This window comes from Peromyscus leucopus, chromosome 3 (genome assembly GCF_004664715.2).
Source record: "Peromyscus leucopus breed LL Stock chromosome 3, UCI_PerLeu_2.1, whole genome shotgun sequence".
NCBI classification, from domain to species: Eukaryota; Metazoa; Chordata; class Mammalia; order Rodentia; family Cricetidae; genus Peromyscus; species Peromyscus leucopus.
In genome coordinates, this window is record NC_051065.1 from 102,973,919 (window position 1) to 103,180,254 (window position 206,336).

Consider the following 206,336-nt stretch of genomic DNA (forward strand, 5'->3'; position numbering starts at 1 on the left):
GGCTGGATAGCAAACGTTGCCCAAAGCAATCCATTCTTTCTCAAGTGAAATTGGAGGTTGCCTGTAGAGCCACAGGCTTGATTCTTCAAGCGTGTGCCCCGATTGGGTACACAAGCAAGGAGCAAGAACCAGACTAGCAACCAAGCAACGTGGCAGTAGGGGGGTTCAGCGGGAAACCAGGAGCTGCTGCTAACCTCAAGTCCCCAAAGGTGCCTTGTACTCACCTTCCTGCACCCTTCTCCAGACTCTTAAGACTGCAACTGTCTTTTTTGTTTGTTTGTTTGTTTGTTTGTTTTTTTGAGACAGGGTTTCTCTCTGTGTAGTTTTGGAGCCTGTCCTGGATCTCACTCTGTAGACCAGGCTGGCCTCAAACTCACAGAGATCCACCTGGCTCTGCCTCCCAAGTGCTGGGATTAAAGGCACGCACCACCACCGCCCGGCCTGCAATTGTCTTCTTAAAGAGGTGTAAAACTGCTAGGATTTTTCTGGAACATAAGTTCTAGTGTGGAAGAAGGGCACGAATTGTGCCCTCGAATGTCATTTTCTACTTTTCCAGCCCACTGGAAAAGGTCTGGGCGTAGGTGTGATGTGTGTGACCCCTCCAGGACCCGAGGCTGAGATCCTGGGATTGAGGACGTGGGTGGGGTCTGGCTGTGCAGGGTAGGGATCCCGAGTGGGTTTTGGCGGTGCAGGCTCAGGGTCCTTTGTTGGGTGAGGGTCCTGAGTGGGGTAGGGAAGCCGTGTGCGGGATCCGTGGCGGGAGCAGCCTCGGGCGCCTCCTGGTGCGGGGGGGGGGGGGAGTGCGGCGCGGCTCTAGCTATGCTCCGCCTGGGAGGGACTTTTCATCCCGTGGGCAAAGGGACAACCAGGAACTCGTGCTCAGTCTCCACCCCAAGACGGGGCGGGTCCTGTCGGCCGGGACGAGGGTGTGGCAGCCGCAGTAGACACACAGCCGGTCTCCGTACGGGAGGTAAGGGGCTTGGGCCGGGGTCCAGACCTCGGCTGCGGGCTCTGGGCTCTGGGTGTGGATCCTAGACTTCGGGCCGGTGTCCTAGGCTCGGACCTGGAGATCTAGACTTGGTTTGGGGACTCTGGGTTCGGCCGCAGGTCCTAGAGTGGGGCCTGGAGACCTGAACTTAGTCCCGGGATCCTGGGCTCGGTCGCAGGTCTTGGGCTCGGGTATGGAAGTCTTGAGCTCCAGCCGGCTGTCCTAGGCTGTGGCTGGGGGTCCTTAGCTCAGGGACGGGGTATTGCGACCAAACGGGGTTCTTTGAGCCACCTGGCACCGCGTGCGTGCGGTCCGGAGCCCGAGCAGCCACCTGGGAAGCGGTAGAAAGGAGCAGGCAGCGCTGTACACAGCACTACCCAGCCCAGCCCACCACTCCCAGACCCCTGTAGTCCTTTGCTGAGTTGAAGCTCACCCTAGCACCACTTGCGTTACCTTTTCTTTTTTACAGGTAAGTTTACTTTCTCTTATTCTTATGGCGCTCCTCGCCCCGCCCCACCCCTTGCCGAACGGCCTCTGCGCAGTGCCTGGCACCCGGGAATCACCTTATTCTGAGCCGCGTGTCCCGGGGTCCGCCTGTGGCTACAGTCTCACCAGTCTCACTCGTCCTCAGAGCCTTGACCAGCCAGGGGCTTTGGCGTCTAAGAGGATGGCGGCTTTTAATACTCTGCTTGCTTGACATGTGAAAGTGTGTGAAAGCCTCCGGTTACTGGAGGAGCACTGTGGGCACTGAGCAACTGTGTCTTTCATTAAAACTGGGCTCTCCAGCTGATGGTGAAAGGGTGGATGGGATGGCCCGCGAGTTATCCGTCCCGCCGCCCATCCTTTCCAGATGCCCGCTTTCTTAGGTGGGAAGCAGCTCTATGGATGCCAGTGAATCCGTACAGAACAGAGAGTAGACCGGGTAAGAGGACTTGGTAGAGTGCCTGCCTAGCATACCAGAAGCCCGCGGTTTCATCCTTGGCTCCGAGCAAACCAGGAGTACTCTTGCCTGAAATCCCAGCGCCTCAGGACAGTCGGTAGTTCAGGGTAATGGAAGCTAACCTGGACTGCATGAGAGAACAATCCAAAAAACCAAAACCAAAACACAAACACAAGAGCAGGTAGGGGCTAGAGAGATGGCTCAGTGGTTAGGAGCACTTGCTGCTCTTCCAGAGGACGACAGTTGGATTCCCAGCATCCACTTCAGATGGGCTGCGACTCCAGCTCCAGGGGATCTGGCACCTTGTGGCCTTGGAGAACACACACACACACACACACACACACACACACACACACTTTTTTTTTTTTCAAAAAAGCAGGAGAAGTCAGGAGTTAGATTGGGAAGCAGTAACCACAGACACCACGAACCACAGCAGCCACGAACACCGAGAGCCCACAGACTTCCGTGATAGCCATTTTGCCAAAGTCAGAACAGGCTTCTGATTTTGGGGTGCACATTCACCCACAGGTACTAGAGACATAACTATTAGGCCAAGGGCAATGATTTCCTCCTAACCAGAGTCCTTGCTTGTGATGATGCTTTCTCTGAAAGCAGCCTGGAGATGAATGAACTTCTGGGTCAGGCTGCACCTGCCAGCCATCAGTACCCACAGGGTGAGCCTCTTGGCCCTCCAGCCCCATGTCCCAGGGCACATTGCCTTGTGACCAGCCATTGGTTTCTTTTCCTGATCTTGCTTACCCACTTGTAGGCTACCCTGCTCCTCACTGAGGGAGATCGAGGTGATGGTCTTCATTGGAGATGGTGAGTTACTTGTCAGGGAAAGAGGGACACTTACAGGGTGAATTACAGAGATTTTCCTTACGTGCCAGTTTCACCCGATTATTTGATTAAAATCATGTTTTATATTTAAACAGTCATAATAAATTTTAGAGGAGAACCCTCAAAGACTATATTCTGTATTTATCTTTTATTTTGAGACAGGCTCCAATGTAGCCCAGGCTGGCCTCAAGCTTTCTGTGTAGCCGAGGATGTCCTCAAACTTCTGATCCTATTGCCTCTAGTCCTGAATGCTGGGATTACAGATGTACACAACCACACCTAGTTTATTTGGTGCTGGGGTCCAACCCAGGGCTTTGTGCATGCTAGGTGAACACTCTACCAACTGAGCCACATCTCCAGCCACCAAACTTATATACCTTTAAAGTCTAAAACAGGAAGCTTTCAAAAAGGAGTTGCTTGAGTTTGGGGGTGTCATTTTCCCCAAACCAAGCCCTTGGGGGTTTGTTCTCATGCAGTTAGAGTATGGAGGGAGTTTAACAGGCACCGCGATGGCCTTCTCAGAGTGTCTGAGTAATGGTCAGCCTACGTTCTTTAATTCTCTTCAGCCTGAGATGGGCTCTTAACCGGGTTTCACAGATGAAGAAACGTTGCCTCAAGTCCTGGTCCTAATACTTCCCCAAACTTCAGGGTGCATCGGAATCCCCTAGGAAGTCTAAACAATATTCAGATTCTTGCACTATTCTTGTTTGTTTGTTTGTTTCCAAGGCAGGGTCTCACTGTGTAGCCCTGGCTGTCCTGGAACTCACTCTGTAGGCCAGGCTGGGCTGGACTCAACAGAGATCCACCTGCCTCTGCCTCCCAAGCGCTGGGATTAAAGGCATGTATCACAATGCCTGGCTCTTGTCCCATCCTTTTAAAAAAAAAAAAATTTTTTTTTTTTGAAATGTCCTTACTGTGTAACCCAGGCCAACCTAGATTTTGCCATCCTTCTGTCTCAGTCTGCTGAAGTCTGAGTTACACAAGTGTGCACCATCACAGTTGGCGGGCCACTGCCCCAGATTCTGATCCAGTGTGATGAACTGGGATCCCAGGATCTGTATGTTTAAAGTTGTTCCCAGGAGCTCACTGTGAGAAGCAGGCCTTACAGACTCACCAATGAGCATGCTTGCTAAGCTGAGTGAGGTGTGAGAGTGTGACCTTCCATTGGACTGATCTGTCATTACACTGCATGCTCTGGGTGATGTGAAGGTTGATGTTCCACGTGAGGAGGAACATTCTAAACTTCCCCACTCCGAAGGACAGTCCTCTGCTAAACAGTCAGTACAGTAGAGATCTGATTAACAACAGACGTTTCTCCCTCCAGACACAATTCTATGTGTGTGTTTGCGGGGGCTGGTGGGGGAATATACACATGAACACATGTGCTTGTGGAAGCCTGGGGGACAACTTCAGCTGTTGTTCCTCATCTTCCTTTATTTTGAGACAGTGTCTCTCTTGTCTTGGAGCTCTCCCCCTCAGCCAGGCTGACTGGCCAGTGAGCCTCAAGGATGTGTTTGTGCCTCCCCAGCAGTGGGAGCCTAAGCACACCTAGCAACCTACCCCACCTCACAGTTTAAAAATACAGTTTCTGGGGGTCCAACTGTCCTCCTGCTTACCCGGCAGCAGTTTACCAACTGCATGGTGCCCCTCGTCCCTCAGCGCAGTCTTGCAGTGCCCAGCACTTCTCCGCTTACCTCCAGCCCGCAGTTTTCTGCTTCTTGTTGTTCAGCCTGATTGAAACTGAGATGGATGAACACACTCCACTAGCCACCTTAAAAACCACGGGTCTCGCTGGGCAGTGCTGGTGCACGCCTTTAATCCCAGCACTCGCGAGGCAGAGCCAGGTGGATGTCTGTGAGTTCGAGGTCAGCCTGGGCTACAGAGTGAGTTTCAGGAAAGGCTTCAAAGCTACACAGAGAAACCCTGTCTCAAAACAAACAAACAAAAAACCCCACAGGTCTCTGAGGCCTTCTGTGGGTTATATGGGGTATAGTTCCTTGGTTGTATTTGAATTGAGCTGTGATTTTGCTGGGGGACCCTGAAACACCGTTTCTGAAGAGCATTTTCTAAACTTAAAGGTTCCCGTTGCTTGAGGTCAGTAAATTGTCATACCACCTCCTGAGCTCTCTCTGCCATCAGCACAGGCATAAATGGTGACTAAAGGCCAGACTGGAGGTCACCATGTAGGCATCCTGTGGGTTCCTCCCCCGCCTCCCCTAACCCGCTGGCCTGGATGCCACACAGAGTCTGAACAATGAGATGCCAGAGAGCAGACATTTTCTGGCCCACGTGGATGTGATCCTCCGTGTGGAGGGACCTTCCCCCTGGCAAAGGACCATGTGCTATCAGAGGCTAACATGGGTTCTCAGTCTCCTAATTCTTTTGTGCCTGAGCTCTCTACCCTAGAGAAGGGAGCAGGGCCTTTACAGGAATTGGGCCCAACATCTACCTCTCAGGGAGCAGAGGAACAAACACTTTTTTTTTTTTTTTTTTGCATTTTAGTGCCATTGTCTGCAGGTGTGTCTTCCTGATGCTCATGAGGACCTTTTGACTCGGTAGTTTTTTTTTTTTTGTTGTTTGTTTTGTTTTGTTTTTTCTTTTTGCTTTGTTTTTCGAGACAGGGTTTCTCTGTGTAGCTTTGAGCCTTTCCTGGAACTCACTTGGTAGCCCAGGCTGGCCTCGAACTCACAGATCCGCCTGGCTCTGCCTCCCGAGTGCTGGGATTAAAGGCGTCGCCACCACTACCCGGTGACTCGGTAGCTCTTATCCTTCTGGAGGTGCCCGCCCCATAAGAATGTAACTGAAGCCACCGGTCCCTTGAGAAAAACGAACACATACTTAACATTCTCCACAGAGTTTCAAGAGGTTTCCAAACACCCTTCTGAACCCAGGCAAGGGTGTGTGGAAAGCACCTGAGGCTCATGTGAAGAATTGCTTGGAAATTTGGTAGCATTTGTTGAATTTTTGTAAGAAGACGTTCTAGCAACTTCAATTCTAGGGTTTCCCCTGGGACGTGTGTGGAGCTGTGTGCAAGGGGGCAAACGCGGTGCAAATGCTGCAGGCTAGCTCCAGGAACAGAAAACTGGGTCTGCTTACTTGCCTCCCTGTAAAGGACGAAGTGAGTCACAGAGTCTGCAGCGCACACAGCCCTGAGCTACATGAGAGTCAGTGTGATGGAAGAGTGTGCATTCTGTAAAATGATGGATTTTGTGACTGCATGAATATGGGAGATCAAGGGGCTGGAGAGGTATTCAGCAGTAAAGAGAGAGGGCTGCACTACAGAGGACAGCACGCATGCCGGTGGCCTCCAACGGCTTGTAAGTCCAGCTCCAGATCTGCCTCCTTCTGTCCTGCACAGGTCACACACACACACACACACACACACACACACACACACACACACACACACACACACTGTTAAAAATGAAATCTAAAAACAATAAAAGAGAAAAGAGTAGGACACAAAATTAGTATTAGTATTGTTAAATCTGACCAAGGGAAGAAAAAAGAACAAAACCTCTAAATCCCCAAACTGGAATGAACAGGAATAAGCAGTGGTAGGTTTGCATTGTTTTAACATGCCCTCTTCAGTGTTTTCAGCTAATTTGATAAGTTATGAAATCAGGTGAAAAGGGAAATAGATTGTAACGTCTCCGATCTCTACAGTTCTCTGCGAGTTAATCTTTCCGTTTGAAGGGGTGGACAGATCCACTCTTCGGCACTGCCCTGGAACATTCTTCCCAGGCCCACAAGCGCGGGGATGAGAAACAACTTTCTCAGCTCTCACAGGGAACTGAAGTAATGACAGAGGACGGGAAACCACGAGTGAGAGGGGGCACAGGGACACAAGAGCTCTGCCTGCCAGGATCCATCCTGCTGCAAAGTCCGAGGTCGGCTGGACAGGAGTAAAGTGAAATGACGCTATTTCTGCCCATAAACATATATTATCCTTAAAATGAAAAATAAAGGAAGGGCCCGAAGCCGAGCATGCTGCCTCATATGTGTGAAGCCCCGGGTCTCCAGCGCAGCAGAGAGCAGGTATCCCAGCACATGTCTATGATCCATCGACGGGGAGGTGGAGGCATAAGGATCAGAAGTTCAAGGTCACCCTCGGCTACCTAGCAAGTTCAAAGGCTACATGAGGCTCTGCCTCAGAATAAGTAAATAGTAAATCAATGTTATCTGTTTATTAGTATTTGTGTTTTTTCTCCTGTGACTCCTTGATATGTTAAACTGCTCTATGACCCCTAAAAAGAATCTTAATGTCTTTTAGGAAATTCCAGGGTTTTTACTACTAACTACTACTACTGCTACTATTTGAGACAGAGTCTCATTCTGTAGCCCTGGCTGGTCTGGAACTCATTACATAGACAAATTTGGCTTGAACTCACAGAGACCCACATGCCTCACTCTCCTGAGTGCTGGGATTAGAAGTCTATACTACCATGCCTGGGGAAATTCCCCATCTATGAAAAAATATTTTTACTTGATACCAAAGTAGAGGAAAGGATACAATTTGGTAAGCCCTTTGAAATTACATGTTTTTGAAAATCTAAAGTGTCTTATCACTTGGCCAACTCAAGGGGTTAGAGAAAAATGACCACAGAAAATTGATCCTGGATATGTTGAATACAGTAAATTCAAGTAGGCACTGTTAGTCACAGAGGATTTATTGATAATATTCAAGTCACCTTCCAGGGCCCTTTTTGAATGTTGTGTTGTACTAAGGCCTTAGTTCTCCAGGGCAAAGAGGAAATTTTAAAGTATATATTTGAAGATTTTTATGTTCTGAGTGACTCTTCCACTCAGACTTGAATTGTTCTTTTGAGCAGGGTCTCACATGGACCAGGTGGGCTTGAACTTATATAGCCAAGGATGACCTTGGAATACTGATCTTTCTGCGTCCCTCCCTAGTGTTGGGCTACAGTCATGTGCTACCACATCTGGTTTTATTAGCAAGCAGTGCTGGGCATCGAACCCAGGGCTGTGTGCATGCCCGGCAAGCACTCTACCAACCAAGATGCACACCCACTGTCTCTAGCTTTAGGAAATGTTCCATGTATTATGAATATATGTGGTCACCCTGTTACACAATCCACACCAGAACTCCTTGTTCTAACTAGAACCCACTGATCAATCTCTCCACACGCCCTCTCCCTTGCCCCCGGTAATCACCTTCCTGCTCTCAACTTCTATGGCTGCACACGTTTCATATTCCACATGAGTGAGGTAGTGTGGTGCTTGTCTTTCTGTGTTTGTCTCAGTTCAATGACCTCCAGTTCCATCCAAGCAGCTGTAAATGACAGGGCTTTTCATTCTCTTTGTGACTCATAGCACACACCGTATGTGTTCACTGGAGTTTTGCTTTGTTGATTTTGCCCATTCTTCAGTTGATGTATGCTTAAGTTGGTCCCGTTTCTTGACTGTTGTGAATGGGGCTGCCATGAACATGGGACAGTCGGTGTCTCTTCTACCCACTGATTTCACTTCCTCTGAGTTATACCCCGTAGTGGGAGTGTTGGGTCATACGAAGGCGATCTGTTTGCATTTCCTGAGGAACTTCCATACTGCTTTCCATGGTGGTTGTAGCAATTTGAATTCCCACCAACACTGTGCAAGGATCCTGATGCCGTGCTTGTTTGAGCTGGCTGTCCTTAGTCATTTGGACGGCAGCAGCCTGTTCTGGGAGCAGGTGACATCTCTGTGGTTTTGACCTGGTCTTCCCTGGTGAGTGGTGACGCTGGGCCTTCCCCCAGTAGGGCTGGCCATTCGAATGCCTTGTTTTCAGAGGTAGCTATTTAAATTGATCGCCCATGTTTATTGAAGGTTTTTTTTTTTGTTATTTGTTTAGTTTCTATGGTACTGGAGGTTGGACCAGGGCCTCTTAAATGCTAAGCAAGTACTCCACCATGGAGCCTCAGCTCTGGAGTCCTACAGGATGTCCAGTCAAGCGTTCTAATGTCGTCTGAACTCAGTGTATCTAAGGATGAATGGGCAAGAAGCCACATTTAGCTATCCAGGCAAGAAGTATGTTCCATAAAGTATGCCTGACTCTCTTTACCCTCTCTACCAAGCCAGGATGGCGTTCTGTCTGGCCTGTCTCTTTGCTATTCCTCAGAGCTGCTCCGCACTGTTATGGCCTCACTTAGGCCCTTATTACCTCTCACCAAAGCCACCTCAGCTCCTTCCTGACCTGGGCCAGAGTGGAGTGGCGGTGATTAGGAAGCTGTTTGGTTTGTCACTGCTGCCCTCAGCCTACCCCAGAGTTTCCTGCAGATACCCCACTGCCCTGAGATAAACCGCAGCTTCTCAGCAGGAACCAGCCTCTGCCTTCCCCTCCCTCCTCCTCCTAACACTCACAAGCAGGTGTGTGGCTCAGTGAGCCGCTCAGCTATCAACGAGCCGCTCTGCCTCTGCCCACCCAGCAGACAGACAGACCCCTGATTTTCAAACTCATCCCCTCCAAGGAGGGCAACTAACCTGCTCCGCAGGCAGATTCAGTTCAGCATCTTTTTAGTATCCTGCACTTAAGGGCTCCATGTGAGTTTAAATGAGTAAGCCAACTGGTGTAAGACCAGAAAGTGTAAAGGGTGTGCTCTGCCGCACACTGAGGGTGTCGAGTACCCAAGTGTTTCTTTGAAGCAGATTGTTTCCAAGGACAATCTCCCCTAATGTTCCTCCCCTCCCCGCCCCCCTTCCCCCGTCTGTCTGATGTGAGCGGCAGAATGCAGGCACTCGGAACACACTCGTCTTTTGGTGAGGATTGCAAGGATAGTAACCGTGCCTATGCAGTCTGGAGAACAAGGTCTGACTGCGATGACCATTTTGTCAGCATTGGTCTTGTCACAGTGACAGAAAACAGTGAGCCATGTCTAGAGCTGTGCCGTGCAGTGGCCTAGCATGAGCTACATTTGGAAGCCTGAGTTTCTTGTAGTAAAGTATGGAGCTGTAAAGGGGCTGGAGACACGGCTCGGTGGGTACAAGGCTGGCTGTGTAAGTGTGAGGACCTGAGTTTGGATCCAGGGCACCCATGTAAGAGGCAGGCCTGGGCATGTGTACTTAGAACGCTGGCTCTAGGGGGCGGAGCCAGCTGGGTCCTGGTTCTGGCCGGTCAAGTCTAGACAGCAAGCTCTAGGGTCGGTGAGAGATGCCGGCTCAAAAGATAATGTGGAGACTCGATTGAGGATGGCATGCTGGTGTCATCCCATGGCCTCTGCATGTGCTAACACACACACACACACACACACACACACACACACACACACACACACACCACACCACACACACACACACACACCACACACTACTACACATACCATACACATACACACACCACACACAGAACTGCACATACCATACACATACACCCACACTCACACAGACAACACACACACACACACACACACACACACACACACACACAGTGAAAAGAGGATAGAGTGCAGACAGTACTCTAGTTACTTACTGCTCAAATGCTGCCCAGACTTTCAGGCCACTCAAGAAATATTAAACATGATGTAAGTAAAAAGAGATGGAAACAAATTAACTTCAGTAGTAAAGATGGAAGCCGGGATGCACCACAGTTGTTGAGTGTGGGCGTAGGATTTGCAAAGGCCTGGATTCAATCCCCAGCATTGCATGGAAAACAAAATAAAAAACAAAACTGGGTTATTTTACCATCATATCCAAAGTATGATCATCTATAATCATTATAAAAGTGTTAATGATGCCTTTCAGTCTATGCTATTTGACAGTGGTGGCACATTTGAATTTCAGTGTTTACTTGTCACCAGAAAAATTTGGTACATATTTGGATTTCATAGTATTTATAGTTTTACCATCATCGCATTCTCAGAATATTTTAAACATACTTAAGATTTTTGTAGTAGCTAAATTAAGTATGAAAAAAATTATTTCACGAGCTGGGCATGTGTCTCAGTTGGTAGAGTCTGGCACTCACAACCCTGGGCTTGACCCCTAAACCACACAAAACATCTGTAGTCAGGTGCAGCTATGACCCAGCAGGGCGGGGAGGGGGAGAGTGGAGGGTCAGGCTATGTAGTGAGTTAGGTACCAGCCTGGAGAGCACAAGACTCTGGCCCAAATGTTTAAAAATTTCCATTAAAACCTCATTTAAAAAACTGATTCGTCTTCTCCAGAAGAATTTGACTTGAACCAAAAGGCCTACGGCTTTTAGAACTGCATGTGTCCAAGTGAACTGGTGAGCTCCTGGGTCAACTCCTGCACCTTCTCTTCATAGTGGCAATACTGAAGCTCCTGACATCTGTCATGTCTACATGGGGAGCAAGTTTCCGTTTAAAATTCTTAAATATCAGCGAGGCATCATGGTGCACACCTTTAATGCCAGCACTTGGGAGGTAAAAGCAGGTGGATTTCTGTGAGTTTGAGGCCAGCATGGTTTACATAGTAAGCTCCAGACCAGCCCGAGCTACAAAATGACACCCTGTCTCAAAAAAAAAAAAAAAAAAAAAAAAACCCAAACTATATATATATATAATATATTACATATATATCCACATTTACCTTTTTAAGCTAGAAAATAATGTAAGATAATTAGCAAATTCAAATTGCAAATGAGTACATTGTACTGTCTGTGAACCATATTCAAATGAACACATTAAAATATTGCTTAGTGCCTGGAAAAATATTCAAAGTGAACAAAGCTGCTGGTACCAGTTAGTGGTTACGTGTAATACTAGACAGGACGCACTGCCTGGCAGGTGCGTTGTGCACTGTGGTCAAAGTAAACTTCAGTCCTGCAGGAGCAGGAAATGAATGCATTTTAAAACGTAAAGTTAGTGCATTCGGGGGAATTGATGCCTCTTGAAGAGTGAATGCAATCCAAATGATACAGACTTTAAAAACAGAGCTACCATATAGCTGTAGTCAGTGCAAGGTGAAGAGACTGTGGGTCAGCAGCCTGCCCTGTGTCACCCCTGTGTGCTGACACCCACTCTCCAGCAGGGGAGGGCTGTTTTCAAGGAGCTTGCTCTAATTCTCAGTTTCTATCATTTAAAAAAACACTTAGTTATTGACAAGCTCATGCAAAATAGTCCAACTTTCAAACTCCTGCCTCAGTCTCCTGAGTGCTAGAAATGATTTGATGGGCATGCCTCACCGGCCTCCCTCCCTCCCCCCCCCCTCTCTCTCTCTCTCTCTCTCTCTCTCTCTCTCTCTCTCTCTCTCTCTCTCTCTCTCGTGTGTGTGTGTGTGTGTGTGTGTGTGTGTGTGTTTTATTATTACATTTTCTTTAGAGTATGTGTAGACATCAGAGGACAACTCGGTTCTCTCCTTCGTCCATGTGGGTCCTGGGAATGAGCTAAGGTCTTGGAGAAAAGGGCTTTCATCCACTGAACCAGCCCTGTTTCTTTTTTCTACCTCAATGGCTGGTCCTCTGAGGGAAAAACATATTCTCATCTATATACATCTCCCGAGTCTGTTGTGACTTTATGGTTTCCTTCCCAACATCTCCCTTCAGGTTTGGGAGAGAGCAGGGCCAGACACTGATGTCCCCCTCCTCCCCCGCTTTTTCCACTTCAGTCCTGGTAAGCTACTGTCAGCCCCTCTCAGCCTGATGCTGCCACCTCAGGTCAGCCCTGCAGTCTCCAGTTTTGTCAGGAAGTCTCTTCTCTTACTCCCGCCTTGAAGAGGATCCACACACAAAACTGGGGGAGGCTTCCCCATAAATAGCAAAGCTCCCTCCGTGATTCAGAAAGCCACAGAGGAAGCTTGAACACTTCTGCTTTGTGTCTTTCTGCCAGACTCAGCTTGAGTTCTGGAAAGATTTGGGAGCAGAGCCCCACCCTGGCCCAGGGAGGGTGTGGCTGACGGAGATGCTGCCCACACAGCTGGCTGCCTCTGAGGGCACTGGCAGAGCTGAGGCCTCAGGGCCGGTCTGCGCAGGGTGTGATTTCTGCCCCACTCTGTGGAGGAAAAACATGCTACTTTTCCTGTTCATCTGGAAAAAGTGTGCTCTTCCCTCCTGGATGAATGGGGGTGGCCCGGTGGCCGACTCTACAGCAGGACAGGGTCACATAAAGCCTATATCCCCCTCTGGGGCCAAAAGAACCCAGCAGGACATCTGGAAGCCTAGCCACATGCTAGCTTGCTGCAGTCCCATTCCTCCTGAGCTGTGTGCGTGAGTGTGTGGGGCCAGAGATGAAAGCCAGGTGCCTTTGCTCCCCACCATGTTTTTATTAACAGTGTGTCTCACTGAACCTGGACCTCACTGATTTATCTAGGCAGACTGGCCAGGGATCCTTCTGTCTCCATCCCCCAAGAGCTGGGGTTACAGGCTCCCTGCCATGCCCTTTTCTTTTTATTATTATTATTATTATTATTATTATTATTATTATTATTATTATTAACCAGTGGTGCTTGGGGATCTGATCGCAGGTCCTCATGCTTGGGCTGCAAATGCTTTGCCCACTGAACCATCTCCAGGCAGCACTCCTGTACTTTTTTTTTTTTTTTTTTTTTTTTTTTTTTTTTTTTGGTTTTTCGAGACAGGGTTTCTCTGTGCAGCTTTGCGCCTTTCCTGGATCTCGCTCTGTAGACCAGGCTGGCCTCGAACTCATGGAGATCCACCTGCCTCTGCCTCCCGAGTGCTGGGATTAAAGCCGTGCGCCATCACCGCCCGGCCACTCCTGTACTTTTTAAGACACTTTTTTTTTTTGTGGGGGTGGGGGGTGGGGGGATGGGGGGAGGGGAAGGTGGTGGTGCAGGGCCCATGTAGCCCAGGTTGGCATCACTAGGCAGCTAAGGATGACTGTGAGCTTCTGATCCTCCTGCCTCTACCTCTGTACTGGAATTATAGGCTTGAGCCACCATGCCTGGCTTCAAAAAGCAACTTTAAAAATTGTATATGGGGGGCTGGAGAGATGGCTTAGCAGTTAAGAGCACCGGCTGCTCTTCTGCAGGGCCTGAGTTCAATTCCCAGCACCCACGTGGCAGCTCACAGCTGTCTGTAATCCCAGTTACAGGTCACCTGACACCCTTACACAGAAATACATGCAGGCAAAACACCAATGTGCATAAAATAAAAATAAGGAATATAAGCCATTAAAAAATTGTATATGGATAAATGATTGTGTGTATCTGGGTCAGAAAGTGACACTGTGGTTTATGGATATATAGCAAATAATTAAGTCAAGCCTCTTGGCATATTCATTACCCCATTACTTTTCTTTGTGGTGAGAATATTTAAGATGAATTCTCAGTGAATTTGAAGTATGTGGTGTTATTTGTCACATTTACTGTACTGTACAGTGACTCCAATAAAGAAAACTCCCACCCTTCCTTCACGGATGTATTGGAGCCTTTTGGGATCATCCTCTGTCCATTCCCAGACTTCCAGAGTCTCCACCCTCCTGCTGTCATTTCCTGAATGCTGGGATGACAGCAGGTGCAAGCCACCACCGGCCCTGCACTCTCCCTGTGTTTTGAGTTCTGCTGGTTTAGAGTCCCTATGCTCTGTCTGTCTGTCTGTGCCTGGCTTATTTCACTTAGCACGATGTTCTTTTCTTTGATTTGTTGTCACAAGGACCACATTATCTTTAAAGGTAAAAAGCATCCCAGATACGAATTTACCACTTTTCTTTGTCCGTTCACCTGCTGATGGACACTTAGGTTGATTCTGTCATCCGCTGTGGTGAGCGGTCTGCTGGTAACTCAGGTGCAGACTTCTGTTCAACAAACTCATTTCCAATCTTTCAGGTCAATACCCAGAAATGAGGTTAGATCATAATATAATATAATTCTGCTTTTTTGTTGTTATTGTTTTGACAGCGTTTCTCTGTATAACCCTGGCTGTCCTGGAACTCACTCTGTAAACCAGGCTGGTCTTGAATTTACATTTTCTTTGAGTTTTTTTTTTTTTCGGGGGGGGGGAGTACATGCCACTCTACATATAAAGGCCAGAGGACAACCTTTGCATGTCAATTCTCTCCGTCCACTATGTGGATTCTAAGGCTTGAACCTGGGTTATAGGGCTTGGAAGCAAGTGCCTTTACCAGCCCTAATTTTAGCAATTTTAAGGACCCTCCATGCCACTTCCCATGACTGCTGAACCGACGGACATCTGTAGCCCCATTGCATAGGGCTCCCTTTTCTTCAAACCCCCTGCATCCCACTCTCTTATTTGGATGCAAACTGTTCTATTATCCTGTGTCACCAGGATTTTGTAAAGAAAGATGGAAAGATTTTAATCTCTTCGGGAAAGAGCATTCAAGAGTCAGGTATCTGAGCTGGGCATGGTGATGCATGCCTTTAGTCTTAGTACTCAGGAGGCAGAGGCAGGTGGATCTCTGTGAGTCTGAGGCTAGCCTGGTCTACATAGTGAATTCTAGGATAGCCAGGATATGTAGAAAGGCTGTGTCTAAATTAAAAACAAAACAAAACAACAAAAACAAAAAACCCCACCTTTCTCTGTTGGGGTGCCCTTGTGTTGAGCCTAAGACTTCAGATTGCTAGAATGAAAGGAGACCCCAAGCAGCTTTGGAATCTTGGTCTTGGCATATGATGGACTGTGGTCTTCGATCCACGAGGCACACCCAGTTTGGTGCATGTACAGATAGTATATGAGAGTCTCTGGTGACAGAAAGAACTAGAACCAGCCAGCTGAGGTTCCTGCATGAGATTCCCACATGCCCAGAATAGTTTGCTTACAGTCTTCCTGAAGGAGGGGCATGGAACCAAGGGACCTTCCACATTTCCTCGAGGGCTTTTGATTCCAAAATCATCCTGGATTGGTCAAGAAACATGGAACCTTATGAAAGAGCCTAGTTGTGGACAGTCTTTCTTTAAGTGGTTGTTACGCTGAGGAGACACGATGTTACCCATGATGCTGTGGAGGACCATATGGGCTTTTGGATTTCATTTGTGTTAGAGTGGGTGTTGATAAGTGAAAGGAAGAGCAACGTGTTCCCCAGAGGCGATTGCCGTGTCTTGGGCTGTAAAATTGTATGTTATTTTATTGAGGCATAATATTCATGATTTTAAGTGACTAGAGATTTTTACAAAGGATTTTTAAAGAGGACCTTTAAAAGGACGCATTCTTAAGGGAATGGAGAGATGGCTCAGTTGGTACCCAAGCAAGAAGACCCGAGTTTGAGCCTTTGAATCCAGGCAAATCAGCTGGGCGTGGTGGTGTGTACTTGGCAAGCTCCAGGCCAGTGAGAAACCCTGTCTCAAAAGACAAGGTGCTTAAGGAGAAATGACACCTAAAGTTGACCTTTGACCTCCACACTCACATGAGCACACGTGTACACATGCCTACATACGTGTATGCACCCAAAAAGACATGTATGTGCACATACACATACACAAAAATACTGAGGTAAAATACACATAAGATAAATTAGTTACCATACTGAAGTGTATGTTCACATTATTTTTACAGCCTTCACTACTATTCATTCACAGAACTCATTCCATCTTGTAAGACTACAGCACTATCTCTGCCTGGTAAGCCATGAGTGGATAATGCTAGACTTTAGAGATGTGGTGGGGAAAGGTTATTTGGAGAGAATCACCTGCAGATTTACCTTGGCCTGACAGCAGCCATCTTGCATCAAACCGCCATGATTGCCCCTGAGTAGCTCTGGTTGATCTCCAACCCCTCCTTCCCACATGGCTGCCTAGCTTACTCCAAACAAACTTTAAAGTGACGGTGGGACTCACTGCCAGACTCTGGGGCCAGGACTATCCTGTCTCTTTGAGTTTCACTTGAGGTGATGTAGGTGCCTTCTGGCTTGGATGAAGTCACTTTTATCCTAATGTCTTTCTGACACAAGATCAACCTGCTCTTGCTCCTGGTAGGTAAGGGGGACATCTCTTCTATCACCAAGTCCCCAATAAGTTTCACTCTGAACAATCCCAGACCGTTTTCATTTGGTCTCACTGTGGTATAGAGCTGGTTCTCATATATGGGACCTGATTATTCTGGAACAAATAGTAATAAAAGGAATAGATAAACGTTGTCAGGTTCATCGTGTGTTTACCATTCTAAGAATTTGGAGTAATAACTTAATTATTCTCTGTATCACGAGATCTTGCTATTGATTCTATGTAGCCCCCGAGATATTGAGATCTGAGAAACTGTACCTTGGCCCAAACTTCATACCTAGGAAGTATGTATATAAAGATTATTAGAACAAATGGTCCACAGGACTCCACCCACTTTATTCTGGAGAGAGGATAGCATGAGATTTAAAGAGACATCTCTGTTCTGAGTGGCTATGATGGGAAATTTTCAACTAAGCTTGGGAAGCTGGCTTTGCTGCCCTTGGACCTGGACTTCCCCCGGCTACTTCTCATGAGAAGGATGACACAGGTTCTCTTGTTGAAGGGTATACCCAGCTGCCCACGGTGAGACAGCACAGAGAACTTTTAAGTGGCTACCAGGCTGTCAGCAGGTCCTGTGGATGAGACTGTTGACTATCTGCAACTCAGGGTGTGCCGGATACTCCCTAAAGAGCATCAATAATCCAACCCTGGCAGGAATACATTTTCTATGGGACCCTCCCCCCATTTCGATTCCTGTTTCCTTTTTCAAAAGATTTATTAGCTGGGTATGGTGGCACATGCCTTTGATCTCAGCACTTAGGAAGTAGAGGCAGGAGGATTTCTGTGAGTTGGAGGCCAGCCTGGTCTACACGCAGAGTTCCAGGATAGCCAGAGTTACACAGTGAGATCATGTCTCAAAAAGATGAACAGACAAAAGATTTATTTGTTTTTATTTTGTCTGTGTAGATTTTTTTTTCCGAGACAGGGTTTCTCTATATGAGTAGATGTTTTTATCAACATGCGCATATGTGCACCACATTCATGCAGTGCCCACAGAGAACAGAAGAGGGCTCTGGATCCCTTGGAACTAGAGTTACAAGTGGTTGTAGCCACCATGTGTGTGCTGGGAACAGAACCCAGGTCCTCGGCAAAGGCAAGTGCTCTTAAAGAGCTGAGCCATCCCTCCAGCCCTGAATTCCTGTCTCCTTTGTATACACTCATCATTTTCTCGGCTGTGGTGTGCTTGGCAGTTTGATCTGAAATAAAGAAAACCAGTTCTAACTGAGCAACAAAAGAGTTGTGTTTTAAGCCTGGAGGTCACTGCCATGATAACTTAAAACAACCACTATCTGGGCTGGAAAAATCGTATCATTACTTTGCCTCGTCAGAGGCTTTGCATGAATGCCCCTGGTTCTTTCAGTTCATAGCAAAACCCAGAAGAGCTATTTCTGGAGCTCCTCACTCTCCTGCTGGTGCCTGCTGGATGCTCTTCAAGCTGCAGGGTAAACAGCCCGTGAGCTCACTGTCTAACCCCCCGACTCTGGATTCAGACTAATCAATCATATCATTCCCCAGTGAGTTGCTGGAGCCAACAGCACTCTGTGTGTGTGTGTGTGTGTGTGTGTGTGTGTGACACATACTAAGGTCTTGTTTTGTAACTCAGCTGCCTCAAACTTTCCATCCTCCCGCATCAGCTTCCTGAGTACTATGGGTACTCCTGTGACTATGGATGTGGCTATGTGTCTAGCATTTTCGCATTATGGTTGGCCCAGCCATGGCCTTCCCACTTGCATTCGCAGGATGCCAGGCCCTGTTCTGTTCTAAGGCGGGCACATAATGTGCCTGTTGGAATCCTGGGGCTTCGTCTGGAGATGGCATGCTGCTGACCACCTGTCAGCTCCAAGGGGCATTATCCCAAAGGCTGGATGGCTGAGCCTAGACAGAGGTGCAGCAGTTAGAAATGTGTTTCTGGATTTGCACGGCACCAGTTTTTTGCTTTTGACTAGCAGTCAGCCCTCTGCCAGATTAAGTATGCTCCAGTCTCAGCCAACTCATCTGGGAAAAGTATTTTCTAGTTGTTTTAGCTTTTGCATCCAGTTTGTTAAAGAGGAAAAACAAGAAAGCCACTGATTTAGCAAGAAACACGTCGATTTAAAATTTTAGGGTTTTAAAGGATTTTTTTACATTTTGAATTATGTGTATTTATTTTGCTGGGGTGGGGGTGGGGTGTGTGTGCATTTGACTGCAGATGCCCGTGGAGGCCAGAGGTGTCAGATTCCCTGGAGCTGGAGTTACAGGCAGTTGTAAACTTTCTAACATGGGTGCTGGGAAACAAATTTGGGTCCTCTGCAAGAGCAATCCAAGCTCTTAGCTGCTGAGCCATCTCTCTAGCCCTAACAACTTAAAAGTTTGCACTGCGTTATTATTTTGAAAGCTTCCGGAATAGTCATCTGCCTTTAGACTTCATTTACATGTGTGCACACTCAGGTATCGGCATGGTGTGACACAGAGAACATGGGATCTGAATGAGCAACCCATCACTCTCACGCAAGTGACCTGGGACCCCATGCTTAATTTCCCTACAGTGTACAGGATGACACCCACTTCTCTAGATGACAGGGACACATGAGACAGTCTTGATAAAATATCTGTTCTTTAATGCAACTCAAGGGTCAATATTTATTTAAAAATAAACTCCCTCTTGCTGCAGAGAGCGGGGTATGGATGGTAAGCTCAGCTTTCCTGATGCTTCGAGCCTCTCAGCAGTAAGGAAGCTACTGTGGAGGAACAAGACTGCTTCCTGGGATTGAGGGCAGCTGGAAGCTGGTGGTGATGCTGAGGAAGGCTGGAGAGTCCTCCCCAGCAAGTGTAGTGACGTAGCTCTCAGTGGCCTGCAGGATTTTTGATGATAGATTGTTCAGTCAGGCATGGGTGATAATCCTCCATTCTGAAGGGTGTAGTAGTAGAATGAAAGTGTGCACAGAGCAGGTGTCCATCCAGCTGCTGTGGACAGAGTGACCGGGTGTTCAGGACACCTCAGTGAGACTCTGGTCCGTCTCGGAAAGTCCACTCCATGTTCCTCTTGCCCCCAGCTGGAGAGGGAGTGAATCAGCTTTCTCTGCAAGTTAAAAGTCAGAACAGTTTCTGTTTGTTTTTTTAAGACAGAGTTTCTCTGTGTAACCGGGGCTGTCCTGGAACTCCCTCTATAGACCAGGCTGGCATTGAACTGTACTAGGCCTTTTCGTTTGGGCCACTAACCAGTTTCCATATCATGAAATGGAGACTTTTTATTAATTATGAATGCTCAGCCTAACTTAGGCTCATTTCCGGCTAGCTCTTTTAACTTAACCTGTTTCTCTTCATCTACATTTGCCTCAGGACTTTTTCCTTTCTTCCTTTTTTAAATTTTTTTTAAATTTTTTTTTTGGTTTTTCGAGACAGGGTTTCTCTGTGTAGCTTTGAGCCTTTCCTGGAACTCGCTTTGGAGACCAGGCTGACCTCGAACTCACAGAGATCCGCCTGCCTCTGCCTCCCGAGTGCTGGGATTAAAGGCGTGTGCCACCACTGCCCGGCTTCCTTTCTTCCTTTTATACATCTTACTTCCGCTGCTTCTCTTGTCTGTCTGCCTGGCAGCTGCCAGCTTGCCCCGGCATGCCCCTCTCTTTCTCCATTGTTCTCTCCTCTCTTCTCCCTCGTTCTTCTCAAGCCTAGATTCTCTCTGCCTGCCATCCCTGCCTATCCCTCTCCTGCCTAGTTACTGACTGTTTAGCTTTTTATTAGACCCATAAGGTGCCTTAGGCAGGCAAGGTGAAACATAATAAACACACATCCTTATATCATTAAACAAATGCAACATAAAAAGTAACACACCTTTACACAGTTAGAGTAATATTCTGTAGCATAATGTAACACATCTTTACATAGTTAAATATTTCACAACACCAAACTCATGTAGATCCGCCTGCCTCTGCCTCCACCACACCAAAATCTCACAACCATCAACAACAAAATGATGCAGCCAATCAGAACCCCAAAGGTCTCCAGTCCTTAAGCATTGTTGAGGGCTGTTGAGAAAGGGGTGGGGAGGGAAAGAGAAGACTCCACAGCGCTGGTGAATGCCGGCCTAAGAATCGGTGTCACCAGCTACATTTATAAAGCTTGAAGCTTATGCCTGGGGAAACTGAGGCAAGACATTTAACAAGGTGAGGATTGAGCTAAACAGGCAGGACCCAACCAGTTTCCCTGCCAACCACCTAGGCCATGTGGGCTCTTTTTGTTTTAGTAAAATGTAGATTTTTAACTTTGCTTCTTAATACAGCACAGAACTTACCTCAGTCAGTTTTTGCTCTTGTGACATTCCAATCGATTTGAAATATTTCAAACAGGACGGAGGAAGCTGGGCTCGATTGCTCATGCCTGAGAGCCCAGAACTTAGAAGGCTGAAGCAAGATTGTAGTGAGTTTTAGAACAGTCTAGATTATGTAGTGAATTCTGTGTTAGCCTAAGCTATAAAATGAGGTACCCCCACCCACTCCTTACAAACAAATAAAAAACACCAAGGGAACTAAGAGCTCAAACCAAACAGGACGAAATGAGGTTTTTATCCTAGACTGGTCATGAGCTGGCTTTTGACCTAAAGCCTCAGTTTTGTCTGAGAAGATGAAGATGATGATGAAGACTCCCCAGGCAGCCAGGAGCGTTAGTTCCGGGACTGTAGAGGCCCGTGTGATCAATGTCCCCAACTCCTCCCTCGGCCGTTTAGATAAAGAAGCCATTGGAATAGAGTCCATACTTTGATAAAAAACGAGAGAAGGGCGGAGAAAGGGTGGGGACGGTGTAAGTCATATATAAAATAATCGCTTCTCAATCTGTTAGCTCAGATAGTGTAAACTGTATGTGAAATATGTGCCCGGGAGGTTATGGGTTGATACTGTTGTTTCCCATGCTGCTATACCTGTACAAGTTTTAGACAGAACATGTGCAGAGACCTGAAGGGTTTACTCAATTGCTCTCTACTTTATTTATTGAGATCTCTCCCCCTCTCTAAATCCCTCCCTCCCTCCAGAGAGCTAGGATTACAGACAGACTGCCACGCTTACAGGACTTTTGTGTGGGTTCTGGGTCTAAACTCCAGTCTTCAGGCTTGCATGGCAAACCCTTTGTCCACGGAGCGGCCTCCTTATCCCAGTTTTCCTGTTTGTTAAAGTTTCGGTCTGCTTGAGAGGCATTAGCACCGGGGACTCCATCGAAGTCTGTGGGCACCCCGTGCTGGAGCTCTCAGTCTGGAACAGCGATGTCCTGTAGATTTTACTCAATGCAGGTTTGTTTCTAAATTCACTTTCACATACCTTATATGTCCTGTCTTTGAGTAAAGGTTTGGAAATGCCTGCATCCCCATCTCCAAACCCATCACTCCAGTGAAACTTGTCTCACGAAGGAAGGAAGTTCCAAGAAAGAGTAGACAGTCTCTGTTGCCACATCGTTGGCAGTTTTGAGAGCCTTCCTCCTTGGGTGGTGCCTGCTCACACCCTTCACTACCCCTGAAGACCAGAAGTTAAATCTGTCCTTGTGGGATGTAAAATGAAACTGTGTTCCAACCGAGTGAGTGGGTGAGTCACTCACATGTGACTTCCCCAGGGAAGCGAGCATGTGCCAGAGTTAGAACACGGTGCAGACAAGTTCATTCCGGAAGAAGGCTCAGGTCGCCTGTCCCGGGGTGTGGGTCAGTGTCTGGATCCACCTTTCCTTGGGACAGGTCATAGTGAGTCTCTTCGGACTGTGGGAGAGCTTGCGTGTTGACAGGCAGTTTCTCCTCAGATTTGCCTATCTTCCAGCTGGCCTGCTCAGACTGGCTGTTCTCGCTGGAGGTGACTTTGCATATCTGCGTCTTGATGTTTGCTGATTTTACTGTCTAATTCTCAGGAGAGGGGGCATCTATTTTGCCTGTTTTCCAGGAGGAGGGCGTTTTGGCAGTGGGGTTTTGTTTTTTGGGCAGGGCCTCCCTGTGTAGACCAGGCTGGCTTTGAACCCACCAAAATAGTTTTCCAATAGCAGGCCCTTGTTCCACATATGTGCAGAACGGACATGAGAAGTGTGGTGCCTGAGTCAGCATTCAGCTCAGGGCGGTGACAGTCTGTTGATGGGGACGCAGGAGAGCCGCTAGTGAGGCTGTGCACATTAACCCTTCTAGATGTGAGCCTGGGAAATAAGAGAGACATGCTCTTGACAACCCAGTGTTTCTTCATGAGTCTGCCGTGAACTATTTCTGTGACTGTATGTAATCTTCAGTGAAGCAGGTGACTCACTGGCAGCTGAGTTTCCCTTCTGTGACTGCCATTGTTGTAGGTCTCATGTTCGATTCCCAGCTTCCTCTCAGTTGCTCTAAAGCAGTTTATTTTCTTTTTAAGACATGGTGTCAATATGTAGTCCAGTCTAGTTTCAGAGATCCTCTTGAGTGCTGGGATCACTGGTGTGCACTACCACATCTGGCTTAACCTATACCTTCAAAGCTTCCCTATCCCCAACCCTTTCTGCACGTGACATTTGGACATGGCTAGGGAGTGGCAGTCGCTCCACGCACAGCTCTGTGTGTCCCTGAGGGGTTTCAGGCAGTTCTAAAAAGATGTGTCACCTCCTGTTGTCACTTTGCATCTGGACCAGTCCTGATGCCTTTGGGGTCATTTGACTGCTTGCATTTTTCCAGAGGAAAAGCTGAGGCCTGCCTGCTCATTACTTTACCCTCTTTGTGAGAGCAAAGTTTTTAAAACCCCAACATGATTCTGAGTCATTGAAAAGATGGACCTATAGTTCAGTTTAGGGAATTCTAGGCAGGCCCTCGGAAAGAAAGGTCCAAGATGTCCAGGAAGCTGAGAAAGCAAGAGTCTAGGCCACACACAGGGAGCCACCAGGCAAGGGGATGTAGTGGGGCTTCAGGAGGCAAGACCCTCTGGGATGGGAAGATAGCATTTTCTTGTGCAGCTAGGGAGAGATGCGATAATTCTGGCTCAGAACTTGAGAGCAGTCTCTCATGGAGTGGAAGGCAGCTGGAGCATGGGGCAGCGGGTCACTCAGAATCCATGGTCAGGAAGCAGAGAGATGATTGATGCTCAGCTCACTTTCTCCTTTTTATTCAATCCAGGACCCCAGCTCACCGCATGGTGCTGCCCACAGATAGGATGTGTCCTCCCCTCTCATTTAGTCCAGTCCAGAAACTCCCTGACAGACACGTCCAGAGGTTTGTGCCCGAGGTGATTCCGGGTCCCTTCAATTGACAGTCAATGTTAAGGCCCAGACTTTCTGCTGTTCTTCTTCCCCCTTGCCACGAGTCTGTGGCCTCGCTAGGAACCTGACACCACTCAGACGCAGGTTGGTAGACGAGTTTCACGTTATCCACAGCCGGGCAAGAATCAAAGGCACCGCTTTCCACACACTGTCATCTGCGTAGACACACGTTTGGCACTGTAAGGAGGCCCAACAGTTATCTTAGGTACATGGACCTAGTTAGTGTGCATGCTGCCCGCAGAGCCACATAAACTGTCTGCCAAAGACTCCGTTCTTGTTTTCTATCTTAGTAAACTATTCCTGGCTCCTTGAGCGGTGACTCTCAAGACTCCCAGCAGGCGTGGCTCTGATTCCCCGCTTCTTATGGAGCAGGAAGCTGTGGAAAAGTTCTTAGTCCAGGCTCCCCGGTTTTGGGGAGGTGCCCTTCTTCCCTGCCCCCTCACTTGCCGTCTGCTCCTAACTTACGTGGTAGCATGGTAGCGACAGCAGCTGGGTTGCTCCTGGCGGAATCACCCTTTGACAGGGATGTGCAGCTGGGTGCCTGGGGGGGGGGGTGGCACAGGGCAGTAGCAGGAGCTCTGCTCATGACCTTTGGTTTTGCCTCTATTCATATGTGTTTAATTCACCTTAGTTGTTTTTATATTTTAATTACATAGTTATTTGTTGGTTTTGCCCATTGATGTGTATGTGTCTGGGCACACATGTGTGACAGAGTGAGTGTGGAGGTCTGAAGCCACCTTATGGGAGTATGTCCTTTCTTTCCACCATGTGTGTCCCAGGGATCAAACTCAGGTCATCAGACTTGGCAGCAAGCACCTTCACCCACTGAGCCATCTGGCTGGCACTCGTTCGGGTCCCCCTACCCCCAACAACCCCCTCCCTCACAGACAGGGTTTCTCTGTGTAGCTTTGGTGCCTGTCCTGGATCTCACTCTGTAGACCAGGCTGGCCTTGAACTCACAGAGATCCGCCTGCCTCTGCCTCCCGAGTGCTGAGATTAAAGGTGTGCGCCACCACCGCCTGGCCCATTCGTCTCATTTTTAAATAAACATTTAGAAATGTGCTTCCAGACTGGGGATTTAGCTCAGTGGTAGAGTGCTTGCCTAGCAAGTGCAAGGCCCTGGGTTCAATCCTCAGCTCCAGAGAGAGAGAGAGAGAGAGAGAGAGAGAGAGAGAGAGAGAGAGAGAGAGAGAGAGAGAGAGAGAGAGAGAGAGAGAAATGTGCTTCCCAGTTTGGGAATGTAGTTCAGTTGGTAGAGTGCTTGGCTAGCAGACGCAAAGCTCTGGGTCTAGTACCCAACACTCATAAACCATTCATGGAGGTGCATGCCTGTAATCCCAGCATGTCAGAGGAGGAGGCAGGGGGATCAGGAGTTCAAGGCCATCCCAAACCACATAGAGAAGTTAGGGGCAGCCTAGGCTAAAGACCCTGTTTAATAAAAGAGACACGTGGTGCACCCTCCTCCAAGCAGGAGCTCCATTTGGTGGTAGGTGTATGTGGAGGGTGGTCACCCCGGTTATCATGAAGCCAGGCCCATGTGGCTTGCATACCCGGCCTAGCAGCGGCTTTATTTGCTGTGTTCTGTTGACTTCTACATGGAGAGAGGGACTGTCTGTCTTTCTCAGCGTAATCAGGCCTCACAGTGGCTTCACTGCAGCCCTCCAGACTGGTATTCCCTCAGGAAAATCTGCTTGTCTGATCGTGGACGTCTGCTTGATAGTTCCACGGCAAGCTGTGGGTCTCCAATCACACAAATGTAACCCAGGCTGGCCTTGACTCTTAACATCTGGTGCCAAATAGCACAAAAAGGTGTGATATGTCTGAGAGTCCAATAACAAGACATTTACCACATAAAAAGCTTGACACATTTACTTAATCAACATTTTATATGAGACTCAAGTCTTCATAAATGAAGACCCTGAACACCCCAGGAAAATTCTGAGGTTTTGTTTGTTTGTTTGTTTTATTGTTTAAAGACAGGGCCTCACTGTTTAGCCCTGGCTGGCCTGGAACTCACTGTGTAAACCATGTTGGTCTCAAACTCATTGGGATCTGCCTGCTTCTGCCTCCTGAGTGCTGGGATTTGAAGATGTATGCCACCACACCAGGCCTGGGGGACATTCTGATTTTATGTTTAGGTTCTGTGGAGAATGGATGAGTGTGTAGAAATCCTACCGGGCAGAAGGCTTGATCCAATGGTGGTGAGCTGAGGGGAAAGGCAGCAAGACCTCTGTTGGGAGTCTTCCTGGACTGTGCGTTCCTTTCTCCTGAGTGTCCTGCAAGAGCCGCTTGCAATGAGAGTCCCGTGATTTACTGTCAAACAAGACAGATAAGAGAATTTCCTTATGGCCAGCTCCTACACAGACATACAGGAAAGGTTAACTCAACGTTCTGGGCCCTGTGGCTTACTCAAGGGGAATGGGGAGGGCTCTAGGAGTCTGGTTCCCATGACCAATTTTGGGAAAGTCAAACAGGGAAGAGACCAGAGAGACCTGGGTTCGGAGGCTTTCATTCTCCTTCAGTTAGAGGGACTCAGCCTGTCAGGTGAACACCAGCCACCAGATGTGGGGGCGGTGGGTTCCCACACCAAGCAATGCTTCAGTTCTTTCTTGGCTCCAAGTGGGTACCCTCCACCTTGATGCAGTTCCAATACTGTTACAGGCTAAAGGCTCTGTCGCACCATGCTGCCCACTTCAGGAGCCACTCCCAAGGCCAGGAAGTGCTTCTGGCCCACAGACAATAAACCAGGGGATCCCATAGCTCCCCTGTGTTTGACTGCCGAACTCAGGAAAGAGTTTACCGAATGAATCACGCATGCTTTATCAAAGATGTATCTCAGAAGCAGGCACAGAGGGCAAGTGTAGAGGAAGGAACAGGGAGTTCCCATGCTCCCCTCCCTTTTATGGGCATCTTATTCTGATCCATAGAATCACTGGCTACACTAGCTCCTTTCTGCCTCGGGGTCTTTGCATAACTGTTCCCTCCACCTGGAAGAGACCTCCTGGAACTTGGGGAGGCTGCCTCTGCCCTTCAGTAGAGCCTCATTCAGCTGAGCTGAGGCTGTAGTTCAGTGGGCAGGATGCCTGCCCAGCATGCACTAAGCCCTGGGTTCAATCCTCAGTATCAGATGAATGGGGGCATGGTGTTGTAGGCCTGTAATCCCAGCACTCAGGAAGTGGAGCCAGGAGGGTCCTTTTTTACTATATATATGAAATTCAAGGCCAACCCACACTCTTCCTTCAGCTTAGATGGCATTTCCTGAGGTGCTTCTGGGCTACACTATCAGGCCCGCTCCTTCCTGGTACCCTGATTGGAATAGCCTCCATGTTAAAGACAAATTAGCAATGCACCTAACTGCAGATCTTAATGGGCGTTATTTATGATCCTGGAACCAGGCCAGAGCCCAGATCAAAGATGGTCAGAAGCCCATTCTGTGGCACCAGGTTTTAATTAAAACCAGAAGAAAGGAAAGGAAGTGATGTACAGAAAAGGGAAGTGAGGTGTAAGAGACAACTGATTGGTTACAGTTCTCATCTGTCTGTTCAGAAGCCAGGTAGATTGGCTTGTGATTGGCTGAGACTCAGCTGCTTGACAAGGGCAGGTTCCATGCGGGGCTCTGGCCCAGAGGTTCCTGCGCGCTAGATGAGCATTCTACCAACTGAGCTACATTTCCAGACATGCTGTGCAGTTTTTGAGACAGTCTTACTTCAGCTCACAATTCTCCTGCCTCAGCCTCCCGAGTTCTGTGATTACAAGCATGTTCCACCCAGCTGATTTTGTGTTTTCCACAAGCTCTCAGATGTCCTAATCATTGGTCCAGGGTGACCATTTGAGCGTTGAGGTGCCAGGTCCACATGACTTAGAGGTGGGAACTGGAGGCAGTAGGCCTGCTCCTCACAAGGGAACCCCACAAAAGAGTGGGAGCACACAGGGAAATTTTTGCACACAGGCTTTCCTGATGAAGGAGGGGGCACTGGAAACTGAGAACAAATATGGATATGTGAGGTATCAATGAGGGAACGTCCTTTTCTGATCCTGAGATGGTGCAGTAGTAATAGCATCTGGGAAGAGAACAGAGTCCGATGCTGGGAGAACTGTCAAGACACACACAGACATTCACACATATGTATGCAGACATACATGCAGACACATGCATGTACACAGATGCAGGTACACAGATGCATGAGCACACACACAACATGGGGGTACACACACACACACACACACCCATTCATACACATGCAGGCACATGTGCACACACACTGGGCAGTCTTGAGTCCTGTAGTTTCCTGGTTCCGATAGCTCGTCCCTTCTCGCCCCTGTGCTGACCTGCAGTAGGGTACAAGTCAGAATCTGTCCTGAGGGTCACTTGCGGCACCTCCCCCCAACAAAACAGTAGCACAGGTGTAGTGCGCACCTCCAAACCGAAGAGCAGTTAGGAAGCTGCTGTTGGCACAATAAACTCAGCTGCTCCAATCTTCTCTTTAATGATTAGCCTGGTCTGGGAGCTCTGGCCCCACCACAGGTGACCTTTTGATGAATTCATGTGTCATTTCCTCTTGGCTCAACTTCATGAAAACATGGTACCCTAACGATTAATGCCACATCCCTGGTCGCAGTCATTTCTCTTCTGCTTTTTTCACAGGAGCTTCTACCAGGGTGACTGAACTCTCAGTGTGACCTACAGCCATGGTAAGAGCCTCGCCCCACCTGGTGCCAGCCACAGGCAGGCACAGGATGTGTACTTAGGGACCCGTAGCTTAAACAAAGCTCTGTTTGTTCAGCAGAGGACAGGGAAGATATGAGGCAGGCAGTCTCTCTCTGTGTCTCTCTATCTCTGCGAGTGTGTCTCTGGCTCTCTGGCTCTCTCTGACAGGGTCTCTCTACATAGCCCTGGCTGTCCTAGAACTTACTATGTAGACTGGGCTGACCTCGAACTCACAGAGTCCTGCCTGCCTCTGCCTCACGGGTGCTGGGATTAAAGGCTTGCACTGCCTAGCCTGGCTCGATCACTTGCTCACTCTTTCTTTCTTTCTTTCTTTCTTTCTTTCTTTCTTTCTTTCTTTCTTCCTTCCTTCCTTCCTTCCTTCCTTTCTTTTCTTAACATCATTTAAATTTATTTCAAAGTGGTAACTTGACCCTGAAAATCAATTCGCAGACACCCTCACATGTTTAACAGCCTGAGAATATAGAAACAAGTGATGTTTTTCTCTCTGCAAAACAGAACTGTCCATTTTAGAACAACTAGGCCAACTCAGAGAAAAGTCATTTTCTACCCCCAGCAGGGGATCACTTAGAACAGCTCCATCATTTTAGCCTCACCGAGAGGGATGTTTCCTTTGTATTGGGGTCAGGGAGCACATGCCATTTGTGTGGAGGTTAGAAGACAATTTTGTGGAGTTAGTTCTCTCTTGTCTTTATATGGGTCTCAGGGATCGAACTCTGGTCAACATGGGTAGATGTCAAGAGCCCTGTACTTGCTGAGCATCTTGAGTTAGCCCTAGAAGGATGCTTCTTAGCAGTTCCCGATTGCCATCGGCCCCCTGCTTACAGCTGTGATCTGATTTCTTGGGACATGGTGATCTGGTCTTTTGCGCAGGCCTGGGCTTGAGTCCCTTTGGGAGTTCTGTGAAGTTCAGCATGGAGGTAAAAGTTGAGCCTCTGGGCTACCTTAGGCTGGGCCACTGTTCTCCCCACTCAGAGAGGTTTCTGAGTCGGGAGATGGCTGAGTCAGAATGTGGGCCCTGTGTCCGACCTCTCCCTCTGAGAACTACTTTTCTTCAGTGCACCTGTGTGGCTGTACCGGCCATCGATTTCAGTGCTTGGCAGTATTCATGTCTTACCCTCTGATCCTTCTTCTCATCTTCACATCTTCCCTGTTGTAACAGCAACAATGTTTCCTCAGTTGTAGCATGGCTCCATTTCTAGTGTTCGCTTGTTGCTCTTCCCTGTGATTGTCTAAGTTGGGGTTCGTATTGCTGTGATGAAATACCACGACCAAAGCAACTTGATGAGGAAAAGGTTGATTTCACTCACACTTCCACATAACAGTTCATTATCAAAATCAGTGAGGGCAGGAACTCAAGCAGGGCAGAAACCTGAAGGCAGGAGCTGATGCAGAGGTCATGGAGGGATGCTGCCTACTGGCTTGCTCTTCAGGGCTCCTCGTGTTTTCTTATAGAACCCAGAACCACCAGCCCAAGGTTGGCACTACCCCATCAATCACTAATGAAGAAAATGCCTTAAAGCCAGATCTTACGGAGGCATTTTCTCAACTGAGGTTCCCTCCTTTCTGATGACTGTAGCTTGTGTCAACTTGACTAAAACTAGCCAGGACAGTGATGTTTCCTTTGCTACTACAACGAGCTTTCCCAGCATGGATGGAATCACCCCTCCCCATCTTCCTTGAAAAGATAATTGTGCATTGTGACCTGGAATTTAATCAATACAGGCACTCACAAGACTGACAAGGGAAAAAAGCTCCTGATCTTTCCCCTAGAATAAGAAAGAGTTGCTGATGATGTTAATAGGTAAATGGAATCACCCTTGCAAACCTCTCTATCGATTTCTCTTGTTAGACATTAAGTTTCATTTATAACAATGTCATCAGCAATGCAGTTTGAACTTGAACTTGGTGTTTGAGAACCATCCAAAAAATTTCAATACTAGAATTCCAAAGAATCTCAGGAAACATTAACTCAGGGAGTTGAGGATGTGAGTTGACATATGTGAGGCCCTGGGTTGCATCTTCAGCACCAGTACATAGGTGCACACACATGTACACACACATGTACACACACACACACACACACACACACACACACACACACACACACTCTCACACACAGTCTTGTGATCAGCTTACAGGCTAAGTTAGACCAACCTAGAATTTTCACAGCAAATTACTAATAAAAGGTAAAATAAAAGAGGTTGGGTGCATGTATCATGTTTCCATGGCTGCTGTAGCAAGTACCACAAACCTAGTGACTTAAAAAAGAAAAGATAGCGCAAGTGTTTTACTTCCTAGAACTGGAGGCCCCATTTCTAAACCCCGGGTGTCAACCTGGCCCATCATCTCTGAACCTGAGAGTGTGAAGACTCCTCCTTGTCCCTTCCGAATTTGGCATGGCCAAGGGCAGTCTTAGAGTTCCTGACATGCTCCATAAGCCCAGTTCCGCCTTCACTGCCTCTTGCCCTGTGGTCTGTCTTCCTGTGAGGACAGCGGTCCGTTGGGTCTGGGGCCCACCCTTCACTGTCCCCTCTTCCTAACATCCCACATTTGCATGGGCCTCTTCCAGCTAAGGTCATGCTCTGAGGTTCTGAGGGTGACAGTGCCAGAAGCTGATGTCCTGGCTCTCTGCTGTCCTCCGTTGAGTAGGCAACAGCCAATGACTCACACATTGACTGACACCTGAGCAGAGGAGGTCTATGCCTTGTGGCAGCTGAGGACTTTTGTGGGATCGTGGTCATCATCTCATTGGCTTGATTCAATAAACAGTATAAGAGAGAGAGAGCAAAGACTCTCACTATAATATTTAATTTGGCAATGTGCCTGATTTGTGTTTCTATGATGGTGACGATGATGGCAATCATAGTGATGATGATGATGGTGATGGTGATGGTGGTGGCCATCTCGTCTAAGTTTTTATTTTAACTTTTTCCCGGACTCCATGCTGAGTGCTTTCCCATTTTTCATCCTGTTTCCTTATTCCAGCAACACCATGAGTTGACTTAATTCTTTTCAATATATACATGAGAATCATGAAACCTCTCTACGGCACACAGCTGCAAGGGTTGGAGACAAGCCCCTGGCCAGGCCTATCAGGCTGCTGTCTCTGTGCTTCTGCTGGTTACTAATAACCTATTAAATGACGAGATGCCCAACAAGGCAACGCAGTGGAGGAAGGTTTATTTAGCTCGAAGTCTGAGGATACTGTCTGTCGTGGTGGAGAGACATGGAGGTGGAAGCTCAGACTACATCTGCAGTCAGGGGCAGAGAGGAGAGGGCAGACGCACGTGCTCAGCTTCTTCTTAGTATTATACAGTCCAGGCAGCCATGGAATGGTGCCCCCCAACTCTGGGGTGTGTCTTCCTCATAGGCATGTCTAGAGTTTTTCTCTCTGACATGATTCAGGTTGACAATATGACACTATTAACTATTCTATTCTGCTGTAACAGCGGCGGGCCACTTCCTCCATTGTGGAGTTTCCTACATCTCCAGGGTGACTTCTCTCTTCAGCATGCTTGATGGCCTGTCAGTCTCTGCTGGGCTGGATGTATCCAGTGGGAGAGACCCAGGCTGGTGCCAAGGCTGCTGCCCTCACGCTTCACTTCTCCTTAGGGTGTCTCAACAAACCCCATCCAGTGCTGTTGTGCCCTAATGTGTATTTTAGGTTAACCTCTAGACTTGTCCTGGACCAGTGCTCATGGTGCTTAGCATGGGTGCCTAAGAGAAAACATTTTGAGAAGAGAACTTCTAAACTCCACGCCCATCATGTCAGATATGGCCATCCTCTCTCAGTGTCCCCTCTGGATAAATGACACCACTATCACCGTCTTTGCTTGAAATCATGTGTGAAGTCTGACTGTGCTCTCACACTCTGTATCTCACCCTGTCCAGCACCATGTCCTTGTGTCCGGACCCCGGACACACACACACACACACACACACACACACACACACACCCGCAGCCTCAGTCCTTACTGTCAGCCGGTCTCCAACTCCACAGCAGCCTGAGCATACTCTGGGCTAGCCTCAAACTCTCGGAGTCATCACGGATGACCTTTAACTCCTGGTCCTCCTGATCCCCAGAACTGCATAAATCAGGTGTACTGTCTCACATCTGGTATCCCAGCACACAGGAGCTGGAGGCAGTAAGGTTGGAAGTTCAAGCCCTCATTTCAAGGCCAGGCAGCCTGGACTAGAGACTGTCTGTTTCAAGAAAGAAAGAAAAAAAGGAAGGAAGATGTGTGTGTGTGTGTGTGTGTGTGGTGGTGTGTGTGTGTGTGTGTGTGTGTGTGTGTGTGTGTGTGTGTATACATCTTGGGGTGGGGAGGTAGCTCAGTTGGTAATGTGCTTGCCACACAAGCTTGAGGACCTGAGTTCAATCCCCAGAACCCATGTAAGAAGCAGGCATAGAAGTGTGCATTGGTAACCCAAGTAGAGGCAGAGACGGGCAGATCCCTGGGGCTAGCTGGCCAGACAGTGCAGCCAATCAGTGAGCTCAGTGAGAGACCCTGCCCTATCTCAAACAAACAAACAAACAAAAAAAAAAAAAAAAAAAAGGTGCTGGATAGATGGCTCAGCAGTTAAGAGCTCTTGTCACTCTTGAAAGGTCCCGAGTTCATTTCCTAACACCCACATCTGGTGGCTCACAGCCACTTCTACCTCCAGCTCCAGAGGACCTGATGCCATCTTTGGGACTTCACGGGCACCTGTATACAATACACATAGATAAAATTTTAAATTAAAAAACAAGATGGAGTAGCTGCAGAAACACCTGACGTCACCATCTGGCCTCCCTCCCCATGCGCGCGCACGCGCACACACACACACACACACACACACACACACACACACACACAGGTACATTCAAAAATAGCTATCTTTACCAGGAGGAAATAACAGCTGTTTGCCCTGCTGCCTCCTCCCTCCCTGGTTCTTCCATCTGTAACTGTCCCTTCATTTGATGTTTTAAATCTTAAAGATGAGCCCTTTGACGTTTCCCCCTCCCTTAAAATCAGTGTGTTAACAGAGACCCCAGCGGTGGGGCCAGAGCGGACAGGAGAGGAATCTCTGTCTCTTCAGTGACCCCCAAGCCTGCCGGTGCCTAACTTCCTTCCCATCCTTCTGGTTAATTACTAACTCACACTCAATTTTGTGTCCTGGTTATCTCTACTTCTCCCACCTGGGTTATTCTGAAGCCGATTCCAGATATCCTATCTTCCACCTCTGAGTCAGCAGCATAAAGGTAAACCTCTTAAAACATAATCGGCAGCCACGGCACCATTATCAGACCAGAGAATCTTAGGACTGACTCCCTGGGTCATAAAATATCAAATGTCCATCTGTCTTACAGCTGTCCTGTTCCCTTACTCAGATCCTCCATCCAAATAAGGCTCGACTCGAGGGCTGATTTTTTGTTTGTTTGTTTGTTTGTTTGTTTGTTTGGTTGGTTGGTTGGTTGGTTTGGGGTTTAGGGTTTGGGTTTTTGAGATAGGGTCTCTTTAGCCTAGGCTAGCCTTGAACCAGGTATGTGGCTGAGGCTAGCCATGAACTCTTGATCTCCCACTTCCGTCTCCCAAGTGCCGGAATGATGGGTGTGCAGCATGTGCCAGCTACTGTTGGCTGGTGTGTCTTTGTGACCTCTGGAACGGTCACTCCCTCCACCTCTCTCCCCAGTCTCCCCTGCAGTCTCTCAGACTGAAGAAGCTACACTATTGGCTTGGCAATTCCTTGTGAGTTATATTTACAGCTAATGTTTTTGGCTCTGCAGACTTGAACTTGATTGAATCCATGCTTTTTTTTTTTTTTTTCTTTTTTCCTTTTTGGGAGATTGCATCACCCGAGGTGGTGTGATTTCTCCCACCAACTTCTGGCACCTTCAAAGCTAGTGACAGCCCCAGGGCTAGCATTTACTCTGTCTTCACTGTTGTGTGGCCAAATGCCTCACATGAACCATCTCTCGGCCTAAATGTCAGTCATTCCTGCAGCCCATCAGGACTCTCCTTCCTCGGTGGCACCTCTCTGTCTGACGCGCTGTCTGTGGGGTGTGTATTTGAGGGGTGCCCACTGTCTGCCTTCCTCAGAGAGGGCGGCAGCTCGACCAGGGTGAGAGCCTTACCCTTCGCGGTTGCTGCTGTCACCCTGGCCCCTGGAGCGGAGCCTGGGACTCTGAAGGGGAGATGACTGACATGCCATCATCTGTGTTTTCAGGCAACCAAAGGAGGAACCGTGAAAGCTGCTTCGGGATTCAATGCAGTTGAAGATGCCCAGGCCCTGAGGAAGGCCATGAAAGGACTTGGTAAGTATCCTTCTGAGTGTGAACTGTCCTGAGTGTGGCATGTCACAGTCATGAGGAGGGCACCGTGGGCACTGATATTCATGACTAGGTCACCTTTAGGAAAATGTATTGGGGACAGAGCTGAGGTACTTCAGTTGATAGAGTGCTTGCCTCGCAGGCACAAGGCCCTTGGGTTCAATCCCCTCTACTTCCAAACAACAGCAAACAAACAAAACGATGGTAAGAGGTTGTCTACGATTTGGATGGGACAGTGGGTTAGTAGTGAATTTTCTGCTACTATAACAGAATGCCCAAGACGATCATCTTTAAAAGGGGAAAGGTTTGTTTTGGATCACAGCTTTAGGGATATCAAGCCCATGGCTGACTGGCTCATTCCTTTGGGGCCTGTGATTAGATAGCACATCAACAAGAAAGTTAATTCATATTACAGCTAGAGAGGAGAGAGAGAGAGAGAGAGAGAGAGAGAGAGAGAGAGAGAGAGAGAGAGAGAGAGAGAGACCAGGAGTAAATGATTTATGAACACACCTCCCAAAGACCTAACTTCCTCCCATTAAGTTCCACCTTTTTAAACAGTCCATCGCTCCCACTCCTGCCTGGGGCTGCTCCGTGACTGTGCAGCTGAGTCAGTACTGACATGCGGAAGGCAGTGTACGTGAGCAGGCAGGGGACGTCTCCCAGGGCCTGACCCTGCAGTTGTCTTCCTGAGGGCAGATGCGGCTGTACAGGATGTGCTGCCAGCTACCCTGGACACATTCCTGCCTCGGGCTTTGCCTGTTGGACATGTGGAAGAAGTGTCCCCAGTTCCTAGTTATCACTGAGAATCTCTGAGATTTGGGTAAAGACACTTGGCAGCGAGACCTTGTTTCTCAGTCTTTCCATCTCAGATTCATTTTCCTTAGATTGTCTATCAGCAGCGACCAGAGAGGCAGGGTTTGTCAGTCTCCATCATGTTAGCCTAAAGGCAGAGGCTTCACAAGGACTACTGTTTTTTAACCCCTAAGGGCCTGCTCATGAAAAGTGGGGTGTGGAGACGTGAAGGGACACAGGGAGTTGAGCTGACTTCCCCGGGCTGTGGGAACCAGTGAGAGGCAGGATGCTGGGAAACGGCAGGTAGGCAGCCTCTGGCAATCAGACTTCACCCCAGGCCAGGCCTAAGCACTGTGACCCTGCCACCTATCTCTGAAAGAATGTCGTCCTGAACTTAGACACCCTCCTCCTTTTCCTCTGGTTGTAAATAAAGCAGAAATTACGTAGACCCCACCTTCTGATTTTAATTCGGTATATTGCAAGAACAGGATAGTCCAGAGTGTGTAGCAAAGTGTTCAGAATTTCCAAGCAAGAATCAGAAGACATTTGGCACAACCAGGCCTTTTTCAGGGCCTGCTGATGTGGACTGATGAGGTGAGCGATTGGAGGAGACAAGGACCGTAAAACCTACTCCTGGTGGTCAGGAATCCATGGGTGCTTATCAGCACAGCTAAGAGTATACAGCAGGGCTGAAGAGCTGGCTCGGCAGTTAGGAGCATGTTCTGTTCTTTCAGGGTATCCAAGCTCCATTCTTGTCACCCCCATTGGGCAGCTCACAACCATCTGTAACTCCAGCTCCAGGGGATGGAGCGACTCTTGCCTCTGCAGGCATCTGCATACATATCCAGTGTGCCCATGTGCACGCACACAATTTAAAATCAAATTAAAAAACATCCGGTGGGAAAGAACTCTGTGGGGCCAGGATTGTGGCTCAGTCAGTAGAGTGCCCTAACCTGCACAAAGCCCTGGGTTTGATCTCCAGTAAAAGTGGAGTTCAAGGCCATAATAAGTTTGAACAGGCTTGGATGCATGAATCTGTGTTTAAAAAAAAAAAGTCGTTCAAGGAGAGATCACCTTTCACATGGAATCATCAGGCAAACCTTGGAGGCATGGAACTTGAGATGCCCTTGGGAGGTGGGTGGAATTTTAATAAGTAATGAAGAGAGAATATGTTTCTGGAAGCGAAGTTGAGCTTAGAGGAGTCACAGAGATAGCAAGTCCTAAAGAGGGGACGACCTAGGGCTGCTGAGAAAGCCACCAATTGTGTCACAGGCCTGGAGGGGTGGCCCAGAGACACCGGCCAGGAAACCACAGGTATCAGAATTGGGATGGTAAATGGACTCACGGAGACTGGTAATGAAGGGTTTGAGAGACCGGCCAACGTGCAAGTGGGAAAAGCAGAGCAATTCAAAAGCAGCTTCTGAGCTGGTGTGGTACATAATACCCGGAATCTCCACCCTGGGAAGGCAGAGGCAGGAGGATTGAGAGTTCAGGATCTGCCTGGGCTACACAGGAAAGCCCCAAATAAACAAAAGAGAGCTAAGCTTATGAATCTGGCTGCCTCCTCTCCTTGGCCATGGGTATATAGCTCAGAGAACAGGAGACGGCAGAGCACCCAAGAAGGCAGCCCTGGGTGATCCCAGCTGACCACAGGGAGCCATTGTGAGTTTCAGAGCGGGCGAGGGATGAGCTGTGAGTTTTTCTTATAGGAAAGTGAACCTAGCTAGAAAAGGAGAATTTAGTTAGAAGGTTTCATAGGCCCATGGACAAGTCTTGAATTCGCATGGTAATGTATGGGTTAAAAGCAGAGTGTGGGTACAGCGGGGCCACACTTTGCGTGGCTTAGAAGGAAATTTGAATCTGGAGGAAGGGGGGCCGTTTTTTTTTTAAAAAACTCAAAGCTAATTTTAGGGTTCAAAGCAGGAAGGGCTCCTCCTTCCAGTGCAGAGTTCTGAAGGCTGGATGTGAGAGTTCCACAGCTCTCCCTCTGCCCCTCCTCCGGGAAACCTAATCTTGTGAAGAATGCCTGCCGCTGTGAACTCACCCTTTAAAACTTTCTCCCTGGGGCATTGTAGTAGAGCAGTTTCTATCCCCCACCCCCACCCCAGCTGCTTCTTCCAACAAATAAACAGAAAATTCTTCAAACACTGTAATGTCCAGATGTGAAGAAAGGGGAACTCCTCCTGCCTCGAACCCCTCCTGACTGCTGGATTAGAGGCTGACATCATTCTTGCTTCCAGGTTCTGTTTTCTTAGCAAACAGTCAGCCTTCCTGAGGTTACTCCAGTGGCCACGGGGGAGACCGTTTTCTCATGCCAGCAAATCATGGCCCCTTGCTGTCTCCATGTCGTCCCCAGGTACGGATGAAGACGCCATCATCGGAGTCCTGGCCTACCGCAACACTGCCCAGCGTCAGGAAATCAGGACTGCCTACAAGAGCAACATCGGCAGGGTAGGCCCGGGTCCCCCTGCTCTTGACGATGACCAGGGATTTGTCAGGCAGTGTGGAGGCAGAGGCCCCCACCCTCCACCCTCCACCCTCCACCCTCCACCCTTCACCCTCCACTCCTCACCCCCACCCCAAACTAGACTCCTGAAGTGACTATCTGTGAAGTTAGGGGTTACCAGAGTCTAGGAAGCTGTGGGAGAAGAGAGGTCACAGGTATGGGGAGCAGCTAGAGGAGAGGCTAACCCCTGAGGCTCTGGAGCATGGTGGGGTGACTGTGGGTGGGTGGCAGCTAATCAAATACCTCAGAAGAGTGAGTAGAGAGGATCTGCAATGTTCCTAGCAAAGACATGACAAACGTCTGAATGACGGATATGCCAGTCACCTTACTTGATTATCACACACCGGGTACAAGCACTGAAATGTCACACCGAGACCTGTTAGTACAACAGTTGTGTGTCAATTAAAACTAACGGTAGAAAACGATGGCTCCGTGGGTAAGGGCACCCGCCCCAGAGCTCCATGACCTGACTTTAATGCTTGAGACCCACCTGGTGGTAGGAGAAAGCCAACTCCACAGAACTGTCCACTGACCTTCACATGTGAGGTCACACACACACACACACACACACACACACACACACACACACACACAGAAAAATATCTATCTGAAAAGAAAATTTAAAGGATATTTTTGCAAAACTCAAAACAAAACATGGTTTCTTCACTTTTAGGGAGCTGTTGACTCACAGCCTCAAGGCCAGGCAGGGTCTCTTTGCACCCAAGTGCTCACAGGACTGTGGGTTGTGTGCTCAGTCGGAAGTGCTGTGGAGTTGGGCCTAGTGTTCAAGACCCCCGACTAAAGTACTTAGAAGTCCAGTTTGTCTTCACCGCCATTTCCTGGAATTTAGCACCATGACTCGTTATATATAAATACACATTTAAATAGTCATTCCTTTGATGAACTTCAGTGGAGAGACCTTCACACGCCAGAGTGGGGCTTTCTGTGGAGTTGCATGCGCATGCATGGCAGCTTTTAAACTCACTGTTTCCTCGGCACGCTTTCGATTTTGTCTGACTCCCGCACCCCTGAAGATGCTCGACTCCGTGTGCAACAACTCCTTCACTAGAGTTATCCGGCCAGCCTTTCCCTGTCACCTTGAAAAGCACCCCCAACTCTTGTGCTCATGGGGAACCTTAGTCTGAGGGAACAGCCCAGGAGCATCTCTGTACATCGGCACCCAGTGACTTCATGCCCAGAGCATCCGTCTTGGGAGATGTCACAGCCAGGAAGATTGAGGCTGCTCCTCACAGATGGCTCCACACTGCTGGGCAAGCTGGGGAGGGACGGGCAGGGCAGAGCTGATGAGCTGCTCTCCAGAGCATCTACAGGCGACCCCTGGGCACTTCTGTACAGAATGGGACAGACCGGCACTGACTAGAACTGTTCTGCATCCTCCAGGAACTGAATGCCCAGTGGCAGACGTGGACAGTCAAGTGAGGTGTGAGCTATACACCTAACTGGTGTCGCAATACACACTTGGGGTTAACTTCAGAACTCAGCTAACCTGTGGTAGTCTGAGGTGACCAATATTAATGGATTGTCTGACTTCTAATTCATTCCTTCACTCATTTGTTCATTCAATCCACATTTGTGAATTTATCATAAAAATATGCATGATAGAAAGATATATATGTAATTTTTGCTATACATACATACATACATATATAATATATATAATATCATCCCAGCAATGGGGAGAAGACGCCCCCCCCACGGGATTTGTTGACCAACCAGCCTAGCCTACCCAAAAAGAAGGTAGAGAGCAGTTGAAGAAGACACCAGACATTGACAACTGGCCTTTTCACACGCACTCATGCTTATGTGTGCATGTACACATGCGTACATGTACCTACACACAGGTACAGACACATAAACATGTACACACATATTTCGTATGTCGGTATACCCACACATAGACACAAACGAACAAAACTATGGGGCCAGTGAGATGGCTTAGTGTGGAAAGGTGCTTGCTGCCCAGCTGAGCAAGCTGAGTTCGACCCCACAGGACAGAGAGAACCTTCTCCCCTAGGCTGGGCTCTGACCTCCACTTGTGCAGATGTGTCCATGGCCGAGAAAAATGCCTCTGCCTGCTTCCGGGAGGGCGACAGCACAGACAGTCTTAGCGCCCGAGACGTCCTTGCACCATGATGAGAGCGGCTGGCGTGAGAGACAGGAGCGGCTAACAGTAGACACTTCCTTCTCTTCTCAGGACCTGATTGAGGACTTGAAGTCGGAGCTGAGCAGCAACTTCGAGCAGGTGATTGTGGGGATGATGACGCCCACCGTGCTGTACGATGTGCAGGAGCTGCGGAGGGCTATGAAGGTCAGTGGTCCCTCTGCACCCTAACGTCCTCACTGCACGTGGTAATGTGCTTAAGAGTGCCTAGCACAGGACTGGAGTTGCCTTCCCAGCACACACGTCGGGCAGGTCACAACCACCTGTAACGCCAGCTCCGGGGATCTGACACCCGCTTCTGGCCCCCTTGGGCACTGGATTCCCAGGCACAGACCCATACGCACGTAAAGTCAAACCTTAAAGTTAGAAACAATGAGACAAAAAAAAAACTATAGCCAAGCCCTTCTGAGAGGGGGGAGAATAGAGGATGAGAGACGGGTTTTTCCCTCTTGACAACTTGAGGTGTACATGGCAGTTGTAATTAAAAAATTGTTTCCCCCAAATTTGCTGAATCATTTGCTCCTTCCTGGGGAGAATGAGGAGGGACTGGTCTGTGGCGCTGGTAGAACCCAGGTACCAGGCATGCACGTCCATCCCCCGTGGCTGACCTGGTTGGTAGCAAATGAATCCGAGATGCCAGTATAGTTTCTTATCAATAAATACACCTTGTAGAAGGTTCTGGGCTAGGCTCTGGGAAAACAGGAAGGTAACAAAGTCTTTGCCAGGAAGTCTGACCTTCAGAGAAAGAGAACAGAGGTCAAGGAAAGAGCCGGACCACAGAAGGCAGAAACTGTGCCTCACCTGCTACGACCAGCAACAGATGGCCACCGACTGTACAAGTGTGTGTTATTATGAATAATGATTATGGTGAACACTCTGGGCTCGGGCAGGCCAGTTAAAAATTAGCAGGCCCTGCTTCTGGCCCCCAGTGGGATGGCATTACACCCCCGCAGCTTCATACCCGCGTTCCTTCTGAGTGTGGGGCTCAAGTTTTTCATTTGTAATTTTAATCGTATCATTTTATTTGTTCACCTGTGCATAACGGTCGCACATTAACTTGACCCACTGGTTCATACCATCCTCACATTTAGGGAGCTGGCACAGATGAGGGCTGTCTGATTGAGATCCTGGCTTCTCGTACCCCCGAGGAGATCCGTCGCATCAACCAGACGTACCAGCAGCGTGAGTAGCTTCCCCCAAGCCCCGGCACAGGTTGCCTATGACTTGAAAACAAGACCAGTAACTGTTATTTCTCAGCTATTAGATTGTAGCGGAGTTTTCTTCCCTTGATTTTACTTACTTTCCCTTAGGTGTCTGCCATATGTATCACCCACCAGGGGCTAGGGATGGAGCCCCGGAGTCTCTCACAAGCTAGGCCATTGCTCTAGGCTCTAGCACAGAGCTGTACCCCAGCACTAATGTTCCCTATGTTTTCATATAAAATCTGTATCACTTCTATGGAGAAAACAGTCACGTAATAGGGACTCTTGTTCAGGGTTCAGAGGCTGAACCTAAACCCTAGGAACCTAGAGTTAGCCCCGCGACCCTGACCTCTGCCCTACCCAGGATTTGGAGTTAGCTCTCTAACTCTGAAGGTTTTGGATTTAGCCCCATAACCCTGACCTCAGCCCTGGAGGTGAGGGGATGTCTCTGCGATCACCACAGCCAGCAGAGTAAGGGGAGGCAACAAGGCAATTTGGTTCAACACAACTAAGTAGCCAATGTTCGTTCAATCTTTGACCCTAAGTAGTTTATTTTAGGCATATTTAAGCACAGCATAATTTGGTGAAAATTTTCCTGGTGATAACTAACCCAATCCTGTGTGCACAATAAAACTTAAGATATGACTACATCGAAACTCTTTGTAAAGTGCATGTGACATCTTCCATAAAGATGGGTACTATAGATTGATGACATGTGACACCTCCCATAAAGATAAGTTCTATAGATTGACAAGCTCTCGATAAGGGTCCGGGGAGGATCAAGTGTGGTCTTGTCCACACAGATAGTGCGAAGGTCACCAGGCTGTTAACCACGTCTGCTCCCAGCCTTCTGGGTGGATATCAGGTTGTACACCCCTTCCTTTGAAGGAGCGATCCTGTGTGTTTAACACTTGGTTTGTCCTGGCGTTATCTGTGAGTACAAGAACCTCCGTGCCTCCCACACAGTCCCACCTACGGTTTGGAGTTAACCCCTGTCCCAGGCATCTGCCCCACAGTGGCTTTTGGTGGCTGTAGAGAGTGTCATTCTTCAAAGAGATCTGTTAGAACCTCTCTGGGGACCTCTGTCCTGTGACATTAGTAACCTTAGTTTCTGTACCAGGCTTTTTCTTTTAGGCCACCAACCAGCTCTTAAGTCATGACAGAGATTTCTTATTAGTATGAATGCTCATCCTAGCTTAGGCTCACTTCTGGCTAGCTCTTTTTCTTTAACTTAAGTTAACCTGTTTCTCTTCATCTATGTTTTGCCTTGGGCCTTTTTACCTTTCTGTGTGTGCTGCTCTATGGCTGCTGCCTGGCTGCTGCCTGGCTGGCTCTGGGCATCTCCCTCTTTTCCCTCCTTCTCTTCTCTCTCTTTCTAGGTTTCTCCTCCTATTTACTCTCTCTGCCCATCAGCCCTGCCTATCCCTCTACTGCCTGGCTATTGGCCAGTCAGCTTTATATTAGACCAATCAGGTGCCTTAGGCAGGCAAGGTAAAACAAATGCAACACATCTTTACATAGTTAAACAAATGCAGCATAGACAAAAGTAACACATCTTTTCATCATTAACAAAGGCAGCAGAAACAAATGTAACACACCTTTACACAGTTAAAGTAATAATCATTAACAAAGGCAGCAGAAACAAATGTAACACACCTTTACACAGTTAAAGTAATATTCCACAACAAGCTTCCATTCAGACACATACAGAGTCTCAGACAGAAGGAAACCAAGCAGGACTCTAACCCTCCCCATCTTAAAGAGACAGCCATAGCTCCTTCTGGGTCCATTTACAAGGTCATATTTATTGTTTGTTTGTTGTTGCCATTTTTATGAGTTAATGAGCTTCATTAGAATTGCTTACAGGAGGGCCTGGAGAGATGGCTCAGAGGTTAAGAGCACTGGCTGCTCTTCCAGAGGTCTTGAGTTCAATTCCCAGCAACTATATGGTGGCTCACTACCATCCATAATGAGATCTGGTGCTCTCTTCTGGCATGCAGGTGTATATGCAGACAGAACACCGTAATATATACATAATAAATAAATAAATCCTTAAAAAAAAAAAAAAAAGAATTGCTTACAGGAGCCATGGGTGAAGGGTCACCTTCAGGAGCATGGGTACCTTACTGATGGTTACTGATGGTTCCACTGAAGGAATTGTCTCCCCGCTCCCTAGCAACCATTACTTGCTTATAAACCCCCAGGGAGGGCTGGGGCCACACAGAGTTCAGATTTTGAAGACCTCACATGGAGTAGCACCTTGCTCTGAGCTTCTCCAGTGAGCAGGCTGGCTTGGAGGGACAGAGCTTGCTGGAGGGTGAGAGCACTGGACAGGTCTCTGTTCTGACGCACCCATTTTCAATTTCTTGGTAGACTATGGAAGGAGCCTTGAAGAGGACATCTGCTCAGATACCTCCTTCATGTTCCAGCGAGTACTGGTGTCCCTGACGGCGGTGCGTGGCTTCCTCGGTCCCAGCCTCTGATAGGGGAGGCTGGGTTGATTGACACATGGGCCCTCCTTTACCTGCCCTTCATCTTTTCAGCCTCCAAACATGGGTCTTCCCCAGGTGTCATTCTCGGGCTGCTCTGTTCCTTTATGTTTCTTCTTCAGAGACCCTGGCTAGTCATGCATGCTCAAGCATTTCTTTTGCTTTAATTCACTGTTCACATGTCCCATGTTCGTGCCAGCCACCTCTGTTACAAAGTGCACCAGATTACAATGATATCGAGAGCTAACTTCCGCGTGTTTTAGACGTTCATATGGTGGCAGGGCTGGAGAGGTTGAGAGTACTCCTTGCTCTTGCAGAGGACCTGAGTTAACCCCCCCACCACCACCCCCCACCCCCCTCCCACCCCGCACTCACTTTGGATGGCTCACAATCACCTGTAACTCCAGATCCAGGAGACCTGATGCCCTCTTCTGGCCTCTGTAGGCACCTGAACACACATACCACACACAACATACCACACTTTTTAAAGAACAGCCTTCCAAACTGGAGGGCAGTGCCTATCACTCCTTAGTGTTCCTTCAGGGGTTCCCGTGGTCCTCCATGCCGGAGCTGTGTATTTGGTGCTGGCAATGCATCAGCTTCCCAAGTTCCACGTCAGGTCCAGCATTCTCTTGATCAATGGAGCCTGGCTAGTTAAGAAGGCTGAGTCAGCTGGGTCAGTGCAGTGGTGGGAATCGGGGGAGGAGAGGAGGAAGCATAGAGATGGTATGGCCCTTCTCCTGGAAGAGCCGATTTTGTAACATCAGGAGTCACGGGGGGGGGGGGGCTTACACTGCCGGGAACATCTCCAGGGCATAGGTCCAAGCCCTGGTGACCTAAGACAGCGGTCCTAACTCTCTAACCTGAAGACCCAGCTTTCATTGCATCTTGTCTCCAGGCCTTCTGTCTTAAAAGCGCTCTGGCATCTCCATGGGTACTTGCTTACTCTCGTCTGTTTCATTCTCAGGGAGGCAGGGATGAAGGGAATTACCTGGATGATGCGCTTATGAAGCAGGATGCCCAGGTTAGTAGACTGCAAATTCCTTCTTGTAGTTTCTTCCCTAAGACAGGCCTCACTTGGTTGGTGGGCAGCCTCTTCTACTTCAGGGTATATTAGTCAGGTTGGGGTGTGTTATAGAAAAGACTCCCACAATCTTTTATTAACAGGTTTCTTTCAGGGGTACCTGGGACGTGGGGTAGCTCTGGGCCCTGTCTACACTCCTGGATTCTAGGTCTTCTCACACTGGGGCCACATGAGGATCCCAGAGAATCTCAGTCCGTGTGTGTGTGTGTGTGTGTGTGTGTGTGTGTGTGTGTGGGTGTGGGTGTGTGTATATTTGGTGTGTGTGTGTGTATTTGGGTGTGTGTGTGTGTATATTTGTGTGTGTGTTTTTGTGTTGTGTTTTATTTGTGTGTGTGTGTATTTGTGTGTATTTTGTGTGTGTGTGTGTGTGTGTGTGTGTGTGTGTGTATTTGTGTGTGTGTGTGTGTTGCCAGGGAATGGAACCCAGAGGTCTTGGCCCATGCTTTGCAAGTGCTCAGTGCTTGAGCTAAGTCCCCAGCCATTTTAGGCATCTTCTGAATGATACAGAGGGGAAGTAGCTGCCTCTGCCTTTCACACTTCCCTAAAGAGAACACGAGGTAGGACCTATAAATATCATGTGACTCTTAAAAGGAGGCTACTGTCCCAGACCCAGCACACTGTCAGGTCCTGACACCCTGCTGTTCTGTCCTGATACATCGTCCTGACATACTGTTCTGTCCTGACATCCTGATGTCTGCCTGCTGTCAGTCCTGACACACTGATGTCTGTCCTGATACCCTGATGTTCTGTCCTGATACTCTGATGTCCGTCCTGACACTAACCCCTGTGGCCAGGCAACATAGTGACAGTAGCGTATAAACAGTGGACCATCAGTAAGAACCAAGTACCCCCCTTTCCTGCACGGCTTTTCTTAGGCAAACATTGAATCCTTACAACAACCTTAGGACTTTTACCCCATTTTACAGGTAAGGAAATTGAGGCTCTGGAGAAAGCTCTTTGCTTGAGTTCAGACCAAATAATGGGGTATCATAGCTTTGTTTCTCTCTTAGTTAAGGTTATATGGCTGTGATGAAACACCATGACCAAAAGTCAAGTTGGGGAGGAAAGGGTTTATTTGGCTCACACTTCCACATTGTAGTCCATCATTGAAGGAAGTCAGGACAGGAACTCAAACACAGCAGGAACCTGGAGGCAGGAGCTGATGCAGAGACCATGGAGGGGTGCTGCTTACTGACTTTTTCCCCACGGCTGGGGTGTCACTGTCCACAATGGGCTGCCCTTTCTCACATGAATCATTAATCAAGAAAATGCCCTACAAACTCGCCTACAGGTAATCCAAGGGAGGCATTTTCTCATTTGGGTCTAGCTGGTTTCACATTGACAAAAACCAAAACCAAACAACAACAACAACAACCAGGACCTGGAAGACCTGGGATTATCTTAGTCCTTCCATTGTTAACTAACACCCGACTACAGCAGTGGAGTGATTCCACTTGGTGTGCAGGGTGTGAGCCACTGTGGATCGTGCAGAAAAGAACCTGTCGCTTGCACTGAAAAGAAGGGAGTGTGTGTGTGTGTGTGTGTGTGTGTGTGTGTGTGTGTGTGTGTGTATCGCTCAGCGCGGACTTCTCAGAGTCTCCAGGGCCGTATGACTGCTTATGTGCTAGTGCCAGAAATCGGGACCACATCTGCCTTCCTTTATTAACACAGTGGGATATTTGTCAGGGTCTTCTGTAAAACAGAATCAACACACACACACACACACACACACACACACACACACCCCGCACACACACCGCATATACATCACGGAGAGACACAGAAACAGAAACTTGCAATGGTGTTATGTGCCAACCTAGTGTAAGCTGAAGAAGCATTCACAGTGGGGATCTTAGCAGCAAAGTCCACTCTGGTGTGTTGGTTGTCTGCCCTTGTAGCTAACTGGGAACGTGGCTCACATTGATGAAGTCCCAAACTATACAGACTGGCTGGAGGAAAGATCAGAACGGAAACTTGGAAGCCTGATTTCTGCTGAATGTGTGTTGTTTCCTGCCGTTATGAGGTTAAAGTAACTGAAGGACCGAGTGTGTGTGTGTGTGTGCGCGTGTGCGTGCGTACAGCATGTTTGCCTTTCCAACTAACAAAATAAAACCAAGCCAGCTCGACTCTTAGAATTTCTAGAACTATTTGCCCAGGTACTGGCACATCCTTTCTGGTGTTTAAACTCATGCTTTGTTTGGCACCAGGACCTGTATGAGGCTGGAGAGAAGAGATGGGGAACAGATGAGGTGAAATTCCTGAGCATCCTCTGCTCCCGGAATCGGAACCATCTGCTGCATGGTGGGTACCTACCACACTACCTCATTCAATTCTGCTGGAATGGTTGATAACCTTAAAATTTTTAAGTAATTTATTTTATTTTGTGCGTATGAATATTTCGACTGAATATATGTCTATGAACCAAAGTGTATGTCTCATGTCATGTCCTTGGAGAACAGAAGAGTATGCCAGATCCCCTGGAACTGGAGTTACAGACAATTGTGAGCCACCAAGTAGGTGCTGGGAAGGGACCTGAACCCAGGTCCTCTGTAAGAGCAGCAAGTGCTATTAACCACTGAGCCATCTTTCCAGCCCTAATAACCTTTTAAAAGAAAAGTATCTTTTATTTATTTTTTTAATAATTCAAAATATGTATATAATGTGTCATGATCATAGTGCTCCCCCAGTTCCTGATGACCTTTCCCCTACCATGACACAGAAAATAAACTAAACTGTTAGATTTTTACCGTGTAAATGTGGGAATCAAATTATAGAATGAAGGCCAATTTTGAATGATTAATTTGAGTAATTGACAGATGTACAACATGTTCGTAATAATTTAGCATTCCTTATCCCAGGAAACCAGCCTTCCCAGCTGGTCCCTTCTCTAGTGCAGCCCCAAGACATTCTTTTCATATTACTTACATAAGAAAGGAACCTCCACTGCCCGAGGAGCCAATTTAAGCAAACGTCAGTTGATATTTATTTCTATTGACACCACTGATAGATTTCTTCAGGGGTTATAGTGAGTAAGATGAGTCGTGGGTAATTTCACTTCTTATTTCCTTTGTGTGATGCTCCTAATTTGCTTCTGGTAATTTCTAAACTTTGCAATGTGCTTTTAACTTCTTTGCGGGGAAAGAACACTGAACCATTATGGAATATTTGTTGTCAGGCCACGTCTCCTTGTAAACAGCAGTAAGGACTCAGTAGGGCAGTTTGTCTTGTAGATGAGCTCTTTAGACCTTCATGGGCATCATAATTTTATAAACCACCATCTCCCTGTCATAGGCATGAAGTTTCAAAGCTTGTGGGGAATTTGAGGAGAATGGGATTGCTAAATTGAAAACACAACGTAACTGCGAAGTTTGACACATTTACAAGTTGTAATTATTCTAGATACTCCTCAGTGGCAAAAATAATAATAATAAGCAATTATTCCTGTCCATAAATCATACACCACCATGAAACGTGGGGCTTTATGCTTTTATTGGCTCCCCTTGCCTGGTTACAAATGTGAGCTCCCCCTTGTGGCACTTTCCCACAACTGCAGGTCCTGGGACAAATTTACCAAGAATTTGTAATTCCAAATATGTCTGTAGTTGGGCAGTTAAAAATTACAGCCGGGCAGTGGTGGCGCACGCCTTTAATCCTAGCACTCGGGAGGCAGAGCCAGGCGGATCTCTGTGAGTTCGAGGCCAGCCTGGGCTACCAAGTGAGCTCCAGGAAAGGCACAAAGCTACACAGAGAAACCCTGTCTCGGAAAACCAAAAAAAAAAAAAAAAAAAAAAAATTACTTGTTCAAAACTTATCAAGAGACAATATTTTAAGCACCACTTAGGTAGTGTAAACTGAATAATCTTGTTACCAACAAACAGTAATGGCCAGAAGTAAGGGTTTGTTAATAATTTTCTGTCTGGAAGCGTTCACTCAGTTTACAGTGGGGGGTCTGATTAGTGTCTTTGATTCTGGACAAATATACACCCATGAAAAGGAAAACGGAAAGTACCAGTGGGCTCCCCAGATTGGAGGGAGATCTGAACCCCTCCATGAGAAGACAAATCAAGGTGCTTCTGGGGAGCTTCCTGGGAACAAACCGAAAGCTGGTTCCAGCATGCACCAGTAATCCTAAGCAGGAAAGAGGGGAAAGGGATGATCTCTGAGGCTTTGTTGGCCAGCCAGTCTGGCTGATTGGCGAGCTCCAGATGCAGTGAGGACTGTCTCCAAACTAAATAAATAAATAAATAAATAAATAAATAAATAAATAAATAAATAAATAAAGTGGTGGGCTGGGGGGATGGCTCAGTGGGAGGTGGCACTTGGGGGGGGGGATGGCTCAGTGGGAGGTGCTTGCTAGGCAAGCACAAGGACCTGAGCTCAAAGCCCACACTAGCACATGAAAAAGCCAGGTACAGCCGCATGCGCCTGTAAGCCCAGTACGGGAAGGCAGAGACAGGCGGATCCCAGGAGTTCACTGGCCAGCCAGCCTAGCTGAAATGGTGAGCTTCCAGTTCAGTGAGTGACCCTGTCTTAAAGCAGTGAGAATATGGGTGAGAGAGGAAGACACCCAGCATCCTTCTGTGGCTTTTATGTGCATGAATTCAGGCATAAGCAGTGGTAAGCACAATCAAAATTAATTAATTAATAATTAAAATAAATTAAAAATAAGAAGACACCTGACACCAGCTTCTGGCTTCCACATGCTTGCACACACACGCACACCCATTAGAACATAGCATACCACACCCCACACAATTTGTTTTGAGGTAGTATCTCACTGTGGAGCCCTGGCTGGCCTGAAACTCAACTCTATAGTCCAGGCTGGTCTCAAATTCACAGAAATCCTCCTGCCTCTGCCTCTGCTTCCCAAGTGCTAGGATGTGCACCACCATTCCTGACCACACAAAATAAGAAAAAGAAAGAAGGGCTGGAGAGATGGCTCAGTGGTTAAGAGCACTGGCTGTTCTTCCAGAGGTCCTGAGTTCAATTCCCATCAACCACATGGTGGCTCACAACCATCTGTAATGAGATCTGGCACATAACAAATAAATAAATCTTTGAAAAGAAAAAGAAAGAAAACCATCTCCTTGGAGGGCAGGTCACTCAGAGGGCCCCTGCTGGGACAAGGTTATGATTGGGAATTGCTGAACATTGGTATCCCTGTGAGAATGCCATGGATGGAGGGAACAAGACAGTATGCCAACGAAGGCCACTAAGGAGATAAACAAAACAGATATATCTGTCCTAAGAAGTCTCTGGAAGAAGAGAGGAAAACATATTCATCATGTTCAAAAATCCTTGGCAAAAAAAACAAGAAAAAAAATTAATTATGTGAAAAATCTATTAAAAGAAGCAACTGGCTGTTACCAGATGTGACTCAGTTCTGAGGAGGCTGAATTGTTCTTGTCTTAATGAGCCAAATGGAAGAGGAGGACATAGGTGACATCCAAGGCTGACATTTCAAAATGATAGGGTCTCATGGCTGGCCTTGAACTCAAGGTGTGACTGAGGAACTGCCCATCCTCCCTCCGCCTGCCAAGTACTGGGATTACAGGTGTGAGCTACCAGACCCTGTCTGCTGAAACAGGAAGAAGGCAGATGTGTACCCAAAGACTCTCCACTTGATCTGGGCAAGAGTACCTGACATTCTCCAGGGATCTCAGCATTCTTCCTCCTGGATGGGCCCAGTTCACCAGGCCACATCCTGCCTGGGTCCTCATCCACAGTACTAATTGGTTTCCTCTTGAAATATGCCAAAAAAAATTAAGCAGCATAAGCTTTTAAAATGTTTTCATTCTCTCCATAAATTTTAGTTTCCTGTATTTAAATTTTTATTACATTTATTTATGTGTTCATTTATTTAGAGGGAGTTGTGTGTGTGTGTGTGTGTGTGTGTGTGTGTGTGTGTATACCTGCATGCATGAGTACATGTATACGGGTATGCAGACGCCACAGATCACATGTGGAGATCAGAGGACAGTTAGTTCTCTTCTTCCACCATGTGGGTTTCAGGGAATTCAGGTCACCAGGCTTGGCTGCAAGTATCTTTAGCAGACGAGTCATCACACCAGCCCAGTTTTCTTTTTCTTTTTTTTTTTTTTTTTTTTTTTTTTTTTTTTTTTTTTTCGAGCAGCCCAGTTTTCTAAATCACACTATCTTGTTATTGATTGTAGTGTTTGATGAGTACAAAAGGATCTCACAGAAGGACATTGAACAGAGCATAAAATCGGAAACATCTGGTAGCTTTGAAGACGCCCTGTTGGCTATAGGTAAGCTGGTGTGCCACTGAGCTAATTCTGGTGATGTTCCTCCTTAGTATCCAGATGTTGTCATGGAGATGTAGAACTGTGTTTTTCCAAAATTAAAGTTGTTTCAATCACTCAGGGTAAATTCTAGAATTTCAAAAGATGGATTGGTCAGGCTGTTCTAGAACTCCTGGATTAATGTGATCTTCTCACCTCAATCCCCAAATACCTGGCCCACCCATGTGCCACCATATCCAGATGATTTTCCAGAACTGTTACTTTTTTATTTTGTTTTGTTTTTAAATAATTTTTCTGTGCGTCTGAGTATTTTGCTTGCAGATGTCTGTGTGCCACATGTATGCAATGCCTATGGAGCCCAGAAGAGGGTGCTGGATCCCCTGAAACAGGAGTTACAGTGTGTTGTGAGCCACCACATGGGTGCTGAGAACCCAACTCAGGTCCTCTGCAAGAGCAGCCTGTAGTGGTATTATGTTCCCCAAAATATTGTGCACCCTAATAAACTTTTCTGGGGTCAGAGAATAGAACAGCCACAATATTAAACATAGAGGATAGGCAGTGGAAGCACATGCCTTTAATCCTAGCATTCCAGAGGCAGAAATCCCTCTGGATCTCTGTGAGTTCAAGGAAACAGCCAGGCATGGTGACACACGCCTTTAATCCCAGAAAGTGAGCATTTAATCCCAGGGAGTGATGGCAGATAGCAGAAAGGTATATAAGGCATGAGGACCAGGAACTAGAAGCATTTGGCTGATTAAGCTTTTAGGCTTTTAGCAGCACAGTTCAGCTGAAATCCATTTGGATATGAGGACACAGAGGCTTCCAGTCTGAGGAAACAAGATCAGCTGAGGAACTGGCAAGGTGAGGTAGCTGTGGCTTGTTCTGTTTCTCTGATCTCCCAGATTTACCCCAATAACTGGCCTCAGGTTTGATTTTATTAATAAAACCTTTCAAGATTCCTGCTACAGCAGCCAGTGCTCTTGACCACTGAGCCATCTCTCTAGCCCCAGACTTTTCTTTTTCTAGATAGTCTTATTCAGTAGCCAAGGCTGGCCTTGAACTTATAGCAATCCTCCTATCCTGGCTAGGAGTGCTGGGATAATAGACATGAGCAGACCCATCTGGCTGTTCTACGACTTTAAACAAGAATATTTGCAAAGCTGGACATGGTGCACACCTGTAATTACAGCACTTGGGAGGTACAGACAGCCATGAGTTCAGGAGTTCAAGAGCATCCTTAGCTGCATAGTGAGTTCTAGACAGCCTTGGCTATGTGAAAACCTGACTGAAAAAAGCAAAGCAAGAAGAACTATGTTGTATGACCTGACTGCTCTTGTGCCAGGGGACTTGTGTTTTTTGTTTTGTTTTGGTCTTTGGCACTTTTCTCTCTCATTATAGGGGAAAGATAATGCCATGCTAGTGCATCTGGCAAGTCAATGGGTGGTTAGGTTTAATAACTGATTTTTAAGTTTTTTTTTATTGTATGGGTGTTTTGCCTGCATGTATGTCTGTGTATCATGTGCATGTCTTGTACCCTCAGAGGTCAAAAGAGGGTGTCAGATCCTTTGAAACTGGACTTACAGGCAGTTGTGAGCAATCATGTGAGTGCTGGGAATTGAACCTAGTCCTCTGCAAGGACAAATACTCTTAACCCCTGAGCCGTCTCTCCAGCCCCCTCACAACTAATTTATACGGCAGATGGAATAATCATTTTGGAACAATAAGCCACCCTCGCTTTGATGGCCATCCTTAATGACTTCTCCAGGAACTTGAGAAGCCGGGGATCCTTCCTGTCTGTATGAGAGGGGCCTGGAGTGCAGACTATGTTCAGGAAGTGCTGCTTGGCTTAAATGGGTTTCGCAAAGCAAGCAGGAAATATTTCTTGAGACTTCGTAGAAACAGAATAACTGTCAGTTTTCTTTGTTCTTGGATTTTTTTTTCTGTAATCTTTTCGTTCTTCTTTTTATGGAAATAGAGATAATTTATTAAGAGAAGGGAAGCACTCCTGAGAATGGGAGTGGCCTGGTGGGCAGGGGCGTGGCCTGTGCTCACCTCCTGTCATTCATTTTCTCCACAGTGAAGTGTATGAGGAACAAACCTGCATATTTTGCTGAACGGCTTTATAAATCCATGAAGGTAAATGGCTTCACGTTTATCACTCGAAAGAATGTGGCATATTTTTTGTCCACCTTCTTGGGTTTGCCACCCAAATTCCACCCTGGAACAGCCAACCCGACTCCATGTTGTATCCCTCCCTAAATACTGTTGCTGTTCATGCTGAGTGCTGTTCTCTGTGTGCTTGTGATGTACGGAACCATGTTCCCGGGGCCTTACATGTATGGATTAATTTATCCCCCAAAGAGAAGCAGGGGCACAAACTGTCCTGTTTCACAAGGGGAGAAACTGAGGCATACAGAGTATACAAGTTTGTTTGCACTGTTCATGGAGGAGGAAGTGCCCCAAGGAGGCCAACTCGAGCTTCAGAGCCAGGTTCCCAGATCTGTGTTGGGCCCTGTGTAGCTAGCCCTGCCAGGAACCCCAAGGGGGACAGGAAACCAGGAAGCCAAGTGCTTTGGTTTTCTTGTTGTTCTTCAGAGACAAGTTCTCATGTAGTCCAGGCTGGCCTAGAATTCTCTTTGTAGCTGAGGATGGCCTTAGACTCCTGATCATCTTGCCTCAGCCTTCCAAGTGCTGGGATCACAGGCCTGTGCCATCTTACCTGGTGGGGAGTCTTTGCTCTTAAAGAATATCTGTCCTCAGAGAAAATAAAACATGCAGAAAACACGATAAGACGGAATGGAAGACAGTAGTTCAACACCCACTATTATAGGAGTACAAAGGACAGAGTATAGTTCCTCATATTCTTGAGGGAGGATTTGAAAGAACATACAAGGAAATTGGAGCCAGGCATGCTGACACACACCTGAAATTCTAGCTCTTGGGAGGCTGAAAAAGAAGGATTGCTTAGTTTGAGGCCAGCCTGAGCTCTATGGCAAGGCCTTGTCTTAGTAATAAAAGAGAGAGAGGAAGGAAGGAAGGAAGGAAGGAAGGAAGGAAGGAAGGAAGGAAGGAAGGAAGGAAGGAAGGAAAGAAAAGAAACAAAACCAGCTTGTTCTGTTTAAGCAGAACCTTGAGGGAAGCTTTCCACAGGGCGGGGGGGGGGGCATGGTAGATGACACAGGGCTGCTGAACAGCACAGAGCCTGTCTTTCCTGTCTTTGGAAAGACACAGCCATGTCTTCAGGTCAATGCACAGTGTTGGAAAGTTGGGCTGTGTCAAGCCTTGCATCCTAAATTAAGGCATGAGGATGCTCCTCGGCCTCCCAGGTCATAGAGCCAAGGATGCTGTGGTGGAGTCTCTGCCGCCTTGTCTTGCCTTGCTGGACCACGAAGAGTATCCCCTGATGCAAGCTCTGGCTCCCTTCCCCAGGGCTTAGGCACTGACGACAGCACCCTCATCAGAGTGATGGTTTCTCGAGCAGAGATTGACATGCTGGACATCCGGGCAAACTTCAAGAGGCTCTACGGAAAGTCTCTGTACTCCTTCATCAAGGTAGGATGCCACAGGGAACACAGGGCTGGCCTGGCTGGGCAGCAGCACTGGTTCCTCCTCCTTGGCATGTCATTCCCAATGAAGATGGCCCCCTGCCTCAGGGATTCCAGGCTTCTTCCTTTCTCACTGTGTACAAGCTTGAAAAGTTTACCTTCTAAATACAGTGATAAGTTCGTGTTGGCCTCAAACAAGGATGAAAATTCCGGGGCAGTGACTCAGTACTGCTTTTATTCAAAGCATGTGTAGTATAACAAGCCCTAACATTTTAAGTAACTGACCTGTTCAAGTGAACACAGACTATGGAGAGGAAGCGTCACCCCTGACCTCAGTTTCAAACATCTTTCTACAGAAAGGTTAGAATACCAGGGCCTGGAGTGCTAAGCAGTTAAGAGAACTGACTGCTCTTTCTAGGGACCTCATTTCCATTCCCAGCACCCACATGACAGCTCACAACCACCTGTAACTCCAGTTCTAGGAATCTGACAGCCTCTTATGGCCTCCATGGGTGCTGCATACATATAGTGCTCACACACACACACACACACACACACACACACACATGTATATATATGTGTATGTATATGTATATGTAAAATGCCCAAATACAGAAAATAAAAAATAAAGGAAAAAAATGTTACCAATAACCTCACATAATTTATTCCAGTATTTGATATTGCAAACTTTAGGGTCTTTGAGATATGTAAGCTGTGTCTGTAACTAGTATACACCCCATTATTTGAGCTCTCAATGGCACTTATTATTTCTGTTTCTTCCCTCCAAGATCTGCCATCAAGGCGCCCAATAGATGGGGAAACAAATTGGACAGAAATTGTGTGCTATCATTTACTTTCTCTTGCTGGGTAAACGCCATGCCAGGAGCAACTTAGGGAAGACATAGTTTACTTTGGTGTATAGTTCCAGAGGAGGAAAGGCATGGCGGTAGGCCAAAGGAGCAGGAAGCTGGCCGGTCCCATTTGATGTGAGCACAGGAAGCAGAGTACACAGCAAATGGAGCGAGGCTAGAAAACCTCCAGGCCTGCCCTTAGTGATGCACTTCCTCCAGCAAGGCCGTACCTCCTAAAGGTTCCATAACCTCCCAAACAGTGCCACCAAAAACTTGGGGACCAAGTTTTTAAACACATGAGCCTATGGGAGACATTTCTCATTAAATAACCCACCACAAATTCCTGTAATGTACATGTTTCTTCCCACGTGGTGCTTTTCCTAAGAGGCTCCCTGTAAGGAATGGGCAGGTCCTCACAGTCGGGTCACCTGTTCTCATGTGAATACCTTCTTCACAGCACTGAGTTCTTTGACCTGTGAGGCTGACAGTAGCTGTTTCTCTAGGGTGAATACTTTTTTCTCCTTAGATCCTTGCATACAGTAATTGCAGTCACTCATGGTTCCTCATTCTTCCTCCAAAGTTCACACACACACACACACACACACACACACACTGAGGATTGAACTCAGGGCTCCAGGTTCTGTACCACTGAACTACATTCTCAACCCTTAATGAATACTTTGAAAAGCACAACGTCCTCACCTGCCTGGTAATGGCAGCAGAAGAAGCTGCGCCTAGAATCCTTTGCAGGGCCAGCAGGGTCTGCTGGAAATGTGAGAAAGTATCCCCCTCCGGCCCTACCTGTTCACTGTTCTTTACTGGGTACCAGACAGTCAGGAGTTCCAAGATGGCGTGGGTGTGGTGAAAACTGACTCACCCTTCCTAACCCCTCATTAACTCCTTTGCTTCTATAAGAAGCCTGGAGAGTCTCATAAACATGAAGCTGAGACTAATTTCCAAGAAGCTTGGGTTGCTTACCAGCAAACTTCTCATCAAGATTTGCCCTGTGAATTAAATACCCTGAAAAGTAGGAAATACACTGACCGTTTGAGAGCTGCAGGCAGTGGGGATTGAGAGAATAAATTGTCACAAAGCTTTGGAACGCCTGCCTGTGTTGGCTAGTTGTCAACTTGTCATAAGCTGGAGTCATCTGAGAATAGGAAACCTCAGCTGAGAAAATCCCCTACCAGATTGACCTGTAGGCAAGCAAGCCTGTGGGACATTTTCTTCAATGATGATTGATGGGGGAGGCCCAGTCCACTGTGAGCAGTGCCACCCCTGGGCAGGTGGCTCTGGGTCCTGGGGTGTATGAGAAAGCAAGGTTTAGCCAGCCATGGGGAGCAAGTCAGTAAGCAACACTCCTCCATGGCCTCTATCTACTTCAGTTCCTGGCTCCAGGTTCCTGCCTTGAGTTCTGCCTTGGCTTCCCTTATTGGACTGTGACCTGGGGTAGATAAGCCAAATAGACCCTTTCATCCCCAAGTTGCTTTATCATAGCAACAGAAACCTAACTGGGACAGCTCCATAAGAAGACAATGGCAACAATGCTATGCCAGTAAGCAACTTTAATACATACTTATTATTTCACAGATCAATGAGACAAATTATAATATATTACTATTCATTTTGACAGATATTAAAATTTGAACTCTTAAAGTTCCATCTCTTTTAGTGCCCATTAAGAAGTAACCCAAACTGATTTATTGGGCTTAGGGTATTGTTACTCAGTGTATACACAAGGCCCTGGGTTCAGTCCCCAGTGCCAAAAATGTAAATAAGTAAATAAATAAATAATAAGGAAAAACTATAATGTATTTATTAGGCCATAAACATTTCCATATAGAAATTATAGGACCTTTCTGGAAGGCTACTTTGCAACTCATATGAAAAGTATTAGAAAAATTCATGATATTAATCTAGTAATTTTCATTTTATGAAAATGTATTCAAAGCAAATTATGAGGAAAATTCATGAAAACTCAGCTGCAAGGTGCTTTATTCAACCAAGTTTGCTATAGTGAAACATCAAAGACCACATAAACATCTGACAATGGGGAGGGAAATGTTCTGTAATCATTAAATAATACTGTAATGAAAAAAACAGGATACAGAGGTTGGGTGTATATGGTTCATTGATAGAGCACTTGCCCACGCTTGCCTAGCATGAGGATGGTCATGGGTTCGGTCCCTGGCACCACCAAAAACAAACAGAGCAAAATGAGAGCATAGACGATTACTGTACTACAGTCTCATCACATAGGGATCTGCATGCAAAGAGGAAAGACTAGGGAACAGGAACATGTCAGAATGTTAACAACAGCGATCCATAGCTCATGGGATTATGGGTCTTTCTATGCTCTTTTAAAGTATTTTTAAAACATAGAACAAGTATTACTTTTATTTTAAAAAGATTATTATTTTTGTATATCTATGTATATGTATGTAAATGTGTATGTATATATGTGCCTCATGTGTGCCGTGCCCAAGGAGACTAGAAGAAGGTGCCAGATTGCCCAGGACCTGTAGTTAGAGGCAATTGGGACACCAAAAATCAAACTCAGGTTCTCTGTGAGAGCAAGGAGTACTCTTCGTGTCCAAGCCATCTCTCCAGCCCAAAGCATTACTTTTGTAATAAAAAAAAATTTTGAGAACCTGAGAAAAATCTAGCCATGTTTGCAAAATGAACTTAGTGATTTTGAACTGTGTAACTGTCTAAGAATCTGTTAACTGTGGGTAATTGTGATCTCCTTTCTCTCAGGGCGACACTTCTGGAGACTACAGGAAGGTTCTCCTCATTCTCTGTGGAGGAGACGACTAAAACAAGACCCAGGACAGAAGGATTCTTAACACTGATTTTTTTTTTTTAACTTCATTTTTCTGCACTGCTATTAACATTATCTCAAATGCTTATTTCCAATTAAAACGCCTCCAGTTGCCTCCTATGATCCAAACTGTGTTATTATCATCTATAATTAGTCATTTTGATGCCTTAAACCTGTACTTTCAAAGCTTTTAAGACCTAAATGGAGATTTAGAATTAGAAATTAGAATGTGCTCCATGTCTTTAGCTGATTATTTCCCCATTTGTGTTTTTGCAGAGATTGAATGCACTAAATCCTTTTGGATTTTCTTTTCAGTAAGAATTTTACAGGACAGAAGCAGTTCTCTTCCCTGAGCAGCCAGTCATTTCTTCATGTGGGACCCAGGGCATCTGTTACTGAGAATTTCCATCCGGTTTCCTATTTTACACAGTTGTGGACTGAAGTTCTCATGAGCCGCCTTTCTTTGGCTTTGTCTAACATGTTAGCTGATAGTGTTTGGTGTGGCAGGATTCATCTCCTCCTGCACTGAGACCACTTTCTCCCCAAGAAGTGCAGCAAAGTTACCAACTCATTAAACAAGTTCAATTTCAAGTGTGTCTAGTTATCACTCACGCTGAGCATTCCGAAATCAGAATGCCAAGCCTGTCCTAATCTTGCCTGAAAGTGATGAGAAAGAGCAAGGTTTGTCTGAGGTTCTTCTGGTATGTGATGCTCTGGGTTGTGGCCAACCTAAGGGAAATTTTTTTTTTCTGCTAAAAATAGTCCCTTTAGATTATTGATTTGATTCCCACTGTGCCTTTTTGATTTTATAGTCATTCAGAAATGGTGCTTTGCATGTAATCATGGAGTTTGGTTTGTATACAACGTGAGAAATTTTTAATTAAAAATGGTGACTTTAAAGGGATGTGTATTCTTTCTTTGGTTTTTCCATGTCAGAGATTTTTTTTCATCCTAAACCATGGAAGGAACTATTCTGAAGGAATTGTGATACTAAGCTTCAACATAAAAAAAAAATGGCACATTAATCATATGTTAGCCTGCTTCTATAAGACCAATGTTTACATTAGTGAGTAAGGTGGAGGCAGGAGGATCAGAGCTTCAGACTCTCCCGGCTACATAGCCAGTGTGAGGCCAGCCTGAGCACTGAGTCCCTGTCTCAAAAAAGCAAAACAAGAGCTGGGGAGAAGGCTCAGTGAGGAAGACGCTCGCTGCTCAAGCACGAGGAGCAGCGTTTGGGTCCCTGGCACCAGTGGGAAGCCAAGCATAGCCAGTGAGTGTATGCCTGTAACCCCAAAGCTGGGAGGTGGAGACGAGCAGATCCCTGGTTCGGTGGCCAGCCCTTATAGCTGAATCAATGAACTTCAGTTCAGTGGAAGACCCTGTCTCGGATGAGGATGAGGATGAGGATAGTGATGATGAGGGGGAGGATATAGTGAGTAAGACACTGATAGCAACTTCTGGTTTCTGCATTGGCAGACTCAGACACTCTCAAGTACACACACACCCAAATAAATAACATGACATTGAGATGGCTTAGTGGGTAGAGGCCCTTGCTGCCAAGCCTGACAACCTGAGTTCAATCCCCAAGACCCACAGGGTGGAGAGAACAAGGGATGGCACCCCTCTTTCACACCAAAACAAAGTAACAAACAAAAAACAACAAAATCATTAACATTTGTGTGTGCCAAACACTCCTCAATGACATCAAATAACATGGTAGCTTGCTCTCTGAAAATGAGTGACATTCTGCTCTACTCAGTGGAGCGTTTGTAGTAAATGTTACATATAAAGCCAAAAATGTAGCTCGGTGGGATAGAATCATAACTTGCTTTTCTTAGCACCACAAAGGACAAAAGTTACAGGTGTACAAAGAACACACACACACATATCCCTTTGTTCCTGCTGCAGTGGGACTGAACTTGGGTGTAGGCATCATCGACAACATGCCAGTGTGACCAGTCATTCCAATTAACACAGATTCAGGAATCGACGCTGCCACCTCAGGGCTGTGGAATCTCTACTCCAGCTTCATTATGTTTTTGGAAGCATTATGAGGTTCTTTGTTTTGGTTTTAGTAGATGTTTTACCTTTAAATGACGCCTTAGTTAGAATTTTAAAAAACAAATTTCAGAGGTCGGGACAGTGTTTTGTGGCTGAGTGCAGGTGTAAATTCAGAGGGAGGGTAGAAAGTCACAATTTTTGTGTTTATGACTAACTTTTTAGAAGTCCTACTGTGTAGCCCCTTAAGGTCCCAAAACAATGTTATTTCAGTCACCAGAATAATGAGTCAAAATTCCAAGTGTGATTTGAGACTTCTTCCCTCGGTCAGTTCTGGCCTGTTGCCAGCAGGCCTCTGGCTGGGGGGAGGGAGAGTGTGGGTATCTCTTCTTTCTCCATCCTTCCTGCTTGGGTCATAGCAGCATGGAGAAGAGCAGAGGGAATTAGGTGCGTTCTTGCCTGGCTGCCATTGCTCTGTGGTGGGGGATGAGTCCTGTGTAACTGTGGCAGGTTCTTACGGACATTCCTGTGGGTCCCCGCAGTGATACCATCACCAGGGAACCATTTACCTGAGGTTCCTTAGGCAAGACCAATATGGTTGTTTTACCTTTTAAGAATTTAGTGACACTTGAGGTCACCATGTTGTAGTCTACTTACACCAAGGCCTCTTGCACAATATTTAAGATGGCCCTATGCACACGTTTTGCATTTTGTGCATGCAGTGGATTCCCTTGCAACCGCTATTCTCTTGCTCCAATATGCACTTCAGCCTTCCTCAGCTGAGTGCCCTCAGAATTTCTCAGGCATGAATCGAAAACAAACCCTCAGTGGCCTGCCAAAAAGGAGGCCAAATGGTGCATTGACTCAGTCAGTTCTGGGGGAAATTTGGCAAGAGCTCATAAAGTTGGAAATTTCCGAGAAAATCTATTTTCGGGGATCTGCTTGATGAAGCTTTTGTGCGTAATGTTCCTATCTGTTCTGAAGGAGCACTAAGGTAGGAATAACTGAAGCCCCTCAGCGAGGAAGTAGGTAAATCACCGGTCTTACAAGGAGTGCTGACAATAACTAAAGATTAGTCCAAAGTATAGCTTTAAGAGAGGAGAAAGGTTCTGAATCATAGGTTTGGGAAGGCCTGATTCCATTTAAATTATATGTCTGAATGTGCAGCAGAAAAGAGCGTCTATGGGTATTCCTGTAGAAACATGCACAGAAATGGCATGGAGAGGGCGGGGATGTAAGCAGAGCGTGGGTACGCAAGGGGTTTTTCTCATATTTTTATCATTCTCCGTTATATCTCAATAAAGCTGAAGAGGTAAGGAGAGTGAATCAAAATAAGTGTGATAAAATTCCAAGCCTGTAGTGGGTCCGCAGGTATTTGTATTGCTCTATTTGAAACATTTCATTATAAACATTTTACTTTGAAAAGTATAGAAGGCCAGCATGGCAGCTCACGCCTCAACTCCCAGCACTCAGCGGCTTAGGCAGGAGGAGTACTGAGAGTTCCAGGCCAGCCTGGGCTTCAGAGTAAGACCCTTCTTTAAAAAAAAAAAAAAAAAAAAAAAAAAAATCGAGGCCTGGGATGTAGTTGAATTGGTAGTGGTTGCTTAACATTCACGAAGCTCTGGGTCAGATCCCCAGCAGTTAAATAGGCGGGCGATATGACACGTGCCTGTCATCCCAGCATTCAAGAGGTGGACACAGGACATCAGAAGTTCAAGATCATTCTATCTAGAGATTCGAAGGTCAGCATGTAATACAAGACCCTGACACAATAAAATAATCAAATCAAAACCAGGCAGAAGGAAGGAGCCAGGCACTAGAGGCTGACCGCGGCTCCAGACTGACGCCTGTCAACAACAACACTGGGTGAAAGCCGTCCAGCCGTGACAGCACAGTCCCAGAGCCTGGGAGGGAGGCAAGGGCCTTAATGACATGTCCATCCACAAAACTGACTGCACAGGGCTGGAGAAGACCCCGGACTCGAGGAACCTCGCGGAAAGAATCAACGACACGGGTCCCCAAATCCCTCGATGACAAGCACACAGCACCCACGCCCCTCGGTTAACGCCGGAAGCACTGAAAGTTCGCCCCACCGGGGCTGAGCTCCGCGGAGGCGTGTCCGACTCCCGCGCTTGCGCAACCATGCTGACCAGGCTCCGCCCCTGAGGCCAGCTGCCTCCGCCCCTTCCGGGGGCTCGCCGCACGCATGCGCCCTGCGGCGCGCGCTTTGTTGCGAGAACGAGGGGGCGAGGTCTTGAGGAGCCGGCCGGCTGAAGCGCGGCGGGCGGGGCGGAGGATGGAGATGACTGCGTTCTCGGCGACGGTTGGGGCTGCGCGCGAGGCGGCGGCGGAGTAGGCGGTGGGGCGTCAGGCATGGCGGGGCGGCCCCTCGGCGCTCCCTAGGCGCCGGAGCCATGGGCGCGCTGAGCAGCCGGGTGCTGCGGCCCGCGGGGCGCGCAGATCAGCCCGAGCCCACGCCCGGTTCTGGGGGCGCGGCCCGCAGGTCAGACCCGGGCGAGGATGCGGCCCACGGCTTCTGTTACTGTCCGGGCGGCCGCAAGCGCAAGCGCAGCAGCGGCACATTCTGCTACTGCCACCCGGACTCGGAGACAGACGAAGATGAGGACGAGGGCGACGAGCAGCAGCGGCTGCTGAACACGCCGCGCAGGTACGGAGCGCCCGGCCGCCGGTGCCCTTGACGGGAGAGTGCGGGGCAGCTGCGCGGGGAGGATCGGTGTGGGAGCTGAGCGCGTGCGGGGCAGACCTGGAGTCGGAGCGGGAGCTGAGCGCGTGCGGGGCAGACCTGGAGTCGGAGCGGGAGCTGAGCGCGTGCGGGGCAGACCTGGGGTCAGAGCGGGAGCTGGACGTTTGCAGACAGACCTGGGGCCGGAAGAGGAGCTGGACGTTTGCAAACAGACCTGGGGTCAGAGCGGGAGCTGGACGTTTGCAAACAGACCTGGGGCCAGAGCAGGAGCTGGACGTTTGCAAACAGACCTGGAGCCAGAGCTGGAGCTGGGCGCGTGCGGGGCAGACCTGGGGCCAGAGCGGGAGCTGAGCGCGTGCGGGACAGACCTGGGGTCAGAACGAGAGCTGGACGTTTGGGTAGACCTGGGGTAACTGCAGGAGTTGGACGCTTGCAGACAGTCCTGGGGTCAGTGCGGGAGCTGAAGAGCCTAGGCTTTTTGCACATTACCCGAAACTTCCTGTGTGTCAGAGCCTCAACCTGAGACCGAAAGGACTAACCAGAGCTTCCGCCGACCTTCCCTAGTGGGCCATTGCTTTCTGAGTGAGTAGCCACAGGAAAACTTACTGTGCATTCAGTAGCCTTCAGTCAGTATAGAGAGGAACATAGTGGTGCCTGGTATGGACACCTCTCTGTTGTCCTCTTGATGGACCAGTGATTGCACATGTGAAGATTGGCAATACTGTGCATTCCCCCTGAATAGAGAACAAAGTCTTATCAGAGTCTGCTTGTTGAGGTGGGCTGTCATCTGTGTAGGCTGCCTAAGATTTTTGAGGGAAGAGTTGAAAAAAACCATTGCTTGTGAAGTAGATGTGACTTACACCAGAATGGTTTTGTTTTGGTTTTGGGATTTTGGTTTTTGGAGACAGGGTTTCTCCGTGTAGTTTTGGTGCCTGTCCTGGAACTCTCTCTGTAGACCAGGCCGGCCTCAAACTCACAGAGATCCACCTGCCTCTGCCTCCCGAGTACTGGGTTTAAAAGCCTGCGCCACCATCGCCCGGCCCACCAGAATGTATTTTCATATAAGGAATCTGCTTGCTCTTTTTTCTCTTTTAAGGTCATTGTTAGAATCACACGGATGTAATTTTTCAATACAAATTTAAAAAGCCTATCTGCTCAGTGTTTTGCTACACACGCATTGCATTTTAGTTGACAAAAAAGTATGGGTGCTAGAGATGTGGCTCAGTTGTAGAGCTAACATGTAAATATCATAGGTAAAAAGTAGATTACTATAAATATAAACCCTTTCATTAGAGTTTTATGTGTGAATATATTTACAAGATGAATGCACAAAAATGGAAATATTACTTCACATCATAGAGTTCCACAGATTTAGCCTAGCATGGTGGTACAAGCCTGTAATATGTACACTCTGGTGCCCAAGACAGGAAGTTCTTAAGTTGGAGGTCAGCCTGAGCCAAATAGTGAGTTCAAGTCCTTCCTAGACTATATGTAGAGACCCTGGAGAGAAGGAAGAGGAAGGAGGACCTGGGGAATGTTGGAGAGAGAGAGGCCATGAGTTTCAGGACCGAAGAATGAGCACAAGTGTAGTACCTGGCCTTCCCCCCCACCCCCAATTTATTTTTGTTTATGTGTGTGTCTGTATGTGTCTGTGGGTTTGTGCACGTTTCTACAGAGTCCAGAGAGGGTGTTGGATTCCCTGGAGTTACAGGGGTGTCGTGAGCTCCCTAATATGGGTGCCGGGAGTTGTACTTGGATCCTGTGTAAGACAGTATGTGCTCTTCACCACTGAGTCACCTCTCTAGCCCCACGGTGCCTGTCTTTTGTGTACTCAGTAAGTGTTAGAACTCTTTGATGAACTGACTCTTATGTCATAAGATGTCATCTTCTTTATTTAGCCTTAGTGACTTAGTCACTCCCACCTCCTTTTGGTAATTGTTTGATGTACCTGCTCCATTTTTTCCAACCTGCATCCCACATCCCATCAACCAACCACCCCATCACTTCCCCTCCCATAACCCAGGGCCTTATCTATTCTAGGTAAGCACTTTACCGACAAGCTATAGACCCACACCATGTTTTCACTTTTTACATTTGCATACATGTACAAATGTGCTTGCATGTGGAGGCCAGAGGTCCACATTGGATCGTTCAGTATTGCTCTCCACCTTACCGTTTTCAGACAGGGTCTCTTTACTAAACTGGAAGATTACTGATTGGCTAATCTAGCCAGTCAGCAAGGTCCAAGGATCTCCTGTTTCTGCTCCTCCACCTGCCCCATTAGGATTACAGATGCTGGCAATTCCACCTGTGTTTTTTTTTTTTTTTTTGGCATCCTGGTCCCCATCCCTGCTCACCACCCCCATTCAACTCAGGTCTTTGTACTTGAAAAGCACTTTATTGTGTGAGTGATCTGCCTGGCCCATTTGTGTATTTGTATTTAAGATAGGTAAGTATACAGCATATAGTTAAGTCTTGCTTTTTTTAAAATCCAATAAGACAGTCTATGCCCTTTGATTAGTATGTATACCATGTATGTTTGATGTAATTGTTGAAATGTATGACAGAGCCCATTTTTAAAAGGAGAAACAGTAATCTGAACAAGGAAAATATAAATCTTAATAATAAAGAACAGGAAATAACTATTATGGACAAAGTATAAAGAGAAAAGATCTTTAAAATATATATATATATATGTATATGTATATATGTGTGTATATATGTATGTATGTGTGTATACACACACACAGGAATAGGCCCAGCATTGTGGCACATACCTATAATCCTAGCACTCAGGAGGCTGGGACAGGAGACTCACAGGTTCAAGGACAGCCTAGGTTATGTTGTGAGACCCTGTTTCAAAAGAAAATGCACGTCAGACTTTAGAGTGTGTGTATAGTGGGAGGTGTCTGACTGAAGAGCTGAAGGGTAAGAAGATGCTTGGATCTGTGATTGTGTTTGCTGGTTCTGATTCCCTTGTCAGGTTCTCGTGTGCTTTCCCACCTCAGCAGAGCTGCTTGTGAAAAGCTTCAGCGTCTATGCCCACCCCTCAGCTAAACCTTTTGCTAACTTCCTTTTTCATGAGCAAAGCTGTTAAAATTCACATTGTTCAGCAGATTCTCTGCATCTTGTCCACAGGTTGTCTGTAAAAAATGGAAATCTAGTGAACAATGTGTAATTATAACTGTGTAAAGGTCAGTCAATGATGTTGGGCGATGGACAAGGCTTACAGATCACACTTCATAGGCCTAATGCCAGCGGGAAGCATTTGCTAGCCTCATGGATAGACTGAATCTTTCACCTTTTGGAACAAAGTGTCACTTATCCTAGGCTAGCCTCTGGGCTAGCCTCAAACTCAATATAGTAGTGCTTGGATTGAACCCAGGGCTTCATAGATGCTAGGCAAGCACTCGGTCAGATGAGCTACATCCTTAGTCCCTGGAACCTTTTCTGACCTCCTGTCAAGTGCTTCCAGTTGGGCTGTTTCTGTTTGTATTTTATTTACATAAATAGCTACGTTTATTTATGTTTGAGGGAGGCATGTGCACAGAGATCAGAAGACAACTTGAGGGAGTCAGTTTTCTCCTTGCGCCTTAAATGTGGATTTAAGGGTTGGAATTCGTGTCTTCAGGTGTGGTGGGCAAGGCCTTTACCTGCTGAGCCATCTCACCCGGCCCCCACCCCCTTCAGTGTCTCACTGTGTAGCTCTGGCTGGCCTGGAAGTCACAGTGATCTTTCTGCCTCTGATCCACCTCCCTGGTACTGGGGTTGAAGTCAGTGCCACCATGCCTGACCTGGCCCCCTTTTTAAAAGGAGTTTATTGTCCTAGAGTTTCCAGCTGCTTTTTTTACCTCCAATGATAAAATGATACTCTTTCATCATGTCTTGAGATTTTCTCAATCTTTTGCGGTAGCCTTGCATAGAACCCATCTTTGAACCCTAGACCTCCTACAGGGTCCCACCCTTTTACTCCAGTTTGTACCTGCCTGCTTCTAATTATTATAACTGGGACTTTGACCTCCATCTCTATGAATGGACTGTGGTTTTCAGTAGCTTCTCCCCTTTTCTTCCTCATTTCAGTGAACTACATCTTCAAGTATTTTCTCATGAAAGAGTGGAGAAAGGTGATCATTTTTGCTTATATAATATAAACTTAGTCTTGTTTTTTTTCCTTTGACTGATTATGGTACTTTATAGGACTTCCCATATCTTTAAACATCTCTTTTTTTATAGTTTTTATTTTTGAAATTAAAATTTAATTACGTTGTTTTCCTCATTCCTTTTAACCTTTCCCCTGTACCCAACCCACTCCTGCTGTCTCTCAAATACATGGCCTCTATTCCCTCTAAATATATAATACATCCTGTTTAGTCTGTATAATGTTGCTTGTACCAATGTGATTTGGGGCTGACCACTTGGTACTGGATAATCAGGTTAAGGGTCCTTCCTTGGGTCAGACTATTTCTCCAGCTCTCAGCATTTCCCAGTTGCCTGTAGTTCTTCATCTAGAGCTGAGGCTCAGTGACATTTCCTCTTCCAGGTTAGTGTGTCTGTTGGTACATCCTTTTCAGGTCTTGTTTAGGCAGCTATGTCGGTGAGGCAAACTTCCTGTACCTCTGGTTCTTACAATCTTTCTTCCCCTCTTCCTCTATATTCCTTGAACCTTAGGTGCAGAAGTTGTATTGTAGATAAACATCTACTTTTTAAAAAAATATTGTATTTTTACTTGGTGTGCATGTACATGTGTGTACACATTCCATGTAGAGGTCAGAGGATGGGAAATTGATTCTCCCATTCCACCATGAAGGTTCCAGGCATCAATCACACTTGAGCCCTTAGACTTGGCAACAGGTACCTTTATCCACTCAGCCACCTTTATCCAATGATGATGATACTAGTTTTCTAGCCTAAGATGGATGGAGATTTTGACCCTGGTCCAATTCGTTTTCTTTTTAAGTGACCATATTTTTTTGTCCTCTGAACTTTTGAAAGTCTTTTTCTTTGGTGTTTTAGAACATAATGAGTGCCTCTTATTATGAGTCTTTGGACAGCTTGGTAGTTGGTGAATCCTGACAATCCAGAGACTCAAATGCGTGTATTTAAGTATCTCTTTCTTGTTCTGAGTAATCCTTTGCTACTGCACCCCATTATCATTTTATAAGCATAGTCGTTTGAGAATTCCAAGCATATGAATATGCATTTTTGAAAATTCCTGCTTCCTTGTGTTGTGAGTTTCCGTTGGGACTCTGGCTCTTTTTCCCTTAACTTTTGTTTAGTGGTATTTCTAGTTAATTTCAGCTATGGACTTGACAGCCTAGTGGTATGTGAGGGAGTCTGAATTGGAACACGTCTTGAAGCATGTGGGCATTTTCTTGATTGCTAATTGATATCAAAAAGCTATTCTTAGTTGTCAACTTGACTCCATCTGAAATTAACTAAAACTCAAGAGGCTGGGTACACCTGTGAGGGATTTTTTCTTAAATCATTTGAAGTGGGAACACTTCAAATTTTATTTGAAATGTTTTAATCTTATTTGAATTTATTTTAATCTTTATTTTTTTTAATCTTGATCTTTTGAGTCTAGAAGATACACTTTTAATCCAGATCTTTTGAGGTAGGAAGATACACCTTTAATCTAGGCCGCACTTTCTGGGCAGCCTCATGAACTGAACTGGGTTTTTTGACTTTCTGTTGGTAGACTAGCTGGACCACAGCCTGTAAACTATTCTATTAAATCCCCTTTATAAGTGTGTGTGTGTGTGTGTGTGTGTGTGTGTGTGTGTGTGTGTGTGTGTGTTTTCTAGAGAACCTAACTAATGCAATGCTGATTCCAGACGCAGGGTGAGACAGTAGCTTTCTCTTGCTTTGTTTCATGACAGTCTCATTCAGACTTGCTCTTTAGCCAAGACTGACCTTGAACTCTTGATCTTCCTGTCTTAGGAGCACTGAGGTTATGGGTATGCACCACCATACCCAGTTTCTTCTCCTGTTGCTGTGATTAAACGCCCTGACAAAACAGTTTGGGAAAGAAGTGGTTTATTTTAGTTCACAATTCCAGTTTACAGTCCATCATTTCAGGGAAATCAAGGCAGGAACTGGAAGCAGCTGGCACATTGTATGTAATCAAGAGCAGAGAACAATGAATTAACACATGCGTACTCTGCTTCCTTCGTATTTACACAGTTTAGAAACCTTTTTAGAGAATGGTATCACCCACAATGGGGGTCTTCCCACCTTAATTAACATAGTCAAGATAACCCAGAGATAAACCCACAGTCCAACCCAATTCAGACATTAAATCTCTCCTTGAGATTTTATTCTTAAGTGAATCTAGATTGTGTCAAGTTAACAATTAAAACTATCACACCCAGCAATTTTTTTTTTCTAGAAAGAGATTTTAAAAGGGTTTGTTGTTGTTGTTTTTATTTTTATGTGTGCACACGAATCATGTGCATGCAGTAGTACCTTCAGAGGCCAGAAGAGGTCACCAGATCTCCTGGGACCTGGAGTTACAGACTTGTGAACAGCCATGTAGATGCTGGAAATCAAACCAAGGTCCTCTGGAAGAGAATCCAGTGTTCTTAACCACCAAGCCATCTGTCCATCCCCAGAGATTTTAAAAAGTTTAACTACTAGAAAAGCTATCAGAAGTCATCAGAAACTTTAAGATAGGTTAGCCTGGGCTACAGATGGCTCAGCGGTTAAGAGCTCTTGCTTCACTCTCACGAGAACTGCAGTTCATAGATGAACCCAGCACCCATGTACCAAACCAGGTGTGCTGTGCACGCCTGTAACTTCATCTCTGGGGGAAGGCAGGGAGGGAGACAGGGACTGGAGGATCGAGGGGGATTTCTGTTTTCCAGCTTACCAGAATACATAAGCTCCAGGTTCAGGGAGGTGGAGCCGGGCAATATCGGCCCATGCCTTTAATCCCAGCACTTGGGAGGCAGAGGCAGCTGGATCTCCGAGTATGAGGCCAGCCTGGTCTGCAGAATGAGTTCCAGGACAGCAGGGCTATACAGGGAAACCCTGTCTCAAAAAACAAACAACAAAAAAGCAGGTAGAAGTTGATAAAGGAGGACTTCTACTGCCTTCTTGTGACCTCTTCATGCACAAGCATGCGCACCTACACATGTGAATGCATGTATACAGATGTATAGACACATAAGTAAATGACATCTTTAAAATTACGTATTTTAAAATTAGATCATCCCTTGCTGGCCACCATTCTCTTACTTACACCTGGAGGAGAGATTGAAAACTTTCTCTTTCTTTCTTTCTTTCTTCCTTCTCTTCCTTCCTTTCTTCCTTCTTTCTTTCCTTCCTTCTTTCTTCTTCCTTCCTTCCTTCCCCCTCCCTCCCTCCCTCCCTCCCTCCCTCCCTCCCTCCCTCCCTTCTTTCTGTCTTTCTTTCTTTCTTTCTTTCTTTCTTTCTTTAAAGTCAGGGTTTCCATGTAGTCTAGGCTGGCCTCGAACTTGCTATTAGCAAAATAGGGCTTTCAGCTCCAGGTTTTCCTTCCTATACCTCCTCAGTGCTGGGCGCGCAGACTTGCCCCTTTATACCTGGTCTATCCAGGGGTGAGGATTAAACCCAAGGGCCTTGTGCATGCAATGCTAGCACTCTGCCAACTGAGCCATGTCCTCAACTCCATGGCTGCCAAGCTTTTAAAATTCAGTTATTTTACTGAAGTAAGTGTGATGCAGAAGTCTAATCTATTTGCAGATATAATAGATAATAGGTGGTGAATAGGTGGTGCTCTGGGGGGTGAGGTTACAGAGTGTCCATGTTTCTTAGCTCTGCCCTTAACAGTGACCTGTAATATGCTTATCCTTTGAGCATAGTTTTGAAAAACTTCGATCTAGGGTTGCAAATCATTTGTCTAGTGGGGAAAAACAATGAGTTTAAAATTAGTTTTAACTAGTTTAGTTTGAAATAAGCTTGAATGTAATTTTTTTTCTTTTTTTGTGTTGCTGAGGATTGAGCTAGGGCCTTAGGCATTAAGGCAAGCACTCTGCCAACTGGATTGTAGTTGAGTAACAGTTTGCTGCAGCAATATTGAATCTTCCATAGCACTGGTTTCTTTCTTTGTTTTGTTTTGTTTTCAAGACAAGGTTTCTCTGTATAGCCCTTGCTATCCTGGAACTCGCTCTGTAGACCAGCTGGCCTTGAACTCACAGAGATCCACCTACCTCTGCCTCCCAAGTGCTGGGATTAAAGGTGTGTGCCACCACCTTTTTTGTCTCATAGCGCTGGTTTCCAAACAAGGAAATAAGTAAAGTGTGATTGCTGATGTGCCTTTATTTATTTAGCAAATAACTTAAATTGATTTAGAACCAACAACTTGTAAAGGGTGGCTAGAGATATCACCCTCTTGCCTCACCCATCTGCTGTTAGTAAGAGCACCCAGCGTAGCCTCTGTTGACCTGCCTGCCTCTTCCTCCTCATTCACACAGTGGGTAAGTTGGACCTTACAGAAACAGGACAAAAGGAGACTTGACTGTATATGAAGATCAGTGAAATGTATGCATGTTTTAATGTGTTGGCACTGGACAGGGCCTAGTGATGCTAGTGCTCTCCCACAAAGCTGTTTGCTTATATGATTTTGTGTTTTCTTAACAGGAAAAAATTAAAGAGCACATCTAAGTACATCTATCAAACGTTGTTTTTGAATGGTGAGAACAGTGACATTAAGATCTGTGCTCTAGGTGAAGAGTGGAGCTTACACAAAATCTATTTATGTCAAGTGAGTATTTCACTGGTGTTTTAGGCACTGGCGAGCTGCTTGGAGAAGTTTGGGGTCTCTGGAGTATGTTCTGCTATTTGGCTGGATTTCATAGTGCGCTCTCACCTAGTGAAGCATCTGCTGGAAAGAAAGATGGTGGGCCCTGCAAGTGAAAGCTGGCTTCAGCCTGCAAAACAGGTTTTAAAATTCTTGGTCATACTACTCACTGTTATGTAGGCTGGAGTTTCCCTCCCGCAAGTGCTCCCATTATAAATGCTCAGCCAATAGTTCAAGCTTGTTACTAGCTAACTCTTACATTTTAAATTAACTCATTTCTATTAATATATATGCTGCCACATGGCTCGTGGCTTTATCTGTCCCGTATGTCTTGCTTACTCTCTCTCTGGCTAGTGACTCCTCTCTCTCCGCCCTTCTTCATCCTAGCACACTTAGTTTGGTTGTCCCACCTAAACTTCCTTCCTGACTACCAGCCAGTCACCCTTTTATTAAACCAATTTGAATGACAGATCTTTACAGTATTCAAAAGGATTATTCCACAGCATTTCCCCCTTTTTGTCTAATTAAAAAAAGGTTTTGAGCACCATTTGTAGGTGGACTTTTATTTCCAGGCTACCAGTTTCCAAATAACAAACACAGAGACTTATTATTAATTGTAAATACTCGGGCCAATAGCTAAGGCTTGTTACTAGATAATTCTTACATTTTAAATTAACTCATTTCTATTAATTATATGCTGACACATGGCTCATGGCTTTACCTGTCCTCCAGCATGTCTTGCTCCCTCTGCATCTCGTCACCACTCTTCTGATTCCACACTTCTTCCCAAAATTCTCCTAGTCTGGCTCTCCCACCCAATCTCTCCTGCCCAGCTATAGGCCAGTCAGTTCTTTATTAACCAATGAGAACAATACATATTTACAGTGTACAAAAGGATTAGTCCACACTCTGTTGCCTCTTAGTTGTCAAGAAGTTTGTTTTAGTACCTTTGCTGAAAAATGGAAGAATTGAGGAGAAAATCTGTAACGTTAAGGTTATTAAATTTCTTTTATAACGATTTGAATATGTTTCTCTGAAATACTGCTCTTTGTAGGAAGTGAATGGGAAGTTAATGGTTTTGTGTATCTGCAGGTTCCACAATCTCAGAAGTAATAACTCTGTATTACAAATATTTGGGAAAAAGACAGTTGCATCTGTACTGAACATATAAAGCTTTTTGTCACCCCCTAAAAAACTGTGTAATTATTACATAACATTTACATTGTATTAGGCACAAGTGACCACATTTAAATCACAACTTTTTTTGTTTTTGTTTTTGAGACAGGGTCTCTCTGTGCAGCCCTGGCTGTCCTGGAACTCACTTGGTAGCCCAGGTGGGCCTGGAACTCACAGAGACTCTCCTGCCTCTGCCTCCCGAGTGCTGGGAGTAAAGGCTTGTGCCGCCACTGCCACCTGACTTTAATCAAAGCTTTTAAAAATTATTTTTGAACAAGTTTACTTTGATTTGAAGAATATAGTCCAGAAATTTTTAAGAAAGGAAGGAAAGATGAAATCCTTTATATCCCAAAGACTATAATCAGGGTATATCAGAATACCAATCTTTACTGTATTTGTCTTTTGAATCCCTAAAAGAAAAAGTAGTCTCTTACTGACTTAAAGGTGAGGTGGCTTCTGTGAAACCGGATTAGTTCTCATCTAAGCCTCATGATCCATGCCAGCATCTTCAGACAGAAACCATTGTCTGTGTTCTTGTTATGGGCCACCGTGAACAGCTGGTTTTGTGTATCTGCAGGTTCCACAGTCTCAGATGTAATAACTCTGTATTACAAATATTTGGAAAAAAGACAGTTGCATCTGTACTGAACATATAAAGCTTTTTGTTACCCCCTAAAAAACTGTGTAATTATTACATAACATTTACATTGTATTAGGCACAAGTGACCTGCAGGGGACTTAGAGTGTGAAAGCCTATGCACTTCAGCATCTCATTTAGTGTTGACTGTGTTCTGGAGCCACAAGTACAAACAGATGATCCTAAATGCTGAGGAATGTTATATTTCCTTCTATTTTAATTATTTATATATTTTTGACGTGCAGTGGAACTTTTAATTAGTAAATGTTTGATCTGATCTAAAGTACTACAGTGCTAATTATGAGGAATGGATATGGTAGGCAATGATAGACTTTACCTATTGTTGGAATTCAGAAGCCATTGTGGTCACATAAAACTAAATTGTGGGTCTTGGATTTCTTTGGGATGCATCCTTTCTGGTCTGATCCGGGAGTACTCTGGATCCCTAGTTGCTGAGGGACCAGAGAAAGAAGGTAGTAGTTTGAGGAGGACTTGTTTCTTGAGCTCTCCTGAGTACAGAATCATACACCAATGAGCATGCTGTTGCTTGTGAGAAATGCTGCAGTGTGTACTCCCAGGAGCTGCTGTGACTGGTGAGAAGTTGACCAGGTTCCACAGTGATGCGGGTCGGGTCGGGACTCTGATAGTAGTTAAGAATCTGGTTTAGTTTTGCAACAGTATCAAATTTAACATGTAGTTCACTCTAACCTGTAATGACTGTATTTTAATTTGTTTCCTCCTGTAGATGTTTTGATGCTCTTTTTCTCCTGAAATGGTATGTTAGATTAGTTTTGATTAGGTAGTTGCTTGGAATTAGAAATGAGAAAAATATTTGGAAGATAAAGTACTAGCTAATCATTGACTTTTTCTTCCAGTCTGGCTACTTTTCTAGTATGTTCAGTGGTTCTTGGAAAGAATCCAGCATGAATATTATTGAACTGGAGATTCCTGACCAGAACATTGATATAGAAGGTATGACCTCCATAATTATTAGTGTATAAAAATCTTAAAAACAGAACCTTACTATTCTTTTGATGAAAAATATCCTAGCCTTATAGGCTAGGGAAAAGTTGTGTTATATACAGGAAGGTGAAGATTTTCTATTAATTTACTCCATAGCTTATCTCTTCTGTTCTTCCTGTCTCTGTTTGTCACAGGAGTCTAATCAATCTGCTTATGTGTCTGTGGATATGAGGGATGTGGGAAGAGAGATAGAAAGTATGACTACTTTTTTAAAGAATGTATTGAGGGTTGGCAATATAGTTGAGTGTTAAGAGTACTTTCCTACCCTGTGCTAGGTTTGATCTCTTAACAGCAAGAAATAAAAATAAATGATGTGTGAAGATCTTTTGTGGAGCAGTAAGCATGTGAAGCATGTAGCAGGCTGGGTCAGAGCTCAAAGGACCCGTGGCTGAGGAAACAAGGCTGGGGAGAGGTTACGGGGTTGTGGAAACGGCTCCATGAGCCTCCATAGACCGCCCTCTCCGGTTCCTGTCCTGCTTCCCCTTCTGCTCGTCTCATTGCATGAGCCGAGTGGAGAGACCCAGGGCCTGCTCCATGTGCAAGGAAACTTGAGGTGTTCACACAGCAAACTGAAGAGCATCCAAGAGAGTGGCATTGGGGAAGGAGCAGTCTTGGATAGCTTTGAGGAGCTGGGCACAGACAAGGCCAGGAGTTTAAACCCAAACCCTAGTGACCTGGTGCCACAGGTCTATAATCCTGGCGCTGAGGAGGCTGAGGCAGGAGGATTGCTGTGAATTGGAGACCAGCCTGAGCTACATAGTGAGTGAGCTCCTTACCTACTTCCCTAAAGAAAATACTGTCATAGAGTGATGGGCTATGTTCCAACACTTAGTGATTGATCTACTCATCAGTTCTGGCACAACCATCTTCCAGGAGGCCTTAATTCTCACACTACTGACTGTGTTAAGATTAGACAGAGAAGAATGTGGCAGGAGCAGGCAGAATCCTCTGCAGCAAGCACGTTGTGTATTAATACCATCAGTAACGATGGCTGCCATCTAATCCTGTGTCTCTAGGTTCAGACTAATGTCCTTGCTGCTTCTGCAGGGCGTGCCGCACACCTGCAGGTAGCATTTCATTATGTGTGTGCACTTTGCTTTCAGCACTGCAGGTTGCATTTGGATCACTGTATCGAGATGACGTCTTAATCAAACCCAGCCGTGTCGTCGCCATTTTGGCTGCAGCGTGCATGCTGCAGTTGGTGAGTATGCCACCACCCAGCAGTGTCACGGTGCCTGGTATATCTCTGTGCACACCTCTAAAGCGGAAGTGAAATTCTGCTAAACCAAAATGTATAAACATGCCATTTGTTAGAAATTGTTGAAAATGCTTGACTAAAAGCCGTTAGTTCAACTGAGGGGCTTTGATCCCTGTGTGAAGTGGATGGGAGCTATTTTTGAGTAGCTTCCTTGGTGTGTTGCTATTTGGGAACATTTGCTTGCCCATGTTCCTCTGCAGACTTCTGTCCATCAGTGACATGACTGCTGAGCAGATGGTTTATGATCAGTAATTTAGTTCACTGGGTCAAAGAAGCACTGAGTCTGTTATTTAAGCTCCTAATTGTGACACCATCCTATGTAAATGATGTGTGTCATTCAGTGACTGTATGTTGACTATACTGTGCAGTGTGGGACTTGGTGAAGGGGGCCGAAGAGGATGTAATCCCTAAAAGTGGACAGTCTGTGTGTGCCTTCAAGGAGCTCACAGTACAGCGAGGGTCAGGTGAGAAGTGGACACATAGCCAAAAGGCCCAAACCGTTACCGTGTTAGGAGTAGAACATAAGCACCTCGTGGGGTCTAATGAGCTGGTAAAGACAGGAAGGGCCAGTTCAGCCGAGACCCCACAGGACACTGTATTTTAGATTGAGTTTGAAGTGTGCTTACCTTTCATGTGTGAAGAGGGGCAAAGCAGCATTTTGGACCAGGAACAGAAAGACCGAAAGTCGGAGAAAATGGAGGATTAGAGAATTAAGGAGACTGAGTTCCCAGCATCAGTTAAATAGAGTTGGAGGACTGGCAAGACAGCTGAGCCTATAAAGTGCCTCCACCCAGGCTGACGACTTGAGTCATCCCCAGGACACACATGGTGGAAGGAGAGGACTGAGTCCCCCAGCTGTCCTTGATCAGTACTGGCACGCTGTGAAGGTATAAGTAACAAACATCGAGAATATCCGCGGATGGTAGTGCACGTCTTTAACCCAGCACTCAGGAGACAGAAGCAGGCAGATCTCTGAGGTCAAGGTCAGCCTGGTCTATACAGTGACTTACAGACATGCCAAAGTTACGTGCTAAGATCCTATCTCAAGAAACAAAACAAAAAATAGATAAAATTAAAAAAGATTAGAGAGAAAGGCCAAACCCAGCACATGAGGGTTCCTTTTGTGTGTTGCAAAGTGTAACTTGATCTGTGAGCACCTTTGGAAATTTTTAATCAGGGAAAGACTGTTTCTACTTCAGGGTGGCTGAGGGTACAGCTCTGTTGTGGAGTCCTCGCTTGGCTTGTACAGGGCCTTGGGTTTGATTCCCAGCCCCACACCAGAATAACAGAGGACTATTTCAGGTACAGTGTGTGAAGGAAAGCGGGCACATTACAGGTACTGCGATTGTCCAAATGCCATCTAGATGAAGGTAACAGTAATAACCAGAGAGGAAAAGGCTCCAGAAGAGGAAGTCGGGTGGTGGGGTGGGATCTACTGGGACAGTGAAGTTGAGGTGTTAGGAAAAGAAGGATCTAGAATTAAATTAAAAAACCAATGCGTCAATGTTATGCTTTAATGAAAGCTTCTGTGGTTTGACCTGCTGATCTATTTAAAGCTTGTTATTAGGCTAGGCTGTAGTGGCGCATGCCTTTGATCCCAGTACTCGGGAGGTAGAGGCAGGTGGATCTCTGTGAGTTCAAGGCCAGCCTGGTCTACAGAATGCGATGCAGGACAGCAAGGGCTGTTACACAGAGAAACCCTGTCTGGAAAAAACAAAAAATAAAAATGAAAAAGTGCTAGTTATTAGCTTGTTTATTGTCCTGATTGATAATATTTGTTTTTCAAATATTTTTATCTTTCCAATACTTACTTTGAATATATATTCTAACTTTAGTCGTTTTTGGATTTGTCCTAAATCTGCTTTCTGCCTTATTTTTTATAACTTACTAATTCTAACTTAATAATATAGTTGCATGATGAATATATTTCAGAAATCTGAAGAAAAATGACAATATTCTCTGTGTACGTGGGAGGTGGTTTATTTGAAACCTATGTGACTCTTTTAGATTACAATTTTAATATGTTATTTAAAACTATGATATACTTGTTTAGAGCATCTGTTGGGTATTGATGGTGCTTTAAACTTTACTGAGCGATGTTCCATACATCTCTGTCATTTCTTTGTCTACCCTGTCTCTTGGTTAGCTGACTGTGTAAAGAGTTCTTAGATTAGTAAGAGCAGGAAGAACGTACGGTAAGGTGCTGTTGAAGACGTTTGCAAAGGTCCAGAGTGGAAAACAGAACTGAGACACGCAGCCTCCCCCTGTCCCTGTGCCTCCCCTGCCCATTTCGCTCTCCATCCCAGGTGTGGAGTGGGGCACTTGCTGGATCCTTTCTTCAGTGTTTTTATTGACTTAGAAGAAACTTAGGCTTGCTGCACTTAATGAGTTTTCGTCCTTCCTTCCTTGCTATTTTGATTTGTTTTTACTTTTTAATATTTGAAAGCACATATGAGAGCTGATTTTCCCAGGTGAAATGGCCTTTCCAGTGCTTGTTTATATTTACAGGATGGTTTAATACAGCAGTGTGGTGAGACAATGAAGGAAACAATTAATGTGAAAACTGTGTGTGGCTATTATACATCAGCAGGGACCTATGGATTAGACTCTGTAAAGAAAAAGTGAGTCACTTTTCCTATTTTTTCCCCATCCCACTTCTGGGAATTTGGCTGTTTTGTAGTTTTACGAGAATGTAATAAAGAATTAGTGGGGGAAAGAATAGAGTGATAGAATTTGTTACTTTGAAAGCCCGCTTTTCTTCTGGACTGAGCATTAAGTTGCTCAGAGTTGCGCTTATCGGTGACCATGGTGGGGCTGAACTCTGCTTGTACAGCTGTGGCCACCACCTAAGGAGGAGGCGCCATAGACTTTATATACTAATGTAGACATGGGTAGTTTGACTCTTGAGAATTGCAGAGCTTATTTTCAGATGGTACGGAAGGTAACGTCTTACAAGGCATTTAACTTCTTAATGAGAAATGATACTAATATAAAGGGAATACCCCATAATAACTACTGACAAAAGCTATACTAAATTTCAGATCGCTGAGGTAAAAACTTTGAGCATGGCCTAGCATGATTAATATCTTTTCTCTAAACTATAAGATGTCAGTGAGTTACCAGTTTCAGATAAAATAACTAACCATACTTTTCACTCAGGTGCCTCGAGTGGCTTCTGAACAACCTGATGACTCACCAGAGTGTGGAGCTTTTCAAAGAACTCAGGTATTTGGATTCCAAGAACCTTCACAGCAAATCACCCTAAAGTGACACTTTGCATTTGCTCAGGTATTCCAGGTATTTTTGTAAAACACAAAGAATATTATGAGAACCAGGCCTAGTGTGCACACCTTTAATCTTAGCACTTGGAAGGCAGAGGCAGGTGGATCTCTGAGTTAGAGGGCAGCTTGGTCTACATACTATGTTTCAGGACAACCAGGACTACATAGTAAGACCCTGTCTCAAGAAGAGGAGGAGAAGAGCAAACAATTTAGTGAAAGGCACCCTGACTGTTTACGCAAACTGAATAAATGCTGCACATCTCTCTCTCTTTATTGTAAATGATAAAATGTACATGTATTGTTTAACAATTGTAATAGAAATGTACCACTCCTCTAAAACTGTAAAGACGTTCAAGTGCTACCTCGCTTCTGCAAGCCTGTAAAGCTTCAAAAGGGATAGTTTGAAAACCATTTTTATCATAGAACATGGCCTTGCTAGAAATGGCTAGGGTGCATCCTTCCCCCACAGCTGCTCTGCAGTCTGGTGGAGGGGTGGTGAACACCCTCCCCACACCCCTGCTCTCCTGCACAGCTGCTCTGCAAAACCATGTTGTGCACCAGATGATAAAAAATTTCTTTACCATTTATTGTCAAGCAAAATCCTGCACAAATATAAAAGGACAAATGGGGAACCTAAATTGAGTCACAAGCCGCCTCTTAGACCCGCAGTCGCTCATTCCTCGCTCCCCAAAAGGCCTGCCTCTCCCTCAGACATGGCTATCCCCAATGAAGACTCCTCCTCTTGGACCAAAAAAAAGGCTCCTCTCAGTTGGTTAGCTGACTGATGACTGAATTCCTAAAACAACATATTTTAGGGGGAAAATGTTTTGTAAAGATTTACTTTAGTATAAGTTTGCCTGTATGTCTCTGTCCAGGAGTCCTTCGAGATCAGAAGAGGGTGTGGGGTCCCTGAACTGGAACTGTAGAACTGAAGTTATAGGTGTTTGTGAGCCACCTTGTCTGGGAAGCAATAAGCACTCTTAACCTTTGAGCCATCTTTCCAGACCCTATTTTACAATTTTTATGGGACAATAGATGGCTCAGAGGATGGAGGCACTTACGAAAAAAGCCTGTATTCTATCCTCTGAATCACAGGGTACCAGGAGAGAACCAGTCCCTATGACTTGTCCCGTGACTTCACACCTGTCATGACCTGTGTTTTCTCCCTCCTGCACCCTCTCCCCCCTCTCTGTCTCTCTGTCTCTGTCTCTGTCTCTCTCTCTCTCTCTCTCTCTCTCTCTCTCTCTCTCTCCACACACACACACACACACACACACACAGACACAGACACTCTTAACACACGTAGAATAAAATTAAAAAGTAATGTTTACTGAACCTGATAAAATTATATTCATAGTTAGCTTGGCCCTTTGAACTGCATCTATGTATCATTCACTCTGTCCCACTTTCTTCTTGATGTCCCTGGAGTATTAAAGCTGTACCGTTGAGGGCTGTGAATGATGCAGTTTGGTTGTGCTGTGTTTTCCATGGTCAGAGCTTTCCTATATCAGTGAGACTGGAGAATTCTGGATGGGAATGATTTTTTGAAGGCTCTAAGCTATAACTGTCTGTGATGAGTTTTTTTGTTTTGTTTTGTTTTTGTTTTGTTTTTTTTTTTGTTTTGTTTTTGGGTTTTTTTTTTTTGTTTTTTTGTTTTTTTGTTTTTTTTTTTTTTTTGGTTGTTGTTATTTTTTAGTTTTGTTTTTGGTTTTTTTTGAGACAGGCTCTCTATATAGAGCCCTGATTGCCCTGGAGCTCACTATGTAGATCAGGCAGGCCTTGAACTCACAGATTCACCTAGCTCTGCCTCTGGAATGCTGGGATTAGAAGCATTTGATGAAAATGAATACAACAAAGGGTTTAGTATGTCATGACTTCCGAGGTGGGAGAGATGTTAGAGATCTCACTGAACTTTGTCAATAAGGTGTCATAGACGAGTCATCTTAAAAACCCAGAAGCTTTTCTGATTAAAGGAAAAAAGTTAGAAACATTTCGTTTCTAACTTTAAACTACTGTACCTCCTCATCTTACTCTGAGAGTACTAAAAATGTTGTTTGTTTGCTTTTTGTTTGTTTGTTCTTTGAGACAAGTTCTCACTGTGTAACCCTGACTATCCTGGAATTCACTGTGTTGATCAGGCTAGCCTTGAACTCACAGAGATCCTCCTGCTTCTGCTGGAATTATAGGCATGAGCTGCCATGCCTGATTTAAATGGACTTTCTGACTAAAAGTTTTTTTAAACATAGATGTTAACGGTTATTTTGAATAGTATGTGGTGGCACGCTGATGATCTTAGCACTGAGAAGACTAAGACAGGAGGATGGCAAGTTTGAGAACAGCCTGGTCTATAGCAATTTCCTGCTTCAGGAAAGGAAAAGTTACTTTGAAGATGCAGCTATTTTAGTGAATTTTCAATTTGTTTTGTTTCGTTTTTTTTCATAGAAATATGGGGAGGAAGATGAGGGTGTTGCTGTGTAGTCGGATTCTGCAGTACTTTTCCAGCATCTGAATAAATGCAGGCTCTGCAGATCCTTCACAACCCACGGTCACAATTAAGGGTCGTGTAGAATGGAGAAAATGACAGAAAAGTTTTTAGGGCCGATGAGATGGCTTAGCAGATAACAGCAGTTGCTACACAGGCCTCATGACCTGATCTCAGGCCCCTGAACCTGTGGTAGAAAGAGAGAACCAAGTCCTAAAAGTTGTCCTCTGCACACCAGGGCACGTGTGGGCCTGCACTCACACATATTACATACACACAAATACAAAATTTTTAAAGGTCACCAGAGTCCTTTAGCTGTGTGTGAAGACAAGCTTATTTCTGTGTTTTGTCTTTTCCAGTATAAACGTCATGAAACAGCTCATTGGTTCATCTAACTTATTTGTGATGCAAGTGGAGATGGATGTATATACAGCTCTTAAAAAGGTACCGATGTATGTATACAGGAGTATTACTTCAGTTGCTCCCATAGTGAAAAGCTGGAAACAGTGCTTATGGGTGCTCAGTTAGGAAGAACTACACGTGCTGCTTGGTTTACAGTGGGTTGTGTCTGGTAAATCCATCCTCATAACCTGAACATAACGAACCTGAGCACCACAGCTCAGGCCCACCCTCCTTGAATGTGCTCACAATGCATATTTAGCCTATAGTGGCCACATCACCTAACCTAAGACACTTACATCATTAAGTGTCATGTGACGCCTGTAATTTGTTCAGTTCTCTCCTGAAGTGAAGGCATGTGATCCTTGGCACATTTCTCTATCACCACAGTTGAAAACCTAAGTCAGTCCACCAAGCCATCTCAAGCTGGTGGCTATGTGCCAAATCCTAAGTCTTTATTTAGATTTGAGGGTTCGTGACTGTCTTAGTTATTGTTCTGTTGGTGTGATGAGACCCCATGACCAAGACAACTTATAAAAGAAAGCATTTAACTGGGGACTTGCTAATAATTTCAGAAGGTTTAGTCCATGATTATTATGGCAGCAGGCAAGCAGGCATGGTGCTGGAGAAGTAGCTGAGAGTTTAAATCATTATCAGCAAGATGAAGGCAGAGAGAGAGACTGGACCTGTGGTGGGCTTTTAAAACCTCAGAGCCCACCCCCATTGACACACTTTCAAAATGCCACACCTTCTAATCCTTCTCACACATTTCCACCAACTGAGGAGCAAGCATTCAGATAATGCTGTTCTCTTCAAACCACCACAATACTTGGTTTTGCTTTTTTTCTGGAGGCAGGGCCTCATTCTACACCCCGCACTTGTACCAATCCCCCTGCCTCGGCCTCTTATGTACAGTGATTCCACATAGGAGCACCAAGCCCAGCTTTTTTCACCCTTTTGACAGATTGAGGTCTAATTTTGTTTCACAGTTGAAAACAAAATCAGCTATTGCTCGGACTCTTGGTGAGGGCTGGCATCTGTACTCAGAGGCCACTGCTCTGGCCCCACTGCATCACCTGTGACCCGTGGTCCCTGTGCAGAATGTAGTGTGCACTTCATGCAGCTGTGAAACCCTTAGTGAGAACCTTCCAAGTCACAGCGCTTCTGCGGTCAAGATGAGACTGCAGCTGTTAGTTTTCTTCAAGGAAACTTAGCATTTGGGCTGTTGAAAAATGGGGGGGAGGGGAATCCCACTTTTACCTGTGAGCTCCCATGGCAATCACTCTGTCAGTGTAGCTGATTTGATGCCAACACCATGCTTATAAACACTCAGCACACATTCCTTTAGTGACCTGGGGGGAGACACTCCATGACGCTCTGAATGCAATGAAGAAATTTAACCCCAGAGAAATTAGGTGATGTGTTCAGCTTCTACATGACAGTTGGAGACTGAACAGCCACACTCATTACTGCTTCCATACCGTCTCAACATCACAGAGTCAGAATTTTCTTTTCCCATGTTCACTTTTTTTTTTTGCAGTCTTGTGGGCTTTCAACATATTTAGTGTTATTTTTGTTAATGATTAGAATAAATTAGTACAGAATTACCAATGTCTTATGTATGTTAAAGCTGTAGATATTTGATTCAGTAAGGTGTACTTGTGACTCTCATTATAATGCACTGAGTTTTTATTATCAGAGCTCTATTTCCTGCCATGATGGCTTGAAAGCTTTAATAGTTAGACTTTCTTGGGCTGGAGAGATGGCTCAGAGGTTAAGAGCACTGGCTGTTCTTCCAAAGGTCCTGAGTTCAATTCCCAGCAACCACATGATGGCTCACAACCATCTGTAATGAGATCTGGTGCCCTCTTCTGGCCTGCAGGGATGCAGGCAGAACACTGTATGCATAATAAATCATTTAAAAAAAAAAAAAAAGTTAGACTTTCTTGCAGTTGCTTGTAAAATGAAAATTTTAGCCGTTATCTTAGGCTAGTGATGTAGCTCAGTTGGTAGACTGTTTGCCTGGCATGTACAGAGCCTTGGGTTTAATAACCAGCACCTCTTAAACCAGTGGTTTTCAACCTTCTTAATGCTGCAACCCTTCAGTATAATTCCTCATGTTGCGGTAACCTCCCAACCATAAAATTATTTTCATTGTGACTTCATAACTGTAATTTTGCTACTGTTATGAGTCTAAATATTTTTGGAGATAGAGGTTTGCCAAGGGGGTTGTGACCCACAGATTGAGAACTGCTGACTTAAACTGATTGAGCAGCCCTGGCCTATAACCCGGCACTCCACGGGTTGCTTAAGGTTATCCTCAGCTACATATTAATTTCAAGGCCAGCCTGGGCCAAATGAGACTCCATCTCAAAAAAAAGTTTTGTTTTTTTTTTTAAATAGGACTATTTTAAATCATATATCATGAAGTGATGAAGTCTTACAATTCTTTTTTTTTTATTATTTTAACTAGTGGATGTTCCTTCAGCTGGTACCTTCCTGGAATGGGTCTCTAAAGCAGCTTTTGACAGAAACAGATGTCTGGTTTTCAAAGTGGAAAAAAGGTATATTGAAATTTTTATTGAGAATCCCCCAACACACACACACACACACACACACACACACACACACACACACACACACACACACACACACGCCTTTTTTTTTTTTTTCTTTTAATGATACTTCTTAAAATCAGGCCTTGGCTTTCGCGTACAGACTTGGTTTTAGAGCTGGAAGACAGCTGAGCAATTTCCTTCTTCAGCCTCCTGTTCACAGCAGGAAAGTCAATGCTGAATAAGGAAAGGCTCCTGACCTGGGGCCGCATTCTGACCCCAGAACACTGTTCCCCTGTTTGTCACCAGTTCATCCCGGCCGTTATGCTTGCTTGTTTGGCCGATTAGAGTTCCCCTGGTAAGCTAGGCCCCGGCTCTCAGGCAGTGACTCCTGACAGGGCCTCTGGACTGCTTCTGAGCATCACTGACTGGAAAGTAGATGCAGAGGTGGTGTGTGACATGCAGCACACAGTGTGTAAGCAGCCCTTGCTGGGGCTGGAGACGTAGCTCAGTAGTTGCTAACAGTGAGTACTACCCTTGCAGAGGACGCAAGTTCAGTTCCCAACACCTCATCAGGCAGCTCAGAACTGCATGTGGTATCCATTATTGATGTCAGTTAGAAGGATGGATAGCTGTTCTTGTCCTGGTCATCACGTAAAGACCTCATATGTCCTTCTGGGTTCCTCGGGAAGGGATTAGAAAGAGAGAAAGTCTCACATGAGCCACTTCCTCAAGCGCACCTCTCCTACCATACTGTCCTGTAAGATCAACCTCAAGAGTAAAAGGACAGCTGGAGTCTCAGCCAAGGCCTGTTTAGTACCAAATTAACCTGAGAGATTTTTCAAAGTTCCTCTAACGTTTTTCACATCTTAGATTTACTAAGACTGTTGAAATCCTTGGAAGTAGCTTACTTGCATTCTAGCAGACTCTGTGTGTGTGTGTGTGTGTGTGTGTGTGTGTGTGTGTGTGTGTGTGTGTGTGTGTGTGTGTCTCCCCATAGAAACATTAGTAAAACAGCACGTTTGACAGGAATGCTGTTTAATGAAAACTTTCTCAATAGACTTTGAAGGGACGACCTTCCTTGAAACTGAGCAGGGAAAGCCATTTGCGTCCGTGTTCAGACATCTAAGGCTGCAGTACATTATCAGTGACCTGGCTTCTGCAAGGATCATTGAGCAGGATTCTCTGGTACCTTCAGGTAAGAAAATCTGATGTATTGGTGACTTGAAGTCATGTTTTTCTTATTGTAGCATTTCATACTGTGCTCACATTTCATACTGCTTTCCCGTGTCATGTTTCATTATTATTAAAGTACCTGGCACAATATTTAAGTGGCTAAGAAGCATTTTGCAACAGAGTACTTTGTTTTTGTTTTCTGTACTGAGGATCAAACTCAAGGCTTTGTGCTGCATGCTAGGCCCTACCAGTAAGCTGTAGCCTCAGCCCCAGCTTGAAGTGTTCGATCTCCGACTTCCGCTTCCCAAGTGCTGCCATTAGAAGCGTACAACCACACACTTGGCTCTGGGTATTCCTCAGGTTGGGTAACCAGTGCACTATTTTGGATAGTAGCCTGAAAAAAATTACTTTCGATATGTTTAAAAAGTACAACTGCTCTTTTTATTAGTTCCCCTTAAATTTGCTTAGTTTCTGCTTTTTCTTTTTTTGAATTCCTTAACATGTCGAATCAAGTATGTCTACTCATTATAATTTGTTTCTTGAAACATGTATTTATTTTTATAAGTCTGTTGTATTTGTAACAAGCTGCATTTAGTAGTGTATAAGTACATTAGGACATTTGTCTAGTATGTATAAGACCCTGGTTTTGGCCGGGCGGTGGTGGTGCACGCCTTTAATCCCAGCACTTGGGAAGCAGAGGCAGGCAGATCTCTGTGAGTTCGAGGCCAGCCTGGTCTACAAAGCAAGTTCCAGGAAAGGTGCAAAGCTACACAGAGAAACCCTGTCGAAAAAACAAAAACAAAAACAAACAAAAAAAAAAAAGACCCTGGTTTTGAGTACAGCAAAAAGAGAGAAAGAAAGCAGGGCGCCAAGCCTACAGTAGTGTTAGTGTCCTAAACCCCAGGCAGAGATGGGAATTAGACGCCAAAGCCTATGAGATGTCCTTCCAGTCAAACTTTCCTTAAGGTGCTCTAAAGATTGATTCTCATTCTGTATCAGTACATGTCTTGTTTGTGTGTGCATTTGAAAGTTACACATGGTTGGTTGTGGACTGTCTGATTGTGGGCAGGGAACCAAACTTGGGTCCTCTGGAAGAGCAGCAACTGAGCCATCTCTCCAGCCTCATCTTTTTTTTTTTTTTTTTTTTTTTGGTTTTTCGAGACAGGGTTTCTCTGTGTAGCTTTGCGCCTTTCCTTGAACTCACTTGGTAGCCTAGGCTGGCCTCGAACTCACAGAGATCCGCCTGCCTCTGCCTCCCGAGTGCTGGGATTAAAGACGTGCGCCACCACCGCCCGGCTCCAGCCTCATCTTTAAGGATGGTTGAGTTTGGAAAACAGTCTGATATAATTTACATTTGGTGTGTCTGGTACAAAGGGACAAGTTTTATGTCTGAAAGACAAATTTCATAAACATCTGGAGTCTGAAGCATTTTATTTGGTATAAAATTTTTTTTAAAATAGACTTATGGCCAGATTTCAGGGTTTTTTCTTTCTTCCTGATGTGAAATGATTTGAGAAGACTTGAAACAAATTTTATTCCATCTTATAAATATAATCAAAATTTTCTGTGTGATCAAAATTTCAATTTAAAAAGAAAATGTAAGTTAAAATTAAATGTCACACTTTTGTAAGGAAGCAGACAGTGTCATGTGGCTCATTGGTATATGCTCTCAGAAGGAAATTGGGCTAGAGATGTAGGCCAGGGGCAGAGCTCTTGAGTGCCATGCATAGAGCCCTGGGTTCCATCCTCAGCAGGAGAGCGGGTGTCTTAATGTTAGGCTCAATTGAGGTTCCTTATGTCATGGAATTAGATTTGTCATAGGTCATCTCAGCAGATGTCTTATTCTGTATCGTCTGTTAGGCCTCCTCCACTCTCATCCATCTTATCTCCACACCTCCCAAACCCTGTTTGTTTGTTTTCTAGAGTTGGGATCAACAAAATCTCAAAATCGTCTGTCTCCTCTCTGCATTTATTTAGCTGTACTAAAGAGAACTTTATCTCTCAACCTGGTGACCAAGGACCAGGAGGTTAAGACAGGCAGTCAGTCCTAGTCCCCAGTGTCCTTTCCAGTAATGCTTGTGACCTGACCCCTACTCTTTCCTCCACATCACCCCTTGATTTACCCTCTTCCTTCCCAACCAGTCAGTTTATTTATAGGATTCCTACCTTCTCATTGTTTGACCTCAACTCTGGGAACATGTATCTTGGCAGAATAGTAGGCACTTAGCACCCATGGAAATGCCATGACTTGTTCATCAGAATTGCTCTGCATCAGAAGTTTGGTGTTTTCGGGCGTTATCTCACCTGCCATGCATAGCCCCATTCCCTTTCACAGTCCCTGTCTCTTCAGCCCTCTCTTCTCCGCTGCTCTGTGGAACCTCGCCTGTCTTTTCTCAGCTCCTGTGATGTTAGATTTTGTGTGGATGGTGGTAGGTTCCACACAGTTGCCCTTCCACTAGGTAAAATTAAAAGCCAGCAAGACCTTCTTTGTTCCACACCATTTCCCTGTGCACACCTACTGCAGAGCACTCTAGAACTTGACAGGTGGCTTTTTTCCCATAATGAGATGTTACTACAGATAACTTAATAGATGAAGAATCCATTATTAAGTTCCCCAATACAGAACTTTATTAAAAACTGAAAATAGCCAGGCAGTGGTGGTGTATGCCTTTAAGCCCAGCATTCAGGAGGCAGAGGGTAGGCAGATCTCTGTAAGTTCAAGGCCAGCCTGGTCCAAAAATACCTGAAAACACTCTTAGGAACAATGTTCACAAATGGAATCGATGTGCTGCGAGGAGCAAAGGGAAGTGCCAGCATAGCCTGTTTTCTCTCTTCCGGAAAGGAGGTCCTTCTTAAGTCTAAGAGAAGGCTTAATGCCTTTTATCACGGTAGAGCTAAGAGTCTCATTGTTGCTGTGTATTTGTAAAACAAACTGCCTGCTTTGTAAATTGCTGTTTTAAATATAAGTTTAGGAATAAGTTTTACCAACTGCTTGTTGATTGCTGCTTATACTTTAGAATGGCTGTCCTCAGTGTATAAACAGCAGTGGCTGGCTATGCTCCGTGCTGAACAAGACAGTGAAGTGGGGTAAGTGTGCTCCATCGTGTTACTGGGTATTCAGTGTGGGAGACAGAACCTAGGGCCTTGCATGTGCTAGACTGAGTGCTCTACCACAGAGTCCCCAATCCAACATAGATAGTCAGCCTTGCTGTGAATTTCCTCTGTAGTTTTAGTGGAGCTCCTTAGGAGCGGCCGAATAAGAAAACGGGCAGAAAAGAGGACTGGAGGGGAAAGCTGCCCAACGCTGAGCGACTTTGAGGAAGCTTGTGAGCATGACCGTGGGACTCGAGACTTCTTCCAGGCAGAGCCCTGCAAGCAGAAAGTGAGGCGCTTGCTCCCTCAGAATTCTGTCTGACAGTGTCAGCCTGCATCTGCAGTCGGTGCTGCCTGGGGCACTGCTGCTGTCAGGCATGCAGCAGACGTGGTTCACATGCGCAAGACCGTTTGCACCTCACAGGGTTGCCGTGACTTTTAATACAGGCTTCTTTTTTTTTTTTTTTTTTTTTTTTTGGTTTTTTGAGACAGGGTTTCTCTGTGTAGCTTTGTGCCTTTCCTGGGACTCACTTTGGAGACCAGGCTGGCCTCGAACTCACAGAGATCCGCCTGGCTCTGCCTCCCGAGTGCTGGGATTAAAGGTGTGCGCCACCACTTCCCAACTGGTTGCCGTGACTTTTAAAGGCATCCACTCACATACTGCCATGCTGTTTAAACTGACACTTTTAGAAATTTATGTACAGATAAAACTCATTTTAATATTATGCAATGATGTCAAATTATGATTAATAAATAGGTTTTGAAGATATTTGCATTGAGTGAATGAAAGCCATCGGGTTATAGCTGCACAAAGGAGGCCTAAGAGAACTTTTTTTTTTTTTTTGCCCTACTCTCTTTTAACCCATTTTTATGCACCAAAGAATTTCCAAAAAAATAATAGCCTAGTTGTAAGTTTCTGTCCAAACAGCAAGTATATGAAAATATTCTATAAAATTCACAAGATTTTTTGTTTGTTTGTTTTGGGGGCAGGGTCTCTCAGCCAGCTTGTGGTGGTGGGTGGTGTATGCCTTTAATCCCAGCACTCAGGAGGCACAGGCAGGCAGACCTCTGAGTTTAAGGCCAGTCTGGTCTACAGAGTGAGTTCCAGGACAGAGCTACACAGAGAAACCTTGTCTCAAACTCCTACCCCCCACCCAAAAGACAGACAGACAGACAGGGTCTCTTTATGTAGCCCTGGCTGTCCTGGAACTGGACCAGGCTGGTTTCAAATTCACATGGTGATGCATGCCTGGGCTACAAGATTCTTATTGTCAGGGTTTTTGAAATTTCTATTTTATTTATAGTCTCATCTTTTTACAAGTTTGTCTGTAGCATACTTATCAGCACAAAGATGATGAAATTACTGAAGTAGAAGAAATTAAGAAGTAGAAAATGAGCCAGTGATTTAGTGGAAAGCATATCTGAAGTGCTGGTGTCAAGGAGTTCCCAGTGACACTGGAGCACTGTATATTAGGCTTTAAGTTTAGGATGTTTTTGAGGTTTTTTTCTGCTTTGTCCTTTCTCTCTTAGCAAAGACACAGTTTCTGTAAGTGTTTGCTTGACCTCTGGAATGTGTGTGCTACCTGGGGCATAGCTTGGGTCAAATGCTGACCTGTCATGCAGGATGTCCTAGGCCTTAGCACTACAGTAAACAGGGAGGGCATACAACTATACTGTATGACTGCACAGCCTTGTTCATGCTGCTGAGTGCCTGGTCCAGCTTCACGGCTCCCAAAGTGTGAGGACTTTGCCTTATGATCTAGTAAAGCCGCCTTCCAGGATCTTCTCCCAGACTGAAGAGGATTATCTTTCTAAAACAGAAATGCAGCGTGTCACTTCTATCTGAAGGCAGATACAGACATCTGATGATGTTGAGTTGCTCCTCTGGGTTACTGAGGCTTGATAATGAATATTTGACTCATTATGCTGTTTTCTTTAATATGCCTGCAAAGTATCATACTAAAAAGTTGAGTAGTCACAGAACACATGTCTGAGAACTCAGGAAAACTTCAGGAGAAACTCATGATCATGGCCTATGGGAGCCTTCAGCAAGCAGCCTACCCCAGAAACCTCTGTCATCTCACGCTTGTCTTACACTCAGGTTACCAAATCCTCTGTCCGTTTGACACTCTATAAACAAAAAAGGAAAGATAGACTGTTTGTATTCCTCCCCTGCAAAGAATACACATTCTACCAAACCCCAGCAAGCACCCCCTCAGCTCACACTTATCCCGGGCTGACCCACCCTCCCCTTGAGTTTTATGTAGCCTTGGCTGTCCTGGAACTCACTCTGTAGACCAGGCTGGCCTCAAACTCACAGAGATCCGCCTGCCTCTTCTTCCTGCGCATTGGAATTAAAGGTGTCTGCTACCACTGCCCAGCAATTTTCTGTTCTTTTAAACTCAGCTCTTTTTTTCAATTGCTAGTTGCCTATTATCTATGAAAGCTCATGACTCTTATATCGTTTTAGGCCTCAAGAAATCAATAAAGAAGAACTTGAGGGAAATAGCATGAGGTGTGGTAGAAAGCTTGCCAAAGATGGCGAAGTAAGTACATCTGTGGTCTGTATGTTCTCAGCTTACTGAGGAAATTCTCTTACACTCTTTGCTTTACTCTCATGTGTTTGCAGTTTTTCCTAATACGATATTTAAAAGTGGGATATCCGTGGCACTCATACTACCTCAAAAATAAATAAGTACATGTGCTTTTAAAGTAGTTTAAGTGTAAGAAAGTAAATATCTGGGACTCCTGATTACTAGAATGTCATGGCTTGAGGAGACCTTACTTCATCTTTTCTGCAGCGTGGTGTCCTGAACAAGGGTTATAGCCACCGTACTCAGTAGTTACTCAGTCTTGCTTGAAACCATTGAACTTGGGTTTAGAGTCCAGACGAGAAGCTTGAGAAGGTCCCTCTGCAGTACAGAAGTTGAGATTGTTTGTGTGGGAGGTGTTGCGTAGTCTTAGTGAGGTTCTGTTTGACAGTTACCCTAACTCAAAGTCGTCTGTCCCTTCAGAATGCTCTCCACGCAAAGAGCTGCCTTTGTTGTAGATTGTAATCCCATCACTGAGGGAAGTTAGGGCAGGAACCTGGAGGTAGGAGCTGATACAGAGACCATGGAGGATGCTGTTTACTGGCTTGTTCATCATGGCTTGTTCAACCTGCTGTCTTACACCATCCAGGATCGCCAGCCCAGGGGTGGCACTGCCCACAAGGGCACCTCCCACATCAGTCATTAATCAAGAAAATGCCCTACAGGACAATTTTGTGTGGACATTTTCTCCATCAAGTTTCCTTCTCAAGTGACTCTAGCTTGTGTCAGGTTGATGTAAGACTAGCCCGAACAAGGCCAGAGATGAGCACTGTTCCTGGTGTGTTTTCCTTAGTGTTGTAACCATGAACGTCACCCAGGTCTGTGGTGCTGCATGGTAGCCTGCCTACCTTTCTCCAGTGGACATGTCCTCCCTGTCTGAAGTGACTCTGCCTTCTGGCTTTATGAGGGCCATGCTGTTGATCCGATGCTCACACGGGGCCTTGTCTTTCACTTCGGTAGGAGTCTGTAGACCTTCCTTTCGGCAGTCTGCCAGCCTTCCTGACCTGCCACTGTCCTGAGCTGTCTGTTCTGTCTGGTCCACCATCTTGATTCCATCTTTTTATTTTTCAAGACAGAGTTTCTCTGTGTAGCTCTGGCTGTCCTGGAACTCAAAGATCCACCTGCCTCTGCCTCCCAAGTGCTGGGATTAAAGGTGTGCGCCACCACCACCCATTGATTCCATCTTTTTTAACACTAAGAAGCCTGCAGTGCCCACCTCCCCCTGCTGCACCATCCACACTGCCTTTCTGCTGCACCTGCTCCTTCAGATCCTAACTGTGGTCCCTGAGGACTGACACCCCCTTCTAGTTCTCGCTCATATTTCTTCTGACTCCCTGCAGTTATTCTCACCACTCCACTGGAACTGCCACAGCAGTGTCAGTGATGATCCATGGTCAAGTGTTGTTCTGTTCTTGTTGCTCTTGGCAGCAGTGACCTTTTTCACTTAATCCCTGCTGGTGTCTCTTTCCAGTTGTCTTCCAGGACACTTGCTCAGTTGTCTTCCTACGTCATTGGCTGCTCCTTCTAAAGTCTACAAGATTCTTCTCTTCCTTAGCAATACTACTGACTGAGGTTCAGGTCTTAGTCCCTGTCTATGCTCAGTCCCGTGTGCTCTCATTTATTTCCTTGACATTACAGCCTGTCTGCAGAAATGGCTCTTGACTCCCGTTGGGCATCTTTCTCAAATACCTAGAGCATCTCAGATGGAGCATCCCTCCGTTTTCCCCAGGATTCCTACTTGGAGACAGCACCTTTGTTCATCTGTTATATATGCTCCAAACTGCATTTATGTGGATGCCTAATTCTTTCCTTCCACTCTTTGTGTCCATGAGAAATCCCTCAAGGGTCAATCCTTAAAATGCATTTCATCATGTCTATATTAACACTCTATCCTTTCCCACACTGCCTTACTTCCCTCTCTGATTAACTGGTAGCTGTGGCGATGGTATCTGGAGTGGCCTTCATGTGTCTGGCGGTTGGTTGAAGCATTTTAGAGAACTTCTGAGCCTAGTCACTTCACTACAGATGCCAGGTACCCAAGCTGTCTGGACTTAGAACTGTAGTGGGAGGCGTGGTTGCCTGGGATGGGACTGCAATGTGAGGGGAAGTATAGGATAAGGCTTGAGGAGTCTGGCCACAGAAGGGGTCTCAAGTCCAGGGCGGATGTTTTGAGCAGAGTCCTATGGGAGAGACACAGACAGGAAGTGCTTTCCTTTGCACATACTTGAAGTGAAAGGGGGCGGGGGAACCCTTGAACTTTTAATTTATGATTTGCTAATGTGATGAACTGAAATGAATCTTTTGTATTTCTTAGTACTGCTGGCGGTGGACGGGTTTTAATTTCGGCTTTGACCTCCTTGTGACTTACACCAATCGGTACATCATTTTCAAACGCAATACACTGAATCAGCCATGTAGTGGATCTGTCAGCTTACAGCCTCGAAGGAGCATAGCATTTAGGTAGGATGGCACCCCCACTTCCTACACCAATGAAAGGGTAAGAAATGAGATGAAACCTTGATCACCAGTGTAGGACTTGGATAAGACGCAGTATATGAGGAAGTACCAGGAGCTGAGAAAACGCCATTTCTTTGAATATATCTCAGTAAACAAGAAGAGAAGGTCTTGAGTGTCAGGATAAGCAACTAGAGTAGGAATGATGGACAACTTGATTCCAAGTGTGAAACTGTCACTGTGTTACATTCCTAGCAAATAAAATGTGCACACTAGAGAAAGACAGGTGTTCTTAGAAAGCACTTGCAGGGCATGCTGTGTCCAGCCCTGCCTGAAAGCTAAGCTGGCATTCACTTCCTGGAGAGGGTGCTGTGGACTGACAGGGACAAGTAGCTGAGTGATGCTATTTGCAAAAATCAACTCAATCAGGATTGCTGGCCTTTTGTTGGACTTCCCTTTGAAGGATGACTTGTGTTCTGCGGTGTGTACATTACCACCCATGTTTATCTAGTTATCTTTCAAGCCTCACACAGGTTGCTTCTACCCTCCAGCAATCCTGATTCCACTCATGCCTAGAATAGAAAAGTTGATGGGGATAGAAAGTAAGCTGGGGGAAGAGATTTGAAGAGTTACTGCTTAGTGGAGATGGTATCAGCTGGGGAAGGTGGAAATGCTCTGAGGACAGATGTGGTGATGCCATTGCAAAGAAACTAAATAGTAAGCTTCGTGTGTGTGTGTGTGTGTGTGTGTGTGTGTGTGTGTGTGTGTGTGTGTGTGTGTCTCACCATGGTGATGACAGGTCACTTCAGAGTTTTTTTATACAGTAGTTAGAATAACACAAATTAGAAATCTGAGTAGAGTTAATTTTAAAATCCTTTATAAAGGACTCACTCCTGTAATCCCATCACCCAGGAGGTAGAGGCAGGGAGATCATGGTTCAATGCCAGTTTGAGCTCCATAATGAGACCTGTTCCTAAAAACCAAGGGTTGGAGCTGTAGCTGTGGTAACATTTGCCTAGCATATCCAGGGTGCTGGGCTGGGCTTAGTCCACAGCACTGCCACAAATAAGGCTTCCAGGGATATAGAGGGGGAAAGTAGAATGGGGAAGAGCTTGTTTATATTAGTCTCCACGTTAAAATTGTATTTCTTTTTTAATTTTAGATTGCGATTGGCTTCTTTTGACAGTAGTGGAAAACTCATATGCAGTAGAGCAACTGGCTACCAAATACTGACGCTTGAAAAAGACCAGGTATGTGTGCTTGTATGCGTGTGTGCTTGTGTGCGTGTGTGTGTGTGTGTGTGTGTGTGTGTGTGTGCTTGTGTGTGTGTGTGTGTGTGTGTGTGTGTGTGCTTGTGTGCATGTGTGCTTGTGTGTGTGTGTGTGTGTGTGTGTGTGCGCATGCGCGCGCGCTTGCGTGCTTGCCACTTGGCTGCATCATATGTGTGTTTGGAGTCTTTGAAGCTCTTAAGTAAAACTTACATTAAAATGACAATATTTGATGTGAAAATTAGTTGAAGTTTTGTTGCAAAGTAAAGGTGAAAATATTCTGGTCACTTCTACAGAGATTGATTGATTCCAGCACTGTAGACCTAGTGTTCTGGATCCAAAACCATGAAACCCAAAATGCTGTATTAAAATCTAAAGTGTTTTGAGCACCATAGGGAGCGGTCCATCATGAAACAATATTTTCAATAAATGGTGCATACAGTTACTTTGAGTCTCTTTGTGTGAATGTATGTATGAAAGACAAATGAATCTGTGTGTAGACTTAAGATGTTCTGAAATCTGGAAAAATACAAAGGCTGACACTCTGGTCTCAAGAACTTCAGATGAGGGCTACTCTGCCCTTTGAAACAAAAAGATCCTCTCACCATGTGGTGGTAGCACACACCTTTAGTCCCAGCACTCAGGAGACAGAGGCAGGTGGATCACTTTGAGTTCAAGGCCAGTCTAGTCTATAGAGCGAATGCCAGGACAGCCAGAACTGTTAAACAGAGAAACCCTGTCTCCAAAAACAAAAACAAAACCAAACAAGATCATCTGAGGGGAAGGAAGGAGTTGGTGGTAAGGAAATAATTCCTGTGAATATCGTCTTCACAAAGCTGTGCAGTGCTTCTTCTATCCTGTACCCAGGAGCTCTTATTCAGTCTCACAGCAGATGTCCCGAAGATGCCTGACAACCCTCTATTGCTCCTAAGTGGAAGAGGATAGACATCCATAACAGTCTCCATATCATCTCTGAAGTCCTTGGTCATGTCACACATCCACATGCACGCATAAACTTTGAAATGTTAGGATGAGAAAGTAAACCGTTTTCAGAAACAAAAAATGAGAGTGCTAAATGGTGAGGAAGTGTGTTTCTTTGAAAAGCCTACCACATTGGTAGGAAGTCCTTTGCTGAGCCCTTGTTTCCTCAGATGGGAGAGCCGGCACTGAGGAGACTCAGTAGCTGTGCCCCCGTGGGCCTTAGGGAACCTCCTACCACAGTTCCCTAGCGCACACTTCCACTCTTGCTGCCCATGGGAAGGGCCGGGCACAGCTCATGGCAGAGTGCTGTCTTATGTGAGAGAGGCCCTGAGCACTGTTGCAAATCCACAGAAGAAGAAAGAGACGCAGGCATGGCAGTAGTATGTGGGAATGTCCTTTTCTTTCTTTCTTTCTTTTTTTAGACAGGGCTTCTCTGTGTAGCTTTGGTGCCTTTCCTGGAACTCACTTGGTAGCCCAGGCTGGCCTTGAATTCACAGAGATCCGCCTGCCTCTGCCTCCTGAGTGCTGGCATTAAAGGCGTGCGCCACCACACCACCACCACCACCACCACCACCACCACCACCACAACCACCACACCACCACCACACCACCACCACTCACCACCACCACCACACCACCACCACTACCACCACTCGGCCAGGAATGTCCTTTTCAACAGATATGGAATAAGGTCCTTCAAATCCCTGTCTTCCTGCACTGAAATTTCCTGTTGACCCTGGGACTAAATGAGCAATGTCTGCCCTTACCTTCTTTCTGGAACTTCATAACAAGTAGCCACACCTCAAAGCATCCAGAAAGCTAAAAGGCTCCAGGCCAAGTTAATCCTACATACCCACTTTATTTGCCTGGTGCTGTTGTGCCTACTGCATGCTGAGTTCTGTTCCTGTGGGGGAGGAAATCCACACGAGCCTGTGTTAGGTTAGCCTAGTAAGAAGCACTGTGGCATGATCCCAGAGTGCTGTGTGATGTGGAGGGAGAAGCCCCGACCCCTGTCACATTGCTGACAGTGGATGTGATGGCTGACAGTGGAGAAGGAGAAGCCCTAACCCATGCTTCAGGGTTGAAGATGAGTGTGAGGACAGCTCAGGGAAAACTTGGGCTGAAAAAGTGAGCCTAAGAAGCCTCAGGTGCGTGAGACAGGGGCAAGAGAGCTGCTGGTCACTGCAGAACTGAGGGAGGTGGGGCGAGTTGAGTACAGATAGAGTTGGTGTGGTGGACTGCAGGGGAAGGCTGAAGGCCTTTGGTTGGTCACTTACGTGTATGTGTTTTCCATGTGTTACACTGGAAAAAAAAAACAAAATACCTTAATTTAGATTATTCATCTTTACTGGGTAAAAGTTGTCTCTTAATGTTTTTGTTATAAGAAATACACATACCCACATACATTTTTCTATTATTTATTTGTGTGTCTGTGTTTTAGCCTAGACTGGCTCTAACCGGTCATTCTGCCTCCGCTGTCTGATCACTGGTATTGCAAGTGTGTACCACTACTCCTGGCAGCACATGCCTTTTCTAATGGCCAGATTGCAGCCCTCTGAGCAGCAGAGGACAGTACATCCAGTAGAGTATTGCCTTCATTCTAATCTTTCACTTGATGTGGAAAGTGAATTTGGGGGCTGGAGAGGTGACTCGGTGGTTAAGAGCTCCTGCTGCTCTAGCAGAGAACATGAGTCTGATTCCCCGCTCCCACATTTGGCAGCTCACAACTGTCTGTAACTCGAGTTCCAGAGAGCAGATGTCCTAATCTGACTCCTGAGGACACTGCACACACATGCATATACTCAGGCGCGCGCACACACACACACACACACACACACACACACACACACACACACACACGGGAAATAAATAAATCTTTACAAAAAAAGAAGAAAGAAAGAAAGTACAAATGTGTCAGCTTTAAATTTCACTTGTTCGATTACCGGTATAATTAGGTGTTTCCCTGTGTGACTCCCCGTGTAAACTGGTGACTTACATTGTTTGAGCAGTGTTTGTCACATGCTGCCAGTCTCCAAATCTTCACGGTGATCGGCTTCTTTTTCCCTTAGTGACTTCTTTTTGCAGTGATTGTTCTTCTTATTAGGACTGTGGAATTGTCATCAGTACTTTTTTCTGTTCCTTTATGACTTTTTACATTAGGTAATGTTTCTTTATCGGAGGGCATGCACTTGGTTTCATTTTAAAACTGTTTGTATCAGTGCCTCTCTAAGCCCTGGCCATCCAGGAGTTCACTGTATGGGACATAATGGAAGACCAATACGTCAGATAGGAGCTAAATAAATGAATAAAGAGCCTGGGGAGACACTCAGGAGCAAGGATGAGGAGTGAAGGCCATGAGTGAAAGCAGACAGACAGACAGGAGGGGTGCTCAGAAAGGAGGAATCAGAGCGGTTTCTCTCCTCAAGTCTCCAGTGGAGGTCAGATGGGCTCCGGTCTAAACACAGGGATGAGGTGGTGGAGACACTGCACACAGCAGTGTGGGTTCTTTGTCTGGAAGCAGGCCCTGGTGTGCAAAGAACCTGGGTGTGTGCTGCTGCCATGCAAGGCCTCCACAGCCTCCCGGCCAGAGTGGACCAGCAGAGAGCCCTTCACCATGCAGGTGTTTCAGTGGAGGCGTACAGAGTAGAGTTTAAAGGTTTGAGGATGCTGGAAGCCATCTAGTGTGTTAGGGATTGGAGAGAAGGGTTAGTGTAGCTTACTCCAAGAGTGATGTGTCCATTGGGCCTGAGACAGTGTCCACATCGGCTTCCTCTTTTCCCAGTTGTAGCTGCACTCAGACCCCTGACAGTGGCTGGCTGGCTGGCTTTTGTCAGTGCACAGTTGGGATTTCTTTCTTTACCATCAATGTGCATGGCTTCAAAGATTACCATCAAGTGTAGTAAATGTGATGTGAAGGTTTAGAAAAGCTATACTCGGCTCCAAGGGACAGACAAGTTTTGCCAAGGCAGAGCGGCTCAGACGTGTGCTGACGTTCCTTTTGGCAGCACCGTTTGCCTGTCTGTCAATACGACGGTGTCCTGATTTTACTCCCTGAGATTTTCCTGAATACCACCTTCCCTTTTCGGGGGAGTACAGAGAAGTTGTGGGCTATATTTGAATAAAATTTCTATACATTTACCTAAACTTATGATCTTAACCCCCCCCCATACAAAAGTTGTACTATTATCGGTGGTGGCGCACACCTTTAATCCCAGCACTTGGGAAGCAGAGGCAGGCGGATCTTTGTGAGTTCGAGGCCAGCCTGGTCTACAGAATGAGTTCCAGGACAGCCAGAGCTACACAGTCAAACCCTGTCTCAATCAACAACAGCAAAAAGAGCTCTTTAAGCCTACTTTGGTCACTCACATAGTTGATCTGCGTAGGAATTGGGCTTCAGACTCTATTTAAACAATGCTTTTAGTAGTCTCCGAAATGTATAGAATAACATGACCAATGCCTGCAGCCTGTGGGACGTCCCTTGGGGTTAGATGTGGGACCGTCATTTCAGTACTGCTTCTTTAAGGGTCTACTCTGCTCTCTGGTTCTGGGACAGATCTGTGAAGTCCAGAGAGATCCAGGGCATCAATGGTTCCCTTGTGGCTTTCACCACCTGTCTTTGGGAGGTTTCATGTGCATAGATGTAGCTGAACTCAAAATGCTTTTACATGACAATACTATGTGCTGTGTTCTAGGCATGGTAGGGTATTTAGATAAGGGCAGCATCGACTCCCTGCCTCAGTCTAGTGGTCTGTACTGGTGTCTTAAAAACTGAAACCAAGTGAGCAGTTCACTATGCATAGGGGCTTGTGTGCTGTTTGCTTCAGGTGCTGGGGATTGAAACTAGAGCTTGTACATGCTGGACTCAAAGTAGTGACGAGCTCAGATAGCACTGTGCATGTGCTCTGCCTCTGAGCTGTGAGCCCAGCCTCTGTTTACTGTATGCTCATAAAATACACAGGAACTTGATAGAGAATCTTATAAAACTGAAAATAGCTGCCCTGTTGAGTAGCTGGCTCTATCTGTCTGCTTTAGGCCTCAGTACCATCCTATGAGCCAGGAGCCAAACAATGAGGGAAATGCAGGTAACAAGCTCATGCACACATCTAATGGGCCGGAGTCTACAGTTAGAGCTGTGGTGAGTGCTTCATCCCAGGCTGCTGCTTTAGTTCATTTCATTCAACTGCTTGACTTAGAAATGTTATAAAACGTTGCTGTCTACTTGTCATTAAACCTACCAATCTGTCTTGTAGGAACAAGTGGTGATGAACTTGGACAGCAGGCTTCTGGTCTTCCCTTTGTATATCTGCTGTAACTTCTTGTATATATCACCAGAAAAAAGAACTGAAAGTAATCGTCACCCAGAAAACCCAGGAAACTGAGGCACTCGTCGGTGGGAAGAGGAGCACTTTGAAAACTGTAGGGGCCAGCTTTAACTTACCGGCCTACTGCATTCACATCTAAGGTGACTAACAGTGATGGGCCTTATGAACTTTATGGATGCTGCAGATGTCCTCATCCTCATTACATTTCTATGCACATATGAAAAAGTATTTTAAAACTAAGAAAGTATCTGTCAAACCATGTATGTTAAAAGGGTATCAACTCGCTTTAATTTAGTAGCAGTAGAAAATTACTATAGGTAAATTTCTCTTTTCCTTGCAACAAAATACAGATTTAATTTTGAGCTTGAATTTTGACCCCACCTAGTGTTAGTGAACTTGACTTTCTTATTTGTAAATGTGTTCCTGTTTTGTTAGGAGAATGCTAAGGGCAGAGTTTGGATGACCAATTATAACTGCTCCTTGAGTGGGTGCCTTTAAAGCTGTCCTTTAGTTCTCAGTTGCTCATTGAGTCTTCGGTTCAATCTGATGCCTTCCTTCAGTCTCCACTGCTTTTCCCATCAGAGCCTTTTCATGGTTTGGGGGACTAGGCTTAGGAACTATTTCTGTTTCGGTTTGATTTGCTTTTGTTTTTGTTTTTTAATCTAAATTTAAGCATTTTCATATTTTTTAAAACTTTAACTTTCCTACAATTTTAAATGACAACAACAGCAATCAGCTTTAGGACTTGAAATAAACTTGAATAAGGGAAACTGGTTTGATTCTGAGGATATTCCTTTGCCTTATGTGCGTGGTCTTGTCTGGCATTCTGTGTTCTTGTTATGAATTATTTATATACAATACTACATTTTCAAACATTTTGTGTTCTACTGGAATTTATGTTCAAATTTTAGTTGGGAATCTTGTTTCCTACTTGAGCTCAGGACTTTAAACCTCTGAACTGAGTGCCTTTGAGTCACATACGCAAACAGATTTCACGGGGAATGTACCGGAGGAGCTGGAACAAAACATTGGTGTTAGAACAACTTCTTTTTGTCAAGATGAGATGTCTGCGTGTCGTGGTTGCTATGTTGGCTCCTTGTGTTTATGGCTGTTCTGAAAATAGCCGCTCCCGTCTTCCTCCAGTCAGAGGAAGTGCTTTTATGGTTGATGTATGTTTTTAGTATTTTTTTAAAAATTGGAATCATTTTTATGTATCTGTTCAAATAAAGTGCTCATTTGGAAAAGGAATACGCTCCTGCTTAAAGTGGACTCAAAAACCTCACCTGAAACTAGGGTTTTCTTTTTTTCTTAAAGTTCAATTTTTTTCCAAGTACTTGGTTCTTTGTATTTGTTTTGTTTTAAAGCAGAATTCTATTAGAGAGTAAGAGAAAAAACAACTGGACTGGAAAACTAAATCTCAGAGGCTTCTGGGAAAAGGAGCTAGAGAAGCCTTGCTCTGAGGCAGAGGGCGCAAGCCTGGCTCAGCTGTGGGGTCTGTGGAGAGGACACCTGGGTCGGTCGTGGTGCTAGCAGCTTCAGATTTGGCTGCTTGGTTTTTATTTATTTGTTTTTGTTTTGTTTTGTTTTTCAAGACAGGGTTTCTCTGTGTAGCCCTGGCTATCCTGAAACTCGCTCTGTAGACCAGGCTGGCCTTGAACTCACAGAAATCTATCTGCCTGCCTCTGCCTCCTGAGTGCTGGGATTAAAGGTGTGCACCACCACTGCCATGCCTTGACTATTTTTAAACAACAAACACAGAACAAAAACCATAGAAAACAAACAGACAGCAGACAGACTGAGCTCCGAAGATCACAAGTACTTGCTCCCACCTGCTTCTAGCTTTGAATTACTGGTGGGTTTTCTTTCCTGGTGATATGTTGATAGGATCACAAATTATCCTTGTTTTGTTTTGTTTTGTTTTTTTTCCAAAATGTAACTACTTTGTCTTCTTCTGCCTCCTAGAATTGTAAGGGGAGTATTTCTGAAGCAGTGGTTTGGCCAGTGACAGGCCCCACTTCTGAACTGTACACCCAGCTGTAATCTCCTCTCCCACAGCTAAGATGTTTTCTCTCAGCAACAAAAGGAATCCTTTACTCTTTATATATTAAAAAATAGTCAGGCAGTGGTGGCGCACACCTTTAATCCCAGCGCTCTGGAGGCAGAGGCAGGCTGAGCTCTGTGGCTTCCAGGCCAGCCTGGTCTACAGAGTGAGTTCCTGGGCTACACAGAGAAACCCTGTCTTGAAAAACAAAACCAACAGCGTACACCTGTAATGCCAGCACACAAGAGGCTGAGGCAGGAGAATCACAAGATTGTGGACAGCCTGGGCTGTATTGCAAGACCCTGCTTTAAAACAAAAAACAATTATACCCAAATATGTCTTTATAAATCTTGGAAAGTAAAGTGGGAATATATCAACAAGGAAGATAACCTACTTCCTTTCGCTGGTCAGGTTGTCAGCTTACCAAGTGTGAGCAGTTTCAGGTGACGACTAGAGACCATGCGTGGGGCCTTGGTACTTGCCAGCTCTTGCTATATAGTCTCTGCCAAGTTCTGTTTGTGTGTTTGTTTTCTATTGGCTGTTAGGACTAGAAAACTAGTCACCAGTTAATAATTTCTTTGGTTATCTAATCAGTAAAGAAGAGAATTATTGTAGTTTCTGAATTATTACAGAGGCATAAGGACACACACACACACACACACACACACACACACACTTCCTGTCTTTTCTGTGGATCTGGCTTAAGCCTTAGCAAGATGCGTAAACGTAAGTGAAAACCGCAGTAGTCACCAACTTTTGGGGTTAGATTTTCTTAAGAGGCTCTATGTAGTCCAGGCTGGCCTCAAACTCAAGATCTTTCTTCCTTGGCTTCTCCAGTGTCCCTGCCTCCCAAGTGCTCAGGTTACAGGCTCACCCTACCCTGCTCAGTACTCACTGGAAATTTATTTCTCTATGCAATAATGTTGACAAGTGTAATGTGTAAAAGCAACTAAGCCCTTCGTGAGCCGGTGTGGCTGTGTCTAGAATGGCATCCTACCTTCTCCTTTGTTGCTCTCACACCACACGATGATTCTAGCACCATGGAGTCCACTGCCTCCAGAACTACAAGAGAGAAATTGCTTTTCATTGTAAGTTACCCAGTCTCTGGTATTATATTCAACACACTGAGACACTCACCTAGATAAATGTCCTTACCTCCAATTTCTTTTGCAGTCAGCCCCTGTATTACCCCAAAGTGTTCTCTGAAGAAACCCAAATCTCCTACTCTCCCATCCCTAAAACTCTGCAGAGGCTCCACGTGTGCCCTCAGGTAACCCTCGTCCCACCTCCCTCATTTCTCCCTCACCTCTTGCCCTTACCCTGCAGTGTGCAGAGACCTCTCCCCCAGCACACAATTCCCCGTGTCTGCTGGCTGTTTTCTGCTTACATCATTTCCTTCCAGAAGCTCTTCTGCACGATCTTCCCCCTCAACACTAGGCAGGTGCTCGCCATTTGTACCTTCCTGCTGTCGTGTTCCACGTGACTAAACTTTTGTCGCACTTCCTTATCTGTATCTCTCATACCTACAAGCCCTCAAACTCATGTGCCTTTTTTCACTGTTCAGTCCTTTGATATATAAGTATGCAATAAATGTGAATAGTATGACTGATAATCATGACATTTTATTTCCTGGTATTTCCACAACTAGTGCATTGCTGAGGCCAGACTCCTTATAATTGAGTCCTAGAGCATCAATGGACTCCCTTTCATATGTACATTTACACACAGACCAGCCAGTCCCAAACCCACTTCCCCAACACTTCTTTTAATTTTTTAAAGGTTGATTTATGTGTATGAATGTTTTCCCTGTATGTGCACCATGTGTGTGCCTGATGTTAGGCATTGATCTCCTGGAACTGGAGTCATGGATGATTGTGAACCACCCATATGGGTGACTGGGAACTGAACCAGGTCCTCTAAAAGAGCACCAAGTGCTCTTAACCACTGAGCCATCACTCCAGCCCTTTAAACCAGCTGTCAAGATAAGACAGTGTCCCCTGCTGTAATCATCCATGAGCCAGGTACCAAATCATCTCTCCTAAGTCCTTCTGGGAAGGTTCAAAAACTAGCTGTCTATTGCATTGTCAGGGACAAGGACAGAATCTAGTTAGTGGAAAAATACAGACCCCCCCCCCCAATAAGACAAGGAACTAGATTATCTTACAGTCAGGTTGCCTAGCAACAGGACTTTGAGTCAGAGCCCTTGACCCTCTCACCCTGTAAACATCCTATACAAAAATCCTGTTAGCTTGCCCCACCTTATGCAGATGACAGCTTCTTGCTCCCCCCACCCTGCAGGAACTATATAAACCCTTCTGGAGAAAATAAAGTTGCACCTTGATCAGAATTTAGACTTGGTGTGTTTTCCTTTGTATCTCCTGTCCCTACATTCCCTCCTTAGGGTGGTCGAGAATCCATTGTAGCCCTGCAGGCGGAACATTGCATGACTTTGGGGTAACATAATGGTTAGTGTTGATTGATACCTTGATGGGGTTTAGAATCACCATGGAGACAAATCTGAGTGTATCTCATTGTGAGGGATTATATCTCTATATATAGGTTGAGGTGTGTAGGATGACCTATCCTAAATATAGGCAGTACTGTTTTATGAGTTAGGTCTTGGAGTGCACAAAAAGGGAGAAATGCTGAGCACAAGCATCCATCGAGCTCTGCTCCCTGACTACAGATGTGGCCTGTAACCAGCCACAAGATCCTGTTGCTATTTGTTACCTGCCTTGATGAACTCTTCTGTGAGCCAGGGCAAACCCTTCTTCAAGTTGCTTTTGCTAGGCATTTTGTCACAGCAGCAACGACAAAAAATAACTAATAGAGACATGAGCTGAGCAAACATCAATTCAGCCCAGATAGGGCACTGACAGCAGACCAAAGATTCTACCCAAGTCTAACTTGGTGAAACCTTGTGGGGTATTTGTACACTGTGTGAAGGTGTGTTGCTGGGATTGATGTAATAAATTCGGAAAGGCCAATAGCCAGGCAGGAGGTATAGGTGAGATTTCCCAGGAGAGAAAGGAGGAGGGGGAGGGGAGGAGGAGGAATCTAGGCATGCAGGAGACCCAGGGAAGAAACTTGAGGTGCAAGATGGAGGAGGTAACACCATGTGATAGAACATAGATTAATATAAATGGGTTAGCTTATGTTATAAGAGCTAGTTAGGAACAAGCCTAAGCTATAGGCCAAGCTTTCATAATTAATCAGAAGTCTCTATGTCATTTTTTAGGAGCTGGCTGGCAGGACAGAAAAAGACTCATTACAAACCCCATTGGGTTTACTGGGGATAATTACAGGAACATGACAGCTCATGAAAGCTCTACATCCCTGGAGTTCCCTGCACAATTCACAACCAGCACTCAGGAGACTAAGGAGGATTGCCTCTAGTTCAAACACAACCTGAGCTATGTACTAAGTTCCAAGTCAGCCCAGGTTACAGAGTGAGGACAGAAAATACCCAGTTAGAAAAATCGTAACACTGAAATTCAACATCATAGCTGATGATGAGATTGGATATGCTTTCCTGGCAGAGCCAAAACTGCAGGGAGCAACAACCCGACAGGGAGCCAGACCATACAAACAGCAGGCAGTGTATCACAGGGCAGCAGCCAGGACTCAGAGTCCTCACTAGACACGCAGCCTTAGAGCCTTACCTTGGACTTCCTATCCTACGAAGTTGTAAGGAACAAATTTCTGTTATAAGCTACCTTTCCACAGCTGGACAGACTAAGAAAATTCCAAAGATGGCCTCCGTTACCCCCTAAAAGGTACCATACCATTTGCATTCTGTGTTTAAATCTATGCCATTCTGAGTGTGCAGTGGGCAAGATTTGGGTCAAGTTTTGCCAAATGTTTTGGTGAATTTTGTCAAACGCTTTTCCTACATTTTAAATATGGTTGTGGTCTTTCTTTACACTGCTATTCAGATTTTTGTTTGGGTTTCTTTAGATGGAAAAAGATAAATGCATGCAGCTCACTAGTGTTCTATCCTGCTCAGTTATTTTACAGGGTTCCCTGCTGTGCTAATGGATTTGGTTTCCTGACCCTTGTGTAGTAAATTACCATGGACATGTTGGCCTAGAACCGCAGAAATGTGTTCTCTCCACAGTTGCAGAGGCCAGAAGTCCAGAACCTGGTTCAGTGCCTGAGCCCGGGTGTCAGCAGAGCTGTGCTCCCTCTGCAGCTTCCCACGAAGGGTCCGTCGTCTGCCTCATGCAGCATCTATTGCTGTCATTCTGATGTCATCCCCTGCCTCTGGAGTCTCAGGACCTGCTCCCATATCACCCTTCCTTTGCCTTTCTGTAGATCTCCTAGAAGGCACTTAGGGCCCTCCTGGGTCATGGAGGGCAGCCTCCTCATCTGCACATCCTTTCACATCAGGCAACATCCGCGGGCTCTGAAGATGAGGACCAGCTTCTTTGCTGGTCTGTGTACTGACGAAGCCGTTCTCTTTCCTTCTCGGAACTCTGTCCTGTGGATTCGGATACACTGTGCTCCAGTGGTGTTTTCAAACTTGACAGCCATAATGTGGCTTCCTTGCTGACTGTTCCTCTTCAGTATAAGTCCACAGGCCCTTGGGGCTGGCCTTGGTCCCAGGACACTCTCCTGAACTCCTGTGATTCATAAATCCCTCACTTCTGCCTTTATTTTTTACCTCTTCCCCAGATCTTGGGTTCTGGTATGTGGACCAGGCTGGCTTGGAACTCACGAAGTCCCACTTGTTTCTGACTCTGGAGTGCTGGGATGGGAAGCCTTTGCCATCATGCCTGGCTTGTGTCCATCGTACTTAATAGATTAACTAACAAAATAGAATTCGGGTTTTCCCACAAGCTAAAGTATAATCAGGTTCTCAGACTGGAGTACACAGAGCTCCACTGAATTGATAAAGTGGCACTTAAGGGCAGGAGAGTATCCCCCATGTTACTCCTTGGCACAAGAGCCCTCAAATAATAAAGGAAGTATTCTTTCATTGCCTTCTCTGTGTCATCCACATGGACATCATCATGTTATAAATGTTGCAAACAGACCAACCCTTACTTTCTCAATAAGCATTGTCAAAAGGCAACTGGTGAGTTGGCTAAGCAGGTAAAGGTGCGTGGCACCACGCTTCTATGCACATGTGTGTGTGTGTATATCTGTGAGAAAACTTGTGTTCATCATGCCTAGCACATAGCACAGTAGGTCATCCTAACTCTCAGGAATATTATTCCCGGAAACTCTCCTGGAATATCAAACTAAGCTGAATGGCCTTTTTCCTCTCATAACACACTAGACACTATCTTCCCCACCACATTATGAAAACGTCCCATCATCTACTTCCATAATTAAGATTGCAAGCCTCTTGAGGCAGAGACCATGTCATTCACCTTTTCACCCTAATGCTGAAGTAGTAGTGTCCATCATTCAGCAGGCATTCCAAAAATGTCTATTAAACCAATTTCCATCATACTTCCCAACTGTTTTTGAAAGTCTGAAGAGATTTCTTGAAGTGTTTTTGAGGGGCTCTAGCAGGCCCAAGCATGGTAAACATGGTGCCAACAAGTTTACCCTCCTCTCCCTTGCTAAAAACCATTAGGTTGCACTCCTAAAGCTAGCCCCCGAGGTCTGTTCCCTTACTTGTCCACTAACTCATTCCTGAGACAAAACACCAAGATCCAACAATCAAAATTCATTATTTGGCTAATATGTCCAGTCAGAATTTACCAGCTCACCCTAGCAGAGAGTCTCCTTTTTCTCCTTAAAAACCCACCCCTGCAGAAATGCATGCTACAGTTTCTTTCCTGCTGTTGCTGCTGCCTTTGCAGCCCCCTTCACCCCACCCCCAACCCCACCCCGCAAGGTAATAAATCTCCTTTGTGCTAAGAATTTGATGTTCTGTATGGATGGAGGTGGGGTGTATGTCAGATCACCTGTAACCACCATGTTGCTTTTCTCTTAAACCTCTAATGCACAGTCTTTGGCGTCCTCTAATTCCCCTGTCTTCCTTATGGACAGTGACTTCAAATGTTAGCAGTGTTGATCCAATAATATCCGAAGTCTTCCTTCTCAAAGGCTGAGACTCCTATTCCTTTGAACCCTTTCTTCCATACCTTGACACACATTATGCCATAATCTCAAAACTATGGGAATCAGGCCTCATGGGGAAAATTCTAGTTTAGTTGGGAACAGGTATTAAAGAGGCTACATCAGAATGTATATATTAATTTTTTTTTTTTTACATGATGACGAGTGGGCCAAGTGTTTGCAAACTAAATCTAGCCTATCCCCAGCTTTTTGTTCTAAAAGCTGGGCCTCAGCCTTTGACCCTCCCCTCACAAGACTAGCAAAAAGCACTGGTTCTGGTAGCAGAGACTCCAGCCTTTTCCATTTAGGACATTCATGTTTTACTGCAAAAAGATTCATCTTGAGTGCAAGGGAGCCTTTTTCCTTATTTTTGTGCATTATAAAGCCTTTCATTTTGAAGGTTATGGCAGTTTCTAGAGGGTTCTTTGAGGGAATAGAACGCGATATTAAAGCCGTTTGCTCACAAATGATCATCGCTGGGGCTGAAAAGTGGCAGCTATGGCAGCGTGCAGGCCGTAAGAGCATTTGCTGCTCATTTTCTCAGCACCTACTGTCAGGAGGTTCTTACGGCCAGCTCCAAAGGACACAAGTCCTCTTCTAGCCTCTGGGGACATCCTCGTATATATAAATAATAAAACTTCCTAAAGCCACCATAGTAGTTGAGGGCACAGTCTGACTGTTGTCCTCTGAGAAAACAAAGCTGACTGCGTCCTTTGGTTATTCGTTTCTTTCGACATTTACGAGCAAAAAAGGAAGAAGGAAGGAGGGAGGGAGGGAGGGAGGGAGAAAAGGAAGAAAAAAGAAAGAAAAGAAATGTTGCGTACGCCTTTAATCCCAAGACCGGCCTGGTAGTCATAGCAAGTTCCAGGACAACGAGGGCGACATAATGAAACTTGTCTCAAAAAACCACAACAAAAAAGAACTAGTGTGATGTATTTTATACGTATGGAGAAACGGGAGAGAATGGCGCGTGAGAACTCACTCACAGCTAGGTGAGTTCCCAGGAGGACAAAAGGGGAAATAGCGAACAAGAACAACAAACGAACTTGAAGAAACGGAAGCGACTGTCAGTTCCTCGTGGAACTTCAGGCCCTGGAGTTGCATCGGGGGCAGGATTTGGCGCCATCCGCTTTTTGGAGCGCCGGAACCCTCGCAGCACGTCCTTGAAGGTTTCCAGTCGGTGAGCAGAAGCAACTTCCGTCTGCTCCGGAAGTTGTGGGATCGTTTCCGGGGCAGCCAGAGGAGTGGAGCTCCGATGGGTCGTAGCCGTAGCCGCTCCCCGCGGAGGGGTGAGTTCCGAAGGTCGAGCTGCTCGGGACGCTGACCGGCGCTACCTGTGCCCTCAGCCCGGGGGGATGGAGAGGGTGCGGGCCGGGGCGAGGCCGGGGCCTGCGCTGCTCAGCCCGGCCCTCAGAGTCCAGTGCCTTCGCCCAGCTTCTGGGTGACCGTGCATACATCACCCCACCTTTCTTTCAGTTGGGTTCCCATAATCATCGTGGGTAACTTTACCTCGAAGAGTTGATGTGGGGATTAACCTCACACTCGACATTCAGCATGTGATCGCCCTGGCTCACAAAGGCTTGCTAAATGTTAGAGCCTTGCCCGGGTCGTTAGTCTGAAGTGTTTAGAATTGGATACCGGGTAGCCTAATGTCTTCTGTACCCAAGCCCCCGAGGGTACAGTACTGAGGCAGGGGTAACGTGGGGCTGTGGAAAACTCGAGAGTTTTTGCCATGTTAAGGGATTAGAGTTAGAGTCTCTAGATGTTTAGAACAAGGCTCGTCTTCAGCTGGTGAATACTCTGGGTTTTCTTACTAGACAACCAGGACCTCAAGCAAATTGAGCCCTTGAAGTGCCGTGAATTTGCAATAGTCAGTGGATTTTCTTTCGGGGGGAAAAGACTTATTTTGTAGCATTATCCTTTACTTTGACCAATTTACTAATTAGTACAAGAAATGGTAGATTGTACAAGTTGGGGGGGCGACCATACCCTCATACACAGCCATATTTTCAAAAAGCACAAAACTTTGTGTTAAAAATACAATTTTTCAGGTAATACAATTGAATACTAAGCTATTGTATAAACAGTAGAAATGTGGGGTGATTTTAAATATACCACATTGCCTGACTTTAAATGAAATTATGTGTTGAAGTGTTAATAGTTTGGATATATTGAGTCAAAAAAATGTTAATATGATTTTTTGGGCTGTTTTTATTGTGTGTGTGGTGAAGAGAACAGAACCCAGTGCCTCTCACATGCAAGGCAAGTGTTCTGAGCAACACCCCTACCTTTCTGTTTCCACACAGGGCCTTACGTAGCAGAGGGTAGTCTTGAACGATGATCTTTCTGCCTCCACTTCCCCAGTCCTGGTGTTACAGGTGTGTGTTACTATGCCCAGGATTTACTTTTTGTTTGTCTGTTTACTTTTCATGACAGGGGTTCTCTGTTATATAGCTGTGGCTATTCTCAAACTCACACGAACTCACAGAGATCTGCCACCTGCCTCTTCCTCCAGAACACTGGGCCACCATGCCTGGCTGACCTTTTGTTTTTGTTTTTGTTTTTTTGTTTTTCAAGACGGAGTTTGTCTTTGTAGTTTTGGTGTCTGTCCTGGATCTCACTCTGTAGACGAGGCTGGCCTCGAACTCACAGAGATCCACCTCGCTCTGCCTCTGAGTGCTGGGATCAAAGGCGTGCGCAAATGCCGCCCAGCTCTTTTTTTTTTTTTTTTTTTAATCCTTCATTGTGACTACTAGAAGCGGCTTGCATTATACTTCAGTAGGACAGCTCCAGGTGTTTGAGATAACTTTCGTCCCTGCTATTTTTGTGTATGTATTAGAGCGTAGGCGGTCCCGGTCCACATCACGGGATCGAGAAAGAAGACGCCGAGAAAGGTCCAGGTCTCGGGAGAGGGATCGCAGAAGGAGCCGCTCAAGATCCCCACACCGAAGACGCTCCAGGTGAGTATAGAGAAAAAACCAGAAGCTTGACTACAAAGCTGCAGGGAAAAAAGAGGAGCCAGGGAGATGCCCTTAATTTTGCTTTTATCGTTTAGAAGGGGACTTCCAATTTCATGAAATGGCGGAGTTTAATCACACATTATTCTGAAGCTAGCAGTACTCCTGGCAAATGGTTTAATTATATTGCATAAGAAAGTAGTCTTTAAAAGATGTTTATCGCCAGGCAGTGGTGGCGCACGCCTTTAATCCCAGCACTCGGGAGGCAGAGGCAGGCGGATCTCTGTGAGTTCCAGGCCCACCTGGTCTACAGAGTGAGATCCAGGATAGGCACCAAAACTACACAGAGAAACCCTATCTTGAAAAACAAAACAAAAAAAATTCTGAAAGATGTGTATCTTACTTTTATTTCCTATGTATGGGTGTTTTGCCTTCATTGTATGTCTGTGTGCAATACATCTGATTCCCTGAAACAAGTTCCAGACAGTTATGAGCTTTGGGGTGGGTGCTAGAAGCCAATCTCCTCTGGAAGAGCAGCTAGGGTTCTTAACCACCAAGCCTTCTCTCCAGCCCAAGAGAGTTGTCTTCGAAGAACAATGAGGAATAATGAGTGGAAACCACTTAGCATGGTGCTTGGTAGAGTAAGAAATTTAAGTATGTAATCAAGAACAGGTGACCTTAGCAGGGTGGTAGAAATGGACTCTTCTAAAACATCAGCAGTTGTTTAGGAGGACTTGTGTAATTGATAGAAACTTAAATTTCGTTATTACATTTGAAGGGAGTATGGGGTGGGCATGTGGACATCAGGACAATTGGGAAGTCACTTTACGCCTTCCACTCCATGGGTCCTTGGAATGAACTCAGGTTGGCAAGCACCTTCATCTCCAAAACCATCTCACCAGTTCTATTACAGACTTTCTTAGAGATACTTTCAATGTGTGTGTGTGTGTGTGTGTGTGTGTGTGTGTGTGTGTGAATATATATATATATATATGGAGAGAGAGAGAGAGAGAGCGCAAGGGAGCATATACACACACCTGCATGTGTTTTATGTGTGCCACATGCATGACTATAGGTGCCCATGGAAGCCAGAGGGTGCTGGATCCCAGGAACTGCAGGTGACTGGAACCGAACTTGGGTCCCCTGCAAAGCCAGTACTTGCTCTTAACCACTGATCCATCTCTGGCCTCCTCTTAGAATTTTGAGGGTAGATTTTTCTGTCTCCCAAAACTTTTTAAACCTTAGTTGTACTGGTAACTGGTGAATAAAGTTTTTTCTTTCAGCCGTCAGAGCCTAATGGACTCTGGTCTCTGGTCTGGCTTTGTCCAGCCTTCACTTGTCAGGGGCTCATGGGTAACTGTGCAGATCAACGGAATTGCCTAGTATGTGTTTCTAACAGCTTTACTTGATAAATATTAGGTCTCCAAGGCGACATAGATCCACATCTCCTTCCCCTTCTCGACTGAAGGAACGAAGAGATGAAGAGAAGAAAGAACCTAAAGAAGGAAAGAGCAAAGAACGTCAGATCACTGGTAATGTTACTGGATAAGCAGACTTGTTGAGATAATTTCAGTCATATTCGGAGTGTAAATTTGGCACGCCTCTAATCCCAGCACTCAGAGGGCAGAGGCAGGTGGATCTCTGAATTTGAGGCCAGCCTGGTCTACAAAGTGAGATCCAAGACAGGCAAGGCTACAAAGAGAAACCCTGTCTCAAAAAAACAAAGTGTAATTTTGAGCATGTAAATATTAACATTTTATAGGGTTCATTGTGTGTGATTTTCAGGTTTGATTTTAATTATACATTAGTGAATTTCCAGTATGTGTTGGTTCTGATTTAGGAAAGGTATTTTTAAAAACATGAAAAAATTCTATCTGGGGAATATCTTCCAAACTTGATGGTGTTGTATCTGATGTTAAAGGCTCTGTGGAGAGCACATGGTGGATATTCTGGCATGTCAAAGTTAATAGGAATTTTTCTTGATAGGTTCACCTTTTATTTGGTCTCTGCTGCTGAGGTGACATGTCTGCACATCTGTTGCTACTTTGTCATTTGTGCAGATGAACATCTCTGTGCATGCACACATATAATGATAGGACTTCAAATACTCGTTTCTTTTTGCAGAGGAAGATCTGGAGGGTAAGACAGAGGAAGAAATAGAAATGATGAAATTAATGGGATTTGCCTCTTTTGACTCCACAAAAGTAAGTAAAAGATGGAACCAGTTACATGTTCCGGGTTGTTTGTCCCTTACACCTGTCCTGGTTTTCCATATTCTTTGCTGTCACTAATAACCTTTTCCACAGGCACAACTTATCTTGTTGTAGACAGATTTTTGAGGGGCTTTAATACACAGAGGAAGTGCTAAGCTACTTTATATTCTGGGACTCTCCAGTCCAGAGGATGTCAATCTTCTTTCTTTCTTTCTTTCTTTCTTTCTTTCTTTCTTTCTTTCTTTCTTTCTTTCTTTCTCTCTCTCTCTCTCTCTCTCTCTCTCTCTCTCTCTCTCTCTTCCTTCCTTCCTTCTTTCTTTCGACTCTCCAGTTCAGAGGATGTCGATTTTCTTTCTTTCTTTCTTTCTTTTTTTTTTTTTTTTAAGATTTATTTATTATGTATACAGGAGAGGGTGTTAGATCTCATTACAGATGGTTGTGAGCCACCATGTGGTTGCTGGGAATTGAACTCAGGACCTCTAGAAGAGCAATCGGTGCTCTTAACCTCTGAGCCGTCTCCAGCCCAGGATGTCGATTTTCAAAGGCAGGTAGTGGTGAGGCAGACCAGGAGCAAATTTGATGCAGAGTGCTGTTCAGTGATTATGAGGATACAGGGTACGTGGTGGAGACTTGCCCTGTGCGCAGTGCAGTGTGGTGACCAGTCCCTGCTAGGGACTGCCTGGGGCTCTAGGGCAGACTCTTTTCCCTTCACCATGTTAGGGGATTAGAACCTGTAGATGTTTTAGAGCAAGAAGAGTTTTGCTCTTTTTCAGAAGGGTTTCACTATGTAGCACAGGCTGGCCTTAAACTTGAAATCCTTCTGCCTTAGTCATATGAGTGCTAGGATTAAGAAGCAAGGATTTGGGGTTGGAGAGATGGCTCAGCAGTTAAGAGCACTGGCTGTTCTTCCAGAGTTCCTGAGTTAATTCCCAGCAACCACATGGTGGCTCACAACCATCCGTAATGAGATCTGGTGCCCTCTTCTGGCCTGCAAGCATGCATGTAGGCAGAACACTGTATATGTAATAAATAAATAAATCTTTAAAAAAAAAGAAGAAACAAGGATTTTAGTCTATAATCTTTTTTTTTTTTTTTTAACCTTTTTTCTTTTGGAGCTGAGGATCGAACCCAGGGCCTTGCGCTTGCTAGGCAAGCAAGCGCTCTACCACTAAGCTAAATCCCCAAACCCTTTTTTCTTTCTCTTAAGAAAAGGTATCACTTAGCACAGGCTGGCTTCAAACTTGTTATATAGTTGAAGGAGACCTTGAACGTCTGATTCTCTTGCCCCTCTACATCCCAAGTGATGAGATTTATAGACAGGCACCACCATGCCCAGTTTATGCGTCTTTATCCATTCATCTGTTTTATATAATCCCACTAGTAGTGAGGAAGGGTTCCTTTTGCCATATTCTTGGCAGTATGGGTTGTTGTTTATTTTTTAATCAGATTTTTTTTTTCTTTGAATGTTTATGAGTGTCTTGCTGTGGAGTGTACTTGTACTACATGCGTGCCTAGTGCCTGAAGATGCTAAAAGTCCATGCCGATCCCCTAGAACTGGAGCACAGGCTGTTGGAATTTGCCATGTGGGTGCTGGGAATCAAACCTGGGTCCTCTGGAAGAGCAGTAAGTGCTCTTAACTGCTGAACCACCTCTCCAGCCTCTGTCTTTTGGTTTTTGTTAATGGTTATTCTGACAAGGGTAAGATAAAGTAGTTTTAATTTACATTTCCCTGATCATTAACGATAAATGTTTATTGGTCATTTGTGTTTTTTTCTTTTGGGAATTGTCTTCAGTTTATTAGCTCATTTATTGATTGACAAGGTTTTTTTTCTTTCTTGTTTGATGTTTAGTTGTTACAGTCCTGTGTATACTGTCGATGGGAATACTCTGCTTCATGTGTAGCTGGCAAGGATTCGTGTTTCTCTGCTCTGTTGGCTGTCTCTTCAGCCTGCTGATGGGCTCCTCTACCACAGAGCTTTCTAATAGGTGTCCCCGTCTGCCAGTGTCTTGGAATTGTTTCCTGTACTGCTAGAGTCCTTTTTGGACTGCTCTGTGTAACTGCATCTTGAAACATTTTCCTCTCTACACTTTTGTTCTTGCAGTGGTTATATGAACCCTATTTTGGAATTTAACACTATTAACTTCTCAGCTTTTTGTCCTTGAATATACCAAATCCTTTTATTGTATTGGTTGGCATTGTTGATTGAGACAGTCATGACCCTCCTGTTCCAACCTCCCAATCACTAGAATTCCAGGTGTGCAGCACCACACCCAGCTCAAGTCCTCTTTCTTTAATTTGGAGTATTTTATAATATGTATTATTAATCACTATTAATATGAATCTAATAAGTAACAGTACTTATAGAACAAAGTAATTATGGTTTTTTATTTTGTTATTTTTTTGGTGGGGAGCAGTTTGGTTTTTCAAGACAGGGTTTCTATGTGTAACTTTGGAGCCTGCTTTGGAACTCACTCTATAGCCCAGGCTGGCCTCGAAGTCACAGAGATCTGCCTGCCTCTGCCTCTCCAATGCTGGGATTAAAGACATGCCCCACCACCCGGCAGTAATTATGGTTTTATGTTCTTAGAATAGTAGTGAAGGAGCTTGGTTTCTAGTCTTGTTATTGCCTGGTTGATATTTGTAATTCCTGAGGGTTTTAAATGTCTCATGACACTGCCTTACTATAGTCAGAAGAGGTTTGCTTATAAAGGAGACATTAAGTAAGCATTCTTAGATGCTCTGAAATGCAGTGTAGCATAATATGAGAGCAGCTGGGGTCAGGGCTCTTCTTTGGTCTGGTTTGGCTCAGTACATGGTAGGTCATTTATGTACTACTGAGCCACAACCCAGCCAAACATGGTTATTTTCTAACTACCCCACATAGGTGCTAATTTAGTTTATGTGCAGTTGGCTTCATGTGGCTCTCAGCTCATTCATTTTCCTTTCTATTAAACATTCATGGTTTCCTTATTTTTACTAATGGATAATTTTCTCGTTCAAAATGTAATGCATGAGAATAGAGTTAGTAATATGCAGCTCTCCAAAAGCTTCCAAAAAATTAAGTAAGCCTCTGGAAATTGAACCCAGTGAAAAGGTTAGCATATGTTCCTTTTCAAGACTAGTCTTTCTGGGTCTTGTGTACTGTCTGTTTTTAGGAGCTCAGTAGTTTGTTCAGTACCACTGCTCCCCCTGGAAAGTTAAATAAAAATAGGAATAGGAAATTAAGTCCAATTGGGGCTTAGGAGATGGCTCAGTTGATAAAGTGCTACTGTGCAAGTGTGAGGAGGACCTGAGTTTGGATCCCCAGCACCTACAGAAAAGCCAGGTTCAGTAGTGTACATCTGTAATCCCCAACACAAATGGGAAGGTAGATGCCTGGAGCTTGTTGGCTAGCCACTCTATCTGAATTCATGAGTTCCCGTGAGAGATCCTGTCTCAAGTAAGGTAGAGCACTGGAGAGGTGGCTCGGGAGTGTGTGTGTGTGCTTGTGAACAACATGCACACTAAAGATAAGTGTCAAAAATTTAAGGGCTGGGGCTGCTGTGGCGCATGCCTTTAACCCCAGCACTCAGGAGGCAGAGCCAGTCGGATCTCTGTGAGTTTGAGGCCAGCCTGGTCTACAGAGCGAGATCCAGGACAGACACCAAAACTACACAGAGAAACCCTGCTTCAAAAAAACCAAAAAAAAAAAAAAAAAAAAAAAGGGGGGGAGGTGCTGGAGAGATGACTCAGCAGTTAAGGGTACTAGCTACTCTTCCAGAGGTTCTAAGTTCAATTCCCAGCAACCACATGGTGGCTCATAACCATCTGCAATGAGATCTGGTGCCCTCTTCTGGCCTGCAGGGACACATGCAGGCAGAACACTATATATAACAAATAAATAAATCTTTAAAAAAAAAAAAAATTAAGGGCTGGGCATGGTGGCACACTCCTTTAATCCCAGCACTATGGAGTCAGATACAGGTGGATCTCTGTGAGTTAGAGGCCAGCCTGGTCTACATAGCGAGTTCTAGGACAGCCAACACTGTTACACAGAGAAGCCTTGTTTTAAAAAAAAAAATTTTTTTTTAAAGGTGGAGAGCACTTCAGGAAGATACCCAACATAGACCTCTGGCCTTTACATGAATGCACAGACATGTTCATGTACACCTGCATGAACATGCACACACACACACACAATACCCCACACAAAAAGGAAGAAAAAAAAATTAATCAAAACTATTTATCTTAGCTCCATTTCAAATGTGTGGGCTCACCTCTACACACCGTCAGTACTAGAATCCTTGGTTTTACCTAACGCAGATGTCCAGTGATGTTCCACACTGATAACCCACATTCCTAATGTTGTTTTTCTAAATTTCTCAAAGCAGGTAGCCTAGGCCCTAAGAGTACAACCTCCATCAAGAAGCTGCCGTCTCAAGCCAGATATTGCAACCATGCCTATAATCCTAGCACTTGGGTAGAAGAATCAAGAAGTTCAGGCTAACCTTGGCTGCTAGAGCCCGTCTCAAAACTAACAGACAGACAGACAGAAAGCAGCATCGTGCTGCTTCAGGAGAAAGCACAGTTTCGAAGGGTAACACATGGTGCTTCAAGGAAGGCACAGTTGACATTGTTACTATCCAGGAATTAAAGACAGTGGTGCTGCAGCAGCTGGGTCAGTTAAATGAGGCTTGACCAGTGGACGGCACCCAGATAGCTGAAGGCTGGATAAGGGCAGGGACGGCGATTTAGACCCGAGGAACAGCATGGGAACAAGTGGGAATGGGGAGTGAAGTGGCTGTGGAGAGTCTGACCACAGTGAGAGGGGAGATGCACATTTGGAAAAGCCAACAGCACCAGCTCAGCTTGTACCAGCTCCAACTTCCAATTCCTGGTTTAAATGTCAAAGAGTCAATCTTCTGTGCAAGAGATGGGAATTAAATATGTAGAAACTGTCCCAGCTTGATTTGAGAATATTATGAACCAAGTATGTGTCTTGAGAACTTTTCAACGGAGTCTTTTTTTTTTTTTTTCCAATTTTAATTTCTATGTACATAGTTCCCCTGGAACTAGAGTTACAGAGAGTTGTGAACTGCCGTGTGGGTGCTAAGAATTGAACCCTGGTTTTTTGGAAAGTAGCCAGTGTTCTTAACCGCTGCGCCATCTCTCCAGCCCCTCAAAAGATCTTTGGAGGAAATTAAAATCTGCCTCTGGTTTTCAGCATGCCTTGTCCATCTCAAGAACACTGTGAATGCTTACTGTTTTTGTTTTGTGAGGCTGAGGATTGTGCATGCTAGTCAGGCGCCTACCACTAAGTACATCCCCAGCCCCAAATGTTTGGGTTTTTTAATACTGTATTGATACTTAGGTGTGAACAGAGTTGTAACACTTGAGCATTCATGGAGTGTCCTCTTGGGCTATCTGCCCTTCATTGGGCTCTTGCTACTGAAAATATACCCACAGAATCCCCCCTCTGTGATCCAGGTATTTAGTATGGCCTTCCTGTTTCTTTCCAGGGGAAGAAGGTAGATGGCTCTGTAAATGCCTATGCCATAAACGTGTCTCAGAAGAGGAAATACAGGTATGCATGGCCCCTTTGCTAGACCTCAAATTAGTTTCACATTTGGAAGAGAATTTTGTTACAGGATAATTGTGTATGTTTTGGAAATGTTGAAGTTTTCCATACTGTTTGCACACGTGTGCTACCTTGCTCACTCTGTGTGTACTGTGTGTGTGTGTGTGTGTGTGTGTGTGTGTGTGTGTGTGTGTGTGTGTGTCCGTCCTCGTTTTTTGAGACATAGCTAAAGATAACTATGATCCAGTTCTTGGGCCTCCACCGCCCAAATGTTGGGATTACAAACCTGTGCCACCAAGACTGGTGCCTGTGAACTGTACTGTCTTTGTTGTTTGGATTCTGATGTATTACAATTTCCTTCCCGTATTTATGTGAACAAATAGCTCTGCCTGTTGCTGCCGTGAGGCAGGGTTTCTAAACCAGAAGCTCATAGCTGGCTGGACTGCTCTGGGAGCTCTCTTCCCTCCCACTGCTGGGGTTATAGGCACACACAGCCATGCCTAGCTTTTTTCATTTTTCATGCTTGGAATCAAACGCTCTTACCTCTTACCTTATACTGTCCCTCAGCCCTGCTTTTGAGAACAGGGTCTCTGAGTATCCCAACCTGGGCTTGAACTTGCAATCCTTGTATCTCCACCCTTGTAGTAGTGATGATTACAGGCACATACCATCACACCCAGGTGAAACATTTTGAAAGGTGTTGTTAGTTTGAATTTTGAAGTATGGTTTTATTATATTTATAAAATAAAAGTCCACATTTTTAAAAAATACTTTTCTGTTTTTATCATAGGCAGTACATGAATCGAAAAGGCGGATTCAACAGACCCCTGGATTTTATTGCATGAGACTTGAGGTGTTGGAGGATTCCCCCTCATCTGGGTCAGAGAGTATTTTATATTTTGTATTTAATCCACCTCCAAACAGGATCTTGGTTCTTCCTTCCTATAAAGTAAGAACGTCTTATTTATGGCCCCCAGTGTACTTCCTTTCCTCAGGAGGGAGGTGACACTTTTTAAGGTGGTGACCTTGTGGTGGCTACAGCCCGTTTGTCTTGTTCCTTTGAACCTGTGTGTGCTTTCTTTTTGGATGCTTGTTAGGAGTTCTTCAAAAATGAAAGTAACTTAGATATGAGTTTCTCCAATAAAACTGTATTTCTACCCATTTTATATTTATTTGACAAATATCTTTATTATTAAAGAGTCTCCTAGACATTTTCTTTTTCCACACATAGATCTCTTTTGTTTTCAGGTAAGGTCTTGTTCTGTAATCCAGGCTAGCCTTGAAATTGGGACAGTCCTGCCTCCATCCCTTGTGGCTGGGATTATAGATATGTCACCATGCCAGCTTAGACTTAGTCATTTTGATTCTTGGTAGTTTAAAAGCCAGAAGAAGGAGAAATTAAAGCTTTGGATTTTTGTGTATTCTTCATTTCTCCCCAAAATATCACTTACTATGTTCCCTCAGAAACAAAAGTGATACATGTTTACTTTAAAAATACTTAGGAGAACCAGACAGCAGAAAAAAAGCCAAATTTCCCTGCAATCTACTCCAGAAACATTTTGTTGTGTGTCTTTTCAGGCTCCTATGGAAGTGTATTTCTTATCCCACCCATGGAATAATATGTAAAAGGTACATATAGCCTCCTCTAACCCTTGCCTCATTTACTATGAATGTTTTACGTCTGTATTGTTTGGAGACAGTGGCATCCTGTGGCTTTTTAGTTGTATCATAATTGACCAGCCTTTTCTGATGCCTTGAGAAGGGTATCTAGTAGCAGCTTTCACGTCCATTAGAGACAGCCCATAACTGCATAGACACTTCTGTATGTGTCTGCTTCAGATGGAAGTCGGCTGTGTCTCTGCTCTTAGCAGAGCCTTCATTGGGCAGTGCATGTAAAGTCCCTCTATTTTATTGCAGATGGACTGTGGTTATTTCAGCCCCCATTGATGTTAGCATTCAGATTATTTCGAATTTTTTGCAATTTTGAACAGTTCTGTAATTACACCTGTGTTTCATGATTTTATATTTCTTTGGCCGTATCTTTAATGTCCTTATTAGTTTTTTGGTTAGCATATAGAGTAATGAGTCTTGTTGGGCATTTTCATGGTATACATCATTCTGCTTTTTTTATTCACTCTCCTTGTGCCTGCCTCCTCTTGCTGGCTCCTTTCCTCCCTCTACTTTCATGTGATGATTATTCCAGTACCTTCTCTTCTTCCCTCTACCTTCTCAAGAGCTCTTCCTCCCCTTTATGATGGTCCCCTGTATACATTCATGACCCCAGTCACATGTATGTAAACATGTACTTAAATTTAAATCTAGATTTCATGTATGAGAGAAAACAATATTTGTGTTAGTCTAGCTTATTTCACTTAGCATAATGATCTCCATTTCCATTTGGTTAGATTTTTAAATCTGGGAAGAGATGGGGAATATGCTGTCATCCAGGGCCACACTTTGTGGAAGATCTTCTGTTTCCAAGTATCTCTGTCTTGGCACACCCAGGGCTTTGGCCTTCAACCCTCTCCCTGCACTCCATGTGGCTTTAACTGTGTGCTGCATAGCCTTGGGTATGTATGCCAGGCTGGACCTCCACTAAGCTGCAGCCTTGCTTGAGCCTGCAGATCAGGCACCTCAAATGTGAGGCTGAACTGAGCCCTCGCTTTCCTGCTGCTCTCTTCCCTGAGACTCCCCCGTTTTAGCTAATAGCTATGTACTAAATGGCCTTTCAGTTACTCCTTCATTCAGTCAAATTCTGGGCCCATCCTCATGCCCTGGATCTGACTGACTGGAAAATCCCTTCAGAATTTGTTTGGCCACTGCTTACCACCAACACCAGCCCAGGCTCACACCCTTACCTGGACTACTGCAGAAGCTCCAGATGGGTCCCCTCTTTCTGCTCTTGCTGCGTCTTTACTCTCCACCCACAGCAAAGCCGCACACTCCTGGTCTCAGTGATACTGTTAGAAGAAAGTCCGTTTTGCTGCTGCTCAGGCTCCTGTGTGATCTGTGCTCATGTACTCACACCATAGCTCACTGCACTCGGACACATCTGCTGTGCTAATTGTGCTTTGAAGCCAGGTATGGGCCTGCCTAGTCTTCCCACTTTGTTTTTCTTCCTCTGAAATGGTCCCTCTCCTAGATGTGTTCATGTCCCTTCTCTATTGGGATAAGACTCATAGACCATAAAACATGCTCTGTTAAAGTTGACAGTAGTTTTAGTGTATTCATTTAGGCAGGCATCCATCTTCACATCTAGTCTTTCATCATCCCTCGAAGAAACCTTGAACTCAGACAACTCTTAATGCTCCCACAGCTCGCCAGCACGTGCTGTGTCTCTAGATGTGTGCCTGTTGTGGGTGTTTTGTAAATGGAATCACATACACTTTTGTCTGGCTGCTTTCACTATGGCATCATCCATGTCATGGCATGTATTGCTGTTCTTTTCCTTTTTTCAACTGATTAATACTCCAGTCTGAGGTTGTACCATGTTTTTGCTTATAATTCAACAACAGCAGATGGGCATTTAGGTTGCTTTTGCATTTGTGAATAATGTTCCATGGACACTAGTATACTTTCATAAGAACACATCTATGTTTTATTTATTTATTTATTTATTTAGAGACAAGGTCTTTATGTAGCCCTGGCAGTTCTAGAACGGGAACTCACAGAGATCCGCCTGCCTCTGTCTCCCCAGTGCTGGGATTAAAGGCGTGCGCCACTGCACCCAGCTACAGTGTACCCATTTGTATTCTCAGTTCTCTGGTCTGTCTGTATGGAAGTAAAAGTACTGGGTTATATAATGACTTGTTTAAGCGTTCCCATTCCCCCGGAGTGTAGGAGGTGCTGTACCTGCTCTCCCAGCCTGCCTCTACTTAACTTCACAGCACTTAGCACAAGCTTCTGTCTGTCCTCCGTGCTTTTACCAACTGGCCCTTCCGTTTTGAGAAATGGGCCTTGCCTTGTTTGCTGACATAGCCCCAGCCCCATGGGGTGCCTGGGAACTTTTGAATTGGAATGTAGTGCTGTCAGCTTTCTCACGGAGCCACTTCTGATTTTTGTTTAAACCATATAAAATTTGTTTTCGAAAGTATTTAAGACATTAACTTAAGTAGGACTGATTCCCTTTTTTAAAGTTACTGATTTTTAAATTGTATTTATGTATATGTGCCTGCTTGTCTGTATGTGCATCCCGTGCATGCAGAGACCAGAAAAGGACATCAGATGGACTGACTGGAACAGAGGTACAGGTGGTTGTGAGCCATGTGATATTGGTGCTGAGAACCAAACCCAGATCCTGTGCAGAGCAGCAGGTGACCTTAACCACTGACCATACCTGCTCGCCAGTCCTAATGCCCTTTTGCATAGAAGTCACTGTTGCCTGCCCTAGTGCTGAGTGCTGGGATTACAGATGGGCTACACTGCAGCCTGCTTGCTTTTTCCATCTTTCTTTCTTTTAAAACAAATAACATGTAGAGATAATTTTATAATTGAATTAACATGGAGCCTTGTAGAGCTTTGTGTGCCTGTGTAAATGACATCTACCTTTAGAGACCTCACTGCCCTCCTGTGTGCTGTGCAGTGTGTATTGTGTGTGTATGTTTCTGTTTTAGAAGTTTTGAAGATTCGAATATGATGAGAGAAGCCATGACACTGGAGTGTTTAAAGTGGCGGCAAAGAAGGGTTGATATTAAAGCAGTAATGTCCTCTTTGAATATTTGCTACTTCAAAAGTGAAATCAACTCCTCAAAAGCTTAGAAGACAAAATTCATCTCATAGGGTTTTGTAAATTTGGTTGTTAAGAAGGTTTTAATTCCCACAGCCTTAGGCCTTTCAGACAGTTGAGTGCTGTGGGCATCAAGATCTGAGGTGCTAGTCAAAGCAGCCCTACTTGGTCAGATGTGACATGTGAGATGAGCGCAGCATTGGCAGCGACCTTTCCCCGAGCTGGGACCACGGGAGGAAAAGCCCTTAGACAGTGGGGACTAAGGGAGCACACGAAGGTTGTCTCACAGCCACGCCGTGATTTTTGTTTCTCCATTTTAACTCCTCAGCCCTTAGTTTTGTCTTGCATGTTGCAAAGCACCTTCCTGTGCTATCACATGCAGCTTTTTTATTAAAATTCTTGCCATAAAGCTGGGGCTCACGCATCTAGAACTCTCCTGTTTGGGAGGCAAGGCTCTGCCTACCTGTCAGTTGACGCTTATGTAGTGACAGGCTTGGGGTTGTAGGGAAGTGCTGAAAGCTGGGGTACCCTTTGTTTTCCACTTACTGCTTCACTGCCAGTAGATGGCACCAGAGACTCTTCTTCCTGATGGCAAGTCCTAGTTGGCATCACTAATCCATTCCTTCATCACCAGGAAAGGAAATTGCTGTATTCCTTAGTCTTGGTCTCCGATGTTTATGTAATTGGTTTTTTTGTCTGTTTGTTTGTTTTGTTTTGTTTTTTGCTTTTTGTTTTTTGGAGTTGAATTTAAACTTGTCGGTGCTTAAATTACTTGCTTTATTTGCTCTCTCTATCTTGGGTTTCAAACTCTGACCACCCTGTTAAAAAGAAATGTGTGACTTTTCAGTTGGAGCAATTATGGGAGAAGAATTATTATCCTGAAATAGGACTAGGTTGAAATAAATTGTTGAGAGCAAAAGAGAAAGACTGAGCCAGGCAGTGATGGCACATGCCTTTGTTCCCGGCACTTAGGAGGCAGAAGAAGCAGGTGGATCTCTGCGAGTTCGAGGACAGCCTGGTCCATGGAACTAGTTCTAGGACAGCCAGGGATGTTACACAGAGAAATCCTCTCTCAAAGGAAAAAGAGAGAGAAAGACTGGAAAAAGTGAAACTTGGGAGGACATATAAAAGTGCAAAACCCAAATGATGTTAAAATGGCCAAGAGAGGGCATTTTTAGGAATATTAAATTGTTTAATAGTTGCTCACATTACTTTAATTTTTTAAATTTAACAAACAGCATGCAATTTAAAAATGTCTCAAATGGTTCCTTTCCCCATTCTTACAAGTTCTGTGCCTTTGTGGAAAACTGCTTTCAGTGTGTGTCAGCATAGAGCCCTGGATTGGATCCTTGCACATGCCAGGCAACATTGCCACCGAGCTGCACCCCAGTCCATTGTGTGTTACCCACAGTTTGAATTGTGTTCTATGACTGTCTGCAATTCTGTGTACCTGCCATGGGTTTTTTTGGTTCGTTTTTGTTTTGTTTTTTGTACAACTGCAAATCAGATTTGCCAGGCCAGTTGTGAGTGAGACAGCAAGGGTTCAGGTCTTTCCCCAAGCTAAAGAAGAACAGGAAAATTACTTGTCTCTTAGCCTCTTTCTTCATGTGAAAAATGTAGGTAAGGATGACAACCCCTTGGGGTTGTCCTGAGGGATGGAAAGTGTAGGTAGATCACCCTGACATGTGTGTACAAAGAAAGCTAACACTGCATACTGACATCACTAAGAAGTTTCATTTAAAAATCTCCTGTTCATTTCAATTTTCAGAGTTCTTAACCTATAGCTTTGTTCTTGCCTTTTAAATTGGAGATATAGACATTGCACTTTGGGTCTCGAATGATCTATCATTTCAAAAATAGTGATTGCTCAAGGACCTATGTTTACAGAGTGAGCTTTCCAGTGGGTGCCGGTGGAGCACACACCGTTTGTGGGCTGACGAGAGGCCTGTTCAGGAGTGTTTTCCTCTGGGATGGAAGGTTCAGCCTTCAGGTTCAGCCTTACTCTATAGGCACCGGGCCATTCGATGAGAGTGTGGTCTAAGGGAGCCATTCTCCCCCGCCTCCCTCCCGGGGTGGGAGCTACGTGCCACCACCATCTGTCGGAGGTCCCCAGCTAGGCCTGAAGTTCTCCCCGGAGACAGTGGGCAACAGGTCTGCGGCCAGTGGGCGGGGCTCCGCCCGTGCCCTCCTGCCTCGTAGCCAATCGGCTGCTCGAAAGTGGGCCGCCGCTTAGGCAGAGCGGTGACGTCATCGTAGCCGGGAGGTTTCCGAGGGCTCGGCCAATGAGGCGCGGGTGCAGCGGCATTCCCTGTACTGTGCTTGCCCAATGCCCGCAGAGCCCAAGGGGGCCCGGCTGTCGGCATGCAGCCAATGGGAGGCAGCAGGAGCACGAGGCGGAGTTGCGAGTCCTACGGCCAATGGGGTGTAGGGGGCGGAGTCCGGGCCTTGTCAAGCCCGGCCAACCAGCGGGAGGAGCGGGCTTCTGGGGCGGGGCCGCGGGCACTTGCCCAATTGCGGCGGTCTGGAGGCGGGCTGTGCTGCGGGCGACCCAATGAGGGGCACCGCCGCTGCGGGCCTGTCAAGGGACGGGACCGGGGGCGGGCGGCGGCGAGTCGGGATAAACACTCAGCGGCCGCTGCTGGGATCCGGGCTCCGTGCCGTCCCAGCGCTGCCCCTCCTGGCTGGCCAGCGCGGCGGCTTTTCGGCGTTCCCGGCCCGCGGCCCGCGGGCACGGAGAGGCGGCCGGCCGGGTGCAGGATGGCGACAGCCGTCGGGATGAACATCCAGCTGCTGCTGGAGGCGGCCGACTACCTGGAGCGGAGGGAGAGAGGTGCACGGCGGGCTGCGGGCCGGGCGGGCGGCCGCTGGGGTGGTTGGGGCGCGGGCTGGCCGCGAGCGCCAACCCCCGGGCCCGCGCCCCAAAAGGCGAGCGCGGGGGGCGGCGAGCAGCTGGAACCTTCCACACCTGCTCCGAACCGAGGGCGTCCACGCCAGGAAAGAGCAGGCATTGTTCTCAGAATTCCGCCTGCCTGCGCCCGCCCGGTGCCCGGACTCCCACAGACAAACGGACGCGGGGACAGGGTGTCAGATGCTCTGGGCCCATTCATTAACGGGACCCCTCGGTTTTCTAGAAGCTGAACATGGGTATGCCTCCATGTTGCCGTACAGTAGCAAGGACAGAGATGCCTTCAAACGGAGGAACAAGACCAAGAAGAACAGCACCAGTAGCAGGTAACTGTTCAATGTTCCCCTTCTCTGTAGCTAACACGACGACTGATTGTTAGTTGACTGCTGGGATTCTAGCCCTACAGATACATTGAGGGTCCGGTAATGCACACATGGTGCTAAACAGCCCTTCTTCTTAAGTTGAAGAAACTGAGGAGAAAGTAAGATTGTCTTACATTTCATTATGACCTTTTTTAAAAAAAAATTCTAATCTTCACCCTCTGAACAAAGCAAAACTCCATGGGGCTAGCAGCTGGGTCACTACTTCTGCCTTCTTTACAAGCAACAGAGTTCCCACGTTTCCTTTCATTCAAACTGCAGCATGTTATCGGTTGATTTTGCTGGTCATAGTGAAGATTTTATAAACGAGGTATCTGGCCTGACACAGGTGGTAGAAATGTATATTTAACGTGTAAATTAAATGCAGTAGTTTGTCTGATAACCCAGTTGTGGCCTCTGTTTCTGATGCCTGAGCAGAGTGATTGAGGTTAAAGCACACTTCAGGGAGAAGGTAGGTGCATGCTGCGTTAGGATGTCAGCGAGTTCCAGCCTTTTCTTGTTAGCCTCCCGATTGCCTCAGTCCTCAGAAGCTGTCGGTTTCACCACGGTGCTTAGTTAATGACTGGAAGCACACAGCCCCTGATCCACAACAGCATGTCACCTCTGTCACTGTCCCTATGTCCCTCTCCTTGCCCTTAAAATACTGGTTGGAGCTGGGCATGGTGGTGTAAATCTTTGATCCCAGCACTCAGGAAGCATGTGGAGCTCTGAGTTGGAGGCCAGTCTGGTCTACATTGCAGAGTAGCTACATATGAGACTACAGGGCTACTTAGTGAGACCCTGTCTCAAAAAAACAAAAACAAAACCCTAACTAGTTAGTAGGAGTCCATGTTACTAGGGCCATTCAATTTAGGCTATGTCTAAAATCATTGACATTTTCATCAGCAATTTAGAATCCTAATACCTCCCCCTCATGAATAACTTCCCACGAGCACATAGATTGCCAGGTAGGGTAGCCGCTGTGGCTTAGTACAGACCACTAACCCAGGAAGTGCCTACTCACACCGACAGTTCACCCACCTTGCCCTTGGTTCACCTGTCCACAGCCCTTAGTGTTGGACTCACAGACTGGGCCGCACACGGCACCACGCTCCTGACTGAGGCACCAGAAGGGTGGACCTGACCCAGTAATTACCTGGTGGGTTTTTCTCGTCCTCTCATCTAGCATAGGCTGATGATGGTAGTCAGTGGTGCTGCACATGGCACTACAGCCTTTTAAGGAGGGTGTTCACCCCGACGTGAGTCAACAGTGGCGTCAGAAAGGGCTTCACTGCCGTGGTGTGCTGTTTGTTTTGTTTCTGTCCTAGTGTGTTCTTCTGCCATATCACCACCACTCCTGAGGTGGGAGGGACCGTCCACCTTACTAGTCTTATACTTTAGTGCCTTAACACTCCTTTTTTCCTGCTTTTTAGAAGGTTGCTGGTGGGTTGAGCAGTGGGGACTAGAAAGGCTTTGTGAAATGACTTGGTCCCAGAAGGATGATTAAAAAACCATAGTGAGAGCTTAAATGCCAAGCTAATCACCAGAGTCCTTCTCCTGCCGTTAGCCTGCAGCACTCCTGGACAGTGGCTACAGATCCTGCGTTTGTAAAATGGGAAAACCCTTCTGTCAAGAGGCTGCTTCCTCTTCCTAGAGAGCCGGCCGTCATAGCTGTCTGTGCACTGCTCTAACAGTGAATGGGTGTGATGCAGTCAGTGTGGGAAGGGGCCCTCAGGGTCCAGGGTTAAAGTCTAAGCAGGGAGTTTTTTGTAGGCATGGTCTCTCCCATGGCTGTTGGCATATCCTTCACCTGAGGAGTGAGAGCCATCAGAGAGCAGATGGACACCAGTCAGAGTCAGCCTTCTGCCCAGGGCCATGTGACCATGAATTTGAAATGAAAAGGCCAGGGAGATACTGCTAGTTCACAGCACTCTTTGACAATAACATGTTCAGGTTGAAATATTATGTATGCTCTTTGCTTGTGGAGTCTGAGGAAATACTTTGCCTTGGACAATAAAAAATAAGATTCGGCCATTTTTTTCAAACTTCTTGCTCTTGTCAAAAAATTAATAATAATAATAATAAATAATAATAATAATATAATAATAATAAAAGTATAGTGAATGTCAGTTGCTTTGGAATCATCCAGAGAACTACTGGATTAGAAAGACAGCCTCAGCCGGGCGGTGGTGGCGCATGCCTTTAATCCCAGCACTCGGGAGGCAGAGCCAGGTGGATCTCTGTGAGTTCGAGGCCAGCCTGGGCTACCAAGTGAGCTCCAGGAAAGGCGCAAAGCTACACAGAGAAACCCTGTCTCCAAAAACAAAACAAAAAAAAAGACAGGCTCTTTCTTTCCTACTGGTGTTTAAAATCCCTTAGTTATTATTTAGAATTGAAATTGAGAGCTTTGTTTTTCTTGTTTTTGTTTGCTGTTGTTTTAAAAGAAAAACATCTCTTGGCAGAAGATAAGACCTCAGTGATAGAGTGCTTGTCTAGCATGTATGAGGCCCAGGGTTCAGTCCCCAAAGGTAAAAACAGTCCTGTTGCCCAGGCTAGCCCAAACTCCTGGGTCTCACGTTCTTCCTGTCTCAGCTTCTTAAGTAGCTAGAACTCTGTAACATGCCTCTGCCTGTAATAGAGTTTTTAGAAGCGTATTTCGTTAACGTGAGTAAAACAGGCTCTGCCACTGATGTGAAAGAGGAAGTCTGAGACTTGGTCACTGAACTATTTTATAAGGAGTGGCTGTGAAGGCGACCTACCATGAGGTGGCTTTCTGACGTACTGCATTAGGCTGTGTTATCTATCTTTTTATTGGGGTATGCTGTTATAGGTAGGATTGACCTTATGGCCATTCCAGAGTCCTTGGTGACAGCACGGAAATGGTTTGACATAGAAAGTATCTATGCGCTCTCCCATGCCTTAATTAGAATCTTGTGCTCACCCTTCGGTGGGCTGGCTGCTGCTTATTAATGACTAACTCAGTCAGCAAGCCAAGCACACTTCAGGTACACCTTACATGGCCGCCCCCTTTAAAAGGCACCATGTGTTCAACACTCTTAAGCAATCAAGTAAAACCTGTCATTTCTAAAACTTGAGTCAAAAATTACAAAGAGTTACACTTCCTGCAGGATTTGTAGATAAAGTTTGTCCTGGGGATCCAGTTTTTTTTTTTTTTTTTTTTTTATGTAAATAGAAATTGTCAGTCTGTCTGTCTGTAGCTCTTTAAAGGATCCAGAAGAGTACCCCAGATGCTCTTTCTCCTCCCAGTCTTCAGGGACAAGGTGGGGGCGCTACTTCTCTGTGGTTAAACAGGGAATTCTTAACCAACTCTATTTTAAAAAAAAAAACAAAACAAAAAACCCTATCAGACTTTGAACTTAGAATTCCCAGTTGAAGGTAAAACGCCACGTGTTTGAAGCCACGTGTTTGCAGTTCGGGCCAGATTCTTGTTAACAGAGGGTCCCTGCCAGTCCCTGAAAGACTTAAACCAACTGATGGAGAACCCAGGGAACCAACCGAAAACTGGTTTAGAGGTCCTAAAAACAAAACTTTAAATGCATCATTATTTTCTCATTTGTTTCCCTCATGAATAGAAGTTAACCTTCTGGGGCTTATAGCAAGAGAAGTTTGTTTTTATCACATCTGTATTTGTGTGTGTGTGTGTGTGTGTGTGTGTGTGTGTGTAGATGCATGTGCGCCACAGTCGGCCTGTGGAGATCAGAGGACAACTTTCAGAAGTTGGTTCTCTCCCTCCACCAAGTGGGTCCTCGGTATCAAACTTGGGTCATCAGGTGTTGAGGCAAGCACCTTGATCTGCTGAGCCTTCTCACCAATCTCTAGAAGAGAAAATTTAGTGCTGGGCTAGAAATCTCCTGTTGAAGACACCCCTCTACACCCACACAGACACACACACACTATCCCTGATCTGTGAGCGATCCTGCAAATACATGGCTGAGCATTCACCGTGGCCACCATGAGACTTTATCTCCTGGGCTTACAGAATTCACAACCAGAGCCAGTTAGATTCCACAGAATTCCACATGATAAGTCCAGATTCAGGCTTTTCCAAAGATGGGCTTCTTCACATTTATGCCTGGTCATAGAGAAGCTGCATGCAGATGTGGAAGGAATAGTGTTGACTCTGATGACTGTGGAGCCCTGTCCATGGAGTCCAGGGCAAGGTCAGCTATAAACACAAATCATGGGCTTCTCACCCAGCATGCCTTTCATCCCAGCCTTGCCAGTCCCTTTTATGGTTGCTTCCTCATGGATCCGTGCTCATTTAGATTATCGGCAATTTTGTATTCCCATTTAACAGAGGGGTTAACCAAGGACTTGATAGTAAAATTATCTCATCTCCACACCATGGAGGGCAAAGGTTGCCTTTTTTCATTCCAACTCCTGCTTTACCAGACATTGTCTTCTTCGTGTTGAATTGGCAACCTGCTGCTTTACTTCACTGCTGTGGGCCAGCAGCGGCTTTCCTGAGGTTGTGCATGAGGCATTTAATTTAGGGAGCTGAATTGAGGAGGAGTGATTTTACCAGTTGAAATTGGATTTTGTACCCAAACAGCATCATCACATTTTAGTATATGCTGCCCTTAGGAGGTGGGGGGGGGTATGACACCACCCCCATGACTTTACAGATAACATAAAGAAGGCTTTGTAGGGTTATGCAACTCCAGGGCACAGCACACTGTACAACTGTGTTTTGTAAGTGACCCTCTTCCTTCTTATAAAAGACTGCATGCCTCTTAATAAGTCACTGGAGTTCCTTGAGCTATATTTATTTAGTGTTTTGTTTGCATATATGTCACATATATCATATATGTAGCTGGTGCCCACAGAGATCAGAAGAGGGGATCAGATCCCCTGGAGAACTGGAGTTAGAGACAGTTGTAAGCTGCTATGTAGGTGGTAGGAATTGAACCCGGGTCCTCTGCAAGAACAGTGCTCTTAGTCACTGAGCCACCTCTCCAGCCCCTTGAACTGTATTTTAGAGACTTTTAGTTATCCGACCCCCCAGGTAGACCTTAGAAGAACCCAAGGAGTCACCTATCTACCTCCTCTCTACCAGCTTTGTAGAGGAGTTACAATGGGGTTAGGGAGATGGCTGTATAGGTGATGTGCTGCTGCACAATCATGAGGTGCCTGACATCCATGTAGAACTGGGACTTGGGAGCAGACATCTCTGCCCCCAGCACAGTGGGTATAGAACAGCCCTCGGGCTCTTCGGCCATCAGTCTACCTAAGCAGAGCTCCAGATTCACTGAGAGGCCTTGTCTCAGTATGTAAGATGGAGAACAGTACTAAAAAGATGCTAACATTGCCCTGTGGCTTACACACACACACACACACACACACACACACACACACACACACACACACACGTTCAGTTACTTTGGTGTTGAAGGCACTTTTTTTTTTTTTTGAGACAGGGTCTCATCATGTAAGTCTGGCTGTCCTGGAACTCACTATTCAGACCAGTCTAGCCTTGAACTCACAGAAATCCACCTGCCTCTGCCTCTTGAGTGCTGGGATTAAAGGCCTGGGCCACCATGCCCAGCTTAAAGTCATTCTTTAACACAAGAATAATTGAAGAGGGGAAAAAAGCCAAGAATAATTGATTTCTTTTGAAAGACAAGAATAATCTTATTTTTTTTTTTTTTTTTTGCTCCTCTTTCAGATCAACCCACAATGAGATGGAGAAGAACAGGTGAGTGGGGATCTTGAGTTTGACACATCTATTACTCATCACGTTTTTTAACCCTCCCACCCCCGTCCCCAGTGGTGACCCCTGAGTTGAGAGTTCACTTGGCCCTCTAACCAGTGGTGTGCACGCATCACCTGGTGGAGGACGAGCTTGCTGCCCTCCCTCTCCCCACCCACTCTCAGGGAATGCCGTCAGATGACTCCCACAGACAGTGAGGTGTTCACGAGCTTGGGCATGCTCTTAATCACGTGGACGTGGACATGTGCAGTGTGTGCGCACATGCATGCATGGCTGCAGTTGACTTGTGAGTGAAGAGTCGACTCAGGCAGGTGTGCATGTGGAAACAGGGAGGGTGACAGATTGACGACCCACCGGAGGGCTGGGCTGTTGGTTGCCGGCGGGGCCGCCACCCTGCACCTCACCTCACCCCAACCCAGCCCGACTCCTGGATTGCTGCTTGCTCCTAATGTAGACCTTTTGTTTCCAATCAAGTTACCCTTCCTTCGGCCATGCTGCCTAGTAGTTCTCAGCACTTGAGACTCACTGGCAAAGCGTTTAACTAATTTTTTAAAAACATATATACGTGAGTTTTCTGGGGCAGAGAGCAACTGTTTATTTCTACTGATTCTGTGAAATAAAATCCTAACGAAAATTTTAACATACAAAGGTAAAATGGGTGCAGTGTTGTGTGTGTCCACCCAGCCACGTTCCTACACTTGCAACTACCCTTCTCCATGAAGTAGTTAAAGCAAATTTCCCATCTCTAGTAAAAACTTCTTTTTGTTTGTTTGTTTGTTTGTTTGTTTTTCGAGACAGGGTTTCTCTGTGTAACCTTGGCTATCCTGGAATTCACTCTGTAGACCAGGCTGGCCTCAAACTCACAGAGATCCACCTGCCTCTGCCTCCTAAGTGCTGGGATTAAAGGTGTGCGCCGTCATGTCCAGCAGTAGAGACTTATTTAAAAAAAAAAAAAAGTAAACATAACCACAGGCCTCTACTATACTGAGAAACAATTAATAATAACTCTCTGAGGAACTTTCAAAACAAACCAATCCTGCCAGCCCTTGTGTAGTGATCCAGCTGAATTGCTTTGGGCTGGGGCTCTGCACTAGAATTCTTCAAAAGCTCCCCAGATGACTCTCACTGGAGCTGGGTTGAGACCATGGAACCGCCTCATTCTGTGTCCCGAGCATCCGTCCCCTTAAAATACAGCCTACCCACCCAGGTGGAAAGGCTCTTGTGTGCCTGTGTAAACAGGAAGATCTGCTCTGATGATGGCCCTGTGTCCGGCAAACCTCTTAAGGGACCCAGACTCTGAAAGTCAGATCAGACTTGTGTATAACTCTGGCAAAGACAGACTAGGCCCTCACCAGGCAGGCAGGAGCTGGGAAGAAAACCAAAAGGTCAGTTCTGTTCCCCTGCAGGATTCCAAGTGAGTGTGACATGTGGGCCTCCCACTGCTCTGCTCTGTGACTCTGCTCTAAGGCTGAGCTGCACACGTCAGGGCTAGAAACGCAGGATTTTCTCCAGGTGGAAGACAGTACTGTGACCTTCCTTCCTCATCCTTAGCGTCTCTCTTATGTCTGCCTCTGCAGAGGTCTAGGTAAAGCGGGCTGTCTCTGCCTCAAGTTATCCTTCTTTCAGACCTTTTGTGTGGCCATTTGTTTGTATTCTCCAGTTTCAGCCCTGGGGCCAGGGCTCCGTGGTGGAGTGCATGCCTGGCATGCACAGCTTTGGGTCCCATCCCAACACTGCAAAGGAAAACAGATTGCACCCCAGGCCTCCCGGGACTTGATGCCTTTTTCTTCTGTGAGAGCATTACACAATGTCAGTGTGTGTGTGCGCGTGTGTGTCTGTCTGTCTGAGTGTCTGTGACTCTGTGTGTGTGTGTCTGAGTGTCTGTGACTCTGTGTGTGTGTATGTCTGTGTGTGTGTCTGAGTGTGTGTGTGTGTCTGAGTGTCTGTGTGTGTCTGTGTCTCTGTCTCTGTGTGTATGTGTCTGTATGTGTGTGTATGTCTGTGTGTGTCTGAGTGTGTGTGTGTGTCTGTGTCTGTGTCTGTGATTTGAAATCAGCACTGCTGCATAGACCTCCGATTGCTTCCCTGTGCCCTTCAACTTGGGCTTGTCAGGAGTCCTTTCCACTCTCCTACTTCCTGTTCTTTTGGGGACTTGGCCTACACTGTCCTAACAAGTTCTTTGCGTGTTTACAGTGTGTGGTCTGAAAGGGAAGGAAGGAAGGCCTCCATCGCTTAATTTAGCCAAACCTTGGTTACTGCAGCCCAGGGGAAGAGGTTCCAGTGTTCTGACCCTCCTCCTCTCCCTTGCCGGCGTGCACTGCCACACCCAGTCTGTGCCGGGCTGGGCTCAAAGCCAGCAATCACCTACTAACTGAGTTCCACTCCCTGATCCATGTAGTGGAGAGTGAGTGTGTGTGTGTGTGTGTGTGTGTGTGTGTGTGTGTGTGTGTGTGTGTGTGTGTATGTGCGCGCGCTCAGTGGTTAGGAATACTGGCTGCTCTTGCAGAGTACTAGGATTCCATTCCTGGCACATACTGGCTGCTCACAACTGTCTATAACTCCAGTTCCAGGGGATCTGACATCCATGGGTACCAAGCACATATGTAGTACATGTACATACACATGTACACATTATTTTTTAATCTTAAAAATATAGAGCACATAAAAATAGTGAGGGCTCTCAAAATAAAAACAACCCAGAGAAAAATTCTAAGATGGGATTTTTCCCTCGCTTGGTATTGTAGAGTTGGATACACCTGGGTTCTGTGGGACCTTAGACATTAGGAACAAGCCTCACCCCAGTTAGGGGCTCAGCAGTTAAATACCTGACGTCCATAAGAAAGATGTAGAGCGGTGCCCGGCTTTGTTGAGCACCTGCAGTTCCACAGGGTAAGGACGTGCATGGGAGGCACATCTGTCGTGTAGCTGTCTGCTTTATCATTTCCTTCAGGAAACCAGTTTTCACTGATGGCCCTTGCCCTGTGTGTACTTAATTCTTGCTTCTGTCCAAGGTTTTGTTGTTGTTTTGTTTTATAGACTTATTTATTCTAATTTATGTGTATAGGTATTTTGCCTGCATGTATGTATGTGTGCCACGTGTGTGCCTGTTGCCTGCAGAGTTCAAAAGGTGTTATGTCCCCCTGGAACTGGAGTTATGACGGTTATGCTGAGCTACTGTGTGGGTGCTGGCATCTGAACTGGGGTCCTCTACGAAGAACAGCCTGTACTCTTAACCACCGACTCTTCCTCCAGCCTCCGTGGCCATGCTTTCTGATGACAAATTCCCTTTGCTTTTTTGAAACGGAACTTCACTACTGTAGCACAAGCAGGCCTCAGATTTGCTATGTAACCCAGGATGACCTTGAAGTTGGGGGGTCTCCCTACCTCAGCCTCCATGTATTAGGGTTGTGGTAACCTGTCACAGAGCCCAGTTCCAAAATTTTTTTAATCAGTCCTCCAATTCCTCATCTCCCATATTCTTAGGATATCAAAAGTTGAAACGGCATAATTCCAATAAAATTAGATTTAAGAGTATATATATATATGCTAAGCTAGGTGGTGGTAGCACAGGCCTTTAATCCCTGACTCAGGAGGCAGAGGCAGGTGGATCTCTGAGTTGGAGGCCAGCCTGGTCTACAGAGTTAGTTCTAGGACAGCCAGGGCTACACAGAGAAACCCTGTCTCAAGAGAACAAAACAAGACAAACAAAAAAAGAGTATATACTAAGCTACTAGATCTTTCCATCCAGGACTCGGTGTGTTTCTTAATTTACCCAGACCTCTTTTCTGTCTCTAAGCAAAGCATTTCCCCATAAATCTTGCACATCTCTTGCAAAAAGTGTGCAGGGTTTGTGTAGTTTTGGGGTTCTGTAGGTTCCTGTGGTTAACAGGTTGGTGAGCTTCAGAAGACAGGAATCCTTTCCACCTCATTGCATGCGGTGTGTGGGTTCTGCTCTGTCCCTTGTCTGGGACTGCCCTGGTGTCAGTGTCTTTAGGAAGGCCTGTGGCGATGGGGCTACTAACACACTAGCCATGGTGATGGCTCTGGAGTCAGTGCCACAGCAGGGGCCTGGCCAGAAGGCTCCGGCTTCTCCTTCAGTAGCAGGCACCCATGTTTTCTGGGGTGGTACAGGTGTGGGCTTTGCCAGGGTTAGGGTCTTGTGACCCTATGACTAAAGATTGGTGTGTGTGCTTTGTGGAGAGTCACAGCCTTGGCCTGTGCTATGATTTTCATTTGTCCAATAGGATTTTAGTGGTGCCTAGCCTGGCATGAGAGACCATTCCAGTAGTTTTTCTGGAGAATGTTCTGATAATCGTAGGTCCCTAGAACTGTTTCCCTGGGTTTCTGACTTTTCAAATGGCCATATTCTTTATATCAAAAGCGTCATGCATGGTATATGCAGGACCTGGGCATGGTGCGTACTGGGCCTGGGTGTGGTGTGCACAGGCCCAGGGTGTGGTGTGCACTGGGCCAGAGTGTGCTGTACACACCTTCTCCGCTTCTGCACACCCTTGACCACACTCAGGTTTCATTCTAAGATATCACAATCAATTCTTGACGGCTGGCACCTTAGTGAAGGCAGACAGGGATCGGTGTTCGGATGCAGGCTATGCTGACAGTACTAGAACCTTCTTTCCGGCACTTACCGCCAGTACCATCTGCCTTCGGAGGTTGGGAGAAGAGGCCTGTGTTGTCTGCTTCTCCAACTTCCAGCCCCCTGCCTGGGGGCTCTGAGGGCACTCTCTGACTTCATTGCCAGAATTAACAGTCACAGGGAAGACAGAGTTAGCAGGTACTCATTAGAATCTATTTTCTATTAAACTCAAACCCTGGGAAGGAAATACTAAGGAGGCGCGACTGCGTAGTTCTTGGTTAGTAAAGAGAACCAGTGTCTTCCGCATGGAGCTACTGCGCCGCTGTTTCTGCACATCATGGGCATGTTGCCGCCTTTGTATTTCTGCAAAGGTTTATCAGCATGGTGATGAGGAGTCTTCCAGGGCTTCAGTCAAATTAGTGAGACAGTGCTGCTGCAGTCGATGAAGACATCCCTGCAAAGAAAAGGAGGAAAGCGTACCTTCCCTTACAGCTGCCGTGCGATCCGCACCTGGGCTCTGTTTAGCCAGCAAGACTTTGTTCTCAACACAGAACCAGTGGCGACCCCTACTCACTTCCTGAAGGCTTTGATTCCTTAGTGAGACTGGGTTCTTCCGACTTCCGACTCCACACGGCACAGCTTGTGTCGTCCAGTGATCCTGAGGGGCTCTGTGCACACACCGCGGTGGGAGACAGCTCCCAAGGCCCACCCTCTCCTCTCTGGATAGTAATCACAGGCACCTGCTAATGAAAAAAGCCAGCACTAGAGCAGGGTCGGGTCAGCGTGCTCTGGGGGACTCTTGTCAGCATGACAGGCACAGGATGCTCCCGGGGTCCAGTGTTTGATGAGAAACAGAAGACTTGGCGTCTTTTTGTCCTTGGTAGAGAGCTGGCCACTTAGAAAGTTCAGTGTGAGTTAGTGAGTGAGAGAGAGAGAGAGTAATGTGACCCAGTTAGAGGAAACAGATTATCATAGACCGCACGCAGGGAGCTCTGAGGGGCTTGGGGGTGAGGAAGAGGACAAAGGGAGTCCATTCAGACGCTCGCTCGCTCGCTCGGGTGGGAGCTGATTTGAAATGGTTCAGAGGCAGGGACTTGCTTTCTCCAGCATGGCCCCCGCGCCCAGGAGGAAGAAGCAGCACACAGTAGTCCCCTGAGAACCCTTTCAAGGCATAAAGGGTGGATGGAAGAACCGAGCGTTTGCCACATGGAGGCCACCTTGACCCTGGTTCGGTGTCTGTCCCTCGACCATCAAGTGCTCAGCGTGCTGTAGGGTTCCTATTTAAAAGTCAGGCCTAGCAAAAGGTGATCGGCTCACACAGCAGCCTGGCCGCTTCTAAGTCAGGGAGCGCAGGGTGGGCCCTGGAGGCTGGAGCCCCTGTCTGCACTGTGGTTTTCACAAGGCCCTAGCGTGTGAGCACCACTAGCCCTGGGGTCATGTCCCCTCACTTGGCTGCTTGGTTTTCCATCCTTCGTGACTAAGGCACGCTGAGCCAAACGACCAGCACTGTGTACATCCTCGTGCGAGCGTGTTTTGTAGTGGGACCTTTAGTGTGTTGGGGTTTGTTTTGGTGGTGACCTGTCCACTCCCAGGCCAGAGCCCACAAACTCATGCCCTCATCTGCTGAACGCAGCTCCTCTTTCTTGAGAGTCTGTTCTGCACTCCTGACGTGTGTGCCCCAATGCCGGTGCCGCCTTCGGTCATCACAGCTTCCAGCGGGTCAACATCTGGGCAGCGCATTCCTCCTCAGCTCTCTCCAAAATGCTGGCAGTCTCTCACATGTATTCTCCCAGGTGAAGTGTAGGCTGATTTTCAGCATTAAACGAAAACTGTAGGGATTTTGTTTTTGTGAACTTGTTTTAACTTTTAGGAACCCTGGCATTTTGCTTTGAGGGGTCATTGCCAGGAATGTGTGGATTTTTTCCATATACTCAGATTTTCCTGTCCTTCAGCAATATTTGATAGTTTTCTTCCCGTTAATCCTCCCCCAAATTGTTTTAATGTCACTCCTAGCTATGGCACCTTTCTCTTGCTATGGGGGGGTGGGGGTGGGGGGGTGAAGCTCTCCGGATGTACGTGGCTCTCCAGTGAGGTCTGCGTCCTCACCTTTTGCTTTTCGAAGATCTTTGGAATAGATTTGGAGGGAGGCTGGGGTACTTCAGAATGACAGCCTGCAGCCTGGAAAGTGAGGCCCATGCCTCCCTCCTGGCCTGGATCCTGCTACCACGTGACACACAGGGCCTCAGAGGGACCTCCTGTGCCACTCACTAGCTTATAAACACTTTGTTGGTCCTTCCATAAGTGATGCCTGTATTTCCACAGAAGGGTTAGCTTGCTTACCAGCTGTTTCCAGGACGGAAGACGTCCGTTTTCTTTGAGTGTGTTATCACTCATCCCCTGCCTGGTGAGGACCCTGAGCTTGCTGGTGGTCGGGAAGAACATGGCAGAACGCTGCTTGGTCATATTTGCTCAGGATAGTTACCCTTGTGTACAAGTTCTAGGCTTGGAAGAGTAACACCAGCTGAGGCAGGATGCAACACATCGGACCCTATCCTCTCTAGAGAGCCGCAGAGACTCTAGGGCAGGCGCTGTCACACATTCTACAGATGAGCACGCAGAGGCCTCGGCGTCAGGTAGCTGGTTCAGTGTCACGTGGGGAGTAAGTGGCGAACAGCCTCTGCTCCGCACCTACGCTAGTGTTGGCCTGTGTAGCGCGGGCTGATGGAGAATGGTAAAGCACAGGGCCTGGGGACTTGGCGACCGAGAGGACTGTGAGGATCTGTGTGGACTGCTGCTTACAGGCCACTCCTGACTGTAAGCACCCTGGTTGCAGTGCAATACAGTGCGGTGCAGTGCGGTGCAGTGCAGGTGAAAGCATGGCTTCTCAGACTGCTGTAGACCCAAGCCTTTTGTCTACACGTGCTGAATGCAGCCCTCTCCTGCAGAGCCAGCAGGAAGCTGCCCAAGTTCATTACCTGGGTTCAAGGCAGTGTGGCTCTGCTAGCAGGCTGAGGGGCAGGAGGAGCTAGTGTTTGGTACTACCTTCCCCTGCCAGGACAGGAGTTAAAGGCCACTCTTGGTAACAGAAGACCATCTAAGGGGCCAGTAAGATGACCCAGGGACAGTGATGATCTGTACACTGCCAGTCTATGTCTGTGTGTGACTCCATCACAGGAGGACAGTGGGACAGACTGTCCCCTTCAGTCTTTGCAAATAGCAAGCAAGCTGGTGAACTTCTAAATATAGTTAGTCTGCAGGCCTTACAGCGAGAGTTAGTTAGTGTGAACGAGTCGTGTCATATGTAGTCACTAGTGGTATTTTTTCATAGCTTCTCCTTTTTTAGATTTTTTTAAATTATGTTCCAAGCTGGGCGGTAGTGATGCACGCCTTTAATCCTAGTACTCAGGAGGCAGAGGTAGGCAAATCTCTGAGTTTGAGGCCAGCCTGGTCTACAGAGTGAGTTCCAGGACAGCCAGGGCTACACAGAGAAACCCTGTCTCTGTGTAAAACAAACAAACAAAAATGTGTGCCTGTGTATGGGTATGCGCCGTGAGTGCAGGTGCCTGTGGAGACTGGAGGCATCAGGTCTAACACTGGTTGTGAGTTGCCCAGTGTGTGTACTGAGAACCAAATCCAGGTCCTCTGGAAGAGCCGCAGTGTTCTTAACCACTAATCTGTCTCCAGCCTTCATGGTGTTTCTTTAGTATTAATTTTCTAGTGTGCGAGTAAATGTTTCATTGTGGCATCTTCATGCATGTGCATTGTATCTTGCTTCTGCTCATACAGCATTTCTAATGGCATAATCTGTGGCGGAATGTTATCCACCATCTGTACTGTACACACAGCTTCTGCTCCCCCACCCCCAGCATCTAGCTAATGCTATTGAGTCTTTACTGCGGGCTCTTCCCCAGGGCAGAACTTCACAGCCAGCATCCAGGCCTTTCCACCGGCCAGCCTGCTTGTGCTCCTTGAGCTCAGAGGCCCTCAGGGGGCCATGATCCAGGTGGGGCAGGGGGCTCAGCATGAGGTCCAAGCCACATTTCCCAGGGCTGCCTCAGGAGGCACTGACTGCACTGTTCCCCAGCAGCCGGAGGCACTCTGTCTAGCAGTGTGGGAATGGGCATTGCCCGGGGCCAAGCTCTGTGTAGATGTGATGAGTTGGACTCTGTCTTCGAGAAGCTTAAAGTCCACTGGAAGGGCTGACGCAGTCATCGGTGCATGTCAGTGTCAATGTCAGTGAGTGAGCCTCAGCTAGGCTTCCCAAGGAGTGAGGGTTGAGAGACAGACACCAGACTGCATGGAGAACCCCAGAAATAAGGACTCCCTGCGGGCTGGGATGGCTCCAAGAGGCTGTAAGGAGGTGCTAGACCTACACAGACCCCTGGAAGTTAGCCATTTCTCATAACCATAGAATCCGTTCCGTTCTAGAGTGGAGTCCAAACCAAGGTTTCAATAAACCATAGACATCCAAAGTTGTGAGGGCTCCTGTACTTCTTCTGGCCGCGCTGTGGCACAGGGTTGTGTGTGGCCGTGGTCCCTCCACACCAGCCTTGTCCAGCACACTTGAGATGGAGTGGTTCTCTCAGCCACACGTGTGTCAGCATTACCTGTGATAGACCTGTCCCATATGTTGGGAGAAATGTATTTAACTCTTGGAATAACAGTTGATTTGCACAGTCAACAAAACCAAACATACCAAAACTTTTCCAGTAAAAGCGTCCCTCCCTGCTTCCTTATGTGCCCATGTCTGCCTTCTCTCTGCCCAGCCAGGGCCACCATTTCTGAAGAACTGTTGCAGACTCACGTACGCACAAACACGTGAATGTGCAGACCGCATACTCTGTTGGCTCAGATCACTGCCATAGAGCACAGGCTTAACCTTATTCATAGCTGCATGGTCTCCCCTATGTAAATATACTGTAACTTGTTTAACTAGTTCCCAACAGTGGTTGTTTGGGTTACTTCCCTCTTTGCTGTTATATTTTTTAAAAAGCCTCAGGAAATAACTACAAACATAAAAATTCTACGCATAGCAATGATTAGATTCAATAACTTTGAAAGAGAAGCACAGGTTGAGGACTTTCCCCTGGGCATGTCATCTTCTGATTCAGGAGAAGCTGATAAAAGTGCCTGGTACGAGCAGATTTCTACACCACGCCCCGGAATGACACGTGGAATCAGCCGAGAAGCTCCAGGTCTGCTTCTCACCAGGTTTCAGTGCGGTGCCTGGCTTCTCCACGTTGCTGCCGCCAGGCTTTGCTGGTCTGCAGCCCTATACTCCAGAACCCATGTAGGGGTCTCAAGCACTGCCATGGTTCTGTTTCCACAGGCGTGCTCATCTCCGCTTGTGCCTAGAGAAGCTGAAGGGCCTGGTGCCGCTCGGCCCTGAGTCAAGCCGACACACCACACTGAGTTTGCTGACGAAAGCCAAACTGCACATAAAGGTAGGTGCCTTGGCCTGCTGCTCTGCCTCTTCAGGCCTGCTGTGAGGGACAAACGGGTGTGTCTCCACGATGGTCTCTGGGTTCCCCCCACCCCACCCGCCTCCCCAACATCCAAAACCTGGTTAAAGGGTCCAGTCAGAAATCCTGGTGCCTTGAGCCACCAGTATCCCCACCATCACCAAGACCTCAGTGTTTGACGGCTTGACCTGTGCCCATGTGTGTCCACCACTGTCAACTGAGAGAGACCCCACAGTCTCCTGCATGCTCTGTCCCCCTCCACACACACACCTGCTGCACCCTGAGAAGCAAAACTGCTGTAGCTCAGCTGCCCACGTTTCTCGAAATGCCTCAGGGGCTCTGGACGAGCTGTCACCGGGTCTCCTGTCTGCAGCAGCCCACTGCGGCCTTCTCCGTTCCTGGTCTTGTCATGTCTCGTCTATGGCAGCCATCAGAGCTGCCATTCCCTCTGCAGTCCCTTGTCCCCTCCCCTCCATGGCCAGCCCCCCCTCATGCTGCGGATCTCTGCACAGGGCCCCCAGTGCTAGAGGCCTTTGCTGACTCTTTCCTGTCATGGGGCCCCTGACTCACTGATGGACGTGGTGCCCATTTGTCAGTGTCCTGTGTGGTGGCTGGGTGTCTCTAGAACTGTACTGTTGCTCCACAAGAGAACCAGGTCTTTGTCCATCCGTGCGTCCTGAGCACCTCATGATGTCTGTCTGTGCCGACTCTGTGTGCACTACTGAGCCATAGTCAGCATAGTCACCATCCAGCCATAGCTTGGTTAGACAAACACCAGTTTAGTAACGGTTAGCAGCCTGCAAACAGGACAGCTCTGGGAGAGAGCCTCGGTTGGAAGCAAAACAGCTACAATTAAACACTCATTAATCATCTGCAGAATAGAAGGAGCTGGGGGCAGATTTGTAAGAATAAGTCATCTGCAGAATCACACTTCTAGACGCTTCTGTTGGACAATTCAGAGTCAGGACTTTAAAAGGGCTCTGATTTCCCGCTAGCAACAAGTTAATTGGGGTTTGGGGTTTGGCATGACGTGAGAACTTGCTTGGTAATTGGGACTGTGCTGGGATAAACGTCTTTTTAAATAGTGTTTCATAGCTCACATGCACATGCTCCGTGGCTTCCCGGTTCTGAGAGGTGTCCGGAGGGTTACTGAAGAGATGGAGACCAGGTCAGGGGGTTGTAGTATTTGGGTTACCAAGGGTAAGGGGTGTAAGATTCAAACTGTTGAACTCTCCCTGCATCTCGGTGAGAAGCCAGCCCCACAGTGCATGCTGGAGTTAGACAAAACCCACAGGAACTGGCCAGCCAGCTCCCAGTCTAGGAGAGAAGCCTGACAATGAGCACACCGCCTGTCTCCTAGGGATATCCAGCACGCTTCCCTGCTGGCAGGGCAGGTATAGGTTCTTTGCTGGTGTTCAACATGCCCCATGGACTCCCAACAACCACCCTTTGACTTGCAGAAACTTGAAGATTGTGACAGAAAAGCTGTCCACCAAATAGACCAGCTTCAGCGAGAGCAGCGGCACCTGAAGCGGCGGCTGGAGAAACTGGGCGCTGAGAGGACTCGGATGGACAGCGTGGGCTCTGTCGTCTCCTCAGAGCGCTCTGACTCAGACAGAGGTGAGCCACACCTGCCAGAGGGGCGTCAGGCAACAGAGCCAGCCCCGGAACAGATAAGCCAGGACTCACCGGGGCTGTCGAGGTGGCTCTGTGGGTATATGGACCTGCCACTGTCCTTGAGCTTGAACCCCGGGGCTAATGGTGGGAGGAGAGAACCGACTCCCGAAAGCTGTTCTCTGGCCTGCACTGTGCACACACGCACACGCTGAGTAAAAATGCAATAAAGCTTTAAAAAGGTAGGCAGGGCTCAGGCCTTCAGGAGCTGAGCGGCAGGACTGCTGTAGCCCCGCTGCAAGAGAGAGAGCAGTGCCCACGAGGGGTGTGGGAAACTGAGGCGTACCAAGGACTCTGCAGCAGGTCCTCACCCATGTGTCTCATCCCCTGCAGAAGAGCTGGACGTGGACGTGGACGTGGACGTGGACGTGGACGTGGAGAGCACAGACTACCTCACTGGGGACCTGGGCTGGAGCAGCAGCGTGAGTGACTCGGACGAGCGAGGCAGCATGCAGAGCCTGGGCAGTGACGAGGGCTATTCCAGTGCCAGCGTCAAGAGAGCCAAGCTCCAGGATGGGCACAAGGCAGGTCTTGGGCTATAGGAGAGGGCCCGCAGGTCCTCTCCACCACACCTGATTAGGTAGTGTACCAAACCTGCCCAGATGCCCTTGCACGCAAACCTCACGTACCACCTTGACCAAAATCAGCTGTCCGTTTTGCAGAAAGCACGTAGGGTTGCGGTTCTGAGTGCGTTCCGTCGGTAGCTTCTCTGTCCCTCCACGTCAGCGCTGAGAGACCGTACATTCCAGTCCATTTGAAGAGCCCAAGGACCCTCAGCCCTAAGCAAGTCTCGCCTCTCAGCAGCCCCTGTGACCCGTCCTGCAGCCGGCCAGGCCCTTCTTAGTTTTCTGGCTCATGATGGTACTCGCCCAGGAGAGAAGTTCGAGCTTTGTCTGGCACATAGGAAACCGAAGCAAACGAACTTCTCAAAGGGAACTCAGTCTCAGAAATCCCAAAGGAAGCTTTGAAAGCAAAACTGAAGAGCACTGAGAAGCCAGGGATACCTCCAGCAAGCCCTGCTGCGGCCAGCCGCGGTGCCTCAGGGTCCCCGCTTAAGAGCGGGCGCTCAGCAGCTCAGGAGAACAGTGTGCCCCTGCGTGCTGTTCTGGGGGCCTGGCTGTGTGCTGTGTCTCAAGGCACCCCCGCGCCCCAAGTTTGTTGATGCTACTTGTCTCTGGAACATTGTCCTACCTCAGAGATAGCTGAGATCTCCATTGTCCACACAACAAAAGTGATTACGCTTCTTTGTTCCCGGCCACTCCAACCTGTTTTCCCGTTGGACGCCCCAGCAATAACTGATTCGCCCTGGCTGAGCTAGTGGCCACTGTCTCTGAGAGAAAGGGGCCACATTCCTTCTCTGTGGCAAGTGAACAGGAGGGTCCCTGCGTCACCAAAACCTCCTGCTCAGTTATTTTTGGACACATCTGGAAGCTTCCTTCTGGAGACTTCTGGGTGATGGCTTAAAAGGATGATTTTTTTTCCCCTTGTGGCATTTTTATTTAAGCTAAACCAGAGCACATGTGTATGTACATAAGACACACAAAACCTATAAATACTATTTATTCATTTTATATAAACTAATGTAATGGAATATAAATTCTTATGACTGCTTTTATAGATGTTCTAGAAACTTTGTATGTAGCTGTCTACAAATTAGTTCATTCCCCTGAATATTTTTGCATTTGTATTTTGAGGTCTGGATGTTTTCAGCCTTTGGTGAATCTTTTTCATTGAGTCTGAACCATTTGTAAAATCTGTGCCCTGCTCGGAGCCAAGTCCGTGTCATGGAGTAATGGAACATTCCTGAGATCCACAGGTGCCACCTAAAGGCTCCATGGCTCACTTGGCAGCAGGGCAGCTGCACAGTCCCACACCTCTCCTCAGATCCAAACAGACCCTGGCAGAGAGAGCAGTCCTGACCACACAAGGTCACTCTGTGGTCTGTGGAAGTCATGGCTTCCTTAATGATCCTGAAGTCCTGTTTTTGTGCCCCCCACCCCCTTTGGAGTGTTTCCCAAATACCAGCTGAAAATTAGCACAGAACCACAGCTTGGGTCATTTGCATTTATAAAGTCCCTTCCAGAGTCTGAGTGAGTGACGGTGTTCAAGGAGCTGGCCAGGTCTGTCCTTTGTCTAGAAGACACAGCTGTGCCTTGAGGTCCCCTCCAGTCCCCATGTGCTAGACCCTGAGGGCATTGTGTCTGCTCACTGCGTCCAAGCCATCAGAAAGTCAAGGCCAAGGGAGAAGCTTGTGGGCTGCACGGGGCGGGGAGGGGACAAAACCTGTGCACATGTTCATTTCACTCAGAAGGTGTCTGAGAGACACCTTTATTTTCTGTTTTCTTTGTTTCGCCTTTGAGTTAAACTGCTTTTTTTTCCTTTGTACTCTCTTTTTTTTTTTTTTCAATTGAAATATGAAGTGTACTGTCTCAACATAAAGCAGCATCATTTGACCTTTGCCCTGTCCGCTGGTCCTTGCATCTGTGTGTGGTAGATCTCTGTGGTTTTAAAACACTTGTGACAGACTAACTGCCCAGGTCAGGCCTGGCTTTGGAAGCTGGAGGTAGACCGAGTCAGTGTGGCAGGCAGGCTTTTCTCTGACCAAAACTAGCTTTGGGGGCCGGCAGGCTTAGCCCAGGGCAGCTAATTCCCGCCCCTTCTCTCATCACCAGCATGTCTGCCCAGAGCTAGACTTGAGAGTGGTTTTTGTTTTCTTAAGCAAAATGAAAAATGTATTAGGTTGGTGGGGGGCGGGGGGCAAAGGTGTGAACCCCAGCCGCTAAGACTCTGACAATATGCACAAACAGAAATGCGTCAGTGAGGGCACGTGCATATTTTATGTGGAAGTTCCTTTTGAAACTAAGACCTAAGCTTCACTCACTGTCATGATGCAGGTAGGAAATCGGGCTCGCCCGTCGACTTCCTTCATTCCTCAAGGAAACATTTGCACCGTCCTGGAAAACCCAGGACTGGCTTTGGGTGCACGCCCAGCACCCAGCACGTTTGATTTGGGTTTCCTTTCGCTGACCAGGGATCTTGAATTCAGTAGCAGCTGCCTGCTGCCCCTTCCCCGGGGAGGCCTGCTGCTCCTTAGCAAGGTCACCAGGGTCTCAACAGGACCTAGATTCTCCCTCTTGACCCAAGGCTGGGATGACCCCAGCAGGGATGGGTGAGGTGGGCAGGCCCAACCCTGCAGTGGCCGCTGGAATAGTTTTATTGTTTGGTTTCAAAGTGGTGTTTTGTTTTGTTTTGTTTTTTTTCATCTACCCCCTGCTGTGTTTAAAAGAAGCCAAGGTTTCCCTGAGTTTCCAGTGGCCTTTCTCCCCATCTCTGATGTGGCCAAGAACATTTGGGGTCTAAGAACACAGGAGATGGCATATGATACTCAAAACCTTCTAGCAATATCTTGGGGACTTGACGATGAGTTTTGTGGACCTTTTCCCTCTTGCCTTCTCCCCTGTCCCTTCAAGAGAGAACTTATTTTTTGAAGAGCGTATATAGACACATTAAGGTTTTATACCATGCTATATTGGCAGGAATACCACTTGTATTGTGCTTTGTAATTTATCACCGAAATCGTGTTTTCTGGTTTCCTTCCTGGGGTGGCTGCCTTGTTTCGTCTTCCTCCTTTACCATCCCCGTGGGTTTTCTGTTATTTCTGTGTCTCTTTGGAATTGCAATCGCTGCTGCTCCTGCTTAGTGCTTTCTGGGAGAAGACAGCCCCGCCCGCGCTTGGGTCGGGTGCCGGCGGCTTCTCTCATTCTGTGCGCTCAGAGCGCTGTATGTAGTCTGCAGCATGTTTTGTTTGCGAAGATCCTGGGTTGAGGTGGTGTGAAATGTGATTCATCAATACTTCTAATACTTTTTTCTTTTACTGTGGTCTTCTAAAAGAAGACTTAACTGATTGGCACCATTGCATTCAGATCGTGGATGGCCAAGGAAATCGAGTGTGTATGGTATCTCAAAATCACACAGTGAGAATTCGGAAGGCGCTCTGTCCTGAGATGTATCTGGATTTCTTACTTTGAGTTCTTACTCTGCCTGGGAGGGCAGTGGGTCAGGTGGGCGTTCTTCGCTTTAGCTTTGACCTAAAAGCAGGCTTGCCCCGACCACTGTCCCTAGAATTGGTGCTCCTGGAGTGTTGCTGAGTGGCTAGTTTGGGGGACCATCCTCCACAGGAGAGCCGCAGGTGAAGGATGGGAAATGTGTTTCCAGATGTTTCTTTATGTAAATATGGTGCCAATGTAAACCTGTGTTGAGACTGTGGAGAATGGTGCTTTTTTGGGGGGTGGGGGGGGCTGCAGTTAGCACTTGTGTTATTAGAAACCATCATGATTTAGAGGCTCCTTGCTGTGTGTAAACTTAATGTGTCCGTCCATTAACAAATAAATTATTTCATTATTAAAGAAACACTGGTCTTCTTGTGTCCACTTCTCAGGCTCCATGGGAAGAGGTGGGTTGATCAAATTTTCTGTTTCTTTTCATTTGACAGCAAGTTCACTCTGGGATTCTCTGATGACTCTGAAAGTGTGGCCGCTCAGTTGGGCTCTCTTGTTTCAGTTTTCCTCTTTCTGCCTCTCTCTCCCTCACCCCTCCTCCCTCCCTACCCCTCCCTCTCTTCCCTCTCCTCCTCTCCTCTCCTCCCTCCTCTCTGTTCTCTCTCTGATGTTTTCAGATGGAGTCTCATATATGTCCCCCCAAGCTGCCCTTAGATTTGCTAAGTAGTCAAGAATGGGACTGGAGAGATGGCTCAGTGGTTAGGAGCACAGGCTGTTCTTCCAGAGGACACGGGGGTAATTCCCAGCACCCACATAGTGGCTCACAACCTTCTATAACTCCAGTTCCAGAGCATCCAACATCCTCTTCTGGCTGCAGTGGACACCAGGCAATATATGTGATACACAGACATACATGCAGACAAAACACTATACACGTTAAATCAATTAATTAGAAAAAGAAAAAAAAGATTGACCTTGGATTCCTGATCCCCCTGCCTCCCAAGTGCTGCAGTGACAGGCATGTGTCACCACACCCAGTCCAGTGAGTCATTTGTTGATTAGAACTAATCACACTTTGGTTCCTTGGCACTGCCGGGCACCCATGCCCCCTCCCAGCTGGCATTCCTTACCATGTTCTCTGTTAGCATCTGGTGAGCCAGGCACTGTGCCGGGGCCAAGAAATAGGAAAGCACCTGGGACATGAGCGCTAGCTTGGAGAGAGTGGGTGCCCACTGGGACCGGGGCTTCACTGGGAAAAAGCCTGGGCTGGCCACAGCGAGGGCCATGGGAAAAGCCTCCAGTGTGGCTCTCTACAGGAGGAGAAAGGCATCCAGTTTACAATGACATCTGTAAAAAATAGAAGAGGAAGAAGAAAAAAAAGAAAAGTACATTTATTGCCAGATGTGGTAGCACATACCTTTGATCCCAGCACTTGGGAGACAAGAGGATCTCTGTGAGTTCAAGGCCAGCCTGGTCTACATAGTGAGTTCCAGGACAGCCAGAACTACATAGAGAGACCCTGTTTCAAATAAACAAAAAGAATTCCTTTATTTGTTCTGTATGTGTGTATTTGTGTGCACACATGTGCCTCACAGGAGTTGGTTCTTGCCTTCCATCATGTGGGTCCTGGGATTCGAACTCAGGTCATCAGGCTTGGCAGCAAGCAGTTTCACCTCCTGAACTGTCTCACTGACCCTGCAGTGTCTGCTAAGGGTCATGCCCTTCAGTCATTTACATTCTTCACATAGACACCACAGACCTCTGGGCCAGGTTCCGTCCCAGCTGAAGTCACACTAGTGAGCCCTGAGGCTGTGCTCCTGGGGGGGGGGGTTGTGCTCCTCCCTCCGGGGGAGGCTGTGCTCCTGGGGGGGGGTTGTGCTCCTCCCTCTGGGGGAGGCTGTGCCCCTCCGGGGGAGGCTGTGCCCCTCCGGGAGCCCGACCCGGATCCACTCCCTCCTGCAGTGCCCTTGCTCACCCAGCTGCCCGTGTTCAGGAACAGGAGTCAAGACACTGAGGTCTTTCCTCCACGTCTCCCTCCGTTCCCTTCTCTTGTAACCCTTGGGATGGAACCCAGTTTCCACACACGCTAGGCAGGCATCCCATGTCCAAGGCGTACCTCCGGCCCTTCATTTTTTCTTTTGAAACAGGCCTCTCTGTGGGTCAGGCTGGCTGAACCCCCTGAGCCACTGGCCTTGACAGGCGTTCAACAGGACACCCAGCTTGACCTTCAACTGCTTGTTCTTAAAAACCACCCAAAAGTCTAGAGAGGTTTGTAGGTGTCCCTGGAAGCCTGTAGATCACGAAGGAAGGGAGTTTCCTGTTATTTCTCCTTCAGAAAATTGGCCTAGGATGTGAGCGCTCTCACAAGGAGGACAGCCTTGCCCTGTTCCTCTGGGACCATCTCTGATCGGGTTCCAGCTCGAAACCAGCGTCCACTCTGTGACCAGCAGCACCCATAAAAGTGGGGTTCCTCGGCATCAGGCTTGCTGAAACCCAGGAGAGGAAGCTCAGAGCTGGAGATAACTGTGGAGCAAGGTTCACCCCACAGCAGCCCCATCAGCCCAAGACATATGCTACTTGCAGCTTCGCGGCTTTCTTTGTTCGCCGAGGCCTTGCACCGATGCGTGCGGTTCTGCAAGGATGCTCGTACCAGTCAAGTCCTCACAGCCCATCCGGGGAGGTGGGTGCTGCCGCTCCCATTTCACAGATAAGAAGACCAAGTGGGGAGGGGGATTTGCCCCACATGCACAGCAAGTGTGATGAGCTCAGCACTCAGACTTCCACCCCACCTGCCACACCTCTCGGGGTCTACCGTCACCAAGTCCCCCAACTGAGCACCTACCCTCTGCAGACCTTGAATAAGGAAAGCTGTTTTCCACCTCAGGTTCCTGAGAACAAAGCAAAAACCCAGAAGTTCCCAGGAGCTGCCCTTCACTGAAAGCCTGATCTGCCATGTCTAGATCCCACGAGGGCTGCGGGCACCGGGACCCCACAGTGGGGGAATACATGTTTATTCAACCCAGTCTTGCCCTCTGCTTCCCCATTTGCAAGCGCCAATTTGGTCTCTGCTTTGACGTCACTGCAGCCTCCGTGAGGACGCCTCTGGAAGGCTGTCCCTTGTCTCCACTGCTCCAGTGGCTGAGAACCCAGAGAAAATGAAGTGTCAACCCACACTATCCACCCAGGTTCAGCTGCACCGTGGGGCATCACTGGGGAAACTGAGGCAGACGTAGGACCAAGTGGTCCCTAGACTGTCCAATCCAAAGGGTCTGAAAGGCCAGGGCCAGCACACGAGCCAAGGCCTTGTCAGAGTTGTGGATGAAGACAAAAGGTATGTGACCTCCCCTTGAGCAGAGGGGAGGCTGACAACACAGACTGGGAGCTGTCTGCTTCCAGAAAAACCCAGGAAGGGACAGGAGGAAGGCGTGGTGCTACCCCAGGCTGGACAGCACAGGGAGGTCACCCCAGCCATGCACTGGGGCCGAGGGGGATGAGAATCCAACCTGTGCTTACTGGAAAGCCCCTGTGGGTAAAAGCAGGGAAAACTGCCAACTCACCTCCACGATTGTCCCATCTGGGTGGGGCACTGGAGTGAGCCAGTCTGACCACAGGGACAATTCAATCAGGCAGGCCAAGCGAGGGAGAGACCCCCAGGGCCCACAGCCCTTACATGCAGGAGTCAGGCCTGTTTGGCAGTCAACTGCACAGATGTCCATCTGTGGGCCACCTCTGCCCTAACCCCTGGGGATATGAGGTGAGTCTTGAGTGCTGGCCCCATCTGAAATATGGGGGTAATAAAGGGCTCTTTTCAGACACTCCGGGGCTATGCAAGAAGTAGGCCAGGGCCTCATCCTGGTGCCTGACAGGCGGACAGCACCACGCAGGCAAGCCGTAAGACCACAGCCGAGAAGAGTCTGAGCGTGGTCGTGCATGCCACTTCAGGTTTGGGGGTGCTTTGTTTTCATGTGAGGTGCTAGAGAATTTAGCCTGGAGCCTCCCGCATGCTAAGCAAACACTCTCCCACAAAGCCACCCCCAGCCCACTTGACTTTTCAGAAATGCACTCTGCCAAGCCTCGGTGAGAAATAGATTGGAGGGGGACATCACATGGTGTGTGTGGAGGGGTGTTCCAATATGCCGTTCTGACTCTGCTGTTTAGATGACAGACAGTGGTCAGGAAGTGGTTAAACCGAAAGGGGGTGGAGGAGAGGGTGACTCAGGCTAGAATGTGGACACTGGCTGTGGGGAGGGAGCAGTGTCAGGTGGGACCTCACCTCTGAGACATTCAGGATGGCCAAGGGAGTCTCCATGGAAGCCAGGCAGCGAAGCGCACTGGGAGGAAAGGGTGGGGTGGGGAGAAAGGCCTTTGTAAAAAAAAGCCCACTCTGACAGTGCCTTGTGGGAAGAGGGTAACCACTGCCCGGGAGGCCCTGGCTCACCCTGGCTCAGGAAATGCCTGCTCAGGGAGGCTGAGTCTCCAGAGGGAATCTGAGCGAAGCCTTCCCACCTCAGATGTGAACCTACAGGGAGATGCTGCAGGTTGCAGGCTGTAGCCCGGTCAAGTGCAAGCTGGGATCGAAAGTGGAGCAGCGTACGGTCCAGAGGAAGCAACAGATGAGCTGGGCAGGGCCTGAGGAAGGAGGGAAAGGCGCTTTCTAGTCCATGAGGTCCCTCAGGGTTGGGACAGAACTCAGTGTAGGAATGCTGTGGCCTCCCCTGAAGGAAAGGTGTGTGTTTACTTCAGAGAACTGATTCAGGAAACAGATCTTCTTTCTCCTTTTGTTTTGGCTGCCAGAAAGCTGAGAGCCAGTTCACACCTCACCTTCAGGAATTGAGTCTCTGTGATGTGAATATTGATATCCTAATTTTCCCCTGATCTTTTCTCTGACCTTGATTTCTATTTTTAAATTTTCCCGTTTTAGTATATGTATTTTTAAATTATTTTCATGTATTTACTTTTTGGAGACAGAGTCTCACTATATAGTCCTAGAACTCAGTATGGAGACCAGGCTGGCCTCGAACTCACAGAGATCTGCCTGTCTCTGCCTCCTGAGTGCTGGGATTAAAAGTGTGCACCTCCACCCCTGGCACAATACATGTAGTTTTTGAAGTGTTTTAGATAAACCCTTGTGGAGAGCAGGGATCAGGCTGTCTGCAGGATCACTGTGTGAAAGAGAGCTGTGGTGGCCTCTTTTCTCTACAAGCAGAGGGTGGTCAGATTGACGACATGTAGTCAGGGTCACGTGTATGTGGTGGGCATGTGAGTGTGGGGTTTTGTTGGTTTGTTTAGTTGTAGAAGGGTGCTGCCTGGGGAGAAGACACTCTCTGGTCCTGGGGACTCCTGGGGGGGGCCGTTCCCAAGAGTCCAGGGGTGTGGCCAAGTTGACCAGGGCCAGAGGCATTTGTCAGAAGCTAGAAGGGATAACCCATTGCCCACCTGCCGAGCTGTGTGGTCCCACACTAGGCTCACGCCTGTAAGTGGAATGCTATTTCAACGCTAACCTTGGCTCTGCTGTCACACACTGTTAGAAAGTCCCTTACAAGGTAGGTGTGGTGGCATATACCTGTAATCCCAGCGTTTATACAAGGTGGAGGCTGGAGGGTCAGGAGTTCAAGGCCAGCCTCAGTTACACATGCGTTTAAAATAAGCCTGGGCTGCACCTCTCAGAAAAAAATGTCACCTCTCAGAAAAAATGTCAACATTTATTAACATCACCTGTGAAGCAGGTACCTTCAGGAAGGTGGCCAGGGCCACAACTGGGGTCCTGATTCAGCCCTGCCCTGGTCAGTATCACCTCAGGAATGTGGTAGAGTTTCCCATATCGGTGACCCCAGGGAGACCATGTTGTACCTTCAAAACCCCAAAGTACAGGGGCCAAAAGTTTTTATTCTTTCCTTAATGTGTGTGTTCACACACTTGTCCTTGTGAAAGCCAGAAGTCCAAATCAAGTGTCTTCACCTAATTGTATCCACCTAATCATGGAGGTGGGGATGGGGTGGGGATGGGGTAGAGTGGGAGTGGGGATGGTGTACGTGTGTGTGTGTGTGTGTGTGTGTGTAAGCGCGCTCACGCGTGTGCTTGTGTGTGCACGTTTGCTTGGAGGCCAGAGGTACATTTCTGGTGTCTCCCTGATCATTTCTCACTGAACCTGGGGCTTGCTCACCCATTGGCTAGACCGGACTGCCAGCAACCCTGGGAATTCCCCTGCCTCCACCTCCCTAGCACTGCGATTGTCAACACTGTGCTTGGCTCTTACGTGGGTCCTGGGGGTCTGACGTAGGTCCAAATGCTTGCATGATAGGCATTTTATCAGCTGAACCATCTCCTAGCCCTGACAAAGTTCTTGGCAGGACACAGTGAGGGTCTCAGACAAGGCCAGAGGAGGCTCCTGTTGCTATGGGAGTCTCTCCCAAGAGAGAGACTGCTGCTGTGCGCTGCCGGTTCAGAGCCCTTCTCCAAAGGAGAGTGGGGTTGAGCAAGGGTTCTAGGAAGAGGCTGGAGTGAGGGAGAATGCCGTGGACCCAGCTCCTAGGCCACCTGTCACTGCTTAAGACCAACTAGTCTTGCTCAAAGCTCCTCACTGCCCTCCTTGCCTCTGCCGGGACTTGTCTGCTCTCTGTGACTCTTCAGAACAGGCCTCAGATCTCATTGTCCACATTTCTAAGCCTCTCAGAGAATGCCATCCACTTGGCAGAGTAGACAATACCTTCAGAGGCGGATACTCATCACTCTTCACCCTGACCCCTGTCTCCCCTATCCCTCCCCCTTCCTGAGATTTCCGGTGTGCCTCACCACAGGACCTTTGCCTCCTCTGCTGGCTCATTTTATTTGGGAGCCAGGACAAATGTCGACTCACGCTCTTCCTGACCTGCCCATCACTTTCTAGCCACTGTCCCCATGCTCTGAGTCACTCTGCTTTCTCTTATCTTCGCATGGCAGCTTGTATTTTTCTCAAGTGGATACTCCAGTAGGGCTCTGATCACAGAAGGACTCGCCTCCTGAGGCTCTGTACTAGCACCCAGAACAAAGCTGGTGCACAGGCAGGCTCCTCAACACCCACCCATGGAAAGAGACTTTAGGCTCTGCCCTGAGACAGGCCAGTCTCCATGGTCGCATGGCCCAGCACAGACAATGGGAGTGAGACTCCCACTAAAAATTAAGGACTTGCTTGATGTGGTGATATACACCTGTGATCCAGAACTCAGAAGGCAGGAGGGTGGGCTGTAAGCTTGAGGACAGCTTGGGGTTAAAGACAAATTAAAAACTAAGCTTTGCTGTGATGCCATATGCATACATAAAGGAAGACATGGCATGCTGAAATGGCCCCCAAGAATCAAGACGCTGCTGGCCCTGAGGCCCCCAGCGTCCTTCTCGAGCTAAAGGGCGTGCAGGTCTCCCGGGGAGTGGCTGTGCTTTCTTGTCTTACTGTTTTGCCTTCCGAGCACGCAGCTCTATGCACTGTGGTTTAATTTTGCATAATTCATTTGGAAAATTGTGTGAGTGGAGTCATTGTGTACATTTTGGGTCTAGCTTCGTTCAGGTAGCACGAGAGATTTGTCTGTGTTGCAGGCGGTTGGGACACATTCCTTCTCAGGGGTCTGAAACTGCAAAGTAGTGGGACCCACATAAGAACCCCAAACTAGGGGACTGGTTAAAGAATGGATTAAAAAAAAAAAAAAAACCTTTATGAAGGAAGAAAAGAACAAAGAGAGAAGGGAAGGAGGGAAGGAAGGCAGAGAGAGAGGGAGGGAGGGAGGGAGAGAGAGAGGGAGGGAGGGAGGGAGGGAGGGAGGGAGGGAGGGAGGGAGCGAGGGGGAGGTAGGCTGCCTAGGTGTGTTGTGATCCCATCACCAAAGCAGAATTAGTAGTTAAGGCTAGCCTGGTCTCTACAGCAAGTTCCAGGGCAGTTTGGGTTACATAGTAAGACCCTGTCTAAAAAGAAAGAAGGCAGAGGGATGGGTGGACAGACAGACGTACAGTGTCTGCACAGAGAAGAAAGGAAAAACTGTGCCGTGTTTGACCTACAGAGGGTGCAAAGGATACAAGGCCCTTCGTAAACGCATTTAGTTTATTTATTTTGTATTTTGAGATGGGGTCTCACTGTGAAGCTCAGGCTAGCCACATATTCACAGCTATCCTCCTGCCTCGGCCTCCCAGCGCTAGGGATTTTTTTTTTTTTTTTTTTTTTTTTTTTTTTTTGACTAGCTCTTTCTAGTTTTCCGAGGATGAACACTTAGTGCTTCTATCACTGAAAACAAACAAAACCCACTAAAAGGAGTTTAAACCTCAAAGAATTAGCAAGAATAAGAAGTAGTAATTAGAGGGAAGAATTGGGCGTTTGGGGGAAATACTAGGGATACACACACACACACACACACACACACACAATGGGTTCATTTTAAAGCCAATTATGTCTCCTCTACTTGTTTGGTAAATTTTTAATTTTTTTTCTGTTTTCGTGAATTGATTAAAAGTGAATGTTTCCAGCCAGAGTTAACGTGTTTCTGAGGTTTCCTCTCACCAAGGCTGTCTGCTGTTGCCTGTTTGGCTTTGGACTTCACCGTGGCCCACTTTGTCCTGTGTGCTCTACTTAGAACTCAAGCGAGCGGTCCAAATCCATCCCTCTCACTCTCTGTCCACACTGCTCCAGCTGACTAACTTGAAGGGGTGGGCCCCTCACTTCTGAGCAATACCAAACAGATGACCCTGCTGTCTTAATTTCCCCAGTGGTGGGGTGGGGAGTGGGGGGGGGGAGGGTAAAACCTCTGGAGATGTTTTACGAGAGTGGAAAGAAATTCTCCAGCCAACGTGTCCTCCGCTGTGCTGGGGAATTCCCTGAGAAGCCACCAGTGCCGGGACCCAGCCCTCTCTCCCGCACAGCCAATGCCCCCTGAGAGTTCCTTCAAGAGCATCCTGCCCACTGCCAGCCGCCCCTTCAGCCTGGACCTGGACCTCCCCCCGTCAGACGGCCTCCCCCGTCAGACGGCCTCCCCCGTCAGACGGCCTCCCCCGTCAGACGGCCTCCTTCAAATAGCTTCTTTCATTATCCTGTCTCTCCCACCAGTCTGCCTGCCCAAGCATATGGCCTCCTCCTTCTGACTACCTTCCTCATCCGATGGCTTCCCTGAGCAGCTGGCCCCTCCCTCAGGCTTGTCTGGTCTCCTGCCCTGAGCTGCTGGAATACACAGAGGCATGGGGTCGCAATGAAGAAGGGCTAATATCGCCTCTGTCCGTGTCTGCTGATTCTTCTTCAACAGGGCAGGCAGCGGGACTTGATGAGCTCTTATCTACTGTGCCAAGAGCCAGTGTTGGCTCGAAGATAAGGCACTTTCCTTCCCCTCCTGAATAAACTCCAGGTTGAGGGCAGGACCTTTGCCCCTCATCTCAGCCTTCCCGGTCCCTAAGTTTTCCCCAGCACATCTTACCACGTCTTGGGTCAGGCTGTGCCACTGATGTCTATACGTATGGCATGAGCTTTGTGTTTATTTATGCCAAAAAATAAATAAAAATGTTTAAAAACCTCACAAAATGTACAGCCCAGGTTTTAGTTGAGTGGCATCTACCTCCCTGGCCACCTGGACTTTCCTCAAAGGGCACAGGAGCCCCTCTGTACTGGTCTCTGACTTCCCTGGTCACCAGCTTAGCTGGCCTTTGTAACAGTCTCCTCTGAGGAGCCTCCCTTAGTCAATGTGATGTTTGCTGGTCCCCACATCTGTGGGGGGCGCACATTAAGCTTCACCAAAGCCTGCTGCTTCCCCTCTGACCCAACTCCCCCTGGGCGGGTACAATGAATGACAGTCACAGTGGTCCCCTCAAACTCCGCCCAGGAGGGTCTGTGACTTGTGAACCTCTGCCTCCCTGTCAGCTACCTCCGTGTCTTCTCGATGGCGGCAGAGGACCCGACAGGCCAGGCCAGGTCACTCTCTGGAGCACAGGGGCTGGCCACTCCCTTAGCACCCATCGGGATAAGCACCGGTGGCCTTTGGTCTGGCTCCAGTTGTCTCGGTGTCCTCTGATAAGGGACCTCCATCAGCTGGCCCTGATGCAAGCCCTGTACACGTGAGGCCAAGCTCCTGTCTTGTGACTGCATTCAGATTTTGCCGCCCCACCTCGGGTTTGCTGCCAAGGGCCGCCCAGGCCCTGAGGCACCCAGGAGGTAAAATGAGTTGCTTCTGGGTTGTTTTTCATAGACACAGGGTGAGCAATTCAGAGACTCCTTTCAGTATTTCAGGACTGAGCAAATAACCTGGAGCTGGGCTCCTCACTAGGAGCAAAAGGATTTGCGAAGAAGAAAAGGAAAGGGATAGAAAGGCGGGTCACAACTGGAAGTGCCGGTGGAAACCCATCTTCCTAATACACACGGAGAGAAAGAGAAACATACCGTGGGAGGGGCCAGAAGGGTGGCTCAGTGGTTAAGACCGATTGCTGCTCTTACAGAGGACCTGAGTTCAGCTACCAGCACCTATGACAAGCGGCTTTTAACCCACAGTAGCTCCAGCTTGGGGGCATCTGATGCCCTCTTCTGCTTCCTCAAGGACGTTTATTATATGTGCGCATGCCCACATGAAGACACACACATAACATAGTTAATAATAACAATTTTCAATAAAGAAATATGTCGTGAGAGTTCTGTGGTTTTCTTTAGCTCCGACCACTGAGAGGACCTAGGATTAGTGTGTAAGGCAAAGAGTAACTGACCCTTGATCCTGGCTTCTGAAAACCAGATCCTAAGGAAGGAACCAAGACTCCTTGGAGAAATTGTGCTGGGCGGGGACAAGATAAACCTGGGACATCTCGTACTGGAAAACAGAAAAAAGGCTCTGTTCTCTCTCTCTCTCTCTCTCTCTCTCTCTCTCTCTCTCTCTCTCTCTCTCTCTCTCTCTCTCTCTCTCTCTCTCTGAAGCAGGGCCTCATATATCCAAGGCCAACCCTGAGTTCACTAAGAAGTAGAAAATGACCTTGAACTTCTGACCTCCTGCCTCTGCCAGCAGGTAACACTCAGTGGAGTGTTAGGCTCATAGCCTCCTTTCCTGCGTCCGCATTGGGTAGTGCTGGAGCCGGAACCCAGGGCTCTGCGCATGCTCCTCAAGCGCTTTACCTGCCGAGCTATGCCCTCTGTACTTGTCGTTATTATTTATGTATGTATTTGTGCTTTTTGAAGCTCCAAGACAATTTTTATTGAAGTTTAAAAGAAAAACACTCCAAAGCAGGCAAATCGGGACTCTCGGCCTCTCACTACAGGAGGGAAATGGAGCGAGAGAGAAAGGCACGAAGGTCAGCCATGGCCGCCACGCGAGGGGGAGCGGAGCTTTGTAAAAAGAATGAAGCCCTTTTGTTTGGGAACGCATGCTTCGTCTCTGGCCGGCATCTGAAAGCAAATGACAGGAGAAAAGAGGGGGGAAAACAACGGTATACCCACGTCAGGCCGGCCTTGGCGAGGTGGGCAAACCCACACAGTCCCTCATAACTCTGGGACAACTGCCTGCTCTTCTGTTTTCAAGACCAAGTCTTGCTATGTAGTCTAGGCTAGCCTCAGACTCAAAGGGATCCTCCGGTCCCTGCCTCACACCAACTAGGATTACAGGTGTGCACCACTACCCAGGAGGGCTCCGATTAACAATGGGAAAATGCCCCAGAAGACAGAGGCCAGTTATTTTAAACAACGCAAACATCAAAATCAACAGGGATAGTACCTGAGGGTAACTCCATATTAGACAGGTACCACTGAGTGGTGGTAATGGAACCCGGGGAGCCAGTGCCAGCCGGGGGAGGACAGAGCTGGAAAATCCCCACTGGAGGCCCTCCCGGGAAGAGTGGCTCAGCTTGCAGGGTCATCAGTGACCTCAGTATCTGAGGAGAAACGTTCCCAGAGCCTCAGGTGGTCTTTATAGACACTGACTCATCACACAGGGAAAAGTAGTCACCCGACGGTGGAGAAACTTGGCTGGCGGTACCCTAAGCAAGCAAACGAGCCGCATCACCAGCCCTGGAACAAGTGAGCACCCTGCATCCCTGACATGGTGACTGAGGACACTCCATCTCCCCAGGGTGTTCTCCCGCCAAATTCTTAATAATGAGAAAACAGGAGAATCGGCCAAGGTGAAGGCCGTTCTGCAAAATAACCAGGCAGGTATCCCACACTTCTCAAAGTCATGAAGATGGGCTGAGTGAGTGGTAGGATCATCAGTGCAAAAACAGTTATTGCGCCAAAGGGGATAAGGGAGAGCTTATTTTGGAGCTAAAGGAGTGACCGTGGCCGGGAACACAGATTTGGGTTACCACGAGTTCCGTGTTCCAATGAGGAGGCAGTTTCATGAAGATTTCATAGTGACAGAACAAAGAATGTCATGAATCAAGACACTTGTCACACACACTGGCAGGAACATTAAGTAGGTGGTTACGGCAAAGCCGAGAACTCTCAGTTATAGGGCCTCGGATGCTGTGATGAAACTCTTAGCCCTTTGATTGGTAGGAAACTAGGGTTAAGGTAATTCATTCCAAAAGGTTTCTATCTATTACTCAGAGGAGGTTAGGGCTGACAGAGGGAGATATAGGCTAGTTATTTAGTAGGCTGAACATAGCTTAAGATAAATTGTAATTAAGTCCTGATCCCACAACATTCCAACCTCCCCGAGTCACTCAAGTTTTAAACAGTCAATTAATTGGCCTTTGTGGACATGGTTTCTCTCCATGAATTCTCATTCACAAGATGAAGGGTGGCAGGAGGGCTGGTACTCGGCTGGTAGAATGTTTGCCTAGATGCAAAAGCCCTCAGTTTGCTCCCCAGGACTCCATAAACCACACCCGCAATCCCAACACTTGGTGTGGGGCGTGTGGAGGCAGGAGGATCAGAAGTTCAAGGCCCTCTTTCTGGGCAGCTAGTCCAGATTACGGGAGAGACCCTGTGTCAAAAAATAAGGTGGCGCTGGTAAGATGCTCTCGGCAGGTAAAGGTGCTTGCCACCAAGCCTCATGACCAGAGTTCGATTCCTAGGCCCCGCATGGTAGAAACAGAGAGTTAACTCTACAGATTGTCCTCCGACCTTCACGGTGCGCCCGCAAATGTCACACATACACAAAATAAATAAATAAAATGTAATAAACCTTTAGAGATAAGGTGGAGTAACAACAGTAAGCTCTGGCCTCCACATGTCTGTGTTCATGCGCGCCCCCCACACACACACATGTACATGTACACATGTGATTTATTGATTTTGGTGACTGTTATGTTTATATGAGAGAAAGTCTTTTTAAAATAAACAGCAGTTAGCATTCCCTATGTGGACTTTTCAGATGGGTCCTCTGCATGGGGAAATCATAAAATTAATTACTAACTATTAACATTTAAGGAACCACAGGAAATTCTTTGTTTTATTGCAACTTTTCTGTAAGCCTGAAATTATTTTAAAAGTTTGACAATACAACAAACATGTGCTGGATAAAAGCACGCAGCAAGATCTAGCACACTCTGGGGAGACTTGGGGGTGATTGGTGGGGGGAGCTGTGATCGGAGAAGGTGGAGTTTCTCCAGGTGAGGAGCTGGCTCCTCAATGAAGGGTTTGTCAGGCAGGATGTTCCCTGTCTAGTGCAGCTCCAGCCTGGGTCTGGGTGAGCCTGCTGGGCCTCTCTACCGTGAGCTACATGCGGGCAAGACAGAGCACCAGAGTAATTTGATCCAGGCAGCTGCACATTGAGAGAACAGGGGAGCTGACCATCATCACCCCTCCATTGCCTCCAAATTTCAGCCTTCCTCTAGACACTGCCAGGGCATCCACACTTCATTCTGCATTCCATCCTACACCCAAGAGCCAGATGAGTGCGGACACTATCTGTAAATGAAATGTAAATGCCAGACTCGGGTGGTGGGTGCCATCTCCCAGGGATATGGCCGAACCCAATGGCTTTTTTCCTTGGTTCTGCTTTCGGTAGCTGGGTCCTGATCCCTGGAGAGCAGCCCTGGGATTTTGCCAACCAAAACAAATTGGTTTACTACAGGTTTTTGAGGGACTGTCTCATGTAGCCCAGGGCGATCTCCAACTTTTGTAGCAAGGATGACCTTGAACTACTGATTCTCCTGTCCCCAATTTCTGTCCCTAGAGGTGTATATGACCACATACAGCTTATGTGATACCCAGAGCCTCCTCCTGCATGCTAGGCAAGCCTCTACGGCAGAGCCCCGGCCTCAGCCTCCTCCATCAATCACATTTCATCATCCTCACGCCCACGAAGCATCTGCCCTGGCCACTTAAGCCCCCAGTACCATGTGGTTCCTTTGGCTCTTCTGAAGGCCCTTCCCCTCAGGGAGTCCCTATTCCTCTTGGAGGGGTACATTGTTAAGAGTTGCCAGCCCAGGCCCCCCTTATTCAAAGCCAAGGTACAACATGCGTTGCAGGTACACCCATAGGAATTTATCCAGCAAGGGCTCAACCCCTTTCTGGGTAGAAGGGCAGGGACATTTTGGGTAGTGTCCCAGAATTCTGGCCTGGCCAGCCATTTCCTGGATCCCCTTTTCACCTCCACCCACTCTCTTCACCCACCCTCCTTCAACCTAGAATGTGGCTAGAATCTGAAGGACCGAGAGAAAAATAGGTCACAGGGAGGTGCCACCGGCTTGCTCCCTAGAGAGAGGGCTTGGCCCAGGACAACAGCAGCAGCGTTCCTGAGGCCTCCAGAGAAATGAGGGGGTGGAGCCTGGGACCTCAGGGAGACCACCACCCTCTGCTGACCAGGCCCCCTGTCCATACCTACCCTTCACCCATGCTCAGGGGCTGATTCCAGTCAATTCTGGCCTTGGTTGTCCAGACCCAGGCCTTAGTGAACCCTAGGAATTAGGACCTGAGTCAGGATCCAGGGGAGTCACAGCTGGCACCAAGGAGGACAGGCCAAGGAGGATGCCATTGCTGTTATGAACCTGCAGAAGGCCTCAGGTCTCTCAGACAGAGGCATCAGCCTGGTTTCCTGCCACCTGCTCAGAGAGCCTCGCAGGCAGATCCAGCAGCTGCTTCTTTGGCCTAGAGAAGGCGGCCCAGCAGGAAAACACTGGCCAGGTGTGTGGTGCAGGCCTGTTAGGCCAGACACTCAGGAGACTCACATAGGAAGATCACGAGTTTAATGCCCATTGGAGCTGCAGAGTGAGTTCAAGGCCAGCCTAGGCAACTTAATGAGACACCATATTGAAATATAATTATTTAAAAAGGAAAGGGGAATGTAGCTGAGTAGTAGAACACTTGCCTAGCATTGTGTGAGGCCCTGGGTTCAATTTCCAGTATCACCAAGTAAAAAAGAGGCTCCCCAAACTGTGCCCCCAGTGCCCTGCGGCAGACCTTGTGCCAGCCTTCCTGGGCCCACGATTCAGCTCCTCTCTGGAGCTTTCAATCCACTCTGTAAGACTGATGAGTTTTCTGATTCTCGGAGGAGGCAAGAAATTGGAAGAAAGCCCAAGCTGGACAAGAGATAAGACCTGTCCCCAGCCTTAGGCATGGCCTCACCTCCATCCCATCCTCCCAGGAACAAGCTACTCCTTCATGGCCAAGTTTCCCCTAGTTGCCGGAGTCCCAGACCTTCCCAGGGCTGCCCACACATGCCCATGCCTGTCTCCTGGCCTTATTTTCTACCTCCAAGTCTGGTTCCCTGGGCACCACTCTAAACCTACTTGCTTGGCAGAAACTTCTTGATATCCAAGCTAAACACCTCACAAAATAGTCTTGGGTCACTTTTGGGCACTAGGGACAATTTTTGTGCAAAATTTTTGCAGATTAAAAGGGAGGAATCAGCAGTAGCTAGAAGGGGTGAGAGGAATTAGAAGTTAAAATAGCTGCAGTTGAGTCCACCTTAGAAAACCCAAGACCTGTTGGTACTTTCTTTTGTCTCCCCAGGCCAAGCACTCAGGGAATGCTCATGTTTTCCCACTCCCATCTGTCTCTGTCACAACTATTAAGCACATGACATGTTTTCTTTTTTTCCATGAACAGATCTTTATTGATGTTTTGAAATAATTGAATCATTAATGCAGGCTCCATGGGATTCGAGGAAGTAACATTCAAGGAGGGAACGGCACTGTGCCGTTGGGAGGACTCATGGGGAGGAGTCCAGAGAGCTGTCACTCTCCTCCAAGGAGCTGGATCATGGGGGCCTTAGCCAGCACCACACTCAACTGAGCAGGCTTGGGGACCTGAAGGTGACTGAGCCACACTTCAGGGGACCTAATAGTCCTAACCTCCTTGGAAACTTCTGCCAGCCTTGAAGGTCTTTGTAGACCCCGCTCTAGACCACCAAGCTGCCCTCCCTCCCCCAGAGGGGCAAGGTAAGGCTCCTGCAGAAGGAGAGAAGCTGAGAACACATGTAAAGACTGACCAGGCCCAATGACATCTCCTGAGGACATCCGCTCCCCCCAACACAGGGTCCCCCCAACCAATGCTGGGAGAAGGAAAGGGCTTTAATAGGAGCCCTCCGAAGGCTCCTCCTCAATGAGCTCCAGGTCAAACTCATCCTCCAAGGAGCCCCCGACAGGCAGCAGGCGGAACTTCTTCCCCTTCAGAGTGCAGGTGCGGTGTTCGAAGTCCAGCACCGCGTTGTGATCCTGCAGGACGTCGGTGCCGATGATGGCCTCTTCTGCACTTGCGTTGGCCACCAGAAACTCTGCCTTCAGCTTCAGCTTGCCCAGGGTCACTTCTGTGTCCCACACACCCAAGATCTTCATCTCTGCCCCATTGGCCACTTTGACCACATTTTCAAAAGGCCGAAGGGTATCCAGGTCGCCATCAGTGACCTCCTCCCACAAGCTTGGGTGGACCACAGACACCTGAGCCCCAGAGTCCACCAGGAACCTTACAGGCACGTGACCAATCTTCCCTTTAAGGTAGTAGCCCTTACCCATGCTGTTGGCAAACAGAATTTCTCTGGGTTTCTGGCTGTGGGTGGTCCCGGAGCCCCCAAAAGCCTTCAGAAGAGCCTCCTTCACAATACTGTAGTCGCCCTGAGCCTGGGGGTTGAGTCCATTGTAGAGGTCCAGGGCATCTCCTCTGAGAGACTCTTTCAGGAACCGCAGCTTGGTGGCATGGTCCCAGTGGTTGAGGTCATCGATGACTTCAAAGCGGTGCAGCCAAAGGCTGGGGGCTACGTTAGCCCCATTGAAAGGTTCTGGGATGAAGGCATGCTCCCGGCCTTCGCTGCTTCTGCCTCTGCCGGTGGCCATCCCTCCGCTCACTTCTGGAAGCTCAGCAGTAACACAAGCCAAGTAAAGAAAGGCGCAGAGCAGTGTGGGCGCAATCACGCTGGATAGCGAGGCTTCTGTCGGCGGGGCTTTGTACCTGCCCAGCCTGGGCAAGGTGAGGGGAGCAGGTGTACGGGGTGTCTGGCTGGCAGCTGGGCACAGAGGCAGGCTGTCTGTGTTCTGCTCGTTCTGCACGGCCTTTTTGATGCCCAGCCTGGGCCCCCAGGCTCCTCATTCTCCTTTGTTCTAGAAGCTCCGCCCCCTGGTCCCGCCCTCGCGCCAGCATCTTGCCTGACTAGCAGGATGAGTGCCTCACCCTCAGTACCCATCCACATGACACCAGCCCACCTGGTGAGAAAGGCGGTCTCAGTCAGAGGAGAGGGCTGTGAGGACAGGGCTGTGGGGACAGGGCTGTGAGGACAGGGCTGTGGGACCCTCCCCAGCCTGTGTCCCAGAATAACCCAGATGAGGACACAGATGTGATGACATTCCACTGTTTATCATTAGGCAGAGAAGGGGAGACGGAAGCTTCAGAAGAGGGGACCTGGTTGGCCTCACCCAATCACTGCTTGGGGTGGTCAAGAGAATGCGCCTGTACTACTGATCTCTCACTGTCCGCACCGATGAGGTGACTCAGGCCTTCTAGATTAAGTGTGGATCCTGTAAGGTTCCCCGGAGAGGGAAACAGAGGGGATTCCAGAGTCAGGAAATCTCAAGTCTATCATGGGTCTCTATCACCTGTCCATCATCTGCCTTTCTACCCACCCATCTACATCTCTGTCTACCTGTCGGTCTCCATCATCTATCCATCACATAGCTATCATCTCTCATGTACCTAACTGTATCTGGCTGGCTGTCTCCACCATCTATCAATCACATACTTACTATTTATATCTATTATCTATTTACCTATCTGTATCTTTATCTGTCTCCAAGCTCTATCAATCATATATCTATCTAGCTATATTTTTCTCTGTCATCTATCTCTTTAGTTTGCCTTTTTGAGACAGGGTCTTCCTGTGTAGCCCTGGCTAGCCTTGAACTCACAGCTGTTCTGCCCCACCCTCCTGAGGGCTGGGATCACAGAAGTACACCCTCACAAGCATGGATAGAAATTGTTTCTATGTGAGTTAGAACCCTCCCACCTTACATAATGATTTTTTATAAACACATTTTACTGTGCACATTTCTGTAACCAGCCACTTCTAATTCAGAATCGGCCCACTATGGGGTGAGACCTCAGCCTATGGGTTCATGAAGACCCAGAAGTAAGTGGGCACAAATCTTGAACTTCCTGGAGTGATGTCCCCAGCCCCTTGAGTACAGTATCTTCCCTCCCTGCCCCCCTTTCTTGCCTTCTAGAAGGCCTTCCAAGGGTCCCTTCCCCTAGTGTTCCAACCCTGCTCTCACACACGCCTCATCTGAAACACCACCGAGAACCTTACTAATTTGTTCTCAGTGGGGAGCATTTGCCTTATGGGGCATGCCCCTGGAGAGGACCTGGGAGGCTCTGGCCAGAGAAGATTGTCATGATGACGCTTTATCCTCTCCACTGCTGGGATCATGAACAGACTTGTCTGTGCCTCCAACAACCCCAGAGCAAACCTGTGGGTTCAAGGGCTCAAGTTGGTATGTGAGTTAGGGTCCCAATTTTATGGCCCTGTTCAGATGTCTTCTTCTCCAAGGAGCCCTCTACGCTGTCCTGGCACAAGGGCATACTTCTGGTTGAACCTGTGTTCTGTACTCTCTTATGCTTGTTCCCAAGTCCTCCCGCAATGCACCAAGCCTGGAGCACACGACATTGACATTCATGATTGCCTCTGCTCCTCTAGAAACGTATCCTGGGACACAGGATGGCCCAGCTGTGTGCAGTCACGGAGTAGGAGAGATTCAAGAAGGGAGATCAAGATAGGTCAGCAGGCACCTGTGGCTGCTGTGTCTGGCTGAGAGCATGCCCCTGCCTCTCCCCTTAGACGGTCCATCACTCAGCACCTAGCTGAGCCTTCTGTCCTGCCTCTGTATGTCCCCAGGGTCCCCGCCACTCTGCAAGCCCCTCAACATCTTCCACCTGACACGGTGAGCCATCAGAGATGGCATTTGGTCAACATGGCTCACCACAGCTGCCCAGCTGAGGTGGAGCCAAGGTGGCATACCAGGATCCCAAGGGAGTGGAATGGATTGCCGGAAAGGTATCAGGAGAAGGTGGGTCTCTAAGACAATTAATTATGCAATGAACAACACGTGTCCAGAGACAGGGCCCAGCCATCTACAGGACCAGAAAGCCCCTTGTGCAAAGAGATGCTTATGGGTGGACTTGGGGCCCTGGGGATGAGTGTGGTCCCAGGGACCAGAGGTCTGACCCTGTGGCTTCCTAGCCCCCCAGGATTCATAACCTTGCACACCAGGTCCCCTGGAAGTGGGGATGAGTGAGGATGTGGCTGAAGGAGGCATGCGTCCAGGTGGAAAGCTGTGAGATGTCTGAGACAGAATTCTCAGACCACACTTCCTCATGTGGAAGACAGATCTCCTGGTCCAGCACTAGGGCAGCATGGTACAGATGAAGACCGGATGGTCGGGATGCTGGGAGGCCATCCTGAAGACCGGAGGGCTTGTGCTATTGATGGCCTCCATACAGGGCAATGGCCATGGCAGATAGTGAAGCAAGAGATGATTATTAAAGGTCCAGGAAGTTTCTGAGTTGCTTGCTAAGTGGATCCGTAGCTTGAAATTGGATTCAGTAGAATAATGATACCACAAAAATTGGCAAATGCCAATTTTGGATTCCCCCCCCCCCTTGAAAACTGATTAACCCCTGCATGAATTCAAGTCAGTCTCCATCCCCACACTCAACCCACCACTTGGACCTTGTAAAGGACCCCACCCCAGACCCCTAAGTGCTTTCCTAGTCTCTGTGCTTGGGTGGCCATGGCTTGTGGCAGGTGGCTTCTGTGCAGTGGCCAGTTCCTTTGCCCAGAGCCACATGGTTTCTGTGACTACTAGCTGAACGCAGGACCCATTCCTGGCTAGTCATGGGAACATGACCGAAGTGAGTTCTCAAGCCCTCAGCTTTTGTTAGGTACCCACACCCGGAGCACCCTGAAAACTGGAGACTTGGGGGTGGCGAGTGCTAGTGGTGTATTGAGACCCTAAACCCACCAGGGAAGGTGAGAGCCACAGACTCCTCCCAGAACCCAGGACATCAAGTGTAATTATTGACCAGTATAGATAGGTATTGAGGCTAGGGCGGAACGCCCTCATTATCACCTGTGAGTACCTCTGAGTGTACTTTGAAGCAGGCACCCTGAATTTGACCCAAGAAGAGGCAGACCAGGACAATAAACAGGAAGGGCACAGGGAGCCTCCGCCCTCCACCCCCTCCTGTAGATTCTGCCCCAGTTCTTGGTTCACTTGGCCATTTCTCTCCACAGAGGAGTTGCCAGCTTGACGGGAACCCAGGGCCGAGTTGCTGGGTCACCCTGAAGGCCTTGGTGGGAAGTGGAGATACTCAATCCTGTTTTTATTGATAGGTTTATTTATTTGTTTTCTTTCTGAGACAGGCTATTATTCTGTAGCCCAGGCTGTCCTGACTCACTGTAGAGCCCAGGCTGGCCTCAGATCTACAGGGTTGGTCATGTGAACCACCACCCTCAGCACCTGAGCCTCTGAATGGTTCCTGATTCCTGGTAACATCCAAGGGAACTGGCAGAGGCTTGAGAGAGGCCTGGGCCTCCACAGCACGCAGGCAAGAGAGAGATGGAGGCTGTTCCTTGGACAAGGAGCCCAGGACAAGCACCACCTTAGGAATGGTGGTGTTCTGTGCGGGGCCTGGCCTCGAAGACAAGGCACGGGAAAGGCCAAGGCAGTGCTCGGCTCTGCAGGGCTCCTGGCAGACTGCAACTCACAACTTTTCAGGGCAGCACGGAAGAGCTAAGAGAGATGGGAACGGAGCTTTCTTCGCGGGTCTCCCAGGAGGGCTTCACGGACTTGGCTCTAGCTTGGGCTTGGTTCCATGTCCCCGCCTGGCCAGCCTGAGATTTTCGCACCTGCTTTCATTTTGCACCAGGCCCTGCAAACGCCGTGGCTGTTTTTGCTCTCATCATGTTGTCCTATCCAATGACGGATCCTTCTCTTCACACACGTGTGCGTGTGTGTGCACACACTCCCTGCTACACACATAGATACTAGCTACGGAAACATGCTCTACACACACCATACATGCATCCTGTACACACCGCCTTCTCAGATGCAGGCTCTGAGAAGTGGTACTTAGCACTAGAATTCAAATGTGTCCTTTCTTTCTCATGTCTACACTCCCATTTATAGGGAGAATTAAGAGCTTTTTATTGGAGGCACCTGCTGTTTATTAGCCTCTAGGCATACTTGCTGTTTCAGAAAACAAGGCAGGTCCCCATGGCTGAGGCTTACAAGCTAATGAAAACAGAATGCCAATGTTTAACAGCTGTGTTTTGAAGAGTTTAAGACCAACGTATGCATGTGAGCTAACCCACTTAAAGCAGCCCCTAGTCACAGGCACGCCGCTTTGAAAGGAGCCGGTTTTTAAGTGGGTCATCCTGTCCTGGGTTCCTTCCTCCTCCATGAGGCCAATGACACGAGGCGCTCCATTCTTTCTACCTCTGGGCACTGGACACAGAGGGCAACGGCTCCTATCTGCCTGCTGTACCCTGCACAAACCTTCTCTGGCCCCAAGGCCCTGTCCTGGGACTGGTGTGAACTGGGGGGGGTGTGAACTGCACGGGGAGTGAACTGCATGGGGTGTGAACTGCAGGGGTGTGAACTGCATGGAGTGTGAACTGCAGGGGTGTGAACTGCACGGGAGTGAACTGCACGGGGTGTGAACTGCAGGGGTGTGAACTGCAGGGGGAGTGAACTGCATGGGGAGTGAACTGCAGGGGGTGTGAACTGCAGGGGTGTGAACTGCAGGGGTGTGAACTGCAGGGTGTGAACTGCATGGGTGTGAACTGCATGGGTATGAACTGCAGGGGTAACTGCAGGGGTGAACTGCATGGTGTAACTGCAGAGTGAACTGCAGGGGTGTGAACTGCATGGGGAGTGAACTGCAGGGGTGTGAACTGCATGGGGTGTGAACTGCAGGGGTGTGAACTGCATGGGGTGTGAACTGCAGGGGGTGTGAACTGCAGGGGTGTGAACTGCAGGGGTGTGAACTGCAGGGGGAGTGAACTGCATGGGGTGTGAACTGCATGGGGTGTGAACTGCATGGGGTGTGAACTGCAGGGGGTGAACTGCAGGGGGTGAACTGCAGGGGTTGGCAGAGCTCCTAATAGAATCACCCACAGCACCCCCCCCTTCTGGCCCCTGCTTCGGGAGGCTTGTAACATCAGGTCTTCTAGCTGAAAAGAAAAATGAGGGGGTGATTTTTGACACCAAAATGTAGCTGGGGGCCTGGAATACAGCTCAGTTGGTAGAGTGCTTGTCTTACATATCCAAAGCCCTGAATTCAATCCCCCGTTTCGAATAAATCAGGTGCGGTGGAATCACACCAGTAATCCCAGAATTTGGGAGGTAGAGGCGGGAGGATCAGGAGTTCAAGGTCATCTTTAGCTACACAGTTTAAGACCGGTCTGGGATACATGAGACCCTGGCTCAACCCAATAATCTAGCTAGGGGTTCAGATTGGGACCCCGGGATCCAGGAAGGTGTCAACCAAAGCCAGGCATACTAGCAATTCCAAGGCAGGTTCCTCAACACTGAGCCACCACCGGGCGGGAACTGCCCAGCACTCACAACAGCTGGGCCAAAGACACGTGGCAAGATGGCTCTCATGTCTGCCTTTTGGGGCCATGCCAAGCTCCCCACAGGGAGTGTCTCTGCTCAGTCCTCACCAAATGCCACTGAGCACTGGTTCTGGAACCTCCTCTCTGGTTTGGTTGCCCTCCTCCACCACTGCCCAGGAGCTCTGCCTCTGGAAATGGTCCAGCGTGGCAGCCTCTGCCAATCCAGCACACTGGCAGCATGACATGCGGAATGAGTCACTGATCCACGGGGCACCACCTGAGCGTATGGGGAGCCGTGACTTAGGCCCCATTTCATTGTGAGCCCTTGGATCTGGGGTCAGGACTAGGAACAGCCAATAGGTTGATAGGCACAATCTGCTGACTAACCCCTAGGAATTCAAGTTACCAAAACTGGTTCTCTCCTGCCTTTATCTATCAATCAAATATGAAGATCACTGAAGTGTCCTGAAGGCCTCCCAGTCTCCTTCTCAGGTTCAGGCCCTCACACTGAGTTTCCATATTTTTCTCCCATTATGGTTGCCCTCTGCCCTCTGCCCTCTGCCCTTCACCCTTCAGAATCACAAAGTTCCAAGGGCTCTGCCTGGCCAGGCAGCAGCATCCAGGAAAGATCCTGAAGACCCCCCTCCTTCCCTCTCTTACGCCCTGCATCTCACCCACCCAAATGAGCTTGGGAAGACTTAAAAAACAGGTCCACACAGCTTCAGGGACATAAAACCACTTCCTTAGAGGTCTCTGCAGCTTAGGAAATACCCAGGTAGTCAAGATACACAGATCGAGAAATGTCCAAAGTGGGCTTCTAGGATACTAGAAAGCCTGGCTTAGGGCGAGCCATGTGGGAACCTACCTCAAAGGCAGCTTTGTACTGATCCCAAATTGTTTTAATTGCTGTTAATGCTAACCAGAGTGGTGAACAACAAAAGCATTTAAGGTACCTCACACAGGGCACTATTTTTTTTAATGTATTGCCAACCCAGCTCTTTCCCATCACAGGAGCCGGAGTAGTTGAAGGGGCATCTTCCCTAGCATGACAGAGTGACCTCTCCTTAGGCATCTGGGAGAATGTGTGAAAATCTCCAGGTGATTGGTACTATAAGGTATTGTAAGGTACCGTAAGCATAAGATGAGTCTACAGTGCAGCCGGTGACGGGCGGTGGTAGATTGTGGCTCCATTCCACTCCACACTCACATTCACACACACACACACACACACACAGAGAGAGAGAGAGAGAGAGAGAGAGAGAGAGAGAGAGAGAGAGAGGCCCAGCCTGCCTGTCTCTGAGGAACCCACACCTGCCTGCCTCTAGGAGCTCATGAGCAAGTGAGATTGCAGACACCAAGCCAGCTTCTCTGAATCTAGAGAGATGAGAGAGGAAAAGAAGCCACAGCTGTTGTGGGATATCTGTACACTGTGTGAAGGTGTATGGATGTGACTGGTATAATAAAAAGCTGAATGGTCAATAGCTAGGCGGGAGGTATAGGCGGAACTTCCGGGCAGAAAGAGCACAAGTAGGCGATGAATCTAGGAGCGTGCTCACTCGAGAGATGTGTGCAAGAGAGAGATGTGAGGAGACGGGGAAGAAGCAGAATGGGCGGCACATGACAGAACGTAGATTGATAGAAATGGGTTAATTTAAATTGTAAGAGTTAGTTGAAGCTGGGTGGCGGTGGCACACACCTTTAATCCCAGCACTTGGGAGGCAGAGTCAGGCGGATCTCTGTGAGTTCGAGGCCAGCCTGGTCTACAGAGTGAGTTCCAGGACAGGCACCAAAACTACACAGAGAAACCCTGTCTCGAAAAGCAAAACAAAACAACAACAACAACAACAAAAAAAAAAGAGTTAGTTAAAAACAAGCCTAAGCTAAGGTGAAGTTTTCATAATTAACAAGTCTCCGTATAGTTATTTGGGAGCTGGCTGGAGGGACAAAGACTCATTACACACAGATGCTTGGAGACTCTGGGCAAGGTGACGGCAATTCCAGGAATCAAGCAAGATCACTGCAGATCACCAAAAATCAAAGGCCCTTTAAAAGAGAAACTGATGAGACATGGTGGCTTGCACGCAGTGAAGCTGAGGCAGGAGGATTGAAAATCACAGGCCTGTACCTCAACTACACAGTGAGACAGTGTGTCAAAGGAAGAAATAAAGAAAAGTTATGCTGGGAATACTGGAGCACAACACCTTTAATTCCAGCACTCAGGAGGCAGAGGCCGGCAGACCTCTGTGAGTTCGAGGCCAGCCTGGTCTACATAGTGAATTCCAGGACAGCCAGGGCTACACAGAGAAACCCTGTCTCAAACAAACAGACAAAACACTGAAACTATGCGCTGAGTACACCGTAAACAAAAACGTTGAGTTTGTTTTTATTTATCTCAGCCGACCGTGTGGTAAGGGGTCTTGGGAGAAAGGCTACAGGAGTATCCGTAACTGTGGACCCAGCAGACAGGAAGACTCTGGGGGAGAGGGTTAGCCCCTGGATAGACAGTCCGGTGGAAAATGTGTGTGTGAGCACAGAAAAATACATCCAAACAATAACTCAGGTAGTGGGGGGCGGGAAGCGGTAGAACCACGGCTCATATTCGTTTTCTTCTGTGTATATTATTTGAATATATTCTCTAATAAGAAAAAGTTCTATAGAAACAAGTGAGGAGCAAGGCTCAGTGGGTAAAGCGCCTATTGCACAAACATAAAGACCTGAGTTCTGGTTCTTGGTACCCACAAAAATGCCAGGCACAGTGGCGTTCACCTGTAATCTCAGAACTGGGGAGGTAGAGGCAGGCCTACTCCTGGTGCTCACAGACAAGCAGGCAAATCAGAGCACTCCAGGTTCAGCAAGAGGCCTTGTCTCTAAACGTAAGATAATGGGGCTGGAGAGAGTGGTTTGGGGTGCTTACTGAGCATGCAGAAGACCCAGGTTGGGGTTCCCAGAAGTCACACAGCTATTCACAGCTATCTGTAACTCCAGTTCCACGGGATCCAGCACCCTCTTCTGACCTGCATGCGTGTGGTGCACATACATACACTCTGCCATAACACATGAAGACAGATAAATACATCTTTAAAAAGAATAGAAACCATGCGGTGGTGGCACACGCCTTTAATCCCAGCACTCGGGAGTCAGAGGCAGGAGGATCTCTGTGAGTTCAAGTCCAGCCTGGTCTCCAAAGCGAGATCCAGGAAAGGCGCAAAGCTACACAGAGAAACCCTGTCTCAAAAAACAAAAAACAAAACAAAAAAAAAAAGAATAGATAATAACTGCAGAAGACACCCCAGGTCAACCTCTGACTCATGCATGCATGTGCAAAGGTATGTGCATTCACACCACCAGCACACTAAATTAATATAAAGGGCTATTCTTAAAAAGTAAAAAAGCAAGCAGGGACCCTCTATCCAGGTCCTACTGACTGACTGTGTTCCTGACCAACTCCCTTGGCAGCTTGCTTTGGGGACAAGTGGTCTCAGCAGTATCTCAGGTCCCTGATCGGCCTAGCAAATTCTGAATTGGCAGCTGGGCAGTGGTGGCGCATGCCTTTAATTCCAGCAGTTGGGAGGCAGAGACAGATATCTCTGTGAGTTCCAGGCCAGCCTGGTCTGCCAGGATTGTTGCACAGAGAAGCCCTCAAAAGCCAAAATCTCGAAAAACAAACAAATAAATAAAATCCTGAATAGGTTCCTGCTGCATCCTGGACTCTGCCTCGGATAGCCAGCAACCTGCCCCATCTCCTCCCTCCACCACCCCAGGCCCCTATCTCCACCCTGTAGCTTCTATTCAGCTGCTTGTTTGGGGCCCTCTCCTGTACCCTCAGTTCCTGAACCCCCAGATCCTCCATCATAAGTCCCTTGCTCTATCCAAATGGCATGCACTAGTCTATGGACCTCTGGATCCTACATCTCGGGGAACAAGGGTGGACTCTTTCCTTTCTTTTCCAGCAGTCTCACCAGGGGCCACGGCATGGCAATGGTCCTACTACAAGGTCACGGTACAGCCTGAACCATCTTGTCAAGCCAGTGTGCCAGGATACAAGGCTGGATCTGCTGGGCGGGGAAGAAGCATCAGGTCACCAAGATGCCTTGTGTTCGGGGCGCAGCCTCCCTGCTCACTCACGCTGCTGGCTTCTGTGTCCAAGGACACCAGTGGCCTCCCACGGCACCTGCAGCCCTTCAGGCCACAGCTCCTGACCCAGCCGTCAGCTTGCTGGGCTCTGGACACTTCTCCTTAGTCTCTCCTGCCCCAGCTTTCCACTGGCATGTCCATCTGGAAGTGGTGTTTTATACAGGAAACACGCTCGTTTCTTCTCCCTGGTACTCTCAACTTCCTGTGAGCCTCAGCCAGCTGGCAGGGTCCCCGCCTCCCACAACCCCCTGGGTCACTGCTATGCCTCCCTCCCTCCACACCTCCACATCCCTTCTGTCCTAGTCCAGGCTACTCCAGAGCCCACCACTGTCATTGGCTTCTCTCACCAAAACGTCCCCCCGCCCAGAGTCATCTTCCAGGGACTTAAGCCTCCAGTGTCCTTCTGCTCGATGTTTCCAAGGCTCTTTATCCCCACAAACCCTCTCTACTTGAACAGAACCTTTGAAGAGCCTGTCTCTCTCACCCATGAGCCTTCTGCACTAGATGGCTCGAGGTTCACCAGACAGGACAACTTTCTCAGCCTTCTTCTTCTCCCCAGTCACGCGGGTGAGCAGATCCCTGCCTCCAGGCAAACCGATGCTTCCCTCGGAAGTCACCGGAGGGGCTGTGGACGACCTGCATGACTCCCCTGCTTCCCACAGAACACCTAGGGGCCACTGCCTCTCCATTTCCAGCCATGCTCAGCCTCGGTCTCAGCTAGCGTGCCCAGGCATGCACCTGGCTCTCCTCCGTAGTCACAGTTCAGTTCCTCTGTCGGATGGTTCACAACCGCCTGGAACTCCACCTCCAGGGGCTCCCATGCCCTCTTCTGGCATCCATGGGCACTTGTATGTGGGCATGTGCACGCATACACACACACATGCACGCACACACGCACACACACAAATAAATAAATAATAAAATAAATCTTTTAAAAACAAAAGGTAGATGGCTCCTAAAGAAGGATACCTGAGATAACCTATACATACATGTATACACACATACACAGAGGAACATGAATACACATAAAAAAAAAAAAGATATACATGTTGCCTAACACAAACAACTGGTTCCATGAAATATGGAAACATATGACCTAGCAGCTTCTGTTTGGCTTTTTCAAATCCTGATAATGACACTTGGGATAATCTCCCAATGCTCCAGTGGGTCCCTACCAGTTTGAAAAACTGCCCAAGCCAGCTGGCGGGGGATCAGTTGGGTTCCATGAAACAGGGTAGCGCTTGCTGGATGTTCTAAGGGGCAGGGCAGTGTTGTAAATCACTAACCCGTCACCTGCTTCTTAAACTTGCAATAATGATGAACTGTTACAAAATAACACGGTGATGTATAAATAAATGCATGCACCATTGGTTGTAAAGTCCCCGGGCATGGCGCTGTGCTCAGCGCCTCAGGTGACAGGAAGTAGGTGGCAGATGGAGCCTGAGACTTGGAGTGGCTTTCTCAGTGCTATCAATGCCCCCAAACCTCAACATGTGACCGACCACGCTTCCTCTGGCAAGCCCCGGTCCTGGAGTGTGTGTCAGCCTGGACTTTGCCGGGAAGCAAGGCACCTGTGTGCAGTCAGTCTGCTCAGCACTGCCAGGCTGTCTACGTACAGATCCCCGCTCAGACGGTTGCCTTAGAGGGTCCTGAATGAATGATGCCTAAGTTTTCTAAACCTTGAGTTCCACCCAGGATTGTTCGGGATTAACAAAGAAACCCCGATCTAGATGCGTTCTGGGGCTCTGGTTTGCTGCTGTCCACTCTGGTTCTCACTGTGCAAACTGCATTTCTTCTTCCTTGTGCCCTCCTGCCTCCTCCTGGCCGCTCCATGGCTGCCCAGACAAACCTCCTCAGCTCTTCATTTCTTGCTTTCAAAAACATCTTTATCCAACTTGATGGAGATGGTGGGAGGTGGGTCAGTTGCCTGCCTTTTCCAACCAACCCCGCTGTTCTAAGACCCCCCACTCCCAACCCCCCGCACCCCATCTCTGAGCCAGTTCAGGGCAGTCCCTCCACTGAACCCCACTTACAGGTCTCTTCTCTCCTGAGAAGCCTCCCCCCTTCTAGAACCTATCCGGAGTCAAGACATCTCTTCAGCCAAGATGTCTGCCGGTGGTGCTCTGGAAATGTCAGCAAGGGACTTTATAGACACACACACACACACACACACACTCACACCCATATACACACACACAGACACACACATACATACAATGTTTTGCTAACACAGAAGATGATTAAAAGTTTACACATAATAATAAAACACATACTATTCTTCATTGGAAATAACATATAACCAACCAAGTCTATCTTTCTTTTCCTTACTTTCTTCCTTCCTTCCTCCTCCCTCCCTCCCTCTCTCCCTCCCTTCCTCCCTCCCTTCCTTCCTTTTCTTTCTTTCTGACAAGAAACAATCCTCAACAATCCTCCGGTCTCTGCCAATTGAATCCATTTCCTTATTTAAAGCAAACACATGTGTCTCATGTACCGTGTGTCAAGGGACAACTTGTGGGTATCTGCTGTCTCCTAACTCGTGGTTTGCAAGGATCAAACCTTGGTCTCTTCCAAAGCTGGGTTTGCAGGCATCGGCCACGCCCACCTGTGTTCTGGTCATCCCAACTCTGGTGTCCCTGCTTGTACACAAGCCCTGAGCCATCTACTAAGAGCTCCAACCACTGGCCTTGCTTTTTCGGACAAGTTCTCAGTCTGTAGCCCGGGAAAATTCACTCACAGTGCAGGCCTAACTGGCTTCAAACCCCTGATCTTCCTCCCTCCACCTCCCAAGGACGACAGGTGTGCACCTCAGGTTGACACTAAGCACTGCCATGAGCAGAAGCCGGCTCTTCATGGGCAAGCTGCTCTATTCTGGGTTCCTTGAGGAAGGCTTTCACCACCCACCAGGGGCCAAGGCCAGAAACCAGAGCAGAAACCTCCCGGCTGCCTCACACCTCCTGGGGCTTCGGGCTATGGCCATGGAGCATCTCTGAGGTCTGTCCCTGCTGGCCGCACTCTAGCAGACATGCCCCCTCTGACCCTCACAGGCTGCTCCTCCCCCCTCCCTCCCACTCTCCCCATCCCTATCTGATCCTGCCTCCCCTTCCCCATGGCACTGTGCAGAGCAGTCCCACCCTGCTCTGTCTGAGCAAAGCCAGGCTCCCAGAGCCCAGTGGTCCCTGTTTCTTGTCTCTCATCTTGACCCTCCAGATCTATGTCTGGTACCTGCTCCACCCTCTGCCTCTGCTTCTTCAGCAGAACTGAGATGGGGCCTCCTTCACAGGCCCCCACCTTGAGTGGAACCAGAAAGCAGGCCAGCCCCCTCAGCTCTACCTCCATCTCCTCAGGCCTCCCTGTGCCTGCCTTCTCTATGCCCAGCATCCCTCTTGTAATGAGGTTGGGGCAGAGAGGCAGGACAGGTGACATCTTGGATGGTGGGCAGCATGGTGGCTCTCCCAGGTGGTCCATCTGCTGCTGCGTCAGGCAGGCGGGGAAATCTGAATGACCTCGGGGGACTGTAGAGCCAGTGTCCGGTCAGCACCTCCTAATGACAGGGATTTGGTTGTTTGCTAATGTGAGGTGGGAAGGTGATGGAGAGAGGTGTTGGGGAAGGCTCGGGTAGAGCCAAGGAAAGGCAGAGTTGTCAGCTGCCTATGGGTTGGAGTGATCTGGGCAGGATTGAGTGTGAGGACGGAGGGTGGCGGATGCAACCCTCAGTAAGGAACCAGGGCTGGGAGGCTCAGGGAGGATGGTAGCTGAGGGTAGAGAAAGGGCCTGGTCAGGGGGCTGGAGAGATGGCTCAGCAGTTAAGATCACTGGCTGCTCTTCCAGGGGGACCTGGGTTTGATTCCCAGCACCATGTGGAGGCTCACAAGTCTATAACTCAGGTCCCAGGGGGTCTGACGCCCTCTTCAGGCCTCCACAGGGATTGCACACATGTGGTACACAATTAAAAACAAGGAAAGGAGGAGGAAGAGGAGATGAAAGCCATCCAGCCAGCCTAGTCAGGATAGGACAGGACAATGGTCTGGGAGGTTAGAGGGCCAGCTGGCTGAGGCCTGGCAGGGCTGGAGAGGGCCTCTTTAGGCAGGCTGAAAGTGAGGATTCTGGAATTGCTTTGGAGTAGAGAGAAGACAGTCCTAGATGACAGGATGTTGGGTGGCTGAGGAGTCCCTGAGTGTGTAGGACAAGGAGCCACCAGACCAGGCTGTTTCCAGGTTAGTCATGGTGTGAGGGCATGCTTGTATCTAGAGGATGCTCCCCACAGCAGCATACCTGGTACCCCAGATATGGCCTGGGTCACATCCTGGTAGCCTCTGAAACCTTAGTTCCTGCTGTGGGTGGCAGAGGGAAATGTTGTAACAAGTGCATGTGAATTTGATGAGACTTTGCCACCAGCATCCTTCCATGGGAGACCCAAGGCCAGGCCCACAGCTTTCTCTTCCTGAGGCCACTTACTCAGCATCCACCCGTGCCCAGTGATCAGCAGACTGGCTCTGGTTTCTAACTTGCTTCGGCTGAGCTGGAGCCCTAGGCCTTGCGACCACAGGCCTAGGTTGGAGGCCGCACACCTCAGGGGAAAAGGGTGACACCTGTCCTTTCTCAAGAGTCACAGGAAGTTGCTAAAGTGTCCAAAAGAAGAACCTTGTAGTTACTGTCGTCCCTGATAGCCTGTCCCCACCCCTGCCCCACACCCCAACCTGTTGCCTCACCAAGGCTCAAAACAGGAAAGATAAAATCCATCCCGCTCCCAGTTCCAAAGACACAGTGTCAAAGATGTGACTTGAGGATCAAGCCCTGCCCCTCCTGGTACTGCCTCTTATCGTCAGTGTGACCCCCTAAGGAGACTTTAAGTAATTGTTTATTTTAATGGTTTTTAATTTATTGTTGTCATTTTATGTGTATGGATGTATGGCCTGCATGGTATGCATGTTCCACATGTATGTTTGGTGCTCACAGAGGTCAGCAGAAGGTGTTGGATTCCCTGGAACTGGAGGTACAAATGGTTGTGAGCCTCTGAGTTAAGTGCTGGGAATTGAACTCAGGTCCTCTGCAAGAGCATGTGCTCTTAACCCCTGAGACCTCTCTCCAGCCCCCCAAATAAATATTTCTAAAATGTTCTGAGATATATGAATGAGTGGATAGTACATGGCATTGACCCTTGAGTCATAAGCCTTCACAATATGTCACTGTGGGTTCCTGTCACTCAGAGACCCCATTCCACCACAGACGGGGCAGTCACATGACCTCTGCACTGCAGGTCTGGCTCCCCACACCGCTGTCCCTGCACCCCACTCAAAGCCTAGAGTCTAACACAGATAACAGCCTGTGTGGAACAGACTGAGAGTGAAGACACTAGACACACACACCACTAAGAAACCCAAATCGGGCAAAAATGTCAAATTCAACTTTACTGGACTTCCTTGTTTTTATTTTTTTGAGACACAGTCTCATGTAGTCCAGGCTAGCCCCACACTCACATTTTAGTCCAGGATGACCCGGAACGTCTGATCCTCCTGCCTCCACATCTCTAGTGTTAGGACTACAGGTGTGAACCACCACACCCAGTTCGATGCAGGGCTGGGGACCTTACTCAGGGCTTCACGTGTGCTGGACAAGCCCTCTACCAACTCGGCCACATCCTCAGTGCCTGAACTTTTTCCCCACTCGGTTTTGGAAATCCCCAGTGTCTCAAAATCATAATCCCCGGACAAGAGTGCATAGGTAAATACGGGACTCGCCTTGGCCACAAGCCGCGGTGGATGGGAAATCACCAGCAAGGGGAACTCTTCCCCACCCTGGTTCTGCAATCTTGGCAGGTTCAACTCCTGATCCTCTGCACAGGGTAGGTTGTGTAAGAGACCAGCTGTTGAAAGACTTCGGGGCCTCTTTTAAGACCCCTCCTTCTAAGCGCTCTGTGACCTTGGATGAGGTCCTTTGAATATCTGGGTCGCCATGCCTCCGTTTGAAACGATAGGTGGCCTTTTATCATCTATGGCATGAGTCCCTATTCTCTCTCAGTGCCAGCCCCATGTCACCTGCAAAGAGCTCATAGAACAGATGGGAAAAAACAGTCCAACTCCCCTGGATCTTAGGCTGAAACGTGGGTAGATAAGGCGTCGATTCTCATTGGCTCCTGGGGAGAGCGTGGTAGGAGCCATCTTCAGAGGGTCAGGGGTCTTAGCGATTCTTTCTAATGTTTGGCCCTGGGGTGCAGGAGGAAAGGGTGGAGGTCAGAAACTGGAGTGATTCGCACAGGACTGCTTCTTGGTACCCTCTCGAGACTGAGCTGATCCGTCCTCCTCGCTGAGAACCCCAGAAATGGGTCCCTGTCCTCTGGTGACGTCTGAGGACTATGGGTATGGACATTCCTAAGACAGGACCAAAGTGTGTGTAACCCTGTCCAGAAGGGGCCTATCCAGGAGGATCCTGCCCATGGCGGGTGGGGGTCCAGGGAGGCCATGTCCAAGGGGACTCTGTTCAGGGGCCTGCTGGGGACTCTAGTGCCTTGCCTTCCTTGCATGAACCCAACTAGGCAGGTGCCCTTCCTCGGCCACAGTCAGAGCTCTGCAGGGCAGAGAAACTGGAAGGGCCTTGGCACTCTGAGACAGGCTTACTGCACCCCACAAAGAAGCTTCCAGCACGGGGGCGGGGCCTATGCAGCCATAGTCTCTCTGCCCACCAGGGTATGGTGAGGGGCACAAGTACAAGTTTACTCTTCTGTGCCTCCTGGGGGGCAGACCCAGAGGGCTCTAGCGCCCACCTTGAGTCCCATCGGTCCGTCCCCTCGCTGGCCAGACCACGGTGGGAAAGCCACAGGCAGATGTGGCCTCCTCCCTACAATGAGAGTAGCTGGCTCCATGACAGCCCCGGAGGACAGCAGCTGAGACACAGGGACACCTGGCCAAGTCCAGAGCTTGTCATGATGCTGACAGAGAGCTGCAGCGACCTCCCCAGTTAGACCAAAGACAGCAGACCACAGCTAAAACAAAACAACAAAAAAATCAGCCATCAGGTAGGTCCCAGGAAGACAGCTGCCAGGAAGTGCCGGGATCTCCAAAGCCAGCGCTCACCGTGACCTGAGACTGTTGGAGGCCCTCTGCTCACCACTAGGGAATGGCAGGCCAGGGTGGAGGTCACACGGCAGTTTTACGGCAGTGGGAACACAGGCTCTCTGTCTGTCTGTCTGTCTGTCTGTCTGTCTGTCTGTGTGTGTGTGTGTGTGTGTGTGTGTGTGTGTGTGTGTCGCCTCTCCACAAACCTGGATTATTTCTGTTTTTCACCACCTCAAGCTGGTCGGTATGTTTCTGTCCTGTCCCCGGGTAATGCTTGAACTTCAGGAAGAGCCATCTCTCCTTTCTTGATTTTCCTGGAGCTGGGTCGTGATCCTCCTACTTATGGGGAAGAGATGAGGGAAGGGAGTGGGGAGACTGGAGAAGGGGACCAACTTCCATGTGGAGGGGCTATCCAGAGGCTGGACAACCAGCCCTGTGCTCAGGGAGTCTGAGCCCCAAGACTGGACCACTCATAGGGCACGCCCTTTCTCCAGCACCCTGTCCACGTTTTCTGGGCAGCACCATAAACCCCTTGGGTTCAGGGGGACCCTTGTAGTGATGGGTCCAGTCATAGCCAGATGGGGTCTCATTGGGCAGCAGGAAGCTCCTGTCAGGGCTGAGGTCAGTCCAGAAGGGGTCTAGTCACCCTGGGGGGTGTTGTTCTCACAAGGCCAAGCTCAGTGCCCTTCACAATATCAAAACAGTGTCTGCTGCTGGCCCGGGGTGTCACAAAGTACCACAGTCGTCCCTCTGGTCCCTACACAGGCCTGAATTTACTTCTGTTGAACAGATGGAGACAGGAAGGCTCAAAAAAGATGGGGGTGCTGAAGTCCGGGGGACCCTGCCCAAGGGACTCAGTGCAGCATGGTCACAGCCTCTGAGGCCCACCTGACTTGTATGTGACCCTGAAATCAACTAAAGACCTGGACAGTAACACACATACCCCCCTCACTCCCCTTCACCCTCCCTCACCTCCCCCTCACTCCCCCTCACCCCCCTCACCCCCCTCACTCCCCCTCACCCCCCCTCACCTCCCACCCCCTCTCTGGTGGATGGGGAATCAAAATCCAGGAAAAGAGACTGGCCACCAAACTGACAAACAACACCAGCGATGAAGGGCTTCCGAACAGGGACGGGCCTGCGCTCTCATAGGGTGGCAGCCCAGAATGGGGTTCTGTCCCCCATACTGCACCAACTGGGTGTGTGGGTTCACCTCGGTCATCCCAGCCTATAGGAGGAAGAGGTAGGAGAGTCAGAAATTCAAGGTCATTTTTGGCTACATAGGGAGTTTGGGACTAGCCTGGGCTACATGAGACCCTGCTAAAAATAGAAAGGTTGGCTGAGGAAGTCTATAGTTGCTGCTTCCGCTGTGTTTATCACATGGTTGGGGTCCCCCAAATACTGTTATTGGGATCACAAATCCAAACAGCTGGGACTGGGGGTACAGCTCAGCAGAGAGCTTCCACCCCCCAGCACCCCCAAGAAAAAATAAACAAAACCCCCACACTTGCCCATATATACACACATCCATAGAGACGTGTCCTGTGTGTACACATACAAGTGTCCACACCCTAAATACAACATGGGGTCCCGGAAAGGATCTGCAGGAGAGAAATGGACATTTGTGGGAAAACTAACAAAGCTCAGATCAAGTCTGGCATTTCGAACCAGGCCAGCTTAACTGTTTGCTCGGACAGGCGTGCCCTGGGTAGGAAAGACTGCCTTTGGTGGGCACCCCCAACCATTGCCACTACTTCCCTATAGATCCGCTTATTTCGAAATAAAGGATTTCTTTAAAAAAAAAAAAAAATGTTTACAGTCTTTTACTCAGAATTTCACTTCTAAGATTTTTATCTCAAAATTTACCAGAGACTAAGATGTTCTTCAATGAAGAAATAATAATAAATACAGGAAACTGGGTTTGTCAGAGCAGCAGGTCAACCACAGGCTTGAAGCCAGCCTGGGCTACTGAAACCCTGAGTAAAACAATAACAAAATGCAGAGGAATGATCTAGATGTTCAAATGTAGCAGGCTGACTGACTGGTACACCAGAAGGAATCACCCTATAAAGTGTGAAAAATGCTTCCAACAGAAAGCCAGAAGAGCCAGCCGGGACAGCTCAGCCCAGTCCAGCTCCCGGTACCGAGCCTGAGGAAAGGCTCCAGTGAACCAAGGTGGTCGGTCACTTATCTTACTTTTTCCTGAGCATATTTATATGCATTTCGAGTTTCTAGGACTAATGGGTGTTATGTTTATCAGGATGAAGGATTAGAAATTCCCTATCTGTGTTAGTTCCTCAAAAAGCAGTTCCTAAAATTACCATATGACTCAGCAATTTCGCTACTCAGCGTCCACCTGAGAAGTGAAAACTCATGTCCAAAATACAAGTGCAAGTGTGAATTCACGGCGACCTTAGTCTTTCTCAAATGTATTGGTGTGTGGGATGTTTATGTGGCCATGCTTTCCGCAGAACACGTGTGGAGGTCAGAGGACAGCTTTACCAAGTCTGTTCTCTCCTCACACCTTTACATGTGTTCCAGAAATCAAACTTGGGGTGCGAGGCATGTGCAGCCAGCACCTCACTGTCTTGCTGGCCAGAAACTCTATTAGTAATCGCCAAAGAATAGAGGCGATCCATCAGGATAATCAGCCAATGGAAGAGTGTGCAGCTCGGTACGGTTACAACCTGGCTGGACCTTGAAGAGAGCAAGACACCAGTACAGAGGCTGCATGATGTGTGATGATTCTTATATCAAATGTCCAGGAGGGACAAATCCAAGGAGGCAGAAAGTAGATTCATGGTTGCCAGAAGCTGAGCCACAAGTGACTGGTGATAGATTTAGGGTTCTTCTTAGGGCGAGGAAAATGTCCTATAATAAGATAGTAGAAGCCGGGCCTGGTGGCACACGCCTTTAATCCCGGCACTCGGGAGGCAGAGGCAGGCGGATCTCTGTGAGTTCGAGGCCAGCCTGGGCTACCAAGTGAGTTCCAGGAAAGGTGCAAAGCTACACAGAGAAACCCTGTCTCGAAAACAAAAACAAAAACAAAACAAAACAAAACAAAAAAACAGAAACAAACTAAAAAACACCACAAACAGTAAACAATGCTGAATTGAACACTGTAAAAGGACTGGCAGGATGGCTCAGCTGATAAGAACATTGGCAACCAGGCCTGATGACCTGAGTTCAAATCCCCAAGACTCAAGGAAAAGTGGAAGAGGAAAACTGGCTTCTGCAGATCGTCTTCTGACCTCTAAAGCAGAGCACTGTGGAGAGAGCACTCTGGAGTGGAGCGCTGTGGAGAGGAGCACTGTGGGGAGAAGCACTGTGGAGAGGAGCACTATGCAGTGGAGCACTGTGGAGTGGAGCACTGTGGAGAGGAGCACTGTGGGGAGGAACGCTGTGCGGTGGAGCACTGTGGGGAGGAGCACTGTGGAGAGGAGCACTGTGGGGAGGAGCACTGTGGGGAGGAGCACTGTGGGGTGGAGCACTGGAGGAGAGACTGTGGAATTGAGCATTGTGGAGCACTTTGGAGAGGAGCACTGTGGAGTAGAGCACTGTGGAGGTAAGCTCTGAAGGAAAGCATGGTGGAGGGGAGCACTCTGACGGAGATGTGGCAGGTGTGAAACCATTCTACAAACACAAATAACCAAACAGCCAAAAATGCTTCTCATAACTTTCTTTACTGAAAAACAGTTCTTCTTCCTCATAACTGACGCTCAGACCTACAGGCTCTTTAAGGAGACCTGAGTGGATGGCTTTCCTCAGAAAGGACGTGCGTGGGAACAGAAAGGCAGATACAGCCAGGCTCAACCTGAGCCATCCCTCGTGGCCTGTGGAGCTGCAGGCCCTGGCTCTTGTTTCCCAGTTCTCTGTGTCCCTGTGGCTCTGCCCTGAACCCAAGGCTCAGCAGCCCACCCGATGACATGCTCTCCGCAGGGTTTGGCCAGGACTAAAATATAAAGAAGAGCCTGTTTGAAAAAGGGAAAGTGGGAGGAAGCAGTGGAGTTTCAGGCTGAGGGTGAGTGGGTGCTTGGGACTCTGAATAGCAGGCCTTTAAATAAAGGTGCCACCCTCCTGGCCGGCCGGCCGGCCTGGCCACCTGCGGGAGCCAGCATGCTGATGGAATGCTGAGGAATGTGAGGAGGTGGAGGAAGTGAGAATTACATGGCTCAGCTCTTGCCAGCCAACCAGCTGGGCAAACCAGCACCCAGGGGGACAAGCTCCATGTCAGGCCACCCTGTGGGGGCCAGCGGCCTGCTCCTCCCTGCTGGATCCATGCCTCAGTTTCTGCCAGGAGCTCAGCTCTAGGAGCTCCTGGCTGGCTGGTCAGCACAGGACACAGACCAGCTATGGACTGGAGGGTGGGGCCTACAGGTCACACAGGAGGCCCACAGCAGCCCTCCTGTCCTTCAAAGCCAGGTGCCCCTTCCCTGGCTCCCCTGAGCCCCATTCAACCCTGAGAAGTAGGTGGCTTCGAATAAATGCCCCTTCTTTGTCTTAAAACTGACCCAGGGCACAGAACACGATGGCATGGTCCTTCCCAAAGTGTCCAGGTGCCTGCCACACAAGAGGCAGAGTACCCATTGATCTCTCTGCCCAGGGAGAGGCCTGTTCCAGCCTGGAGCACCACACTCAGAAGAAACCGCTTCAGGTCCAGCTTGACCTGGCTTCCAGATTTAACCTTTTCCCTTCCTTTGGTCTTCCTGTCCTTCCTTCCGCCCTCTCTTTCTTCTGGAATCAGAGCTGAAGAGCCGAGAAGCTGGTTAACAAGTATCTCCGCTTCCTGGCTTAGGGTGGGCAGGTCAAGCCCGTTTATTTTGGCTTTTGGTTGGTTTGTTTGTTTGTTTGGGGTTTGCTTTTGTCATTCATTCATTCATTCTGTGTGTGAATGTGTGTTTCATATGGAAGTCAGAGGACAGCTTGCAGGAGTCAGTCCTCTCCATGTGGGTCCAGAGATCGAACTCAAGTTGTTATTGCTATTTGTTTCCTTGATCAGGGTCTTGCTCTGTAGATGAGCTTGGCCTCAAGCTTCCTGCCCGCTCCCTGAATGCTAGGTCACAGGTATGTGCCCCCACACATGCCCTTTGTGTCTGGTCACACAGTCCCGCCCCTCCTTGCTGGGCCACCTTCTCTGTGGCCCCTGGTGACACTCACTAGGAGCAGGGCAGGGCCTTTGGCTGACGGCACACCAGATACCTGGTAGAATCCAGCTTTTGAATTCTTTTGGTTGTTTCTCACAGGGACTCGAATCAAGCCTAGGCTGGGGAAATGTCCAGGATGGTTCTCTGGAAGCCCCACCAGTCGGCTGACACATCAACCCTGCAATGTCCAGTTCTGGGCAGGGTTGAGGTCTGAAGTATCAAGAAAGAGGAAAATCCAGTTCCTGCCCAACTGTGTACAGAGCCCAGCCTCATAGCCAGGTCCAAAGGCCAGGGCCTGGCTACAGGGTCTACCCTCCGAGAGCAAGGGCCTGGGGAAGGAGGAGGCCACTGCTACTCCGTCACAGGTTGTGGACTGGGGTCCGGTAGCAAGACCTGGGTGTGGTGTGTCGGTCACTAACCACAGGTTGCTGAAGGACATGTGTGTAAGTACCTCTGCGGGTTATGCAATAACAGTGGGCAGAGATTTTGACACATATAAGGGGAGTTAGAGTGGCCACGGGCTGGAGAGATGGCTCAGGGTAGAGAATCTTGCCACCTGAGTTTGACCCCCAGGATTCATACGGTGGAAAGTACAGCAGCCAAGCACCATGGTGCACACCTTTCGTCCCAGAACTCAAGATACAGAGGCCGGAGGAGCTCTGTGAGGTCAAGGCCAGCCTGGTCTACATAGCACGTTCCAGGTCAACCAACGACATAGAGAGACCCTGACTCCCCATAGTTGTCCTTTGACCTCTACATATGTACCATTACACACACACACACACACACACACACACACACACACACACACACAATAAATGTATTAAAATTTTATGTGTGCCATGCTGCATGTGCTCGTACACATGTGTGTGTGTGCATACGTGTGCGTGCGTGCGTGTGTGTGTGTGTGTGTGTGTGTGTGTGTGTGTGTTTGTGTGTGTGTGTGTGTGTGTGTGTGTGTTAGAAGGCACTTCAGAGAAGGAACCAGTCATCCTGGACTCATAGAGACTGAGATCAAGGGGTCTGTCAGATGTTTGAGTAGAATACAGATGTCCCCACACCCTGAGAAAGCCATCAAGTAGTGTAATTTGAATCCCAGTCGAAGGGCAAGGGTGTGGAAGGCTCTGTCCCCCGGCGGGCTCATGGCTGGACTGCTGCTGGCCAGGTCACTCTGCAGAGGCCCATGCTGTATGCTACAGGGCTGCTTGGCCACAGAATAAATGGTCCTCTGGCCACAGGTGAGGAGGAGGCACTGTGGTCCCTGTCCCTCTGCAGAAAGTCCCAAGTGGACCTGAGCAGGCCCTGTTGCCTGGGGACCTGCCACCCAAGGAGGGTCAAAGGCCCCCAGATCAACAGGTCCCCGGGGTAGCCAGTGATCCCCTAAATGAGGCCTTTCTGACCCCAGCCCAGCTGTGCTGAATGGGAGACCCCAGATCCTCATTCATTCAGAGGGCCATAAGTGATGTCCGAGGCTCTGACAGCCATCACCAGCCCCTCCCCACTGGGGAATCATGCCCTGAAGGTTCAGGCCGTGAGGGCCAGCAGACAAAGGAGAGCCAGCCCTCAGTGACTACTGGTGGCTCCTGTGTCTGTCTAGTGTCACCGATCAGGATGTAGATGGAGGCCCCCCTTGTCTTCCTCTCTGGGAAGGCCCCAGTCTTGCTCAGAGAAGGGTCTCCACGGGTACAAGGTCCACCTTTGCTCATGACGGGCTCCTAGCCACACCGGGCTAGTCTTTGTGGGGAAGGGTGAGGTTTGGGGACTTGGCGGTGGGGGTTGAGGCCTGCTGAAACTGTGGGTCAGCCTGGGAACTGTGTCTCCACAGTGAGGGAAGAAGGAAGGAAGGAAGGGGACAGAAGGCTTGCCAGAGAGGGAGGGCCTATGCAGAGGTACAGAGCTAGAGAGGTTGAGTGGAGAGGACCAGTGCGCCCTGAGGAATCACAGAGCCTCTGCGCCAACCTCCCGGGTCTCTCCAGTCACAGGCTGAAGCACAGGACACAGAAGAGGTGTCCCCATGCACCTAGTCCTGGGCTCCTCTGGCTCCCTTTCCCTAACAGGTCCAAACAGCCAATCAGTTCACAGAGAACAGGGCAGGCTTTCACAGCCTCCCAGATCCCCTGCTCCTGTTCCTCATAGCATGGCAGCTCTTACCTCCTCCTGGATGGTGTAAAAATCATCACACACACACACACACACACACACACACACACACACACACACACACACTCCTGCCTGAGACCCCCACTGCCCTCACTCAGGTAAGGCCCTCTTCACCTCAGATGAAGCACACATGTCCCTGCTGGTAGTTGTACAGTGAAGCCGGTATGCGTGTCCTTCCTTCCCAGGGACCTCTGAGTGGCCTTGTAAGGTGGCAGGCTCCCTGCAGAGAGCATTCTTTACACATCCATTTTAGCAGTAATGTATCCCTCTAAGCAGCGACTTGCCCGTGCACGTAGATAAATTATCACACTAAAGCAGAGTCCATCCAGGATATGTGTACTTGTCCCCTTGGCATTTGGGAAGCTGGTGAGGTGCCTTAGTGGGGGAAGGCGCTTGCTGTCCAGCCTGGCGACCTGAGTTTGAGGCCCAGAACTTGCGTGGTAGGACAGACCCAACAGGTTATCCTCTGACTTCCACATGCTCACACATACACACATGTGCACAATAAATGAATGGTAAACAAACAACTGGAGATAGGGCTCAGTGGTAGCGTGCTTGGTTGGTATATGCAAGGCCCTGGGTTCGAGCCTTAGCACCACATTAAATGGGGCTAATGGCCCATACCTAGAATCCTAGCATTCAGGAGGTAGAGGTAGGAGGATCAGGAGTTCAAGGTCATCTTTGGCTACAAGGTGAGTTGGAGACCAGCCTGGGCTACATGGGACTGTATCTCGTGTGTGTGTGTGTGTGTGTGTGTGTGTCCGTACTCTGTTGTTTTTGCTGTTAGGAAGAATAGCCTTGGGTGTCACAGGTGTTTATAGTCACGTCACTTTGTCCACATCTCTGAGCAGACTTGTAGAACCATTACCCAGTAGGCTCTCCCCAGGAAGGGCTGTGGGCAGCTGGGGCTCCCCGGGCAGAACAGGGCTGTCTCAGCCTTCCTGGGCTGTTCTAGTCTGGGTGGTCAGCTATCAGATTCCTGGTTCCCTCGAGGGCAGGGCTCTCTCCACTGAGTCACCTGCGTTTACCTGGGGTGGGGCCCAGAAATACACCTGATTTGGGCACTAGAGACCTTGGCTCTAAGTTCTGGCTTCTTATATGACACCTCATGTCTCAGACTGTTTTCTTAGCTGTAAAGTGGGATGGCCCTGACACCATCCATGACTCAGGACAGGGTGTTTCACCACCGCCCAGCACAGTGCTGAGCAGAGGGGGCCCTGTGGGCTGCTTCAGAGCACAGGCCTGAAGCTTGGGGTGGGGGCTGTGGGCCTTACGCTGTTTGGGAGGCCTTGGGACAAGACTGCTTCTGTGGACCTGCCCATCCAGCCAAGCCTGTCCTAATGCTACTCTGGGGCCTGTTGGGGACACAAGTCCAGCCACCCCCAGAGCATACAGCCTCGAGCATTGTAAATGCCTCTGAGCAGCATCATGGCTTCAAAGGCTGGAGTCCACACTCCATGGCCTTCTCCATAGATGGGTACGGCTTAGGTGATGGTCAGCCCAGGACTGCCCCCAGCTGTCCCCACAGGCTCCCAGGCTGGGTTGGTTGTAACATCATAAAAGCAGGGACTGGACCTCCTCTTCTCCACTCCTCTCCCCACACAGAGGCCCCCAGACTGCAGAGTGAATTGGTGGAGCTGGAGCGGGTAACAATCCAGCTGCTGCCCAGCATGCAGTCTCAGCCACAGGAGTGGCAGGGTTCCTGGGGCCTGGACTTAACTTTTTAAATATCCAAAGAGTTGGGGGTGGACTCGGCTGGTAGAGTGCTTGCCTAGCATCCCCGAAGCCCCGGGTTCCACCTCAGGCACTGTTTGTGGTGGTGCACATCTGTAATGCCAGCACTCTGTCTAGAGACCAGCTTCCATGGAAGCTTCTGGAATTGTGGGTTGTTGCACAGAACTGAGCTCCTGAAGCAAGGGCTGGATGAGCAGACACACGTCTCTGCAAGGGTGGGTGCTGGTGGACTTGGCCCTTCCTAGCTCTCAGCATTTCATCAGAGACAGGCTAGGGACTCTGTCCATCTATGGACTGTGCCTCCCACAGCCCCCTCCCAGGCCTAGAGATACAAATAATGGCACTTCTCCACCGAGAGCCAAGGAAATTGCCACAATATCCTCCTGCCCACACGATGCCTTTTCCTGCAGGCTCAGCCTGCCTCATCCTCCACCTGCTGACCTCGCCCAGGTCAGCACCCCATGAATCACTGCAGGCTCCTCCCCTCCCTCCCACACTTGGGTGCCACCTTCTGCCCAGCTGGGCCTCCTCCTGTACACCTGTGCCTGGGCAGGACTGCCTACTGATGTCCCCTGCTTCCTGTCATGGCCACCTCAAGCCCTTGGGTTTTTAATGTTGTGTGAGTAACAGAGTGACCCAGATAGGTGTGTACTCTAGAGTCTGACTCAGTGGGTCTGGGCCAGTTGAGCAGGTGGGTTTGGGACAACGGCCCAGGTAACTCTGATACACCTGTCATGGCCTCCTCCTCCTCAGGTCACAGCTAACAACAACAACAAAACAACAATTATCATGCTTCACGCACTTACCAGCTCTGCCTCTGGAATCTTCTTGAGAAGCCTGAGGCAGGAGCAACCATCTGCTCCCATTTCACAGTTATGGAAACTGAGGCAAAAGCCAGTCAGGAAAGCAGGGGTCAGCAGGACATCCATGCATCCCACAATACCCTCAGTGACAGCTGTAGGAGAGAATGGCATTGTGGGAGCAAGTCTGTCTCTGAGAGCCACTTAACTCAAAGAGGAGATCTTAGGTGAGAGGTGATTACAAAGTGGATGCTTGTATGGAGATTCACTGAGGTTTGCTCAGGATCTGCGACTTCCTGTTCTTTAGCTCTCGATAAAAAAGACCCTTTAGGGGCTGGAGAGATGGCTCAGTGGTTAACAACATGTATTATTCCTCCAGAGGATCTGAGTTCGGTTCCAGAACCCATGTCAGGTAGTTCACAATAGCTTGTGACCAGCTCCAGGGGAATCTGATGTGGTGGCGGCGGCGGCGGCGGTGGCGGCGGTGGCAGCGCACGCCTTTAGTCCCAGCACTCGGGAGGCAGAGGCAGGTGGATATCTGTGAGTTTGAGGCCAGCCTGGGCTACCGAGTGAGTTCCAGGACAATCAGAGCTACGCAGAGGAACCCTGTCTGGAAAAAAAAGATAGTGGGGGTGGGGGGTGCACGCCTTTCGTCCCAGCAGTCTGGAGGCAGAGCCAAGTGGATCTCTGAGTTTGAGGCCAGCCTGGTCTACAGAGTGAGTTCCACAACAGCCAGGGCTACACAGAGAAACCCTGTCTCAAAAAAAAAGAAAGAAAGAAAGAAAGAAAGAAAGAAAGAAAGAAAGAAAAGAAAAGAGAGAGAGAGAAAGAAAGAAAGAAAGAAAGAGAGAGAGAGAGAGAGAGAGAGAGAGAGAGAGAGAGAGAGAGAGAGAAAGAAAGAAAGAAAGAAAAAAGAAAAGGAAAGAAAAGATGGGCGTACAAGATGGTTCAGTGGGTAGAGGCACTGGCTACCTGTCAACGCAGGCCTGATGAACGGAGCTTGATCCCTGGAACCCACAGAAACGTGGAAGGAGAAAACCACTCCCCAGAGCTCCTCTCACCTACACACACACACACACACACACACACACACACACACACACGCTGTGGCACGTACACCTCCCCATACATTATTCACACACACTAACAGTAATAATAAATAATAATTCCTAAAACTTTAAAAGTCAAGGACTGGGCATGTGGCTCAGTTGGTTGGGAGCTTGTGTAGCCTGACGCTCTGGGTCCTATCCAGCACATAAACCAGGCAAGGTGGCACACACCTTTGGTCTCCATACACTGGAGAAATCTGAGCCCAGCTTGAGCCACATAGAGAGTTCCAGGCTAGTCAGAATTCGCGGTAAAACCTTGTCTCAAAAAAGCAAACATGCATCCTCCAAAGAGACTGACAGAAAACCATTAAGACTGGCAACTGGGAAGGGAGAGCTCTTTCTGGCCATAACTAGAGAACAAACTGAGAAAAGATCCCAGATCCACCTCACAGGAAGTCCTATCAGGAGGCCAGACAGGAACAGAGTCAGTCAGACCCCAACACAGAAAGGCTTGCTCACAAGTTGGGAGCAACGGCAAAGATGGCGTGGCAGTGAGGGGGCCTCTGAGTGGCAAGACTGCTCTCCTTCCCCTCCCCTCCCTTCCCCTCCTCTCCCCTCCCCTCCCCTCCCCGCCCCGCCCCGCCCCGCACCGCCCGGCCCCACCCTGCCCTGCCCCTTCCTTCCTTCCCTGCCCTGCCCTCCTCTTCCCTTCCCTTCCTCTTCCTCCCCTCCCCTCCCCTCCTTTCCCTCCCCCTTCCCTTCCCTTCCCCTCTCTTCCCTTCCCTTCCCTTCCCCTCCCTTCTCCTTTCCCTTCCTTCCCTCCCCTCCCCCTCCCTTCTTTCTTTCCTTTCTGCTTGTCTTTTTTCTTCCTTTCTTTCTTTCTGTGACAGGGTGTTAACTATGTCACGTGCCTGGCCTAGAACTTACTACTCACTGTGTAGACAGGCTGACCTCAAACTTAGAGAAACCTAGGTGGGGCTGTGGTGGCGCATGCCTTTAATCCCAGCACTCGGGAGGCAGAGGCAGGCGGATCTCTGTGAGTTCGAGGCCAGCCTGGACTACAGAGTGAGTTCCAGGAAAGGCACAAAGCTGCACAGAGAAACCCTTTCTCAAAAAACCAAAAAACAAACAAACAAACTTAGAGAAACCTGCCTGCCTCTGCCCCCCAAGTGCTGGGACCATGCCTGGCTTGCAGGATATCTTCAGACTGGGGACAAGGGCTGAGCCACCAGGAGGCCAGGGAGGCACAGGAAGATAGTCCGACCCCTCCAAATCCACTCCCTAATCAGTGCATTTGGAGGTCAGGATTCAAAGGACCCAACTGGGCTCCCCTGTGCTCCTACAGCCCCTGGGCACTCCAGCTTGGCAAACTGAGCTGAAGTTCATCCCCAAAGAGCAACTGAAATGCTGGAAAAAATGTATGCTAAGCCCCCCAGTACCTGTCAGCCCTGAAATACACAGAGGGTCCAGCTGTGGAGACAGATAACACAAGGGATCCAGCTAGAGAGACCCAGAAGGAACCCAGGGAGATATGGTGATGTAAGACACGGGACATGGCCAACCAGAGGGGCAGGAAGATATTTTAACATGGTGACCCTGCTTCTCACAGTTCATCACACTGCACAAACAGCATCCAGACTCAAGTTCAAATGCACAAATGGCCCATCCCTGTAATCCCAACACTTGGAGGTAGAGGCAGGAGAAACAGGAGTTCAAGATCACCCTCAGCTACATTATAAGTTCAAGGCCAGCCTGACCTACCTGAAATACTATTTAAAAAAAACAACAACAACAAAACCCACTAAAGCATCAGGATCTAGTTTGGGTCACTATATAATTCAACAGCAGAAGACTTTCCTGAGGTTGACAGGAGCCACTGGGTCTTAGAGATCCAGCTCTCAGCTAGTTGTCCCTTACTTTGTTACACTAATTGTTATATATGTATATATTACCCCTCAGCTTGTCTCATCCAGCTCAAAGGGAGTCACCACACCTGTGCAGTCCTGAGGCACCTCCCCGCAGGCCCCGGTGGCTCCCTGTCCCCCACCTGCTCAGCCCTTCTACAGGCCAGCACCCCTGAGTCACTGCAGGCCCCTCCCCTCCCCTCCTACCCAGCCCGATCACCACCCCCAGGGCCGCCTCTCCACCCCAGCCACATCTGCACCCTGGAGTGCACCCCACTGGCCTCCCTGCTGCCAACCACTTCCAGCCCTGGGCTTTGGAGACTTTTGAATGTTTTTACAATTAATGAAACTAAATGGCAAATGATAATCTAGAATGAAATATTTGTGACATGAAAGGTGATAAATTCATAATCTGAAAAAGAATTCCAAGCTCTCTTAAGAATGAAAAAGGAGTGCTGGGTGGTGGTGGCACACGCCTTTAATCCCAGCACTGGAGAGGCAGAGGCAGGCGGATCTCTGTGAGTTCAAGTCCAGCCTGGTCTACAAAGAGAGTTCCAGGACAGCCAGGGCAACACAAAGAAACCATGTCGAAAGAAAGAAAGAAAGAAAGAAAGAAAGAAAGAAAGAAAGAAAGAAAGAAAGAAAGAAAGAAAGAAAGAAAGAAAGAAAGAAAGAAAGAAAGAAAGGGGGGAGGGAGGGAGGGAGGGAGGAAGAGAGAGTGAAGGAGGAGGAGGGGAAGGGGGGGAAGGAGGGAGGGAGGAAAGGGGGAGGGAGAACACGTGTGGACCACTGAGGTGGTCAAAGACTTAAGGCATTTGCCATCAAGCCTGATCACCCAAGTTCAGTCTCAGGCCCCACATGGTAGAAAAAGAAAATCAACTCCTGGAAACTGTCCTTTGACTAGGACGGACACACACACACACACACACACCACACACACACACACACACACACACACCACCACCACCACCACCACCACACCACCAACAACAACAATAATAAAACAAATAAATAAATATGTACACATGTATATGCATAGAATCACACAGGGGATAAGATGTAAAAACCCAAATGTTAACAACACAGATTTCTGGCAAGGGTTCTCAGTGCAGGTTTTATTTCCTCTGCCGGGTTTTCCTCCAGGTAACTCTGAACCCTGACTCCAGCCTTTGGGCGTTCTCTTTGGCTCTGAGCATTGCATTCCTTCTATGTGGCACATGGGATGTGTCTGCTGCTGCTGTTTGATTTTCTGTTTTGCTTTTCCATCGCTGGACATTGAACCCCGGGCCTTGAGCATGCTAGGCGAGTGCCCTGCCCACTGAACTACCTCCCTGTCCTGCCAGGTAACTTCTCAAGCTTAATCTTGTCTCCGATGTTCAGTGGCATGAGTACATCTCCACTTCTGTGTCCTCCCCTCAGTGCCTAGGACAGAGCAAACTCTCAGCAATCCGCCCCCGAAAGACCGCCTCGCTCCGTGGCCGCACCCTTTCTGGCTCTCCGCTCTGGCATCCAGCCAGTTCTCGGTCAGGTTTGGGGCTGTGTGTTGAGGCCTCCCGTCAGTCTAGTCTGTGAAGGTGCGTGGTGTTGCTAATTGTCCTGAGTGACAGGGCTGTCTGTTTAGAGCACAGGTCGCTGCTCCACTACCAGGGTATCCGGAATTAATGAGCCAGTGTTTCCTCTTATTTCTGATACACAGTGGGCATCGGTCCAACAGACACACCTGCTCCTGCCTCCCTCACCTCAGCTGTTGGAGGCTTCCTTCCAGAAACACTCCTTCATCTAACCCATGGCCTGCTCACAACAAGCCAGTCCCACCAGCTCCTCCTGTCCTGAGCAATCAAGTGAGCCGGCGAGGTAAACTAATCTGCTAGACACTCATTTTCTCTAAGAGACCCTGGAGGAGCCATAGCGCGTCTTCTACTCAAATCCAACAAGCAAAGCCTCACATTGCCCTTCGTCCTGGAGATGAGTGCTCCCTCTAGTTCCACTCTGTGTAGGAAAAAAAAACAAAAAACAAAAAAACAAAAAACAGAGAAGCCACCAGGTTTCTGTACCAGTGATGCACTGAGGGGGTACAGACAGTAGAAAAAAGTTCAAGATTCTCCTTGGCTACATAGTGGGACAGCCTGTGGCTTCTTTTTCTCCTTGAATAGACACACTGTGGTGTGTACAGGGTCCTAGAAGGAACAGAGAGAGCTCTGGAACATGTGCTGTGATTCCAGCTCCAGGAGATCCAACGCCCTCTTCTGACGTCTGCTGGCAACTGCTCTCACATGCCCTACCCTCTCCACACACACACACACAATTAAAAAGAGACCTTTTAAGTGTTTGTTAATATAGTTTCGAGCCAGCTCCCCTCATACCAGACAGCCACCCGTCCCTGGAACCACAGAGTGCAGGCATGAGCCAGAGACCACTGCCCTCCAATGTCTGCCTCCGACCTCAGCCAGGCAGGGGACGGTGTGGGCAGAGGAGGTTTCTGCCGTGGAGCTCTCTGTGGGTGGAGAGTTTCAGCAGTAGCCCTGGCTCTACCCAGAATATCAGTAGGTGTGTGTGTGTGTGTGTGTGTGTGTGTGTGTGTGTGTGTAGTAAGCATCCCAAGTTATGACAAATAAAAATGTCTCCAGGTGACAAAGTATTTCAACAGGTAAAGGAGCTTGCCACCAACCCAGACAACCTGAGTTCAATCCCAGGGTCCCACAAGATGGGAAGAGAGAACCAACTTCGCTGGTCCTCAAACCTCTACACATGCACCACGGGCACGCATGTGTCCACACACATGCACACACTAAATAGACAAATGTAATTTTTAAAATTTGGAAATGTCTCCTAACATTGCCAAATGTTTCCTGCTGGGGGTGGGGAGAAAGTCACCGATAGAGTCTTACGACAGCCATGCAGAAACCACCTCGGACCACTGGCCGGGTCTGATATGGATCATGGTTCCTCAGCAGTGCTCCTAGTGGCTAGATGTGGCACTGCAGGTGGGAAGGCCACCCGGGACCAGTTCTGCTTCTCCAGGCAGCTGCCTTTTGCTCATCCAGCAGGAGAAATAATAAAGCGCCCTGGGTGGTGGGAGTGGGGGGCACCATCACCCTTGGGATACCAAAACTGCCGATGAAAGAGGATACCCGCCAGACCTTACTGAAAGGGCATGAGAGATAGGTGGGTCCCATGGAAGAAGCCCGGATAGAACTCAAGCCGGGGCCGGGCACCAGAAGTGCATTTACTCAGGGTTGTTAGAAAACCACGCTACTCTTTCAAGAAGTGACACATCCCCGTGCCACACTGTGCAGTGAGCCCTGACTGAGCAGCTCAGTGCCAGCTGTGTGCCTCGGGCACAGCCCAAGTGCTGAGATCCACGGAAGGCGTGCTGTGGTCAGTCACCACCAGACATGTGACCTGGGGGGAATTATTGACCTCTTTGTGACTCAGCTCCTTCATTTGGGAAGTGGGTGTGATAAGAGGCCCTAATTGGACTGGGACAAGATGTACGTGACTTGCCAGATGTCAACAGTAATGTGGTCATCTGTGCTCCACAAGTGCTAGCTAGTCACACGTTCATCGTGTCCTTAAAGCTGAAACCTGGGAGCTTAAATGCTGATTGGCTGCATACCTGTGGTATTTCAGTCTATGGAATGCTAGACAGCGCTGAACAAATGAAGTGAACCATATCTGCTTAGACCTACTTAGTAAGGAATGAGGAAAGTGTCTATTGTGTATAGAAAATGTATGTAGATAAGTACACAGACTTAGAGTTTAGTTGGTATTTTGGGGAGGGGTGTTTCAAGACAGGGTTTCTCTGTGTAGCTTTGTGCCTTTCCTGGAACTCACTCTGTAGCCCAGGCTGGCCTCGAACTCACACCTGGCTCTGCCTCCGAGTGCTGGGATTAAAGGCGTGCGCCACCACTGCCCGGCAGTTAGTTGATATTTTATTGAATTTTTATTTATTTTGTTTTTAAGATGAGGTCTCGTGTAGCCTAGGTTAGCCTCAGAATTGCTGGATAACTAAGTATGTTTTGCACTTATCATCCTCCTGCCTCCACCTCCCAAGTGCTGGGATTACAGGGGTGCACCACCATACCCTGGCTGATGGGATGTCGGGATCACAGGGGTGCACCTCCATACCCTGGCTGATGGGATGTCGGGGCTGACATCAAGGTCACATACTTGCTAGGCCAGCACTCTACCAACCGAGCCACATCCCCCTGCTCCCCATTTTTAACATTTTTATTTTACTTTTCAGATTATAATTTGACTACGTCATTCCCCCTTCCTTTTCTTCCCTCCAACCCTACCATATTCCCATCCTTGCTCTTTTTCAGATTCATGGTCCCTGTCTTCATGGATTGTTTTATATATATAATCCTTAAAACAACCTGCTTGGTCTGTCTGATATTGTTTGTACGTGTGTGCCACAGTAGCACACATCTGTAATTACAACATTTAGAGGTTGTGGAGGGGAAATTACAAGTTTAGGGCCAGCCTGGGCTACACGACAAGACTCCCATCTCAAACAAAACAACCAAGAAGTTAGGTGCATAAATAGATATGGCATTATCTGCATAGAATACTTCTAGAGCCTTCAAGAATCATTATGTCAACAACCTTGACAGTCCAGGGGGAGGGAAGGAAGGACCAGAGCACTGACTTCCTCCTTTGTTACTGTCTGAATCATCACCTGAGCAGATACTTTCTGAAAGCTTGGTGGACCCTGCTGGCCTCGGACTGAGCGAGAACCGCCTCTGCCTCCCTGGTGCTAGGATTAAAGGTGTGTCTGCCACATTCTATAGTTTCAAAGCGCCATGAAATTAACGAGGTAAACTGGCCTTAGTCCATCTCTGGCATGGGGAAATTTGAAGAGGAAATACAGTGTTTACTTTTAAGAGCAGGAGATGAATAGTACAAGCTACAGGGATGAATCTTAGGTGTGCAAGACATCCAGCCAGCCAGAACGATGGCTGAGAGGGAAAGACGCTTGCTGCCGAGCCTGACCACATGCGTTTGCTCCCCAAGACTCCCACGATAAAAGGGGAGAGCCTGCTCCCACGAACTGTCTTCTTGTGCACACACATTCATGTGCGTGCATTCGAACGCACACACAGTGTAGTGATTTTCAAAAAGAAATCCATTATAGCCCTGACTGGTGGTGCACACCTGTAATCCTAATCCTCAGGAAATGGAGACAGGAGGATCAGGAGTTCAAGTTCAAAGTTGCTACTACATGGCAAGTTTGAGGCCATCCTGGTCTACTTGAGAACCTATCTAAATAATGAATAAATAAGTAAATAAATAAATAGCCATACATCGTTTGCCTCCAAGCTGGTTGGAAGGTGACCAGGCCACACTTTCGTGGCATTCTTGTGGACAGCCCTTGGCAACCTTTTTTGTGGAAAGGGTAGAGAGACCCATGAGGAAAGAGCTTTTTCTGGGCACGTGAGCTGACCAGAGCCACCACCTGCCCAGTGACGATGAGCTGATCAGGCTGAACCACCATTTGAAAATTCAGATCTATCCATGGGGCCACCCTGCGTGGCCCCAAGCACTGCCCTGGTCTGAAGCCAGCAGGGGTGCCAGCACCTGACTCTCCAGAGGTGTGAAGGGCCTATCGGGCAGGGCAATGGCCAGCAGAGCTGAGGGCTGCTTTGCTATGGGAAGGGGCAAAGGGAGGTCACAGACCAAGAGAAGGGTGCAAGGGTCACTGCCTAGCCTTGTCCACTAACACGTGGAGACATGCACCCTGGGACGCCACATGCTCATGGGGTGAGGGTGTGGGACCGCACATGGATAAGCCCTGACCACATGGGAAGTGTGGGAGAATTCAGGTGTGTGTACCGGTGGAGAACACAGCAGAGGGGAAACCACATAGTCCACAGGGGAGGGCCCAGCCATCCCTGAGCCATGGAGCATGGGTGATTCAGAGCCTCTGACAGGCGTAGAAGGAGGAGGTGAGAAGCCGGGGGGGGGGGGGGGGGGAGAGGAGCGGGGCAGGAGTACAAAGGCCTGGAGTTGAGAATACAGGCTTAGGGGAACTGAAAGCAATTTGGGGAGTGGCAGATGATGCCACAGGCTGGGCTCCACGTGAGGAATGTGGACTCTGTCCCACGGGCGGTGGCAGAGCAAGAAGAGGAAATGGGATGGTGGCGTTGGCCAGGAAGGCCCGGCTCCGCCACCTCTCAGCTGACACCCACCCAGCCAGGAGTCTCTCCCCTCAGCATCCCGGGGTACCAAGCACTCCCACCACCAGCCCCTCGTGATGAGTCTCAGGGACCTGTGCTGTTCTCTCCTTCACACCCTGAGTGCCAGAGGTCAGGAACAACTTCCGGTGTGTTCTATGCTGCTCCAACACACAGTACCTGTCTCGAGAATTCCTCAGTACCCGCTGGGTGAAAAGCAGAGGTGTGAAGAGGTAGTTCGTGTGGTTTCCGCTGGAGATGTAGAGTCCAGGTTGGAAATGGGCGGCCAGGGGGACCTGAGGCGAAGGCGCTTTACAGAAGCCGGGGTGAAAACAGGTGACAGGCTGAGCTGAGGTGGTGCTGCTGGAGAGCAGGGAGGGCCTGGGAAAACACTTAGGAGGCAGAAAGAACCAGCCTGAGTTGATAAGGATGCCAGGTTTGGGCAAGAGGGCTTCTGGGCTTCTGGCTTCAGGAGCCAAATGGATGAGTTAACCAGGGAGGGCTTTTCTGGAGAGGAGGCAGCACATTGGAGGTGATGGGATCAGCTTAGCCCTGACAGCAGGACAGAGGTCAGGGGGCCCAGGTGGAACCCTGAACTGCACGCCTAGAGACAGACAGACACCCAGAGAGACAGGACTTGGTGGTCGACAGCCTGCGGTGGTCAAAGATCCAGAGAGGGGGTGATGGCCCGGGGAGAGGAGGGGGTAACAGAGAGGAGGCCAAACCACAAGGATGAGCTGAGGAAGAGCGATGGAGAGGAAAATCCGAGGTGAGTGAGTGAGGAAGGGAAGACACCCAGGGAAGCACCGGCCACTAGAGAAGCCACGTCCACGTCCTGTGGTGTGGAAAATAAAGCTGTGTGGATTCCTTTTCTCTTCACCGTGGCAAAGTACCGGGTAGAAGCAACTGGTGAAGGAAAGGTGCATTGTTTTCTGGCTCACAGGTTGAGGGTGACGTGACGGTATGGTGGCAGGAGCCGGCGGCAGCCGGTCACGTGGCATCCACGGTCAGGAAGCAGAGGGATGCTGGTGCTGGTTCAGCCTGCTTCCTCCTCCTTCGGTCCAGGACCGCAGCCACGGCGTGGTGCTGCCCACGCTCAGCGCGGGTCACCCTTTCTCAGCTGAACCTCTCTGGAGACCCCTCCACAGACACCTAGAGGGCTCTGTGATGACTCCAGGCCCAGGCACAGTTAACCACCACAGTCTGCCTGTGTGCGCCTTACCGCGGAGAAGACGTAGGCCCAGGGAGGCCGACCAAAGCAGGACACTGGCAGCTAGGCCCACGGGTGTACGGACCAGTGGCCCTCAAATGATGGGCTCGGGGGTCCCCAAGACTCTCCCAAGGGCCCAGGAAACTGAGACCGGCTTCATAACAACACCAAGAGATTTCTTCCGTGTCCACTTGGTGAGCAGTGAGTAAAGTGCCTGGGACTTACCACAAGTCACCCGTGGCAGCTGCGTGAGGAAAGGGTGGGGAGAATGGGAAGGAAGGAGGGAAGGAGGGGATCTCGTGAACGGAAAGCTACAGCAGAGTCAGAACATGGGCCAGGCAACACCAGAGTCCCAGACTAATGGAATAGCACAGAACACCCCAGCGAGACCCGGGGTCTCCATTCAGCGATCTGTGACAAAGGACCAAACTGCACGGTGGGGAAATGGGGTGTGCAGAAGCAGGGAATGCAGTCAGCCCCGAAACCTCACGGTACACAGAAAACACAGACTCACAGTGGGTAAGACAGGCGTGAGACCTCAGGGCTGGTGGGATGGCTCAGTGGTTAGAGCACGTGGGGCTCCCGTAGAGGACCTGGGTTCAGTTCTCAGAACCCACATGGTAGCTCACAACCACCTATTACTCCAGTTCCGGAGGACTCAATTCCCTCTCCTGGCCTCAGGCGCGACACGCATGTGGTGGGCATACAGACAGACCTGGGAGCAAACACTCATGCGCATAAAATAAAACTAAGTAAATCTTCTTCTTCTTTTTTTTTTTTTTTTCTCAAGTGAGACCTGAACCTACACAGCAGTGAGAAGTAAACAGCAAGAAAGCTGCTCCGGCCTTGGCGGAGAGGCTTTGGATTTGATCGCAAGGACACAGGGGATCCTGCCAGGCTTATATCCAGACAGCCCAGGAAAGGGTTAGAGAGCGAAGAGTCACCCCACAAAACGGGAGGATGTGGGTGTGAATCATGCTTCAAATAGGAAACTGCCACAGGGCTGGAGAGTTGGCTCAGCAGTTAAGAATACTGTTGCCTCTGCAAAGCATGTCGGTTTGTTTCCCAGCACCTGCGAGATGGTTGGCAACTGTCTGCAGCTCCAGTCCCCGGGAGTCTGAAGCCCTCTTCTGACGTCTCAGACATCAGGCATGCACATGGCACACACACATACATCAGGGAAATCATTCACACATGTAAAATAATAAGTATATCTACAATAATTTTAAAGAAATTACCTTATAAAACAAACAAAAGCCGGGCGGTGATGGCACACACCTTTAATCCCAGCACTCAGGAGGTAGAGGCAAGCAGGCTATCCTGGTCTAAAGAGCAAGTTCTGGAACAGCCAGGGCCAGGGCTATTACACAGAGAAACCTTGTCTAAAAAAGAAAGAGAGAAGGGGGGGCGAAGAAAAGAAGAGAAGAGAAAAGAGAAGAAACCAAGAAACTCAGCTGTCAGAAGACAGACAGCTCAATGGAAGTGGACGGAGAGCCTGAATTGACATCTCTCAGGAAGATGTGTGGATGACCAGCAGCCCTTGCAAAGACACCCACCTCCCCTAACCACCAGGGAAATAAAAACCAAAACAATAAAGCCAGGCCCAGTGCCTACCCATCCTCCCTATTCCCAACTTTCAAAAGGCCAAGATTCATAAACTGAGTGCTAGGCAGGACTCCATAGCGAGACTGTCCAAATAAATAAATGACATAATAAAAAAAAAAATCACTTCCCACTAGTTGAGATGGCTATTAACAATAACACTAAAAGTGTTGTCAGGAAAACGAGGAAAAGGGAGCCTTTGTGCATGGTTGGTAGGCGTGTGAAATAACACAGCCAGGCTTAGGTTCCTCGAAATACTAGTGGAACTACCATGGTCCACCAACCCCAAGCCTGGCTGAATATCTGAAAGAAATTAAATCAGGGGCTGGAGAGACGGCTCAGCAGTTAGGAGTGTGCCTGCTGCTCCTGCAAAGGACCTGAGTTCAGTTCCCAGCACCCACGTCGGGCAACTTACAGCTGCATCTAACACCAGCTCCAAGGGATCCGGTGCCCTCTTCTGGTCTCCACGGGCACTGTGTGCACGCACACACACAGAATAAAGTAGAAATGTCTAAAGAAAGGAACAGTACGCTAAAGTGATAGCCCCCCCCCCAAAGTTCACTGCAGCATCACTCACGAAAGCCAAGCTGTGGCATCACTGATCCAGGAACGGATAAAGATATGGTGTAATGACTATTACTCAGCCTCAAAAAAAAGGAACGCTATCATTTGAGAAAACGTGAACTGACCTAGAGGGCATCATGGTAAGTGACATAAGCCGAGGACAAAGGAGAAATGCCATTCGTGTGTTCATGTGGGGTGTGAGACGGTGGGGGCCGAGTCACACCGCATCAGAAGAGGGTTCTCCCTGGGACCAGGTGAGGGCACGGTGGTAACGTGACATTTGTCACTCAGTGAAAGTGAGTGTGTGGGGGTACAGCACCCTCCCTGCTGCCCTCCCTCTTCTTCCACCCTGCTGCCCCCTCCCGCAATGCCCCTCCCCTTCCCTGGTAGCCCACCTTCCCGTTCTCAGGTTGCCATTTTCTAGTTATTCCTTTGAGGCAGGGTCTACTATACAGCCCAGGCTGGCCTCAAACTCAGAATCTTCCTGCCTCAGTCTCCCAAGGGCTTGGATTACAGGTCAAACCACCACATAGTTTTCCTGTGAGAGAAAACACGCACTGCAGCATTCCTCACTATCTTTAACATGATAGTGTTAGAAACGCGGGGTCACTGCCTGTGCCCCAATCAGCCAGGCTCAGCCACTCAGCCTCAGGAAGCCAATGAAAAGAGCCAAGTTACTTGTGAAAGGCAGAAAGACGACTTAGTTAATGTAGCCATGTCGGGAAGACAAATGAAGAAATGGCGTTC

General features: G+C 47.8%; 5 protein-coding genes and 1 long non-coding RNA gene across 7 annotated transcripts; 4 read left to right on the forward strand and 2 right to left on the reverse strand.

Moving 5' to 3' along the window:
- The first annotated feature begins 890 nt into the window (after positions 1-890).
- Anxa4 (annexin A4) lies at positions 891-59,529 on the forward strand. Its single transcript, XM_028853853.2, has 13 exons — positions 891-970; positions 28,501-28,547; positions 34,792-34,879; positions 38,043-38,137; positions 40,408-40,521; positions 41,466-41,556; positions 43,950-44,029; positions 45,033-45,089; positions 47,357-47,450; positions 51,323-51,418; positions 53,490-53,548; positions 54,842-54,964; positions 58,566-59,529. Exons 2-13 carry the CDS (start codon positions 28,545-28,547, stop codon positions 58,623-58,625), a joined length of 960 nt encoding a protein of 319 aa, XP_028709686.1. The 5' UTR covers positions 891-970; positions 28,501-28,544; the 3' UTR covers positions 58,626-59,529.
- On the reverse strand, positions 19,226-22,408 carry LOC119087633. The gene is made up of 2 exons (XR_005091117.1): positions 21,923-22,408; positions 19,226-19,692 (listed from the first exon to the last, which is right to left on the reverse strand). It is a non-coding gene; the product is annotated as an uncharacterized LOC119087633 (long non-coding RNA).
- A 3,346-nt stretch (positions 59,530-62,875) lies between the features above and the next one.
- Gmcl1 (germ cell-less 1, spermatogenesis associated) lies at positions 62,876-102,054 on the forward strand. The gene is made up of 14 exons (XM_028853872.2): positions 62,876-63,295; positions 71,951-72,074; positions 74,799-74,895; positions 76,050-76,147; positions 78,713-78,825; positions 79,364-79,429; positions 82,327-82,411; positions 84,840-84,930; positions 85,982-86,119; positions 89,115-89,184; positions 91,661-91,736; positions 94,096-94,241; positions 95,398-95,485; positions 100,735-102,054. The coding sequence occupies exons 1-14, from the start codon at positions 63,042-63,044 to the stop codon at positions 100,861-100,863; spliced, it is 1,575 nt and encodes a 524-aa protein (XP_028709705.1). The 5' UTR covers positions 62,876-63,041; the 3' UTR covers positions 100,864-102,054.
- Positions 102,055-110,106: 8,052 nt separating this feature from the next.
- Snrnp27 (small nuclear ribonucleoprotein U4/U6.U5 subunit 27) lies at positions 110,107-120,813 on the forward strand. The gene is made up of 6 exons (XM_028853886.2): positions 110,107-110,208; positions 111,759-111,879; positions 113,296-113,408; positions 114,001-114,080; positions 119,589-119,653; positions 120,438-120,813. Exons 1-6 carry the CDS (start codon positions 110,175-110,177, stop codon positions 120,490-120,492), a joined length of 468 nt encoding a protein of 155 aa, XP_028709719.1. The 5' UTR covers positions 110,107-110,174; the 3' UTR covers positions 120,493-120,813.
- An 88-nt stretch (positions 120,814-120,901) lies between these two features.
- On the forward strand, positions 120,902-147,550 carry Mxd1 (MAX dimerization protein 1). Of its 2 annotated transcripts, XM_037203889.1 has the most exons (7): positions 126,942-127,203; positions 127,505-127,604; positions 133,324-133,353; positions 143,292-143,406; positions 144,885-145,044; positions 145,432-145,678; positions 145,761-147,550. In XM_037203889.1, the coding sequence occupies exons 1-6, from the start codon at positions 127,131-127,133 to the stop codon at positions 145,638-145,640; spliced, it is 687 nt and encodes a 228-aa protein (XP_037059784.1). In that variant the 5' UTR covers positions 126,942-127,130; the 3' UTR covers positions 145,641-145,678; positions 145,761-147,550. The 2 variants fall into 2 exon arrangements, with proteins under 2 accessions (XP_037059785.1, XP_037059784.1); XM_037203890.1 differs by lacking the exon at positions 126,942-127,203 and adding an exon at positions 120,902-121,276 and having other exon boundaries at positions 145,432-147,550.
- Positions 147,551-165,044: 17,494 nt separating this feature from the next.
- On the reverse strand, positions 165,045-172,305 carry Asprv1 (aspartic peptidase retroviral like 1). Its single transcript, XM_037204314.1, has 3 exons — positions 172,169-172,305; positions 171,140-171,339; positions 165,045-166,534 (listed from the first exon to the last, which is right to left on the reverse strand). Exons 1-3 carry the CDS (start codon positions 172,303-172,305, stop codon positions 165,531-165,533), a joined length of 1,341 nt encoding a protein of 446 aa, XP_037060209.1. The 3' UTR covers positions 165,045-165,530.
- Between the last annotated feature and the right edge of the window lie 34,031 nt (positions 172,306-206,336).

Excerpts from the sequence above, each read along its gene's own strand:
- Asprv1 (XM_037204314.1), bottom strand. The coding sequence starts at position 172,305 with ATGTCATGCTGCCAGTGTGCTGGATTGGCAGAGGCTGCCACGCTGGAC. Across the intron at positions 171,340-172,168 it reads CCAGTGCTCAGTGGCATTTG|TTACACCATGCAGTTCACCC; the intron begins GTGAGGACTGAG and ends TTCACTCTGCAG. Across the intron at positions 166,535-171,139 it reads ACCCCGTGCAGTTCACTCCC|CCTGGGGGCCCAGGCTGGGC; the intron begins GTGCAGTTCACA and ends GAGAATGAGGAG.
- Mxd1 (XM_037203889.1), top strand. The coding sequence starts at position 127,131 with ATGGCGACAGCCGTCGGGATGAACATCCAGCTGCTGCTGGAGGCGGCC. Across the intron at positions 127,204-127,504 it reads CCTGGAGCGGAGGGAGAGAG|AAGCTGAACATGGGTATGCC; the intron begins GTGCACGGCGGG and ends TCGGTTTTCTAG. Across the intron at positions 127,605-133,323 it reads AAGAACAGCACCAGTAGCAG|ATCAACCCACAATGAGATGG; the intron begins GTAACTGTTCAA and ends CTCCTCTTTCAG.
- Gmcl1 (XM_028853872.2), top strand. The coding sequence starts at position 63,042 with ATGGGCGCGCTGAGCAGCCGGGTGCTGCGGCCCGCGGGGCGCGCAGAT. Across the intron at positions 63,296-71,950 it reads CTGCTGAACACGCCGCGCAG|GAAAAAATTAAAGAGCACAT; the intron begins GTACGGAGCGCC and ends TTTTCTTAACAG. Across the intron at positions 79,430-82,326 it reads GAGCTTTTCAAAGAACTCAG|TATAAACGTCATGAAACAGC; the intron begins GTATTTGGATTC and ends TGTCTTTTCCAG.
- Snrnp27 (XM_028853886.2), top strand. The coding sequence starts at position 110,175 with ATGGGTCGTAGCCGTAGCCGCTCCCCGCGGAGGG. Across the intron at positions 111,880-113,295 it reads CCACACCGAAGACGCTCCAG|GTCTCCAAGGCGACATAGAT; the intron begins GTGAGTATAGAG and ends GATAAATATTAG. Across the intron at positions 113,409-114,000 it reads CAAAGAACGTCAGATCACTG|AGGAAGATCTGGAGGGTAAG; the intron begins GTAATGTTACTG and ends TTCTTTTTGCAG.
- Anxa4 (XM_028853853.2), top strand. Across the intron at positions 34,880-38,042 it reads GAAGGCCATGAAAGGACTTG|GTACGGATGAAGACGCCATC; the intron begins GTAAGTATCCTT and ends TGTCGTCCCCAG. Across the intron at positions 51,419-53,489 it reads AGACGCCCTGTTGGCTATAG|TGAAGTGTATGAGGAACAAA; the intron begins GTAAGCTGGTGT and ends TTTTCTCCACAG.